This window comes from Armigeres subalbatus, chromosome 1, assembly GCF_024139115.2.
Source record: "Armigeres subalbatus isolate Guangzhou_Male chromosome 1, GZ_Asu_2, whole genome shotgun sequence".
NCBI classification, from domain to species: domain Eukaryota; kingdom Metazoa; phylum Arthropoda; class Insecta; order Diptera; family Culicidae; genus Armigeres; species Armigeres subalbatus.
In genome coordinates this window covers 277,040,718-277,284,510 of record NC_085139.1, presented here as the reverse complement: position 1 = coordinate 277,284,510, position 243,793 = coordinate 277,040,718, and the positions used below count along the sequence as shown (strand labels likewise).

General features: G+C 41.6%; 2 protein-coding genes across 6 annotated transcripts; one reads left to right on the top strand and one right to left on the bottom strand.

The window, feature by feature from the left end:
• Positions 1-1,681: 1,681 nt before the first annotated feature.
• Positions 1,682-134,248, bottom strand: LOC134207625 (muscarinic acetylcholine receptor M3-like). Of its 5 annotated transcripts, none has more exons than XM_062683362.1 (11): positions 133,704-134,247; positions 80,325-81,011; positions 61,604-61,718; positions 60,692-61,141; positions 36,204-36,535; positions 20,555-20,980; positions 20,343-20,414; positions 5,061-5,230; positions 3,183-3,373; positions 2,149-2,265; positions 1,682-2,072 (listed from the first exon to the last, which is right to left on the bottom strand). In XM_062683362.1, exons 2-10 carry the CDS (start codon positions 80,853-80,855, stop codon positions 2,231-2,233), a joined length of 2,322 nt encoding a protein of 773 aa, XP_062539346.1. In that variant the 5' UTR covers positions 80,856-81,011; positions 133,704-134,247; the 3' UTR covers positions 1,682-2,072; positions 2,149-2,230. The 5 variants fall into 5 exon arrangements, with proteins under 5 accessions (XP_062539346.1, XP_062539348.1, XP_062539347.1 ...); XM_062683364.1 differs by having other exon boundaries at positions 133,848-134,247; XM_062683363.1 differs by having other exon boundaries at positions 133,852-134,247.
• A 60,640-nt stretch (positions 134,249-194,888) lies between these two features.
• On the top strand, positions 194,889-207,566 carry LOC134207355 (uncharacterized protein K02A2.6-like). The gene is made up of 2 exons (XM_062683073.1): positions 194,889-195,761; positions 207,477-207,566. Exons 1-2 carry the CDS (start codon positions 194,889-194,891, stop codon positions 207,564-207,566), a joined length of 963 nt encoding a protein of 320 aa, XP_062539057.1.
• The last annotated feature ends 36,227 nt before the right edge of the window (positions 207,567-243,793 follow it).

Here is a 243,793-nt window from a genome sequence, read left to right as displayed (position 1 = left end):
CCTGTTTCCATCTTTCTTCTTCCCTTCTTTCTTCCTTCACCCTTCTTTCTTCCTTCACCCTTCTTCCTTGTTCATTCTTCTTTTTCTTCTTTCTGCTTCCTGCTTATTCCTTCTTCTATCTTCCTTTTTCCTTCTTCCATCTTCCGTCTACCTTCTTCTTTCTTGCTTCTTCTTTCTTCCGTCTTCATTCTTCCTTCTTTTTTCTCTCTCATTTTCTCTTGCTTCTGTTTCCATCTTTCTTCTTCTTGCTTCTTCATTCTTCGTCCTACTCCCTTCATTCTTATTCCTTTCTTTTTCCTCTGCTTATTTCCATCTTTCATCTACAATTCTTCTTCTTCCTTCATTCTCCAGTTTCCTTCTTTCTTTTTCCTTTCTTCTTCTTTCTTCTTTGTTCCTCTTTCTTCCTTTTTGTTCTTTTTCATTTGTCCTTCTATCTTCTATCTTCTACCTATCTTTTCGTATTTCTTACTACTCGCTTCTCACTTACCATTTCTAACCTATCACATTTTACATCTCTTATTTCTTACTAGTCACTTCTTATTTCTTGCTTCCTACTTCACACTTCTTACTTCTCACTACTTACTCCGAACATCTCACTTCTCACTTCACACACTTAATAAGGAAACATGGCATTCTGCCAAATGGCCCTTTCGGCTCAATGTCATTCGGTTGAATGACCCTAAACCAGCTTTTCAGTTCACTTCATGTACCTACACAATAATATATTATGAAAATTAGCCACGACGGAATTCATAATTGATTGTAAAAATCGATAACAGAATATGTACCAGATCATAATTTTAAGTTCCTGTGCAGAAAATGATAAATTTTTTGAAATTTCAATTAAATATATCTTAATTTTTCATGATTCTATCGGAATCCTTGTCGGGCGAGAACGAGGCTGTCAAAACAAACTTCATTGCATTTCATCAAATATACTATATTCCGAAGTTTATGATAGATACATTTTTGGAAAATATACAAAAAAATGAGATAAGCTTCCAAATAAGTACCTGAGAACTTTTTCCGTATCGTACATCAATCAGATTTTAATTACAATTTGTCTAGAATTTATTATAAGCATTTTAAAATGATCTTCCTATGCTGCGCTGTAGGATCTGTCAAAGTTAACACCGTCGTGTGTCTTCTTCTTATTTTTACTTGGATTCGTCTATAGTTCCGTCTAGAAAAAGATTCCGTGTCATGTAAATTTAAGCATTCGTTTAGTCAGTTGAGGAATAATTGAATTACCAGAACGTTTTGTTATACTTGGATCGGCTTTTAAAAAGTGGAAATACTGGAGTGGTGAACGAGATAGGAGCTCACTCTGCGGACCGAGGTTCGGTTCTCCGTGTTGGCCATATGTGTGTTGCTAAGATTAGTAAGTAAGGATATTTCTTTGGAGTTCGAAGAGTATGTAATAATTGCTGACTTTGTAAAGTTTAGTTTTAACGTGTCATGACACAGCTTAATTCAAATTTCACATATCACATTTCTTTTTATTCGCCGTTTTTGAGTTCAAGATTTTTAAAGAACACACAAGTATATGTAAAATTGCGACAGATACGTTTTCTTTGCATGCTTTGCACCATGGTAATGAAGAGTAAAATTCTACAACAAATGTAGTAGATACCATCAATAATAACATGCTTCTATATTGGTCATACTTGCAAACACTCAATTCTGATTCAATTATTTTTGCTGTATTTAGATATCATCATTATAAACAGAATAATTTATGCTTTAAATCGCTTTAAGAATGAGCTTACATCCAGGAACAGTAACCTTACATTAAACACATCTGCACATATCCTAGATTTGTTCACAATTTAGTCGAAACTAGGGTATAAGACGAAGGAAAGGGTACAAATGACACCAAGGGACGATGGACAATAGGAGTAAAGCATCCAGCAGTATTCGATCCGCTTTGTTGTCTTTGCTCTTTTCTTTCCCTATGAATACCGTTCGTTATCACAACCATTGACAGTCTTGGGCTGGTTAGTTGAGGAAGAAGATTTTGACCACGTGATTTTGAAACGATAAGTTGCATCCTCGGGGTCGGTTTCGATGATCTGGCGTGGTGAAAAACAAAAACAGATTTTTTAGTCCAAAAATGGAGGAACAAAAAAGAAAAATATTTTTGCTAACCCGGGTCACTTGATGGGAGATCCGATTGGAACTGATCGAGTTGACAATCGAAACCGAGCTTGTCACGTGATCGGAGCCGGTGCTAAACCCGATCCTCGGATTCTAGAACCACGATCTCTGTAAATGTAGGAAGGAATAAAAAATAAGAAGATATACTTTTCTGAGTTGTATGGAAATTGACGATTAATTAAGCCAACCACTTATCGATGGAGGTGACTGTCCGGTTATACAACATTTTGGTTCTACGAACCGGATGCGGTTGGACAACGGGAGGAAATTGAGACCAATAAAATTGAATAATGATCGCCATACTGAGCTATAATTCGGACCATCATTAAAGGAGGAAAAAGCCTTGCAGCCGGAAATTGTACACCCAGGTGTTGTAGCCGACAGCCTGTCGGAGTCTCATTGTCTCATGCTTATGCTCACAATCCGTACGCTGAACCTAACTTGGAAAATGGTGAGGTTAAATGTGCAACGAGGAGGACTTGCAAGCACTCGGAGTATTCGCGAGACGGGTGCTTAGGACCACCTTTGGCGGTGTGCAAGATGACGGTGTGTGGCGGCAAAGAATGAACCACGAGCTCGCCCAACTCTACGGCGAACCCAGTATCCAGAAGGTAGCTAAAGTCGGAAGGGTACGATGGGCAGGACATGTTGCAAGAATGCCGGACAGCAACCCTGCAAAGATGGTGTTCGCTTCCGATCCGGCAGGTACGAGACGGCGTGGAGCGCAGCGAACGAGATGGGCAGACCAGGTGCAAAACGACTTGGCGAGTGTGGGGCGTATTCGAGGATGCATCTACCATGGTAGTATCATGTACGTTGCCAAGTGGCTTCATGTGATCTAAATTTGTTTCAATCTAAATCAATGCTCACAGGACTTTTCTAGATCGTAAACCATTTTCCGTTGGTCTTCCATACTCACCTTGTAGTTTCTCAAACTACAATACATTTTTTCGGCCACCTTTCAGATACGCCAAAACAAATCTTCCATCTTTTCTAGATTCCTTCAACTGCTTCAATAAACTTACCAGAACGCTGAACGATACTCCGGCCGGCGTAGGCCAGAGAATCATTTCCGGAAATGTCGGAATTGTTGGCTCCGGTGCCGGGACCGCACGTATTGCCGGCATTTGCCCTCGATCCACCGGACTTGGATTCCGCGTCCAACTGGGTATCGACTGGCTTGCAGCGGCAGCAACAGCACAGGCGGCGAAACATTCTGAAATAGATTACGAACGAACTTATTATGCATTATTTTACAAATAAGACTTACTGACAAAAAATGAAAACTGAGGCTTCCTATGAAGTAATCTCAAAACAAAATGCCAAATATTTGTTTTAGCCCCACTTAAGACTTCTTACCCGAGCAGGAGAAAATAACTCAATAATAATTTATTTTGTTATAGATACCTTTCACTGGTATGAACTAGGTGTGCATATGATGTAAAATACCAAAGCAATAATACCAAAAAATTATATGCACAATACTTTATGCATAACATACTCTGTTAATACAATGTACCAAACGTGTAACAAATTATTATTCGGTTGGTTTTAAAATATCTGAGCTTGTTATGCTTAAATTATTTTGCGTATTAATTCCCGAGCAGGAAAAATTAACCCAATAATAAATACCTCATTCTTTTATTGATACCATACTCTGTTATGAACTAGCCTTGCATAAAAAAATCGTATTGAAATACCTAAACATGTTATGCCTAAAGTATATTGCATATTTATTTTTGGTATTATTTTTTGATATTTCACCTCTTTTTCAAGGTTGGTTCCCGCCAATTTCTGTTTTCGAGGTCGTTGCTCATGCTCGGGTTTTTGGTATTATTTTTAGAATTTTCACAGCTCTTATGCAAGCCAAGTTCACACCAAATTCTGTTATTGAGATCGTCACTCCTGCTCGGGTATCCTCGTTCAAAAAAAACGTTCACCTCGTTCACAGCAGACGGTATTATTCGGGTGCGCTTCCCTAAGGAATGAATCCGATTTGCTTCGACAGGAAGGATGACGGAATTCCTACGCGAGCGCTTTACGGATTATAAACTTTGTCATTCTTCAATCCATGCTCCCGGAGATGACAAGCCAAGTAATAATTTATGGCTAGGACTTGTTCTGCTCACGATACTTGTTCTGAATCTGCTCTCGTGAGGTGGAAAATCTTGTCAAATAGAGTAAAATTTAATATAACTTCCGCAACATCCAGGAAGAAATTGCCAACTTGTATTTTGTTTCGCATTTCGAAGAAATTTCATCAATGTTGGGTTGGGATGTAAAACAGATGCATGCTTTACTAATTAATGCTGAACATGTGTACCATTTCTAATTGGGATTTTGAATCAAATACTCGGAATAAAGACCAAATTGAGAATGGAGATGAAAGATATTTCCTGTTTCCACTTCTGCTTTAGAGATGTTATAATCATGCGGTGGGGATAGTGTGGGAGTCTGTCAACCTACTCCAACAACCCACCAACATTAAATGCATGACTAATTCTAGTAACAGCTAAGCATGGTTGCTGCAGATGAATCGTTGAACATGGTAATGATACAAAACCTAAATTCTTCAGATTTTGAACATTAAAAAATGTTATTAAGACTACACGACATGTTCAAACCCCTAGCAGCACACATGTTCCACATAGGTTACAGCAACTGATATGTGACCAAATTTAGTCCCAACCAAGTTGCTGCAGCCATTTTTGCCTGGATTGTGTTGCTCGGGACGGAAAGGTCAATCCGCCATTTATTATGAGAGGTTCATCCTGGCTGTCATTTGTCTGCTGAATATATTTATATGTTGTTTTATTCAGTAAATTGCTGATGAAGAATCCACTTTTCAAAACAGTCTATAACGGCACGGTGGAAATAAAAATAAAACTTCTGACTCTACCCACCGTTGTTTGTAGCAGCTGAAAATGTTGAGGAATGCCTGACGGAAGCGGCGGTTCATAAAACAGTAGGTAATCGGATTGCAGCAGGAGCTGATGTATGCCATCAACTGTACCAGGGCAATGCCATTGCTGCTGACGTACTTGTAGACGAATGCTGGGGAGTAAAGATAGACCTGGAACCGAATGAAAGTTGGGAATAATAGATTAGATTTAGTAGACGAAGACTTCTCCGCGTTTAAAATGATTGGTTGTAAAATTGGTTGAAATTGAATAAAATGTCAGACTATGCAAAATAAGTTATCCAATTCGACTGTGTTACAGCTACTCAGGGATGCCAGGGGATATTTTCAAATGTCTTCACAGTTGAGTAAAAATGTCTTCAAATGTCTTCAATATCAAAATTATCATTATCAGTGAAAAAATTTTAAAATCCAATAGGTTTGTAATTTCAATCATCTCCTTGTTTTATGTATCGTTTATTTTTTAACACTCAAATTGTTAGAATTCAAGAGAATATTCCTTTAAATCTTCATGAGTAAGGGAAATGACTTTCCCTTGGATTTTCTAATGAGTCTATAAATATCATTCCAACGGATTTTTCAAACTGAATTTCCTTGTGGAATTCTTCTGAATTTATTTTTGAAGAATTGCCTGTAGGGATTCGGAAAAATTCACCGTGAAATACCTGAAGAAACTTCCATAAGATTTTCTGAAGAAATTTCCGGAAGAATTTCTGGAGAAACTTCAGGATAAATTCCTGATGGATTTTTCGGAGACTTTCTAAAGGAATCCCTGAAGGAATTTCCGGAGGAATTGGAACATCAGATAAATTTCTGAAAGAACTTCGGGATGAAATGCTTATGGAACTTCCGGAGGAATTACAGGAGAAATCCCGGAGGGATTTTCTGGAAGAATTACTGAAGGATTTTTCTGAAGAATTTTCCTGAGGACTTCCTGAAGGATTTTCTTGAGCAATTACTGAAGGGTTTCTGAAGAAATGTTTGAAGAAACTTCCAGAAGAATTTCTGGATAACTTTTTGGAGGAACTTCTTGCTCAGGAATATTGCGCCGGAATTTCGGGAAGTCGTAAATGAAACAAACTAAGGAATTTCCGACGGAATTCTTGGAGGATCTGACGGAGAAATTTCTGGACGAACTTATGGAGGAGCTGCTAGAGATACTTCCAAAGGAAACTCTGGAGAAATTTTCTGAAAAATCTCTAAAGAAATTGCTGGACGAATTCCTGGAGGAATTTCATGGGAAAATTCAGAAATAATTCCAGAGATGTATTTACTGGAGAAATTCTTAGAGGGATTCCCAGTTAAAATACTGAAAGAGTGCCCAAAAATATTTCTTGAAAAAATATCAAAGGAATTCAAGGAAGAATTCAACAAGGAACTGTATACAAGTTTACCCTGAACATACTACTGAGTCTTTAACAAAACTCTGGCGGTTCTTTCAGGAAATTCCTCTGATTTTTTTTTCAGAATGTTCTTCTGAACAAATTAAAAATAATTTACCGTGGTCATTCTGAGAAATGTCCATTTAACTCCAGAACAATTTCAATTTATGGCGACATTTGTAAGAATTTTCTATGGAAACTAATGAAAATTTTCTGAGAAAACGAAAATAATTTCCTGTGAAAATTTTTGTAAAAATGTGGTACATGGAAAATCCGAAGATCCCTTAACTTTCAAATACAAATCCGGAGTATATCCCACGAAAATTTATACAAATTTCTTGTGGAAATAAACATCAATTCTTTGTAGGAGTTCAGATGATTTTCCTGCAAGAACTTAGAAATAATTTTGTGGAAATTAAGATAAATTTCCTGTTTAAATTTTGGGGGAATTCATTTACTGCCCATACTGGAATTATTATAAGTTTCCAAGGTAATTTGAAAAGAATTACTATATCTGAAACTCGATTATGCATATGCACAACATGTAATAGATTTAGTTCGGAAAAGGTATTGAAGGATAACCGCCCCTTCGGTGGGCTTTGATCCCACGTCCCCCCCAAGTAACCACCAAGCATTAATTATTGCATGTAATCAATCACAGATCAGCATATTAAATGCTAATTGCATTAGATCAGTTTTAACGATGTAAAGATGCTTTTATTCATCAACTGTCAAGCAACGATACACTAGCTCAGCATCACGAATGCAGCGATGCATTACTTATGTTTTATTTCAACATATCAAAGTAATGGAGCATTATTTCGGGCCTTTATTTAAGGGCCTTTTTCCACTTTAAGTCAACTTTAATGGCTGGATTATTGCAAGCATATATAGCTCCATGGTTACTTGGCAGTACGCTAGACAGGTACTTTTCCTACTTTTCCCTAGAATTTCCAATTTCAATTCTCTTGAATTTTTATGATTAATTCCTCCGACCATTAAAGGGAAATTCTCTTTATTTTACATCATTTTTTGGGCCCCAAAATGAAGAATCGATATTCAATTTCTTTCAGAGAACGATGAAGTTAAGCATCCTAAACGCGTCAGTTTTCCATTTGACTCAAAAATCGAAAGGAACATTGTTTAATTTGAAATTTGAAAATAGATGAAAAATTCTTCCTCGACATTTTCGGTCTGGTTTAACGTATGGAATAATATTATTCAAACGCACTATCAAAACACCGCAGGGCACTTGACTTAACCTTTGACAGTTAAAATATGGGGCTGATGGTTCATTCGTTCTGAAATGTTGCACAGCCCAAAATTTGCCTTAATATGTCTTAAATGAGAAAATTATTTTTACTGATACCAGATTTTTATAACTTAGGTTCAAGTATTTCTGACTATCGTTTGCAAACATAAACGAGGTAGGGCTTTGGGACCCAATTCTACTTATTTTACTCGAATTATTTAAAAAAAAAGCCACGGAAAAATCATCGAGTATTTCATAATTTATTCTCTTTCTCGACGGGTATTCTGGGAACACCGAAAAGATCAGATGAATTAAACATAAATTTAAAAAAAAAATGGTCCTAGCTAAACAACTCATAGTAAAATTCTGTCTTTTTTTGCGAAATACTTTTTAGCAGACACGTCGAAAACGCCACCAAGGAAAATTTAAACGAAAATCTAACTTCCCTCACAAGTCATCAATCAAGAAAATTATGTATAACTTTTCAAATATTTATATGAGCTTCATATAGAAGTCACAAAATTTATAAGTTAGTCATCAAACTATATTTTCTATTCGCTGGCTTATTGATTGTCTTCAGGTATCTTTAAATAAGAAGGTAAGTCTTCAAATATTATAAAAAGTCTTCAAAATGTCTTCATGAAATAAATGTCTTCACAGAGATTCAAATGTCTTCAAATTGAAGACATGTCTTCAAATCTGGCATCCCTGCAGCTACTGTTTGTTAGAAGGTTTGATGTTTTGCCTTAGATAATAAAATATTTGGTCCACTAAACAAAATATCATTGACTATTGAAAAGTGATTTTTAACAAAATTTACGGGCAAAATCCTTCAAATTTCAACAACAATTTTATTTGAATTTCCGCGGAACATTAGTTTTAATTTACACGGAAAATTTTTCCACAGGAAATTCCTTTGAAATTCCACAACAAATTCTTATGAGCTCTCTCGTGATGTTCTTCTGATTTCCGGAGGGATTTTTTTTTCAAATTTTCGTTGACTAATGGCAGCAAAATAAAATATCCTTAAAGAATTGGAAATTTTCCAAAAATAAACTGGAAATTGCCAATAACGAGATCAGGGGTGGCATTGCGCATCTCAATTCCAACGAAATTCTATCGAGTCGAACATGTTTGGCATTACGGCTTTCGATTCGATCTCGAAAACAAATTATCGTTCGAAGCGGTACAAGAATAGCGAGATGTTTTGGCATTTTGATACTCGATAGCACACTGGAAAACGTCTCAAGTCGAATGAAAACCGCTCGTCACCTTTAGTGCTTTCGAATGTTGTTTGAGAGTTATTTAGGCCGTTACAAATATTTGATTAACATTAAGTCCTTACGATAATAACAAATAAATATTGAAATGAAAAAAATAAAAAAACTCCTCGAATTTGTTAACCCGTTTCGGTCTGACCTACAAATCAAAATTGAAATAACTCGTGTGGGCTCATTTTTCGTCCGATTGCCATGAAATTTTCAGGGAAGAAGCGTCATCATGTCTGTTTTTTGGTACATGACTTGATTTGACCATGGTGCCAATCTGGTCGGATTTATTAAGGGGGGGGGGGGGGGGGGGGCCGGGGTTTAGGTGCAGTCAAAAACGGGTCATTTTTTTAAAACCATTGATTAATGAACGAAATTGTCCAGAATGTTGATGCAAACATGGACAATCATCATTGACCAGCATCAGAAGTAAGTTTTGATACAATTGGATCACCAGGACATGGTTCCGGATGCTCCTGGAACCTGGTTCCCTGGGGTAGTGTACACTTTTCAAGTGGTGTAAAAACCAGTCTTGCGACATATCAAACTTTATGATTTTGGAAGACAATCTCAATAGATGAGTTTTTGAGAGGTTTTGGGCACATTGGCCACATCCGTAAGTGTTCCCGGGAACCTGGTTCCCTCAAGGAAGTGGACAATGTTCGATAAGTTCCGAAACCCACCTTGCGATATATCAAACTCCATGATTTTGGAAGACTATCTCAATGTATTAGTTTTTGAAAGGTTTTGGATACATTGGCCACATCCAGAAGTGTTACCGGCGGCCTGGTTCCCTCAGGGAACGGACAAATTTCGATTAGCATAGCATAGCATAGCATATGTGATTGTACAAATCGTGGGTGGCTATACAATGCTCAATTGAGCAATCTACTGTATATTGTCGCAAATTGGTACTTGGGATTAGTACCTTTTCCTATACAGTAGCAGTTGTATACCTGGCCACGTCCTTACAATCACGGAAGGAAGGGAAGGAATGTTAGTTTAACATCTACTAGTGAAGATGCAGGGAACCCATACTACCTTCATAGATGTCTCGGGAAGGAAAATTTGTGTTAGTGGGTAAGGTGAATAATAGGGAGCTCTATTCGACAATATAGAGCGTTTGTCAATAACAGTATATGCTGAACAAATAATAAAATATATTCATCAATTTACTTACGAACCGTCCAAAGGAGGACAAAGTAACCTGGATTTTACAAATGTTTCGCATTATTTCCAAAACACGCACACTTATTCACCGAACATTATAATCAGAACCAAAAACTCGGATTTTACGAATGCTCTAAATCCTACCTGAAACACGTCTGATCACGCACCAATTGTTTACTCACTCGGCAGCGCGAACTCTCTGCTTACTGAGCAGAAACACGACTAAACAAGCACTGACGGCCGCGCAATGCAGAACACAATATTTCGACAAATCGCGGGATCGTTCTGCCGTCCGAAACGAGAGCCAACACGCACTGAACTAATTAACTTTATTACCAGCCGCGGAATGCAAAACACAAAATTTCGGCAAATCGCGCGATCGTTCGGCCGTCCGAAACAAGAGCCAACACGCACTGAACTAATTAACTTTATTACCGGCCGCGGAATGCCCTCAGGGAACGGACAAACTCATCTTGCGATGTATTAGTTTTTGAAAGGTTTTGGATACATTGGCCTCATCCAGAAGTGTTACCGGCGGCCTGGTTCCCTCAGGGAACGGACAAATTTCGATTAGCACCGAAACTCATCTTGCGGAGTTTGATACTCCATGATTTTGAAAGACAAGCTCAATAGATGAGTTTTTCAGAGGTTTTGAACACATTGGCCACGTCTGGAACTGTTCCCGGGATTCTGGTTCCCTCAAGAAAGTGGACAAATCTCGCCTAGCACCAAAACCCATCTTGCGACATATCAAACTCCATGATTTTGAAAGACAAGTTCAATAGATGAGTTTTTGAAAGGTTTTGGACACATTGACCACATCCGGAAGTGTTCCCGGGAACGTGGTTCCTTCAAGGAAGTGGACAAATTTCGATTAGCACCGAAACCAATCTTGCGACATATCAAACTCCATGATTTTGAAAGATAATCTCAACAAATGTAATTTTGAGAGATGTTGGACACATTGGCCACGTGCGGTAATGACCACAGGGACCTGGTTCCCTCAGGGAAGCGGACAAATTTCGATTAGCACCGAAACCCATATTGCGACATGTCAAACTCCATGATTTTGAAAGACAAGCCTAATAGATGAGTTTTTGGGATGTTTTGGACACATTGGCCATATCCGGAAGTGTTCCCGGGAACCTGGTTCCCTCAGGAGACCGGACAAATTGTAATTAGCACGGCAACCCATATTGCGACATATCAAACTCCATGATTTTGAAAGACAAGCACAATACATGAATTTTTGAGAGATTTTTGACACATTGGCCACGTCCGGAAGTATTCCCGGGAGCCTGGTTCCCTCAGTGGATCGTACAAATTTCGATTAGCACCGAAACCCATTTTGCGGCATGTCAAACTACATGATTTTGAATCACAATCAATATATGAGGTTTTGAGGGGTTCGGACACATTGACCACGTTCGAAAACGTTCCTGAGAACCTGAATCGAAATCCGGAAGTCAAGGAGACCTGATTCGCTAAGTGAGGTAGACAAATAACAATTAGCGCCGAAACCCAATTTGCGACGTATCGAACACCATGACTTTGAAAGACAAGCTCAATAGATTAATTTGAAACTTTGACCATATCGGCCATATGGAGTGTTCCCTGCAGCCTGGTTCTCTCAAGGAATTGGAGGATTTTCAGTTAACCACGAAACCTATTTTGCGATACATTAGAATTCATTATTTAGAAAGACAAACCCAGCAGATGAGCTATTGAGAGTTTTTGGACGCATTTCCACGTTCGAAAACGTTCCTCAGTATCTTATTCTTCTTCTATGGCTCTACATTCCAACTGGAACTTGGCATGGCTTTTCAACTTAGTGTTCTATTAGCATTTCCACAGTTATTAATTTAAAGCTTTTCTATGCCCGCCATTGCATGATTATGTATGTTGTGTGGCAAGTACAATAGGGTGGCTCAAATTAGTGTGGAAAAAACTTTTTCAATTTTTTTGATGGGCCGCCCTCTTATTCGGTTCTATTTGATACCCTGATGCTCTGGACAACATTTCAGCCAGATCGCTCAAGGTTTGTGCGGTGCTAAACTCGTTGGAAGTTTATATGCAAAAATGTATGCAGAAACATTCAAAAACAGTGAAATGCAGTTGAACGGTACAATTTACGATAAAGAACTATGATACTCATTCAGATCTTGAAGAATTTAATACAGAATGTTATGCAGAAAACCGCGAGAAGATTGGAGTTTTCCCGGCGAAGTTATTAGCATTTCTCTGAAGTGGGGTTTGAGCAAATTTCGTTTCTTTTACCTGTGAAAAGAAATAAATTCACTCCTACAACACTCCAGCAAAATGCTTATATCTTCGCCTAATAAACTCTAATCTTCTCGCGGTTTTCAGCATAATATTCTGTATTTAATTCTACAAGATAACATACCATGGAGAGACGTTTTTCGGTAGTGCCATGGCCACGTGCCACAGCCTGATATGTGTAAGGACATAAACGGGTACCTTCTTACTAACGAGCGTGAGGTGATCCAAAGGTGACGGCAGCACTACGAAGAACACCTAAATGGCGATGTGGCAGACGAAGATGGCGATATGGTGATGGACCTGGGAGAACGCGCGCAGGACATAATTTTACCGGATCCGTATCTCCAGGAAATCAAGGAGGAGGTTGGCCGGCTGAAGAACAACAAAGCCCCTGGGGTTGAGCAACTACCAGGAGAGCTATTTAAACACGTTGGTGAGGCTCTGGCTAGAGAGCTGCACTGGATCATTACCAAGGAGGAGGAAATTTTGCCGCAGGAGTGGATGGAAGGTGTCGTGTGTTCCATCTACAAAAAGGGCGATAAGCTGGATTGTAGCAACTACCACGCAATCACATTGCTGAACGCCGCCTACAAGGTACTCCCCAAATTTTATGCCGTCGACTAGCACCAATTGCAAGGGAGTTCGTGGGGCGAACGCTCCACCACGGACCAGGTGGTTGCCATTCGCCAAGTACTGCAGAAATGCCGCGAATACAACGTGACCACACATCATCTATTCATCGACTTCAAAGCCGCATATGATACAATCGATCGGGACCGGCTATGGCAGCTAATGCACGAACACGGATTTCCGGATAAACTGACACGGTTGATCAAAGCGACGATGGATCGAGTGGTGTGCGTAATTCGAGTTTCAGGGACATTCTCGAGTCCCTTCGAAACTCGCAGAGGGTTACGGCAAGGTGATGGTCTTTCGTGTCTGCTATTCAACATCGTTTTGGAAGGGGTAATACGAAGAGCAGGGTTTAACACGAGCTGTACAATTTTCAATAAGTCCGTCCAGCTATTTGGCTTCGCCGACGACATAGATATTATGGCACGTAACTTTGAGAAGATGGAGGAAGCCTACATAGGACTGAAGAGGGAAGCTAAGTGGATCGGACTAGTCAACACGTCGAAGACGAAGTACATGATAGGAAGAGGTTCAAGAGAAGACAATGTGAGCCACCCACCGCGAGTTTGCATCGGTGGTGACGAAATCGAGGAAGTAAAAGAATTTGTGTACTTGGGCTCACAGGTGACTGCCGAAAATGATACCAGCAGAGAAATTTTGAGACGCATAGTAGCTGGAAATCGTACGTACTTTGAACTCCGCAAGACGCTCCGATCGAATAGAGTTCGCCGCCGTACCAAACTGACAAACTACAAAACGCTCATTAGACCGGTAGTCCTCTACGGACACGAGACCTGGACGATGCTCGTGGAGGACCAACGCGCACTTGGAGTTTTCGAAAGGAAAGTGCTGCGTACCATCTATGGTGGGGTGCAAAATTTCTATTTCAAAGAGAAATTCTTTGGATTTCAACGGAAATCCTATAACAAGGATACAAAGGTTTTAAAAAAAAAACTTCAGAATTTGCACTCGAAGTTCTTTTTAGTTTTTTCCAAGGAAATCATTGGTATTTTCAGGAAAATTTCACTGGAGTTTCAACGTGATGAGTTGGAGATATCCATCGGAAAATTCTGCGGACTTCTTCGAATTTCAATCGGCGTTAAAAGTCATAGTTCAGCGGCGTGACAAATTTCAAATGGCGGGGCGCCGATGCAAAATTGTCGGCGGTGGCGGTGTGCCAAAAACTATCGGCGGCGTACACCTCTACTCGTGATGTTATTCTGATTTCCAGAGGGATTTTTTTTTTCAAATTTTCGTTGGAAATACTTTCAAATTGATCCGAGTTTCTACGGGAAATAGGATTATATATTTTTAACGGGAACCTTTTTTAGAGTTTGTACGAGACGCCTTTTCAATTCGAACGGGGAATTTTTTCGAACGGAAATCTCCTACTAATCAAGGTTGTGAACGTTAATCCATGTTTAACGGCGTAACGTTGAATCGTTGAAGTTAATTTCAACGTTCAACGCAAACTTCGATGGCTCGCTGAACTCTGGTTAACTGGTTAACGTTTCGCGTTAATTATCCCGTTGATTCACAGAAACCTTAGTAAAGCAGCCTCACAATATTTACATTATGTGCAAAATTACAATCCGTTACTAATAAATCAACTCGGCAGCACCCGGCAGTTTCATTTCTTCACCACGGGCATCTTTTTAGTGACAAAATCTCAGGTGACAAAGCTCAAGTTTGGTTTTGTTTTGCATCCCGAAATTTTTGCTTTTTTATCAAACCGTAAAAAGCTGAGCAGAATGAATACTTTTGCGTGCGTTTTGACAGTTTTTCCATGAGAAAACTGTCAAAACGCACGCAAACGTATCCATTCTGCTCCGCTCTTTAGTCATGACAACGCTGCCGACGACGCATCGCTTCTTTAGAAAATCAACGATGGAATCAACGTTGGCGTTGACGTTGATTCAACGCTTTTCATTGACGTTTACGTTTATTTTCCATACATTCAACGAAACGCCGTTGACGTTAAATTTTCGAAAAATAACGTCAACGGCGTTAATCGTTGATTACCGTTAACAACCCTGCTACTAATGTTCCTGGCTTTTTCCTAAACGATTGTAAGGACGTGGCCATCACCGTTATTGATCTTTGTATTTAATGAATTATTGAAACTTGCACTAAAATTATGATCGACTAATGGCAGCAAAAAAAAAATATCCATGAAGAATTAAAAGTTTTCCATAAAAAAACTGGATTAGTGGAAATCAGGGTTGACATTGCGCATCTCGATTCGAACGAAATTCTATCGAATCGAACATATTTGGCATTATGGCTTTCGATTCGGTCTCGAAAACGAATTATCGTTCAAGGAGGTACAATAATAGCGGGATATTTTAGCATTATGGATACTCAAGACGAATGAAAAACGCTCGTCACCTTTATTGCTTTCGAATGTTGTTCGAGAGTTATTTCTTGTTGAAAGTTTTTACTAAATGTTATATTATTGTATCTTGAATGAAAGAATGCCATTAATAGATACAAAAAAGGGTCTTTAAAGTTTTAAGGCAACATGCTATGTCGAATTTAATTTTTTTTAATGAAATTTAAGTGTGGTGTAATACAAGTGAATCTTTAGTTATCTTTATCTCTCTGTTAACGTCCCGTTTGACAGAACATATACGACAAATAAGACAAATAAGCATACCCAGTCAACACAAGATCGTATATAATGTCTCATAAGATGCTAAAGAGGAGGCCATATAGGTACTTCCCCGTATAATATGTACGTATATCGCCTCCATTTTAGCATTTTATGTAGCATCATATAAAATTTCGTGTTGACTGGGGGCAAGAATCTTGAAACAAGGCTTACGTGTCTCTTGAAAGAAGGCTTCCGAGCTTCTGGAAAGGAGGATTCCAAGAATCTTGAAATACGGCTTACGAGCTTCTTGAAAGGAGGCTTCTGAGTGTCTTAAAATAAGGCTTACCAGCCTCTTCCGATGAGACTTTTCATCATCTTGAAAGGAAGGCTTCCCTTTCTCTTGAAAGGAAGCTTCCGAGCATCTTGAAAGGGGGCTTCCCAGTCTCTTGAAATGAGGCTCCGAGCATCTTTCAATGTGGCTTTCGAGCCTCTTGGAAGGTGGCCTCCAAGTCTCTTGAAAGAAAGCTTCCGAGTCTCTTGAAATAAGGCTTACGAGCCTCAGGAAAAAAGAAAAAAATCCAAGCCTCTTGAAATATGACTAAGGAGCCTCTTGAAAGGACGCTTCCGTGTATCTTGAAATAAGGTTCACGAGCCTTTTGAAGGAGGCATTCCATCATCTTAAAAGGAGGCTTCCCACCCTCTTGAAAGTAGGCTTCTAAGCCCCTCAAAATAAGGTTAACGAGTCTCTTGAAATTAGGCTTCCAAAAATCTTAAAATAAGGCTTACGAGCCTCTTGAAGGTGGCATTCCATCATCTTAAAAGGAGGCTTCCCACTCTCTTGGAAGGAAGTTTCTAAGCCTTTTGAAGGCTTGAAGGGGGGCTTTCAAGTCTCATGAACGGAGGCTTCCCAGCTTCTTGAAAGGAGGCTTCCGAACATCTTGAAATATGGCTGATGAGCCTCTTGTAAAGGAGGTTTCCAACCCTCTTAAAATAAGGCTTACTTGAAAGAGGCAGCGAGGCAGCATCTGGAAAGGAGGCTTCTCTTCCTCTTGAAAGGAAGCTTCCGAGCATCTTGAAATACTGCTGATGACCTTCATGAAAGGAGGTTTCCAACCCTCTTAAAATGGCTTCCGCGCATCTGAAAAAGAGGTTTCCCTTCCTCTTGAAAGGTGGTTTACGAAGCTCTTGAAAGGGAATTTCCGATCATTTAGAAATAAGGCTCCCATGCCTCGTGAAAGGAGGCTTCCCATTCTTTTGAAATAAGACTTCCCATCCTTTTGAAAAAAGACTTACCAGCCTCTTAAAAGGAAGTTTCCCAGCCACTTCAAAAAAGGAGGCTTCCAAGCCTTTTGAAATAAGGCTCATGAGCCTCTTTAAAGAGGACTTCCGAGCATCTTGAAATAAGACTTACGAGCATCTTGACAGGAGGCTTCCGAGTTTCTTGAAATAAGGCTTATGAGTCTCTTGAAAGAAGGCTTCCCTTTATCTTGAAAGAGTGCTTCGCTGCATCTTGAAAGAATGTTTAAGAGTCTCTGAAATAAGGCTTGCGAGCTTCTTGAAAGGATGCTTCCGAGCCTCTTGAAGTAAGGCTTACACACCTTTTGAAAGAAGGCTTCCATTATCTTGAAAGGAGATTACGCAGAATATTGAAAGGAGGCATCCTACCCTCTTGAAATGATGCTTGCCAGCCTTTCAAAAGGGGGCTTTCGAGCCTCTTGAAATAAGATTTACGAGCCTTTTGAAAGGAAGCTTCCCGGCCTCTTGAAAGAAAGCTTTCATGCCTATTAAAATTAGGCTTACGAGCCTCTTAAAAGAAGGCTTCCTAATCTCCTGAAAGGAGGCTTCCAAGCTTCTTAAATTAAGACTTACAAGCCTCTTGAAAGAAGGCTTCGAAGCCTCATAAAATAAGGCTTACGAGCCTCTTGAAAGAAGGCTGCCGAGTTTCTTGAAAGGAGGCTTTAATGAAGTTAGACTTACGAGCTTCTTGAAACTAAGCTTCCGACTATCTTGAAATCAGGCATTCAAGCCGCTTGCAATAAGGCTTACGAGCCTTCTAAAGGAGCCTCATCTTGAAAGGGGGCTTCCCACTCTTTTGAAAGGAAGCTTTCAAGCCTCTTTAAAGGAGACTTCCGAGCCTCTTGAAATAATGAATCCAAACCTCTTGAAAGAAGGCTTTCCAGCCTCTTGAAAGAAGGCTTTCCAGCCTCTTGGAATGAGGCTTTCCAGCCTCTTGGAATGCAGCTTTCCATCCTTTTAAGTTTCTTGAAATGAAGTTTCCCAGAAGAAGGCTTCCGAGTCTCTTGAAAGAAAGCTTCCAAGCCTCTTAAAATAAGGCTTACGAACCTAAGGAGGAGGCTTCCGAGTATATTGAAATAAGGCATACGAGCCTCTTAAAGGAGTTATTCTATCATCTTGAAAGGAGGCTGCCCAGCCTCTTTATAGGAAGCTTCCGAGCCTCTTGAAATAGGGCTTCCGAAAGGGGGCTTCTAAGCCTCTTACATTAAGGCTCACGAGCCTCTTGAAAGAAGGCTTTCCATCATCTTGAAAGGAAGCTCACGAGCCCCTTGAAATAAGGCTTGCGAGCTTCTTGAAAGGAGGCTTCCGAGGCTCTTGAAATACGGCTTCGGAGCCTCTTGAAATAAGGTTTACGAGCCTCGTGAAAGGAGGGTTTTCGGCATCTTGAAAGGAGATTTACGAGCCTCTTGAAATTAGGTTTACGAGCCTCTTGAAATCATGTCTACGAGCCTCGTGAAAGGAGGGTTTTCGGTATCTTGAAAGGAGGCTTCCGATCCTCTTGAAAGAAGGCTTCCGAGCCTCTTGAAATAAGGTTTACGAGCTTTTTGAAAGGAGGCTTTTCGGCATCTTGAAAGGAGGCTTCCGAGCCTTTTGAACGAAGGCTTCCAAGCCTCTTAAAATAAGACTTACGAGCCTCTTGAAAGAAGGCTTCCGGAGTATCTTGAAATAAGGCTACCGAGCCTCTAGAAATAGGGTTTACGAGCTTTTTAAAAGGAGGATTTTTGGCATCTCGAAAGGAGGCTTCCGAGTATCGTAAAATAACGCTTCCAAGCTATTTGAAATAAGACTTACGATCCTCTTGAAAGGAGGCTTACGAGCTGCTTTGAAATAGACTCCCGACAGGCATAGAAGAAGGTTTCCGAGACGCGTAGAAAGAAGCTTCCACTCCAAGTCTCTTGCAACGAGCAACTGAGTTGTTTGAAAAAAGCCATCATTCCTTTCAAATAGAGGCTTCCAAACCGGTAGATTAGTTTAGCTTATAAGCATATTTTTAACATATTATTCAATATTTTACCCCCAAGTTGAAAACCGCTGGGATAGAGGTTCTGGGAGCAAAACAAACCTTCGAATCCGATTCGGTTACCATCTTAAATTATTTCAATCGAACGTTTTATATAAACACTACATGCAATCGATGCTCTCCCTTGAAAGTAAAAGTCAGATGCGAGGAAGTAGAAGACTTAGCCGATACAAGAGCGTATTTTTTTAAAATTTCAACCGCAGATTGAACTACTTATAAATGTTTTGGATACGATAGTGTACATTATATGTAATACCTTTAAATCCACTACATATGTTTTCCCAATGCAGTCGCACCAGACCTGTAGAGGGATCTTATCTTTGGAATAGATTTGTTGAAAATAAAAATGGATTCAAGTTTCTCATCCCCTACGAAAACACGCCTAAGACTGTATCACCTGTGGTTAATAATAAAAGATATTTTAGTTACTAGATAAAGATTGTCGCTGTCGCCGCTGTCCGGAACATCTTTTGCTGGCGAGGATAGGGGATCTAAATGTCAATGAAGTACATACGATTTGACAGTTTGATACCACACATGTTTCGGACAGCAGAACAAAGGGAACCGAAGCGACAATCTTTTTTAATAATTTATAACATAGTGACATTTTTTTATAACATAGTATTGCCGATTTCACAAATTTAAAGAGTTGTGTGTAGATTGTGATTTGCCCGCTTCTTTTTCTCACACTCACTCTCATTTCGGGTTGATCGATTTTTGTTACTGAAATTTACCCAATTATAACCCATTACTCGTTAGTCACATGTAAGCGTGTACACTAAATCGATTCCCGCCATTGATTTGACGTCTATTTGTTAACAATAACGAATTTTAACAAATTTTCAGATTGAGCACTCACACACAAATATTATACACGGAGTGTATTGAGTGTGAGAAAAAAAATCTCGCAAAACTCTTATAAAGTGCAAAAGGCGCAAAAATTATCTTGCACATGATTTGAGGGATATTTTGATTTAATTAATAAAAAGATAAGCTTCCAAATTGCACCTTGATTCAAAATCCTTCAGTTGCCCAACCCGCAACAGCCTCGAAAAGACAACCAGATCGCATAAATGAGCAACCAAATGACATCTATACTGAATATGAGTAATCTGACCACCAACGAGTTGTCTGACCAAAAACCAAAAATGGGCAAATGTCAAGTTAAAATTAAAAAAAAGCAGCCTTAATAACATATTGTTATTTATTCAAGGTAAAGTATAACAAGGTTTCAAGGTAAGTCAGTTTAAATCAGAGATCGAGTAAACAGTTGAGAAAAGCCATTGTACATAATAGCAACTGTATAATTATCTCAGTGCGAGATGTTTAACCCTTAAGAACAAAGGTGAGCAAAGTCTTATCATCACCTACCGTATTCAGTATATGTAGCGGGGCCCAGCAGACAAAGAACTCCAAAATGATGACAAACAGCATCCTGATAACCTGCGAATGACGAAAAGCAGAGATTCTTCCTTGAATAGGCCCGTATTGTGGTTGCTACGAGTAACGACGATGCGATACGGTAGCTCATCATCGAAGAGAAAATCAATGCACATAGTTTGCAAGTCATCTAACTAACTAACCTTCTTCTTGGCTTCGATGCTTTTGTCCATATAGTTGGACCGAATGGCGTGGTGCGGGAAGGAGGAAGCAATCGGTAGGACCGGTGGATCCGCACTGATGAGAGCGGCACCAACCGTTGTCGACGTCGATAACGTCAGCTTATTATCAGCAGTGTTGCTGCCCATTTTGAATGATGGCTTTGGCTTACTGAGAGATGCGATGGCTCCGACTCCACTGCTGTTGCCGATGTCGGGGAAAACTGTTTCCGAACTAGAGGCTGTGATTTTTGCTGTTGATGATGGCGATTGCGTGAGGGTGTACAGTTTGTTTGCAACTCCGGCATTGTTGGAAGACGATCCGGCGCTGTCAGACAATGGCGTTGGGGTGATAATGGCGGTAGAGTTGAGGGCGATTATGGGGTTGTGTGGGCATTTCTGGTGGCGGCACTGGAAAGGAGAAACGGTTCATTGTGTCGGGTGCTTGTGTACAAAATCATATTAATTAATCTGGCGATGGTGGAATCCTTCTACAGTTTCCGATTTGGTTTACAATCGGTTGCTGCGCAAAAACAAATATCACGATAACTCAGACCAACCAAGCGATAATAATCCCTAAATAACGCTTAATCTTTGGAATAGGTAGACTAAAACTATTCTTGTACGAATTAATCAATGGATTAGAGAATATGTCCATCATGTTCCTCATTATCGACTTTAACGGAACAAAGACATCTATTCAATTTTATACTTGGAAGCACATTGGAAGCACACGGCCACTTTTCATTTCAAATTATCGCCATTGAATCTAACGAAGCTTTCTTTCAGTAGCTGCTCAACCGGAAGTTGAGCGAAGCGGATGAAACACCTAAAACAACACAAACTAACATTTCCGATTTGGAAGCATAACAGTTGAGACAATATTTGCCAAAAATGTTCGGCCTTGCACGATAGATTTGTGTTTGTTCTACGAAAAAGCATTATCCAGCACGTGCAACGTCCAGCCCATTGTGCACTTGCTGGAAATCAGTGCAGTTGAGGAGCACATGGTACAGATGGGGCCGATACGGCCGTGTGATGTTTGGTTGTTTTGTTAAGAAGATATATGAGTATGCTCAAACGAAAATCCATATCATCTATTTCATGCGAACTTGTCTAATATGATAGGCAATGATTTTCTGGTCGGTGGAGATCTCCTTTATAAGGCTTACCAGAATTCCATGAATGCATTACCCATCATCAAGTCCAGATGATTTATTTTTGCTTTGTACATGTGCAAGTTGCACACGTATATAAATCATATTCGCAGGAATTAGAGAAAAAACACTCTGCGAAATGAAATACAGTGATGATTATGAAAATTTGGTTTCGAGGAAGAAGTCCAATTATTTTTTAGGGCCTTACAGATAAAGAAGAGAAAGTAAAATAGTTCCGTCAACCCTAATCCAAATCCAATCCAAACTCAAACCAATCTAAATTGATCCAAACCCAAACCAATAAAATCCAATCCAGTCCAATCCAAACCAATCCAAACTAACCCAAACCAATCCAAACCAACCAACCAAACCAACCAAACCAAACCAAACCAACCAAACCAACCCCAACCAAACCAATCCAAACCAATCCAAACCAACCCCAAACCAATCCAAACCAACCAAACCAACCAAACCAACCAAACCCAACCCGCCAATCGAATCCAACCAACCAAACCAACCAAACCAACCAACCAATCCAAACGCAATCCAGATCCAATCCAACCAAACCAAACCAATCCAAACCAACCAACCAATCCAATCCAAACCAATCCCAACCAACCAAACCAATCTAAATCTAATCCAAACCAACCAATCCAAATCCAATCCAACCAATCCAAACCAAACCAAACCAACCAAATCCAATCCAAACCAATCCAAACCAATCCAAACCAACCAAACCAATCCAAACCAATCCAAACCAATCCAACCAACCAAACCAATCCAAACCAATCCAAACCAATCCAAACCAACCAAACCAATCCAAACCAATCCAAACCAATCCAAACCAACCCAACCAACCAAACCAACCAAACCAATCCAAACCAATCCCAAACCAATCCAAACCAACCAAACCAATCCAAACCAATCCAAACCAATCCAAACCAATCCAAACCAATCCAACCAACCAACAACCAAACCAATCCAAACCAATCCAACCAACCAAACCAATCCAAACCAATCCAACCAATCCAAACCAATCCAAATCCAAACCAACCAATCCAAACCAATCCAAACCAATCCAAACCAATCCAAACCAACCAACCAATCCAACCAACCAAATCCAATCCAAACCAATCCAAACCAACCAAACCAACCAAACCAACCAAACCAATCCAAACCAACCAAACCAACCAAACCAATCCAAACCAATCCAAACCAACCAAACCAATCCAAACCAATCCAAATCCAACCAACCAATCCAACCAATCCAAACCCAAACCAATCCAAACCAATCCAAACCAATCCAAACCAAACCCAAACCAATCCAAATCCAACCAAACCAATCCAAACCAATCCAAACCAATCCAAACCAACCAAACCAATCCAAACCAATCCAAACCAACCAAACCAACCAAACCAATCCAAACCAACCAAACCAATCCAAACCAACCAACCAATCCAAACCAATCCAAACCAATCCAAAACCAACCAAACCAACCAAACCAATCCAAACCAATCCAAACCAACCAAACCAACCAAACCAACCAAACCAATCCAAACCAATCCAAACCAATCCAACCAACCAAACCAATCCCAAACCAATCCAAACCAATCCAAACCAATCCAAACCAATCCAACCAATCCAAACCAATCCAAACCAATCCAAACCAATCCAACCAATCCAAACCAATCCAAACCAATCCAACCAATCCAAACCAACCAAATCCAATCCAAACCAATCCAAATCCAACCAAACCAATCCCAAACCAACCAAACCAATCCAACCAACCAAACCAATCCAAACCAACCAAACCCCAAACCAATCCAAACCAATCCAAACCAAACCAATCCAAACCAATCCAAACCAATCCAAACCAATCCAAACCAACCAAACCAACCAAACCAACCAAACCAACCAAACCAACCAAACCAACCAAACCAATCCAAATCCAACCAAACCAATCCAAACCAACCAAACCAATCCAAACCAATCCAAACCAACCAAACCAACCAAACCAACCAAACCAACCCAAACCAATCCAAACCAATCCAAACCAATCCAAACCAATCCAAACCAACCAAACCAACCAAACCAATCCAAACCAACCAACCAATCCAAACCAACCAAACCAACCAAACCAATCCAAACCAACCAAACCAATCCAAACCAATCCAACCAATCCAAACCAATCCAAATCCAATCCAAACCAACCAAACCAATCCAAAATCCAAACCAATCCAAACCAATCCAAACCAACCAAACCAATCCAAACCAATCCAAACCAACCAAACCAATCCAAACCAATCCAAACCAACCAAACCAATCCAAACCAACCAAACCAATCCAAACCAATCCAAACCAACCAAACCAATCCAAATCCAATCCAAACCAACCAAACCAACCAAACCAATCCAACCAATCCAAACCAACCCAAACCAATCCAAACCAATCCAAACCAACCAAACCAATCCAAACCAACCAAACCAATCCAAACCAATCCAAACCAACCAAACCAACCAAACCAACCAAACCAACCAAACCAACCAAACCAATCCAAACCAATCCAAACCAACCAAACCAATCCAAACCAACCAAACCAATCCAAACCAACCAAACCAATCCAAACCAACCAAACCAACCAATCCAACCAATCCAAACCAATCCAAACCAACCCAAACCAACCAAACCAATCCAAATCCAATCCAAACCAACCAAACCAATCCAAACCAACCAAACCAACCAAACCAATCCAACCAATCCAAACCAATCCAAACCAAACCAAACCAATCCAACCAATCCAAACCAATCCAAACCAATCCAAACCAATCCAAACCAATCCAAACCAACCAAACCAACCAAACCAACCAAACCAATCCAAACCAACCAAACCAATCCAAACCAATCCAAACCAATCCAAACCAATCCCAAACCAACCAACCAATCCAAACCAATCCAAACCAATCCAAACCAATCCCAACCAATCCAAACCAAACCAAACCAACTTTCAAACCAACCAAACCAATCCAAACCAATCCCAAACCAATCCAAACCAATCCAAACCAATCCAAACCAACCAAACCAATCCAACCAACCAAACCAATCCAAACCAACCAACCAAACCCAAACCAATCCAACCAATCCAAACCAATCCAAACCAATCCAAACCAATCCAAACCAATCCAAACCAATCCAAACCAACCAAACCAACCAAACCAATCCAAACCAACCAATCCAAACCAACCAAACCAATCCAAACCAATCCAAACCAATCCAAACCAATCCAAACCAATCCAAACCAATCCAAACCAATCCAACCAATCCAAATCCAACCAAACCAATCCAAACCAATCCAAACCAATCCAAACCAACCAAACCAATCCAAACCAATCCAACCAATCCAAACCAACCAAACCAACCAAACCAATCCAACCAATCCAAACCAATCCAAACCAACCAAACCAACCAAACCAACCAAACCAATCCAAACCAATCCAAACCAACCAAACCAATCCAAACCAATCCAAACCAATCCAAACCAACCAAACCAATCCAAACCAATCCAAACCAATCCAACCAATCCAAACCAATCCAAACCCAATCCAAACCAATCCAAACCAATCCAAATCCAACCAAACCAATCCAAACCAATCCAAACCAATCCAAACCCAATCCAAACCAACCAAACCAATCCAAACCAATCCAAACCAATCCAATACCAATCCAAACCAATCCAAACCAATCCAAACCAATCCAAACCAACCAAACCAATCCAAACCAACCCAAACCAACCGAACCAACCAAACCAATCCAACCAACCAAACCAACCCAAACCAATCCAAACCAACCCCAACCAATCCAACCAATCCAAACCAACCAAACCAACCAAACCAACCAAACCAATCCAAACCAACCAAACCAATCCCAAACCAACCAAACCAATCCAAACCAATCCAAACCAATCCCAAACCAATCCAAACCAACCAAACCAATCCAAACCAACCAAACCAATCCAAACCAATCCAAACCAACCAAACCAACCAAACCAATCCAAACCAATCCAAACCAATCCAAACCAACCAATCCAACCAATCCAAACTAACCAACCAATCCAAACCAATCCAAACCAATCCAAACCAATCCAAACCAACCAAACCAACCAAACCAACCAAACCAACCAAACCAATCCAAACCAATCCAACCAATCCAAACCAATCCAACCAATCCAAACCAACCAAACCAACCAACCAATCCAAACCAACCAAACCAACCAAACCAACCCAAACCAACCCAAACCAATCCAAACCAATCCAAACCAATCCAAACCAACCAAACCAATCCAAACCAACCAAACCAACCAAACCAATCCAAACCAACCAAACCAATCCAAACCAACCAACCAATCCAAACCAATCCAAACCAACCAAACCAATCCAACCAATCCAAACCAATCCAAACCAATCCAAATCCAATCCAAACCAATCCAAACCAATCCCAAACCAATCCAAACCAATCCAAACCAATCCAAACCAATCCAAACCAATCCAAACCAACCAAACCAACCAAACCAATCCAAACCAATCCAAACCAACCAAACCAATCCCAAACCAATCCCAAACCAATCCAAACCAATCCAAACCAACCAAACCAATCCCAAACCAACCAAACCAACCAAACCAATCCAAACCAATCCAAACCAACCAAACCAATCCAAACCAATCCAAACCAACCAAACCAATCCAAACCAACCAACCAAACCAATCCAACCAATCCAAACCAATCCAAACCAATCCAAAAACCAATCCAAACCAATCCAAACCAATCCAAACCAAACCAATCCAATCCAACCAATCCAAACCAATCCAAACCAAACCAACCAATCCAAACCAATCCAAACCAATCCAAACCAAACCAAACCAAACCAACCAAACCAATCCAAATCCAATCCAAACCAATCCAAACCAATCCAAACCAATCCCAAACCAATCCAAACCAATCCAAACCAACCAAACCAATCCAAACCAATCCCAAACCAACCAAACCAACCAAACCAACCCAAACCAACCAAACCAATCCAAACCAATCCAAACCAATAACCAACCAATCCAAACCAACCAAACCAATCCAAACCAATCCAAACCAACCAAACCAATCCAAACCAATCCAAACCAATCCAAACCAATCCCAAACCAATCCAAACCAACCAACCAATCCAAACCAATCCAAACCAATCCAAACCAATCCAAACCAATCCAACCAATCCAAACCAACCAAACCAACCAAACCAATCCAAACCAACCAAACCAATCCAAACCAATCCAAACCAATCCAACCAACCAAACCAACCAATCCAAACCAACCAAATACCAATCCAAACCAACCAAATCCAATCCAAACCAATCCAACCAATCCAAACCAATCCAAACCAACCAAACCAATCCAAACCAACCAAACCAATCCAAACCAATCCAAACCAATCCAAACCAACCAAACCAACCGGCAAACCAATCCAAACCAACCAAACACAATCCAAATCCAAACCAAACCAATCCAAACCAATCCAAACCAATCCAAACCAATCCAAACCAATCCAAACCAACCAAACCAACCAAACCAATCCCAAACCAATCCAAACCAACCAAACCAACCAAACCAATCCAAACCAATCCAAACCAATCCAAACCAATCCAAACCAATCCAAACCAACCAAACCAACCAAACCAATCCAAACCAATCCAAACCAATCCAAACCAATCCAAACCAACCAAACCAATCCAAACCAACCAAACCAACCAAACCAACCAAACCAACCAAACCAATCCAAACCAACCAAACCAACCAAACCAATCCAAATCCAATCCAAACCAACCAACCAATCCAAACCAATCCAAACCAATCCAAACCAATCCAAACCAACCAAATCCAACCAAACCAATCCAAACCAATCCAAACCAATCCAAACCAATCCAAATCCAATCCAACCAATCCAAACCAACCAAACCAATCCAAACCAATCCAAACCAATCCAAACCAACCAAACCAACCAAACCAATCCAAATCCAATCCAAACCAATCCAAACCAATCCAAACCAACCAAACCAACCAAACCAATCCAAACCAACCAAACCAACCAAACCAATCCAAACCAACCAAACCAATCCAAACCAACCAAACCAACCAAACCAATCCAAACCAATCCAAACCAACCCAAACCAACCAAACCAATCCAAACCAACCAAACCAATCCAAACCAACCAACCAATCCAAACCAATCCAAACCAACCAAACCAATCCAAACCAACCAAACCAACCAAACCAACCAAACCAACCAACCAACCAAACCAACCAAACCAATCCAAACCAACCAAACCAATCCAACCAATCCAAACCAACCAAACCAATCCAAACCAATCCAACCAATCCAAACCAATCCAAACCAAACCAAATCCAACCAACCAATCCAAACCAATCCAAACCAATCCAAACCAACCAAACCAACCAAACCAAACCAAACCAATCCAAACCAACCCAAACCAACCAAACCAATCCAAACCAAACCCAAACCAATCCAAACCAATCCAAACCAATCCAAACCAATCCAAACCAACCCAATATCCAATCCCAAACCAACCAAATCCGCCAACCAAACCAATCCAAACCAACCAAACCAACCAAATCCAATCCCAAACCAACCAAACCAATCCAAACCAACCAAACCAACCAAACCAATCCAAACCAATCCAAACCAACCAAACCAACCAAACCAAACCAATCCAAACCAATCCAAACCAATCCAAACCAATCCAAACCAATCCAAACCAATCCAAACCAACCAAACCAATCCAAACCAACCAAACCAATCCAAACCAATCCAAACCAACCAAACCAACCAAACCAACCAAACCAATCCAAACCAATCCAAACCAATCCAAACCAATCCAAACCAATCCAAACCAATCCAAACCAATCCAAACCAACCAAACTAATCCAAACCAATCCCAAACCAACCAAACCAATCCAACCAATCCAACCAACCCAAACCAATCCAAACCAACCAAACCAATCCAAACCAATCCAAACCAATCCAAACCAATCCCAAACCAATCCAAACCAATCCAAACCAACCAAACCAACCAAACCAATCCAAACCAATCCAAATCCAATCCAAACCAATCCCAAACCAAACCAAACCAATCCAAACCAATCCAAACCAACCAAACCAACCAAACCAATCCAAACCAACCAAACCAATCCAAACCAATCCAAACCAATCCAAACCAATCCAAACCAACCAAACCAACCAAACCAATCCAAACCAATCCAAACCAACCAAACCAAACCAAACCAATCCAAACCAACCAACCAACCAATCCAAACCAACCAAACCAATCCAACCAATCCAAACCAACCAACCAAACCCAAACCAATCCAAACCAATCCCAAACCAATCCAAACCAACCAACCAATCCAAACCAAACCAATCCAAACCAATCCAAACCAATCCAAACCAATCCAAACCAATCCAAACCAATCCAAACCAACCAAACCAATCCAAACCAATCCAAACCAATCCAAACCAATCCAAACCAATCCAAACCAATCCAAACCAATCCAAACCAATCCAAACCAATCCAAACCAATCCAAACCAATCCCAAACCAATCCAAACCAACGCAAACCAATCCAAACCAACCAAACCAACCAAACCAATCCAAACCAATCCAAACCAACCAAACCAATCCAAACCAACCAAACCAATCCAAACCAATCCAAACCAATCCAAACCAATCCAACCAATCCCAAACCAATCCAAACCAATCCAAACCAATCCAAACCAATCCAAACCAACCAAACCAATCCAAATCCAACCAACCAACCAAACCAATCCAAACCCAATCCAAACCAATCCAAACCAACCAAACCAATCCAAACCAATCCAAACCAATCCAACCAATCCAAACCAATCCAAACCAATCCAAACCAATCCAAACCAATCCAAACCAACCAAACCCAACCCAAACATAACCCAAACCAACCAAACCAATCCAAACCAATCCAAACCAATCCAAACCAATCCAAACCAATCCAAACCAATCCAAACCAATCCAAACCAATCCAAACCAATCCCAAACCAATCCCAAACCAATCCAAACCAATCCAAACCAACCAAACCAATCCAAACCAAACCAAACCAATCCAAACCAACCAAACCAATCCAAACCAACCAAACCAATCCAAACCAATCCAAACCAACCCAAACCAATCCAAACCAATCCCAAACCAATCCAACCAATCCAAACCAATCCAAACCAATCCAAACCAATCCAAACCAACCAAACCAATCCAACCAAACCAATCCAAACCAACCAACCAATCCAAACCAATCCAAACCAATCCAACCAATCCAAACCAACCAAACCAAAACCAAACCAACCAAACCAATCCAACCAATCCGCAAACCAATCCAAACCAACCAAACCAATCCCAAACCAATCCAAACCAATCCAAATCCAACCCAACCAATCCAAACCAACCAAACCAATCCCAAACCAATCCAAACCAATCCAAACCAACCAAACCAATCCAAACCAATCCAAACCAATCCAAATCCAATCCAAACCAACCAAACCAAACCAAATCCAATCCAAACCAACCAAACCAACCAAACCAACCAAACCAATCCAAACCAATCCAAACCAATCCAAACCAATCCAAACCAACCAAACCAACCAAACCAATCCAAACCAATCCAAACCAACCAAACCAAACGCAAACCAACCAAACCAACCAAACCAATCCAAACCAACCAAACCAATCCAAACCAACCAAACCAATCCAAACCAACCAAACCAATCCCAACCAACCAACCAATCCAAACCAACCAAACCAATCCAAACCAACCAAACCAATCCAACCAATCCAAACCAATCCAACCAACCAAACCAATCCAAACCAACCAAATCCAATCCAAATCCAATCCAAACCAATCCAACCAATCCAACCAATCCAAACCAACCAAACTAACCAAATCCAATCCAAATCCAATCCAAATCCAATCCAAATCCAATCCAAAACCGAATCAAAGATCGTTTCATCAGGGAGTACATTCTTACATTTAGCAGCAAAATGATGTAGCTTTAATATGCCTACGGAAAAATTTGGCAGCACATCCTGTATATTGGCGAACGGATTTTTTTTCATAAAGTAGGTGTTGAGTCTGTGATAACAAATTAGTGCAATCATATTTGTTGACTGTGGAAGCAAAGTTCAGGAGGGTGGGAAACAAGAATTCCTGAAACCAACGAAGGTAATTCAATACTATGGATAGCAAGATTGCTTACGAAGAATTTTTGTCACTGTTTCGCTTCCATTAGTGTGTGCTAATAAAATAGGCAGAGCTATGCGTTAACACGTCTTTATTGAACGGGAGATTAGGTAGAAGTAACAGAAATGAAAATTTTATTATCCATGGCATATTGCGTTTCTAACAATTAAGTTGCTATTAGTAACATGTTGATCGGTTGCCAACTCAACACCTCCGCTCAACCGAATAGTCCTAGTTTGTTTCGCAGATATTCGAACGGTCCTTTAGCTAAGCCCTTTGTAAAAAGATCAGCGACTTGCTCGGATGTTGGCTTGTAGAGTATTTTGAAGAAACCATCATGAATTTTCTCTCGAATAAAGTTGTATCGAATGTCGATATGTTTCATTCGTTTGTGATCCCTTGGTTCTTCAGCAATCCGGATGCAAGCTTGATTGTCCTCGAACAGTGGTATTGGATGAATGAATGCAACTCCAAGCTCCTCGAGCAGATTCTTGAGCCAAATGGCATCGCATGCAGCTTGACTCAAAGAAATGTACTCGGCTTCCGTTGATGAAAGTGACACAGTTGCTTGTTTTCATGGTCATCCACGAGACGGTACTTCCAAACACTTGAAAAACATTTCCGGATATTGATCGACGATCATCTGTGTCATTGCCCCAGTCGGCGTCGGCGTATCCTATAAGCGGCTGTACTTCTTTTTCCTGACGATAAACCAAACATAGATTGATGGTTCCTTTCAGGTAGCGTAATATGCGTTTCAAGTGACACCAGTGGACATCAGCTGGAGCAGATTGAAATTTGCTAAAGAAATTCACAGCAGCACTTATGTCTGGTCGCGATGTAAGTGCCAAATACATCAAGCAACCTATAAGTTCCCTGTACGGCTTGGTTGTTAGTTCTTGATGTTTTCTACTTTCCAATTTTAAATTAGATTCCAACGGAGTTGCCACAGGTTTGCAGTCAGCCATGCCGAACTTTTGAAGCAGATCAGCAATATATTTAGGTTGGCTTATTTTCATGGATCCTACGCTACGGTTTCGGTCTACCTTAAGTCCAAGGAAAAACTTCAACTCACCCATATCGGACATCTCGAACTGCTTCGAAAGTTTTCGCTTGAGTCTATGCACTAGGTTTATTTCGTCCGAGACAAGGATGATATCATCGACATACAACAGAAGGTAAACGACAGATCCACCCGTCCTCAAGTAGTACAAACAGGTATCCACTCCGGAGCGCTTGAAACCGAGCGTTGTTACAAAGGAATGGAATCGATTATTCCAGCTCCTCGGGGCTTGCTTTAGGCCATACAGTGCTTTCTTGAGACGACAAACGAGGCTTGGATTCTTGCAATCGAGACCTTCGGGCTGTCGCATAAATATTTCTTCCTTCAGCATGCCGTTGAGGAAAGCAGTTCGAACGTCCATCTGGTGGACATGGTACCCCTTCTCGTTCGCCACCGCCAAAAGTGTCCTTACTGTGGTGATTTTAGCTACAGGTGCGTACGTCTCATCAAAATCGAACCCTTTCCGTTGCAAATAGCCTTTCGCAACCAACCGCGCTTTGTAGCGATCAACATTTCCAGCTTCGTCACGCTTCACCTTGAAAACCCATTTGCATTCTACAAGGTGTTTTCCCGCCGGCTTCTGAACGAGTTCCCACGTATCGTTCTTCCGGATTGATGCTAGTTCACTATCTATAGCGGATTTAATGATCCCAGTCGCTTCGCTTTTTCAGTTCTTCAATGGTTGTTGGTAAGTCCTCAACAAACGCCTCCGCATTCAATGCGAAAGCCATTATTGCATCACCAACAGTTGTTGAATCTTTAGAAGAACCTGCGAAACATTCACTGCCAGTATTTGTTTCAAAACTTGTAATGAAATCTAAAACTTACCAGATTTTGCGCTCCCGTTCGCTTTGCCTTGTGGACGCTACTGCAGGGCAGTTTCCACTATCTGATTGCGAAGGAGCGCGCCGGTTGCTTCCTCATATTCTTCATCGTCAGCAGATTCGCTATCCCTGAACGATTCGATCTCGGTAAAGCTGGATCCAGAGGAACAGCAGTGACTTCATCCACAACAGATTCGCCAGTGTCGTTTTCCGATTCGTAGAATACACGTTCTGGTTCATGTCTCTGCTTCACTTTCTTACTTTCGTCGAAGATAATATCCCGGGATGTAAAAACTGTTTGCTTCCTCGAATCCCAAATTCTGTATCCGTTAGTGGTGTATCCTACCATTACATTCTTTTCGCTTCTTGGATCCAGTTTCCCACGCTTCTGCTTTGGTACCCAGGTGAAGGCAGTTGAACCGAAAACACGCATCCTATCTACGTTCGGTTTTCTTTTGTACCACATTTCATATGGTGTCTTTCTTTCTTCCAGAGCAGCTGTTGGACTTCGATTAATAATATAGGCAGCAGTGAGGACAGCTTCACCCCACATACTCTTCGGCAAACCAGAATCTTGCAGCATGGATCGAGACTTGTCTAACAGAGTGCGATTTAGGCGCTCCGCCACACCATTCTGCTGCGGACTATACGGAACGGTTGTCTCCATACGAATACCTTCCGTGCGGCAAAAGTTCTTGAACGATTTTCCAGTATACTCCCCGCCATTGTCGCATCGGAGTCTCGACACCCGTGTACCAAAGAAAGACGTTACCTGTGCACAAAACTGTTCAAATTTTTCCTGCACCTCATCCTTCGATTCGAGCAAATAGACCATCGTAAAATGGCTGTAGTCGTCCATGAATGACACATAATAGCGCTTACCGTTCCACGTTGTAGGAATGAACGGCCCACACACGTCAGAGTGGATGAGCTCCAACATTCTAGATGAACGTCTATCTATTGCGTTGTTGAACGGTTGTCTTGTTTGTCTACCTTCCAGGCAAATTTCACACAAACACCGATCAGGCCAATCTTGAATTTTCGATTCCGTCTCGATCATCTGGTGCTTCCATAGGCTCTTCAGGTTCGACTCCCCCAGGTGGCCATACCGTCGATGCCATAATTCAAAGTTTTCATTCTTCGTTGTCATTGCACTTGCTGAATTCTTGCTGTCACGGTAACAAATATCCAAAGCATAGAGTTGGCCTGATCTATGCCCCACGCACACTACTTGCTTATCCTTCTCGATGGTCACTCTTCCTCCAGCAATCGTTACGCGCATCCCGTTGTCTTCCAGCCGACGGACGGAAAACAGATTGCACTGCAACTCAGGCGCGTACAGAACATCTTTAATTACCGATGGCCGCTTCTTACCATCGACCACCATATTTACACGGATAGTGCCGGCAAATTCTGCTACGATGATTTGTCCGCACTTGGCTACTGAAATCGACACTTTCCGAATCAGCGGATGCAGTTCATCGAACAGACTCTTGTCTTTTACCATGTGATCTGTCGCACCCGAATCTAGAAACCACTCGATTCGCTTGCTCGATATAATAGTAGGCGCCAAGAATACACTGTTGTCCGTGGTAACAATGAATGAAATTTCACTTTCGCATGTGGCATGTGCCTTAGCTTTGAATTTGCGGTTAACCTTTGCATTCAATTTTGAATTTCTTTCGCGGCTCTTACCATCTGTCGGTCGGTAATCGGGACACTCTATGCGCTTATGACCGAATCTTCCACACTCGTAGCATTTAAAGCCGCTGTTCTTTCCAGCAAACGCCGACTCACCTGTGTTATCCTCTGTGTGATTCATTTGGTTCGCTCGTTTGGCTGATTCGTCTAACAACCGCTTCTTCACGTATTCTAATGTTAGCTGGTCCGGTTGGATGGTTTCCAAAGCCGTAATTAAAGCATCGTACGATTTCGGCAGCGACAGCAATAACTGGCAAACGACATCTTCCTCCTCGATTTTGACACCGGCTGCTTTCATTTCTCGTAGCACTTTCTCGAACTGCAGCAGGTACACTTTTACCGCATCTCCCTCTTTCAAGCGCAGCTCTTGGAACTGCTTCTTCAAGAACAGCTTTCCGGCAATTCCAACACGCTCAAACGAGTTCTTCAGAGCGTCCCATGCTTCTTTCGCTGTCTTTTTGTCCTTCACGTAGTCCAACTGATCCTCTGCTATTCGATGAATTAGTAAGTTTTTGCACTTCCGGTCTCTAGCCTTGCGCTCGTCGAGTTTTTGCTTCTTCTCCGCCTTGACAGCCGCTGTGTCTTCTGGAAGCTCCTTCGCGTAATCCTCGTCCTCAATGGCATTCTCCAGACAGTCCAGCAGGTTCTTGTCCTCCATCAAAACTTCAATTCGGAACTTCCAGTTACCGAAATTGGTTCCATCGAACAGCCACAGCTTTTCTTCTCCCATTCTATCGTGTATTACTTATTTAAAAGATAAATTACTAGGCCCATAATCTAATAAAATAGGCAGAGCTATGCGTTAACACGTCTTTATTGAACGGGAGATTAGGTAGAAGTAACAGAAATGAAAATTTTATTATCCATGGCATATTGCGTTTCTAACAATTAAGTTGCTATTAGTAACATGTTGATCGGTTGCCAACTCAACATGTGCTACGTGTGGGGCGTCGGTGTCGCAGCTCCAGCGGTTGAGTGTCATCTCCAAATGAATATTGATGTCGATACCACGAAGTGTCTACCACTAGATAGTGTTGCTTCACACGAATTGTCAAACTGATTAATGATTCCGAAAACACGGTGGAATCTCTTTACTTTCCACCACCCCCACAAACCTATAACTAACTTATTGATACGAATGGTCTCGTTTGTTTGAGTTTAATTTATGTCGGCGAACAAACAACCAAGGAGAGAATGGTTTTGCCTTCCGTGAAACTGGATCCGACAATTTACCAGTCTGGGGAATGTGATTCTCTGGTTTCATTGCACTGTTGAATCCCGGAAAAGATGTAGCTTTACATACCAAATAATGACAATAAATAGCTTTGATCATGTTGATTAGACACTTCAATCCTAAACAAAACATCCCTATCTACACGTTTCCCTGGCACTTTTTGTTGGACCATCAGATAAAGAATATGGTACACCATCCAAGAGGGAAAATTAAATTTTCTGGCTTTCCGCCCGGAAGCGTGACTCCACTCCATCCGATGGAACGTGATTTCATTTCACCGCTTATTGGCCTTTTTGTTTCCCTGCCTCGGTGTTGATGCCTGAGTTAACTTACCCCCATGAAGTTCTTCAATATGCGGAACCGAGTCCGGGAGCGTTTGTCGATGGCTGCGCATCCACTCAGGTCCAGTGATCCAGCGTGCTTTCCCCGCTGGTGCAGTCCATTCGCTGGGTAGTTTGCATAGCAGTAATTGTTGTTATTGCTGCTGCAGCTGGAAAAGCGTTTTGATGACGAGTTGGGTTGAGTGCTGCTGGTCGGTGGGTTTGCTCCTGTTGGAAGGAGGTAACAACTGGTTTCCTGGGTTTGCGTTGGAAGAATAGTGGATTTCGTGCCGGTGCCAGAGGGGAATGAATTCAACGAAAAGGTGGTAGCGTTGGTGATTTGCACTGAAATGAAAGACAATTTGAAAGTTTTCGAGATGAGTTTCAACATACAGGCAGAACAAATTTCATTTCAAAACGTTTTAAATTGAAGCTGGAATGATGCAAATTATAGTTTTGGCTGATTATGATCTATTATAAGCGATGTGTTGCCTTTTTCGTACAACAAAGTATCATTACACTCTACGATTTTTTCTATGGAAGTCTTTATAGATCCGCACTGTTATATCAATCGATCCGCTGCTACATCGTTTCGATCCCTTGGCGGTCGTACAGTAACCATTCTGGCACGAATTGCAGACTGACTTTGCCCGACGTCGGAAGTGGTCTATCAGTTATGGTGAAAGAAACTTCCGCACTGATGGTGGCCTGACCCGACTACCGGCGGCTATCACTGCGGACGCTTCAACAGGTGGGGTTGCACAGGTGGTCCAACAGCTATAGTGGTGGCCTTCTCCATCTACCCTGCAGCTCCGACAGTATTTGCGTTACGCGGCTGCTTGCCGCATTTCACGTGGCTTCTTCGTGACACATTCGCTATACAATGTTATCCACCCTTAGGGCAGGCATTCCTCTATGCACTTCCGCAAACATCGAACAGTTGAATTTCACGTGCTCTAAAGCATACCAAAAGCTTATTTCAATTATATCTGCCCCAGAGCCCGCCATGTGCAATGAACGAGAGGGGAATTTGCTGACAGACAAGACATGGTAGCTGCCAGGCGGAAGAAGATTTTGTTGAACGGTGAAAACGATGGTGTAGTAAGGAGCAGAATGGACATAGTTGGCGACATGAGCTGAAAAATTGTTAAGCTGCTGGAAAGGATGAGCTTCTCAAACTCGGAAGTGAGCAGCTGGGTCGATCCACCACATTATTCGGAAAACATTGAAGGTTGAAGAATTGTCTATCGGCTGGATGGCCTCGAATGCCCAATCTATAGATAAGGGAACAGACTAGAGTGTGAAAATTACAGTGGGATCACCCTTCTCAACTCGCCGTATAAAACTCTGTCTCGTATTCTGTTTAACAAACTGATACCGCTTGAGGAGTTCTTCGTCAGCGAATACCATATAGGTTTTCGTGAGGGCCGTTCAACGATGGATCAGATGTTTATGTTAATTGATTTCAAAGCAGCGTACGTTTCAGTTAAAAAAATGAGATGTAGCAGATAATGTGCGTGCATGGTTTACCGACTTGATAGCTCGAAATCAAGTATTCGAATTGCAGACGAAGTGTCAACCTTGTTGGTGATCTTAGACGCATTAAAGCAAGGTGATGCACTTACGAATTTATTGCTGAACACTGCATTCGGTGGGGCGATTGGGAGATCTGGCGTGCAGAGGAACGACACTATCGTCACACGCTCGCATAGACTCCTGGGTTTTGCGGACGACATCGACCTCATTGGAATCGATCGCAGGGCAGTAGTGGAGGGGGAGGCTTTGTTCCATTGAAGAGGTAGACGGCGAGTATAGGCTTAACCATTAACTCTACCAAGACAAAGTACATGGCTGCGGGTAGAGATAGAGAAGTGCTTAATGGGGATGTGTTTGAAGTTGTTGAAGAATTTGTTTACCATGGAACGCTTGTGACATTTGACAAGAACGTTTCCCGTGAAGTGAAGACGTATTGCTACTGCGAATAGGGCCTTTTACGGATTACGTAACCAGCTTGGGTTCCGCAACATGCAGACGGAAACGAAGTTTGGTTTATACAAAACTCTGATTCTACCAGTGGCCCTTTATGGACATTAAGCATGAACGTTAAAAGAGCCGAACAGGAGAACTTTCGGGGTTTTCGAGCGAAAAGTGCTGCGTACAGTGCTCGGAGTAGGCAGCAGGAACTATGTCCAAGGGCTTGACGATCTTCCCAGGCCATCTGCGAGTTGTGGTGCCTGTCTAGGATGTGGTGAGGTTTGACAGTGGGCCCTGTTAAGCCTCTATAAAAAGCTGCATGTATCCGCAAGTAGGCTCCGCCAAAGCGACCGTGTGCCGCTCAAAGCGCACAAGCCCAAGTCCTGGTGTTAGGTGGGACGCTAAACAGCCTTGACACGAAGGCCCTCCGATGAGACAGGAGGTTTTCGCCCAATACGCCGCCTTTAAAAACAACCATTACGAACGACATAGAAGATAATACGACTCGATATAATCGGCAATGACCTAGGCGAAGAATAAAGGATCACGATTGAAAGCTTGGAACATCGAACTGGAAGTCGCTAGGCTTCGCAGGTTGGGAAAGGATAATCTACGATGAATTACATCCCCGCAACTTCGACGTCGTAGCACTGCTGGAGATTTGCTGGACAGGACAGAAAGTGTGGAAAAGCGGGCATCGAGCGGTTACCTCCCACCAAAGCTGTGGCCAACGTGTGATTGGGTGGCAGCCTATCAACGCAGGGATGTGCAAGCTGAGGATGGAAGGCCGTTTCTTCAACTATAGACGAATTTCGCGCCAACCCTTCTATGGGGCTGGCAGCACCATCTCAGAATCGAATGAAACTTGGTGGACATAAAGATATGGTATTTCTAAGCCACTCTGCATACTTAGTTTTTCAAAAATTGTCAAGAGTAACATTTGATGAGGGCCTAATTTTTTTTCATGGATTTTTTATAAATCGATGTAACTCTAAAATGACAAGACCTACAAAAAAGTGTTGTATGGCGGACTGTCATGAAATTCCCAGAAGTTTTTTGGAAAAATATCCAAAAAATAAAATACCGATTCCTACACTGAAAAAAATTAGTTTTAAAAATTAAAATCGATATTACAAAAAAACCTCATCTCAGAAATCGATGAAATTTTTTCTGCGGATAGGTATTTTAATTATCTAACTTTTCTGGGAATAATGTTCCTGTGACATATTTAAGGAAAAAAAGTTTTTCTAACAAAAACTTTGTTCATGTCCATATTGCGTGAAAATTTATCAGCGTGTTCTATGCCTACAGCGCCAAATATAGGTTCAGCAGCCTATCATCAACCAACGACACATTTTGGACGTATAAAAATTTGTTTGGGAAGCAATTTAGCATAATCTAACATAATTGTGGACCAATATTTGAAAAGAGTATATGTTTTATTTGACTTTTTGTATCGAAGTAACATAAAAACAATTACAAAAAAATAATTACTTTGAAAACGGGCAATGTTGCCGAAACGAAACTGAAGTGATATTTGATTGTAATAGTGGAGAAGAAGATGTTGTTTTTTAGCAAAGGCTAACCACTGAACGGTGTAATTTAGAAACCGTTATAAAGCCTGTAGATGATTTTGTATCGCATTTTATTGAAAAAATTGATAAACTTATAACTTATGGCATTATTTGCAAACAACAATACACTTGTACTGTTCGATTTCTCTGAAAATTATTCATTCATTATCCAAAATGCTGCTCAAGGTTGGAATAATTCCCAGGCAACAATACATTCATTCGAAGTTTACTTTAAAAGAAACGGTTAATTAGAAAACGTAATGACCAATAACACAAAAGCTGTTCACTTATTCATTTCAATATTAATTGACTTTTTGAAACAGTCGATCGATTTTACAAAAATTACTTTTGTGTCTGGGTGAGCTGCAACACATTATAAAAATAAAAGGAACTTTGCAAGTCCATGTAATTTAAATTCAAAACATGGCTTAGAAGCAGAATGGCACTTTTTTACAACATGGCACGGTAAAGGCCCTTGCGAAGCTATTGGTGGCACTCTCAAACGAATGGCAAAACGAGCAACTCTTGCCAAAGATTATGGAAATACTATCAAGACTCCTCGGGAGTTGTCCGAATGGACGAATGGGCACGTTTTCAATCAAACAAAAATATCACTATATTACATTTCTGTTATATCACGAATGAGCAATACCGCCATCGGGGGTGGCAATGGGTCTGGGGGTGAGAATGGGTCATCGCTCTTACCGCGAGCATGGAGGGCGTAGAGCAAAATCGTTCAAAAAGGTCTCTTATATTTTTGTCTTCTTGTCCTCAGATACATCCATTCTACAAGCTAAGTAATTGAAACAGTGACCCATTCTCACCCCCATTTGACCGATTGTCACCCCCGACGACGGTACTCAACAAGAGTTTGATGAACTTTTCAAAAAAGCAAAAACTATAATTGGCACACAAAAGCTTCATTCTTTTATACCAATCGCTCATAATAAAATCCTGGCTAAAAATATTCCAACTCAGATGAAGACCCAAAAGTCTTTGAATTGTTCGACTAACTTTACAAATTAATGAGTATTCAAGTAGAAATAAGAATTAAATGTAGTAACATATAAAATTGAAGAAAAAATTAAAAAACTGCGAAAAATTTATTATTCTTTAAATGTGCGTTTACCGGAAATCCCCCTAATGAAATTACCTACCGAGCTTCATCGTTTGGAATCAAAATGTTTATCTGATTTAAAAAATCGACCTCCAATTTTTTTTGTCAAACCAATTTTAATCTTTACATTCATTAATTTATTTTCTCGGTGAACGAAACGCTCTTTTATGTTTCAGACTTCATAGTTCAGACAAATTTACAATAGTCCATCAAACATCACAATTTTGTAAATCTGGTCATTTGTGTGTAACATTGATATAAGCAAAATATACGCCCTTTCCAAATGTTGGTCCACATTAATGTTAGATTATGCTAAATTGCTTCCTAAACAAATTTTTATACTTCCAAAATGTGTCGTTGGTTGATGAGAGGCTGCTGAACCTATAATTGGCGCTGTAGGCATAAAACACGCTGATAAATTTTCACTCAATATGGACATGAAAAAAGTTTTTGTTAGAAAAACTTTTTTTCCTTAAATATGTCACAGGAACATTATTCCCAGAAAAGTTATACAATTAAAATACCTATCTGCAGAAAAAATTTCATCGATTTCTGAGATGAGGTTTTTTGTAATATCGATTTTAATTTTAAAAACTATTTTTTTTCAGTGTAGAAATCAGTTTTTTATTTTTTAGATATTTTTCTAAAAAACTTCTGGGAATTTCAGAACAGTCCCCCATACAACACTTTTTTGTAAGTTTTGTAATTTTAGAGTTACATCGATTAAAAAAAATCAATGAAAAAAATTAAGCCCTCATCAAATGTTACTCTTGACAATTTTTGAAAAACTAAGTATGCAGAGTGGCTTAGAAATACCATATCTTTATGCCCACCAAGTTTCATTCGATTCTGAGATGGTGCTGCCAACCGCTGGTCGAGTTGGCGCGAAATTCGTCATAGCATCATCATCGTGCACAGCCAACACGAAGGGAGACTCGACGATGAGAAAGAAGCGTTCTATGAACAGCTGGAGCAGACATACAATGCCCACTGCGGGACGTCAAAATCGTCTTCGGTGACATGAACGCTCAGGTAGGGAGGGAGGAAACGTATAGACCGGTCATCGGACCGGATAGTCTGCATTAGGGCTTCCATTTTTCCCGGGAATCAACTTCCCGGGAAACGGGAAATGAAATAATAATTTCCCGGGATTTCCCGGGATCCCGGGAAATAAAAAGAACTCTCGAAACTAATTCAAAATCGTAGTTTAAATTTTGTCGTAAAATATGGTTTTGAAAATATACATTCGACATCAGGGAGGCTTGCTATTTTGTCCTCAAATGATGAAAGAGTTGTTGAAAGCCTGAGAAAGTTTTTGTTTAGTTCGAAAATCGTTAACTCCTTCTACAAAACGTTCGCCATGTCATAAGTATCAGCATCTGCTCTGGCTCAAGAGTAAGATCTGCAGTGTCCTGATGAGCTCCACTATGTGCTACTTTTCTATAATTTTTTGAAAACTTTTTCAGGTTGTATCCGATTTTTTCCAGTTTTTGGACAACGACGGCTTCGAGAGATTCTCTTCTATTATCGCATGAATTATTCTTATACTCGACGACTTTTTTTTAGTGCATAGAATCTTCTGGTCAATTTTGAAGGATAAACTATTTTTATTCATGTACGTCCACTTGAACACATATTGTATTTAAAGCAGATGAATGAAATATTTGAAATGAGAATTCTTCCATTCGAAATAAAAAAGAGCTCTCAGGCGAGTGTTTGATTGTCGTACTTTAATGATCCTGACTATAACATTTTTTTCAGTTAAACTTTGCTTGAAATCCCAAACAGCACGCATCAAATTGCAAAAGTTTTGCGAGTATTTGTTGTAAGACAGTTGTGATGATCGCATACTAAAGACCTAAAATCTGTTTTTCCATCAAGATCTGTTAGTTCACTAATATTATAAAATACTCAAATGAAATATTTCCGAAATATCGCAAAATACAAACAAGTCTTCGAAATATGAGTTTGTTCGAATCTGTTCTAATCGAATCAAAAAGGATTGAAGGTCTTGAAAAACCTTTGACAATAATAGGACAAACCTGCCAAAGCGGTCACTGCTATTGCCTGAATATCTTCGAACATTGGTAGCTCTGCTGTTTCACCACAGAAACTAAATTTTTATTTCGACTTCACAACGCTTACCGACGCTTGAAACTACTGAATAAACGAACGATAGATACAAACTGGTTCTTTGTCTCGCCTCTCTTCAACACGTGTTGGAATGCACCGTATGATTCTGTAACATTTTCAGTTATAACTTGAATTCTTAAACTTCAAAAGTGAAATAAATAGTTAGATGATGCTAGTAAAAATGTAATTGATACCCCCAAAATCCGTTAACATCAAATTAAAAAAACAAGACAATTACAGTAATATCCCGATTTTATCACCCCCCTGGTGAATTTTGGGGTGATAAAACAGGGTATGTGACAAAATTGGAAACAAAATATTTCCATTTTTTTAAATTTATTCCACAAATATGAATTAAATGCGTGAACGGTACCCGTTATTTCTTGTCGGGATTGCTTACAGAATATTTCCCAGGTACTCAGAAGTCGTTCGTAATAAACTACAGACGGTGAAAGTTATTTCATGAAAATCAATGTTGTTTGTGGTATTATTTACGAAAATAAAAAGAATGACAATTTTTTTTGGGGTGACAAAATCGGGTCGAAAACGTGACAAAATCGGGACGTGATAAAATCGGGTCGAAAACGTGATAAAATCGGGGGTAGATAAAATCGGGGGTAGACAAAATCGGGGAGTGACAAAATCGGGTCAGTACTGTATTACAAAATATTTTGGTATGCTCATTTCCCGGGAAATTCGGGAAACTGATACATAAATCCCGGGAATCGGGAATCCCGGGAAATATGATTTCCCGGGAAATCGTTTCCGGGAATGGAAGCCCTAGTCTGCATACTAAGCATATGCGGTATTTCGAAAAATTTCGTTTCAGGTGGTTCGAAACGAAATTCCGCGGAATTTCGCGGAATTTGAGCATGGCGAAATCTGATTTATTGATTTTGTTTCGTTTCGTAAAATTACAAAAATTTCGCTAGAAAAAACTAGCTTCTAACGAAATTTAACGGAATTCCGCGGAATTTCGAAACAAATTTAAACTTCAACCATACTTTATATTATCAAATATTTACGCTTACTATATAACCTCATTCTTAGTCGACAAATTCGTATGTAGTTTTCTTCTATATGAATGCAGAAACGATCATGTGGATGCTGGTCATGGGACGGCAGCTAGTCCGGGAGAACACGAAGTGAAAAAAATCTACCTCGCGTAGCCGAAATTTGTTTAACCAGTGTGCAATCGATCGTGTTGATGCTGATCACGCCAACTAGTGTGGGAGAACGTAAAGTGATTAAACTGATGTCTGCATCGAAGAGCTCAAAATTATTTAGTGCAGGATCGATCGTGTTGTAGAAGATTATTAAACGAAACCAAGGAATGTAATTGTCGCTGAAAAATGCAAAAAACAAGCGACAAAAGAGAATAGCGATAACTCTTTGTCCTCATCTGCAGAGGATAAAGACATTGTCGCGTTCCATTTTATTTGCAACAAACATGGAGAGGTAATTGTTGTGAACTTTTCAAACTGCGATAACTTGTATATTTCAGAAGTAAAACGCAAATCATGGCAACAGATGGTTAAGTTTATGTCTAATCTATGATAACTGATACTAATTTAACCAAAAGCATCATCGGAAACCGACTAATTCTCAAAATGCGTGGCAGGCGATCATTGTCCTATTCTGTTGCAGTTTGGGACAAACGCTTATTGCGAGGTGAGTTTGTCCCAACATTTACAAGAGAGGACAATGTTGTTGTCATTGGCAATGTTGTTATTTTACATTCCTTGAACGAAACACATTGATCATGCGTTGGATTGGTTTGAAACAAAGTTTTCGTTTTCTTGTTTTCAAAATAACTTCGTAATACATATTTTGTCGCTCACCAAGGGGTTTCACAAGAATTACCTTCTCAACTAACCAACGATTCCTTTCCCGTAGCGCTCACGGAGATGCAAAGCATTCCTTGGTCTCTTATAACAATGAGTGTTAAACTAATTTTCCTCTCCTAATCCTAAATTGACTATAACGCGTGACCAGCATCATTATTGGTTATGAATAGGAAACACCGAAGCAAGTAATAACCAGAGTCTATTATATAGAGTTGCGCAAAGAGGATCTTCTTACACTTATTCCGAATGATCTTCTTGTTATTCTGTTTACAACTTTCATTTTTGTTCAACCCTTAAAGTGACTTCACGGGAGTGTTCACTGCTAAAGCTTTTTAATTCGATAACCAAATCACCCACAGAGTGCAAACACGTGATTTTCTTGTTGCTACCTTATTGGGGGGTGTATTGAAGTTTTTTAAAGCTGTTTCTAGAACAAATATAATTCATTTCAATTCATGCGTTTTAATTCGCCATAATAATCATTAGGCGATAACAATACTTCCGCCTTACCAACAAGCATTTGTTTACTTTGCTCGATAGGTAGACGGTTAGACAGTTCAATAGGTAGATTTGGCTTCACTCTTTGCGTAACTCTAATAATAGACTCTGGTAATAACTTTTTTGTATCCCAAGCAGGGAATCAATATTCGAGCAACGCCTAATAATATACTCTTTGTCATCAACAGAGTTTGTTACTGACAAACGCACCTAGCGACAAACCTTTATCAGAAACCGAACACAATATGACAAGAATCATTTGCCTTGCATGCTCTGATATTTCCGAAAATACGATGTTAATTTTGTAATTACTGTTCGATTCTCGAATATTTCCATAAAAGCAGAAACTATGATAGCATAAAACCGAAATTTGCGCTAGAAATAATGCAAAATAATGGGATGAAAAGTGAGCAACAAGATTGTCTTCTTTTTTGTTGCTGACAAAATTTTTCGGATCTTTGTCATTATTATCTCCGACAAAAACAAAGCTTTGTCGTTGATTCTTTTTTGTCGCTTGTTTCGCATGCGCATTCCAACAAAATTGATTATCTGATCCCAAGAATATTATTTAATCGGTGAGCTGTGCATATTTGCTGTTTCTCGGCCAATCATGATTAGCAACTACGATGTGTACAGTTAATCAAGCTAATAACCCGAGCAAAGCTTGAGAGTAAAACGATAACTCGTTTTGATGTTGTAAAATCGCCGAATATGTTTAATTAATTTGATATCTTTTTGGTCGTTTTAACGGTTAAAATAACAAAATGTATAGAAGAAAAATCTGTGACATCAAATCGAAAACTATTCCTGTTATCGATGAGAGCAAATCGAAAACTAAATTTGATATTGGTTCTGATAACAAAATAAGCACACAGTTTGATGTCAGATCACACAATTTAGAAATCAACAGCAAAATGAGATCAAAATATGTAATCAATCATGATGATTCATATTTGAAAACAAATTATGATTTCAATTTGATGTCAAAATCAAAAAGTGTTTTCTATATGCTCTCATCACGTTTTCAGACTTTGCTAGGGAAGCTCTTCTTTGACTATTTGCACAATATGTAAGCAGAGCCGTAGCGTGGACTGCTAGCGCCCTTGGCGAAACCATGATTTGGCGCCCTTCTTTTGATTATAAAAATTGGAAAATTTAACAACAATTTGACAATTTGAAATGCATAACAGTGAAATTGGAAGGTTTAGTGGTTTAAAGATGCTTTAAACATCATTCAATACTGTGAAGAGAACAAGAACTTTTGTCCCTGAAGTTCATTTGAATTGCAGAATGTCCATCTAAGATTTGTTTCCATTTGGTGATACTTATTTTGATTATTTCACAAGTTATTTAAGCGACCTTCTAGAGCCGTGCTGGAAGTTCATTAATAATGTTAAAGTTTTTTTCAGAGCCTACGCACTGCTGGGTCTAGTTGGGTTAATAAAATCCAGCTCTGAAATGTGTCGGTCGATTATCGGAATCGTTATCGGACCTATTCGCGTCAAGGAAAATTCGGTGTATTGAAACCACTTCTGGACCTAACCGAGTTAATAAAATTTCACTCTGGGGTGAGATGGTTGAAGGTCAGAGTTTACCGGATCTAGTCGAATCAAGGAAATCATATTTTGGAGTTGGTTTGTTGATGGCCGGGAGTTGCTATTGAACCTATTTGCACAGACAAACAGACATAACACTCTTCAAACTTCCATCGTTCACTGATTTACTGGTCAATTCAAATAATCATTAGTTGGCCAATCGATCACTCGTGGCGCGCGCATCGTTTTTGCTCGAGTTTGACGTTTGCTCACAACCGCCATCTGGTTCGTGAGTTGCCCAACTAACGGAAATCAACAGATGTCGCTAGTGTTTGAATGACGATGAAATTGATGAGTAAATGTTCAATGTGTTATGTCTGTTTGTCTGTGCTATTTGGTTCAAGTAAAATGTAGCTTTGGACCTCTAAACCCAGTTAGGACAAATTAAATAAAAAATAACTGTATGGTGTGTAGATTGGTTGGTGGTCGAATTCGCCAACAGATCTGTTTGGATCAAGGAAAATTTAACTCAGGACTGTGTCTGTCGATAGTTTGAAGTCACTTCCTGTACATATTTGTGTTGATAAAATTGAACTATGCAGTGGGTTGTTCAATGGTCGGAATTGCCGTCCACCTCAGGACCAATATACATTTGATTATAATAAGAAGAAATGAAAAAAAAAACAAAAAACGGGAAATTTACCTGAACTATAAATTACACAAAAATCCATACCACTACTTCCGGATATAAGAACAAAAGGCACTTCTAAATTTTGTCAATCGGTTTATTATGAATGTAGCCTTTTAAAGATGTCCACTTGAAAAAGCTGATTAAATTCAAACCAATGAATTTGAGTGTGAATTGTCCTTTATTGCCTTTCTCGTACAACAAAGTTGTACCGAAAGGCTATATGATTGCTTCAAAAAAGAACTTTTGATAGAAGGCCCGGAGACCCATAGTGTTATATACCGATCGACTCAGCTCGACGAACTGAGGTGATGTCTGTGTGTATGTGTGTATGTGTACAAATTTTGTAGACACACTTTTTTGAACTTAGCATTATCCGATTTACTCGCAACAAGTTGCATTCGACGGGGAATGTGGTCCCATTGTTTGCTATTGAAAATTGGCTCGATCGGACATTGCATTTTGGAATTGTTGAAAAATCATTGTTTTTTCCCAAAGGTCCCCCCTTGGAAAAAAAATTCAAAGACGAAAAAAATTTTTTTTTTCGAAAATGGTGGCAATGCATTTTAACTAAGACAAAAACATGCAAAATGATCGAAAAAATGTGATCTATTCTTCTAAAGGGCATTTTTGACCTTTCTAATGCGATTTTTTCAATATATTTTATAATGCACGAGAAAGGCATCATCACTGCTAGGTGGATTAATCTGGGTTTTTAGTTAATTAAGTTATTTATTGATCTCATATATTGTATAGTGTCCTACAGGGTTACCCAATAATCGGACCACAATACAATCTATCTATCTTTCTTCTATATATATATATAAAACTCAATGTTTGTATGTTTGTATCTATGTTTGTATGTATGTTCCAGCATAACTTCTGAACCCATTTACCGATTTTAACCAAATTTGGAACACACATTCTTTATCTTGAGGAGACGACGATAGGGGAGTTAGGCATGCTCTTTGGAAAAGGGGGAGGGTGGGGGGGGAGGGGTATTGCTTAGTTATCGGTCAACTCAGTGTAAATTCTGAACCCCTTGGCCGATTTAAACCAAATTTAGAACACAAATTCTTTATCTTAAGGAGGGGACGGGTCGAGCATGCATTTTGGAAAAGGGGAGGGTATGGGGGGAGGGGTATTGCTTAATTAACGATCTACGCAGTTTTAATTCTGAACCAAATTGAATTCGTCCAAATTCGGAACACAAATTCCTTATCTTAAAAAGGGGACGATAGGGGGTTAAGCATGCTCTTTGGAAAAGGGGGAGGGTGGGGGGGGAGGGGTATTGCTTAGTTATCGGTCAACTCAGTGTAAATTTTGAACCCCTTGGCCGATTTCAACCAAATTTAGAACACAAATTCTTTATCTTAAGGAGGGGACGGGTCGAGCATGCATTTTGGAAAAGGGGGAGGGTATGGGGGGAGGGGTATTGTTAAATTATCGATCTACGCAGTTTAAATTCTGAACCAAATTGAATTCGACCAAATTCGGAACACAAATTCCTTATCTTAAAAAGGGGACGATAGGGGGTTAAGCATGCTCTTTGGAAAAGGGGGAGGGTGTGGGGGGAGGGGTATTGCTTAGTTATCGGTCAACTCAGTGTAAATTCTGAACCCCTTGGCCGATTTCAACCAAATTTAGAACACAAATTCTTTATCTTAAGGAGGGGACGGGTCGAGCATGCATTTTGGAAAAGGGGGAGGGTATGGGGGGAGGGGTATTGCTTAATTAACGATCTACACAGTTTTAATTCTGAACCAAATTGAATTCGTCCAAATTCGGAACACAAATTCCTTATCTTAAAAAGGGACGATAGGGGTTAAGCATGCTCTTTGGAAAAGGGGAGGGTGTGGGGAGGGTATTGCTTAGTTATCGGTCAACTCAGTGTAAATTCTGAACCCCTTGGCCGATTTCAACCAAATTTAGAACACAAATTCTTTATCTTAAGGAGGGGACGGGTCGAGCATGCATTTTGGAAAAGGGGGAGGGTATGGGGGGTGGGGTATTGCTTAATTAACGATCTGCGCAGTTTTAATTCTGAACCAAATTGAATTCGTCCAAATTCGGAACACAAATTCCTTATCTTAAAAAGGGGACGATAGGGGGTTAAGCATGCTCTTTGGAAAAGGGGGAGGGTGTGGGGGGAGGGGTATTGCTTAGTTATCGGTCAACTCAGTGTAAATTTTGAACCCCTTGGCCGATTTCAACCAAATTTAGAACACAAATTCTTTATCTTAAGGAGGGGACGGGTCGAGCATGCATTTTGGAAAAGGGGGAGGGTATGGGGGGAGGGGTATTGCTTAATTATCGATCTACGCAGTTTTAATTCTGAACCAAATTGAATTCGTCCAAATTCGGAACACAAATTCCTTATCTTAAAAAGGGGACGATAGGGGGTTAAGCATGCTCTTTGGAAAAGGGGAAGGTGTGGGGGAGGGGTATTGCTTAGTTATCGATCAACTCAGTGTAAATTCTGAACCCCTTGGCCGATTTCAACCAAATTTAGAACACAAATTCTTTATCTTAAGGAGGGGACGGGTCGAGCATGCATTTTGGAAAAGGGGGAGGGTATGGGGGGAGGGGTATTGCTTAATTAACGATCTACACAGTTTTAATTCTGAACCAAATTGAATTCGTCCAAATTCGGAACACAAATTCCTTATCTTAAAAAGGGGACGATAGGGGGTTAAGCATGCTCTTTGGAAAAGGGGGAGGGTGTGGGGGGAGGGGTATTGCTTAGTTATCGGTCAACTCAGTGTAAATTCTGAACCCCTTGGCCGATTTCAACCAAATTTAGAACACAAATTCTTTATCTTAAGGAGGGGACGGGTCGAGCATGCATTTTGGAAAAGGGGGAGGGTATGGGGGGTGGGGTATTGCTTAATTAACGATCTGCGCAGTTTTAATTCTGAACCAAATTGAATTCGTCCAAATTCGGAACACAAATTCCTTATCTTAAAAAGGGGATGATAGGGGGTTAAGCATGATCTTTGGAAAAGGAGGGGGGTATGGGGGGAGGGGTATTGCTTAGTTATCGGTCAACTCAGTGTAAATTCTGAACCCCTTGACCGATTTCAACCAAATTTAGAACACAAATTCTTTATCTTAAGGAGGGACAGGGTCGAGCATGCATTTTGGAAAAGGGGAGGGTATGGGGGAGGGTTATTGCTTAATTACCGATCTACACAGTTTTAATTCTGAACCAAATTGAATTCGTCCAAATTCGGAACACAAATTCCTTATCTTAAAAAGGGGACGATAGGGGGTTAAGCATGCTCTTTGGAAAAGGGGGAGGGTGTGGGGGGAGGGGTATTGCTTAGTTATCGGTCAACTCAGTGTAAATTCTGAACCCCTTGGCCGATTTCAACCAAATTTAGAACACAAATTCTTTATCTTAAGGAGGGGACGGGTCGAGCATGCATTTTGGAAAAGGGGGAGGGTATGGGGGGAGGGGTATTGCTTAATTATCGATCTACGCAGTTTTAATTCTGAACCAAATTGAATTCGACCAAATTCGGAACACAAATTCCTTATCTTAAAAAGGGGACGATAGGGGGTTGAGCATGCTCTTTGGAAAAGGGGGAGGGTGTGAGGGGAGGGGTATTGCTTAGTTATCGATCAACTCAGTGTAAGTTCTGAACCCCTTGGCCGATTTCAACCAAATTTTAAACACAAATTCTTTATCTTAAGGATGGGATGATAGGGAGGTTGAGCATACTCTTTGGAAAAGGGGGAGGGGATGGGGGGAGGGGTATTGCTTAGTTATCATCAACGCAGTGTAAACTCTGAACCCCTTGGCCGATTTCAACCGAATTTGAAACACAAATTCTTTATCTTACAGAGGTTATGATAAGGGGGTTAAGCGTGCTCTTTGGAAAAGGAGGAGAGTATGGGGGGAGGGGTATTGCTTAACTATTGATCAACGCAGTTTAAATTCTGAACCCCTTGGCCGATTTCGACCAAATTTGGAACACAATTTCCTTCTCTTAAGAAGGGGACGATCGGGGGTTAAGCATGCTCTTTGGAAAAGAGGGAGGGTGTGGGAGGAGGGGTGTTCTTTATAAAAGAAGGAGGGTATGGGGGGAGGGGTATTGTTTAGCAATCGATCAACTCAATGTAAATCCTGAGCCTCATGACCGATTTGAACCAAATTTGTATCAAATACTGTCTGTCCTATGGAAGCGATTTTAGTGAATGTGGTTAAGTAATTTAAAAAAAGGGGATTCTGTGGGAGAGGGGGTATTGTTTAGTTATCGATCAATGCAGCATGACTTCTGAACCCATTTATCGATGTCTACCAAATTTGGAACCCATATTATCTGTCTAAGGAAGACTATATCAGAGTGGGTATGAGTGCCATAGCTAAATGAGAGAGAGGGTATATTCATTAAACGAACAGTTTAGTATACCTTTTTATCGCATAGGTCAATTCAAACCAAACACGTAAGCACGTAATCCCTACCCAAAGTAAACTATTATAGAGAGGCTGGAAGGGACTTTTGGAATGGGATGGGGGGGGGGTATTGGGATTGGGTATTGTTGTTCATCGGAATAATTGTATGCCCAGTGAAAAGCAATGATTAATATGTTTCCTTCTGAATGGTGGATATGATTGCTTCTTCAAAAGTAGGCATTTTCCCGGAATAAGGCAATGGTGGGTGTGATCCCTTCTTTAAAAATATGCGTTGCCCGAATATGGCATCGAAGAATGTTTTTCCTTCTTAAGAAATAGACGTTTTCCCTGAATAAGACCTTTCAAACCCACGATCCCTTCTTCAAAATCAGTCAATGTTTCCAAAAGCCTTCCTTTAATCAAATGATAAAGTATGAATAAGTAAACACAACTACCCTGTTGATCAATTGGTTTTATCATTTTCCGATTGTAAAAGAAAACTGCAAACCAAACTGGCAATTCCGAGCAAGGCCGGGTACATAAAGCTAGTAAAGTTTTAAAGCTTGGCAAAGCTGCTGGGTTCGGATAATCCTTTTGAATTGCGAAAGCTCCATAAAAATGTCCACTTCGTTGTAGCCCTCGTTGTAAGTCTGGCATAAACGAGAAAGAGGTGCAGCTTTTTCCAGGTTTGTCCTTGATCTAGGGATGTAGAATAGATCCAACTGACGTAGACCATGCGTGTGAAACCAAAACTGGAGTTCACTAGTAATGCTGCAGTGAATAGATCCATGTGCAAGTCGATGAAGCGTAGACACATCAAGGACGCGCCGAGTTAATGATGTGATCTGCATGCGACTTATTCTTCTCTGATATGGTTCATAAGGGTAATAGAATTTTCTATACAAAAACGCTTAAATGTATGCTGCACTGCTTCAATAAGTTCTACATTTCGAGAATAGTCACTGCTATCAAATATATAGTAAATAATATAAAATAATATATATATATATAATATAATATAAATATTTAGTAAATAATATAAAATAGTGCTGCTATCAAACATCCGGCTCCGGAAATCCCTCGGTGGCCCTATTTTGTAATAGCTAAAATTTTAAATAATCCGATTCATACAATGTTGATAATCAAAATCCATGATTGTTAAATAACTTGTTAAATATTATATTTTTGTTTTTCTCTTTTTTCTACTGACCTCCTGTAACCGGTTTCGGAGGTCCTTGAGAAATCGGATTAGCAGTCAAAACTAAAATAAATCCATATAACATGTTGATGTGGAAAAAAGGCAATATTTCTGGCTTGCTCTAGATTATTCCACATATCTCTTACTTGTCATAAGACATATCTCTACCATTGTACCAACCCTAAACTAAATAAATTTGTCTTTTGCTTTTAGCATAATCCTTGATTTCGGCGCCCCCTAAAGACTGGCGCCCTTTTGGCGGAGGCCAACCTAGAACATTGGAGGAACTGGTAAGGAACATTGCAGATTTGTGGGCATTTCTAGATCTTCGCATGGAATTTGCAAAAATAAAATTCAGAACGGGTTGAAAGATCATTAAAATTACTTTTTGCTTTCAGCTTATACTGACCATAACAGCTGTTCTCATATGTCAAGAACACACAGACAATAGCTCAGTTTGTCGAGCTGATTGTATATAAGGAATCTATGACAAAAGGTCGAAAGACAAAAGGTCGAAAGGACAAAAGGTCGAAAGACAAAAGGTCGAAAAGACAAAAGGTCGAAAGGACAAAAGGTCGAAAAGACAAAACGTCGAAAGGGACAAAAGGTCGAAAGGCACAAAAGGTCGAAAAGGACAAAAGGTCCAAAAGGACAAAAGGTCGTAATGGAAAAAGGTCGAAAAGGACAAAAGGTCGAAAGGGACAAAAGGTCGATCAAGAACAAGTTGATAACAAGTTGGGTGTATTCCGAAAGAATTTATGAAATGCATTTTACTTCAAGTAGAAATAACACACTCATCACATAATTCAAAGTTGAAGAATGAGCAATTTTCAAAGAAGGTGTAATTACTATAAAACAATATTATGAATATCTACATAGTTCTGTTAGAGATAAAAAGATTGTTGATTTAGGGAATGAATTAAACTTGTATTGCGCGAGACAGAGTTGTCCTATACAGTTGGCAAAAAAAGTTGCTCTTTTATTCTAAACTATTTTTAGCAATTAAATAAAATTCATTCAATGAGTGCAAATAATAGATGAAAATCTAGGTTTTCTGAATTTCGCTTCAATCTGTCAAAAGGCGCACGCATTGAAAATACACCGGCGTGTAATATACGCCGGTGTATTTGATGTGCGGCGTGCGCCATTATGACAGATCAAAGTGACATTTAGAAAACTCAACATCCATCTATTAGTTGTACTCACTGAATGAATTTAATTTATTTGTTAAAAATTGTGAAAAATAAAAGAGCAGAGTTTTTGTTAACTGTGTAGGGCAACTCTGGTGCTAGCCATTTCAACCTTTTGATCTTATTGATCTTTAGTTTCTTTCGACCTTTTGTCCCGTTCGACGTTTTGTCCTTTCGACCTTTTGTCCTTTTCGACCATTTGTCCTTTCGACCTTTTGTCTTTCGACGTTTTGTCCTTTCGACCTTTTGTCCCTAACCCGTATATAAGACTATGGGTCTGTTAAATTCAATCGGAAATACATATCTTCGTACATTTTAGAAAGGTGCACAGGATTCTTCTAGTGAGCAAATGTATGCTATATATGTAGACGAAGAATAAGAAGGAATACATTTTGGCTGATACGCTCTTTCAGATGTTGGTAGTATTATTAATTCTTAATCTGCGTATACGCCTGGCAGATGTGGATACATAATTGAGTATTCCACTAAATAAAAAAATAAATCTAAGCATTCATTTTCTAATTTTGACTAAGCATAATTACATAATTCTTAAGTGAACTAAGGTTTTAAACGAAATTTGAATCCGTATATGAAAAATCCCACAATTTCTTTATTTTTATATACTTACTGATATAAAACTGATATAAAATTGATCAGATTCGGGAACACACGCTCCACGATGAATTTCTTTGAAAGCGGCACAAATGCTGGGGTATTGTCTTATCGCCAATGGTATATGCGGCGAGAATTTGGCGATTTATCACAGATTTCCTTTCCTGTTATTGTGACTCTTTTGGTCGCAAAACAATTATTCGACTTCGAAAAAGTGAAATCAGAATTGCGTACATAATGTAAAAACAATTTCATAAAAATTCCGCGGAAAAAATATTAAATTCGTTTGATTTTGATTTAAATGAACCTTGATTTCGTATCGTTTCGAAATATCGAAAGAAATCTTTATTTCGTTTCGTTTCGATCCGAATCAACATAGACATTTGAAATTTCGTTTCGTTTTGTTAGGAAAAAGTGTGTTATCGCATACCCTTACTGCATACCGTATCGAACGACAACGACAACGATGCATAAACTTTGCAGCCTCTCGCGGAATGGTAGTCCGAAGCACTTTCTTCGCCCGCAAGAATATCCACAAGGCCACATGGAGATCACCTAACAAAGAGACGGAAAACCAAATCGACCACGTTCTAATCGACGGTGAATTCTTCTCCGACATCACGAACGTCCGCACTTATTGCAGTGCGAATATTGAATCCGACCACTACCTCGTTGTAGTATACCTGCGCTCAAAACTCTCGACGGTGATTAACACGCGTCGGAGTCGTCCGCCGCGGCTACAAGACGGTAGACTAACCGTAGACTACGCGCAGCAGCTGGAAGTGACACTTCCAACGGAAGAGCAGCTAGGCGCAGCGTCTCTTGAAGATGGCTATAGAGATATTCAGCGCAACCGCTGCACTAGGCACAGTACCCCGGATCAGACAAACGACTAGTATGATGGCGAATGTGAGCAGTTAGTTGAGGAGAAGAATGCAGCATGGGCGAGATTGCTGCAACACCGCACGAGGGCGAACGAGGCACGATACAAACGGACGTGGAACAGACAAAACTCGATTTTTCGGAGGAAAATCGCCAGCAGGAAGATCGAGACCGTGAAGAGACGGAGCAACTGTACGCTAATAATGCACGAAAGTTCTGTGAGAATTTAAACCGTTCACGTAAGGGCCACGTGCCACAGCCCGATATGTGTAAGGATAAGGACATAAACGGGAACCTTCTTACAAACGAGCGTGAGGTGCTCCAAAGGTGGCGGCAGCACTACGAAGAGCACCTGAATGTCGATGTGGCAGACAACGGTGGCGGTATGGTAATGAACGTAGGAGCACGCGCGCAGGACATAATTTTACCGGCTCCGAATCTGCAGGAAATCCAGAAGGAGATTGGCCAGCTGAAAAACCCCTGGAGCCCCTGGAGTTGACCAACTACCAGGAGAGCTGTTTAAACACGGTGGTGAGGCACTGGCTAGAGCGCTGCACTGGGTAATTACCAAGGTTTGGGAGGATGAGATTCTGTCGCAGGAGTGGAAGCCTACATCAGACTGAAAAGCGAAGCTAAACAGATCGGTCTAGTCATCAACACGTCAAAGACGAAGTACATGATAGGAAGAGGCTCAAGAGAGGTCAATGTAAGCCACCCACCACGAGTTTCTATCGGTGGTGACGAAATCGAGGTGGTTGAAGAATTCGTGTACTTGGGATCACTGGTGACCGCCAATAACGATACCAGCAGAGAAATTCGGAGACGCATCATGACGGGAAATCGTACTTACTTTGGACTCCGCAAAACGCTCCGATCGAATAGAGTTCGCCGCCGTATCAAACTGACTATCTTCAAAACGCTCGTAGTTCTGCTCTGCTCGTGGAGGACCAACGCGCACTTGGAGTTTTCGAAAGGAAAGTGCTGCGTACCATCTATGGTGGGGTGCAGATGGCGGACGGTACGTGGAGGAGGCGAATGAACCACGAGTTGCATCAGCTGTTGGGAGAACCATCCATCGTTCACACCGCGAAAATCGGACGACTGCGGTGGGCCGGGCACGTAGCCAGAATGTCGGACAGTAACCCGGTGAAAATGGTTCTCGACAACGATCCGACGGGCACAAGAAGGCGAGGTGCGCAGCGGGCAAGGTGGGTCGATCAGGTGGAAGATGACTTGCGGACCCTCCGTAGACTGCGTGGTTGGCGAAGTGCAGCCAGGGTTGTAAATTTTTGGCAGCACTGGATGAAGGTGATGTTTTTTTATATCATGTTTTTATTTTCTTCCTGCTTTGAAATCAACCTCACATTCCCGGAGAGGCAGAAAAGTAAACAACAGAACTCACATCACCCACTGCGCCGCGAAGATGAAATCTACCACAGCAAAATGTACACATTCACCCAGCAAATTGAAAAAAATCACCACGCGTTTAAATGGGCCACTCACAGTCATACGGTAAGGAGCGAACTGAGCAGCATGTCAGAGTGACTTGTGAGTGGCTGAATGCGAAATTGAAAGGTCGGTGTTGGAAATGATTTTTCGGCTGCACCCAGTCGCACTCACCACGGCGGCAATGAAGGCGACTGCAGATTATACTGAGATCCATGTTTTTCACTGCATTGACTGTGAAATATTTCTACCCTGAGTGCAGCCATGGACCGAGCCGAATGGAGAAGACTTTTATGTATTGCACAGACCACTCCGGCCTTAGTCTGGTAATAAATAAATAAATACTTTTACTACTAGATTTCTCTAAAGAGTTCGATCGAGTGCCACATAATAAACTAGTGCAGATGATGTACAAAAATATTATTTGTGCAGAAAACAATGCTGATTTGACTTTGAATGGCAACATGATGACCTTGGCAAGATTCTCAAGTGGTCGAAAGATAACTTATTGCCAATACATCCCAGTAAAACCAAAGCCACGTAAAACCTCAATTATGCCACCCAAAATATCAATTGATGGGTCGGAAGTTGAATTCGTTGACAAAATTAACAATCTAGGTGTCATATTTAAGTAATTTAGTAATTTAGATTGGATTAATTTGTTACCAATGTACGAAATTTTTTTGCTCATTGAAACGATTAAACGTGACGATCAGAAGCCAAATTAAAACTGTTTAAAACACTGCTACTATCACATTTCATGTATAGTGACTTTCTGATCACAAATGCTTTGAATCGATCACTTCATAGGCTAAGAGTGGCATTGAATGCCTGTATAATAATCTGATATATAATCTTTTCCGATATTCACACTATCGCATTTGCAAAACCATCTAGTTGGTTGCTCCTTGGATAAATTTTATACATATAGATCTTGTATGAATATGTTCAAAATAATCAAAACATCAAAACCAGACTTTCTCATTGAAAAACTTGTTCCACTGAGAGGCACACGTACACAAAGTTTTAGAGCTCCATAACATAGTTCTACTGACTACAGTCAATCATCTATCATCAGAGTCATTATAAATTGGAATAGTTTACCAAACTCAATCAAAGTTAATAATTCCAAAGTAAGTTTCAAAGGGGATCTCTTGATGAGTCTGCAATAGACGAGACGGTTATGGACAAAGAGAACAATTTGCATAATAATTAATTTTGCTTTAGTCTAACTTATCTCTACTGTAACATTTAAACCTCAGATCAATCCATCTGACGGTTACGATGCCTTTCTCGATACAATCGTGTGCATTTTGAGATTTGAGATTCCGATGGAAATGCTTTCGGGATAACAACGGGAATCCTTCAGAAAATTCGATGGGAATTCTTTCAGGATTCCGAGGGGAATTGGCGGGAATCATTACGAAATTCCGACGGGTATCCTTTCGGTATTCCGACTTGAATAGAATCGTAATTCCGAGAAAAACTCGACAGGGATTCCGATGCGAATTCTTTGAGGTTTCCGATGGCAATCGTTTCGGAATTCCGAAGGCAATCCTTTCGGTATACCGATGGGAATTCTTTTGCGATTCTAACGGGAATCTTTCGGGGGTCCAACGGGTATCGTTTCGAGGTTCCGACGGGAATCCTCTCGATATTCCGACTGCAATTCACGGATTCCTTCAGAGAATCCTTTAGGGATTCGTCCAGGGAATCCTTTAGGGAATCCTTTAGGGATTCCTCCAGGGAATCCTTTAGGGAATCCTCCAGGGAATCCTTTAGGGAATCCTCCAGGAAATCCTTTAGGAAATCCTCCAGGGAATCGTTTAGGGATTCCTCCTGGGAATCCTTCAGGGATTCCTCCTGGGAATCCTCCAGGGGCTCCTCCTCGGAATTCCCCAGGGATTCCTCCTGGGAATCCTCCAGGGATTCCTCCCGGGAATCCTCCGGGGATTCCTCCCGGGAATCCTCCAGGGTTCAGAGAATACTCCTGGGATTCTTCCAGGGAATCCTCCTGGATTTGATCCAGGGAATCCTGCGGATAATCTTCCAGGGATTACGAATATTCTCCTGGATTCTGGGAATCCCTGGAATATTCTCCTGGATTCTAGGGAATCTCCCTAGGATTCCGAAGGAGAACCTCCAGGGTATACGAAAGAAATCTTCCAGGGATTTTGAAGGGAATAGGAACCGTAGGATGATTTGCTGGAGGAGCACCAGGAGGATTTCCTGAAGAAACTCTAGGAGATTGCTTGCAGGGACTTTGGGAGGATTTGCTGGAGGAGCTCCAAGAGCAATTGCAAGAGGATGTCCATGAGATGTGCGGATAGAACTTCAGAAACATTGGCTGAAGAGACTGCGCAAGAATTTGTTGAAGGGTTAGGAAACCCCAGGAAAAATAGCAAAAGGAACTCTAGGAAGATTTGCTAGAGGACCTCCAGAAGGACGTGCAGTAGCTACCAGTATGCTCCCTAAGAATTCTTCATCGGATTCACGAATGGAATTCCTGAATGGATTCTCTATAGATTCCCGAAAACATTTCCACCGAACTCCAAAAGAAATCTGCATTGGATTCACGGTGTTGAACTTAATCTGTAGATTAAAAAAAATCTTTAATAAAGTTTAATAAAAATGCATTGGATTCCCGAAAGAATCCTTACTGGAGCGGGGTGAAGACGAATGCAACGATGCCTGTGAAAGACGCGAATGATCAGTTATTGACCGACCCAATTGACCAGCTGAAACGCTGGTTCAAGCACTTCGAACAACTTTTTCAAGTGTCAGCCAGGCTACCACCACCTCGGCATGATCTGCACAGGATCCGAGTATAACACGAGATTCAAACAGCCATCCAACGCATGAAATCGAATAAAGCCCCAGGGGTCGATCGCATAATCATATCAGCCGAGATGCTCAAAGCTGACCCCATAACATCCGCTCAACTACTGCATCGTTTAATTCGTAATATCTGGGACACCGCAACTTTCCCGGTTGACTGGATGCAAGGTATCTTAGTACAGGTGCCCAAAAAGGGTGACCTGACTGTATGCGATAACTGGCGAGGCATTATGTTGCTGTGCACCGTTCTCAAAGTTCTATGCAAAATTATTCAATTGAGCAGTATTCCAGTTATAAATTTTCTAACAAAACTGTTCGAATCTTTAAAACTACGTCTGCTGATCCTAACTTCCATACAATTTATAATTCTACCAAAGATGCCCTTAGACTAAATATGTTATCTAAATGCTAAATGCATATGCGAAAGTATTGAACAGAAAAAAAAAGTATTCACCTCTCACTTGATGAAGGTAGAGGATGATTTAAGAACAGAACTAGTTCCAGCTTGGACGTGTGTTTATTGTATTCATTAAATATTCATATTGATAACATAAATTGGATGATACTTACATTGATGTTTCTGACTTTGATTCGAGTGCTGTATCTCACGGCGCAGTCCACGCCACAGTTTCGACACAATCATCGAATATGCGAATCCCATCGTAAGCAGCGGAAAGCACAGAAGCCCCGTGTCCAGGAAGATCACATAGGCCCGTTCGTAGGATTGGTCCGGCCACATTTCGCGGCACTTCATCGGCTGCTCAATGCTGCTGGCCATGGTTTCGGCAAGGGTGATGGTCAGATTGGTCGCCGTTGAACGCAACCGATGCACCGGTTGCAGTCGCTGCACGTAGCACAGGGGAGAGTTCACCAGAAAGCTCAGAAGCCAAACCAGGGCATTCATTTTGTACGCGTGGAATTGGGTCTGCCAGCGGCGCGACGAAAGCGGCCGACAGATGGCGAAGAAACGCTCCAGTGATATGGCCACCAGGGTCCACACGGCCACCGAAACGGAAACGGCTGCGAATGGATGGAGAATATTTGTTGCAGTTATTGTGATGTAAGCATGCTCACATCTACCGTACAGATAATTCTCGGATTTTTTTTTTCCAATGGGCGTAATTGATTCTGATTTGACGAAATATGCTGAATATCATATGAGTCGTTACGCCTATTTAAAAGAAATCCTAGAATTGTTTTTATTGTTTTACTCTTTATGTTACTGAGTTTGCTACTGCACTACTACGTGTTAAACAACTGGTACTTAGTGAAGAAAATTATGTTCAGCTTTTTAGTGGAATGTCTTCACTTGTCATAAGACGAGTTTGTACCTTTCCATTTAATTCCACCACTTGATTGTACCTTGACAGATACGCATTTCGCCCCTCGTCTTATGACAAGTGAACTGGTACTTAGTTGACATGTACTGAATGTGTTCTGAATTTTGTTCTGTAAAAAATATATGAAAACACTTTGTTTTACCTTGAAAGTACGGTATCACTTTGCACATTATCCTGCCGAAAATGAACTTTCGCAGAACTTGCCCTACCAGTGTGAACGGCATGCAAAATACACCCAGCAGAAGATCCGATATGGCCTGCAAAGGAGAAAAATGTCATTAAACATCAAGTTGACATGTATTCATTTAATTTATTTAGTTTACATCTAAACAGATAACACTGCATCAACTTTTTGGCGCCACAATCCTCGGATGCATCCCATGCTCACCCAACCGATTTGTACGCTGTGATTCACGCCTTCTGTATCTTCTTGTGCCGGATCAGAAGCAAGCACCATCTTCGCAGGGTTGCTGTCCGGTATTCCTGCGAAATGACCTGTCCATCGTACCTTTCCGGCTTTTGCCACCTTCTGGACACTGGATTCGCCGTAGAGATGAGCGAGCGCGTGGTTCATCCCTCGGCGCCAAACACCGTTCCCTTGGGGGAAGGGTCATTTGGCCGAAAGCTATTTGGCCGAAAGGGTCATTTGGCCGAACGGGTCGTTTGGCCGAACGGGTCGTTTGGCCGAAAGGGTCGTTTGGCCGAATGGGTAATTTGGCCGAAAGGGTAATTTGGCCGAAAGGGTCATTTGGCCGAAAGCGTCGTTTGGCCGAATAGGTCATTTGGCCGAAAGGGTTGTTTGGCCGAATGGGTTATTTGACCGAAAGGGTCATTAGGCCGAAATGGTCGTTTGGCTGAATGGGTCATTCGGCCGACAGGATCATTTAGCCGAAAGGGTCATTTGGCAGAAAGGATAATTCAGCCGAAAGGGTTATTTAGCCAAAAGGATCATTTGGCCGAAAGGGTCATTTGTCCGAAAGGGTCATTTGACCGAAAGGGTGGCTTGGCCGAAAAGACATTTGGCCGCAATGAGAAGTGAGAAATGAGTAGTGAGAAGAGAGACGTCTCTTCTCATTCCTAATTTCTCACTTTTCAAATGAACTAATCAGCCAAATGTCCTATTCGAACAAATGACCCTCTCTGCTAAATGACTTTTCCGGCCAAATGACCCTTTCGTCCAAACGACCCTTTCGGCCAAACGACTCTTTCGGCCTAATGACCCTTTCGCCCAAACGACCCTTTTTTCCTAACGACCCTTTCGCCCCAACAACCCTATCGGCCAAATGACCTTGTTGGCTTCCGCAACCGGTAACCTAAGGTAGGCTACCTGCTTGCCAAAGGGACCGCCTCTTACGCGTACAGAGGTTTTCTCGCCCTGGTCTCTGACCCTTGCTTGCACTGGCGGATCACTTCCGCCCCCAACGATCTCCCCTCGGCACCGTCTCCAAAGACCTCTTGGGCCAGCTTCTTGTATGTGTCCAACTTGGTGCTAGCTATTTGGCTTAATATTACAATAGGTTGAAGACGCATCTCTCGGGCCTTTTTTCTTCAGTCATCTTCTTTCTTCTTCGCTTTTTCCTTTTTTGACATAGGACAACGTCTGTCTTCTGACGTAGGACTACGTCTTTTTTTTTCTTCCTAAGCAATGGAGGGGGAATCTGCTCAACGGACATCCTGGGTTGTCTAGGAAGTGCGGGGTTAGGGATTATCTCCAACAGCAAACGAGGGAGGCAGGACTGCATCCCCGACCCGCTAAACCGTTTCCATTGCCGCCAAGCCCATAGTCCCTTCGGTACAACCAGAAAGCAATGCTTCAAAGGGGAGCCAGTGCACAACGCACCCTCAAGGTTAGCTGCGTGTCCTTGCAGCACTGAACATCGTAACTCGCTTTTTTAGAAGAACACCATGGTATCGTGCCAGCGCATTGCCGGCTTTCCAGGTGGCCTTACCACGCCCTATGTCCTCGGAAGGTGGGAAGGGTCGATTTCGCGCCTGCTTCCCTCTGCACGACTGGTATCAAGAATGATGATGCCGCGTGCACCCCAAATTGACCTTTCTGCGATACGGCCTATTCGCCAGCACACAGAGGGACTTGCCGACGCGGTGCCTACACCTGCCCCAGCCTTGACGAGGACCCCTTTCCGTCCTCGGGCTCGAAACCCGCCCGGTTGACCGACGCCGCGAAAGCGACGATACCATGCTGTTCTTCGCGCTGCCACTTGTTCGATTAAAGGATCGAGTTCGACCACAGAGCGAGACCACCGGTATGACCCATGAAGCCGACTCCGATCCCTTGGACCACCTCTTATTTGCGCCTGAACTAGCCATCCTTGAGTCCAAGCGCCACCTTCTGTGTAGCTCTGAGACGATTTGGGCGATAGCCGATAAAACGGCGTTCTAGTCAACTTCATCTTTACACATCCTCCGAACTAGGTTGTCCGAGGTAGTGTCCAGACCACATGTGGCAAGCATGTGGTCACGCATTGCGCGAAAACGTGAGCACATGAACAACACGTGTTCCGCCGTTTCCTCTAAACCTGCGCACACCAAACACTCGGGCGAGGCCGAGCAAGCCAGCTGCATTACCTGCACTGTGATTTTGCAGCACGCTTAAACGCCGGGCACATCGAACCCCCCATGGGGTGCTTGCTGTTCACAGCTTTGCTGGAACAAATCAAACAATTGGGAGGGTTCGTGCAGCATTGTGCCTTATGTCCCTCCAATCCGCAGCGTCGGCAGAAATTGCTTCTGTCAGGGCCTTTGCAGTCCCATTGCTTGTGCCCCGGTTCCAGGCACTTGAAGCAAACTTCGGGTTGCTCGTATATGCGCACAGGGCATACCGACCATCCCACCTTGACGCTCCCTAACTTGACTACCTTGGAGGGCTCCGCTGCAGATAGCCGAACCAATGCTACCTGCGTCCCTGTCGAACCTTTCCGTAGCCGAACGGCTGCGGTGGGCGTCTCCACTTCACACTGTCGCCGCACTGCCGTGGTGATCTCGTCCAGGTCCTTAACCCTTAGATTCACCTCCGTCGTGAGTGCCCTCACCTTGACCGTCTCGCCTAGAACTTCCTCCGCCAACTTCTTGTAGGCGGCGCCCTTTTGCGAGACGCCCCGCTTTAGCTCGAGGATCATCTCGCCCATCCGGGTACGTCTTATTCGACGTACGTCGGCGTCGAGTTCACCGAACTTGACGTCACTCCTCATCGCCTTCAAGACGTCCGAGTACTTAGCCTCGTCCGCCGTGATGACTAGGGCATCGCCCCTGGAGCGATTGGCGCCTACCCTAGACTTCTTGCTACCCTCATTCGCCTGGGACTTCTTTTCGGCTCTTGACGTCTTTGGTTTCCTCTTGTTTCCTCAAGAGACCAGGGTCCAGGAGGCGTCATCCCCCTCTATTTCCCTGGTCTGGTGCGGCTGAGTGCCGTAAACCCTTACCACCATCTTTCCTGGGTGGACGGACCTTTCCAGGTCCTTCCTCCCCCGGTTTTGGAGGTACCTGGCCGGAGTTCAGCTTCCCAGCCCCACTACCCTTGTTCGGGGTAGTAACCCTTCTCATCTCATCCCCTGGAGACTCTCTCCCCCGTTTTTGTGCCTGCTCCGTAGCAGTCACCCTTGACGTACCCGCAAATACTTGAGCCTCAGTCTGGGTAGACCTTGGTACCACCGTCTTCGCTGGCACGCCTTCGGTCGATTCGACCTTGCCCGAGTCCGTGAATCCTTGGGCCTCAGTCTGGGTAGACCTCGACTCCATGGATTTCACGGGTTTACACTTGGCCGTCACGACGGTTCTCTCCAGCTTGGCGTCCAGCATCGACTTTCGAAGTTTCTGCAAGCTCATCTTGAGGTCCTTACTGATATTATGCTTCGATGACGCAAAGTCGATGATGGCGTCCAGCTGTTCCGTCGCCACCTCGAAAGCCAAAAGCCCATCGCGTTTGCGGTTCATCACCTCCACAAGCCATGGGCCGTCAATAACCTCTACCGGCGTTTTTTTAGCCGAGAGAAAGGTTAAGTGACCCGCGCTGGCGCTGCGCACCGAGCTGCTGACTATTGCTTCTGGCCTCCTAGGCGGAGACCTGAACAACCCACCTCTTGCGAAGGGGTTGTCGCCTACACTACTACCACTAATTGAAGAATTGACTTGGTTTTCCATTTTGGTCCCACGAGTTGCTCGGGAAAAGAGGTCCACCACGCCAGAGCCCAGCATGACGCGGTAAGGGACAATTACTGTGGAGGGTGCCCAGGTACCCCACAGGCTCCGTCAAAGGCCTAGCTTATTATTTCACCCCCCTGGCCATGCATCCCCTCGGCACGGGTCGCTTGACGCCTTGGGATTAGGGGTTAGGGACGATGGTCCCGGTCTAACTCGCAGTGGCCATGGGGAGGGGTCGTCAAGCCCTTGGACAAAGTCCCTGCTGGCCCCAGCACACCAGAGTTCGTTCGACATCTATGGCACTCCAAACTATCCTTGAGTACAGGTCTTAATATTCAAATCGATCAACATGAAGATCTTCGATGTCCCCACTAGTTTTATGAGTTGGAATAGCTCCACGGGATTTCGTGACACCATTATAGACACATCACAGAATTCGTTTGACATCTACGACACTCCAAACTGTCTTTGAGCGCAGATCCTAATATTCAAAACGATCAACATGAAGATCTCCGATGTCTAAACTATTTTTACGAGCTCCACGGAACTTCGGTACACAGCAAGATAGACACCACAGAGTTCGTTGAACATGTACGACACTCCAAACTCCAAACAAGCTTAGATCCCTATTTGGAAACTATAAATCGATCAACTAGAAGATCTTTGATGTCCCCACTATTTTTATGAGTCGGAATAACTCCATGAGACTTCATTAAACCATTATAAATACATAACAGAATTCGTTGAACATCTATTATACTCCAAACTATCCATGAGTACAGATCAGAATATTCGAAACGATCCACATAGAGATCTTCGATGTCTCAACTATTTTTATGAGTTGTAATAGCTCCACGGGATTTGGTTACACTATTAGAGACACGCCACAGAATTCGCTCGACATCTACGACACTCCAATCTGTCTTTGAGCTCAGATCCCAATATTCAAATCGATCAACACGAAGATCTTTGAGGTCTCCACTATTTCTATGAGTGGAAATAGCTCCATGGGACTTCGATACACCATTATAGATACATTACAGAACTCGTTGAACATCGACGACACTCCAAACTGTCCATGAGTACAGATCTCAATACTCAAATCGATCAACATGAAGATCTACGTTATCCCATCTATTTTTATGAGTTGGAATAGCTCTACTGTTCTTCGTTACACCATTATAGACACATTGTAGAATTCGTTGAACATGTACGACAATACAAATTGTCCATGAGTTCAATTCTTTATATTCAAATCGATCAACAAGAAGATGTACGATGGTCTAGCATGAATTTACCGCCAAAAAATTGTATGGTGAAGGACATCTAGGAAAGATCGATATAGTACGTACAATTACTATTTTCAACACCCCTCTCCCCTTCGCCACTTCTTGTAATGAACCTCTAGTTTTTTTTATTATTCGTCACGCAATTTGTGAATAACCACCTTACACAAATTTCATCAATAATGAGAGCATTTCTCGAAAAAAAATACAATGACCTGTTACCTGTTAGTCTACTAAATATTTTTTCGATGAAGAAGATTATTATTGAGAAACTTAACTATTGATTCCTTTTGGTACACTGTTTTGAGCATGAGCATGAGCATGAGCATTATGACCGTACAATTCGTAGTTGCTACTCCGTGATTGACTGGAACTTGTGAAATTGCACAGAGAACCATGTGAATGGAGCATGGGATATGCTATCCATTCTCAATGTACACGTTTCAGAAGCTCACGTATTGAAAGTCAATACCGGCGCCGGCCACGTCCTTACGGTCATATAGGAAAGGTAGGATTGTTAGTTCGACTCTCGTTGCTACTAGAGACCGAGAACACCTCTGCATCTCCACGATTGTCACGGGATGTGGTATTGTGTTAGTTGCATAGGATATTTTATCTGGATTCACTTTGGTAAGTGATGCGATCTAAGGGAGGGGATTATATGAAATACAAATAAAAACGCGAACCGTACAGATCAAAACAAAATATCTCGGATCACGCGACAGTTTTGCTTGCTATTCGAAATACGATCAATCGTGAAATCAACACAGAACTATTTCGCGACGACCAAAACACATACCACCACGCACTGTACATACTTGCTCAAATCACAAGAGAAAACACACACTGAACTGATTAGCTTTATTACCGGCCGCGCAATGCAGAACACAATATTTCGACGGATCGCGCGATCGTTCTGCTGTCCGAAGCAAGAGAAAACACACACTGAACTCGATTCCTTTTGGTACACTGTTTTCAAAAAGTTTACTCCTAGTGTGCTGCATGTTTGCAGCAGTGCACCAGAGCTTAACATGTCGATTCGAAAGTTTTATTGAACCGCCTTCTGTTGACGATCTCGCAGAATCACATCAAATGGTTGCAGAGGAACTGAGAGAGAGATTTTTTTAGCAACATGATTTAGCTATTACATTTAATTCATTTTGGGATAAGTATGGAGAAAAGCATTTGAAATGAAATTTTGTGATATTATTCATACGTAAATTACTTTACTCTTACATATAAATGTTAGTCTTAGTAACATCCACTTCCGTGCAATACTGAAACCAATTATATTGTCGATTGAATGTATTGCGAGCTTTATTCAGTTCTTGGTACGCAATCCTCATTTATTGGTTAGACTGTCATCTCATGATACCTCTTGGTGGTTTCGATACGTATAGAAATGGTAAACACTTGGGTAAACATATCGTATAAAATATATAATATGTATAATAAGTATGAAACAAGTAAGTATGAGAGTACCAACGTCTTCAGGGTGCAACTTACTCTAATTCTGATCGATTATGGAGTAGCAATAATTCACATGTATAGCCCAGCCGGTCATCAAGAGACGCCGTGGTACCAAGCTTTATTCTATAACACTTCTTCTTCTTCTTATTGGCATTACATCCCCACACTGGGACAGAGCTGCCTCGCAGCTTAGTGTTCATTAAGCACTTCCACAGTTATTAACTGCGAGGTTTCCAAGCCAAGTTACCTTTTTTGCATTTGTATATCATGAGGCTAGCACGATGATACTTTTATGCCCAGGGAAGTCGAGACAATTTCCAATCCGAAAATTGTCTAGACCGGCACCGGGAATCGAACCCAGCCACTCTCAGCATGGTCATGCTTAGTAGCCGCGCGTCATACCGCACGGCTAAGGAGGGCCCCTCTATAACAGTATAGATTACTATGTCTGAAACTTGATTATGCATATGTACAACATGTGATAGATTTAGTTCGGAAAAGGTATTAGAGGGTAACCGCCCCTTCGGTGGGGTTTGATCCCACGACCCCAGTTCGCATGACAGGTGCTTTCCCTACTAAGCTACGAAGGACCTCCGTCGTCCACCGCAGCTTAGCGGGTACTGATGAAACCAAATTCCCAGCACCAGGTACCAGCCGATCTCTCGCAATACATTTTCAGAACTAACTCTCTCAAATGTATTTTTGTACACATGTCAAACAAGTAGGATGAGTATTTCTCGGGTACTTATTCAAAAGGACGTATGTGATTTTGTAAACTAAGATTCAAACGTCGATTTGTCCAATCTGATAGCACTCCCACGCAAAACATCACCACAGACAGGTAGGGGAAGCCTTCGGCTACCGCTTGGTGGTGTTGGTTTGCGTGGGAGTACCATCAGATTGGACAAATCGACGTTTGAATCTTTGTTTACAAAATCACATACGTCCTTTTGAATAAGTACCCGAGATTTAGTAATTGTCCGGCTCCTACACACTTGCTTCATCAGCAACGGCGCTCAATGAAGTAGGGTTGTGTGAGGTTGTGCCAGTTTGGTCGTCAGATCCCGACCCGACCACACAAGCGAAGAGAGATCGCCACTCGAGATCAGTATATTCAAAGTTAATTGCCTATATGCCGGGTATTAAGCCGGGGTAATGATGTCCATTTGAACAATTCCAACTAACAAGATTTTTATATAATGGTGTAATGATGTTCTATTGATGGTTCCAACTAACAAACGAGCTTTAGAATCCATGAATCACTAAGTTGGTCTTTTAGACCTCCAATATCTGAACTCATGTATGGCGCTGTAAATATTCCGGGAATGTTATGATTTGTATATGCTGGTATATTGATGTCCCATGGGGTTTCTACAACTGACACACACACTCAGGATCCTATGATTCACTCTGTTGGCCTCGTAGACCTCCAATATCTGAACTCAAAAATCGTTTGGATTATCGTAGATATTCTTGGAATGTTTCAATTTTCATATACTGGTGTAATGATGCCTCATGGGGTTTTTACAACTAACACATAAGCTGAGTTGCCTTTGAATCACTCTGTTGGTCTTGTAGATCCCCAAGATCTGAATTCAAGAATGATTTGGAGTACCGTAGATACTCTGGGAATATTGTATTTTGTATATACTGGTGTAATGATGTTCCATGAGGCTTCTCCAGCTAACACACAAGCTCGGAAATCAATGAATCACTCTGTTGGTCTTGAAGACCTCCAGTATCTGAACTCAAGAATGACTTGGATTACCCCAGGAACTCTGGGAATGCTGTGATTTGCATATTCTGGTGTAATGATGTCCCAAGGGGTTGCTCCAACTAACGTACAAGCTCAGGACCCTATGAATCACTCTGTTGGTGTTGTAGAACTTCAAGATCTAAACTCAAGAAAGGTTTGGAGTACCGTAGATATTCTGGGAATGTGGATGTTTTTATATATTGACATAATCACGTCCCATGGGGTTTTTACAACTAACACACAAGCTCAGGAACCTATCAATCACTCTGTTGGTCTTGTAGGCCTTCAAGATCTGAACTCAATAATTGTTTGGAGTACCGTAGATATTCTGGGAGTCTTGTATTTTGTATATACTACTGTAATAATGTTCCATGGGGCTCCTTCAACTATTACACAAGCTCGGGAACCCATGAACTGCTCTGTTGATCTTGTAGACCTCCAAGATCTGAACTCAAGAATAGTTTGTAGTACCGTTTATGTTTTGGCAACACTGCGATTTGATAAAAAATAGTTTAATTATGTCTCAAGTAGCAATGCCAACTTCAAATAAGAATTGAGGCCCCGTAAAACGCTTCGTTGTTTATGTAGATCATCAAGACCTGAACTCAAGGAAGGTTTGGAAGCCCTAGAAGATCTCAAAAAAAAATATTTTACCCCATATTTCTACTTTTTCATGATTTGCATACGTTTTTGAAGCAGAATGTCCAAAATTTATGTAGAAATACGACGAAAAAATCCGGATTGAATCGGTTAAAGAAGCCCAATTTAAGCAGCTAGAAAGAAGAAATATAACAAGACAACCTGCTCCTACATTAACTCCCGGACAAGTAGTTTATATTAAAGACAAAATTATAAAGCCAAAACATAGAAAATTGTTTAGAAAGGGATTTGTTCAGAACAGTAACGAAGTTACCTTTAGGGACGAGCATAACGCAAAACTACACAAATCTAATAGGAAAAACATTAATTTGCCTTCAGGATCCCGGCAGCTCTAGGTAGTTTACACATTCAGAATTTGAACCAAGAACATGTAGCTGTCATACACTTGAGTAAAGGCAAAATTATCACAGGACAAAAAAAAAATTATAAACAAGATAAACACGACGACAATAGAATGGGCTGTAAACGACATTAAGACAAAAATACTTACAAGAGAGACCAACGACCCCGACATGACCGCACTACTGAAATGGAAAATCAACGAAATAGAATCAAACCTCGAACAAATTCAACCAAGACATCGACGACAAAAACGATGGGACTCACTCAGGAGAGCTTAGAAGTGGATGTCAGGCTCACCAGACGCAGACGATCTCAAACTAATCAACTCAGGAATTCATCAGGTGACTCAAAACAGCAATAGACAAATTACAATTAACAACAATTTATACGAAGGACTTAATAACATGACAGACACTATCAACGAATTGATTAGGGAAGAGACAATAACACACTTGGCAGTTAGAGCAGGAAACGATTTGTTACACATTATTTTAAATCTCGATATTGTTAACCAAGAAATAATTAAAATTCAAAATTCATTAACATTTTCAAAGTTAGGAATAGTCAATGATAGAATGATCGGACCTGAGGAAATAGGGCTCATTAATCAAATTCTTAGTTATCAGGGCATATCAACTGACCTAGCAGAAGAAGTACTCGGATTTGCAAGCGTCACCATTGGAACAGACGGAGAAACCATACTCTACATCTCCAACATTCCAAACCTCAGTAGCACAACATATCGGCATCTTAAAATAGTACCCGTAATAACTCATTCGTTACGTATAAAACTGGAAGGCTCAGAATATCTTCAAGGTAATGGTAAACTTTACATGAAAACTGATTCTTGCGCAAAGTTAGGCAATTGGAGCCTATGCAACCTCAATCATTTGAAAGATATTTCCACAGATGACTGTATAGCCAACATAATCAATGGTCTCGATAGTAGATGTAGCTATGAATCTATCGCACATCATCCCATAGTAACAGAATTGGGTCCAACGAGGGTAAACGAGGTCAATGATACTCTCACTAACACCTGCGGAACCTCTAGCAGACAACTGATGGGATCATTCCTAATAACATATCAAAATTGCAGCGTTTCAATTCAAAACACATCATTCACAAATCAAGTACTAGAAACCGTCGAACACCCAATCTTCTCATTTTCGACCGGCTTGAACGTCTCCAAGCAACATATCGAACTCCGCTAGCAATGATGGTTCTCCGTAGTTGCATGTCCGAAAGATTGTGAAACTATTGAGAACTTGAGCTACAGGTCCTAAGCCCTGATAAAGGAGGAAGGTTGCGATGGCTGTTATTCATGGCCATCGTGTAAAGCAAAAATGGATAAACCCCAATGCCAAGGTGTCATGCGACCCGTGCCGAGGGCTGAATGGTTGAGGGGGTTCTAAACATGCTCAACCGCGAACGGAGCCTGGGGTGCACCAGGGCGAACACCCCAGTAAGCAGCCCTTACTGCACTACGGCGGGGCACTGGTGCAGCGGACATTTATTCCCCTAGCTACTCGTGGGACCAAAATGAGTACAAATTCTACAAACAACCCTCAAGGTGACGACTGCCTCTCTCAGTCGTGTGAGAGCGAAGTGGAGAATACTCTGAGTCAGCTTGGCCTTACCGAAGACCAGCTACTCAGTAGTTCGCAGGAGAAGATGGAAATATCCTGCCCTCAACGTCTATCTCCCGGAGCAGCACATGTTTCGACAAAGCTGATCCAGATCTACAACCCCTCATCGACCGACTCCAACCTGTTGGACATGGAAGATAACGAAGATGATGGTATAAGGATCATCATCAACCCCAAAATCTTTAGCAAGTAGCAAAGGATCCGAAGATAACAAGGGTTCTACGGAAGCCAAGGGTGCTCCGAGAAAGAAAATCCCCACACTCACACGCTCGCAGAGGAAGCAGCTTAGAACTCTCCGGGAGAAGGGAAAAGACTGGAATGAGGCCTTGTCCATAATCCAGAATAAGGAGAGCGAGCCCACTTCCTCAAAACGCTCGAGAAACGACCTAGACAAATCCGCCACAGAGGACCCCAAACAGGGTGAAGGGTGAAGCACCATCTGGATCCGAGAGAGCGCGCCCAACAGTCCTCAAACCGCGCGCCTCAGAAAAACGTGTCTGGACAACAAAACCCACCCATGATGAAAACAGCTGGTATCAGCTACAGTGATATGGCCAAAAGCGTGAAGGTCGGGATAATACCCAAAGACTTTCCCACCGTCCAACTCACTACAGCCCAGCTAGACCTTCTACAAGAAACACTCCTGCTCAGAGTAGTTCAACAGCGAAACGAGCCAATAAAACCCAAATTCAACAACCTCATCTACAAGTCCGGTTACATGGTTCTAATCTGTAAGGATCAAGAGACTGCTGAGTGGTTAAAGAGAATATCCCCATCCATAAAACCCTGGGAAGGTGCAGAGCTGATGGCAATGGACGAAGTGGCGATTCCACGTCCAGAGATGATCCGAGCATTCTTCCCACAAAGCTCCAGCTATGATGACGACCGAATAAAGGCTCTCATAGAAAGCCAAAATGTCATCACAACAACTAATTGGCGTATTGTGAAACGATCCATTCTGAAAGATATTCATGTTGAATGGATCTTCACAGTAGAGGGTGCGTCGATGGAAAAGTTGAAGAAATACACCCTCAACTACCGATTTGGTGAAATCCAACTAAGGAAGATTACAGATCAACCGACTGCCGCTACCGCCAATCCGACTGGAAGGCCGACCCAAGAGCAATCTGAGGAGGCCTCCTGTTCGGGCGAGGTTCGGCTAACTGGAAGGCCGACACAAGAGAAATCTGAGGAAGCCTCCGGTTCGGGCGAGGTTAGTAAATCTCACCCCAAAAGCACCATAAAGGCTAGTCTGTCCACCTCTAAAGGAAAAGCTCGAAGCTTACATGCGACCCCCTGCTCTAGTGGTATCAAACCAAAGGTATCTAAACAGGGCAAAGGGGGTGCAAAAAGCGACAGTTTGACCACAAAGGCGAAACTGGCGGGCCAGGTTGCTACAGGGAAGAGAGAAAACCCAGACTGTAATACCAAACGACATCCTGATGATCCGCAACATCCAAAGCCGGACAGTCGTCGTCCGGAAAAAAGCGGGAACCCCGGAAATGGCGACTAAAGTTCTGCAAGTGAACCTCCACCATGCTGAGAGCGCCACGGGTGTGCTCTGTCGGAGGTTCACCAAAGAGAATTTAACCGTGGCCCTCATTCAAGAGCCATGGGTCAATAAATCCAGAATACAAGGTATTCCACAACACTCATGTAAGTTGGTATATGATGACAGCCAGCTTTCTCCTAGAGCGGTTATTTTATTACATAACAACTGTAAATACTTTCCAATTTCAGAATTCATAAAAAGGGACATCGTAGCGGTCAGGATGGAGGTACCTTCCGCCAGAGGCAGTAGAGAGATCTTGGTGGTCTCGGCATACTTCTCAGGTGACGTGGACGGAATCCCTCCTCCAGAAATAGCTGGGCTCGTAGCCTATAGCCACCGACACAATATCCCCTTCGTCATAGGGTGCGACGCAAATGCACATCACACCGTATGGGGAAGTACCAATATAAACACCAGAGGTGAATACCTGTTACAGTTTCTCTCTTCCAAGAACATTGACATTTGTAATGTTGGTGACAAGCCCACGTTTGAAAACTCCATTCGTCAGGAAGTTTTGGACTTGACTCTATGTAGTCGGTCTATCTCTGATAAAATAAAAAAACTGGCATGTTTCTGAAGAAATATCAATGTCAGACCATAAACACATCATCTTCGAATGGGAAGGGGTCTAACGATGGAAAAAACGTTTAAAGATCCTAAGAAAACTGATTGGGAATCCTACTCAGCTATCCTACGATCCGAAGAGTACATCATAGAAAGTCACATCAAGTCCATAACACAATTGGAAGATGCGTCCAAATCCATTAAAAACAAAATCCTTAACGCCTACCAAGAGAGCTGTCCAACTAAATCAACTAGTTCGAGTAGAGACGTTCCATGGTGGAATAAAACTCTTGAGAAGCTTAGGAAAACTGCGCGTAGGGAGTTCAACCGTGCTAAGCGAACCGGCGATTGGAGCCTATACAGAAAGGCCCTGACGAACTACAACAAAGAAATAAGGTCAGCCAAACGGAAATCGTGGATTCTAATGTGTGAAAGCATAGAGAATACACCCGTAGTGGCCAGACTCCAAAAAACTCTTTCAAAAGACCACTCCAATGGTGTGGGTAGCCTCCGAAGGACGGATGGTTCGCTCACTGTAGAGCCTAGCGATACACTGAGCGAATTGTTAAAGATCCACTTCCCTGATTCAATCCCAGAGTCGAGCATCGGCGACCAAGGCACTGGAATTGCTGTCTCAGATCCACAAGAGATCCAATCATGGGTTTCTGGATCTAAGAAAGACGCAATAAAGGTTGCAAAGGAAGCTTTCACTCGGGCCAGGGTTGAGAGGGTTGTGAGATCTTTCGAGCCATTTAAGTCTCCTGGCATGGATGGAATATTCCCAGCGTTGATCCAAAAAGAGGAGAAAACACTGGTTCCACCCTTGGTTGAGATTTTTAAGGCGAGTCTGATTTTGGGGCACATACCTAACGATTGGCGTCAAATCCGGGCTGTCTTCATTCCGAAGGCAGGCAAGAGAGATAAAACCAACCCCAAAGCATTCAGGCCGATAAGTTTATCCTCTGTAATGCTCAAAATTATGGAAAAGGTACTATGCGAGTACATAAATCACAAATTTATGAAAGCAATGCCTTTGTCAAAAACCCAAACCGCTTACCAAAGTGGAAAATCTACGAACTCGGCACTACATACGGTAGGTCAAAAATCGAAAAACACTTAATGCAAAAGAAATTGCTCTTGTAGCATTTCTTGATATTGAGGGCGCATTCGATAACGCTTCTTATTCGTCTATAGGGTCAGCAATGTTGAGGAGAAAATTCGACCCAGGCATTGTTACCTGGGTACATGCTATGCTAGCTAATCGGAAAATGTCCTCTGAGCTGAGCGGATCATACATCACAGTTAAAGCAACAAGGTGGTGTCCCCAAGGCGTAGTGCTTTCTCCTTTGGTGTGGTCACTGGTGGTGGATGAGCTTATAGACGGATTAGAGTGATGAGGCTTGGACGTGGTTGGATATGCTGATGAAGTTGTCATTATTGTAAGAGGTTAATTCGCAAGTGTTATCGTGGAAAGAATGCAATCTGCTCCTAAATCACACTTTTCCTGGTGTCAAAAGTATCAACTAGGCATAAATCCTACAAAAACTTCCATTATCCCTTTCACCAAACGGAGAAAGGTACAACTGAAACCCCTTTTCTTGAATCAAACACAATTAGTTTATTCAAGTGAAGTAAAATATCTAGGTGTCATACTCGACGCAAAGCTTAATTGGAACTCTCATCTCCAATCAGTTGTGCAGAAAGGTCTCAATACACTTTGGGTTTGTTCAAAACCCTTGGTAAAAGATGGGGCCTAAAACCAAGTATGATCATGTGGATATATAAAACCATTGTCCGTCCCAGGACAACTTACGCTTCCCTTGTCTGGTGGCCTAAAACTAATGAGGCTGCTGCAAGGGCTAAGCTCAACAAAATCCAACGCACCGCTTGCATAGCCATCACTGGTGCAGTTCGTAGTACACCCACTTTGGCCCTAGACGCAATGCTGCACCTGCCCCGGTTAGATCAATTCATAAAGCTGGAAGCGGAAAAAAGTGCTCTAAGGTTAAAGAGAACAAAAACACTGCTGTCGGGAGACCTTACGGGTCACCTCAGCATACTAAATGAATTTGCCATAAATCCCGCAATAGGAATTTGTAGTGACTGGATGGAAACGGTAGTCAATTATGACTTACTTTACGATGTGTTCATTCCTTCCCGCCAGGAGTGGGAAGGAGGTGGACCAACGTTCCAACAGGCTCTATAAATTTCTTCACAGATGGTTCGAAAATGAATAATCTGACAGGATCCGGAATCTATGGCCCTACAACAAAATTTCTGTCCACTTAGGACAGTGGCCCACAGTATTTCAGGTGGAAATATATGCAATATTAGAATGCGTGTTATTATGCCTGAGGAGAAAGTATAGATTTGCAAAATATGTATTTTCTCTGACAGCCAAGCAACACTTAAGTCGCTTAATAACTACACTTGTAACTCAAAGCTAGTGTGGGAATGCATTCTGGCTTTGAAAAACTTATCCATACGCAATCGAGTCTACCTATATTGGATCCCAGGACATACGGGTCTAGAGGGAAACGAGATTGCTGATGAGCTAGCCAGGAATGGATCTAATGAAAGGTTCATTGGCCCTGAGCCCTTCTGCGGGATCTCAGACTGCTCTGTAAAAATGGAACTGAACAAATATATGGTCAGTCAAATCACATCAAACTGGAATGCACTTCCCCATACGAGCCAATCCAAAAGGCTCGTAACGATTAACCCCAAGAAAACCCAACAACTATTAGGTCTCAACAAAAGGGATCTCAACATCTACACCGGTCTACCATCTACAAAAGATCGGAGCAATCCAAACCTCAAATTGCCGCTTCTGTGACGAGGAGAGAGAAACATCAGAACACATCCTCTGCTATTGCAGTGCACTCACCCAACGTAGGTTCAAAGTTCTCAGCAAGCCCTTTTTAGGGCCTGCTGACATATGGATCTTATCCCCCAAGGACGTGGTTGGCTTCATAAAGCTAGTCTCGCCAGAATGGGGGAGTCACATACTGTAACTCAGGATCTCTATTCATCAATAATAGATGGTCTTGAGTTCAGTCGATACCAAGGTATCTCAGTGACAAACATGTTACTGAGATAACTTGCGTATTTCACAGCAAAAGGGTATATCACAATAGTCCTAAAATCTGGACGCAGTGATCTTCACCCGACAAACGAGAAAAAAAAACATATCGAACAACCTACCGATATTCATTGGCTAAAGAAACTCCATCACAAAAATTTGGAACATCTGGAAACTTTACAAAGTACCACAACCGCTCATCAATGGATAATAGTCGGAGGATTTTCCTCCACCACTTGTATAATCATAATATGCGTCATTTATACTCTTTTAAGGCTTAAACGACAGTCATCTAAGTTAAACATCAATCCGGCAATATTAGGCAACCCCATAGAAGTTCATCACGCCATACCAGTACCCTTTTATCAACCACCGTCATCCAGGACGCAGACGTAGAACCAGGAGGTTCAACACCAGAGGAGGAGCAGTTACCACCAAGGCACGGTGCACCTACCGGATGCAAGCCGCGACCGTCGGTGCACACCGACACATTTTGTGCTGGGTCAGCACACATAGGCAGGTCCAAAGGTCCGGCTAGAATAGTTGATTAGGCATTTTTGATAAACGATAATCGACTGTAAATTAAGGTTGAATAAATCAGTTTAATTGCGAACTCCGAACTCCGAAAAGCATACCGGACTGCATCAATTGTAACTTGCAATATCTAAGCTTTTTATACCATATATATTATTTCTCACAACCCTCCCTCCAAAGATAAGCGTTCCATAATTTATAGATTATTCAAAGGGAAAATCTCATATAATAATTCATTAACAATTGAAATATTTGTCTGTTTTGTGCCTTTTTATTGAAAAATGACCTAAGAGTAGTGCTTGCATCACGATCAGATGTTAATTCTTAGTAGTTTTTTTAACGAACAAGTTGAATTCCTAACCGTTTATCTTAGTCCTTGCCAATTTTATATTACTCCTTAATGTGTAATTCGACGATTAAAAAACTTTCTACTGCTTCAGTTTTGTTTTTGCTACAACACACTTCTTTTTTTATGTAAGCGGCAATGCATTTTGCTCGTGGTCTTAAAAAATGCAATAAAACTGCAATAATGGGATCCATAAGGGTAAACAATAGCTAAAAAACTAAATAAAAACATACTCATAATCCACACAAAAAAATTAATGAAAAATAAATGACATGTAAAATAAACGTAAATCAACAAAATATGTCTGGCTGTGCGTTCTTATTTAACCTCAAATTGAGATAAAATTAGGATTATTGATTGACATGTGGTTAAACAGCCGTTAATATCTCCTTATTTTCAATTTTAATTCCGCTTCTTCTCTACTTTCCTTACGCTAATTTTTTTTGACGCGGGCTCTTAATCCAACATTTAAATGAACAATCGCTCACTTTGAGCGATTGATTGTTTATCCTCACGAAGGATGAACAATTGAACAAGATAAGGAAATGGTAAAGTAAGTAAGCAAGTAAGTAAGTAAGGAAATGGTAATACCGTTGTATAGAAGTTGCATAGATCACATCACTTTCCATGGTGAATCCCGATCTAATTACCCCACCCAACTAACACAACCTCCTTCCCGTGGTAATTGTGGAGATGCAGCAGGTATTCTCGGTCTCTAGTAACAACAATAACCACAGATTAACATTCCTTCCCTTTCCCAACTGACTGTAAGGACTTGACTGGCGCCTTTATTGATCAACATTTGCGAGCTGCTGAAACGTGCACTTCGAGAATAGATGGTAAATCCCAACCACTATTCGCTTGGATCGAAGTGCAATTTGCACCAGTTCTGATCAATCTCAGAGTAGCAACCAGCGTCTGAGCTAAGAAAAGGACTTGCTTGATAAATTTTTGAACTTCCTCTCACTTTTCCACCGGCGCCATAGAAAACAATACACGCCTGATTCCATCACGGTTGGAAACCGAAAGTTGCAAATAAATATATTTACGTTTGGTTTCGCGCCGCTCTTGATTTTGTTTATTTCTCCTTTATTTCGGACATTTTTGAGGATGGTGTCCTCTGGGATTCAGTTGTCGTTCACTGAAAGCCAGACGAGTGAGTGGCTTCAGTGGCGTTGCGATCGATGAGTCGTGTTAATCCCTTTTTCACGGTTAGAGACTCAAAGTCCATCCAACTGGGAGCTGCTATTCGGCTGCTTGATTCGGTTGATCTCCAAGCAGTTTGCTCAATATTAATAAAGAGACACAAACTATGATGACAAATACCGCCCATTTCGGATAGCTTCGTAGTCCTACGTCACCTTTGCGTACAACCCGGTTGGGCTGCACCTTTGAGTTTTTTTTTATAAAATTTTGATTTTTTTTTATATTTATATATGGGAAGTAGCATGAAACAATACTCACCAGATTAAGCAGATAGACATTGGTCACCGTCCGCATCCGTTTGTTCTGCGCCAGCGTTAGGATCACCAGCGAATTGCCTACCACCGATAGCAAAAAGATAACCGCATACAGCAGGATAATGACAGTGTTCTGAAATGTCCAATCGCCACCGCCCCGGCTGCCGGCTGCCGTCGCACTGGAATTGCTTCCCGCGTTGGACGTCGTATTCCCAACGGTGCCGTCCACCGTCACAGCGGTAGCTTCGCCGGGCCAGTGACTTAACGAGGATGACAAATTCGCGGCAGTACTCGAATGACTGAGAAACGGCGTCACGGTTGTTGTGTAGAGGTCGGTGTTCGAGAACAGGGATGACAGGACCGTCATGTTCGGTGGGAGCTGGGTTTGGCCGTAGGAAAAATGATGGCTCATTAGTAGCTGCTCGGTCATGGATTTAGTCTTCAGAAAACGCTCGTACTGCGTGAGCTGGCTGGTTGCCGTTGTTGGTGGAGGTGATCTCAACTCCACGCCGTACACAAATGTGGCCTCTGTCATTATTACTTTGACGAAGGATTCGGTGGAATTTACTTATACTATCGAAGCACTCAGCCTCATCGATTATGAGCCGGGTCGGATTCGAACCGTGTTGGATAATACGATTCGTAAGCTCTCTTTGTTGCTGGTTTGAAGCTGCGACTGTCGGTTGCGAACCTGTTAATGAAATTAAATTATAACTTATTTATGCGATGTATTTATGGGACGTGAGACACAAAACGAAAAGGCGCGTATTGGAAGTCGAGTGATTTCAACGTCTGATTAGATTTCAACACGATTAAAAGCAGTTTATGTTGGGTCGGCCCTCAAATGAGCATCATAATTAACACTCCTCCGACCGTGATAGGTTTTACTTACACGAACGACCATGCCTCGAAAGACACTATTTTCAAATCGCTATATCTCAGCCGTTAGTTAACCGATTTGAATAATTTTGGGACTCACAAATTTTCCCGTCCATCAAGATTTGTCTGAGATGTTGAGACCTCCGATCGGACCAAAAATAACCTCTGTGGACCTCCAAACGTCGGAGCAAGTCGTGATTTTCATACAAATTTCGTGGTTGGTGCTCACCAGCTTGATGTTCATGCTAATATTAGTAAGATACTTCGAAATCCGTGAGATTTAGAAAGTTGCCGTCTTCTACAATTTTGTTCAGGAGGCCATAACCATATTGTCGCAGATCATATTATTTTGGAACTCTTCCGCTTGGCGGCGCTAGTGTATATGGCAATACTCCGTCAGTCAAATATACCGGAATCCGTAGGATTTAGAAAGCTGCCGTCTTCTACAATTTTGTTCAGAAGACCAAAACCATACTGTCGCAGATCATATTATTTTGGAACTCGTCCGCTTGGCGGCGCTAGTGTATATGGGAATACTCGTTGGGTCAAATATTTCGGAGTCCGTAGGATTTAGAAAGCTGCAGTCTTCTACAAATTTGTTCAGGAGGCCAAAACCATACTGTCGCAGATCATATTATTTTGGAATTCGTCCGCTTGGCGGCGCTAGTGTATATAAGAAAGCTCATTGAGTCAAATATTTCAGAATCCGAAAGATTTAGAAAGCTGCCGTCTTCTACAATTTGGTTTAGGACTCCAAAAACATATTGTCGCCGATCATATTATTTTGGAAATCGTCCGCTTCGCGGCGCTAGTGTATATGAGAAAGCTAGATGGGTCAAACATTTCGGTATCCGTAAGATTTAGAAAGCTGCCGTCTTCTACAATTTTATTCAGGAGGTCAGATCCATACTGTCGCAGATCATATTATTTTGGAACTCGTCCGCTGGGCAGCGCTAGTGTATATAGGAAAGCTAGTTGAGTCAAATATTTCGGAATCCGATAGATTGAGAAAGCTGCCGTCTTCTACAATTTTGTTTAGGACTCCGAAAACATACTGTCGCAAATCTTATTATTTTGGAACTCGTCCGCTTGGCGGCGCTAGTGTATGTGGGAATACTCGTTGGGTCAAATATTTCGGAGTCCGTAGGATTTAGAAAGCTACCGTCTTCAACAAATATGCACAGAAGGCCAAAACTTTACTGTCGCAGATCATATTATTTTGGAACTCGTCCGCTTGGCGGCGCTAGTGTATATAAGAAAGCTAGTTGAGTCAAATATTTCGGAATTCGAAAGATTTAGAAAGCTGCCGTCTTCTACAATTTTGTTCAGAAGGCCAAAACCGTACTGTCACAGATCATATTATTTTGGAACTTGTCCGCTTGGCGGCGCTAGTGTATATGGCAATACTCATTGGGTCAAATATTTCGGAATCCGAAAGATTTAGAAAGCTGCCGTCTTCTACAATTTTGTTTAGGAGGCCAAAAAAAACTCCTCCTGAAGTTCCTCCAGGAAATCCTCCGGATGTTCCTCCAGGAATTCTTTCGGAAGTTCCTCCAGGAATTCCTCCGAGAGTTCCTCCAGGAATTCCTCCGGGAGTTCCTCCAGGAATTCCTCCGAGAGTTCCTCCAGGAATTCCTCCGGAAGTTCCTCTAGGAATTCCTCCGGAAGTTCCTCTAGGAATTCATCCGGAAGTTCCTCCAGGAATTCCTCCGGAAGTTTTTCCAGGAATTTCTCCAGTAGTTCCTTCGGGAATCCTCCGGAAGTTCCTTCGAGAATCCTCCGGGAATTCCTCCGGAAGTTCCTCCGGGAATTCCTCCGGAAGTTCCTCCGGGAATTCCTCCGGAAGTTCCTCCGGGAATTCCTCCGGAAGTTCCTCCGGGAATTCCTCCGGAAGTTCCTCCGGGAATTCCTCCGGAAGTTCCTCCAGGAATTCCTCCGGAAGTTCCTCGAGAAATTTCTCCGGAAGTTCCTCCAGGAATTCCTCCGGAAGTTCCCCCAGGAATTCCACCGGAAGTTCCTCTAGGAATTCCTCCGGAAGTTCCTCTAGGAATTCCTCCGGAAGTTCCTCTAGGAATTCCTCCGGAAGTTCCTCTAGGAATTCCTCCGGAAGTTCCTCTAGGAATTCCTCCGGAAGTTCCTCTAGGAATTCCTCCGGAAGTTCCTCTAGGAATTCCTCCGGAAGTTCCTCTAGGATTTCCTCCGGAAGTTCCTCTAGGAATTCCTCCGGAAGTTCCTCTAGGAATTCCTCCGGAAGTTCCTCTAGGAATTCCTCCGGAAGTTCCTCTAGGAATTCCTCCGGAAGTTCATTTAGGAATTCCTCCGGAAGTTCATTTAGGAATTCCTCCGGAAGTTCCTCTAGGAATTCCTCCGGAAGTTCCTCTAGGAATTCCTCCGGAAGTTCCTCTAGGAATTCCTCCGGAAGTTCCTCTAGGAATTCCTCCGGAAGTTCCTCTAGGAATTCCTCCGAAAGTTCCTCTAGGAATTCCTCCGGAAGTTCCTCTAGGAATTCCTCCGGAAGTTCCTCTAGGAATTCCTCCGGAAGTTCCTCTAGGAATTCCTCCGGAAGTTCCTCTAGGAATTCCTCCGGAAGTTCCTCTAGGAATTCCTCCCGAAAGTTCTTTTGGAATTTCTCCGAAAGTTCCTCAAGAAATTCTTCCGCAAGTTCCTCTAGGAATTCCACCGGAAGTTTCCTAGGAATTCCTCCGGAAGTTCCTCTGAGAATTCCTCCGGAAGTTCCTCTAGGAATTCCTCCGGATGTTCCTCTAGGAATTCCTCCGGAAGTTCCTCTAGGAATTCCTCCGAAAGTTCCTCTAGGAATTCCTCCGGAAGTTCCTCTAGGAATTTCTCCGGAAGTTCCTCTAGGAATTCCTCCGGAAGTTCCTCTAGGAATTCCTCCGGAAGTTCCTCTAGGAATTCCTCCGGAAGTTCCTCTAGGAATTCCTCCGGAAGTTCCTCTAGGAATTCCTCCGGAAGTTCCTCTAGGAATTACTCCGGAAGTTCCTCTAGGAATTCCTCCGGAAGTTCCTCTAGGAATTCCTAGAGGAACTTCCTCTAGGAATTCCTCCGGGAGTTCCTCTAGGAATTCCTCCGGAAGTTCCTCTAGGAATTTCTCCGGAAGTTCCTCTAGGAATTCCTCTGGAAGTTCCTCTAGGAATTCCTCCGGAAGTTCCTCTAGGAATTCCTCCGGAAGTTCCTCTAGGAATTCCTCCGGAAGTTCCTCTAGGAATTCCTCCGGAAGTTCCTCTAGGAATTCCTCCGGAAGTTCCTCTAGGAATTCCTCCGGAGTTCCTCTAGGAATTCCTCCGGAAGTTCCTCTAGGAATTCCTCCGGAAGTTCCTCTAGGAATTCCTCCGGAAGTTCCTCTAGGAATTCCTCCGGAAGTTCCTCTAGGAATTCCTCCGGAAGTTCCTCTAGGAATTCCTCCGGAAGTTCCTCTAGGAATTCCTCTGAAAGTTCCTCTAGGAATTCCTCCGGAAGTTCCTCTAGGAATTCCTCCGGAAGTTCCTCTAGGAATTCCTCCGGAAGTTCCTCTAGGAATTCCTCCGGAAGTTCCTCTAGGAATTCCTCCGGAAGTTCCTCTAGGAATTCCTCCGGAAGTTCCTCTAGGAATTCCTCCGGAAGTTCCTCTAGGAATTCCTCCGGAAGTTCCCCTAGGAATTCCTCCCGGAATTCCTTGGGAAGTTCCTCTAGGAAGTCCTCCGGAAGTTCTGTAGGAATTCCTCCGGAAGTTCCTCTAGGAATTCCTCCGGAAGTTCCTCTAGGAATTCCTCCGGAAGTTCCTCTAGGAATTCCTCCGGAAGTTCCTCTAGGAATTCCTCCGGAAGTTCCTCTAGGAATTCCTCCGGAAGTTCCTCTAGGAATTCCTCCGGAAGTTTCTCTAGGAATTCCTCCAGGTATTCCTCCGGAGTTCCTCTAGGCATTCGTCCGGAAGTTCCTCTAGGAATTCCTCCGGAAGTTCCTCTAGGAATTCCTCCGGAAGTTCCTCTAGGAATTCCTCCGGAAGTTCCTCTAGGAATTCCTACGGAAGTTCTTCTAGGAATTCCTCCGGAAGTTCATTTAGGAATTCCTCGGAAGTTCCTCTAGGAATTCCTCGGAAGTTCCTCTAGGAATTCCTCCGGAAGTTCCTCTAGGAATTCCTCCGGAAGTTCCTCTAGGAATTCCTCCGGAAGTTCCTCTAGGAATTCCTCCGGAAGTTCCTCTAGGAATTCCTCCGGAAGTTCCTCTAGGAATTCCTCCGGAAGTTCCTCTAGGAATTCCTCCGGAAGTTCCTCTAGGAATTCCTCCGGAAGTTCCTCTAGGAATTCCTCCGAAAGTTCCTCTAGGAATTCCTCCGGAAGTTCCTCTAGGAATTCCTCCGGAAGTTCCTCTAGGAATTCCTCCGGAAGTTCCTCTAGGAATTCCTCCGGAAGTTCCTCTAGGAATTCCTCCGGAAGTTCCTCTAGGAATTCCTCCGGAAGTTCCTCTAGGAATTCCACCGGAAGTTTCCTAGGAATTCCTCCGGAAGTTCCTCTGAGAATTCCTCCGGAAGTTCCTCTAGGAATTCCTCCGGATGTTCCTCTAGGAATTCCTCCGGAAGTTCCTCTAGGAATTCCTCCGAAAGTTCCTCTAGGAATTCCTCCGGAAGTTCCTCTAGGAATTCCTCCGGAAGTTCCTCTAGGAATTCCTCCGGAAGTTCCTCTAGGAATTCCTCCGGAAGTTCCTCTAGGAATTCCTCCGGAAGTTCCTCTAGGAATTCCTCCGGAAGTTCCTCTAGGAATTCCTCCGGAAGTTCCTCTAGGAATTCCTCCGGAAGTTCCTCTAGGAATTCCTCCGGAAGTTCCTCTAGGAATTCCTCCGGAAGTTCCTCTAGGAATTCCTCCGGAAGTTCCTCTAGGAATTACTCCGGAAGTTCCTCTAGGAATTCCTCCGGAAGTTCCTCTAGGAATTCCTAGAGGAACTTCCTCTAGGAATTCCTCCGGGAGTTCCTCTAGGAATTCCTCCGGAAGTTCCTCTAGGAATTTCTCCGGAAGTTCCTCTAGGAATTCCTCTGGAAGTTCCTCTAGGAATTCCTCCGGAAGTTCCACTAGGAATTCCTCCGGAAGTTCCTCTAGGAATTCCTCCGGGAGTTCCTCTAGGAATTCCTCCGGAAGTTCCTCTAGGAATTCCTCCGGAAGTTCCTCTAGGAATTCCTCCGGAAGTTCCTCTAGGAATTCCTCCGGAAGTTCCTCTAGGAATTCCTCCGGAAGTTCCTCTAGGAATTCCTCTGAAAGTTCCTCTAGGAATTCCTCCGGAAGTTCCTCTAGGAATTCCTCCGGAAGTTCCTCTAGGAATTCCTCCGGAAGTTCCTCTAGGAATTCCTCCGGAAGTTCCTCTAGGAATTCCTCCGGAAGTTCCTCTAGGAATTCCTCCGGAAGTTCCTCTAGGAATTCCTCCGGAAGTTCCTCTAGGAATTCCTCCGGAAGTTCCCCTAGGAATTCCTCCGGAAGTTCCTCTAGGAATTCCTCCGGAAGTTCCTCTAGGAATTCCTCCGGAAGTTCCAGTAGGAATTCCTCCGGAAGTTCCTCTAGGAATTCCTCCGGAAGTTCCTCTAGGAATTCCTCCGGAAGTTTCTCTAGGAATTCCTCCGGAAGTTCCTCTAGGAATTCCTCCGGAAGTTCCTCTAGGAATTCCTCCGGAAGTTCCTCTAGGAATTCCTCCGGAAGTTCCTCTAGGAATTCCTCCGGAAGTTCCTCTAGGAATTCCTCCGGAAGTTCCTCTAGGAATTCCTCCGGAAGTTCCACTAGGAATTCCTCCGGAAGTTCCTCTAGGAATTTCTTTCGGAAGCTCCTCCAGAAATTCATCCGGAAGTTCCAGTAGGAATTCTTTCGGAAGTTCCTCTAGGAATTCATCCGGTAGTTCCAGTAGGAATTCCTTCGGAAGTTCCTCTAGGAATTCGTCCGGAAGTTCCTCTAGGAATTCCTCCGGAAGCTCCTCTAGGAATTCCTCCGGAAGTTCCTCTAGGAATTTCTTTCGGAAGCTCCTTCAGGAATTGCTCCGGAAGTTCCTCCAGGAAGTCCTCCGGAAGTTCCTCTAGGAATTCCTCCGGAAGTTCCTCTAGGAATTCCTCCGGAAGTTCCTCTAGGAATTCCTCCGGAAGTTCCTCTAGGAATTCCTCCGGAAGTTCCTCTAGGAATTCCTCCGGAAGTTCCTCTAGGAATTCCTCCGGAAGTTCCTCTAGGAATTCCTCCGGAAGTTCCTCTAGGAATTCCTCCGGAAGTTCCTCTAGGAATTCCTCCGGAAGTTCCTCTAGGAATTCCTCCGGAAGTTCCTCTAGGAATTCCTCCGGAAGTTTCTCTAAGAGTTTCTCCGGAAGTTCCTCTACGAATTCCTCCGGAAGTTCCTCTAGGAATTCCTCCGGAAGTTCCACTAGGAATTCCTCCGGAAGTTCCTCTAGGAATTCCTCCGGAAGTTCCTCTAGGAATTCCTCCGGAAGTTCCTCTAGGAATTTCTTTCGGAAGCTCCTCCAGGAATTCATCCGGAAGTTCCAGTAGGAATTCCTTCGGAAGTTCCTCTAGGAATTCATCCGGAAGTTCCAGTAGGAATTCCTTCGGAAGTTCCTCTAGGAATTCGTCTTGAAGTTCCTCTAGGAATTCCTATGGAAGCTCCTCTAGGAATTCCACCCGAAGTTCCTCTAGGAATTCCTCCAGGAATTCTTCCGGAGGTTCCTCCAGGAATTCCTCCGGAAGTTCCTCCAGGATTTTTTCCGGAAGTTCCTCCAGGAATTCCTCCGGAGGTTCCTCTAGGAATTCCTCCGGAAATTCCTCCAGGAATTTCTCCGAAAGTTCCTCCAGGAATTCCTCCGGGAGGTCCTCCAGAAATTCCTCCGGAAGTCCCTCTAGGAATTCCTTCGGAAGTTCCTGCAGGTGTTTCTTCAGGAGTTTCTTTGGAAGTTCCTTCAGGAATTACTTTGGAAGCTCCTTCAGGAATTCCTCCGGAGGTGCCTTCAGGAAATCCTCCGAAAGCTCCTCCAGGGATTCCTTCGGAAGTTCCTTCAGGAATTCCTTTGGAAGTTCCTTCAGGAATTTCTCTGAGAGTTCCTTCAGGAATTGTTTCGGAAGTTCCTCCAGGAATTCCTCCGGATGTGCCTTCAGGAATTCCTTCGATAGATCCTCAAGGAATTTCTTCGAAAGTTTCTTTAGGAGTTTCCGTAGAAGTTGCACCAGGAATTCTGCTGAAAGCTCCTCCGCAAATTCCTCCAAGAATTCTTCGTGTCCCTACAGGATTCCTTGAGATGTTTCTACTGGCATTCTCCCCCAGAAATTTTTCTCGTAAGTTCCACCAGAAATTATTCCTAGAGATCGCCCAGGAATTGCTTCAGAAGTTCCTCTAAGAATTTTCCCAGAAGTTCATCCAGAAATTCCCCTAAAAGTTCCTCCGGCGTATTGCCATTTGTGAACGAGCACTACAATTCAAAGAAATGCGGCGTAGATATTTTGGTGAGATAACAAAAGAGTTCGCGCTATCGAAGCCAACGAAAAGATGGTGGTTTTTTACGGAGATCTCGAAATGATGCTACAAAACTCGTTCGTATTGTTTACAACAAAATTTTCAGCCTGGGAAAATAGAAATATGCGTCGCCAGGAGTTATTTTTTAAAGACCTGGCGTTTCGTCTTGCTGAAAATCATGTGAGACAAAGGCTGAAGCAATTTCAAAGCGGAAGTATACACACAAGTCTAAAAAACGGTATGCTGAAGTTCCTCGTGAAGGTTGAGAAATTGAAAAACGAAAATGTTCAACATGCTCTTCTGAAGCTCCTCCAGAAATGTGAGAGTATCACATGTTCAATCCATTCATTCAAGCAAAAGCAATACACATATTGTGTGTGTCAATAAGCCGCCTGGAAAGCCAATAATTACGAGCAATATAAGAGATAGCACGACTCGATATACTCGGCAAAGACCTAGACAACGAATAAAGGATCACGATTGGAAGCTTGGAACATTGAACTGCAAGTTACTAGGTTTCGCAGGTTGCGACAGGATGAATTACGATGAATTACATCCCCATAACTTCGACGTTGTGGCGCTGCACGAGATTCGCTGGACAGAACAGAAAGTGTGAAAAAGCGGGCATCGTGTGGCTACCTTCTACCAAAGCTGTGGCACCACCAACGAGCTGGGAACCGGCTTCATAGTGCTGGGTAAGATGCGCCAACGTGTGATTGGATGGCAGCCAATCGACGCAAGGGTGTGCAAGCTGAAGATAAGAGGCAGTTTCTTCAACTATAGGATCATCAACGTGCACTGCCCACACGAAGTGAGACATGATAACGAGAAAGAAGCGTTCTACGCACAGCTGAAGCAGACATACGACTGACATACCACGAACTAGGTGTTCGCCATTCGCCAAGTACTGCAGAAATTCCGCGAATAAAACGTGCCCACACATCATCTATTCATCGATTCGATCGGGACCAGCAAGATAATGCAAGAACACGGATTTCCGGATAAACTGACACGGTTAATCAAAGCGACGATGGATCGGGTGATGTGCGTAGTTTGAGTTTCAGGGGCATTCTCGAGACCCTTTGAAACGCGCAGGTAAGATGATGGTCTTTGATGTCTGCTATTCAACATCGCTTTGGAAGGGGTAATACGCAGAGCAGGGATTAACACGAGTGGTACAATTTTCAATAAGTCCGTCCAGCTGTTTGGCTTCGTCGACGACATAGATATTATGGCACGTAACTTTGAGAAGATGGAGGAAGCCTACATCAGACTGAAGCTAAGCGGATCGGATTAGTCATCAACACGTCGAAGACGAAGTACATGATAGGAAGAGGTTCAAGAGAAGACAACGTGAGCCACCCACCACGAGTTTTCATCGGTGGTGACGAAATCGAGGTGGTAAAAGAATTTGTGTACTTCGGCTCACTGGTAACTGCCGAAAATGATACCAGTAGAGAAATTCGGAGACGCATAGTGGCTGGAAATCGTACGTACTTTGGACTCCGCAAGATCGAATAAGGTTCGCTGCCGTACCAAACTGACAATCTGCAAAACGCTCATTAGACCGGTAGTCCTCTACAGACACGAGACCTGGACAATGCTCGTGGAGGACCAACGCGCACTTGGAGTTTTCGAAAGGAAAGTGCTGCGTTCCATCCATGGTGGGGTGCAGATGGCGGACGGTACGTGGAAGAGGCGAATGAACCACGAGTTGCATGAGCTGTTGGGAGAACCATCCATCGTTCAAAACGCGACGATTGCGGTGGGCCGGGCACGTAGCCAGAATGTCGGACAGTAACCCGGTTAAAATGGCTCTCGACAACGATCCAACGGGCACAAGAAGGCGAGGTGCGCAGCGGGCAAGGTGGATCGATAAGGTGGAAGATGACTTGCGGACCCTCCGTAGACTGCGTGGTTGGCGACGTGTAGCCATGAACCAAGCCAAGACCAAGGAGAAGACTATTATATACCGCACAGGCCACTTCGGCCTTAGTTTGAATCAAAAATTAATTTACTGATTATGGGTCGACTGTACGTTTTAATTTAATTTATTGAACGGCTACTCAGTCTTGCACTTATTACAACGAGTTTTTTATTTACCCGACGTTTCGACACGGGGATCGACACAATCAGTATGGTTTTGGCGACAGTATGGTTTTGGCCTCCTGAACAAAATTGTAGAAAACGGCATTTTTCTAAATCTTTCGGATTCCGAAATAGTTGACCCAACGAGTATTCCCATATACACTAGCGCCGCCAAGCGGTCGAGTTCCAAAATAATATGATCTGCGACAGTATGGCTTTGGCCTCCTGAACAAAATTGAAGAAAACGGCATTTTTCTAAACCTTTCGGATTCCGAAATATTTGACCCAACGAGTATTGCCATATACACTAGCGCCACCAAGCGGACGATTTCCAAAATAATGTGATCTGCGACAGTAAAGTTTTGGTCTTCTGAACAAAATTGTAGAAGACGGCAGCTTTCTAAATCCTACGGATTCCGAAATTTTTGACTGACCAAGTATTCCCATATACACTAGCGCCGCTAAGCGGACGAGTTTCAAAATAATATGATCTGCGACAATATGGTTATGGCCTCCTGAACAAATTTGTAGAAGACGGCAGCTTTCTAAATCTTTCGGATTCCGAAATAGTTGACCCAACGAGTATTCCCATATACACTAGCGCCGCCAAGCGGACGAGTTCCAAAATAATATGATCTGCGACAGTATGGCTTTGGCCTCCTGAACAAAATTGAAGAAAACGGCATTTTTCTAAATCTTTCGGATTCCGAAATATTTGACCCAACGAGTATTGCCATTGTTGCCGTGGGTAATTCCGACGGCCCTGAAAGGGTGAATGATGCGAACGCGAAGTAGGATGCGGTGAACGCGTTTCGTTTTGTTGTCGTTTGGCGTCGCCGCAGCTCATACAGCGCGAGACGGCCACAACAAGATTGTTGATGTTGGGAATGAAGATAGAAGGAAGATGGTTGTTTCTCCATAAAAATGAAATAGTGTGTTTTGTATGATTGTGAATGAGTTGATTGAAATGTGTTGAGCATTGTAAATGTTTCTGAGTGAGGAAAAGTATGATGTATTATTGATGTAATTTGTGATTTGTAGATCGTTGCTGGTGCGAGTCATCGTTAGGTTTAGTTTCCACTGTGTTAGTCACCGTCTTTTGTACATTGTACTACCGTTACTTACCGTAAGTTTGATCCTCAAAAGTTTGTAGTTAGATTTGTTTATAATTGAAATTAATTGTTAATATAGAATCGTCCGCTAGCCTACAGAGGTAGAGAGCAGAAAGAGGCTAGTTGCTGTGGGAGAAAACTAGATTGTATGTTTATTGTATTGTTTATATGTTTAATTATTAATGTAAAATATACTTTTAGTTGAGTTCGTTCACCAACCCACTTGAGATCGTTTTCTTGCACCCGGAGGGTGTAACAGCCATATACACTAGCGCCGCCAAGCGGACGATTTCCAAAATAATGTGATCTGCGACAGTATAGTTTTGGTCTTCTGAACAAATTTGTTGAAGACGGCAGCTTTCTACATCCTACGGACTCCGAAATATTTGACCCAACGAGTATTGCCATATATACTAGCGCCGCCAAGCGGACGAGTTCCAAATTAATATGATCTGCGACAGTATGGTTTTGGCCTCCTGAACAAAATTGTAGAAGACGGCAGCTTTCTAAATCCTACGGACTCCGAAATATTCGACCCAACAAGTATTCCCATATACACTAGCGCCGCCAAGCGGACGAGTTCCAAAATAATATGATCTGCGACAGTATGGTTTTGGCCTCCTGAACAAAATTGTAGAAGACGGCAGCTTTCTAAATCCTACGGACTCCGGTATATTTGACTGACGGAGTATTGCCATATACACTAGCGCCGCCAAGCGGAAGAGTTCCAAAATAATATGATCTGCGACAATATGGATATGGCCTCCTGAACAAAATTGTAGAAGACGGCAGCTTTCTAAATCTCACGGATTTCGAAGTATCTTACTAATATTAGCATGAACATCAAGCTGGTGAGCACCAACCACGAAATTTGTATGAAAATCACGACTTGCTCCGACGTTTGGAGGTCCACAGAGGCTATTTTTGGTCCGATCGGAGGTCTCAACATCTCAGACAAATCTTGATGGACGGGAAAATTTGTGAGTCCCGAAATTGTTCAAATCGGTTCACCAACGGCTGAGATATAGCGATTTGAAAATAGCGTTCCGACTGTTTGGGAGGCACGGTCGGAGGAGTGTTAAATCTGCCAAATGGCGCTTCTGGCGTTTACGGTTTGAGTCGTGCTTTGAACGAGCCGAGATAATGAACAAACTGTTTTAGTTCATTAATCGCTCGGTGGTCATAAAGGAAATATCGAGTAATTCGTTCCACTTTAGGGAACAGTCCGTGAATTACAGTTTAACGCGGGGCTTCCCAAGGTTTATTGAGCCTTTTCGTCATTTCGAAGACACTTGCGGGTGATATGTTTGTTATAGTGAACAAAAAAATGCCATTTTAGTTTCGAGTTACCCAACTGGGATGTTTTTTCGTTCTTTGTGAATTTTCACATTGAAAACACTTTTTAAAATTTACATTTTTAATTATTTAATTCAAGTTTCATATGATCCACGTCTTGCTTCAATAGCTGCGGCATCCATATCGTATTATGGTGGGTTCGCATAAGTTGTTCGTTTTGTACTTCGATCTCATTCCTCGTATCCAATATCTGAATCTCCAGCCCTTCAAGTTTCGTAATAAACAATTCATATCCAAAGCTGTCCTCACAGAACGAACGCAAGTTTACTCGAAATCATTATTGAGCATCAGATGATGGCATCAGGAGCACTTGTGAAAAATAACTGTCAGTCAACTGGAGTAAAGACATTTATATTCAAAAATTATTTTGAATTGTAATACGATAAGAAAATTGTTATCACTGCTGTGGTTTGCGGCTAACCTCTTGTTGCTGTTAATAGCTAGTAAGATACCCTGAGCGTGTAATGAACAATGCTCAAAATCTAACGCTGGACTCAATTATTTCACTAAAGAAACATATTATAAGCACACACGTGGAAGTCCGTAATAGGCACAAGCAAGATGTGGTTCAATTATCATTTTAGAATGCTTACATTTTATTTATTGCTTTACTTAACTTTCTGCGAAATTCCTTGAGGAATTTTGATAGAACTTTTGTAATAATTCACGGAAAATTCAGGGAATTTCTGGAAGTACTTCCAGAAGATTTCCTGGAATATCTTCTAGAGGAAATCATGCAGAAAAATCCGCAAGAATTCCTGGAGCAACTTAAGGAGAAGTTCTTGGAGTTACTTTTGGAGGAACCTCCGGAGGAAATCTTGGAGGAGTTCCTGGAGGAACTTTCAGAGGAACTTCTGGAGAAATTCCTGGAGGGACTTCCGGAGGAATTTTCTGAGGAATTTTTAGGCGAACCTCCGAAAGAACTCCTGGAGAAAACTGCAACAGAATTCTTAGAAGAACTTACATAGGAATTCCTGGAGGAACCTTTGCAGGAATTCCTGGAGGAACCTCTGAGAGAACCTCTAAAGGAAATCTTGGAGGAACTTCCGCAGGATTACTGGAACAACTTCAGTAGAAAATTTTCGGAGGAACTTTTTGGGGAATTTTTGGAAGAATCTTCGAAAGAACTCCTAGAGAAACCTCCGAAGGAATTCCTGGAGGAACTTCCTGAGGAGTTCCTGGAGAAACTCCCGGAGGAGTTCCTGGAGCAACCCCCGGAGGAGTTCCTGGAGGAACCCCCGGAGGAGTTCCTGGAGGAACCCCCGGAGGAGTTCCTGGAGGAACCCCCGGAGGAGTTCCTGGAGGAACCCCCGGAGGAGTTCCTGGAGGAACCCCCGGAGGAGTTCCTGGAGGATCCCCCGAAGGAGTTCCTGGAGGAACCCCCGGAGGAGTTCCTGGAGGAACCCCCGGAGGAGTTCCTGGAGGAACCCCCGGAGGAGTTCCTGGAGGAACCCCCGGAGGAGTTCCTGGAGGAACCCCGGAGGAGTTCCTGGAGGAACCCCGGAGGAGTTCCTGGAGGAACCCCGGAGGAGTTCCTGGAGGAACCTCCCGGAGGAGTTCCCGGAGGAACCTCCCGGAGGAGTTCCTGGAGGAACCTCCCGGAGGAGTTCCTGGAGGAACCTCCCGGAGGAGTTCCTGGAGGAACCTCCCGGAGGAGTTCCTGGAGGAACCCCGGAGGAGTTCCTGGAGGAACCCCGGAGGAGTTCCTGGAGGAACCCCGGAGGAGTTCCTGGAGGAACCCCCGGAGGAGTTCCTGGAGGAACCCCCGGAGGAGTTCCTGGAGGAACCCCCGGAGGAGTTCCTGGAGGAACCCCCGGAGGAGTTCCTGGAGGAACCCCCGGAGGAGTTCCTGGAGGAACCCCCGGAGGAGTTCCTGGAGGAACCCCCGGAGGAGTTCCTGGAGGAACCCCCGGAGGAGTTCCTGGAGGAACCCCCGGAGGAGTTCCTGGAGGAACCCCCGGAGGAGTTCCTGGAGGAACCCCCGGAGGAGTTCCTGGAGGAACCCCCGGAGGAGTTCCTGGAGGAACCCCCGGAGGAGTTCCTGGAGGAACCCCGGAGGAGTTCCTGGAGGAACCCCGGAGGAGTTCCTGAAGGAACCCCGGAGGAGTTCCTGAAGGAACCCCGGAGGAGGTCCTGGGGGAACCCCCCGGTGGAGTTCCTGGAGGAACCCCCGGAGGAGTTCCTGGAGGAACCCCCGGAGGAGTTCCTGGAGGAACCCCCGGAGGAGTTCCTGGGTGAACCCCGGAGGAGTTCCTGGAGGAACCCCGGAGGAGTTCCTGGAGGAACCCCGGAGGAGTTCCTGGAGGAACCCCCCGGAGGAGTTCCTGGAGGAACCCCCGGAGGAGTTCCTGGAGGAACCCCCCGGAGGAGTTCCTGGAGGAACCCCCCGGAGGAGTTCCTGGAGGAACCCCCGGAGGAGTTCCTGGAGGAACCCCCGGAGGAGTTCCTGGAGGAACCCCCGGAGGAATCCCTGGAGGAACCCCGGAGGAGTTCCTGGAGGACCCCCCGGAGGAGTTCCTGGAGGAACCCCCGGAGGAGTCCCCGGAGGAACCCCCGGAGGAGTTCCTGGAGGAACCCCCGGAGGAGTTCCTGGAGGAACCCCCGGAGGAGTTCCTGGAGGAACCCCGGAGGAGTTCCTGGAGGAACCCCGGAGGAGTTCCTGGAGGAACCCCGGAGGAGTTCCTGGAGGAACCCCGGAGGAGTTCCTGGAGGAACCCCGGAGGAGTTCCTGGAGGAACCCCCGGAGGAGTTCCTGGAGGAACCCCCGGAGGAGTTCCTGGAGGAACCCCCGGACAAGTTCCTGGAGGAACCCCCGGTGCGGTCCCTGGCGGAACCCACGAGGGCGATCGAGGAGGAACCCCCGGAGCAGATCCTGGAGGAACCCCGGAGGAGTTCCTGGAGGAACCCCGGAGGAGTTCCTGGAGGAACCCCGGAGGAGTTCCTGGAGGAACCCCGGAGGAGTTCCTGGAGGAACCCCGGAGGAGTTCCTGGAGGAACCCCCGGAGGAGTTCCTGGAGGAACCCCCGGAGGAGTTCCTGGAGGAACCCCCGGAGGAGTTCCTGGAGGAACCCCCGGAGGAGTTCCTGGAGGAACCCCCGGAGGAGTTCCTGGAGGAACCCCCGGAGGAGTTCCTGGAGGAACCCCCGGAGGAGTTCCTGAAGGAACCCCCGGAGGAGTTCCTGAAGGAACCCCCGGAGGAGTTCCTGAAGGAACCCCCGGAGGAGTTCCTGGAGGAACCCCCGGAGGAGTTCCTGGAGGAACCCCCGGAGGAGTTCCTGGAGGAACCCCCGGAGGAGTTCCTGGAGGAACCCTCGTAAGATGTAATGGCAATGAAGAAGAGAAGAGACACTGATACTCTTCCCTTTCTTTTCATACGTGAGTTCGGCAGAAGGAAGCTCGTAAGAGTTATATCATCACAAGTATTATATATTATTATCATTCGTAATGATTTGTTTCCCTAGCGGTTTATTTGGCTTGCGTAAACCTTCTGTCTTGCCGGAGGGACTTTGCACTTGTGCACTTTGAGCGGCACACGGTCGTTTTGGCGGAACCTGCTTGCGGATATATGCAGCTTTTTATAAAAGTTTAACAGACCCCACTGTCAAACTCCACCACACCCTAGGCATGCCCCACAACTCACAGTAGCCTGGAGAGGGATCTTCAAGCCCTTGGAAATAGTCATTGTTGCCTCACACATAGGTGCTGTCCAATGAACAGCTCGAAGTAGCTCAAAGTTGTTCCCGTCCTGCTTGTTCTTTTTTGTCAACAAATGGGCCGAAACTTCGAGCTACTTCAAGCTCTCATTGGACAGCACTATAAATAAATATGACTGGTAAAATAATTCCGCAAGCAGATTGAGACACATATCCCTTATTCTGTTATCAATTTTAACGATTCTCGCTTCAACCTCCTGACAAAAATCGTTACAATCTTACAATTGAACAACTGTGCCGAATAAAGCATATCTCCACCTACGCAATGTAAAACATCTCTTTCAAATCTATTATGTTTCAAGTGCTCGAAAGTTTCCGATGCCAAACTACCGTAATCGGGTCCGGCACCAGCCACGTTCCATTGCAAATAGACTCTTTTCGTAGAAGGATTTCTATGCCAGAGCAAGCATCATTTGTAAATAAGTCATAAGAATGGTCCTTAAAGCGGAACAGCATGTCAGATTGAACTCGGGACGTCTGGGCCTGGACGAGCATGCTAGCGCAAGAGAATTCTCATATCAATTAACTGAGTATTCTCATCTCTTTAACTTCTTGGCTCTGCTTTTATACTTGAGGATTGCATTGCCTTTCAATTTAGGGTCACCATTCTTAGTTTCACAGAGAATGAACGCATTTCTTTTGAACTGTATAATGTAACAAAATGAGAAACTGGACTTCGAGGAATGATATTTTATATCACTTGTAGTCTCTTAACCACATAAATCTGTTCATCACTTTTAACAAACTTTCAATAATTACTAGGGTAAAGGATGTATTTTGGACCACCCTTACGGGAGCTCTTATTTAGGACCACCAAGAGGAATTTGCACTCAGTGGTCCAAAATATGAGCCGTCGAATTGGTGGTCCAAAATACCTCCCTTACCCTATTCCTTCTGTTGGCTCTTATCCGATATTATTGTTTCGAAGCAATCCACTCCCGTTTTTCCGGTATGATGGTCAGTGGATAACTTCAAACATTAATCTACCACGATGTCATTTCTTTCCGCATCAAAGTCTCTGGCTCATAAACTTCCGCTCGGTTGGAGATCAGAAGGACGTAAGCACGGAATCACTTCAGTGCTCTAACGTTGCTCTCCACCACGCTACTCTGGCTGAAGATGCTTATCAGAATGACTTCGCAAAGTGGGTGAACGTTATTATTGGTCGTTCCACTCACAGCAAATCCTTTGTTTCATGCGGAAGAACGATGTCATTTGCGGATGATAATTAGAAAGCAAGAGATTCATCTAGATGTTCAATGTTTTGAGGCGACTTCTATCATGGAATAAAATGTCAACCGGAATGCCGTTATCTGGTTGCTGACAATATGTAAATAATTAGAAAAAATATCCATAATTGGGTTTATGATTCATGTTTTTGCCTTTCTCGTATACTAAGTATACGTAAAGGCTATATGTTCGCTCCAAAAATGAACTTTTTATAGGAGGCCCGGAGACCCATAGTGTTATATACCAATCGACTCAGTTCGACGAATTGAGGTGATGTCTGTGTGTGTGTGTATGTGTGTGTCTGTGCGCACCTACCCAAAAAAATGTCACTCATTTTTCAGGTACTTATCCTTAACCGATTTACTCGCAACAGGTTGCATTCTTCGCAGAATACTCTCCCATTGTTTCCTATTGAAAATTGGCCAGATCGGACTATGGGCTCAAGAGTAATGGCCAAAATAATATTTTTATAATGCATGAGAAAGGCACCATCACCGCTAGGTGGACTAATCAGGGTTTTTTATTGGCATTTGAAGAACTGTGTATCTTTGCCTGTTAGGCTGCGAACCATTTCACACATTCGTTGAACTTTTAGTTAAAATTTTACCATTCGATGGTTATTTTTCTATTGTGATCATTTTTCCATTCCAAATGAATCGATTTTTTGGATTTTTTGGAAAGTAATCGTAGCGTAAATAATAAGACGTGGAAAATTACACTATTCTGGGCGTACATACATCTTTTCTCACAAGTTCGCCCTATATGTATGCAATTTACATAGCATTATGACACTTATTCGTATAAAAAGTGTATAGAAAATAAATTTATATTATAAATATAAATACAAATTGCATACATTCAGGTGATAATATCATTTAAATTAACGCTCTTTTTGGCATTCCTTTTATGTGCATTACTTTCGTGTAAGTTTCAACAACTTTTTCGATCTGTGTTAATATGAAAACAACGCACAGCTGTTTATTTTTATTATTAAAGCTTTGAATTACACATCTTTCAAAAAGACCTGAATCCTCTTTTCAATAGGCTCGATGCCGCTTTTGAGAAGGCCCGGAAACCTCTTTTCAAGAGGCCCAGAAGCCTCCTTTCAACAGGTTCGAAAACCTTCTTTCAAGAGGATCGGAAGCCTCCTTTCAAAAGGCTCGGAAGCCTCCTTTCAAGAGGCTCGGAAGCCTCCTTTCAAGAGGCTCGGAAGCCTCCTTTCAAGAGGCTCAGGAAGCCTCCTTTCAAGAGGCTCAGAGCCTCCTTTCAAGAGGCTCAGGAAGCCTCCTTTCAAGAGGCCTCGAAGCCTCCTTTCCAAGAGGCTCAGGAAGCCTCCTTTCAAGAGGCTCAGAAGCCTCCTTTCAAGAGCTGAAGCCTCCTTTCAAGAGGCTCAGGAAGCCTCCTTTCAAGAGGCTCAGAAGCCTCCTTTCAAGAGGCTCAGAAGCCTCCTTTCAAGAGGCTCAGAAGCCTCCTTTCAAGAGGCTCAGAAGCCTCCTTTCAAGAGGCTCAGAAGCCTCCTTTCAAGAGGCTCAGAGCCTCCTTTCAAGAGGCTCAAAGCCTCCTTTCAAGAGGCTCAGGAAGCCTCCTTTCAAGAGCTCAGAGCCTCCTTTCAAAAGGATCAGAAGCCTCCTTTCAAGAGGCTAAGAAACCTTCTTTCAAGAGACTCAAAAGCCTCCCATCAAGAGGCTCAGAAGTCTTCTTTTAAGAGACTCAGAGCCTTCTTTCAAGAGGCTCAGGAAGCCTCCTTTCAAGAGGCTCAGGCCTCCTTTCAAGAGGCTCAGAAGCCTCCTTTCAAGAGGCTCAGAAGCCTCCTTTCAAGAGGCTCAGAAGTCTCCTTTCAAGAGGCTCAAGCCTCCTTTCAAGAGCTCCAGGAAGCCTCCTTTCAAGAGGCTCAGGAAGCCTCCTTTCAAGAGGCTCAGGAAGCCTCCTTTCAAGAGGCTCAGAGCCTCCTTTCCAAGAGGCTCAGGCCTCCTTTCAAGAGGCTCAGAAGCCTCCTTTCAAGAGGCCTCAGAGCCTCCTTTCAAGAGGCTCAAGCCTCCTTTCAAGAGGCTCGGAAGCCTCCTTTCAAGAGGCTCAGGCTTCCTTTCAAGAGGCTCAGGAAGCCTCCCTTTCAAGAGGCTCAGAAACCTCCTTTCAAGAGGCTCAAGCCTCCTTTCAAGAGCTCAGGAAGCCTCCTTTCAAGAGGCTCAGAGCCTCCTTTCAAGAGGCTCAGGAAGCCTCCTTTCAAGAGGCTCAGAGCCTCCTTTCAAGAGGCTCAGAAGCCTCCTTTCAAGAGCTCAGAAGCCTCCTTTCAAGAGGCTCAGAAGCCTCCTTTCAAGAGGCTCAGAAGCCTCCTTTCAAGAGGCTCAGAAGCCTCCTTTCAAGAGGCTCAGAAGCCTCCTTTCAAGAGGCTCAGAAGCCTCCTTCAAGAGGCTCAGAAGCCTCCTTTCAAGAGGCTCAGAAGCCTCCTTTCCAAGAGGCTCAGGAAGCCTCCTTTCAAGAGGCTCAGAGCCTCCTTTCAAGAGCTCAGGAAGCCTCCTTTCAAGAGGCTCAGAAGCCTCCTTTCAAGAGGCTCAGAAGCCTCCTTCAAGAGGCTCGGAAGCCTCCTTTCAAGAGCTCAGAAGCCTCCTTTCAAGAGAGGCTCAAGCCTCCTTTCAAGAGGCTCAGAAGCCTCCTTTCAAGAGCTCAGAGCCTCCTTTCAAGAGGCTCAGAAGCCTCCTTTCAAGAGCTCAAGCCTCTTTCAAGAGGCTCAAGCCTCCTTTCAAGAGGCTCAGAAGCCTCCTTTCAAGAGGCTCAGAGCCTCCTTTCAAGAGGCTGGAAGCCTCCTTTCAAGAGGCTCAGAAGCCTCCTTTCAAGAGGCTCAAGCCTCCTTTCAAGAGGCTCGGAAGCCTCCTTTAAAGAGGCTCGGAAGCCTCCTTTCAAGAGGCTCGGAAGCCTCCTTTCAAGAGGCTCGGAAGCCTCCTTGTAGCATTCAGTAATTTTGTATATAGTTTTGTAAATAGATTTTGTAAATAAATTAGATTGTAAGTATACAAATCTTTCAATCGCCAATAAACTTAGATATAAGTTTCCCTTGACATAGGCAAGCGAGCATTAACCAAACAGCCAAGCTCTCCCAAGGTCGAGGCCATTTGTTTTCTGGATAAGGTGGGAAAGGGATAGCAGCGCGACTATCTTGTCAAGATATCAATCGTGCCGATAAAGTCACGATTGTACACAAAGGGGTCGGGAAATGACGTCCTTCCGGTTGTGTTCGAGTCCCACTTTCCTTAATCTGAGGATTCACAGACACGATCATTTCGTCCGTGATTCTCCAAGGAGTTGGAAGTACGCGTTTGTTGTTAGTGTTTCGTTTGTTACAAGTATGAATATTTCAAGTGGCGTTAAATATAGTTAATTTAACAAATTATTTTGTTCGTTTCGTAGTTGGCCGTAGTGTAGCCAAGTAAAGTGTGCGTGTAATTTGTGTGCGGTTGTGACCATAAAAAGCTAGACCAAAAGGTAAAATGTGCGTGCTCTAAGTGTGTTGAATTATGCCTGTGCTCACCATGTGTCCGTCTAGCCAGATTGGCTTTAATTTCCCATCCGCAGCGAATTCCGCGCACCCAAGCGCGCACTTCATCCCCTACGGACGTAATTTTCCTGGCATTCGCCAACCGGCCAGAAGCGGACGGAGTCCACCAGCCGGTCGTCAAGCTGCCGGTCATAGCAATTCATCGACACGCTTCATTGACCTCGCATCGACAGTAAGTCCCATCGAACGGTGAGTCAAGCCTTTTTTGTACGGAGTGCGGCGTCCAAGGAGGGCGCCGCGGAGGAATTTGTTGTCCAGTCGTAGACTGAAGGATGTGCCGCTAAAGCCATCGCGTTGTTTTTCTTTGTCGCGAATTGAAAACCCACCGACAATAATTGGGTCCGCCATCACGGACCCGTGAACACGCGTGCGTGAGTTTTTTTGCCACCACCGAAAGTTACATTGTGTAACGGGAGCGCAGTCGCGCCAAGAGCGGGAATATGTAGTGGTGACGTCATCGACCAGTATGAGCCACTTCGACTGTTATTGCAATACGAGCTGTTACCCGGAGCGCAGATCATTAAGGAGATGCGCTTCAATAAATCGTGACGTCACGTTAGAAGGTTAGAGCACAGAGCACAAACGATTATAGATAGGAGATAGGAAAAAACCGCACACAGCTAGGGAATAGTTTATGAACGAACACCGACACAAATAGAAACATATGCGACTGTCCCCCAATAAATGTGTAGTAATAGAAGTAAGGAAATAAATGTTCATTAATGTTTTCCATGTCGCTTAATAAACAGTCTTTCCCTAGCAAATTTGTTAATTAATTGTATTTTTCGTTACAACGCGTCATCATAGTTGCGAGTCCCGTCCTCTGTGTTTCTTTGCGAGTTTGACTGGGTATGTTGTATGCTTCCAATTCGTTGTAGGAGAGCAGGCGAGCGGAGAGTCTGCCGATGATGATGATAGGCGCACTCACGCTTAGAGTGTATTAGGTGTGGTGGGCTCTCACCGTCTCTCTGAGTGGCATCGTGGCTGTAAAGCATGCTGCGATAATTAGGGTGATACCGTTTGGCAAGATTTAGTTCGTAGCCAGTTGGAACGATTCGTAAATCCTATCTGGAAAATAAATGGACTCGCCCTTTGAGAGTCTCATCCGGGCAAATTAACTTGGGCCGTGGTCTCCTTAATGGAGTGGCGCTTAAGCCACGTGCTTTTAAGGACGGATCGCTCCGTGCCGGCTACATCCTTTCAAGAGGCTCGGAAGCCTCCTTTCAAGAGGCTCGGAAGCCTCCTTTCAAGAGGCTCGGAAGCCTCCTTTCAAGAGGCTCGGAAGCCTCCTTTCAAGAGGCTCGGAAGCCTCCTTTCAACAGGTCCAGAAGGCTCCTTTCAAGAGGCTCGGAAGCCTCCTTTCAAGAGTTCAGGAAGCCTCCTTTCAAGAGGCTCGAAGCCTCCTTTCAAGAGGCTCAGAAGCCTCCTTTCAAGAGGCTCAGAAGCCTCCTTTCAAGAGGCTCAGAAGCCTCCTTTCAAGAGGCTCAGAGCCTCCTTTCAAGAGCTCAGAAGCCTCCTTTCAAGAGGCTCAGAAGCCTCCTTTCAAGAGGCTCAGAAGCCTCCTTTCAAGAGGCTCAGAAGCCTCCTTTCAAGAGCTCAGGAAGCCTCCTTTCAAGAGGCTCAGGCCTCCTTTCAAGAGGCTCAGGAAAGCCTCCTTTCAAGAGGCTCAGAAGCCTCCTTTCAGAGCTCAGAGCCTCCTTTCAAGAGGCTCAGGCCTCCTTTCAAGAGGCTCAGAAGCCTCCTTTCAAGAGGCTCAGGAAGCCTCCTTTCAAGAGGCCTCAGAAGCCTCCTTTCAAGAGGCTCAGGCCTCCTTTCAAGAGCTCAGAGCCTCCTTTCAAGAGGCTCAGGAAGCCTCCTTTCCAAGAGGCTCAGGAAGCCTCCTTTCAAGAGGCTCAGAAGCCTCCTTTCAAGAGGCTCAGAGCCTCCTTTCAAGAGGCTCAGAAGCCTCCTTTCAAGAGGCTCAGAAGCCTCCTTTCAAGAGGCTCAGAAGCCTCCTTTCAAGAGGCTCAGAAGCCTCCTTTCAAGAGGCTCAGAAGCCTCCTTTCAAGAGCTCAAGCCTCCTTTCAAGAGGCTCAGAGCCTCCTTTCAAGAGGCTCAGAAGCCTCCTTTCAAGAGCTCAAGCCTCCTTTCAAGAGCCTCAGAAGCCTCCGTTCAAGAGGCTCAGAAGACTCTTTCCAAGTAACTCAGAAGCCTCCTTTCAAGAGGCTCAAGCCTCCTTTCAAGAGCTCAGAGCCTCCTTTCAAGAGGCTCAGAGCCTCCTTTCAAGAGGCTCAAAAGCCTCCTTTCAAGAGGCTCAGAAGCCTCCTTTCAAGAGGCTCAGAAGCCTCCTTTCAAAGAGGCTCAGAGCCTCCTTTCAAGAGGCTCAGAGCCCTCCTTTCAAGAGGCTCAGAAGCCTCCTTTCAAGAGGCTCAGAAGCATCCTTTTAAGAGGCTCAGAAGCCTCTTGTCAAGAGGCTCAGAAGCCTCCTTTCAAGAGGCTCAGGCCTCCTTTCAAGAGCTCAGAAGCCTCCTTTCAAAGAGCTCAGAGCCTCCTTTCCAAGAGGCTCAGAAGCCTCCTTTCAAGAGGCTCAGAAGCCTCCTTTCAAGAGGCTCAGAAGCCTCCTTTCAAGAGCTCAGAGCCTCCTTTCAAGAGGCTCAGAAGCCTCCTTTCCAAGAGGCTCAGAAGCCTCCTTTCAAGAGGCTCAGAGCCTCCTTTCAAGAGCTCAGGAAGCCTCCTTTCCAAGAAGGCTCAGAGCCTCCTTTCAAGAGGCTCAGAAGCCTCCTTTCAAGAGGCTCAGAAGCCTCCTTTCAAGAGCTCAGGAAGCCTCCTTTCCAAGAGGCTCAGAAGCCTCCTTTCAAGAAGCTCAGAAGCCTCCTTTCAAGAGGCTCAGAGCCTCCTTTCAAGAGGCTCAGAAGCCTCCTTTCAAGAGGCTCAGAAGCCTCCTTTCAGAGGCTCAGGAAGCCTCCTTTCCAAGAGGCTCAAGCCTCCTTTCAAGAGGCTCAGAAGCCTCCTTTCAAGAGGCTCAAGCCTCCTTTCAAGAGGCTCAGAAGCCTCCTTTCAAGAGGCTCAAGCCTCCTTTCAAGAGGCTCAGAAGCCTCCTTTCAAGAGGCTCAGAAGCCTCCTTTCAAGAGGCTCAGAAGCCTCCTTTCAAGAGGCTCAGAGCCTCCTTTCAAGAGGCTCAGAAGCCTCCTTTCAAGAGCTCAGAGCCTCCTTTCAAGAGGCTCAGAGCCTCCTTTCAAGAGGCTCAGAAGCCTCCTTTCAAGAGAGCTCAGAAGCCTCCTTTCAAGAGGCTCAGAGCCTCCTTTCAAGAGGCTCAGAAGCCTCCTTTCAAGAGGCTCAGAGCCTCCTTTCAAGAGGCTCAGAAGCCTCCTTTCAAGAGGCTCAGAGCCTCCTTTCAAGAGGCTCAGAAGCCTCCTTTCAAGAGGCTCAGAAGCCTCCTTTCAAGAGGCTCAGGAAGCCTCCTTTCAAGAGGCTCAGAAGCCTCCTTTCAAGAGGCTCAGAAGCCTCCTTTCAAGAGGCTCGGAAGCCTCCTTTCAAGAGGCTCAGAAGCTTTCTTTCAAGAGGCTCGGAAGCCTCCTTTCAAGAGGCTCAGAAGCCTCTTTTCAAGAGGCTCAAAAGCCTCCTTTCAAGAGGCTCAGAAGCCTCCTTTCAAGAGGCTCAGAAGCCTCCTTTCAAGAGGCTCAGAAGCCTCCTTTCAAGAGGCTCAGAAGCATCCTTTCAAGAGGCTCAGAAGCCTCCTTTCAAGAGGCTCAGAAGCCTCCCTTCAAGAGGCTCAGAAGCCTTCTTTCGAGAGGTTCGGAAGCCTCCTTTCAAGAGGCTCGGAAGCCTCCTTTCAAGAGGCTCGGAAGCCTCCTTTCAAGAGGTCCGGAAGCCTCCTTTCAAGAAGCTCGGAAGCCTCCTTTCAAGAGGTTCGGAAGGCTCCTTTCAAGAGGCTCGGAAAACTCCTTTCAAGAGGCTCGGAAGCCTCCTTTCAAGAGGCTCGGAAGCCTCCTTTCAAGAGGCTCGGAAGCCTCCTTTCAAGAGGCTCGAGGCATTACAGGCATTACAAATCAAATCACGAGCCATTAAGAACCCAACTTAATTAACCGAGTGGTCATACTGCCTTTCTTGTAGTTAACTAAGGCAACAACCTTGCTTTGACTGGCATTACATCCCCACACTGGGACAGAGCCGCCTCGCAGCTTAGTGTTCACTACGATGATACTTGTATGCCCAGGGAAGTCGAGACAATTTCCAATCCGAAAATTGCCTAGACCAGCACCGGGAATCGAACCCAGCCACCCTCAGCATGGTCTTGTTTTGTAGCCGCGCGTCTTACCGCACGGCTAAGGAGGGCCCCTACCTTATATGGCAACAACCTTATATGGTGCTAATATGGTTCGATGTACCGTTCTTTTCATAACTTTTGAATCGTTAATCGTTATCGAATCAATTAGTGATCAACAAAGTTTTTCCCCCTGTCGAAAAGTTGTTCAATGTTTTTATTTCCTTCTGTGCATACACATACAAATGGACAGATAGATATTTGCTCAGATCGTCTCGGAAGCTTTTATATCCGAATCAGTTTTTTCTAACTTGTATGTAATGAATTATTGGCAGTGGCTGATTTTCTACCCGCCGCTATAGTATATGCGTAAAATAGCCAGCATGAGTTAATCGCCTGAAATTTGTATGGGGAAAGACATCTAATGCGGGTTTTTTCAAAATAAGGAACTTTCATGAAAAAATATTTTGCACCGATTATGTAGGAAGGTGTCCGCTACTACGCCATAGCAACACACATGTTACACATAGGTTATTGCATCTCATATGTGACCAGATTTGGTCGCAATCAAGTTGCTGCAACCATTTCTGTCTTTTTTGTGTTGCTCGGGCGCCTACTAAATATTTTTTCGATGAAGGTGCTTAATTTTGAGAAATCGAACCTTAGATGCCTTTCGCCATACTGTTTTCAGAAAGTTAACTCCTAGTGTGCCGCATGTAAGCACTGCCAATAATGAATCGCCTACTTTGAGCATGCGTTAACTTTTTGAAATCAGTATGGCGAAAAGCATATAAGGTTCGATTTTTCAAAATTTAGCATCTTCATCGAAACAATATTTGGTAGGCGTAGTAGCGGATACCTTCCTACAGAACCGATACCAAATAGTATTATATTATATTGTATTATATATATATATATTTTTTTTGTATTTTTTAATGGTTTTTCATGAAAAGTTTCTAATTTTGAAAAAACCCGCGTTAGATGTCTTTCGCCATACAAATTTCTGGCGGTTAACTCATGCTGGCTATTTTGCGCATATACTATAGCGCCTGGATGTAGCAGCGGCGGGTAGAAAACCAGCCACTGCCAATAATTCATTCATTGAGAGGGATTTTTGCAAACCCTGATCGGTGGCGACCGACCCGGTAAAAATCGTTACTAGTTACTTTTTCTCGGCAGGCAAAACAAAATTTTGCGTTCGAAACTACCATTCCGAGGGTTATTTTAAGAATATGCACCGGCGATTTTCCTGGAGAGAATAACTGGGTTTACCACACTGTTACCGAATTTTACATTCATCGCTGAGTTGCGTCGTGGTTAATTCATAGTATATTACAGTTTGGAATTTTAAGCCAAGCTTCAAGGAGTTGTCCCATCAGCGTGTAATTTGTTTTTACTTTATCTGCAACTCACTCATTTGGACGTGAGAATATAAATAGCCGACACAAGTTTTAAACGCGATAAGTTGGTTACTCGCTGAAACAATTTGTTTAGAACATTGCCAGCTGACATTCAATACCTGTCTGTAACAGATTCCTCATTGCAATTTCGAAGTAAGTAGACATGTCTTCAAATTTCCGCGAAAGTTGGCTCATTATTTTAGTTTTAATTTATTTTCATACCAGCGAATTCTGCCAGATATTAATACGATTACTGTTCTAACCATCATGCGGCGGAGTTCGGTTTTTATTGTACCTCGAACAAATAGGGTAATTGGGCCTATGGACCCGGTTCCCGGCTCACTGCACAGAAAACTAATGATTTATACTGTTTGGAAACCGTAGGTTCATGATTGATAATTTTTAAAAAGTCTCCCATTTATTTTTAAGAATACTCAATATTTTTCAACCACTTGTTTTACTCCTAATTGATTCAATTGTAGAAAATAAAAAAGTAGATTTCAAAATTTCGCTCTCCGATGCCACACCACTGAGCCGGAGTGATTCTTTCCACTTTTACAAAACGGTATCATCGAATAAACACCTACCTGAAAATCATCAGAGTCCTCGATACAACCATTGCTTGAAGCTGTTAATCACCACACCATAATTCTAAATACACGCGCTTCAATTTTTCCTAATTTTACGTTTCACTAGAACTTATTTAAACATATGAGAATACATTTTAAAATGTATCCTCAAACCGAACAAAAAATCACCTCGGCCCAAGAACTTCTAGCCGCACCGTGCTGCCAAAAGGCCATGAGTATGAAAATGATCCTTCATTGTTAATAGGAAAATTGTCTAATGCGTTGACGCTATCATGTTATTAATAATTCTCTCGATTTCAAAAGGTGAAAAAAATATTGTTTTTAAGTATCTGGAAGAAATTTGGATGAGTAAATATATCTTCTCAACCAAATAAAAATGATTATGAATAATACCATCTGGCATCTTGTTGTCGTGGAACGTGCATATTTTTGTTTACGTCGCAATTTCTACCGTCCCGAGAGAGAATGAGAGTAAAATGTTGAGAGATTGAGTGAAATTTTACTTAGGCCGGGAATTGGTTTTATGTATGCCGGAATGGAAATCGCTATGACTGAAATGAGTGCTGCACCTCGTTAATTTAAATCAAATAAAAGATTTTTTTAACGATATTTAGCACGAATAGCTATTTTTAAGTAGAAGTGAACCTCAATGCAGTATTATACAGCCCACAAAATTCAGGAAAAGTTGTTTCCTGTCATAAATATCAATTAAATAACGCAGTCGTACGCAAGTTATGCCGGGAATGAGGTAAGAAACCCTAGTTCGTGCTATTCATCGGAACAAATCGCCGAGGTTACGCGTGCAGACAGGACGGTATGGAAAGTGGGCAGTACTGGTACTTTTATGTCATTATGGCCACCCAGCGCTGAACGGGTTCCACCAGACCAGCCAGTTGTGCGGGAAATGGTAACTTTTTTGGTCTCATAAGCCGAAGCACAAAAAGCCATCATGTGCTGCAGTTCAGTTTTCGCAGTTTTCCTGCTGTTCATACCAACCACAACTTTTATAAGCAGCTTTATTCGTAATGTTTTTTTTCTAGGAAGATAAATTTAATTTTATTATATGACTGATGTACAGAAATTTGCGTTTATATTACAGGGTCCTACCATTGAAGTGCTGTATTAGAAGATGTCGCTTCAAAATGTGTACAAAAACATGACGTTTTAGAGCAGACGCGGCCTCCGACATACTCCAGCCAATGAAATTCATAGGATTCAAGTCCGGCGAGCACGCTGCTGGTCACTCTTAGCTCGAAATGAACCCTGAGAACCCCTTAGTTAGGATTTCCTTCACGTTTTGAGCCGCCGTCTAATCTTGTGGTAAGATCCAACCCCTGGTATCAAAATAAGACGTGGCCGTATTTGTATAATATTATTTTTACTCACCCTCTAACAAAAAAACTGTGGTTTGTTTGGGAAAGTTTGTTCGGTTCGAAAGTTCATTTGGTCGAACAAACCATTAGGTCGAAACCCATCTGATCGAAAGTCCTTCAACTTTGGGCTAGTTTCTATTCGATATGAGTATATTTGACAATATTGAATATATTTTACTTAATTTCAAGAAAAAATTACTTAATTTTGGGATCCCACACTAAGCCCCGATTTAGGTTAGCTTAGCTTAACTTGATTGACTGTGACTGTAACCATCGTAGTTGCTAGTCGTGATTGGCCGAGAAACAACAAATAATGCACAGCTCATCAATTGAATAGCTTACTCGGGACTAGCTTCGGAGTTTTTTTTTATTTCGAGACCAATAACGATGCCGGCCACGTTCATACAGTCAATTAGGATAAGGGAAGGAAAATTAGTTCGACAATCATACAAGAGACCGAAGAATCCTCTGCATCTCCATCAACGCACTGTAAATGAATAGTATCACTTGTCATAAGACGAGTTTTATTCCAGTACCATCCATTCATCCAGTACCATTCCATTTAATTCCACCACTTGATTTTACCTTGACAGATACGTATTTCGACCTCAACAGTAAGGTCGTCTCAGGTCGTCTTCAGTGTATCGTACTTGACTCGACGAATTAAATAGGATGGTACAAACTCGTCTTATGACAAGTCAAGACATTCCACTAAAAAGCTCAAAATAATTTTCTTAAGGAATAGTATGTTAGTTGGGAAGGAAATATATCGGAACTCGCCTTGGTAAGCGACTAATTATTTCTTTTGAACGACGCCATATTCATGATTATACAAAACCGGAAAAGCAACGCGTGTCTTACGTATTTTCCCGAAGACTGAAATTTTTCTGAAAAAAAGACTTTGTGCGGAAAGCAAAACTGAATTTCGACGACCGGCTGATCGCTCTGCTTACGACGAGAGAAAGACGACTGGACAAGAAACACATCTCACCTCAACAAACGTCAAATCAGAGACTAACCAGCAGGAAGGCTGGCGGCCACTACCGTTCGCAGAAAACTAGATATGCCGAACTGGTGACACATTTGGGCGGAGCTGTCGTGAAAATGTTTAACTGAACAGGTCCTTTGCCAGAAAAAGACTTTTGTCTGAAATGCTCGTTCAGCAGAAAGGGTCACTTTTCCGAAAATTTTATTCTGCCGGTCAGTTTAGGTCAGCCGACAATTTCATTTGGCCCAACGATTCAAATGGCCGAACATGTCAGATGGCCAAATAATGATGAATGTAAGCAATGTGAAGTTATTAATAATCGATAATCGAGAAGTAAGAGATGAGAAATGGGAAGTTGAAATAAGAAGTGAATCGTCTTACTCCTTACTATAAATGGTTGGACGTGAACAGTGAGAAGTGAGGAATGAGTGAGAAGTGACTTCTCACTTCTTATTCCTCACTCCTCATTTCTCAATCTTTATTTCTCATTAATCATACCTCTCTGTGAAAAGCGAGAAGTGCAATGTGAAAAGTAAGAAAATAATAGTGATGTCTCATTCCTCACATTTCACTTCTTTCTTTGAGAAGTGAGAAATGAGAAGTAAGACGTCTCATTTCTCACTTCCTACATGTCTTTTCTCACAAGTTATCACTCATTTCTCAATCTCACTCCTTACTTATCTTATCTCTTGGGAAGAAGCAACAACCCACATCCTATTTTCACTAATCACTTCAGACTTTTCAAATTCACCATTGTTCGGCAGGACATTTTCGACCATGTGATCCGTTCAGCCAAATGGTTCTTTCTGTTGAACCATTTCGGCCGAACGGAATTTTCGGACAAATTATCAGTTCAGCCAAATGTCCCTTTCTACCAAACGTCCTTTCTCCCAAATGACAATTTTGGCCACATCTGCATTCTCGGCCAAATGAACGACTTTTTCGGCCAGATGGAACGTTCGACCAAACTACATTTTCGGACTAATAACCATTTCGGCCAAATGGAATTCGGCTAGATGACTTTTGGTCTAATATGTTATGAGTTATGTTTGTCTGACTGAACAGCTAGGAGGTAGTAGCGTCTGATGATGGCTGAAGCGTAGTAAGCCGAAACGCGTAACGCTAAATTGCAGTTTTGATTTAATTGTCACCGAAAAAAGCCAATTGAAGCAACAAATGAACTAAATATTATTATTTGTTTGAAACAACCTGCACTAAAGTTTGCCTGAAGAGTCGCAAGACCGGTAATTTACGATAATTTATATTCAAACAACATATGAAGTCAAATCAAACCCTGAAATAAACTGAAATATCTTTGTTTTTACTATTTATTTTTCTTCGTGGGGACTCAAGTTTAGATGTGCATGGAATGTATATTTACACGATATTACTTTGATCCACTTGTTTCTATGGCGTTGTGCATCTGTGTCGGCAAGATAGACATAGGGAATGACTCTTGCTTGTGATTTTATAACATGCATGTCGTTGCTTTTGAGGTAAAGTAAACGAACATTCGCTATTACAAAATTGGAACCCCGGAAATAGTTGAGAAAACTCGCAAGGGTCACTTCGACCTACGCTTACAACTGAATTTCAATATTTAAATTCTTCAATTAATATTCTGTTGCAGTCCTTTCCCCTACGAGAAAGGACGATGTTGCGTAGGAGGTGTCTCCTTCTTCTTCTTATTGGAATTACATCCCCACACTGGGACAGAGCCGCCTCGCAGCTTAGTGTTCATTAAGCACTTCCACAGTTATTAACTGCGAGGTTTCTAAGCCTAGTTACCATTTTTGCGTTCGTATATCATGAGGCTAACACGATGATACTTTTATGCCCAGGGAAGTCGAGACAATTTCCAATCCGAAAATTGCCTAGACCGGCACCGGGAATCGAACCCAGCCACCCTCAGCATGGTCTTGCTTTGTAGCCGCGCGTCTTACCGCACGGCTAAGGAGGGCCCGTAAGTTTAGATGTGCATGGAATATAAATTTACATGCTATTACTTTGAACCACTTGTTTCTATGGCGTTGTGCATTTGTGTCGCCAAGATAGACATAGGGAATGACTCTTGCTTGTGATTTAATAACATGTATGTCGTTGCTTTTGAGGTAAAGTAAACGACCATTCGCTTTTATAAAATTTGAACCCCGGAAATAGTTGAGAAAACTCGCAAGGGTCACTTCGACCTACGCTTACAAAATTCTTCAATTAATATTCTGTCGGAGCTCTTCCCCATACGAGAAAGGACGATGCTGCGTAGGAGGTGTTTTTTTTTCTATCATACAGCACACCAAATTTTCATCACGACAGGTCAAGTGGAATGTTTGCATAATTCACTCCCCCGAACCGTTATGGGCATGTTCACTGTTCTATCACGTTTCTGTAATCGCTTTGTTAGTTGTATGTGATGCGGTCAAGGTTTCAGTGTGGTAAACATTCGAGCACGAAATGATTGCAATCCATACTAATGAGATAACGGCTTTGTGCTTTGCGCTTAGTTTGAAGTAATTTACATGCCCACAATTGATTGATCATCCTAGCGTAAAAGCTGACATTTCCTGGCAGAAAGCTGATATTGCTTGATGAAGTGACCAAACAACACATTTTCTGCTTTTTCTTTAATGACTCGACGCTCCCAACTAAACTAGGCCTGCGATCTAACTTATTTGGCTAACACATAATACTCTATAGAGTAGATGAACCGGAACTCGAGAATCTATGGTTTAGGTAATAGTTTTAATAGTTTTGACTAGTTGAGCGCTTTAAGGGAACATCACCCCTCGGGGATTTGGCCCGTGAATGTTTCCCTATTTTTGCCAAATTCTCACGTGTTACTTCTCATATCTTACTTCTAATTCTCGCTTCTCACAGTGAGAAGGGGAAAAATAAGAAATGAAAAATAACAACTAAGAAGTAAAAAGTGAGATGTGAGACTTCTCACTACTCATTTTTGCATTGATACTTATTTTCTTATTATACAGTGAGAAGTGAGATTGAGAAATAAGACAGTGATAATAAGTGAAAAGTAGAAAGTGAGAAATGACATGTCAGAAGTAAGAAGTGAAATGTTTTACTTTTCCCTTATAACTCCTCATTTTCCATTTTTTTACAGCGAAACATGAGAAATGAGAAATAAGGAGCGAGAAATGAGGCGTCACTTCTCATTTCTTATTTCTCACACACATGCAGTTTTCACTTTTCACAGAGAGAGGTGAGAAATGAGAAGCAATGAGTGAAAAGTGAGACGTTACTTCTCACAAATCATTTCTGATTTATCGTTTTTTACTCTTTTTCAGTAACTCACGCTTCAGTAACCTCTTACTTCTCGATTGCCATTAATCAGTTTTACTTTTTAATTCATCATTGTTTGGCTAAATGATATTTTTGGCCGAGTGATCTGTCCGTCTGAATAAAATTTTTGGTCAAACGAGATTTTCGGCCGAACGACGTTTTTGTCCGCATGTTCATATCGGTTAAACCAAATGCTTTTCGGCCTTATGGTTTGTTCATCCAAATGGATTTTGTTCGAATCACTCTCGGCCCTTCCCCAAACAAACCACAGTTTTTCGTTGAATAAGCCAAATCATTTGTTATTATATTAAGGTTTTCTTATGTGCCCTCTTCTTCCTCGCGTTATTTCTTCACCTTCAGATTTGAGGTTCCTTCAAACACATGTGACGCGACAATCGCGATGCGATTCTATCGCTTGGCGCCTGTATGGAAGCTTAAATGGAACATTGGCTGCAGCGACCCAATGATAGAATCGACTAGTTGTTGTTCTCGCGGTGATGAAATTGCTTAGGTGTGAGAATCCTTTAATAGTGATGATCTTAATTTTAGAATTAAAAAATCACTTAAATAAAGAATAAAAAAATAAAATGAGAATCCTTTGAAGTGAATTTCAATTATATATAACAAGTTATTCACTCAAATTATTAAAAAGAGAACTGGAATGGTACTTCTTATCCTGCCTAACCGGAAGGTCACGCCGTAAAATGCTAACCGTTTCCATTTTTGGTCTAACTTAGTGGCATACGCCTCTAGCCTCGCCTAGTTAGCAATTAAGTGTCGATATCGGTTTACGAGGAAAACCTCACTCTAAACATGCTATTTCTCGTTTCGACAATGTTTAACTATTAACACGTTTCGGTCCGACCTAAAAATCAAAATTGAAATACCCCATATGCCATATGGGCTTATTTGATGTCATGATTGCCATGAAATTTTCAAAGAAGCGTTATCGTGTCTTTGTTTTGGTTCATGATCTGATGCGAACATGGTGTCAATCCGGTCGGATTTATTATGGGGGAGTTCTGGGTCAGGTGCGGTCAAAAACAGGCTATTTTTTTAGGAACCATTGATTAATATGCAAACGTACTCAATCATTATTGACCAGTATCAGACGTCAGTTTTGGATACCATTTTAATATCAGTACATGGTGAAGGATAAGAAGCGAACGCGTTCTTCTTGTCAGGAGATTTTTTTTGCTTCCGAAAAAGTTTAATTATTAGAAATTAAGTTGTTGTGGATTTCTTGAAACGGTGGACTAATGTTTGTTGTGGTTGAATGCAATTAACGCTGATAAAGACAAAGTCATCCTGCTTACCGTTTGTATTATTATTATTTATTCAGACTAAGGCCGAAGTGGCCTGTGCGGTATATAAGAGTCTCCTCCATTCGGCTCGGTCCATGGCTACACGTCGCCAACCACGCAGTCTACGGAGGGTCCGCAAGTCATCTTCCACCTGATCGATCCACCTTGCCCGCTGCGCACCTCGCCTTCTTGTGCCCGTCGGATCGTTGTCGAGAACCATTTTCACCGGGTTACTGTCCGACATTCTGGCTACGTGCCCGGCCCATCGCAGTCGTCCGATTTTCGCGGTGTGAACGATGGATGGTTCTCCCAACAGCTGATGCAATTCGTGGTTCATTCGCCTCCTCCACGTACCGTCCGCCATCTGCACCCCACCATAGATGGTACGCAGCACTTTCCTTTCGAAAACTCCAAGTGCGCGTTGGTCCTCCACGAGCATCGTCCAGGTCTCGTGTCCGTAGAGGACTACCGGTCTAATGAGCGTTTTGTAGATTGTCAGTTTGGTACGGCGGCGAACTCTATTCGATCGGAGCGTCTTGCGGAGTCAAAGTACGTACGATTTCCAGCCACTATGCGTCTCGAATTTCTCTGCTGGTGTCATTTTCGGCAGTCACCAGTGAGCCCAAGTACACAAATTCTTCTACCACCTCGATTTCGTCACCACCGATGCAAACTCGCGGTGGGTGGCTCACATTGTCTTCTCTTGAACCTCTTCCTATCATGTACTTCGTCTTCGACGTGTTGATGACTAGTCCGATCCGCTTAGCTTCCCTCTTCAGTCTGATGTAGGCTTCCTCCATCTTCTCAAAGTTACGTGCCATAATATCTATGTCGTCGGCGAAACCAAATAGCTGGACGGACTTATTGAAAATTGTACCACTCGTGTTAATCCCTGCTCTTCGTATTACCCCTTCCAAAGCGATGTTGAATAGCAAACACGAAAGACCATCACCTTGCCGTAACCCTCTGCGGGTTTCGAAGGGAGAATGCCCCTGAAACTCGAACTACGCACATCACCCGATCCATCGTCGCCTTGATCAACCGTATCAGTTTATCCGGAAAACCGTGTTCGTGCATTAGCTGCCATAGCTGGTCCCGATCGATTGTATCATATGCGGCTTTGAAGTCGATGAATAGATGATGTGTGGGCACGTTGTATTCGCGGCATTTCTGCAGTACTTGGCGAATGGCGAACACCTGGTCCGTGGTGGAGCGTTCGCCCATAAAACCCGCCTGGTACTGCCCACGGACTCCCTTGCAGTTGGTGCTAGTCGACGGCATAAAATTTGGGAGAGTACCTTGTAGGCGGCGTTCAGCAATGTGATTGCGCGGTAATTGCTACAATCCAGCTTATCGCCCTTTTTGTAGATGGGACACACGACACCTTCCATCCACTCCTGCGGCAAAACTTCCTCCTCCCAAATCTTGGTAATGACCCAGTGCAGCGCTCTAGCCAGTGCCTCACCACCGTGTTTAAATAGCTCTCCTGGTAGTTGGTCAACCCCAGGGGCTTTGTTGTTCTTGAGCCGGCCAATCTCCTCCTGGATTTCCTGGAGATCCGGAGCCGGGAAGATTATGTCCTGCGCGCGTTCTCCCAGGTCCATCACCATACTGCCATCTTCGTCTGCCACTGCTTGCCGTTTGTGTCATGCACAGTAGTTGAGAGCTGAAAGTTATCGTTAGGGGGGTGTAGCGCCCCAACAACGTCGAGCGGCTCATCATCACCATGAACAACGGGTAAAAAGTGCTGGAAGCAGACTGCATTCAACGGGTGAGTCTTTTGACAAATCCTCAAACTACTTTTCAAACTGAATTTTGCCATTTTACTTGCCGTTCTGGTACATTGTTAGTCCAGCAAACATTTTGATTTGCAAATACTCGAGGCATTAGAATAGGGAGTTTGTGCTCAAGCCAAGCCAAATAACAACCATTGAAAAATACAAAAATAGCAAACGCTCGCTTGCATTGTGTGACTGCTAAGCGTTAAAAATTTGCAACTCGCAAAAACACAATTATGCTTGCTAGTACAGCACTAGCAAATTTTTCGCTTGCAAAAGTGAAAACGTTTTCAGGTGGCAGTGTTGCACTGCAAAAATAGGAATAGAATAAGATTTTCTGGCCGAAAAACAAGTTTTCCATTTTTGCTTATATTTGCATGAGAGTGAAAAGCAGCTAGGGGCCGTCCAGAAACCACGTGGTCATATAGGGGGGGAGGGGGGTTTTGGAAAATGACCACGATAAGCCACATGGGGGGAGGGGGGTGTTGCTCTCGAACCACGTGGTTTTTTTTAACACGAAAGATTTTGGTAAATAACAATAGCGGTGTAAAAAATACAAATCATCAAAATTTAATGATTTAATCCATTAAACGCAAAGCGCATCTTAGGGCCGATGCCCACGTAGCGTCTTTTCAACTCAGTGTTATAATGAATTTAGCATTAAGCATCGAGAAAACCCGGTAACGCAGCGTCGGTCGCAACGCCGATGCATATCTGAGTTATTTGGCCAACTTAGCTTTAGATCCTATTTCCATAAAAAAAAATAAACGTAAAAGCAGGTTGCGTTTCAGTCTCAATTTTCACCAAAAAAAATTGGGAAAGAAAAATGAAAAAATATTTTATAAAAATTCCGCCGCAGATGGTTTTTGGCATCACGCCGCCGACACTTTTGCATCAGCGGACTACAGCTACAATTTTGAAAACTGTTCATGTTTTTACAATAATTCAAGAAAAATCTTCAAAAGAATGTCTTGTGGATATTCAGGAAAAATCCAGTAAAAAAATTTCCTTTAAAAACTTTAACCTTACTTCATACAATCCTGATAAAGTGCTAGCATTTAGAATGTTTTTTGAACAATTCTCTCTGAAAAATTTTGCTACAAATTGGTCATGAAAAAAAAAAACCAAAATATCGCCAGTGTAAATGCCGAAAAAAATTCCATGTGAATTCTGTCTGAAAATTCAAAACAGTCTCGTGGGAAAAACATATAATTTTTGGTGGAAAAAAATGTTCATATTTTCATATTTTTTTACATTCTAATGAATTTCTTCGACAAGTTCTTCCGAATCTTCACCAGAAATTCTATTTCATTTCCAAAATAAGTTTTCGAGCATTTTAGGGAGTGCACTTCAAAATGTTTAGTCTCCAGTTAGCCTTACGAGCAAAGGCATAGGATTGCCAATCCTGAGATGACGAGTTCGATTCTCGTTCCTGTCTAGGATGTTTTCGGGTGTCAAACATTGTCGACACCCTAGGTATAATGTATCCTTCGTACTTGCTACACAAGATATATAATCGTACAATTGCTGGCATTTAAAACTTTCAATTTATAACTGAGGAAATGCTAATAGAATAAACTAAGTTGAAAAGCAGACCAACTTCCAGTTGGAATATGGAGCCATAGAAGAAGAAGACTTCTAAATTTTTCAAGAAAAAATCTTCTGAATTTTCATGAGAAATTAAATAGCCAATGCCACATGAAACACTTTGATATTACCGTTGATTTTTTGTTTTTGGATTTTTGTTTTCAAATGTGGAATTTTGAAATGAAATTTTTTGCGCTCTTTGTGAGTTCTATCACATTTTTTAAATTTTCCAAATATTTTTTTTCTATTCGAGGCATTATTTAGAATTTCCACGGAAGAGTCTATGGATTATCTTCAAAAAATACTTTGGATTTTCAAAGAATAAATCTTTAGAATTCTCAAGGTTCGTGTTTTTTTAATTTGCACCATAAATTCTTCCAAAATTTCATGGGAAATTCATTCTTCTTCGGAAAGTCATTTTGATTTCTTTGTAGGTTCAGCCAAACATTGCTTTAAATCTTTACCATGCAAAGAAGCACAAGAAATGATTTAGAAATTTTAAGGAATTTTCACATCAGAAAATCTTTAAAATTTTGATTTAATTCTAAGGAATTCCTATTGGAATTGCTTCTGAAGTCCAACCTTCACCAGTCCTACAAAAGTGCAATGTTTTTTGACATTTCCACTTGTAAAAACATCGACATATTATCTGTAAATTCATGATTGATGTGTTAGATGAAATTATTTTCGATTTTCTACTGGAAAATCTTAGGAATTTCCATCGGAAATATTTTGGTATACTCCAAATAATTTCTTTTGGAAATTAAAAAACTGCTGAAAATTTCTAAGATTTTTTTGAAAAACGAAAAAAAATACCATTGGAAATTTAGAAGAATTTCCTTTGAAGATTCATTAAATTTGCCCAGGATTTTGAAAAAAATCTTTAGAGATTCTGTAAAAAAGTAAGCTGGATTTTTTTTTTCTAATTTATGCCGGAAGTTCTTCGGAATTTGATGTTTATTGGAATTTTCATGCATTTAGGATCCTTCTACGGATTCTTCTAGTTCTTCAAAATTTCTACCGAACCTTTTTTAGGAACTTTTCCACAGAATTTCGAAAAAAAAAATCGTTGAAATACTGAAGATTTTTCCGTGGAGACTCCGAAGAATTTCTTCTAACTATTCTGAAGGGCAACTCCAGAACAATTATTCTTGAAAATTAGGAAGATCTTGGAATTTAAAATTCATCCAAGCAATACATGTAGGCAATTATTTAGGATTAAGAAGCCTAGTTCTTATGATATTGAATAATTAGGCTAATTGATCGAAAAATTTAATAATGCACCTAATTAGAACATTTAGGTGCATTTTTAAATTTTTCGATCAATAATGCACAAAATTCTAGTAGTGCGTATGAAAAAGGTTATGACATAGAGAAGTTTGCATTTAAAAAATCAACATGAAATTCTAAATAAAATGCTTTTTAAATTCATAAAAGGGTCTTAGAACTAAAAAGAGTCCGGCGATATGAAAAAAAGTGGCAGTGTTCCAGAAAAAAACACTCCAATTCCTAAAACAACGATTGAAATTGAATTCCAAAACAAATCTCAACCCTTTCAGGACGGATGGGTCATATATGCCCAGCGTTTTAGATTGGCTATTAAATCACAAAAGAGAGCTAGACCACCATTTTCTTCAGTAAAATTGTTCATCTAGATATTGGTTTTACAGAAAAAAATATGGGAGCTCAAATTTGACTGACCCTGAAAACTCAGTTATCCGAAACTTTGGGAAGATTTCGATTCTAAGAGCATGCAAATGAAGTTGAAATGTTTGAATCATTCTGAACACTCAGATAAGATGGGTCATCCTGAACGTTAAGCCAGTGATTGCTCTCAAGTTCAGCCCACGACTTCTCGGGTGATCAATCATGACATTTGTAATGTCCTCATCATCGGTATGTACCCAATCCGATGAAATAAGCATATGATCCTAATTTCCATTAACATGAGATCTAAGAGACAAGGTACCCAAAATTATCTTGAGTCAACATCAAGCTGCACAATGACTATGCCTTTTTTGTAGGGCCTTAGAAGCACTGGGTTCACGGACTTGAATGATTAAGTAGTTCAAACATTACGACTTCCAGGACGTTTTTAAAAACCTAAAAGTTTTGTATAACCTAAGTCGAGTCAAGTACGAAACACTGAAGACGACCTTACTGTTGAGGTCGAAATACGTATCTGTCAAGGTACAATCAAGTGGTGGAATTAAATGGGAAGGTACAAACTCGTCTTATGACAAGTAAAGACATTCCATTAAAAAGCTCAACATAATTTTTTTAACTAAAAGTCTGTAGTAGCTTGTACAAATAACAATTGCCATATCAACCCAATGGACCTAATGGGATATTATATCATACATCATTCATAATTTGGTTAATTGGATAAATCGAATGATCCGAACTCCAAAATGATAATTGATCTATAATACATTCATTCTTCTATGAGTCCACCATTGACTGAAGCATATTCGAGATATGGAATAGAAGTTCCTTGGGAAATTATTCGAAAGACATCAGAGTGAACGAGAAAATATGTTTAGTATGGCATCATTGGATTCCACGAGTCAATATCAAAATAAAATTTCAATGAAGAATTAGAAATTTTGAGAGATGAGCCAGCTCTAGATTATTTATTAGAGAAAAAATAGAATCTTCGAAATAATGAAAATTTATAATTTCCATGCTGGGTTTTAGTTTGATTTTGAATCAGTTGAAATTGTCCATCTTCAAAATTGATCGGATTAACCATATGTTTAGTTACATAGCTTTTTTTTTTAATTTTTGTGCTTGAAAAAAAAACCACGTGGTCAAAGGGGGTGGGAGGGGGGGTCTGCCAAATGACCACGATAGACCACATGGGGGGATCTTCAACAATATGACCACGTGGTTTCTGGATGGCCCCCTACGTGTGACTGCAATTGCGAGTGCTCTCAGAAATCATTTGCTTGCACGTTTGGCTTTTTCTACAGAAGGTTACACGAAAAAAAAATCATAACAAAAAGATAAGAAAATTTTATATATTTTTACCAATCATCATTTCTAATCAAACATATGCAACTTCTATATGTCAAGCATGAATAACAAAAGATGAAAAGTATAAGTCTACCTTGTGAACATCATTAATATTTATTGAATAATTTTGGGTATTTGGATTGTTTATGGTTTGTTTTATTTATTCTAATGGAAGATATTGACTTTTACTTCCTGGAAAACTGAGAAAATCTGGACTTGTAAAACAGTAGATATGAGATTAAATGTCCAACTCCTCAACGTATGTTTGACGGACATTTTATCATAAAATCAACAGTGAAAACTTGATTACGTTTGGTCACTTACAACCCTAGCAGCACGCGTGTGCCACTAGAGTGGCCCGAGCTTATATGGACAAAGTGAAAAGTCTGGAATTTCAAACCTTGCACCCTTAAATGACAGTTTGGGGGTCCCAGAAGCTCCCCTGAAAATTTCAGCTCATTCCGTCCAGTGGTTGGCGTGCGCAAATGGCTCAAAGTTTGTATGAGAAAAGTGATCCAAATGTATGGGGAACGCAACCGTTTCAGTTTTTTGCTTCTAGGTGGCGCTTTAGTCGACGGATTCCTGTTGTGGACAAAATGTAGAATCTTTTTTATATTTTTTTTTATTTATTATATATTTTTATATTATATATTTTTTTTTATATTTTATATATTTAATTTCGAAAAATATTCAACAGAAACTAAACAGGAACTTCCGCGAATATTCCGAACATTTTCCTGTAGTAATTTGGAACAATTTCTTATGTAAATTCCAAAGAATCTCCTGCTGAAATTCAAAACAATTTTCTTTTGGATTACCAAAGAGCTTCTGTAGGTAATTCCGAAAAATTCTCGAAACTTCAAAGTAGTTTCTGTGAACAATCCGAAAATTATTTCCAAATGAATATTTTGGAAAAACTTAAAGAATTTTTTGGAAGAAGTTCATCAGATTTTTCAGGTGAAATTCGAAAGATTCTTCCGTTAATGTCTTGAAAATAACCCGAAAAAAGCAAAAAATAAATCTCAAAGAAACGTATTAAAAAAATCGCTACGCCGATTCACGCCGCCGCCGCCGCCGGCTAAAATGGCTTTCGGCGTGACGCCGAAAACGCTGCCGCCGCCGACCAAAATTCGGACCAACGCCGCCGCCGCTGAATATTGGACCGGCGCACACCTCTAGGTGTGGGGCTAACCCGTGGAAGGTCCGGTGCCATATTGACTGCCATCGTCGTACTCTTCCAAGTATGTCCTTAAGGTCACTCCTGACAGAATCCAAGTTTCAAAGTGCTCGCGTTTTCGGGGGCACACCACATGATACGGATGCAACGCACAACTGAATCAGATCATTCCAGTTCGAGACAGCAACACGTACGGACGTGTTTTTTGCTCGCGCATTTTTTCGAAGTGTTTTTTCTCGTTCTTTCGCTGTTTACGTTTTCGCTTGTCGCGTTGGCGTTATTTTCTCCCGGACCCGTCATGGGAGACTCGGTGGCCGATTCGGTCGCTGGAAAAGTGCCTAAGCGCACTGCTCTTGGAGGCGCGGGTAACCCCTCCAAGCAGCTTTTGCAGAGCAACGTGTTCTCGCCGTTGCCGCTTGATGACGCCGGCAATCCGCCGAAAAAGAGGAAGAAGCAGCAATCGCAGCTGCCGCAGGTGCAACCGGAGCGGAAGGAGAAGTGCCCGCCCGTGTTTGTGAAGGGCGATCCGCCGGATTTACGCCCAAAATTCGCCAGCTGATCGCTAAGGGGCTGAAATGTACTTTTCGGCTCTGCAGCGAGGGCGTGAAAGTGATGCCGGCCAACAGGGACCATCATCAATCCGTCGTGGAGTTCCTCGAGGTCCACAAGTATGAGTACTACACTCATGACCACCCCGGCACGAAGCCGCTCAAGGCTTTGCTGCGAGGACTTCACGACATGAAGGAGGAAGAGCTCCAAGCAGAGCTTGAAAGTTGCGGACTGAAGCCAGTAGCCGTCCACAAGATCGCTCGTCACGACAAGGCGAGGAAATATCGCGACCAGCTTTACCTGATCCATCTGGAGCACGGCTCCACTACCTGGAAGGACCTGAAGCTGGTTGGCGTTATAAATTACACCGTCGTTGACTGGGAGCGATATCGGCCAGTGCACCGCGATGTCACGCAATGCACCAACTGCTTCAATTTCGGGCACGGCACCAGAAACTGCCGCATGAAGCCGCGCTGCAACAAGTGTGGCGAACCCCATCCGACTGACGAGTGCGACAAAATGGAGGTGGCCGATCCCAAGTGCGCCAACTGTGGCGACAAACATCAGGCCACCACAAAGGGCTGCCCAAAGCGAGCCGAGTTCCTGGAAATCCGGAAGAAGGCTTCCACCAGGACCATTCCGAAGAAGAACCGTGTTCCTGTAATCAACGAGGTGAACTTTCCAGCTATCCCGGCTCCCCGTCGTGTGATTCCAATACTCCCACCGCTACAGCCGCACAAGCGACTGGCAGCGGCAGCTGCATCGGTCCAAGCTCCAGCATCGTCGGCACCATCCACCAGCGAATGGCCCCCGCTTCCTCCTCCTGGGTTCCGTCGGCAGTCGGAGAACGAAGCCGACCCACCGGAAGAATCTGCCCCGCTGTACACTCCGAAGCAACTGATGCCGATCTTCGCGCAGCTCGCCACTCGACTGCGCGGCTGCAAAACCCGATTCGACCAGGTCTTCACACTTGGCATGTTCATCATTGAAAATGGCTGCTAGGGTGGGCCTGGTCAACTGGAACGCTTGCTCGCTAAAGAGCAAAACAATCGAGCTGAAGGATTTCCTTGAGGAGAAGGAAATAGACGTGGCGTTCATCACCGAAACGCACCTAAAACCGGAGGTGAACATCAACATCCCGGACTTCCGCATCGTGCGACTCGACCGGCCGACCAGGGGAGGTGGTGTGGCCATCGCTCTCCGCTACAACATCAACTGTCGTCTGCTTCCAAGCTTCCAGCTCAGTGTCATCGAGGCCATCGGTGTCGAAATCACCACTTCGGTCGGCTCAATCGCGCTCATCGCGGCGTACTGTTCAACGCAAGCCAAAGCCGGCGATGGATCATCGGCTGCCCTTCGGAGGGACATCGTCAAGCTGACGCGGAGGCAAGGCCAGTATATCATTGCCGGCGACTTGAATGCCAAACATCAAGCCTGGGGCAACAGTCGCGGCAATCGAAACGGCACCATCTGGAGCAACGACATGGAGGAAGGCCACTACACGATCCTGAGCCCGGATTCCCCCACTCGGCTGAGTCGGTCCGGTGCCCACGCAACGCTCGTCCTCTACGTAACAAACCTGGTGTACCACGTCTCGCAGCCGGTTGTATACCAGGAGCTCAGTTCGGATCACTATCCGGTGGTGGCGGAACTGGGCTCCTTGGTCAATCGGCACCAGCAGTTACGGCGGAACTACCACCGAGTGAACTGGCAGCGTTTCCAGCAGTGCGTCGATGACACCGTCGACTACGAGGTGCGTCCGGAGACGCCGGAAAGTATCGACCGCCAGCTGTGCGCTATCGAGGAGGCGATCACGGCGGCCCGAGAGCAACACGTACCGACGGCTCGGCAGGTAAGCAACTCCTTAAACATCGATACACTCACCAAAGATTTGATTCGATTGCGGAATGTCACTCGCAGGCAGTTTCAGCGTACTGGACTGCCTGAGCTTAAGGCACGCTGCAATCGAATCACAAAATTATCAAGGCCAGAATGGTGGACCTCAAAAATAACGACTTCTCGAATAAGATCCGCACTCTCCCAGATTATGCTAAGCCGTTCTGGAAAATGACCAAAATTCTAAAATCCAAGCCTCGGCCCATTCCACCTTTGATCCCACTAGACAATAATGGCTCTAAGGATCGCTTGATAACTCCTGCAGAGAAGGTCGCTGAAATAGGTCGTCACTTCGTCAGCTCACACAATCTTGGGCAGAACATCGTCAGTCCACACGAAGCAGCCGTCAACGAGCATGCTAACAACATCCATTTGATTCCCAACGACTTCTCGGAGGAGTTGGAGATCTCAGCTGGTGAATTTACGGCCTATATCAAATCGTCGAAGAACATGAAGGCCCCAGGCTTCGACAGCATCCTGAATCTCGAGCTCAAACACATGAGTGCTCCGTGCTTTGAGCACCTCTCGCTGATCTTTAATCAGTGTCTCCGGCTTAGCTACTTCCCATCGTCCTGGAAGTCAGCGAAAGTCATCCCCATCCGGAAGCCTGGGAAGGATCCTTCCTCCCCCAAAAGTTATCGACCCATCAGCCTTCTCTCAGGGTTATCCAAGCTATTCGAAAAAGCTATTCATCACCGGTTACTTGAGTCTGCCGAAAATCTCAACATCTTGCTCGAGGAACAGTTTGGTTTCCGACGCGGTCGGTCAACTGTACACCAACTGACCTGAGTTACCAACGTCCTCAGACGGAACAAATTTGTCTCGAAAACATCCGCCATGGCCTTACTCGATGTCGAGAAGGCATTTGACAATGTATGGCATGATGGCCTGGTGTACAAACTACAACGCTACAATCTTCCCAGCTACCTGGTGAAAATCATCAACAATTACCTGTCGGCAAGGACATTTCGGGTCTCAATCAGCGGAGCGAGTTCCAATGCGCACAACATCGTCGCAGGCGTCCCCAGGGCAGTATCCTCGGGCCCCTGCTTTTCAATCTGTTCACCTCCGACATGCCAGAACCTCCAGAAGGCGGCATTCTGTCTCTGTTCGCAGATGACACATCCATCGTCTACAACGGTAGAGTGATCAGAGCGCTAGTGGCAAAACTCCAACGAGGCCTGGATGCCCTGACAGAGTACCTCACCAGCTGGAAGATCTGTATCAACGCGGCGAAGACCCAGGTCATCATTTTCCCCCACTCCAAATCCCCTAAACTTGTTCCGCCTGGGGACTGTAAAATCATCCTCAATGGCACGACTGTGGAATGGGCCAATGAGGCCGACTACCTTGGCTTGACCCTCGACAGCAAGCTTATTTCAGGCAGCAGGTTGACAAAACGGTGACAAAGTGTAACGTCTTGTTGAAACTACTGTACCCTTTGATCAACCGCCGGTCGTCATTGTCCCTGAAAAATAAGCTTGCTGTCTACAAGCAAAGCATCCTCCCTGTGATCGAATATGGCATGCCGGTCTGGGAGAGCTGCGCTAAAACCCACCACCTCAAACTTCAACGGGTCCAAAACAAATTCCTGAGGATGATCCTCAACACCCCCCCAGGACAAGAACATCCGAGGTCCACCGTCTGGCCGGAATAAAAACCTTACATGAACGCTTTGGTGAGTGTAAAGAAAAGTTTAGGGTCCGTTGGTGCACTCGGACCAACAAGCGCTTAGGGCGCTAGTTCCAATCTAGGTTATCAAATTTTTATTGTAAATATTAGTGTACATAGTAGTTAGGTTATCAAATTTTAAAAAACACACTAGCGCCTGCTGAAGGCCGTCATGATACATTATATTTTAAAAATTAAGTAGAAACATAAAAATAATAATAATAATAATAATTAAAATTGAAGTTGGAGGGCCAAGCCGGCCGATCACTGTACATGTTAAAAATAATTGTAGAACAAAAATTGTGTAAATAAAGAAGAATTTTACTACTACTACTGCAACGCACAACTGTCATTTTTATTTTTTTTACGCATGCTGCGACGCAGCAAAGCTGAATCAACAAAAATGACAGTTGTCCGCCGCCTCCGTATCGAGTGGTGTGCCCCCGAAAACGCGAGCACTTTGGAACTTGGATTCTGTCAGGAGTAACCTTAAAGAGGGAAATAAAATTATATTAACAAATGGCGAAAAGGCTCAAAAACTTGATCAGCAGTTCGAGAGTGCCCATAATTTTAGTCTAGGTCTCGCTAGTCCAATTGAGGATCAGGTTACACGGAGCTTCGAAGACATTCTCAATCAAGAGGATGTTTTCGACCCTTCGTTTGGAACTAATTTGGGTGAAGTGAGATCTATTACTAGAAAATTTAAAAATATGAAAGCCCCGGGTGATGATGGTATTTTCTACATACTTATCAAAAAACTTCCTGAGAGCTCTTTATCCTTTTAGGTTAATTTATTTAACAAATCTAGACCAACATTTGAAAAGGGCGTAACAGCCAAAATTTATTCCTTCTGATTCTTCGTCTACATATATAGCTATATATGTGGACAAAGGATCAGAAGGAATAAATTTTGGCTGTTACGCCCTTTCCAAATGTTGGTCTAGAAATATTTTCAATTGGCATACTTTCCAGATAAATGGAAAAACGCCAAAGATGTTCCAATTTTGAATCCCCACAAAATTCCAGCTGAGGCTTCTAGTTATCGCCCAATCAGTTTGGTTTCTTCAATAAGTAAACTGTTTGAAAAGATTATTTTAAATAGAATGATGGTTCATATTAATGACAACTCTATTTTTGCTGATGAGCAATTTGGTTTTCGCCATGTGAATGCCCACCACTCATCAGTTATTAAGAGTAACGAATTTAATTCGGCTCAACAAATCTGAAGGATATTCTACTGGAGTTGCTCTTCTTTATATAGAGAAAGCATTTGACAGTGTTTGGTATGAAGGTTTGATTGTAAAATTGATGAATTTTAATTTGCCTCTGTACATTGTTAAGCTGATCCAAAATTATCTATCAGGTCGCTCACTGCAGGTAAACTATCAGAATTCTAAATCTGATAGATTACCTGTAAGGGCTGGTGTCCCCCAAGGCAGCATACTGGGGCCCATATTGTATAACATTTTTACTTCTGACTTACCACCAGGGTGTCAAAAATCTTTGTTTGCAGATGACACGGGTCTCTCAGCCAAAGGGGGAAGCCTTCGTGTCATTTGTAGTAGATTGCAAAAAAGTCTGGATATTTTCTCCACTTACTTGCAAAAATGGAAAATTTCCCCGAATGCTTCCAAAACTCAGCTTATGATTTTTCCACATAAGCCGAGAGCTTCTTATTCGAAACCTTCTAGCAGACATATTGTCGCTATGAATGGGGTTCCAATTAATTGGTTTTGCGAAGCTAAATAATTAGGACTTCTGCTAGATCAAAAATTAACTTTTAAAAATCACATTGAAGGCCTTCAAGCCAAATGTAACTAATATATTAAGTGTCTATATCCACTTATAAACAGAAAATCAAAACTTTGTCTTAAGAACAAAATTTTGATTTACAAACAAATTTTTAGACCTGCCATGTTGTATGCTGTGCCAATATGGACTAGTTGCTGCAATACCAGAAAGAAGGCACTCCAGAGGATTCAAAATAAAATTTTGAAAATGATTCTGAAGTTGCCTCCGTGGTATAGTAACAATGAACTTCATAGAATTTCTAATATTGAGACATTGCAACAAATGTCCAACAAAATAATTTCCAATTTTAGACAAATATCGTTGCAATCTTCTCCCTTAGTATAAAATAGGTTGAGTTTAGTTCAAGTTGAAAACATTGTAATTCCTACATGGTTCAATTAAACCAGAGGAAAAATCCTAACTGCCAGAGGCAATTGAAATGTCTAAGACGAATTAAGTACTGTCCATTTAATTCCACCAGTTAATGTCCGTTATCTTTGCAGATACGTATTTCGACCACAACTGTGTGGTCGTCTTCAGTGTCTTGTACTTGACTCGACTTCGATATCCTATTCGTCTTAGACGGTTTAATACATTCCACTAAAAGAGCTTAATATATTTTTCTGAATTGAAATGTATTAATAATAATTAAAACTGTAACATAGCAAATAAGGATGATAGTGTTAAGAACACGGAACACCTAGTCTAAGAAATGAATGCATGTGTGTTTTTTTTTCATGTTCCCCTGTGAGGAAGTATTCTCACAACATTTTTATCCGGATAGAATGGCGGGTGATAAATTCGTGAGCGCCGGCTCGCCGGATAATTTAATTTTACTCCACAAATTTTTCTTCTCGGCGCCTCTCAAGAAAAATTTTACAAGCATACTAACAAAAATTTAGGACCGCAATGGGATTCGAACCCAAAACAATTTTAAAATGTTTAGGGCGACCACTATAACCACTCAACCACATGAATCGATTGAAACCGAAGAGAAAAACTGCTGTATTGAACCTTCTGCTTATCGTGGCGCATCGTCAGATTCAATCATTTTGGAGAGCGAAGTAGGCAGCATATGATTTCCGCGAAACATGGGAAGAAGGATAACAATTTTTCGCACCATCGCTTGTGCCGGAGTTTATCGCACTGTAATTTATCCGGATAAAATGGATGGTGGAGAGATCTGTTGTCGCGTGAGTGAGTGAGAAATCCGAACCCTGGTGTCTAGCAATCTGATAATTCTCCCGTAAATCAGATCTCAACAGTTTTCAAAGTTACAAAAAATTCAAAATATTGATACAGATATGTTCCGATTTTGTCACGATTTTGTCGATGAAAAATTGTTTTCGCCATAAGATTTTTTTTTCAAAAAAATGATTCTTGAAGTTTCATGCCTTTTGAGTTCTTTGGCATCGAAAAAAAAAACAAAAAAAAAATATTTCTCCATTATGGGAAAAAAAAGTTTTGATTTATTATTAGCATCCCGATTTAGCTCAAACTCAGCATAGGGTGATATTTTTTGCTACGAAATCGTTTGTGCATCGTCCGGTGTTCAAATTCGAAGAATTTTTACCCAAAGTCCTTCAAGTCTAAGAGAAAAAAATCTATTTGTCAAACAATTTTTTTAAAAATAATGTCAGATCTTGACGTGTCATGCATTTTTAAGACATTTTGCATCAAAAACAAAAGTTCGATTTTCGACTTTTCCTTTGGTCCCCTCCCCCCCCTGGAAAAATTTTCATAAGTAAAAATTTCAAAACTTCGATGAATTTTAGACACCTTTGAATCATGTTCGATTGAGCTCAAATTTTCCATGGGGTCATATTTTGAGGGTAATGAGCCAATGGGTAATTTTCATTGGCTTAACGTTAAATCACGTACTCTAATCACTAATCGCACAAAGCAGAACCACTAACTTGTATTTTGCGAATGTTCTACGTCCTAGCTGAAACATGTTCAATCTCGCATCAATTAGTTCAATTATTTGCTGACCGCACAAACTCGGATTTCACTAATTTCTTCGTCCTACCTGAAACACGCCCGATTGACCACTTATCAATTTATTCACTCTAGTCTGTTACTGACCTGTTATACTGAAAGTCACTTCCCACATTTGACTAGCTTTCCATTCGACTAAATGTCCATTTGACCAAAGATCCTTATTACCAAATGTCATACGACAAACTATCCCAAAGCCATGTTTTCTTGCCCTTTTCCATGCCCCATTACGCCCCATACACAAGGACCAAAATCCGGTAGAAAATCTCACTAGCTTTCCGGAGGGTAAGATGCGCTGCATCACGCTTTCTCAACATGTTCACTGAGGCAAACGCAAATAAACAATCCCACAAATTATTCGTACTAGATTACCATTAGAACAATGTCGATCGGGCCGACCCAACTTCTCTAATAACATATTCAGATTACGCCATTTATCATAATAAATATCGTGTTAAAGTGGAGACAGAAAATGGAATGTATGGGGATTGACATCATTTTTTTCTTTATCGTGATATTTATTATCATAAATGGTGTAATCTGAATAAGCTATAAGCGGTGAGAGCCGGATAATATGTCCAAGGTAGGCTTGATTTGTTCGTGGATGACCGTACTCCCCCTTGCTACATTTACACTTTTGAAACCTTTTCTATTATTTTATATGTCGTCACAAAACAAAAATACAGTTCAGTTCACTTTTTGACGTAGGACTTACGTCTCTCTTTACTATACCGGGTGTAATTTCAAAATATTCAAATCGACCGCGTTACGCTGTGTTGAAAGATTTTAAACGTTAATAGCGTTCGTCTCAGTGGACGAATTTCTGCGGTAAGCCCCTCAATCGACAGATTTCAAGTATGCCTTCCATGTCCATGCTTGATAAGACCCGAAAAACTTGTTTCAATAGGCATGAAACTGTTTTCAATGAAAAACATTGAGATCAAGGGAACCTATAAATATGGGCACCGCATAATTCTTGCATCATTCCATTACCACGTTCTGATTGGTGCAGACACCAGCGAATGAGCAGCCGCTGGGTCTGCCGAGAAGCCATAAAATAGCGCAACGCGATTTTTTCCTTTCATTCTGACCGGGACAAGCGAAGCAACTGCATCATCGATGGAACAGCACTTTAGTAGGGAATGAAGTCTGCACCGACCGCTTTTTCGGCTCGTCACCATCGAAGCGACCATCATCATCCGAAACCTAGCCAGCACATCAGCAGTCCACCCTACAGACCCGACAAAGCAGCAATGCTGAGCAGATACCGGCAGCAGCAGCAGAGTCGAGCCGAGACCGGCCGGCATCGGTGCTGAGCCGAGACAGGCTGAAGAAAAGCCACATGATGCAGCATGTATGTCCAAAAACAAACGGTTCTTCAGAGAGCGAATAATAGAGATCAATATCAATGCTTTCAATACCCTTCAGGATAGAAATTGTACTTGGGTGCCAAATCCAATATTCTAGAGATAAAATTTTATGCGTGATTTTCATAAATAGCGTCAAAACTAACAGTAGATATTTTTTTCTGATTTAACCGCGAAGTGGACGAAGGACTTCGCTTGACCATGCCTTTAAAGATTCATAAGATGTCCAAATCTCTCACTTAATCTTATTTGGATAAAGGGAACACCGATTACAGCTAAAACATTAATAAACTATCAATCGATTTTTCATCAAATGTTGGGTTTTTTGGCATTGATCAAAAAATATCTAGATAAACATTGTTTGCTACTGACCGCACACAAAGCGAACGTGACTGAATGATCGTCCCATGTTACCAATTCTAAATCTTATCACCCGAAATCCCATGTCCGGGTGTTTCCTTCCTTCTACTTCTAACAATGTTGTCTCAGAAAAGAACACGTACTTCCCACCTGAACTGCAATTCTAAGCTCGCTTGCCCGGCTTATTGGCCTGTATCTAGCGAAAGGTCCCGTTAGGAAATAGACGCCAACAGCGAGCAACAAGCGTAAAAAAGAAGAAACCCTTCTCGAACGCGTTGATGATGATGACGCTTTGGCTGACAAAGAAGCGGGATATAAGACACTAGCTGATTGGCCCACCAATTGGGAAGCAGTGAAGATTCAAAATAAGGTATAAAAGAAAAGTGCATTCGCTCGCAGAGCATTCAGTCTTTTTTATACCATCACTAGAAATTCGCGGTTATTTGAAAAGATCGTTTTCTTACTTTTTGCACTTAGCCGAAGCAAACAGCCTTTTTCAAGGCTCTAAGAGTTAAAAATAATGTTCTCCTTCAGTCGCTATCGCACGGATTAAAAGGCCCTTCAGTGGAAGGACTGAGATACAGTCTGCATCCCCTGCTGAGCCAACTTGTGGTTTATTTCAGACAGTCCTTCAGTGGGAAGGTTGCCACTGTCGAGGCTAATATTTCGTGACCGGACAGATACTTCCTGAATTTTTTTGATGATTCTTGTTCGAGGTAGATTTGATTTCTGTGTCGGGTTGATGAGAAGATTTTGCCAAGGAATGGTATGCAACGCCGATTATTTATCCAAAATAGTTGATGTGAGAAATTTGGACATATTATGTATCTTGAAGGCATGGTCAAGTCAAGTCCTACGTCCACTTAGCGGTTATGTCATAGACATTACCCACTGTTCGTTTTTAACATTGAGCACACTTCCGATACATTCGATGACGATGTGATTCCTTTTCCGGTTTTCTAAATTTAGTTGATTTTTTCTGCCAATATAAATATTTAATGATTTACGAGTAAACACTCGACATAGGAATCGCTTCGTTCACTGAAAGTTGGTTCTTCAGGATGCTCTGAACTTCTTGGATAATTATTTCCGGACGTATATCTACTATATCACATATTTTTTGCAAAACAAGACCTGGAATAGTAGGATACTTGACGACTCCGTTCCGTTGTGCCCCGTCGAAGCGAGTTATTTTGCATCATTACTATCACATGTGCACTTTCTCACGTTTCAAAAGTTTCTTGTGTCTTATAAATGCTGTTGCTTGCGCCTTTCTGCATACTCTTCCATTAATCATATGCTCACATTTCATGTGCCTCATGCAAGTAAAATAGATTTTATAAGGAAAAAAAAAGAAAACGGTGGTAATTTGTTCGTTTTGATCAATCCATCGAACCTCAGAGTGTGGCGAAAACTTGATTCATTTTCATCTGTTATGCATCTTGAACACCAACATAGGTGGTCGAAGTAGCGGTCCGATATAAGAAGATATTTGATTCCAACAAATCGTCATGTTCCCACGAACGGACAGGACATCAAGATTTATTTTGAACAGATCCAATACATTATTATTATTCCAATTCTCCGGAAAAACAATCCTGAGTTACCTTTGGCTTCCTATATTATTCATCAACGGCCATCACTATTATTGCAATCCAATAAACGCATTCGAACGCACCTCACTGCTTATGGTATGTATAAAGACGATTGATTCGCAGAAACTTGTTCCACAGTTTTATTTTTTCACTCACTTACACTCCAAGTATAATTCTCGACTCTACTCGAAGCATGCATATGAATTCAATTCCAATCATTCGTTTCAGTGAATTGATTGAATTTGCTCTCGGTATTTCCATATAACTTTGATGGACTTCCGTGTCGGAATGCTGCTGCAACACAATGTGATCAACACCTACGTACACTTTGATATAGGGAATCCTTGTGCACTTCGGGTGAGATCTTCTTTCAATTTTCCGCACAACACCACCCTCGCTGCATCCAGTTGAGAGCACCCGTTGGATAATCCTTACTGAACAGTTATAATCCTCAACCCCTGAAGGAAGCACAGCACTGCACACAGATCGGAACGAGAGCAGCGTCAAATTTTCACGACCGAACGCACCGACAGCTGGGCGCAAACTGAATTCGATGATAACAGCCACCGCATCCGTTGGGGGTGGATGCTGGAAAACTGTCTGCCACATCTCGCGAAAACGCCCAGCATCTCCTTCTGCACCGTAGCATGCACCGTTGCACGACCTGAACGGTTCGTCCTGGTCTCTGAGTGAGGGTTTATGATTTCGGAAACTTTCGTTTCCGAACGAAAACCACACGACTGCATGATATCGACTGAGAGTGCCGAACACTCTTCGGGTGCAACGAAGCCGCCGTCGCCGCCGGCGCTTGCAAGGTCACCGAAAGTGAAAAGGACTCTCACTCTCGTACGGTGAAAAGCTTCGGCATCAAAACGGCAAATATGTGGCTGGTAAATTAGGAGCAAAATAATGGCCCATCCATATGAATGAACCACATCGGGCGTCTATGTTTGTGCTGATGTAGTATTACGCTCGGGTTCCAGCTTTGACTGCTTCCCAGTCGGCGATGTATATGGCCGGAGGTGATTTATCGAGTGGGAGAGTTACAGGTGATGGGATAGTGTGGATTGAAGGATTACAATCGATGTAATGGGGATAGAATTTAGCTTCCTGCCTTAAGGTGAATGAAAAACAAACAGCAGAGTGAAAACAATTCTTGCTATGTTATAATTTTTTTTTCTCAACATTTCCGTAATGAAATATTTTGATTTTGTCCGAAATATGACATAGATTTGATATTGGTGGATAAGAAGTTAGCGTGTCTGCCTCTCATCGTAGTGGCCCTTTGTTTGATACCACTCCGAAAAAGGATCGATTTATTTCCAATAATGCGCATTCCCAATCACAAACAGACGCAAAAGCAAAATCAGAAAATTTAATTTGACTGTTACTGATGGCCAGCCACTCGATGATTTGCTGCTGAAACGCGATAGAGCCCATCCATGAGAAAACACTTTTGCAGCATCTCAAAATATTGAATGAAAATTTTACTTTATTGCTACTGAGACGCCAACGCCAGCTACTCCGTTAATTGCAGGCCTGATAGCGAGTCACTTTTTAGTGACCTGGTCACTATTTTGAGTCTTGTCACTAAAAAGTCACTATTTGCATCAAAATGTCTCTAAAGTCACTATTTTTGCATTGCCTGTTGTAAAAAAGTTAAAAATAAAAATCATTTGTACCTATTGTAGATCCAGTTGAAAACCGAACTGAGCTCTCACGACAATCGCATTTTCTCCCATTTTCGGATGTCGCAACTGCATCGCGAGTGATGCGCATCTATGCCATAGCCGTGCGCCATCATGCGCACCACTCGCGATGCAGTTGCGACATTTGGAAATGGGAGAAAATGTGATTGTCGCGAGAGCTCAGTTCGGTTTTCAACTGGATCTACAATATTATGATCAACAGAATCAAATGTGTAAACGGGCTTGGTGGTCATATGGCTCCCACTTCTGTTTCTTAAATTTCTGCTTCCGGTTCGATATGAGCGAAGCAGCTTGTTTCTGGCGTCCAATTTAGATATACTACCCTTTCGTTACTACATACCACATTGGCAACCCGTTAACTAAGACAAAACTACCGTCTTGCGGGTCTTCTTTTGACTCCGGGGACTCCTTTGGATGGCAATTTGATAGTAATTCACGTTGTTATTCCTGTTTCAAAATGTTCAAAATAGCATGACGGTATGCCATAAAAACCTTACCCTCAAATTCCAATTTAATTGCGCATGAACTCGTGGCGAGTGCAGAGGTGTTCTCGGCTTGCAGTGGGCGAGTGACTGCGTCATCAATTCCTTACCATCCCCGATAGACCGTGAGGACGTTGCCAGCGCCGTTATCGACTATTTAAAAAATACAAGAGCTCTCGGACTGCAGTGTAGATTGAGGTTGGAGAGCGTATCCTATGCTTCCATCCATTGTTTCCCTGTGCAATTGCGATTTTCATAGTTAATCACGGAGTAGCAACTACGAAATGCACGGTCATCATGCTCAAGCTCATGATAAACCAGATAAAATTTGAATCTGGTAGCAATATCAAAATTTGGGAAATCTGCACCCAAGAAGTTCCAAGTGTGTTGCGGAAATCGTTAAGTTATTTCCGATTCATGTCAACTATGATCTTTTTCTTCACGATTGGAATTTGTTGAAATGCGAAAACAAAATAAAAATAAAAATAAAACAAAAAACTAATTAGATTTGAAACATTTTTTTAGCTCGAGATTATTTGGCCACCCATTTTTAATTAACTTAAATACTAAAGTCGGCCATTTAGGGTTTGTCGCTGTCGTCACTGGCGGAACATCTTTTGCTGGCGAGGATAGGGCACTAAATTTCAACGAAGGAAAAATCAGTACGTTTTGACAGTTGTGTACCCGACATGTTTGTGAATGAGAACAAAGAGAACTGCAGCGAAAACATTCCTCTATCACAGATTTAATCCAAAATTTTTATGTGGATCACAGATTTTTAAGATTTTTTGGCCCAAAAACAAAGATGGTTTTCAAAAAATATGTGGCAAAAAAAGTTCGGCTCGCCTGAACTTCTTGTGTCTTTTGTAAAAAGTGGTGGTTCTAAGAAGAATCGATTTGTTGTCAATAATACGTCATTCCAATCACAAACAGAAACAAAACCAAAATCGGTATATTGATCTGCTACTGACGCCAACGTCAGCCACCAAAAGATATTTTAGTTACTAGATAAAGATTGTCGCTTCGGTTCCCTTTGTTCTGCTGTCCGCAACATGTGTGGTACATACCTATCAAATGGTATGGATTTTCCTTCTTTGACATTTAGCTCCCCTATCCTCGCCAGCAAAAGATGTTCCGGACAGCGACGACAGCGACAATCTTTATCTAGTAACTAAAATATCTTTTCAGCCACCCGATGCATGGTTCACAGCGGAACGTCATCCATGCGAATATTTTTTTTACAACGTCTTCCTACCGTCGCCATGCGATTATGATTTGCGGGTAAAAGCTCTACTCACGCTACTTAAGAATTACTCAACTATGAGAGTAATGGATTGCGTCACGGCTAAATTGATTAATGACTTAAAGTGTGCATGTAAACAGCGTATTTGTTAAAAGAAAAATAGAAATATTATTCAAACCGAATGAGTTATTAACAAACAAAAACAATAGTGTCCAACTAGGAAAGTTTCTCCGTCGAATGAAACTAGTTGCAGACGAATCCGTCAAGTCTTTCTATATGAAACGTGTTTAACATTAAAAAATTCCCGGGGCTACACACATCCACACACACACACAGACGGACATTTACTCAGTTTTTCGAGCTGAGTCGATTGGTATATAACACTATGGGTCTCCGAGCCTTCTATCAAAATTTGGCTTTTGGAGTGAAATTATAGCCTTCTAGTACAACTTTGTTGTACGAGAAAGGCAAAAACTGAAAAACGGAAAAACACTGGTTGGCAGCAGCGTCGATACACCTATGCCTGGCGTATTGTAGAGCTCCATAATCGTCGGTCTTGGGCGATGTTCCTCCTGTTTCCCCGAACGTTTAGGGTCCCCAGGTCCGATTCCACCGCATGCAGCCAGCGTGTTCGTGGCCTTTTTTGCATCCAAACGCGATAGACGAAATCCATGAGAATAAATTTCTACAGCGTCTCCCTCCGACTAGCGACTTCTACTACCGATTCAACTTTCTTTCTTTCAGTAACGTCACTGATGTTGCGGGACCGCAACCGACGCCATTTTTGCAATCAACCCTTTCTTCTCTTAAAATGCTGATCCTGAAAAGAACCGATTTTCAATCCACAATGCAAACGTTGGTTCGAACATTGCGCATCGCCACTGATGTTGAAAAGAACCGATTTTCTTTTCGCGAAGCGCCTTTCTAATCACTGCTGTCAGCGACGGCCACACGGTGATTTATTTACAAAATTCACTTGTCATGAGACGAGTTTGTACAATCCCATCCCAAGTCGAATCGAGTACGGGACACAGAAGATGACCTTACTATTGAGGTCGAAATACGTATCTGTCAAGGTACAATTAAGTGGTGGAATTGAATGGGATTGTACAAATTCGTCTTATGACAAATGAAGACATTCCACTAAAAAGCTCAAAATAATTTTCTTTACAAAATTCAATTATTAAATAATTTAGCCCCTTCATAGCATTGGTTTCAATTGGCAAAACCTTAGAGAGTTCGTCGAAAAAAAAATGTCCAAAATCGTTTGGAAGACAGCTGAGCTATTAGCACATACTTCCTGACCTCTTTCCGTGATGGTCTCAAATTCGAATCTGCAGAATGACCCCCCCCGTCCCGAAGGACGTAATCCTACGTCAAAAGAAGTTCGATATTATAATGATAAAATGATTTAGTTTTCTGCAAATTATTTTCCTAGACATCATGATCTCTTATTTTTGCGTTTTGTGTCATTCAGATATGCTACATCCACTGCAAAAAAGTTATTCTTTTGTAATTTTCTTCTACATGATGTCTATGTCGATTCACATATCGATTGACCCCAATCCAAAACGATTAATGTGACGTCCTCCTCTGTGGTGCCTGCTACTAATGGTTCTAATCCCCGTTTGCTATTAATAATGTCTTGATTTATTGACACCGTAAATTAGTTTCATCATTCTTGGCTGTGGAGTGGTAACAAGCAGAAGGATATATAAAAATGAAATGGTCTATGTTCGTATCCGTATAACTTGGTTGGGTGGATTTTCTTTACTCCATCAGCAGAAACATTTGTTATAGTTTCCAACGGGTTTATATGATATTTTCTCATGCAAAAATCTCGGATAAAATTGAGATAATCGTGAATACTAAAGTTCAGGTTCATTTAGGGAATTTTGCATGGGCAGGTCACAATGCACAGCGGCGCGTGGAGGCGTCACGCCGTTGGCCATCGGCGGTGGCGGCAAAACGGCGTGGGTCGGCGTGTAGTTTCAAGCTACAACATTGTTCCAGAGTTTATTTAGTTCCTCAATGAATTCCTCAAAAAGTTACTCGACAAGTTCGTTGGAAAGTTCATCAAGAAATTCCTCTGGACATTCCTCCAGATATTCCTCCGGAAATACCTCTGGGAAGTTCTTCCACAAATTCTCACAGAAGGTCCTCCAGGAATTCCTCCGGAATTTCTTCCTGGAATTCCTCCGGAAGTTCCTCCAGGAATTCCTCCGGAAGTTCCTCCAGGAATTCCTCCTAAAGTTCCTCCAGGAATTCCTCCGGAAGTTCCTCCAAGAATTCCTCCGGAAGTTCCTCCAGGAATTCCTCCGGAAGTTCCTCTAGGAATTCCTCCGGAAGTTCCTCCAGGAATTCCTCCGGAAGTTCCTCCAGGAATTCCTCCGGAAGTTCCTCCAGGAATTCCTCCGGAAGTTCCTCCAGGAATTCCTCCGGAAGCTCCTCCAGGAATTCCTCCGGAAGCTCCTCCAGGAATTCCTCCGTAAGTTTCTCCGGAAGTTTCTCCAGGAATTCCTCCGGAAATTCCACCGGAATTTCCTCCAGGAATTCCTCCGGAAGTTCCTCCGGAAGTTCCTCCTGGAATTCCTCCGGGAATTCCTCCGGGAATTCCTTCGGGAATTTCTCCAGGAATTACTCCGGAAGTTCCTCCAGGAATTCCTCCGGAAGTTCCTCCAGGAATTCCGTCGGAAATGACATTTGTTCTGTTGTCGGTTTTTCAGAGCAAGATACTTTTTTCGATTTAGTTCCCATTTCAATTTTCCTTCCATTCCTAGATGAAACAATTTCAGACCGAAACACTTGAGAAATTCTGAAAGTAGTTTCTTGAAGTTTTTTAGAAGAAGATCTTGAAATTCTTGAAAAACAATGGACATGTCTCATTTCCAGATTTGAAATCAAATTAAACTTAGAGTGATAGTTCGAAAATAAAAAATCAACCGGTCACATAAATCGCAGGTGCTTTCCAATAAGAACGATAAAACCGCCTAAGACGAGTTTAGTACTCTCCATTCAATTCCACTACGTTTTGTTATTTTACGCAGATACGTATTTCGACCGATTGTACCCCGTTTGGCATAAAGTCATTTGGCATAATGCCGTTTGGCATAATGTCGTTTGGCATAATGTCGTTTGGCATAATGGCCGTTTGGCATAACGGCCGTTTGGCATAATGGTCGTTTGGCATAAGGTCATTTGGCATAATTGTTATTTGAGCTGTGTAATGGATAAGTAACATTTGTTGAGCCATTCAGTTACGTAGTTTCCTTCATATGGGCATTACAAGATAATTTTGAACGGAATTGTACAGCGTGACAAATTAGGAATAAATATGCTTCCTGTCAAAACTGGACCATTTAAAATGTTGACGCACCTACCAGCAAGATAGATCAGCATTAAATTACATTGACATTGGATTATTTTCATGTAAGGGCAAGCCAGAAAACTTGACCATTTCTCCCAACGGTTTCTAAGGAAGGATCATATCTCCCCTTGCATTGAACCGAACGAACCAAATGCTTGAATTGAAAGAAGGAGTCATACCCTCTCTGGCTTCTGCTGGACAAATGCATCTTTTAGAAGAAGGGATCATTATTACCTTTTCCTTGAGCCGAGCAAATACCTGAATTGAAGGAAGAAATCATATCATCTCTTGCCGTCTGCCGGGCAAATGCAACTTCTGAAAGAAGGAAAATATCTTCCCGTGTCTTAAATCAAGCAAATTGAAAGAAGGAACCATTTCGACTCTATGACACCATCAATATATCCATTACCCATTAATGCCATTACCCCAAAGGCCACTACCACGAACGCCATTACCCCGAATGAGTGCCTACCCCGAATGCCATCACCCCGAGTGGAACACTACTCCGATTGAGCAAGTATCCCCAGTAGTCCTGATTTCAAGTTTACTTGTTGTACGACTTATTCAATAGCAGGACGACTCCAAAAACTCCCATTACATATCATGTGCTACCTTTGAAGACTGTTAAATTTGAGGTCAGAATTTCGAAGCACGTTCCCATGCTCAATGCAGGGAGCTGGAGGAAATTTCAGCCAACGTCGACTGGGTTTGAGACGGCTCGCGAACATGTATTTAAACAGAATATAGGGGTAGAAAAAGTTGCTTCTGAAATTTGCCGGCGATTAACCTTACTGTGACAAGAAGGGCATGACGACAAGACCCTAGAATGAGAAAATCTCTTCTGTTCGTCAAACATGCTTGTTCATCCCATGGCAAGGAACAGGCATAGCTTCGTTATACCTAGAAACGCGATCATTTAAAGGAGGTGCTATCTCTTCTATTCGTCTCATACCGGGCAAACGCGTTTTATAATAGAAAGCGTTTTCAACTCTGTTCTGTTCAGAGCAAATGCGTTCATTAAAAGAAAACATCATCTCTTGTGTTTGCCTTAAATCGAGCAAATGCGTTCATTAAAAGAAGGCATTATCAACTATGTTCGCCTCATATCGGGCAAATGCATTCATCTTAACAAGGCATTATCATCTCTGTTCGCATTAATCCGACAAAAGCGTTTATTTAAAGAAGGCATTACCAACTCTGTTCGCCTTATATCCGGCAAATGTGTTCATCTAAAGAAGGCATTATCAACTTTGTTTGCCTTAAACCGGGCCATCGCATTCATTTAAAGAAGGTGTTATCGCTTATGTTCGTTCTATACCGGGCAAATGCGCCATTTTACGATTGATCGGTATCTGTGGGTGTCAAAAATAGTAATAGTAGAAAACTACAGATTCGAAATGTATTCGGGCTAATGGACTTTCGGGGTAACGGATTTCGAGAGTCGGAGTAGTGTCCCATTCGGGGTAATGGCTTTCGGGGTACTGTCCGATTCGGGGTAGTGGCCTTCGAGTAATGGCATTCGGGGTACAGGGGTGGAGCCACCATTTCCTCTCTTGACTTCTGCCAGGCGAATACATTTTCTGAATGAAGTAATCATATATTCCTTTGCCTTAAACCGAGCAAACGCCTGAATTGAATAAAGGAACTATGTCATCTTTTAACTTTTGCCGAGCAAATGCATCCTCTGAATGAAAGAATCTCATCTTCCCTTGCCTCTAACCGAGTAAATGCTTAAATTGAAATAAGGAACCATATCATCTTTTGCCTTCTACTGGACCTTCTGCCATCCTCTGAAAGAAGGGATAATATCTTTCCTCGCATTAAACCGAGCAAATTCCTGATTTGGAAAAAGGAAGCATATCGTATTTCGCCATCTGCCGGGCAAATGTATCCTTTGAAAAATGGAACCATATCTTCTCTGATGTAACTGTCGGGAAGATGCATCCTTTGAAAGAAGGGATCATATCCTTCTGTGCCGTAAACCGAGCAAATGCCTTAATTCATGGTTTCCCAAACTGTGGGTCCCGACCCCCAGGGGGGTCGCGAGCGGATTGTTGGTGGGTCGCGTAGAACAAATATTAATTGCAGCTCGAATGCCGAACCTTTTAATCATTTTTGTCAGGAACATAATTCCAAGTTCAAACCGCATTTTATTTTAAATATTCATCACCATGCTATCTTAGAAAACATTTATCCCCTTGTTGAAGTAAAATAAAAACGCTAACATTTTGACAAACAATATCATGTTCGTCATTTTTTGCATTTGTACATGTAAGCTAACGTAAATATTTTTCATGTGGAAGAAGCCGAAACAGGTGACATTCTGTTTCAATAAATGCTTAATACTACTTGATAAAATGCATTTTTCATAGGTGGGTCGCGAGACATATAGAATTTTGCTAGGTGGGTCGCATACCCAACAGTTTGGGAAGCTCTGCCTTAATTAAACAAATGGATAAAATCCAAGAAAATGTATCCTTTGGAAGAAGGCACTATATCTTCTCTTTTCTAGAACTGAATATTGCATACATTGTGAATAGAAACCATACATTATCTCCCTTGTGTTATGCCTGACGAATGCATTATTTGAAAAAAAGAAGCATATACTTTTTAGACTTATGAACGACAAAGAATGAAAAAGATGAATATATGTAATGCAGGAATAACTTCATTTGGTTTTTATTGCTTTTTTTGTGTAAAGTTGTTTTTGCTCTTGAGCACTTACAATTTTGCTTCTTGACTTTCCGTATTTTGTAGTTTATTTTAATCAACGACGATCTTGCTGCTGACCCAGAGGTAAAAAGATTTCTAGTGAAATAGGCTGATTTTATTACCAAAGTATATAGAATCTGAACTTTAATTCGAAAAATCAATCAAAAACATCTCTCTTATAATGTTAAAGTGACAATCATTATAAATAATTGAAATATTATGCGTAAGATTCGAAATTGATGATTACACAAATATTATGCCAAATGACCATTATGCCAAACGGCCATTATGCCAAACGGCTGTTATGCCAAACAACATTATGCCAAACGACCTTTATGCCAAACGACCTTATGCCAAACGGCGTTATGCCAAACGACTTTATGCCAAATGACCTACCACCATTTCGACCTCAACTGTAAGGTCGTCTTCAGTGTGTTGTACTTGACTCGACTTGATATCTTTATGGAAAATTCATCTTCTATAATCGCAATTTTTGCTTTTCAACGTGCTAATTTATGTTTTGTGGAAAATTCTTAATTGTTTATGGAGATTTTGCATTATTTGTAGAAATTTTATATTTTTTCATTGATCATACACTGATTTCTGATTTTATTGGCAATTTCGGGGGAGTTCGGATTTTTTTTTAATAAGAACTGTTGGATTATTTTTCATATAAATTCTCAGATATTTCACCAAACAAATTATCAGAGAAATATTCGAAGGAATTGCTAGAGAAACTTCGAAGAAATTCGCAGAGGAATTCACGAATAAAATGCTAGCGGAATTTCTTTAATGTTTTTAATCTTCCTCCACTAATTTTTCAACAATGTTTTGTTGTTCTCTCGGAATTGTGTAAAATAAATTTATGCAGTTTCCCAAATAAACGATTCATTCACGATTACACATTCGCATCCATATTTTCTGCTCAATTACTTTACAAGAATATGTAGAAAAATTATTTCAAGCTCTTTTTATAATATATATTAGAATATATATTTGAATTGCGATCAGAATCATTGTCAATGTCAAAGTCGCTGAGAGTACATTCGTCTATCGTTCCATTAAAACGGAACTTCAGGTCCATTAATTCTTCCTGTCTCTGTGGACCGAACGAAATCGCATCGTCGTCGTTCAATGTCCTTGTTCCTTCGTTACGCCTTATTGTTTGTGTTTAGGTACGATGCCAAGCATGAAATTTCCGTTGAAAAATGTGCGTACTCTGTTTTCCGCCTTATTTTTTTTCTCGGTGGTGCGGGATTTACCACACAATTCTCAAAACCCTCAACCACCAGAGTGGATCGGTGGTTCTTTGAATTTAATCGGGGCGACAGCATTTTTTTTCGTTACTCTTAGTACGCCGCTATCAAACGAAGGGCTTTGATTTTGGTCCATGGTGACGAACTTTTAAAAGCACGCCAAAAAGTAAGTAAAGCACGAGCAGACACTGTTAACACTGGGTGGATTCGGTGTTTCCATATGCGTCGAAAACTTTAGAAGTACTTCGTTAAGGCCGGTATCGACGTCGAAGGAAATTCATTTTCATACACTAAAATCATATGGAATTCGTTTTGTGGAACGGAAATGAAAGTAACTTCCTCCATTTGAATTTATTTTAGTTTCTTAGATAGATCTTTGCTCTTTGCGGATGTGATGTTTCACTCAGCTCTGATCGGCTGTCAATAACATCGTTTGGTTATATCAAGAAAAGTTTCTCCTTCACATCTGCAGTCGATACTGGTCTTTACCGTGCCTTTCCAATTTAATTTCAATTTAAAGGCACAGCGGTTGTGCTTTGGTTGCGTTATACAATAAAACAACTCGCAGAATGGACCATTAGGGACGTGAAGGCGCTCAACTGTCAGATTCATCAGACACCGTGTTTTTGAGCCTTGTTCTCTTGTCGTTGATTACGGCAGACAGGAAGAAGATTGCAATCTATAGCATACCCAGAACTGGTGGGAGATGATTCGAAGGCAAATGTAAGGGGGGGCGGGGGGGGGGGGGGGGGGGGTTCTTGATTTTCCGCGAAACAAACCCACGCTAAAGATGGCTGAGTTCAGAATCTCTTAGCCACGCAATACATAACTGTGGAATGTTGCAACTAGATTGTAGAGCAGCAATGTCCCAGCTGGGAATGCAAAGTCAGTGCAGAAGAAGTAGGAGCTGCCGTGAGGATCGGTGTGCTGTCGGCATGAAATTGAATTTATTACGAGCATTCATCACTTGTTGATTCAGTATTGTATGGAGTCTTTCAAGTGTCTTCCTTAGCTCAGCGGTAAAACGTGCAGCTATCATAAAGCAATTTCACGGCGAGCCGTGAGACCCAGTATTGATAGACAAATCGATACAGTTCGATGAATTGAAGCGATGCGATGGCTGTGTGTAGGTATGTGCGTATTTTTTAGCATAAAAAGTCCAGACAGTTTTCCTTTTAAAAAGTGCCAACGGCTCCGACTGGAATCTTCGGAATGGTGAAGGAACACTTGGGACTAGTTGATAAGCTGTGTAGTTCCTGGATGACATGACAACACATGGAGCTTTTTTGACACAACGTTTTTTTGACGTAAACTACGTCTAAGGGGAAGACTCAGATACAGGGTGTAAAACCGAAAAAAACAAATTTGAGACCGTCACGAAATTAGGATAGATTTCAAACGCTAATAGCGTCTTTATCTTTCCATGGATTTTCGAGATTCGCTTATCAATAGATTCGGAAACTCTCCAGCAATTTTCCAATTCTATTGATACTATTGATTATCAACGTTTAACTATTGAAAATGTTATTTCTTTCCAAACCGGGTGAAAAATTCAATTCCGTTCATAAATCCCCAACACGGACATCAGATTGTAGTAAGGTACGGGCCTTTTGATCCACTGCTTCGTTTTCCCTGTGTACAAAAAGCCCCGTGTTTCGCGTGCGCGAGTCATTTTCATTCTGGATGTCACGGAGAACGGACCAGCGCGGTTCCAGCGATAACGCCTGTGGTTTGGTCTGTTGTGGTAAAAACTCACGGACGATTCAAATCAAGCCCAACTCAGCACCTAAAAACTCATGGATGAGTTGAATCGTCGCATGTTTTCTGTATGTATGTAGAAACACTAGCGCGCGTCAAACGGAGAAGCTGCAAAAATGTTTTCGCATGGATGACTATCTACTAAAATTATAAGTCATTCCCTGAATCGTGATCTCGCGATTCTACCACCGACGGAAAACAATCTGCCATCACCAAGCAATTAAGTTTTACTTTGACCAAAATTCATCTTGCCTCAAGTTGCGACTTAAGAGCTACTTTCATTGATGGTAGCCAATCGTTAGTAGGGGAAATTACGGCTTTGGCAGGTTTTGTTCTATTATTGTCAGGGGGGTTTTCTGTAACTAATTATGCTCATATTTGGCCTAAACATTCTTTGCATATCAAAGATTTTTTTTAAATGCAAATTATAATCGCTTGGCGACAGCAGAATGTTGCCATCGGTAGTAGAATCACGAGCGCGCGTCAAACGGAGAAGCTGCAAAAATGTTTTTGCATGGATGACTATCTAATAAAATTATAAGTCATTCCCTGAATCGTGCTCTCGTGATTCCACTACCGACGGAAAACAATCTTCCATCACCAAGCAATTAAGTTTTGCCAACAAAAACCCCCTGACAATAATAGAACAAAACCTGCCAAAGCCGCCAGTCCCCCTACTTCATACAAGAAAATTTAATCTGAGCGCTGCTAATGTTAATGACGATGACCGCGCGACCCACACCATCGCCGGGAATAAAATTTCCGGTAGGAGCTCCGCCGATGCCGAAGGTGGTACCACGGTCTGCTCTTCGCTACATCTCGAACGAAATGGCTCGCGCGCGCGGAAGAGCTGCTTTCTTGTAATCAATAAAGTTTAACCTTTAGCCACGCCCCTTTGGCGAGTGTGTGACGGTTACACAATATTTGCAGTCATACCGGACAACAAAGAGGCGGGACTAATGAGCCATCTTTATTCATTATAAGAAAACTACTTTCCCCCGCGCGCGAGGCTCGCTAGCAGCGCTTTCATCGAACGCTAGCGCTTTCATTCCAGTTCGAGACAGCAACACGTACGGACGTGTTTTTTGCTCGCGCATTTTTTCGAAGTGTTTTTTCTCGTTCTTTCGCTGTTTACGTTTTCGCCTGTCGCGTTGGCGTTATTTTCTCCCGGACCCGTCATGGGAGACTCGGTGGCCGATTCGGTCGCTGGAAAAGTGCCTAAGCGCACTGCTCTTGGAGGCGCGGGTAACCCCTCCAAGCAGCTTTTGCAGAGCAATGTGTTTTCGCCGTTGCCGCTTGATGACGCCGGCAATCCGCCGAAAAAGAGGAAGAAGCAGCAATCGCAGCTGCCGCAGGTGCAACCGGAGCGGAAGGAGAAGTGCCCGCCCGTGTTTGTGAAGGGCAATCCGCCGGATTTACGCCCAAAAATTCGCCAGCTGATCGCTAAGGGGCTGAAATGTACTTTTCGGCTCTGCAGCGAGGGCGTGAAAGTGATGCCGGCCAACAGGGACCATCATCAATCCGTCGTGGAGTTCCTCGAGGTCCACAAGTATGAGTACTACACTCATGACCACCCCGGCACGAAGCCGCTCAAGGCTTTGCTGCGAGGACTTCACGACATGAAGGAGGAAGAGCTCCAAGCAGAGCTTGAAAGTTGCGGACTGAAGCCAGTAGCCGTCCACAAGATCGCTCGTCACGACAAGGCGAGGAAATATCGCGACCAGCTTTACCTGATCCATCTGGAGCACGGCTCCACTACCTGGAAGGACCTGAAGCTGGTTGGCGTTATAAATTACACCGTCGTTGACTGGGAGCGATATCGGCCAGTGCACCGCGATGTCACGCAATGCACCAACTGCTTCAATTTCGGGCACGGCACCAGGAACTGCCGCATGAAGCCGCGCTGCAACAAGTGTGGCGAACCCCATCCGACTGACAAGTGCGACAAAATGGAGGTGGCCGATCCCAAGTGCGCCAACTGTGGCGACAAACATCGGGCCACCACAAAGGACTGCCCAAAGCGAGCCGAGTTCCTGGAAATCCGGAAGAAGGCTTCCACCAGGACCATTCCGAAGAAGAACCGTGCTCCTGTAATCAACGAGGTGAACTTTCCAGCTATCCCGGCTCCCCGTCGTGTGATTCCAATACTCCCACCGCTACAGCCGCACAAGCGACTGGCAGCGGCAGCTGCATCGGTCCAAGCTCCAGCATCGTCGGCACCATCCACCAGCGAATGGCCCCCGCTTCCTCCTCCTGGGTTCCGTCGGCAGTCGGAGAACGAAGCCGTCCCACCGGAAGAATCTGCCCCGCTGTACACTCCGGAGCAACTGATGCCGATCTTCGCGCAGCTCGCCACTCGACTGCGCGGCTGCAAAACCCGATTCGACCAGGTCTTCACACTTGGCATGTTCATCATTGAAAATGGCTGCTAGGGTGGGCCTGGTCAACTGGAACGCTTGCTCGCTAAAGAGCAAAACACTCGAGCTGAAGGATTTCCTTGAGGAGAAGGAAATAGACGTGGCGTTCATCACCGAAACGCACCTAAAACCGGAGGTGAACATCAACATCCCGGACTTCCGCATCGTGCGACTCGACCGGCCGACCAGGGGAGGTGGTGTGGCCATCGCTCTTCGCTACAACATCAACTGTCGTCTGCTTCCAAGCTTCCAGCTCAGTGTCATCGAGGCCATCGGTGTCGAAATCACCACTTCGGTCGGCACAATCGCGCTCATCGCGGCGTACTGTCCAACGCAAGCCAAAGCCGGCGATGGATCATCGGCTGCCCTTCGGAGGGACATCGTCAAGCTGACGCGGAGGCAAGGCCAGTATATCATTGCCGGCGACTTGAATGCCAAACATCAAGCACCATCTGGAGCAACGACATGGAGGAAGGTCACTATACGATCCTGAGCCCGGATTCCCCCACTCGGCTGAGTCGGTCCGGTGCCCACGCAACGCTCGACCTCTACGTAACAAACCTGAGTGACCACGTCTCGCAGCCGGTTGTATACCAGGAGCTCAGTTCGGATCACTATCCGGTGGTGGCGGAACTGGGCTCCTCGGTCAATCGGCACCAGCAGTTACGGCGGAACTACCACCGAGTGAACTGGCAGCGTTTCCAGCAGTGCGTCGATAACACCGACGACTACGAGGTGCGTCCGGAGACGCCGGAAAGTATCGACCGCCAGCTGTGCGCTATCGAGGAGGCGATCACGGCGGCCCGAGAGCAACACGTACCGACGGCTCGGCAGGTAAGCAACTCCTTAAACATCGATACACTCACCAAAGATTTGATTCGATTGCGGAATGTCACTCGCAGGCAGTTTCAGCGTACAGGACTGCCTGAGCTTAAGGCACGCTGCAATCGAATCACAAAATTATCGAGGCCAGAATGGTGGACCTCAAAAATAACGACTTCTCGAATAAGATCCGCACTCTCCCAGATTATGCTAAGCCGTTCTGGAAAATGACCAAAATTCTAAAATCCAAGCCTCGGCCCATTCCACCTTTGATCCCACTAGACAATAATGGCTCTAAGGATCGCTTGATAACTCCTGCAGAGAAGGTCGCTGAAATAGGTCGTCACTTCGTCAGCTCACACAATCTTGGGCAGAACATCGTCAGTCCACACGAAGCAGCCGTCAACGAGCATGCTAACAACATCCATTTGATTCCCAACGACTTCTCGGAGGAGTTGGAGATCTCAGCTGACGAATTGACGGCCTATATCAAATCGTCGAAGAACATGAAGGCCCCAGGCTTCGACAGCATCCTGAATCTCGAGCTCAAACACATGAGTGCTCCGTTCTTTGAGCACTTCTCGCTGATCTTTAATCAGTGTCTCCGGCTTAGCTACTTCCCATCGTCCTGGAAGTCAGCGAAAGTCATCCCCATCCGGAAGCCTGGGAAGGATCCTTCCTCCCCCAAAAGTTATCGACCCATCAGCCTTCTCTCAGGGTTATCCAAGCTATTCGAAAAAGCTATTCATCATCGGTTACTAGAGTCTGCCGAAAATCTCAACATCTTGCTCGAGGAACAGTTTGGTTTCCGACGCGGTCGGTCAACTGTACACCAACTGACCCGAGTTACCAACGTCCTCAGACGGAACAAGTTTGTCTCGAAAACATCCGCCATGGCCTTACTCGATGTCGAGAAGGCATTTGACAATGTATGGCATGATGGCCTGGTGTACAAACTACAACGCTACAATCTTCCCAGCTACCTGGTGAAAATCATCAACAATTACCTGTCGGCAAGGACATACCGGGTCTCAATCAGCGAAACGAGTTCCAATGCGCACAACATCGTCGCAGGCGTCCCTCAGGACAGTATCCTCGGGCCTCTGCTGTTCAAGCTGTTCACCTCCGACATGCCTGAACCTCCAGAAGGCGGCCTTCTGTCTCTGTTTGCAGATGACACCTCCATCCTCTACAACGGTAGAGTGATCAGAGCGCCAGTGTCAAAACTCCAACGAGGCCTGGATGCCCTGACAGAGTACCTCACCAGCTGGAAGATCTGTATCAACGCGGCGAAGACCCAGGTCATCATTTTTCCCCACTCCAAATCCCCTAAACTTGTTCCGCCTGGGGACTGTAAAATCATCCTCAATGGCACGACTGTGGAATGGGCCAATGAGGCCGGCTACCTTGGCTTGACCCTCGACAGCAAGCTTATTTTCAGGCAACAGGTTGACAAAACGGTGACAAAGTGTAACGTCTTGTTGAAACTACTGTACCCTTTGATCAACCGCCGGTCGTCATTGTCCCTGAAAAATAAGCTTGCTGTCTACAAGCAAATCATCCTCCCTGTGATCGAATATGGCATGCCGGTCTGGGAGAGCTGCGCTAAAACCCACCACCTCAAACTTCAACGGGTCCAAAACAAATTCCTGAGGATGATCCTCAACACCCTCCCAGGACAAGAACATCCGAGGTCCACCGTCTGGCCGGAATAAAAACCTTACATGAACGCTTTGGTGAGTGTAAAGAAAAGTTTAGGGTCCGTTGCTTGCATTCGGATCAGGCTCCAATTAGGGCGCTAGTTCCAATCTAGGTTATCAAATTTTTATTGTAAATATTAGTGTACATAGTAGTTAGGTTATCAAATTTTAAAAAACACACCAGCGCCTCCTAAAGGCCGTCATGATATATCATATTAACACTTAAATAACAATATAAACATGAAAATTTAAAATTGAAGTTGGAGGGCCAAGCCGGCCGAGCACTGTACATGTAGAAAAATAATAATTGTAGAACAGAAAATGATTAAATAAAGAAGAATTTTACTACTACTACGCGCGCGAGGCATTTCATTTGAAATGTCGTGGAAAGCGGTCCCAGCATCGGCAGAGTTGCTGAGCGAATTCCTGCCCGTGTCGTGGATCGTGTGGTCGTCGTCGACATATTTGGAACTAATCGGTTCTTCTCAGGGCCACCATTCTACACAAAGGAAGATTGAGGCGAGGCGGATTTTATTCAAAGTGAAATTGAACCGCTTGGCGACGCCATAAAGTTGCCTACCGTCGTTAGCAGAATCACGAGCACGCGTCGGAGGGAGATGGCTTCAGTGGCAGTGAAATTCTTATTCGGTTTTGTTATTCCAGCAGCACAATTACGAGCGCGCATCGTAGGTGCTGCAAATATGTATTCGTATGGATGGCGTCAGTTGTTGCCAAGTGAAATTTTCTCTTAAGATAATGATTTTTCAGAATCACCGTTTAACACAAAAGAATTAATTTGCCAGCATTGTTGACGTAAACTACGTCTAAGGGGAATACTCAGATACAGGGTGTAAAACGGAAATTTCTAAATTTAAGATCGTCATGAAATTAGGATAGATTTCAAACGCTAATAACGTCTTTATCTTTCGACGGATTTTCGACAATTGCTTATCAATCGATTCGGAAACTCTCCATAAATTTGCCAATTCTATTGATACTATTGGTTATCAACGTAAAACTATTGAAAATGTTATTTCTTTCCAAACCGGGAGAAAAATTCAGAAATAATCAATCTCGTTCATAAATCCCCAACACGGACATCAGATTGTAGTAAGGTACGGGCCTTTTGATCCACTGCTTCGTTTTTCCTGTGAATGGAAAGCCCCGTGTTTTCAGGCGTCCAGAAGCGGTCCCATCGACAATGGCTGTGGTGGTGCGGATGAAAATTTTTCGTTCGATAGTGGTGGCGGTCGTGGCAACAGCAGTACATCTTTACATCCGTGTTACAAGCAGCATTTTGACGTAGGACTTACGTCTCTCTTTACTATACCGGGTGTCATTTCAAAATTTCTAAATCGGCCGCGTTACGCTGTGTTGAAAGATTTCAAACGGTAACAGCTTTTACCCTAGTGAACAGATTTCTGCAGTTAACCCCTCAATCGACAGCTTTCGAGTATGCCTTTCATATTAATGCTTGATAATATCAGAAAACTTGTTTCAATAGGCCTAAAACTGTTTTCAAAGCAAAACATTGAATTCACGAAAACTTATAAATATGGGTACCGCATCATTCTTGCATCATTCCATTATCACGTTCTGATTGGTGCAGACGTCAACGAATGAGCTCACGCTAGGTCTGCTAAGAAGGCATAAAATAGCACAGCGCGAATTTTTCCTCTCAATCTGACCGAAACAGGCAATGCAATAACAGCATCGCATCGTCGGAATTTTTGAACGGTTGCATCATCGTGTCAGCCACGCATTCGCAAACCTAAAGCCTTTTTAAGAGCAAGGCAGAATCGTCACACGACAGAATCGTCACGACAACACTACTGATCAAGTTTTCTCGGCCGATGGCAGCAGCGGTTAAGCGTTTGGTATTCCTGCAGACATCGATTCATAATGTTTTAAACAATCATAAACTCCCAGTTGAACCGCTCAAGAGGAAATTTACATCTAACATTGTGAATGGATCTTTTCAGAACCACTAATATACTTACTAAAGAGTTTTTCGCAATAGAATCATTTTGAAAATGTAGTACAATCAACTAATTAGAGAGCGTTTGCGTGACAATTTTATTAATTCGCGTTCATGGCGATGAATTGTTACAAAATTCTGTCTTCCTCGCTCACGACAAAAGAAAATGCGTTTCTTATTTTAAGATCTCAACGAAAATTTTTGAAATTTCTCCATTAGAATTCCAAAAATTGTCACTGTTTTGAGTCTAAATATTTCAATTTAAAATTTGATTTATTTGTTGATGTAAATAGGTAAATAGCTACTGAATTTTGTGTAACTTTCAAACGTTGGTATAAAGCTTTTGAATATTCTTGGTTAACGTGATTTTGTATTTCAGCAAGTATACTCTATTACCACTTTTACCACTCTAGCTAATTTGAAGAGTTAACTCAGTAGCGTCGCGGTATCACAAAAGACAAGTAATGTAGTGAAGAGACATTGCGAGGGGTGCTAAAGGTGAAGGTGGGTTGAGTACCAAAACAAAGCTTTGAAAGTATTTGTACAATAAAAACTGTCATATACTGTAGTAGTATTGGTGTCGTATTAAAAAAAACAAAGAATATTGGTAGGGTGGTTCAAAAAACGACCCAGCACCACCACGCTCACTCGATTCCGTTCCATGCTCCGAGTGTCCTCCAAAAACCGATTTGTTGAACAAAAAGTGGTTGAGCGCATGCCGGTTCAAGTTTGTATGAAAACTAGTATGGAAACTAAGCCTTTTATTACACTGGCTACAGTGCCTCCCCTCCATACGCTGGCGAAAAGAGAATCCACATAGCTGAAAGCAACATTCCAGAGACTTCACTGAAAGAAAACCGCACTGCAGAAAAGATCCATTGATTACGTAACGCAAAAATAGCATTTTGTACCCCACTCACCCCCACGTCACGCTTTTTGTATGAAGCATCTGCCCCTGGTGCAATAGTGTAGACTAGACTAGACTAGCAGTATCTGCCCCTGGTGCGATAGATATCACAGACAAATTCTGGGTATTTTGTTGAACTGCACGTTTCACTGATGCCTTCTGAGAAGCCTAATTATCATGCTAAAGATTCGCAACCTCGATTAAAATCGACCACCAACTATTGGAACGACCATTCAATATGTATTGTCTATGGAGTTGAAGCTCTTGAATATTTCATCCAGTCATATGGTCTCCCCCTCGCTAGGGCCCAATGACGATTGAAAAAGCGCCACAATCAGAATAATGTTAAATTCAATCTCGCCATATAAACTGTCATACAAGCCTGGAATGACTTGTGCACGGTAAGCCTCTATTCAAACCAGCCCAAACTATCGGATGACACCCAAATTATAAATCACAATCGACTGAGCGGGAGCAAAATTATTTTTTGAGCCACCCTAATTATTAGTTTGCTGCTGCCGGTGCCGTTGTTTACATTCGCTCCGCGATTAGTTTTTAATCGTTTTTTTCGGGCAAAAATAGCAGTTTATATTAAGTTTTCGGTTTAAACGAGTGACTGATTTCGAAAAGCGATGTTTAATTTGCATTCCATCAACATTGTGCGGACATTCCAACTCATGTGCGGAGAAGTGAGTGAAAACTTGATTTTTTCAGTGCCCTTTGAGAAGAAGTGAAGTGCAGTGATAAGCCCACCAAATCGCGAACGGTTAATAAATTGGTACGAAACTGCTGATTTATGATATTATTCGAGCCGAAATGCATGGGACTCTTTGGATAAACATGTTCATTGGGAAGTGAATAAATATGCTGAGAACAGGTTAGTAATTTCAATATTAGACTTTTGTTCGATGCTGTTCGATGCATTCGAATGTTGGTGGGAGAGGAGTGCGGGAGGTGTGGGGTTGGTCCGTGGAAGGTCCGGTTCCATATTGGCGGCCATCGTGGTACTCTTCCAACTATGTCCTTAAACGTATAATTTAATGTGCAGCATAACATGTCGAAATAATGTGCTAGAAATCATCACATGATCCCATTTTGGAAGCTTAGTTTAAAAATGAAATGTTGAAAAATGTAATTAAAATTTTCAAAAATAGTAAAATTAGTGTAATATTTGCAAATATCGCACCCTTGGCAATCATTTTTAGGCGTTAGTCATCTTTGGTAACTCAAGATGGTGTGAATGTGCTGTCTGTTGCCCAATATATGGGGATTCTTGCTTGGTTGGTCAACGTAAAGGTAGAACCAACAAATGTTTTGCGATGTATTCATCAAAAAGATGGATCATCGGCTTAAGTTGCAATGCTATAATGAAGAAATCATTCGCTTTATTGATCAATGTAAAGGTGTAGCCATCAGCTGATTTACAATGGTATTATTCATCGAAAAGGCGGAGCTTCGGCGGATTTCCTATGCTATAGTTCATCTTTTTTGGCAATTATGGCATTGAAAATACTTCGAATGTCCCATATATAATTATTTTGATAGTGAATTCTTTTATTCATTAGTTATTATTTAAAATAATAATTTTGAAATGTTTTGTCACTTTAATTATTCACGACTAGCAGTGAGCAAACGATGTTTAATGGTCTTATTCATCAAAGGGCGGAGCTTCGGCTAGAGTTCTGATATAATGATAAAATCATGGCTCACGCGAGTTTAGTTCCTGCTCAAATTTTATCTTGAGCGGTCGGTAGAGAACCAACATCCAGCGACAGGGACAGGCCTGACAATAGTCATCGTCGCAGCAAGAAAAACCGCAGTAGCGACGAGATTTATTGTCTTCATTGCTACTCGACGCATCATCAAGGACGCGCACAACGTTAGCTTTCGTCGTGCAACCAAATCGTCATGACGACAGCGAAGAACGAAGACTTCATACAATTATTCTTCAAGCGGCAGCTGCCCAGCGAAGATTTTTATTATTTCTTTGTGAAAATGAATTTGAAGTAACGTATGAAGATGTTATAAATGCTATCGAAACATTTATGTTACCAAAATTCGTACTATTTCTTTATTCTAGACGTCTTTATGTTTTTAACTACTCCGTCTATACTGACGTGCAATTGATTATATGAAGTAGTGACGACGGAAATCGTCTTTTACTTTTGGCTTCACGACTATCTTCGTGGTAGGCATGCGGCATGCAGAAACCGAATCGGTGGTTCGTCGTGCAATGTTATGACGAAGACTATATTTTTTCGCTGTTTTCATACGACAATAATTACTATTGTCAGCCCGGACAGGGATGATGATATTGCGTCTCTAGAAATCAAAGAATTATCTTTTTACATACTTTCATCAATGACAAAAAACAACATTAGATAAAAAATCGATTGATAGACTTCCATTTTGATATTTTTTCTCTAGATTGGTAACGAAACGTGTAATAATGCTGAGCAAAATATTTATTTTTACATGCATGATCAAGCCAAGTCCTACGTCCGCTTCGCGGTTATGTCTCAGACATTACCCACTGTTAGTTTTTGGATCTGGCAATTAACGGCGTGCGTAGAGCCGAATCATCGGATGGCTGTCGCGCAGTCCAGCAGTTGTTGTTGGTGAGTGCGAATGAATCGGTTCTATTCAGAACCACCATTATGTTTGGGAGGAAGGTTAAGTTGAAATAATTTGTCTACTGTGCAACCGCTAGGAACTAGAAAATTTATCAGTGAAATATTCCAGCGCGATTCTGAGCTCAATTATATGATGTTTGTCTAGCACTTAACCACTCTTCTTGCTGTGGACTTAATTGTGCACAATGCTTCAGTGATTGATAAGTGATTGAGATAAGACAAGCTTTTTTCATAGAACAAAGCATAATTGTTTGGTATCGGTAAAGGAATCATAGCATTAGTGCCGGTCTGAGCGCGCGTCAGAAGGAGAAGCTGCAATTATGTATTCGCATGAATGGCTTCAGTGGCAGTCAAATGAAATTCTTTCATGATTCTTATTTGGTTTTGTTATTCCAGCCAATGGCGTGGTCGTTAGTGATTCGAAATATGCATTATTGGGAATTAAACGATTCTTCTCAGGACTACCATTTTAAACATAGGCAGATTGAGGCGAGACGAATTTGTTCAAAGTACGACGTCGTAAAGGAATTACGTTGTCGTTCGTAGCAGAATTACGAGCGCGTATTGTAGAGAGCTGCTGCAAATATGTATTCTTGCACTGGCACTAGATTCTTCATTTCACCAAACTGTTTTACGTAGTTCACGTCGGCCGGTCGTGTCTTGTACACAACCCTTATGATTTTTTTGTTCCTTATTTCTTCCTTCCTTTTTCCTTTTTTCTTACTACTTGCTTTCTTTCTTTCTTCTTTTATCTTCTTTTTTCCTCCTTTCTTCCTTCTTTCTTCCTTATTTTTCTCTCTCTTTTTCTTTCTCTCTCCCACTTTCTTACTTTCTTACTTCCTTCTTTCTTTCTTCGTTCTTCCTTCTTCCTTACTTCCATTTTTCTTCTTTCTTTCTTCCGCATTTATTCATTCTTTCCACCTTCTTTTTTTCTCCTTTTTCCTTCTTTCTTCCTACTTTCTTTCTTCTTTTTTCTCTTTTCTTCCTTCTTTCTTTTCTCTTCCTTCTCTCTTTCTTCCTTCTATCTATCTTCTTTCTTTCTTTTTCCTTCTTGTTTCTTATTTTTTCTTCCTACTTTCTTTCTTCTTACTTCTTTATTTTCTTCTTTCTTCCTTCTTTCATCCTTCCTTTTTGCTTTTTTCCTTTCTCCCCTCTTTCATCATCCTTTCTTCCTTTTTTCTTCCTTCATTCTTTCTTCCTTCTTTCTTCCTTCTTTCTTACTTCTTTCTTTCTTCTTTCTTTCTACTTTCTTCCTTATTTCTCTCTTCTTTGTTCCTCATTTCTTCCATCTTTCTTCTCTTTTCCTGTTACTTGCTTCCTCCTTCTTTCTTTTGTGCTGCTTCATTGTGTCTTCTCTCCTTTTTCTAACTGCCTTCTTTCTTCCGTCTTCTATTTTCCTTTTTTCTTCCTTCTTTTTTCCTTCTTCCATCTTCCTTCTTCTTTCTTTCTTTGTTCTTTTTTCCTTTTCTGTTCATTTTATTTCTTACTATATATGTTTCCTCCTTTCTTCTTTCTTCCTTTTCACTTCTTATTTACATCTCACTTCTCACTTCTCCGTTCCTCACTCCTGACATCACGTTTCTCACTTGTCACTTTTTACTTCTTATTTCTTCCTTTCCACTTCCAAATTTCACTTTACTCTTATCATGTTCACTACTTCCATCTTGCATCTCACTTGTCACTACTCACAACTCCCATATAATGTCTTGTCTTTTTGTTCTTTCGATCTTTTGTCCTTCGACCTTTTGACACAGATTCATGGGCATTAGAAGGCTAAGCAAAATAGTTTTAAGAAAAAATTTCAAAAGACAAATGCGAAAAGAGCAAAAGGGATAATTGATTTCCCGTGCCAAATCCCTTTTTCATGAATAAAGGTGGGAAAAAATCCGCGGAGAGAATAACAGGAATAAGGAAAAATTAATTATTTCCATGAATGTGGTTGGCGCATGAGAATAAATGTCAAATTTAATCAATTGACCTTTCCCGTCAAAAATTGTATCTCGTTTTATTGTCCCATTCGATTCTTTGGGTCATTTAAGGTTAACTTTCCCAAAGAACCCATATTTTTTGAAGCCTATATTTTTTTTTCAAAAACCGTAACAAAATTCGAAAAAGTGCTGCACCACGTGTGAACCGGCCTGAAAAACTCACCCGATGTTCGCTCAAAATCGGACCAATCTTAAATAAAACAGCACTTTTTCGATTGTTGTTTTAAATTTTCAAAATAGTTAAAGGCGTCAGCAAATATAGGTTCTTTGGGAAAGTTGATAATAAGCCAAAGAATCGATTGAGCGAATACAAATTTTTGACGGGAAAGGTCAATTTACAGTACTTTTTGATCAAAATTAATTTAAATAACGCTAAAAGTAGCCTTACCCCTAGGAAATCTTGTCAATTGATTTTTTCCCATGTGCTCCAAAAAAAAAGCGGTATTGTGCAATTAAGTCGCGAAACATTTATAGTCTGGTTCATAGCTCGGATTCTCGGAGGAATCCGCCGGATTGTATATTAAAACGGGCAGAATTTCTAATTTTTTGTATTGTTCACTTTCTTTGTTGACAGATGAGGCAGCCGAGGGCTGCAAATTTTTCTAATGAAATCACTAAAAAAAACACTTCATATGTATAAGATTCCATCCTAAAATATTGAATTTGTTTTAATAATTATTGTTAACTGTCGACTGGAATTAAAGTTGCTTATGGATGTGGCTTTCTGAGTTTGAGAACAATCAAAACGACTTAATTTTGAAATTACCATACCAGACGTTTCGGCCGTATTTTTGACGTAAACTACGTCTAAGGGGAAGACTCAGATACAGGGTGTAAAACCGAAAAAAACAAATTTGAGACCGTCACGAAATTAGGATAGATTTCAAACGCTAATAGCGTCTTTATCTTTCCATGGATTTTCGAGATTCGCTTATCAATAGATTCGGAAACTCTCCAGCAATTTTCCAATTCTATTGATACTATTGATTATCAACGTTTAACTATTGAAAATGTTATTTCTTTCCAAACCGGGTGAAAAATTCAATTCCGTTCATAAATCCCCAACACGGACATCAGATTGTAGTAAGGTACGGGCCTTTTGATCCACTGCTTCGTTTTCCCTGTGTACAAAAAGCCCCGTGTTTCGCGTGCGCGAGTCATTTTCATTCTGGATGTCACGGAGTACGGACCAGCGCGGTTCCAGCGATAACGCCTGTGGTTTGGTCTGTTGTGGTAAAAACTCACGGACGATTCAAATCAAGCCCAACTCAGCACCTAAAAACTCATGGATGAGTTGAATCGTCGCATGTTTTCTGTATGTATGTAGAAACACTAGTGCGCGTCAAACGGAGAAGCTGCAAAAATGTTTTCGCATGGATGACTATCTACTAAAATTATAAGTCATTCCCTGAATCGTGCTCTCGTGATTCCACTACCGACGGAAAACAATCTTCCATCACCAAGCAATTAAGTTTTGCCAACAAAAACTCAAAGGTGCAGCCCAATCGGGTTGTACGCAAAGGTGACGTAGGACTACGTAGCTATTCGAAAATGATGGTATTTACCATAATAATTTGTCTCGTTTTATTAACATTGAGCAAACTGCTCGGAGGCCAACTCAATCAAGAAGTCGATTAGTTGTTCCAAGTTGGATGGACTTTGAGTCTCTAACCGTGGAATTAACATGACTCATCGACCGCTAAAGCCACTCGACTGGCTTTCAATCGGGGACATCACAATCCTTACTTTGCCACGTACGCTTACATCGCGGGCGAAAACCAAATGTTGCAAATAAATGTTTTTCCGTTTGGTTTCACGCCACTGCTTATTTCTCCTTTATTTCGTCAATTTTTGAGGATGATGTCCTCCAAAAAGGCCTTTATAGAAAAGGTTGATCCGACAATCCGATATGAACTTTCTTCAAAGTGCAAAACTCAATCGTTACTAGCAAATTTGATAGCGCATCGGAGGGAGATGATGTAGTGAATTTTAATGAATGGGATCACTAACAGCAACCAAGCTACCACGCCAAACCCAATGCCACCGAAACAGTCCATTTTCGCAATTAACTCTTCCTTTTCGTAAAATGTTGGTCCTGAGAAGAACCAATTTTCTTTTCCCAATTCATATTCCAATCACTAACTGCATTCAATCGCTTGTGTAAATTTGCAGCATTGCCACACTGCCACCCACTTCGTGCTGCTGTGTCCGCTGCTGCATCGAATGTCGAACCGCCTTCTGTGAAATTCCGATCAAAATGGCTCGGGCGCGCCGAACTTTTTTTTTCACTTAAATTCAATTTATTTTCATTTTCTTTTTGTGTTCATACAATAGTGTATCAGTTTAAGTGTTTGGCCACCTGGCCGTTCATCTTCATTTGTTTTTTCTTGTTTGTTTTGTAAGGGTAATTGTTTTGTGTTCAATTTTTACATGTTAGCCTTGAGGAGGCATTAGTTAATTTTAAAATTTGATAACCTAACTAACTATTTACACTAATATTTACAATAAAAATTTGATAACCTAGATTGGAACTAGCGCCCTAATCGCTTCTTGGTCCGAGAAGGCGCAACGGACCCTAAACTTTTCTTTACACTCACCAAAGCGTTCATGTAAGGTTTTTATCCCGGCCAGACGGTGGACCTCGGATGTTCTTGTCCTGGGAGGGGTATTGAGGATCATCCTCAGGAATTTGTTTTGGACCCGTTGAAGTTTGAGGTGGTGGGTTTTAGCGCAGCTCTCCCAGACCGGCATGCCATATTCGATCACAGGGAGGATGATTTGCTTGTAGACAGCAAGCTTATTTTTCAGGGACAATGACGACCGGCGGTTGATCAAAGGGTACAGTAGTTTCAACAAAACGTTACACTTTGTCACCATTTTGTCAACCTGTTGCCTGAAAATAAGCTTGCTGTCGAGGGTCAAGCCAAGGTAGTCGGCCTCATTGGCCCATTCCACAGTCGTGCCATTGAGGATGATTTTACAGTCCCCAGGCGGAACAAGTTTAGGGGATTTGGAGTGGGGGAAAATGATGACCTGGGTCTTCGCCGCGTTGATACAGATCTTCCAGCTGGTGAGGTACTCTGTCAGGGCATCCAGGCCTCGTTGGAGTTTTGCCACTAGCGCTCTGATCACTCTACCGTTGTAGACGATGGATGTGTCATCTGCGAACAGAGACAGAATGCCGCCTTCTGGAGGTTCAGGCATGTCGGAGGTGAACAGATTGAAAAGCAGGGGCCTGAGGATACTGCCCTGGGGAACGCCTGCGACGATGTTGTGCGCATTGGAACTCGCTCCGCTGATTGAGACCCGGAATGTCCTTACCGACAGGTAATTGTTGATGATTTTCACCAGGTAGCTGGGAAGATTGTAGCGTTGTAGTTTGTACACCAGGCCATCATGCCATACATTGTCAAATGCCTTCTCGACATCGAGTAAGGCCATGGCGGATGTTTTCGAGACAAACTTGTTCCGTCTGAGGACGTTGGTAACTCGGGTCAGTTGGTGTACAGTTGACCGACCGCGTCGGAAACCAAACTGTTCCTCGAGCAAGATGTTGAGATTTTCGGCAGACTCAAGTAACCGGTGATGAATAGCTTTTTCAAATAGCTTGGATAACCCTGAGAGAAGGCTGATGGGTCGATAACTTTTGGGGGAGGAAGGATCCTTCCCAGGCTTCCGGATGGGGATGACTTTCGCTGACTTCCAGGACGATGGGAAGTAGCTGAGCCGGAGACACTGATTAAAGATCAGCGAGAGGTGCTCAAAGAACGGAGCACTCATGTGTTTGAGCTCGAGATTCAGGATGCTGTCGAAGCCTGGGGCCTTCATGTTCTTCGACGATTTGATATAGGCCGTCAATTCGCCAGCTGAGATCTCCAACTCCTCCGAGAAGTCGTTGGGAATCAAATGGATGGTGTTAGCATGCTCGTTGACGGCTGCTTCGTGTGGACTGACGATGTTCTGCCCAAGATTGTGTGAGCTGACGAAGTGACGACCTATTTCAGCGACCTTCTCTGCAGGAGTTATCAAGCGATCCTTAGAGCCATTATTGTCTAGTGGGATCAAAGGTGGAGTGGGCCGAGGCTTGGATTTTAGAATTTTTGTCATTTTCCAGAACGGCTTAGCATAATCTGGGAGAGTGCGGATCTTATTCGAGAAGTCGTTATTTTTGAGGTCCACCATTCTGGCCTTGATAATTTTTGTGATTCGATTGCAGCGTGCCTTAAGCTCAGGCAGTCCAGTACGCTGAAACTGCCTGCGATTGACATTCCGCAATCGAATCAGATCTTTGGTGAGTGTATCGATGTTTAAGGAGTTGCTTACCTGCCGAGCCGTCGGTACGTGTTGCTCTCGGGCCGCCGTGATCGCCTCCTCGATAGCGCACAGCTGGCGGTCGATACTTTCCGGCGTCTCCGGACGCACCTCGTAGTCGACGGTGTTATCGACGCACTGCTGGAACCGCTGCCAGTTCACTCGGTGGTAGTTCCGTCGTAACTGCTGGTGCCGATTGACCGAGGAGCCCAGTTCCGCCACCACCGGATAGTGATCCGAACTGAGCTCCTGGTATACAACCGGCTGTGAGACGTGGTCACTCAGGTTTGTTATGTAGAGGTCGAGCGTTGCGTGGGCACCGGACCGACTCAGCCGAGTGGGGGAATCCGGGCTGAGGATCGTGTAGTGGCCTTCCTCCATGTCGTTGCTCCAGATGGTGCCGTTTCGATTGCCGCGACTGTTGCCCCAGGCTTGATGTTTGGCATTCAAGTCGCCGGCAATGATATACTGGCCTTGCCTCCGCGTCAGCTTGACGATGTCCATCCGAAGGGCAGCCGATGATCCATCGCCGGCTTTGGCTTGCGTTGGACAGTACGCCGCGATGAGCGCGATTGTGCCGACTGAAGTGGTGATTTCGACACCGATGGCCTCGATGACACTGAGCTGGAAGCTTGGAAGCAGATGACAGTTGATGTTGTAGCGAAGAGCGATGGCCACACCACCTCCCCTGGTCGGCCGGTCGAGTCGCACGATGCGGAAGTCCGGGATGTTGATGTTCACCTCCGGTTTTAGGTGCGTTTCGGTGATGAACGCCACGTCTATTTCCTTCTCTTCAAGGAAATCCTTCAGCTCAATTATTTTGCTCTTGAGCGAGCAAGCGTTCCAGTTGACCAGGCCCATCCTAGCAGCCATTTTCGATGATGAACATGCCAAGAGTGAAGACCTGGTCGAAGCGGGTTTTGCAGCCGCGCAGTCGAGTGGCGAGCTGCGCGAAGATCGGCATCAGTTGTTCCGGAGTGTACAGCGGAGCAGATTCTTCCGATGGGACGGCTTCGTTCTCCGACTGCCGAAGGAACCCAGGAGGAGGGAGCGGGGGCCATTCGCTGGTGGATGGTGCCGATGATGTTGGAGCTTGGACCGATGCCGCTGCCAGTCGCTTGTGCGGCTGTAGCGGTGGGAGTAACGGAATCACACGACGGGGATCCGGGATTGCTGGAAAGTTCACCTCGTTGATTACGGGAACACGGTTCTTCTTCGGAATAGTCCTGGTGGAAGCCTTCTTCCGGATTTCCAGGAACTCGGCTCGCTTTGGGCAGCCCTTTGTGGTGGCCCGATGTTTGTCGCCACAGTTGGCGCACTTGGGATCGGCCACCTCCATTTTGTCGCACTCGTCCGTCGGATGGGGTTCGCCACACTTGTTGCAGCGCGGCTTCATGCGGCAGTTCCTGGTGCCGTGCCCGAAATTGAAGCAGTTGGTGCATTGCGTGACATCGCGGTGCACTGGCCGATATCGCTCCCAGTCAACGACGGTGTAATTTATAACGCCAACCAGCTTCAGGTCCTTCCAGGTAGTGGAGCCGTGCTCCAGATGGATCAGGTAAAGCTGGTCGCGATATTTCCTCGCCTTGTCGTGACGAGCGATCTTGCGGACGACTACTGGCTTCAGTCCGCAACTTTCAAGCTCTGCTTGGAGCTCTTCCTCCTTCATGTCGTGAAGTCCTCGCAGCAAAGCCTTGAGCGGCTTCTTGCCGGGGTGGTCATGAGTGTAGTACTCATACTTGTGGACCTCGAGGAATTCCACGACGGATTGATGATGGTCCTTGTTTGCCGGCATCACTTTCACGCCCTCGCTGCAGAGCCGAAAAGTACATTTCAGCCCTTTAGCGATCAACTGGCGAATTTTTGGGCGCAAATCCGGTGGATCGCCCTTGACAAACACGGGCGGGCACTTCTCCTTCCGCTCCGGTTGCACCTGCGGCAGCTGCGATTGCTGCTTCTTCCTCTTTTTCGGCGGATTGCCGGCGTCATCAAGTGGCAACGGAGAGAACACGTTGCTCTGCAAAAGCTGCTTGGAGGGGTTACCCGCGCCTCCAAGAGCAGTGCGCTTAGGCACTTTTCCAGCGACCGAATCGGCCACCGAGTCTCCCATGACGGGTCCGGGAGAAAATAACGCCAACGCGACAAGCGAAAACGTAAACAGCGAAAGAACGAGAAAAAAACACTTCGAAAAAATGCGCGAGCAAAAAACACGTCCGTACGTGTTGCTGTCTCGAACTGGAATGCCTAGCCGTTGATGGGCGCGCCGAACAGCAGCTTTCTTGTATTTAATAAATTAAACCCGTAAGCCCCGCCCCTTTGTGAGCTTATATGGTGTAAATATAATGTGCACTCATAACGATTAATGAAAGGGTGGGGCTAATGAAATTACTTCATTAGATATAGGAAAACTGCTTTTCGGCGCGCGCGAGCCATTTCGATCGGGTTTCCACAGACAACAGACCGTTCGGAGAATTATGAATTCAAAGAATCCAATGAAACTTTCTCGAAAGATTCTGAATTTGATTACGAGATGTTGTTTATCTAAGATGCGTATTGTTGCGAGGAGTGACAACAGAAATTTGACTCAAGACGAAGTTTCTTCATATTACCAAACATTATCTCTTGACATCTGTCTGTCCAAGCGACGTTCACTAAAAGGTAGTTGCTGTAGGTAGATAGTTTTCACAAAGGTGGCGTCTTCATGGATTTTATACAAAAGAAAGTTGATCCGAAATAAACTTTCTTCAAAGTTCAAAACTCAATCGTAAATAGCGAATTTGATAGCGCGTCGGAGGGAGATCATGTAGAAAATTTTAATGGATGGAATCACTAACAGCAACCAAGCTACCACGCCAAACCCGATGCCACCGAAACAGTCCATTTTCGCAATAAACTCTTTCTTTTTATAAAATGTTGGTCCTGAGAAGAACCAATTTTCTTTTCCCAATGTTCCTTTCCAACTAACTGACACCACAATTTCTAATCAATTTTCAGCATCGGCACTGGCGGTGCGGGATCGCCACAGTGCTATTTTTATGGTCAACCTTTTCTTCATATGAAATTCTGGTTCGTTGAGGTTAAATGATCTGCAGCAACACATCGAGCACCACCACCAATGCGATGGATTTTCTTTGAAAATGTTATTAGCGCCTCCGTGATGCTGTGTCCGCTCCGCTACGATCGCTTTGATGTGTCTGCTATGCGTGAAAACTTGTTCAAACTGAGGATCAGATCCAAACCCGCAAGTGATTGATTTTTGATGTCTGTACTAGTGATGCATGTACGTGATTGGTTAGTTTACCTATTTCCAAACTTTTTATGAATTTTCGATAATAAATAGTTTAAAATCAGTATTTTCGAATAAATACAAAGAAGCGTTGACTCATCCTTGATCGAATGGTCCAAAAAAATTGAAAATCCATCGAGAAACGGCTTAGATATTAAAGTTTAAAGTCTATCATATTTTCGTGACGGTCCCCGATTTTCGCAATCGTAAAGTGTACCCCAATATAGAAAACACAGACGTAGTCCTACGTCAAAACCCCCTGACAATAATAGAACAAAACCTGCCAAAGCCGTCAGTCCCCCTACTTCATACAAGAAAATTTAATCTGAGCGCTGCTAATGTTAATGACGATGACCGCGCGACCCACACCATCGCCGGGAATAAAATTTCCGGTAGGAGCTCCGCCGATGCCGAAGGTGGTACCACGGTCTGCTCTCCGCTACATCTCGAACGAAATGGCTCGCGCGCGCGGAAGAGCTGCTTTCTTGTAATCAATAAAGTTTAACCTTTAGCCACGCCCCTTTGGTGAGTGTGTGACGGTTACACAATATTTGCAGTCATACCGGACAACAAAGAGGCGGGACTAATGAGCCATCTTTATTCATTATAAGAAAACTGCTTTCCCCCGCGCGCGAGGCATTTCATTTGAAATGTCGTGGAGAGCGGTCCCAGCATCGGCAGAGTTGCTGAGCGAATTCCTGCCCGTGTCGTGGATCGTGTGGTCGTCGTCGACATATTTGGAACTAATCGGTTCTTCTCAGGGCCACCATTCTACACAAAGGAAGATTGAGGCGAGGCGGATTTTATTCAAAGTGAAATTGAACCGCTTGGCGACGCCATAAAGTTGCCTACCGTCGTTAGCAGAATCACGAGCACGCGTCGGAGGGAGATGGCTTCAGTGGCAGTGAAATTCTTATTCGGTTTTGTTATTCCAGCAGCACAATTACGAGCGCGCATCGTAGGTGCTGCAAATATGTATTCGTATGGATGGCGTCAGTTGTTGCCAAGTGAAATTTTCTCTTAAGATAATGATTTTTCAGAATCACCGTTTAACACAAAAGAATTAATTTGCCAGCATTGTTGACGTAAACTACGTCTAAGGGGAATACTCAGATACAGGGTGTAAAACGGAAATTTCTAAATTTAAGATCGTCATGAAATTAGGATAGATTTCAAACGCTAATAACGTCTTTATCTTTCGACGGATTTTCGACAATTGCTTATCAATCGATTCGGAAACTCTCCATAAATTTGCCAATTCTATTGATACTATTGGTTATCAACGTAAAACTATTGAAAATGTTAGTTCTTTCCAAACCGGGAGAAAAATTCAGAAATAATCAATCTCGTTCATAAATCCCCAACACGGACATCAGATTGTAGTAAGGTACGGGCCTTTTGATCCACTGCTTCGTTTTTCCTGTGAATGGAAAGCCCCGTGTTTCCAGGCGTCCAGAAGCGGTCCCATCGACAATGGCTGTGGTGGTGCGCATGAAAATTTCGTTCGATGGTGGTGGCGGTCGTGGCAACAGCAGTACATCTTTACACCCGTGTTACAAGCAGCATTTTGACGTAGGACTTACGTCTCTCTTTACTATACCGGGTGTCATTTCAAAATTTCTAAATCGGCCGCGTTACGCTGTGTTGAAAGATTTCAAACGGTAACAGCTTTTACCCTAGTGAACAGATTTCTGCAGTTAACCCCTCAATCGACAGCTTTCGAGTATGCCTTTCATATTAATGCTTGATAATATCCGAAAACTTGTTTCAATAGGCCTAAAACTGTTTTCAAAGCAAAACATTGAATTCACGAAAACTTATAAATATGGGTACCGCATCATTCTTGCATCATTCCATTATCACGTTCTGATTGGTGCAGACGTCAACGAATGAGATCACGCTAGGTCTGCTAAGAAGGCATAAAATAGCACAGCGCGAATTTTTCCTCTCAATCTGACCGAAACAGGCAATGCAATAACAGCATCGCATCGTCGGAATTTTTGAACGGTTGCATCATCGTGTCAGCCACGCATTCGCAAACCTAAAGCCTTTTTAAGAGCAAGGCAGAATCGTCACACGACAGAATCGTCACGACAACACTACTGATCAAGTTTTCTCGGCCGATGGCAGCAGCGGTTAAGCGTTTGGTATTCCTGCAGACATCGATTCATAATGTTTTAAACAATCATAAACTCCCAGTTGAACCGCTCAAGAGGAAATTTACATCTAACATTGTGAATGGATCTTTTCAGAACCACTAATATACTTACTAAAGAGTTTTTCGCAATAGAATCATTTTGAAAATGTAGTACAATCAACTAATTAGAGAGCGTTTGCGTGACAATTTTATTAATTCGCGTTCATGGCGATGAATTGTTACAAAATTCTGTCTTCCTCGCTCACGACAAAAGAAAATGCGTTTCTTATTCTAAGATCTCAACGAAAAATTGTCACTGTTTTGAGTCTAAATATTTCAATTTAAAATTTGATTTATTTGTTGATGTAAATAGGTAAATAGCTACTGAATTTTGTGTAACTTTCAAACGTTGGTATAAAGCTTTTGAATATTCTTGGTTAACGTGATTTTGTATTTCAGCAAGTATACTCTATTACCACTTTTACCACTCTAGCTAATTTGAAGAGTTAACTCAGTAGCGTCGCGGTATCACAAAAGACAAGTAATGTAGTGAAGAGACATTGCGAGGGGTGCTAAAGGTGAAGGTGGGTTGAGTACCAAAACAAAGCTTTGAAAGTATTTGTACAATAAAAACTGTCATATACTGTAGTAGTATTGGTGTCGTATTAAAAAAAACAAAGAATATTGGTAGGGTGGTTCAAAAAACGACCCAGCACCACCACGCTCACTCAATTCCGTTCCATGCTCCGAGTGTCCTCCAAAACCGATTTGTTGAACAAAAAGTGGTTGAGCGCATGCCGGTTCAAGTTTGTATGAAAACTAGTATGGAAACTAAACCTTTTATTACACTGGCTACAGTGCCTCCCCTCCATACGCTGGCGAAAAGAGAATCCACATAGCTGAAAGCAACATTCCAGAGACTTCACTGAAAGAAAACCGCACTGCAGAAAAGATCCATTGATTACGTAACGCAAAAATAGCATTTTATACCCCACTCACCCCCACGTCACGCTTTTTGTATGAAGCATCTGCCCCTGGTGCAATAGTGTAGACTAGACTAGACTAGCAGTATCTGCCCCTGGTGCGATAGATATCACAGACAAATTCTGGGTATTTTGTTGAATTGCACGTTTCACTGATGCCTTCTGAGAAGCCTAATTATCATGCTAAAGATTCGCAACCTCGATTAAAATCGACTTGCAACTATTGGAACGACCATTCAATATGGATTGTCTATGGAGTTGAAGCTCTTGAATATTTCATCCAGTCATATGGTCTCCCCCCTCGCCAGGGTCCAATGACGAAGCACCACAATCAGAATAATGTTAAATTCAATCTCGCCATATAAACTGTCATACAAGCCTGGAATGACTTGTGCACGGTAAGCCTCTATTCAAACCAGCCCAAACTATCGGATGACACCCAAATTATAAATCACAATCGACTGAGCGGGAGCAAAATTATTTTTTGAGCCACCCTAATTATTAGTTTGCTGCTGCCGGTGCCGTTGTTTACATTCGCTCCGCGATTAGTTTTTAATCGTTTTTTTCGGGCAAAAATAGCAGTTTATATTAAGTTTTCGGTTTAAACGAGTGACTGATTTCGAAAAGCGATGTTTAATTTGCATTCCATCAACATTGTGCGGACATTTCAACTCATGTGCGGAGAAGTGAGTGAAAACTTGATTTTTTCAGTGCTCTTTGAGAAGAAGTGAAGTGCAGTGATAAGCCCACCAAATCGCGAACGGTTAATAAATTGGTACGAAACTGCTGATTTATGATATTATTCGAGCCGAAATGCATGGGACTCTTTGGATAAACATGTTCATTGGGAAGTGAATAAATATGCTGAGAACAGGTTAGTAATTTCAATATTAGACTTTTGTTCGATGCTGTTCGATGCATTCGAATGTTGGTGGGAGAGGAGTGCGGGAGGTGTGGGGTTGGTCCGTGGAAGGTCCGGTTCCATATTGGCGGCCATCGTGGTACTCTTCCAACTATGTCCTTAAACGTATAATTTAATGTGCAGCATAACATGTCGAAATAATGTGCTAGAAATCATCACATGATCCCATTTTGGAAGCTTAGTTTAAAAATGAAATGTTGAAAAATGTAATTAAAATTTTCAAAAATAGTAAAATTAGTGTAATATTTGCAAATATCGCACCCTTGGCAATCATTTTTAGGCGTTAGTCATCTTTGGTAACTCAAGATGGTGTGAATGTGCTGTCTGTTGCCCAATATATGGGGATTCTTGCTTGGTTGGTCAACGTAAAGGTAGAACCAACAAATGTTTTGCGATGTATTCATCAAAAAGATGGATCATCGGCTTAAGTTGCAATGCTATAATGAAGAAATCATTCGCTTTATTGATCAATGTAAAGGTGTAGCCATCAGCTGATTTACAATGGTATTATTCATCGAAAAGGCGGAGCTTCGGCGGATTTCCTATGCTATAGTTCATCTTTTTTTTTGGCAATTATGGCATTGAAAATACTTCGAATGTCCCATATATAATTATTTTGAGAGTGAATTCTTTTATTCATTAGTTATTATTTAAAAATAATAATTTTGAAATGTTTTGTCACTTTAATTACCCACGACTAGCAGTGAGCAAACGATGTCTTATGGTCTTATTCATCAAAGGGGCGGAGCTTCGGCTAGAGTTCTGATATAATGATAAAATCATGGCTCACGCGAGTTTAGTTCCTGCTCAAATTTTATCTTGAGCGGTCGGTAGAGAACCAACATCCAGCGACAGGGACAGGCCTGACAATAGTCATCGTCGCAGCAAGAAAAACCGCAGTAGCGACGAGATTTATTGTCTTCATTGCTACTCGACGCATCATCAAGGACGCGCACAACGTTAGCTTCATACAACAACGAAGACTTCATACAATTATTCTTCAAGCGGCAGCTGCCCAGCGAAGATTTTTATTATTTCTTTGTGAAAATGAATTTGAAGTAACGTATGAAGATGTTATAAATGCTATCGAAACATTTATGTTACCAAAATTCGTACTATTTCTTTATTCTAGACGTCTTTATGTTTTTAACTACTCCGTCTAGAATGACGTGCAATCGATTATATGAAGAAGTGACGACGGAAATCGTCTTTTTACTTTTGGCTTCACGACTATCTTCGTGGTAGGCATGCGGCATGCAGAAACCGAATAGGTGTTACGTCGGGCAATGTTATGACGAAGACTATATTTTTTTCGCTTTTTTCATACGACGAGAATGACTATTGTCAGCCCGGACAGGGATGATGATATTGCGTCTCTAGAAATCAAAGAATTATCTTTTTACATACTTTCATCAATGACAAAAAAAAAACAACATTAGATAAAAAATCGATTGATAGACTTCCATTTTGATATTTTTTCTCTAGATTGGTAACGAAACGTGTAATAATGCTGAGCAAAATATTTATTTTTACATGCATGATCAAGCCAAGTCCTACGTCCGCTTCGCGGTTATGTCTCAGACATTACCCACTGTTAGTTTTTGGATCTGGCAATTAACGGCGTGCGTAGAGCCGAATCATCGGATGGCTGTCGCGCAGTCCAGCAGTTGTTGTTGGTGAGTGCGAATGAATCGGTTCTATTCAGAACCACCATTATGTTTGGGAGGAAGGTTAAGTTGAAATAATTTGTCTACTGTGCAACCGCTAGGAACTAGAAAATTTATCAGTGAAATATTCCAGCGCGATTCTGAGCTCAATTATATGATGTTTGTCTAGCACTTAACCACTCTTCTTGCTGTGGACTTAATTGTGCACAATGCTTCAGTGATTGATAAGTGATTGAGATAAGACAAGCTTTTTTCATAGAACAAAGCATAATTGTTTGGTATCGGTAAAGGAATCATAGCATTAGTGCCGGTCTGAGCGCGCGTCAGAAGGAGAAGCTGCAATTATGTATTCGCATGAATGGCTTCAGTGGCAGTCAAGTGAAATTCTTTCATGATTCTTATTTGGTTTTGTTATTCCAGCCAATGGCGTGGGTCGTGTGGTCGTTAGTGATTCGAAATATGCATTATTGGGAATTAAACGATTCTTCTCAGGACTACCATTTTAAACATAGGCAGATTGAGGCGAGACGAATTTGTTCAAAGTACGACGTCGTAAAGGAATTACGTTGTCGTTCGTAGCAGAATTACGAGCGCGTATTGTAGAGAGCTGCTGCAAATATGTATTCTTGCACTGGCACTAGATTCTTCATTTCACCAAACTGTTTTACGTAGTTCACGTCGGCCGGTCGTGTCTTGTACACAACCCTTATGATTTTTTTCGGTTTTACACCCTGTATCTGAGTCTTCCCCTTAGACGTAGTTTACGTCAAAAATCCTCATTGTTATTGGTCTTCTTCTTCTTATTGGAATTACATCCCCACACTGGGACAGAGCCGCCAGTTTAGTGTTCATTAAGCACTTCCACAGTTATTAACTGCGAGGTTTCTAAGCCTAGTTACCATTTTTGCATTCGTATATCATTAGGCTAACACGATGATACTTTTATGCCCAGGGAATTCGAGACAATTTCCAATCCGAAAATTGTCTAGACCGGCACCGGGAATCGAATCCAGCCACCCTCAGCATGGTCTTGATTTGTAGCCGCGCGTCTTACCGCACGGCCAAGGAGGGCCCGTTATTGGTATTCCCTTTAAAATAATGCTATCTATGCCGCGTCGCACGATCATGTCTTGTACACAACTCTTCTGATTTTTTAGCACTGTGTGAATGTTAATATACAGATTAACCGACTGTACTTGATACATTGTTACTTAGAGACGGGTGTAATGCTGGGAGGCAGTTCCTGGGGGAAAGGTGTTTCCTTCACTACTGGTTGAGTCCGGCACTCCAGTACACTTCCGTGTGGTAGCTTGGCAACGGCTAAGCACGTGTGCTGGGTCATGTGGAAATGCATTCTCTCTTGTAAAAAAAGGACGGTGTACCCAGCCACAGTCACAGTTTCCCGGACCAGATCATAATTCGATACGATTCTTCCGAGCGTATGTTTTTAAACTTCAATAATCGTTTCAAAAACTTGCTTATTAAAAATTATTAGGCTGGCCTCAAATTACACACATCGCTGGATCCAGCTGTATAGGACCAGCATATCTCAGATCTCATTGCTACAAGTCTGCAATTGAAGATATAATTGCAATCACATTTTCATTTGAATTCATAACAGTCCGACGGAAAAAATGTCTTATTTACAGAGCACTAAGCCATGAAATAATGTATATTACTTCAATTTCACTTCCGCTCCAGTTACTTCATTTCTCCAACGTGTTTACCTTCCCTACAAGGTGCGCCCAAATAGGGGGAAGTCTTTCCGCTCGAAGGCAATAAGCAATAAAAACAAATAATTCCCTTGCACAAATTGGAACATGTTTCGATTGGACGAGAAAGGACTTCCATCACCCACCTCAATCACCTTATCCAGATATTTTTGCCAAAGCGTTTTCAGTCGTTAACGTTCCCGTGCCTTCGGTTCTACCTTCGGTAATACCTAATTTAGTAAGTGGATATTTAATTTGATGGTGATTTAAATATAGGAAGCTAAACTAATGAACGTAGAACTCTGGTTGCCTTCTTTGTGCTCTAAGCGTGACCGTAGACCAAAAGATTCATGTCAAAAATTGATAGTGAAAAACGATGGTCAATGTTGAAAATATACGTAAGACCGAATCTACTACGGGTGCATTATTCTATAGCTTGACGTATCATTACTCGCTAACCTGAGTACCTAGAGCGGTTGGAAGGGTTGACCTAGGGTTATATACTACGAGTGATCCGGTCGGATTTGCCAAGTATTGTCGAGTGTTTTGCCGTTGACATCGGAAAAAGATCGTTGAAATTTTGCCATAATGAAGTCAAATCAGCGTTTTTTTTAAACTGAAAATTCGGGCAATAAATCGAAAATCATTAATGTAGTGATGTTTTGGATCGACGAAGTACAACTGCACATTGCGCGGATGCATCGGCAGGAGGAGATAGTTGGACGACGGCTCCATCGTCGTTTTCCTCAGAGGCCGAAAGCCATTAAATTTCGGGAATGAAAGTGGGGCTGGGTTGACCACACCTTACGTAGGGGTAGAAACAATTTCTGTAAACAAGCATTAGACTAGAACCCAGTCAAACATCACAGCAGAGGCAGACCCAGAGGCTTATGACAGTGCAGATTTAACAAAGAAATAAAAGAAAGCGACCGAAATCTAACCTGGCAACACATTAAAGACTCGGAAGCCTCCTTTCAAAAGGCTCGGAAGCCTCCTTTCAAGAGGCTCGGAAGCCTCCTTTCAAGAGGCTCGGAAGCCTCCTTTCAAGAGGCTCGGAAGCCTCCTTTCAAGAGGCTCGGAAGCCTCCTTTCAAGAGGCTCGGAAGCCTCCTTTCAAGAGGCTCAGAGCCTCCTTTCAAGAGGCTCAGGAAGCCTCCTTTCAAGAGGCTCAGCCTCCTTTCAAGAGGCTCAGAAGCCTCCTTTCAAGAGCTCAGAAGCCTCCTTTCAAGAGGCTCAGAAGCCTCCTTTCAAGAGGCTCAGAGCCTCCTTTCAAGAGGCTCAGAGCCTCCTTTCAAGAGGCTCAGAAGCCTCCTTTCAAGAGGCTCAGAAGCCTCCTTTCAAGAGGCTCAGAAGCCTCCTTTCAAGAGGCTCAGAAGCCTCCTTTCAAGAGGCTCAGAAGCCTCCTTTCAAGAGGCTCAGAAGCCTCCTTTCAAGAGGCTCAGAAGCCTCCTTTCAAGAGGCTCAGAAGCCTCCTTTCAAGAGGCTCAGGCCTCCTTTCAAGAGGCTCAGAAGCCTCCTTTCAAGAGGCTCAGAAGCCTCCTTTCAAGAGGCTCAGAAGCCTCCTTTCAAGAGGCTCAGGCCTCCTTTCAAGAGGCTCAGAGCCTCCTTTCAAGAGGCTCAGGCCTCCTTTCAAGAGGCTCAGGAAGCCTCCTTTCAAGAGGCTCAGGCCTCCTTTCAAGAGGCTCAGAGCCTCCTTTCAAGAGGCTCAGGCCTCCTTTCAAGAGGCTCAGGAAGCCTCCTTTCAAGAGGCTCAGAAGCCTCCTTTCAAGAGGCTCAGAAGCCTCCTTTCAAGAGGCTCAGAGCCTCCTTTCAAGAGGCTCAGAAGCCTCCTTTCAAGAGGCTCAGAAGCCTCCTTTCAAGAGGCTCAGAGCCTCCTTTCAAGAGGCTCAGAAGCCTCCTTTCAAGAGGCTCAGAGCCTCCTTTCAAGAGGCTCAGAAGCCTCCTTTCAAGAGGCTCAGAAGCCTCCTTTCAAGAGGCTCAGAAGCCTCCTTTCAAGAGGCTCAGAAGCCTCCTTTCAAAACCTCAGAAGCCTCCTTTCAAGAGGCTTAGAAGCCTCCTTTCAAGTGGCTCAGAAGCCTCCTTTCAAGAGGCTCAGAAGCCTCCTTTCAAGAGGCTCAGAAGCCTCCTTTCAAGAGGCTCAGAAGCTTCCTTTCAAGAGGCTCAGATGCCTCCTTTCAAGAGGCTCAGAAGCCTCCTTTCAAGAGGCTCGGAAGCCTCCTTTCAAGAGGCTCGGAAGCCTCCTTTCAAGAGGCTCGGAAGCCTCCTTTCAAGAGCCTCGGAAGCCTCCTTTCAAGAGCCTCGGAAGCCTCCTTTCAAGAGCCTCGGAAGCCTCCTTTCAAGAGGCTCGGAAGCCTCCTTTCAAGAGGCTCGGAAGCCTCCTTTCAAGAGGCTCGGAAGCCTCCTTTCATTGTTTCATCTTTTCATCTTTCCATTTTTTCATCTTTGGATCTTTTCATCTTTTCATATTTTTAATATCTTTATCTTTTCATCTTTTCATTTTTTCATCGTTTCATATTTTCATCTTTTTATCTTTTCATTCTCTCATCTTTTCATTTTTTCATCTTTTCATTCCATCTTTTCATTCTTTCATCTTTCCATCTTTTTATCTTTTCTTCTTTACATTTTTTCACCTTTTCATCTTTTAATTTTCTTCGTCTTCTCATCTTTTTATCATTTCTTCTTATTATCTTTTCATCTTTCATCTTTTAATTTTTTCATCTTTTCATCTTTTTTCTTTTCATTTTTTCATATTTTCATCTTTTCATCTTTTCATCGTTTTATCTTTTCATCTTTCCATTTTTTTATCTTTGGATCTTTTCATCTTTTCATCTTTTCATATTTTTAATCTTTTCATCTTTTCATCTTTTAATTTTTTCATCTTTTTATCTTTTCATCTTTTCATCTTTTCATCTTTTCATCTTTTCATCTTTGGATCTTTTCATCTTTTTATTTATTAATCTTTTTTTTCATCTTTACATCTTGTCATTTTTTCATCGTTTCATATTTTCATCTTTTCATCTTTTCATCTTTTGATTTTTTCATCTTTTTATCTTTTCATCTTTTCATCTTTTCATCTTTTCATCTTTTCATCTTTGGATCTTTTCATCTTTTTATTTATTAAGCTTTTTATTTTTTCATCGTTTCATCTTTTCATCTTTCCATTTTTTCATCTTTGGATCTTCTCATCTTTTCATCTTTTCATATTTTTAATCTTTTTATCTTTTCATCTTTTCATCTTTACATCTTTTCATTTTTTCATATTTTCATCTTTTCATCTTTTCATTCTCTCATCTTTTCATTTTTTCATCTTTTCATCTTTTCATTTCATCTTTTCATTTCATCTTTTCATTTCATCTTTTCATTTCATCTTTCCATCTATATATTTTTTCTTCTTTTAATTTTTTCACCTTTTCATCTTTTAATTTTTTTCATCTTCTTATCTTTTTATCATTTCATCTTTGGATCTTTTCGTCTTTCATTTTTTTTATTTTTTATCTTTTCATCCTTTTTTCTTTTTAATTTTTCATCATTTCATCTTTTTACCTTTTCATAATTTCATCTTTCCATTTTTTCATCTTTGGATCTTTTCATCTTTTAATCTTTTCATATTTTTAATCTTTTTATCTTTTCATCTTTTTATCTTTACATCTTTTCATTTTATCATCGTTCCATATTTTCATTTTTCCATCTTTTCACTCTCTCATCTTTTCATCTTCTCATTCATTTTTTAATCTTTTCTTCTTTTTATCTTTTCATCTTTCCATTTTTTCATCTTTTTACCTTTTTATCTTTTCATCTTTTCATCTTTACATCTTTTCATTTTTTCATCGTTTCATATTTTCATCTTTTCATCTTTTGATTTTTTCATTTTTTCATCTTTTCATCTTTTTATCTTTTCATCTTTGCATCTTTTCATCTTTTCATCTTTTCATTTATTAATCGTTTCATCTTCTCATCTTTCCATTTTTTCATCTTTGGATCTTCTCATCTTTTCATCTTTTCATATTTTTAATCTTTTTATCTGTTCATCTTTTCATCTTAACATCTTTTCATTTTTCTCATATTTTCATCTTTTCATTCTTTCATCTTTTCATCTTTCAATTTTTTCATCTTTCCATATTTTTATTTTTTCTTCTTTTAATTTTTTCACCTTTTCATCTTTTAATTTTCTTCATCTTCTCATCTTTTTATCATTTCATCTTTGGATCTTTTCAACTTTCATTTTTTTATTTTTTTCACCCTTTCATCTTTTTTTCTTTTCAATTTTTCGTCATTTCATCTTTTTATCTTTTCATCATTTCATCTTTTCATTTTTTCATCTTTGGATCTTTTCATCTTTTAATCTTTTCATATTTTTAATCTTTTTATCTTTTCATTTTTTATCTTCACATCTTTTCATTTTATCATCGTTCCATATTTTCATCATTCCATCTTTTCATTCTCTCATCTTTTCATCTTTTCATTTTTTAATCTTTTCATCTTTTTATCTTTCCATCTTTTCATCTTTGGATATTTTCTTTTCATTTATTAATCTTTTTATTTTTTCATCGTTTAATATTTTCATCTTTGGATCTTTTAATCTTTTCATCTTTTCATATTTTTAATCTTTTTACCTTTTTATTTTTTCATCTTTTTATCTTTACATCTTTTCATTTTCTTATCGTTTCATATTTTCATCTTTTCATTCTCTCATCTTTTCATCTTTTCATTTTTTTCATCTTTTAATCTTTTCATTCCATCTTTTCATTCTCTTATCTTTTCTTCTTTTCATTTCTTTATCTTTCCATCTTTTTATCTTTTCTTCTTTCCATTTTTTCATCTTTTCATCTTTTAATTTTCTTCATCTTCTCATCTTTTTATCTTTTCATCTTTTTATCTTTTCATCTTTCATCTTTTAATTTTTTCATCTTTTCATCTTTTTTTCTTTTCATTTTTTCATCTTTTCATCTTTTTATCTTTTCATCTTTTCATCTTTTCATCTTCTCATTTTTTCATCTTTGGATCTTTTCATCTTTTTATCTTTTCATATTTTTATTTTTTGTATCTTTTCATCTTTTTATCTTTACATCTTTTCATTTTTTCATCGTTTCATATTTTCATCTTTCCATCTTTTCATTCTCTCATCTTTTCATCTTTTCATTTTTTCATCTTTTTATCTTTTTATCTTTTCATCTTTCCATTTTTTCATCTTTGGATATTTTCATCTTTTCATTTATTAATCTTTTTATTTTTTCATCGTTTCATTTCTTGATCTTTCCATTTTTTCATCTTTGGATCTTTTCATCTTTTCATATTTTAAATCTTTTTACCTTTTTATCTTTTCATCTTTTCATCTTTTCATCTTTTCATCTTTTCATTTTTTCATCTTTTCATCTTTTTTTTTTTTTTTTCATTTTTTCATCTTTTCATCTTTTTATCTTTTCATCTTTTCATCTTTTCATCTTTGGATATTTTCATCTTTTCATTTATTAATATTTTTATTTTTCCATCGTTTCATCTTTTTATCTTTCCATTTTTTCATCTTTGGATCTTTTCATCTTTTCATATTTTTAATCTTTTTATCTTTTCATCTTTTCATTTTTTCATCTTTTCATCTTTTCATATTTTTAATTTTTTTATCTTTTCATCTTTTCATCTCTTCATTTTTTTCATATTTTCATCTTTTTCATCTTTTCATTCTCTCATCTTTTCATCTTTTCACATTTTTTTTCATCTTTTCATCTTTTCATTTCATCTTTCCTTCTTTTTATCTTTTCTTTTTTTCATTTTTTCACCTTCCATCTTTTAATTTTCAACTTCTTATCTTTTTATCATTTCATCTTTGGATCTTTTCATCTCTCATTTTTTATTCTTTCTTTTTATCTTTTCATCATTTCATCTTTCCATTTTTTCATCTTTGGATCTTTTCATCTTTTAATCTTTTCATATTTTTAATCCTTTTATCTTTTCATCTTTTTATCTTTACGTCTTTTCATTTTATCATCGTTTCATATTTTCATCTTTCCATCTTTTCATTCTCTCATCTTTTCATCTTTTCATTTTTTCATCTTTTCATCTTTTTATCTTTTCATCTTTTCATCTTTGGATCTTTCCATCTTTTCATCTTTTCATATTTTTAATCTTTTTACCTTTTTATCTTTTCATCTTTTCATCTTTACATCTTTTCATTTTTTCATCGTTTCATATTTTCATCTTTTCATCTTTTCATTCTTTCATCTTTTCATCTTTTCATCTTTTCACCTTTTCTTCTTTTCATCTTTTCATCTTTTAATTTTCTTCATCTTCTCATCTTTTTATCTTTTCATCTTTTAATCTTTTTATCTTTTCATCTTTCATCTTTTCATTTTTTCATCTTTTCATCTTTTCATCTTTTCACCTTCTTTCTTTTCATTTTTTCATCTTTTCATCTTTTTATCTTTTCATCTTTTCATCTTTTCATCTTTTCATCTTTTCATTTTTTCATCTCTTCATCTTTTTATCTTTTCACTTTTGTTGTGTTTAATGCTCTCCAGAAACTAGAACTAACTATAGCTGGTTGTAGGTCGAGATATGAAAATTCCGGGAAACTGCCAACAGATCGGATTCATGCGAAAATAAATACACAGGATTATGTTTTCACACGAATTTTCTTCGTTCGTATTTTTGATCGTGTGACTTCAATTCACAACCACATTTTTTTCAACATGTTTCAAAAAATCCTGAATAAATCCAAGAAAAATCACATGATTATTAATATGCGTTAAACATTCTAGATGAGTGCAAATTTGAAAAAATCGTGTAAAAACAGAATCCAGTGTATTGAAGTTCATTGCTTTGGAAGAGGATGATTGCAGAGGTGTCAAGGCGGTAACTGCCTTTCTTTTAGCAGGTTGCAGGAAAATTATTGTGCCCCATGTAATTATTTTTCAGCATGCTTTCTGGCTGCCTAGTGTGAACATAGTATTATCTTCCAAGGATATGAGTTGCTTGTGCTGATCATCACTTGTTATTTTTACTTACTATCTAATCCCAAAAATCCCTGCTCCAGTAGCTTATCGTTCATGCTACTGAAGACGTCATTTCCACAAGAAAGCTCCACTTTCTCTTTATTAATTGTCGGATTAGTTGTCTGTAGCAGGCAGCTTAGGTTGTATTGGCACATTCAAGTGAGCCGTACATTTTTAGAATTGTATTGTTCTCAATGGAAACCCTCGATAAGAACCAGAAAGAACAACATTGAGGTATAAAAGAACTATTAAAAAGACGGGTAACCAACTGGGTTGAAGATTTGGACCGTCTGGTGAGTACTCTTTTTATGATTGATAATTCTTTGCAGAAAACGGCACTCTACCATGTGAAAGCAGCGTCATGGGCATCAATATCAGTCTTGTTAAGTCATAAAATGCCTTTTTGTTCAACTCCTATTTACAACTCTCTCTTGAATACTTCGGATAGCTAAATCTTATTTCCTCGTCCCACTTTTTCAGTTCACATTTCTGATTTTTATTGCAGCAGCAGCATGGAAGCTTTCGGTGATAACTTTTCCTCTCTCTAGGGAAGCTCGTCACGTTCTTCTTGATTACTGTTTAGGGTAGACGCTGATTCTATAGATGCTGGGACGATGTCGACTGACGTCGCAATTATAGCCGCACCAATGTAGTATATGATGTCAAATAATTATTAGAGTTCTGGGCAATTTGAAATCGTGGGTTAACTGAAATAAAATGATTCAACGTTCCGCCCATCTGTGAGCTCTGCAGTATCTTTAATCTCGATGCAATAGAAGGAAACACTGAGTACTACACTTAAGATAATGATATTAACGTGATGCAGAAGATCGCCACTTTGGTGGCCCTTATGTTTTTTGCGTCATGAGGCAAATCTTCCGGAACATGGATGAGCTTTGTGTATGTGCTTTGTTTTCTTTTCAATGACAATTTGTACTTCGCGCATCGCCGCGTAACGATCCACCTTAACGGCGAGTATTGTGGGAAAGAAGATTGCTTCATCTTTCAGTAATCTTCCGAACGAAGGCAATAACCGTTCAAGTTTAGTAGTTGTTTCCTTCATTTCCATCCGGAGCGGCGGAGCAATGGTTGCGCTTATCCGAATTGATCGGAAAATAATAAAAATCGCAGCATCGAATCGACCTCGAGCAGGACACCGACCTCGAAGCGTTCGCACGTTGACGCCACTGTCAATACCGATTCCGAGAAGTCGGAAGGCAGGTACAACGCTGTGAAAATTGATTTGGGTTTCGACGGATTTATTGGTTTATTCCATTATACCTTCAGCAATCTGGTCTGGGGGGAGGTGTAGACTCTCGCTGCAAATTTGAAACGGATGTTAACTCAAGGATCTGATTTTAATTAGATAAAGAAACTCGACTTGATGACCTGTTTTAGGGATTTTAATTGGTTCGTAGTGTTTTTTGGACAAGCAAAAGTGAAGAATGTTTTCCGAACACTAATATCAAATATCCTTCTCTTAACCCACACGAAATTGAATCCTCCATACCCAAACAAATCTGAAGCTTCATATACATATGTCGTTTAAGCCCATCTCTAGTGCAAAAGAAGAAATAAAGAAACGTCGAATATCACCTTTATCTTGCTAAAGCAATACGCTATATAGCGTTTGTTCGTTGGCTTTGGGGCTATCGTGCAAAGGAATGCTTCCAGTCAGCATCCAGTGTGTTCAACCCGTTTGTTACATCAGAGCGTCTCCGTGCTCTTGCTTCAATATTGCTCTTTATATTTCTCGAGATTTCAATAAAATGTTAATTATTGGCGTTTCCGAGTGTTATTTCGACCTTCGTTACAATATGAGGTGTGTGATTGGGTACTTGGGAATCATGCAGTTCTATCAGAAATCGGGAAAAGTTATTGAATCGATACATGTAACAAATGTTTGCAGGATTTTGGGAGATCTGGAAGGGTCGTTTTAGCAATTGATTACAAATGATAGGAACTGACGACTTTGGCAAATCCTTGGCAAGATTTGAGGCAAATCCTTGGCAGGATTTGAGGCAAATCCTTAGCAGGATTTGAGGCAAATCCTTAGCAGGATTTGAGGCAAATCCTTTGCAGGATTTGAGGCAAATCCTTGGCAGGATTTGAGGCAAATCCTTGGCAGGATTTGAGGCAAATCCTTGGCAGGATTTGAGGCAAATCCTTGGCAGGATTTGAGGCAAATCCTTGGCAGGATTTGAGGAAAATCCTTGGCAGGATTTGAGGCAAATCCTTGGCAGGATTTGAGGCAAATCCTTGGCAGGATTTGAGGCAAATCCTTGGCAGGATTTGAGGCAAATCCTTGGCAGGATTTGAGGCAAATCCTTGGCAGGATTTGAGGCAAATCCTTGGCAGGATTTGAGGCAAATCCTTGGCAGGATTTGAGGCAAATCCTTGGCAGGATTTGAGGCAAATCCTTGCCAGGATTTGAGGCAAATCCTTGCCAGGATTTGAGGCAAATCCTTGCCAGGATTTGAGGCAAATCCTTGCCAGGATTTGAGGCAAATCCTTGCCAGGATTTGAGGCAAATCCTTGCCAGGATTTGAGGCAAATCCTTGCCAGGATTTGAGGCAAATCCTTGCTAGGATTTGAGGCAAATCCTTGCTAGGATTTGAGGCAAATCCTTGTCAGGATTTGAGGCAAATCCTTGCCAGGATTTGAGGCAAACTCTTGCCAGGATTTGAGGCAAATTATTGCCAGGATTTGAGGCAAATTCTTGATAAATGAGATAAATCCTAGTCAGGATTTGAGACAAATCCTTGTCATGATTTGAGACAAATCCTTGTCATGATTTGAGACAAATCCTTGTCATGATTTGAGACAAATCCTTGTCAGAATTTGAGACAAATCCTTGTCAGGATTTGAGACAAATCCTTGTCAGGATTTGAGACAAATCCTTGTCAGGATTTGAGACAAATCCTTGTCAGGATTTGAGACAAATCCTTGTCAGGATTTGAGACAAATCCTTGTCAGGATTTGAGACAAATCCTTGTCAGGATTTGAGACAAATCCTTGTCAGGATTTGAGACAAATCCTTGTCAGGATTTGAGACAAATCCTTGTCAGGATTTGAGACAAATCCTTGTCAGGATTTGAGACAAATCCTTGTCAGGATTTGAGACAAATCCTTGTCAGGATTTGAGACAAATCCTTGTCAGGATTTGAGACAAATCCTTGTCAGGATTTGAGACAAATCCTTGTCAGGATTTGAGACAAATCCTTGTCAGGATTTGAGACAAATCCTTGTCAGGATTTGAGACAAATCCTTTTCAGGATTTGAGACAAATCCTTTTCAGGATTTGAGACAAATCCTTGTTAGGATTTGAGACAAATCCTTGTCAGGATTTGAGACAAATCCTTGTCAGGATTTGAGACAAATCCTTGTCAGGATTTGAGACAAATCCTTGTCAGGATTTGAGACCAATCCTTGTCAGGATTTGAGACAAATCCTTGTCAGGATTTGAGACAAATCCTTGTCAGGATTTGAGACAAATCCTTGTCAGGATGTGAGACAAATCCTTGTCAGGATTTGAGACAAATCCTTGTCAGGATTTGAGACAAATCCTTTTCATGATTTGAGACAAATCATTCTCAGGATTTGAGCCAAATCCTTGTCAGGATTTGAGACAAATCCTGTTCAGGATTTGAGACAAATCCTGTTCAGGATTTGAGACAAATCCTGTTCAGGATTTGAGACAAATCCTGTTCAGGATTTGAGACAAATCCTGTTCAGGATTTGAGACAAATCCTGTTCAGGATTTGAGACAAATCCTGTTCAGGATTTGAGACAAATCCTGTTCAGGATTTGAGACAAATCCTTGTCAGGATTTGAGACAAATCCTTGTCAGGATTTGAGACAAATCCTGTTCAGGATTTGAGACAAATCCTGTTCAGGACTTGAGACAAATGCTTGTCAGGATTTGAGACAAATCCTTATCAGGATTTGAGACAAAACCTTGTCAGGATTTGAGACAAATCCTTGTCAGGATTTGAGACAAATCCTTGTCAGGATTTGAGACAAATCCTTGTCAGGATTTGAGACAAATCCTTGTCAGGATTTGAGACAAATCCTTGTCAGGATTTGAGACAAATCCTTGTCAGGATTTGAGACAAATCCTTGTCAGGATTTGAGACAAATCCTTGTCAGGGTTTGAAACAAATCCTTGTCAGGGTTTGAGACAAATCCTTGTCAGGATTTGAGACAAATCCTTGTCAGGATTTGAGACAAATCCTTGTCAGGATTTGAGACAAATCCTTGTCAGGATTTGAGACAAATCCTTGTCAGGATTTGAGACAAATCCTTGTCAGGATTTGAGACAAATCCTGGTCAGGATTTGAGACAAATCTTTTTCAGTATTTGAGACAAATCCGTTTCACGATTTGAGACACATCCTTTTCAGGATCTGAGACAAATCCTTTTAAGGATTCGAGACAAATTCTTGTCAGGATTGGAGACAAATCCTTTTCAGGAGTTGAAGCAAATCCTTGTCAGGATTTGAGACAAATACTTTCCAGGATTTGAGACTAATCCTTTTCAGGATTTGAGACAAATCCGTTTCAGGATTTGAGACAAATCCTTTTCAGGATTTGAGACAAATCCTTTTAAGGATTCGAGACAAATCCTTTTCAGGATTGGAGACAAATCCTTTTCAGGATTTGAGACAAATCCTTTTCAGGATTTGAGACAAATCCTTTTCAGGATTTGAGACAAATCCTTTTCAGGATTTGAGACAAATCCTTTTCAGGATTTGAGACAAATCCTTGTTAGGATTTGAGCCAAATCCTTGTCAGGATTTGAGGCAAATTCGTATAAGAGTCCCATGTCGATTTTTGACGATTTTGATTTTCTTTCAGAAATAAGCTTAAAATGAACTCATCTATAAGAAAAACTGTTAGAATAATAGTCTTTGTTCTAGAAATTTGAAAATTAAAACTCACTTGTGTTGTCCCATCTTGCTATTTTTTCGTATAACAGTCATCAGTCATATTGAAACCCTTTCGCACAAAACATCAATGTAATAAAGGTCCATTTAACAGTCCCATAGCAATGTATACAGATAAAGAATATTATGCCAAATTTTCAGAAAGGTTGCTGGTTTTATCGATTTATTAGATTTTTTTCAATTTCTCCATGTAAAACGAGTTTGAAAAATTCAACGGCATATTTCTCAAGTTGAAGAAAACTGACATGGGACGCTTATGCGAATAGGGCAGTACAACAGGACCGTTCCTTTGCCTTCTCCAATCCAAAAACTGTCCTCCTAACATCGTTTGCCAGCTTTTATAGTTGGGTGAGGTTTCATTGGAGAAGGCAAACCGGCTGGTGTGTGAATGGTTCACAAAATAGTACACCCATTAATACTTAATCCTAACATGTATAGATAGAAAAATACATATTGTGGTATTTTGAGTTAAGAGTGTATCTGAGGGGGTGAGTGTGTGAGTGCGGAAGAGTTGTAGATTAAATGGAGGATTGTGTTTTATTGGAAATCGTCTAATCATTTCTTTGACCAGTTATCACATTGGCGATCCTGCCAAAATAGTTGAAAATTCATTTATTGCGAAACGTGTGTATCGGACTTGCTTGGATTGTTACCACTAATGGTAAGTTTATGTCTATTTATATATGCGGAAAAAAGGAAAAAAATCGTATGGTTTCAAAGTAAATTTTACAGAAGTGTTGCCAAAACTGCAGAAGTCGTAATGCTCATGATGCATGACGCTTTATTTTATTCATTTATTTATTTATTTTTGATATTTGCGGTGAGTCGGGTTAAGCCCAAGGCCAGCTATTGTAACTGATTTTGGAACTATTGGGTTCCGTCAAAGTTGAGTCGGGTTAAGCCCAAGGCCAACTATTGCAACTGATTTTTGAACTATTTTGTTCCGCAAAAGTTGAGTCGGGTTAAGCCCAAGGCCAACTATTGAAAATAATTGTTGAATTGTTGAGTTTCGTCAAAGTTGAGTCGGGTTAAGCCCAAGGCCAACTATTGCAAATGATAATTATTGAGTTCCGTCAAAGTTGAGTCGGGTTAAGCCCAAGGCCAGCTATTGCAACTGATTTTTGAACTATTTTGTTCCGCAAAAGTTGAGTCGGGTTAAGCCCAAGGCCAACTATTGAAAATAATGGTTGAACTGTTGAGTTTCGTCAAAATTGAGTCGGGTTAAGCCCAAGGCCAGCTATAGCAAGAGATTGTTGAATTATTGGGTTTCGTCAAAGTGTAGTCGGCCAACTATTATAGTTTGTTGTTGTTCTTCTTCTTTGTATTACATTATGTACAGTCAGAACTCAAGCGAGCGAAGCCCAGAACCAACGCCTTTTATTTTGATCACATCAGATATCTCAATGCCAACGTTTTTACAATTAGCAAAACATTTACTAATATTAAAATAAAAATATAGCAAATAAAAGTTTGTTTGAGATTTAAAAAAAAACTGGTAATACTGCTTTCGCACGTAAAATGCAGGGTAGAGCGGCGGTACGAGCGACGTGTGGTGCTGGAAAAATGAATGCATATTTTCACGTGAGCACGCATAAATACAATTCAAGAAGCAGTACGGAAACTATTGAGTGAGTTTCTGTTGGCACGGTAAAAGAAACAAAAAGTCGAAGTAGCTTACGTGTTCGTGTGTTTTTGTTTTGTTTTGAAGCATACGAAGCATCGGAGATGCCGGCGATCAAAGAGGTCAAAGTAGCTGCTGGCGGCCAAAAGCCAGGATGATGCGTGTGTATGTGTGTTTTTGTTTAACCAAAGAGCGGATCTGATGTTTTAACTAGTGAGTGGCTTGTACTGGTGGAAAACGGTAACGCCGAAAAGTGTGCTGGAAGAATTTTTTAATGCATAAAGCTATTTGGATAAATTTTTGCTATGATGAGTGGATTGTGGACAGTGAGTGATATTCCGTTGCCGGATGATTTAATTGAACAGCTTGGGAGTGATGAGAATGTGGAATCTGTGGTGAAAATGTCCGTCCAGAGTAATAGCGAAGTGAAAATTGCTGAGAATATGGTGACAAAGGATGAGAAAAACGTAACAAAATGGCTGTCGGGTTCATGGCCGTTGCAGCCATTCGATGAAAATCTACCTCTCAATAAACGTAAAGCAGAGTGGGTTCGTTTTCGGAACCAGTTTGAGCGCATCGTTGCCTGTAAAGAACCAGTTGGAGCTGCTATGCGTTTGACCGGATTAAAGATCTTCGCCGGTAATTATTTACTGAGCGTGATCGAAACTCAGGAGCTTCTGTGTGCCGATGCAGGGAACATCTACAGTCAGAGCCGTAGCGTGGACTACTAGCGCCCTTGGCGAAACCTTTATTAGGCGCCCCTTTCTCAGATGTTAAAAAAAAACGTGCTATTAAAAGACCAGAACATTTCTAGAAATCCGCTTAAGTTTAACGATTTTCTGAAAGATTTAATAAACTAATGCAAGTAAAAAAAAAATAGATCACGTAGTGTGTGGATTCACGACAAAAAAAGGATTTAATTAGGAAAATAAAATAGCTCTCAATTTTTGCTTGCTATTCGATTTTGATTGCTATCGAACCTAGTCACATCAAGACGAACCCTTATATGAAGTGGATGACCATCGGAATCGCCATTAGCCCTTTCGATGACGAAAAATTCAATTTCGGAGTGGCTTGGTTTGCAAAAACTACTGATCTTTCAATCTTTCAATTTGGAGTGAATTGGTTGATTGTGAGAATAGCGATTGATCCAAGTCGTATCAAGAACAAAACAATTCCGGAGTGGGTTGATCGATGGCCAGAATAATCGTTACTGAAATCCCTCGATGCATATTCTCATATTCAGCATACCATCATTTCAAATACTCTTTCCCGCTAAAAACTTTACCAGTTTATAAAGATTAGACTGGATCAAATGCGATCGCATAGTTTTACAGCATAAAATGAGCGATTTTATCTCAAATTCACACAAATTTTTTATCAGTACTTCCATACATCTATTATTAGATAACGGTTTGCATTTTTAAGTCGCGAACAAAAACTATATGTATTTGATTTACGCTTCGGCTTTGGCTTATTGAAGTCCTTATCTGGGGCTCCTTCTCCAGATGCTTGTTCCATGCTTCTTTCCATTTGCATTTCCTGTTCCTTCCTTGTCCTTTCACTCTCTTTTCCATCAAGTAAATAATGAAAAAGACATTCCCCAATTAGGGGAGCATGCCGACGTTCTGCTACATTGAAATGTTATGACCCCGGAAGTTCCCAGAAATGGACTAGCCTAGACCGCAAGCTGCTGGTCGGACCAACGGCAGCTTCCGGGGTGGGCGCAACATACCTCCTTTCTCCCAGGTCCCAAGGACTTTATTCTTTACACTTTACCTTTATGATTTATTCAGCGGTATGGACGGCGATGAGATACAGTGGCAATGGCTTGGTCAGTTAGCAGTGGCACTATCGCAGATGGCGTTAGGCACTGGCGTGACGTGTAGCTTGATGATCGTTGGCCAGATGGTCGTCTAATGACCCGGCGGCGTCCACGAGGTGTTGCTTCTCGACGATCTTATGGCCGAGGTAAATTCCGGAATTTTCATCCGTTGATGGAAGCCGATAACACGGCGTTAGTTGGCACGATACGTGAGAAAAGCTGGGACGAATAACAACTGTCGTTATTAGGACTCCGTATGACAAAATGGCGTTCGTGGCGTGGTACCGCCCATCGGTCCGGGCGAGAAAGTACCTTCAGGAATAGGAGAAGTCCCGGCACCTCTGGGAAAAATGTTAGCAACCTCGGTGATTCTCACTTGGCAGGTCTTGCCAAGCTCGGGGACGATCGGCTTCTTCACTACGCACCGCTCACTGGAAGTCGTTTGCCGACCGGATAGCTTTGGTCCACGGAAGTCGTCTCGCAGAACTGGGGCCAACAATTGTCAACCACGGAAACGAATAACCAAACGTTGGCCAGCCAAATGGTAATTCCTCGCTCCGGAAGTGCACTTAGGCACGCGGAAAACTACCAGCAACAGGACGCCGATTTGCAAGATGGCGTTCTCGAGGTAATAACACCTACAGTTGGTAAGAGGCGTCGAAAAGGCGCAATCACCACACATGCACGTAGCTGGATTCCCACTTAGTTCGTTCGCGAAAGTCAAACTATCGGACTGACTATTTGAGCTGATTTACCACTTATCATCAAATTCCGAGTTTCACGAGGAATGGAATAAACTTCAAAGATGCGAGTTGGTTGTAGGTTCTTAGTATCGCTTTATTCCTTTCTTCATCGAAGACTCTGGAGCACATATTTTTGATAACCGTATCCATTTGCCACCCACTTTGCCCGCTTTAAAGTTACGATTAGACACTAACTTGACAAATTATTTTCCTGCATTCCAACACCATACACAAAGTGATACCATTCGGTAACAACCTGCATCAGTTATTGATGGAACAGGGCCTTCCGGAAATACGTCAAATGATTGTTTATGTATGTAGTCCCCGAGAGAATCGTAATAAAAGGTTAAATTTGTATCACTTTGAACCAGTGAATTTTTGAATAATTGTCATCATTTCCTATAGCGGAATTCTGGATTTTGGCGCCCCCCTAAGGCCAGGCGCCCTTGGCGGGGGCCAACTAGGCCAACCACACGCTACGGCGCTGCCTACAGTGCAACGATATCAGCACTAAACAGGTAGATTTATTTTACATTTTCTTTTTTTTCTTCTTTCTTTCAATTTTTTACTTAACCGAGTTTTTGAAATTACGATTTTTTTATTTGTTAAGTTTAATTGCATTGAAGAAAAAAAAAAACACCAATTGTAGTATCCTAATAGAGTAGTAGGCTATGTGTAAAAAGGAAACTTAACTGGCAGTTGGAAACAGGTGTGCTCTGTGAGCGGTTCAATATACGTTGTGTGAATTGGTATTGTGACTTGGTGTCGTTCATACGGTTTATCCCAAATTCCTCCGAAAATCCCAATACTATATTGGCGACGAGGTGAAAAATGTAAGTAATCATTAGATTAATAATTGAATTGTGCAAAAAAAAAATATCAAAAAGGCCACACGTCATTCCGTGAAATTGTAATTTAGAAAAAAATTCAACTGTTGATTTGAAAGCGAAAATTCGCCATGGTAACCGTGTTGAAATATTTCACATACTCAACCTACTCTATATGTATACAGGAGCTTCAGAAATGTTTCACCAGAAACATAAAAAAAGCTCTTGGCAATTGATTGACGTAACATTGTCAAAGCTAAAATGAATATAGTGCAAACAAGAAGAAAAACATAGGAGAAAATGAAAATGTTCAGAAACGGGAAAAGTGCTCATAAAGATTTAAATGGTAAAGATTGCTAGAAAGTGTGATTATTCAATGAGGTAAGTAAACAATATTATTATTGTGAATGATTCTAAAATTAGCAGTGATATCGATCGGAATAGAAAAGAATTGACAAAAGTCGCAGTCACGCGAACAGCTGATAATCAGCTGTTACTCCCTGTATAATGGGGTGGGAATAAAAACAAAAACAGATTTGATCAACTACCATTATTGTGTTTTATTCAAATGAGGCATGCGATTTCGCTTGAAATAACTGACTAATACTGACCGATACATGAATTTATTCTTATAGTGAGTTGTGGAGTTATGCATGGATGACGGGTTCGTCAAAATATGTTGGTTTTGTAAAAGGCGGTATCGTCGTAAAAGGTGGTAAAAGGATTGGCGGGTTCGCTAAGATTTGATAAGAAATGATTGAGCAAGCGGATTCGCTTATGTTTGAACGATAAAGCGGGTTCGCTTATGATGGAATGAAAAGCGGATTCGCTCACAATTGAAATTAGTAAAGTGAATTCCAGTCAAAGGAAATTGGCGGGTTCGCCAGGCTCTGAACTATTGTAGGTTAGCGGGTTCGCCAATAGTTACTGTCCTAACTGTACATAAACATAATGGTTGGGTCCTGTGTAATGGAAATTTTAATCCGAATGCTCTCGTATCAATAATTACTATGTATTGAAACTATTAGTGCCTATTTTTCAAAGACGTGAATGATGTGTGAGTCTAAAGTTTTGTACTACACAAGATTATAAAAGATGTTTTTTAACGACTGGTCGTTTTACTACAGGACCAGCAGTGAGCTACGAGTGAAAGCTTTCCAAACCAATTTGGACTCCTCCCAGCTACCTCTGGCATGGGCCAAATGGAAACGGGATTTAGAGTGCTATTTCGAATCGGAGAAAATACTCTCACAATACGACAAACGATCAAAGTTGTTATACCTCGGTGGCTCGGATCTCAGGGACATCTATGATAATCTACCTGAGATCGAAAATGTGTCTCATGCATTGAAAGACCCACCATATTATAATGTAGCAATCGCTAAATTGGATGCTCATTTTGAACCTTTTCGCCGACGAACTTATGAACGTCATATGTTCAGGCAAATAGCTCAAGGACCTTCAGAACGTTTTACAGACTTTGTACTGCGACTGAGAACACAGGTCAAGCGATGCGAGTATGATAAACCCGACGAAATGATTTTGGATCAAATCGTGGAGAAATGTGCATCAGATAAGCTTAAGCAAAAGATGCTGAAAAGAGATATGCCGTTGAGCGAAGTCGAAGGACTGGGTATTAGTTTGGAAGAAAGTCTTCGAAAACTGAAAGAATTTCGGAACGTCTCTCAAGGTGATCAAATCGGTAGAGTGTCAAATCAGGGAGCGGATGGAGATCGAGACAAGATAAGCAGAGTTCGGGTTGCTACCAGGGTCGGACATCGTCAACCATTTGAAGTGAGGGGCGCAAATTTTCATCAGAGGGTGGGATCTGTCGCTGTTTGTTTCGCATGTGGAAAACGCGGCCACATTAAGGGAGCGGAAGTTTGTCCGGCAAGAAATAAAAAGTGTTTGAAATGTGGCGGAAATGGGCATTTTGCGAAGCAGTGCATGAAGAGGGCCAATAACGAAGAACGAGCAGTGATACCACCAAAACGGATTAGAGCAGTGTATGAAGATCTGGATGCTGAGCAAAACGATGACTACATCTTCTATGCAATGGGGAAGAATACGTTTTTGTTCAAGGTAGGGAAGTTGAAATCCCTATGATCATCGATTCAGGCGCAGCAGCAAACATCATCAGTCAGAAGGTTTGGGAACAAATGAAGCAGCTTAGAGCAACGGTTTCGGAAATGTCAACGGAGATCGATCGCAGTTTTATGTGCTATGCGTCTAATAAGCCAATGGCAATAACAGGAAGTTTCGTGGCGGAAATTGAAGGTGGTAGAAGAAAGGTTAAGGCTAAGTTTTACGTTGCTAAGAGCGGACAACAGTGTTTGTTAGGTGATGAGACTGCAAAAGCGCTTCAAGTTCTCAAAGTCGGATTTGATATTGGACACGTCTCAATTGATACTCAATCTGAATTCCCTAAATTCAAAGATGTTATTGTTGAAATCCCCATCGACGATAGCGCTCAACCAGTACAGCAGGCATACCGCCGTGTACCATACGCTCTGGAGGATAAGATTGATGAGAAACTACGGATGCTGCTGAAACAAGGAATTATCGAAAAAGTTACAGGTCCCTCACCATGGGTGTCGCCAATGGTGCCAGTATTGAAGGATTCGGGGGAAGTGCGATTGTGTGTGGACATGCGCCGAGCAAACCAGGCAGTGATTCGAGAAACTCACCCGTTACCGCTAGTTGATGAAATTCTGGGTTCAGTAAACGGAGCGAAATACTTTTCCAGAGTGGACATCAAAGATGCGTACCACCAGCTTGAGATATCTGAAAGATCACGCCCGATAACTACTTTCATCACCAAAACCGGTCTCTACAGGTAAATTTGTATGAACATGTGCTATATGAATAAACACTTAAGTAATGTTAATGTTGTTTTTGTTACGTTAATACTTACGAAATGCATTTAGATACAAAAGGCTTATGTTTGGAGTTAGCTGTGCCCCAGAAATTTTTCAAAAAACTATGGAAACAGTACTAGCAGGTCTTGAGGGATTATTGTATACATAGATGATGTAGTGGCGTTTGGGGCCACGAAAGAAGAACATGATAAAAGAGTAGATGCATTAATGAAGCGTATTGAAGAATATGGAATCGTGTTGAATAAACAGAAATGCATATTTGGCGTTGAGGAAATAGAGTTCTTAGGCCATGTGATGAGTGTGAAAGGAATACGTCCTACAGAAAGTCGAATCGCGGCTGTAAAGAATTTCAGAGAACCTAAAACGATAGGAGAGTTACGAAGTTACCTAGGATTAATAACATACGTTGGCCGATTCATTCCGAATCTAGCAGCAAAAACAGAACCACTGAGGAAATTGCTCCAGATTGGATCAAGTTACCAATGGAAAAAGGAACAACAAGTGGCATTCAATATCATCAAAGAAGCAATTGCTGATACTAAATATTTAGGATTTTTCGATCGGAAGGATAAGTCAAAGTTAATTGTCGATGCCAGCCCGGAGGGATTAGGAGCCGTACTATTGCAGGAAAATAGAGAAGGTCAAAACAGGATTATTTCTTTTGCCAGTAAGTCCCTCACTACTTTGGAACGAAAATATTTCCAAACTGAGCGGGAAGCCTTAGCGATAGTCTGGGGAGTTGAAAAATTCAAATTGTACCTTTTAGGGTCCAAATTTGAGCTCATTACGGACTGCAAGGCTTTGAAATTTCTATTCAAAGCGAGATCTCGTCCATGTCCTAGAATCGAACGTTGGGTACTACGAATCCAGTCATATAACTATGACATCAAATATGAACCTGGGATCACCAACCTGGCAGACGCTCTTTCTCGATTGTCAATTGCTGAGCCATACGATTTCGACAAACAAGCGGATTCATATATTAATCAACTAATGGAATATGCTACACCAAGGGCAGTTACACTAGTGAAAGTGATTGAAGCCACTAAACAAGACGAAACGCTTCAAGAACTAAATGAGGCACTATTAACAGGAAGTTGGACAGATACAGTGAAGGAATTCAAGCATTTCAAGTTAGAAATTCACTCTGGAAATGGTGTTCTAATGAGAGGAGATCGATTAATCATCCCAACGTCGCTCCAGCAACAAGTGCTCCAGTGTGCCCACGATGGGCATCCAGGAATGAGCCTTATGAAACGACGCTTGCGACAGAAAGTTTGGTGGCCGAAGATGGATGATTTGGTTGAAAAGTTCGTCAAAGTTGTAGCTCGTGTACTTTAGTCTCATCCGTGGGACCACCAGAACCAATGCTTCGAACGAAAATGCCAGAAAAGCCGTGGACGGATGTGGCTATTGACTTTCTAGGACCGTTACCCTCAGGAGATTATTTGCTGGTATTGGTTGATTACTTCAGTCGATTCACTGAAGTTATCGTAATGAGGCAAATCACAGCAGAACTGACCATTAATGCACTCTTTGAGACGTTCAGCCGGTACGGTATTCCGGAAACATTAAGGTCGGATAATGGACCTCAGTTCATTAGTGAGCAATTCAAAACATTTTGCGAAGAATACGGGATCTGCCATCAGAAAACAACTCCTTATTGGCCACAAGCAAACGGCGAAGTTGAGCGTATGAATAGCACCATTTTGAAGCGCCTACGGATAAGTCAAGAGGAAAAGAGCAAACACTGGAAGTGGGATTTGAGGAGTTTTCTGTTGATGTACAACTCAACGCCGCATTCCACCACCGCCGTTGCACCATCAGCCTTGATGTTTGGAAGGGTCTTAAGAGATAAACTACCAAGCGTAAATATTTCAAACAACATACTTGCAGAAGAAATAAGGGATCGGGATTGGAAGAAGAAATTGGACTCATCAGAAAAATCGGATGTTCAGAGACGTGCCGTGATAAACGATCTGAAGGAAGGAGATGTAGTAGTGGCAAAACGTATCACAAAAGAAAACAAATTGGCTACGAACTTCGGATCGGAGCTGTATGAAGTAGTACGGAGAAATGGATCAGAAGCTGAAATTCGTTCCAAGGAATCCGGAAAAATCTATCATCGGAACGTGGCTCATCTGAAGCGATTAATCCAAGAAACGGACAGAAGTTCAGCTGAACGACAAGAACACATGGAAGTAGAGGAAATTGCGACGGATACGAAGCATACGAATACTGAAGCACCGTCAGAGGTTCGTCGTAGTCGGCGTGAAATTAAAACTCCAACGTACCTAGAAAAATATGTTACTAATGTAAATGATAATGATTGTTTTGAATCTTAAGTAAAGGGGGAGTGTAGTATCCTAATAGAGTAGTAGGCTATGTGTAAAAAGGAAACTTAACTGGCAGTTGGAAACAGGTGTGCTCTGTGAGCGGTTCAATATACGTTGTGTGAATTGATATTGTGACTTGGTGTCGTTCATACGGTTTATCCCAAATTCCTCCGAAAATCCCAATACTATACCAATCAAACGAACTTTACAAATTTTGGAGCATGACAATTTACAATTTACATGAAGGGAATCACCAGTTAACTAGAAAAGGTTAGCTATAACAAGATATAATAAATGTCTACCAGTTGATTTTTTTTAATATGAATTGCGCTAGAACTGCATTACGTTAGTTATTTTTGCCTTTTTTTATCGATTGAGAACCAGCATGATTGAAGACAAGTTTTCATTTTTATTTGTTTTCTATTGCGATAGGTATTTTGATCAAACGTGCGATTATACGAAAGAAAGAATGTTCCGTGAAATGAGAATGACTGCATCCGAGCCATTTGTTGATTGGGTATTGCGATTGGAGAATTAAGCAAAGTTTTGCGAATTTGAGGCAGAACAGCGTAAAGAGGAATTTATTCAGGCACTGGTCAGACGTTCTGTACCAGCAATCGCATCAAAGCCTTATGAAATGAGTAATATATTTTACAATGATCTGGAACGTATTATGGCCCATGGTAGACATCTTGACTATATTCGGATGGATACAGAAGAGGGACATCAAGCTATAAAGGTGGACGATAGAAATATTGCTGAGGAAGTAGGTGAAGGCTGTGTGGTGAAACCAGTAAGCGCTGTATTCGATCGGAAATCTGAACTTGGTACAATGCACTATAATTCGCGGCGTGGAGTAGGTATGCAGAGAGACAGGGGAATGTTTGACAGGAATAATCGGTACCGGGGCGCAAGGCTCTCGAACAATGCGGGCCGCTACAATGGCTTAAATAAATATTGTTCAAAATGCGGAAGACTTCATGGCTCTAATGGCTGGTCTGATAGAGATGCATCGATCAAGACGGAAGCTCGAAAAATAAATCAGGTAAAGTAATCACGTTTAACTAAAATTGTTCGGCATACATTGAATGATTACAATAATAAATAAATAAAACGCAAAAAGCTTATTTTGTTTATAATATTTTAACTATTTTTGACGTAAACTACGTCTAAGGGGAAGACTCAGATACAGGGTGTAAAACCGAAATTTCCAAATTCGAGACCGTCACGAAATTAGGATAGATTTCAAACGCTAATAGCGTCTTTATCTTTCAATGGATTTTCGACATTTGCTTATCAATCGATTCAGAAACTCTCCAGCAATTTGCCAATTCTATTGATACTATTGATTATCAACGTTAAACTATTGAAAATGTTATTTCTTTCCAAACCGGGTGAAAAATTCAATTCCGTTCATAAATCCCCAACACGGACATCAGATTGCAGTAAGGTACGGGCCTTCTGATCCACTGCTTCGTTTTCCCTGTGTATAAAAAGCCCCGTGTTTCGCGTGCGCGCGTCATTTTCATTCTGGATGTCACGGCGAGCGGACCAGGGCGTCCAGAAGCGGTCCCAGTGACAACGGCTGTCTCAGCGGTGTGGTGGTGCGGATGAAATTTTTTCGGTCGGTGATGGCGGTCGTGGAAGCAACAGCACATCATTTTCATCCGTGTCCAATCTTCGACGGATCTGGCAATAGACTGCGTTCGTTGAGCCGAATCATCGGATGGCGGTCGCACAGCCCAGTGGCTGCTGATAAGGCACATAAGTGGCAATTGATCGGTTCTTTTCAGGACCATCATTATATTTGGGAGGAAAGTGCAACCGTTAGGAACTGGAAAATTCTTCGGTGAAATTTTCTAGCGTGATTCGAGGTTGTATGATGTTAGTGATTGAGAAGGTTTATATTAGACGAACTTTCTTCATAGAACAAAGCATAATTGTTGGGCATCGGTAGCGGAATCATAGCATTAGTTCCGGTCCGAGCATAGGCTGTCATCGAAAGATTGCTACAGCAATTTATTCACTAACGTGGCGTTTGCAACGATTTGGATGTTGTCGGCACAACATGAAATTTTCCCGCGAGACTAATTTTGTATTTTTCCTGTTGATTGAAAAAGAAATCGGTTCCGAGATGAACTTTATTCAAAGCGCAACGCTAACGTCGGTAGTTGAATCCCAAGCAAGTATCAGAAGGAGACCATGCAAACAATTGATTCGCATAATGACTGAAAAAAATTGTATGGCATCAGTATTGATGTTTGCTACAGATTTTTTGACTTAAACTTCGTCTAAGGGGTATACAGGGTTTAAAACGGAAATTTCCAAATTCGAGACTGTCACAAAAATTAGGATCGATTTCAAACGCTAATAGCGTCTTTATCTTATTTTCGACATTTGCTTATCAATCGATTCGGAAACCCTTCAGCAATTTGCCAATTCTATTGATACTATTGATTATAATTAATGCTTATTTTTTTTTTCTACAACAAATATGATTTTGAAAAAGTATCACCGGCGCGTGCTTACTCGCAATCTACATGCTGATACATTTACAGTTACATCAAACAACTGAAAACCGAAATACGCCACTCCAAAATTACGAGGTGACAATGTTAGAAAGAGACAGAAGATAGGAAAAATAACACGATGTGTAGTGCCTCCCCGAGTCACCTTAAGGGAAGATCCTTTAATTACGTAACGCAAAAATTGGGCATTTTCAAACCCCCCTCCCCCCTATGTTACACTTTTTGTATGAAGCATCTAAAAATTATGTATTGGTCGTCACACTTCGACCACCCCCCCCCCCCCCCCCTCTAAGCGTTACGTAATTTGGACGCTCCCAAATGCCAATTTCATTGATGGTAGCCGATCGTTAGTATTTCATATCAAATATCATATCATGTCATAACATATCAAAGAATATTGTGGCCAAATTTAATAAAATTTGATCAACAAAAACCCCCCTGACAATAATAGAACAAAACCTGCCAAAGCCGTCATTCCTCTTACATCATACAAGAAAATTTAAACTGAGCGCTGCTAATGTTAATGACGACGACCGCGCAACCCACACCATCGCCGGGAATAAAATTTCCGGTAGGAGCTCCGCCGATGCCGAAGGTGGTACCACGGTCTGCTCTCCGCGACATCTCGAACGAAATGGCTCGCGCGCGGAAGAGCTGCTTTTTTGTAATCAATTAAGTTGAACCTGTAGCCACGCCCCTTTAGAGGGTGTGTGACGGTTACACAATATTTGCAGTCATACCGGACAACAAAGAGGACAACAAATGCTCTCCCGCGCGCGCGTGGCCCATTCCAGTTCGAGACAGCAGCACGTACGGACGTGTTTTTTGTTCGCGCATTTTGACGTTAACTACGTCTAAGGGGAAGCCTCGGGTACAGGGTGCAAAATGAAAATTTCCAAATTGGGGACCGTCACGAAATCATGTATGATTTCAAACGATAATGGCGACTTTATCTTTCGACGGATTTTCGAGATTTTGTTATTAATAGATTCGAAAACTTTCCACCAATTTGCTAATTGTATTAAAACTATTCATTATCAACGGCAAACTATTAAAAATGTTATTTCTTTCCAAACCGGGTGAAAAATTCAAAAATAATCAATCCCGTTCATAAATCCCCAACACGGACATCAGACTGCAGTAAGGTACGGGCCTTTTGATCCACTGCTTCGTTTTTCCTGGGTATAAAAAGCCCCGTGTTTCGCGTGCGCGCGTCATTTTCATTCTGGATTTCATGGAGAGCGGACCAAGGCGTCCAGAAGCGGTCCTAGCGACAACGGCTATGGTGGTGCGGATGAAAATTTTTCGTTCGATAGTGGTGGCGGTCGTGGCAACAGCAGTACATCTTTACATCGTTACAAGCAGCATTTTTGGATCTGGCAATTAACGGCGTGCGTAGAGCCGAATCATCAGATGGCTGTCGCGCAGTCCAGTAGTTGTTGTTGGTGAGGCACATAATTGGGATAGAATCGGATCTTTTCAGAACCACCATTATGTTTGGGAGGAAGGTGAAGTTGAAATATTTTTTCTATAGTGCAAACGCTAGGAACTAGAAAATTTTTCAATGAAATATTCTAGCGTGATTCTGAGCTCAATTATTAGATGTTTGTCTAGCACTTAACTCCTCTTCTTGCTGTGGATTTAATTTTGAACAATGATTCAGTGATTGAGAAAGTTGATATAAGACGAACTTTTTTCATAGAACAAAGCATAATTGTTTGGTATTGGTAGCGGAATCATAGCATTACTACTGCCGGTCCGAGCGCGCGTCAGAAGGAGAAGCTGCAAATATGTATTCGCATGGATGGAAATAAAACCTTAAACAAGTAGCAGGCTACCTACTAGAATTATAATCTTGATGGGAAATTTCACTTGACCGTTACTGCTATCCACGCGAATAATTATCGGCAGCGTCTTTTTATAACGCGCGCTTGTGATTCTGCTACCGATGGAAAACAATCTGCCATCACCAAGCAATTAAGTTTTACTTTGAACAAAATTCATCTCGCCTCAAGTTGTGACTTAAGAGCTACTTTCTCTTATGGTAGCCAATCATTAGTACTTCAGACAAGAAAATTTAATCTGAGCGCGAACGGTCGCATGAACCACACCATCGATAAGAATGAAATTTCCGGTAGCAGCTCCGCCGGAGCCGATGCGATGGTGGGACTACGATCTGCTTTTCGCGACATCTCGAACGAAATGACGCGCGCGGAAGAGCTGCTTTCTTGTAATCAATAAAGTTAAACCTGTAGTCACGCCCCTTTAGTAAGTGTGTGACGGGTACACAATATTTGCAGTCATACCTGACAACAAAGATGCGGGACTAATGGGCCATCTTTATTGATTATAAGAAAACTGCTTTCCCCCGCGCGCGTGGCATTTCATTTGAAATATCGCGGAGAGCGGTCCCAGCTAGAGATGTCGTAAAATCCCGATTAATCGATTAGTAACTAATCGATCACTTTCGATTCTTGTCGATTATTGAATCGATTAATCTTTGGATAGTAATCGATTCAAAATAATTCGATTATCACAAAGATGAATCGATTAATCGAAGTAATCGATTAATTTGCGACATCCTTATGATGTCGTAAAAACCTGATTAATCGATTAGTAACTAATCGATTACTCTAGATTCCTCTCGATTATTGAATCGATTATTCGTTGGGTAATAATCGATTCAAAATTTATCGATTATCACAACGTTGAATCGACTAATCGAAGTAATCGATTAATTTGCGACATCTCTAGTCCCAACATCGGTAGAGATGTCGCAAATTAATCGATTATTTGTTGTGATAATCGATTAATTATTAAATCGATTACTTCCCAACGATTAATCGATTCAATAATCGACAAGAATCGAGAGTAATCTATTAATCAGGATTTTACGACAACTATTAGATTTCGATTACTTCAATTCATCGATTCATCGTTATGATAATCGATTAATTTTGATTCGATTACTACTCAACGATGAATCGATTCAATAATCGTCAAGAATCGAGAGTAATCGATTAGTTACTTATCGATTAATCGAGATTTTACGACATCTCTAAGCATCGGCGGAGTTGCTGAGCAAATTTTATTCCAAATACATATGGGATATTGGAAAAATCGGTTCTTCTCAGGGCTTCCATTCTATACAAAGGAAGATTGAGGCGAGGCGAACTTTTTTCAAAGTGCAAATTAACCGCTTGGAGACGCCATAAAACTGCCTGGCGTCCATAGCAGAATCACGAGCGTGCGTCGGAGATGCTACAAATATGTATTCGCATGGATGGCTTCAGTGGCAGTCAAGTTTAATTCTTTCTAGATTCTTATTCGGTTTTGTTAATCCAGCAAATGGCGTGGGTCGTGTGGTCGTTAGTGATTGGAAATATGCATTATTGGGAATTAATCGATTCTTCTCATGGACACCATTTTAAGCATAGGAAGATTGAGACTAGACGAATTTGTTCAAAGTACGACGTCGTAGCAGAATTACGTTGCCGTTCGTAGCAGAATAACGAGCGCGTATTGTAGAGAGCTGCTGCAAATATGTATTCTTGCACTGGCACTAGATTCTTCATTTCACCAAACTGCTTTACGTAGTTTACGTCGGGCGGTCGTGTCTTGTACACAACCCTTTTTTTTTGTTGTTTTATAGCACCCTCGGAGGAGGAGGTATGTGTTCCGGGACAACATTTGAACGATCAATCTCAGTTGATGGAATCTGATTCGGTGCAGAACGCTGCACCTCTGAAAACGAAGGACCGATTGCAAAACGCCGCGATACCCGGTTGATTAAAAAGCCAAAGAGATACCTCAATAGGGTTGTGTTATCAGAAGATTGAATATCAATACTATATCGCTCTGTAATATTGTCATTTTTATTATTGATTGAGGGGAGGATGTGGTATTTTGAGTTAAGAGTGTATCTGAGGGGGTGAGTGTGTGAGTCGGAAGAGTTGTAGATTAAATGGAGGATTGTGTTCAGAGCCGTAGCGTGGACTCCCAGCGCCCTTGGCGAAACCGTTATTAGGCGCCCCTTACTTTCTTGGCATGTTCAAAACAAACAGCATGATAAGAGCTGGGATACTTTTAAAATCAATTGGCCTGGGTCCCTTATCATTGCTTGATCCCGGGAAATGAGAAAGCGGACCCTTTGGATAAGGTTGAGCGCTTGTACGATGATGTTTACGACCAGGAAATAACCTTCGAAGAAATTTTTTCTATTAGTTCGTCAGGCAAACATTGAACTAGCCTAAGGAATCTTGAAACAAAACCAACAGAACTGGAAAAAGGGTAGTTGGATAATTGGCTGTATTTTATTCGCCCGTTGATGACGAAGCGTCCGTGGTTTTAATATTGAATAAGGGACGAGAATTCATTCGCATCATGTGTCGTCTACTGTCCAATCACTATAAGGTGGATATTTTGGACATTTGAATATATTTCGGACTTTTGGCTATATTTTCTTCAATATGTTTTATAAGTATGGTATGAAACGTGAAAATTAAAGAGAATAAATAGGCGCATGATTCCCATTTATTTAAAGAAAGCTAAGTAGAAAAACACGCAAAATATAGCCAAAAGTCCAAAATATATTCAGATGTCCAAAATAGATCATTTACCCTACACTCTAAATGCACATCTTTTCAGAGTGAGGCTCTCGGAAGACAATCTCAGGGTTGTTACGACTACGCGGATTTCGCGATTTTCGAGGATTTCGCGGTTTTCGCGGATTTGGCGCGGATTTACATAACGATTTTAGGGTTTCGCGCGGATTTGGCGCGGATTTAGTTTTAGGTGGAAACTTCTAAGAAAAAATCTAAGGAAGTTTATTTGAAAATTAGTTTTATGCCTATCTAGATGGGCTTTATTTTCATTACCAAATCTTGTTGAGAACAAATTTGCGTTTCATGTTTCTTCTTCTTCTTCTTCTTATTGGCATTACATCCCCACACTGGGACAGAGCCGCCTCGCAGCTTAGTGTTCATTGAGCACTTCCACAGTTATTAACTGCGAGGTTTCTAAGCCAGGTTACCATTTTTGCATTCATATATCATGAGGCTAACACGATAATACTTTTATGCCCAGGGAAGTCGAGACAATTTCCAATTCGAAAATTGCCTAGACCGGCACCGGGAATCGAACCCAGCCACCCTCAGCATGGTCTTGCTTTGTAGCCGCGCGTCTTACCGCACGGCTAAGGAGGGCCCCATGGGCGTTTCATGTTTATTAACATTATTTTTCGGATATGTCCAAGTCCTTATTTAATGGCATGCATTACACTCTCAAGCATTATGTAAAAAAATGTTATGAGGAGAGATACCCCACGACGCACACAAACCATGTCTATTGAAGGATATGAACACTCATTTTCATCTTGTCAATTTCTTCGTAATTCCAAGATATTTGTCAGTTTCTGATTGGTTGTTTCATTTACGATGAACCACTCAGCATATAATTTTTCTAAAGTCATCAGGAATTCTTTCATAATATTGGAACATTTTATTTTTCCTTTATAACATTCATCTAGTACGAATAAAGGTTTATACAACAATTGAACCGGTAGCAGCGAAAGTGGTACATAAACCATTTTTGTCGATTTTGTGCTTATTACACCAACGGCTTCTATTAGCAAAGATCTGGTAAGGGAATGACGAAAAAGTGATTTTTGACAACTAAATCTGGAGATATGCACTTTTTATATTCTGGTATATATCACAATGGCAATTTCGTTGACAGGAAAAGTGGTACATGTACAGTTCTACCCACTAAAATCAGCTAATGGAAAAGAAATTTTAACGACGAAGATGTTTCCGCAACATATTTTAACTCTATTTTGAATTTCAAAATGGTTTACTGCCGTTTAAAATGATTTTATAAATGAACATTAGGGTGGCTCAAAAAAAACTTTTTCAAATTTTTTGATGGGCCGCCCTCTTATTCGGTTCCATTTGATGTCCTGATGCTCTGGACAAAATTTCAGCCAAATCGGTCAACGTTTGGGCGGTGCTAAACTTGTTGGAAGTTTATATGGGAAAATGTATGCAGAAACATCCAAAATCAATGATTTGCAGTTGGACGGCACAATATACGATCAAAAACCATGATACTCATTCAGTTTTTGTAGAATTAAATACAGAATGTTATGCAGAAAACCGCGAGAAGATTAGAGTTTGCCCAGCTAAGCTATTAGCATTTTACTGGAGTGTTGTAGGGGTGAATTTATTTCTTTTCAAAGGTAAAAGAAACGAAATTTGCTCAAACCCCACTCCAAGATCTGAATGAGTATCATAGTTCTTCATCATAAGATGTATAGTCCAGCTGCAATTTACTGTTTTTGGATGTTTCTGCATACATTTTTGCATATAAACTTCCTTCGAGTTTAGCACTGCCCAAACGTTGACCGATTTGGCTGAAATTTTGTCCAGAGCATCAGGGCATCAAATAGAACCGAATAAGAGAACGGCCCATCAAAAAAAATTGAAAAAAGTTTTTCCCATACTAATTTGAGCCACCCTAATGAACATGTACCACATTTACTGGCAACGATTTTCGGTTTCTGTGCATTTTGTTCCCATTAGTAATGGTACATGTGCATTTTGTTCAAACAAACTTGAAATTTGTCAAGAAACTTCGCATATTTCTCATTACTACCTTTAGGCACACCAGTCATAACACGTTGGTACAGTTAAATTGCAGAACATAACTAATTCGAATTTTATTTTTGAGGTTTTTGGAAAAATGCGTCTCCTGTAAAATTTACTCAATGTAACATGTACCACTTTCGCTGGCACCGGTTCATATTGAAAACATAAAAATGTTCTGTGATTTAATGCAGATGCCTCTTAATTTAATAAGTTCTTCCGCAGAAAGTCAATCCAAAATTAGAAGATGATTCTCAAAATTTATTTCTGGGCTCTGGCGGGTTTTTTATGATATTTTCGACTAACTCCGGTGGTATTTTACAGGATTACCAACAGAAAACGAAGAAACTGATGATCCTTGTATAAATTCCTTGCAAATAAATTTCCACAGCGTAAAGAGGATTTCTTCAGCATTAAAAACCCGAAAAATTATAAAGACATTTTTGGAAAAATTTTCTGGAGCTGTGACCGCAGGAATGACTATAGAAAATCGAAAACAATGCCGCCTTGAATTTACAAAAGAGTTATAGCGATGATCACAGATATTTGTTTAAATAGTGCTCAAAAATAGAACCGGGAGTTTTTCCGCAGGAAGTCTCCAATAAATTTTTGCAAGAATTCCTAAAGCGCTTTCCGTAGGAATTCATGAAGGGATTTCTGCAAGCAAACTCTGAAGATATTCCGCAGATATTTTTGTGGAGAATTTACTTGAATTCACGACAAATTTCCCAAATGAATTACAAAATAATTTCCCAGGGGAATTTTTGTAAGAATACTCGGAGGAATTCCCACAGATGTTCTCGGAAGAATTTCCACAGATAATTTGGAGCAACTTCTGTAATTGCTAGGATGGGCAGCATGAGGACTGCCAGAACAAAGGCCTCGGCAAGCTTGGCTAAGCAACGGCCTGCCGTGTGAGGCTGGGTGCTGCAAAGACCTCTTTTTAGGGCTAGCTCGGCCTGGAGAACCTCTTCGGTCTCAAGATCGGCTGGTGTGTACCTCTACTTCACTAATCAGACCTCGGATATGTGGGAGTAATTAACAAAATCTCGTGTTTAACAGTTGTTGGTTTATTACCCTAAATTTACATACTGTGTGGGTGTGTGTCAGAGTCGTGTAGTTATCAATCAATACCTGGCCGGCCGGCATACGACGGATGCGATGGTTTCTCGATGTGCGCGCCACGTGTTGGCAGATGAGTTCAGAAGCAGTTGGGGAAGGCGAGATGATCTGGTTGTCGGGTGGGCTGAATCAGCAGACGATTATCTCCAGGAGGTGGTCAATAGGACACGGTCTCACAAGACCGGTTTGGCTTTAATCAAAACTTCCGTCTACGACGGCTTGGCACCTCGGTAATCTGGATAGCACATCCATAAAACTGGGCCCTGATTCTATCTGTTTCACCTTAAGAATCCCTTCCATTCTGCTTTCTCATAAAAAGAGATGCTAGATGTAGTTATTCCTCCACTAGCCGTAATTATTCCACTCTTCAATAACTTTTTCGGTGCTCTAAAAGCTCTATCACGTCCTTTTCGGTTGGAGTTCACATGGAAAAGAGGTCACCAAACCTCGAAAACTTTCTGTTCACCTCAACTTACTGCTCTATCTCCCTTTATGCATCCACTGAACTATATTTTATGTCTAATGTTTATTGTAGTGTGTCGTGTGCTTAACCTAAGTCCTAGGGGTATAGTTTTATGGCATTTTTATTTAAATTTAAGTGAGATTAGATTTACACGGAATATATATATATATTTACAGATAAATAGGTAGGATGAACAAATTTAACACTAATTTACAGGCTTATTGTTACTAACGGTAACACTACCACATACTCCCTTTAGAAAATAGACTTTATCCATGATAAAGTCTATTTTCATTTAAACTTTACCAAACAAATTAAGCCCAGGTTTGGGACAGCACCTTTCGTGTTTAACTCGACTAATGAGAAAAGTAGCATTGTGAACGCGAAATTCAACAAAATAGTAAATTTGTTCCTGAAATTTGAACAAGTACCATTTTACGCGCTTTACCCTATTGATTTTTCTGGGTATGTTTGTATTTGCTGCTATAAATTCAACTAATACTTTTCTCCGTTTTGCTTACTGATAGAGCTTCTCTCAAGCAACACAATAGCCATTTGCTTTCCAAATCGCTTTGTGCGGTACGCTGTATTATGTAAGTGTTGTGGCAAAATACTGGGATAATTTAGTGTTCTATTGCGAAGTTAATCTACCAAAATTACCTCCTTATTGAGTGCGGAGCGGAACCGGTTAAATTTGCTGCTACGCACATTGATTGCCTGCATTTATCTGTTTTAATCACCCTGATCATTTCGACAATTTCAATGAGCACGCTACTCGCTTAGGGGCAATGGCAGAAGAGGGAGGAAAAATATTTGCACTAACACCTAACACGCAAGCTTGAGCTTCTATCTAATATCTCTCTACTTGGTTTACTTTTAGCGATCGATCTTCATTTCATTACGGACAGTTGGACTGATTACGAACCATTGGACTGAATTGTTTATCTTGGACGAACCTATTATGACTTAGACAAACAACAAAATAAAACAAACCAGACGCTACTGATGTGACCCTATTCTATTTCGGGGATTCCGGGCTTAAGATCAGCAGCGGAGAATACCCCTATGTTCTTCCCCTGATCATCGGCAAGCTCATAAGAGTTATTTCCTCTACGCGCGACAATTGTACATGAAACGTACGCTGGGCCTAATTTAGCATTATACGTATCTGCAGCAGAGGATTGAGTGAAATTACGACGATAGACGTGCTGGCCAACTTGGTACACCGGTGACGGTTTATTGTACCGAAGATTATAATTGCGACGACTGTGCTCATGTGCTTTCTCGAGATTCCTCCGAACGATGTCAGCGAGCTTACTATCGACAGCTTGCTTCTGCTCGATGCGTTCTTGGGGAGATAAATCTCTCACATCAACTTCACGACGGTGTTGATCGCCAGAAGAGACGATCTCGTGACCAAAAACTATTCGGTACGGCGAAAAACCGGTTGATGAGTGTAAAGTATTGTTTATCATATGCTCTACCTCAGAAATACGTGTGTCCCACAACCTCTGATCGGTTTTAACGTAGGTTCTCATAGAAGCATTGATACTACGGTTGAGCCTTTCCACCGGATTGGCTTGACTGTGGTGTCTAGCATTAGTCCAATGTTTTACTTGGTATCGCTCGAGAAATTTTTTGAAATCATGACTGACAAAACTTGACGCATTGTCGGAAATGAGAATTTCGGGAACCGAAAACCGTCGGAACCACTGTTCCTCTAGGACTTTGATCGTTAGGCTGGTCGATATTTTTCGAACGGGTACTAACATAGTCCACTTTGAGTACAGGTCCATCATAACTAAGAGGTGCGCATTACCAGACCGACTTCTCGGCAATGATTGAATATAATCAATGGACAGAATCTGAAATGGTTTAGTTACTAGCCGGGGTTTACCCATTTCAGGGTGCTGCGAAACATTGGTGGGTTTTGTTTCTTTGCACATACGACATTGTTGGACGTGTTTTTGGACTGACGCGGACATTTTTGGCCAAAAGTACAGCTTTCGTACGCGATCTAGAGTTTTCTCGTAGCCACTATGTAAAGCATTGTCATGCTCTTGCTTCAAAACTCGACTACGTAAGTCATTAGGAACGCAGAGCTTCCATTGATGGGTGTAGTCTAGCACATCGGTTTTAGTAGGAACGAGCTTATAAAGCTTTCCCTCTTCGATTCTATAATCAATGTTTTCTTCAGGAGACTCTCTCACTTTTGACGTAAACTACGTCTAAGGGGAAGACTCAGATACAGGGTGTAAAACCGAAATTTCCAAATTCGAGACCGTCACGAAATTAGGATAGATTTCAAACGCTAATAGCGTCTTTATCTTTCAATGGATTTTCGACATTTGCTTATCAATCGATTCAGAAACTCTCCAGCAATTTGCCAATTCTATTGATACTATTGATTATCAACGTTAAACTATTGAAAATGTTATTTCTTTCCAAACCGGGTGAAAAATTCAATTCCGTTCATAAATCCCCAACACGGACATCAGATTGCAGTAAGGTACGGGCCTTCTGATCCACTGCTTCGTTTTCCCTGTGTATAAAAAGCCCCGTGTTTCGCGTGCGCGCGTCATTTTCATTCTGGATGTCACGGCGAGCGGACCAGGGCGTCCAGAAGCGGTCCCAGTGACAACGGCTGTCTCAGCGGTGTGGTGGTGCGGATGAAATTTTTTCGGTCGGTGATGGCGGTCGTGGAAGCAACAGCACATCATTTTCATCCGTGTCCAATCTTCGACGGATCTGGCAATAGACTGCGTTCGTTGAGCCGAATCATCGGATGGCGGTCGCACAGCCCAGTGGCTGCTGATAAGGCACATAAGTGGCAATTGATCGGTTCTTTTCAGGACCATCATTATATTTGGGAGGAAAGTGCAACCGTTAGGAACTGGAAAATTCTTCGGTGAAATTTTCTAGCGTGATTCGGAGTTGTATGATTTTAGTGATTGAGAATGTTGATATTAGACGAACTTTCTTCATAGAACAAAGCATAATTGTTTGGCATCGGTAGCGGAATCATAGCATTAGTTCCGGTCCGAGCATAGGCTGTCATCGGAAGATTGCTACAGCAATTTATTCACTAACGTGGCGTTTGCAACGATTTGGATGTTGTCGGCACAACATGAAATTTTCCCGCGAGACTAATTTTGTATTTTTCCTGTTGAAAAAGAAATTGGTTCCGAGATGAACTTTATTCAAAGCGCAACGCTAATGTCGGTAGTTGAATCCCAAGCAAGTATCAGAAGGAGACCATGCAAACAATTGATTCGCATAATGACTGAAAAAATTGTATGGCATCAGTATTGATGTTTGCTACAGATTTTTGACTTAAACTTCGTCTAAAGGGGTATACAGGGTTTAAAACGGAAATTTCAAAATTCGAGACTGTCACAAAAATTAGGATAGATTTCAAACGCTAATAGCGTCTTTATCTTATTTTCGACATTTGCTTATCAATCGATTCGGAAACCCTTCAGCAATTTGCCAATTCTATTGATACTATTGATTATCATTAATGCTTATTTTTTTTCTACAACAAATATGATTTTGAAAAAGTATCACCGGCGCGTGCTTACTCGCAATCTACATGCTGATACATTTACAGTTACATCAAACAACTGAAAACCGAAATACGCCACTCCAAAATTACGAGGTGACAATGTTAGAAAGAGACAGAAGATAGGAAAAATAACACGGTGTGTAGTGCCTCCCCGAGTCACCTTAAGGGAAGATCCTTTAATTACGTAACGCAAAAATTGGGCATTTTCAACCCCCCCTCCCCCCTATGTCACACTTTTTGTATGAAGCATCTAAAAATTATGTATGGGTCGTCACACTTCGACCAACCCCCCTCTAAGCGTTACGTAATTTGGACGCTCCCAAATGCCAATTTCATTGATGGTAGCCGATCGTTAGTACTTCATATCAAATATCATATCATGTCATAACATATCAAAGAATATTGTGGCCAAATTTAATAAAATTTGATCAACAAAAACCCCCCTGACAATAATAGAACAAAACCTGCCAAAGCCGTCATTCCTCTTACATCATACAAGAAAATTTAAACTGAGCGCTGCTAATGTTAATGACGACGACCGCGCAACCCACACCATCGCCGGGAATAAAATTTCCGGTAGGAGCTCCGCCGATGCCGAAGGTGGTACCACGGTCTGCTCTCCGCGACATCTCGAACGAAATGGCTCGCGCGCGCGGAAGAGCTGCTTTTTTGTAATCAATTAAGTTGAACCTGTAGCCACGCCCCTTTAGAGGGTGTGTGACGGTTACACAATATTTGCAGTCATACCGGACAACAAAGAGGACAACAAATGCTCTCCCGCGCGCGCGTGGCCCATTCCAGTTCGAGACAGCAGCACGTACGGACGTGTTTTTTGTTCGCGCATTTTGACGTTAACTACGTCTAAGGGGAAGCCTCGGGTACAGGGTGCAAAATGAAAATTTCCAAATTGGGGACCGTCACGAAATCATGTATGATTTCAAACGATAATGGCGACTTTATCTTTCGACGGATTTTCGAGATTTTGTTATTAATAGATTCGAAAACTTTCCACCAATTTGCTAATTGTATTAAAACTATTCATTATCAACGGCAAACTATTAAAAATGTTATTTCTTTCCAAACCGGGTGAAAAATTCAAAAATAATCAATCCCGTTCATAAATCCCCAACACGGACATCAGACTGCAGTAAGGTACGGGCCTTTTGATCCACTGCTTCGTTTTTCCTGGGTATAAAAAGCCCCGTGTTTCGCGTGCGCGCGTCATTTTCATTCTGGATTTCATGGAGAGCGGACCAAGGCGTCCAGAAGCGGTCCTAGCGACAACGGCTATGGTGGTGCGGATGAAAATTTTTCGTTCGATAGTGGTGGCGGTCGTGGCAACAGCAGTACATCTTTACATCGTTACAAGCAGCATTTTTGGATCTGGCAATTAACGGCGTGCGTAGAGCCGAATCATCAGATGGCTGTCGCGCAGTCCAGTAGTTGTTGTTGGTGAGGCACATAATTGGGATAGAATCGGATCTTTTCAGAACCACCATTATGTTTGGGAGGAAGGTGAAGTTGAAATATTTTTTCTATTCTGAGCTCAATTATTAGATGTTTGTCTAGCACTTAACTCCTCTTCTTGCTGTGGATTTAATTTTGAACAATGATTCAGTGATTGAGAAAGTTGATATAAGACGAACTTTTTTCATAGAACAAAGCATAATTGTTTGGTATTGGTAGCGGAATCATAGCATTACTACTGCCGGTCCGAGCGCGCGTCAGAAGGAGAAGCTGCAAATATGTATTCGCATGGATGGAAATAAAACCTTAAACAAGTAGCAGGCTACCTACTAGAATTATAATCTTGATGGGAAATTTCACTTGACCGTTACTGCTATCCACGCGAATAATTATCGGCAGCGTCTTTTTATAACGCGCGCTTGTGATTCTGCTACCGATGGAAAACAATCTGCCATCACCAAGCAATTAAGTTTTACTTTGAACAAAATTCATCTCGCCTCAAGTTGTGACTTAAGAGCTACTTTCTCTTATGGTAGCCAATCATTAGTACTTCAGACAAGAAAATTTAATCTGAGCGCGAACGGTCGCATGAACCACACCATCGATAAGAATGAAATTTCCGGTAGCAGCTCCGCCGGAGCCGATGCGATGGTGGGACTACGATCTGCTTTTCGCGACATCTCGAACGAAATGACGCGCGCGGAAGAGCTGCTTTCTTGTAATCAATAAAGTTAAACCTGTAGTCACGCCCCTTTAGTAAGTGTGTGACGGGTACACAATATTTGCAGTCATACCTGACAACAAAGATGCGGGACTAATGGGCCATCTTTATTGATTATAAGAAAACTGCTTTCCCCCGCGCGCGTGGCATTTCATTTGAAATATCGCGGAGAGCGGTCCCAGCTAGAGATGTCGTAAAATCCCGATTAATCGATTAGTAACTAATCGATCACTTTCGATTCTTGTCGATTATTGAATCGATTAATCTTTGGATAGTAATCGATTCAAAATAATTCGATTATCACAAAGATGAATCGATTAATCGAAGTAATCGATTAATTTGCGACATCCTTATGATGTCGTAAAAACCTGATTAATCGATTAGTAACTAATCGATTACTCTAGATTCCTCTCGATTATTGAATCGATTATTCGTTGGGTAATAATCGATTCAAAATTTATCGATTATCACAACGTTGAATCGACTAATCGAAGTAATCGATTAATTTGCGACATCTCTAGTCCCAACATCGGTAGAGATGTCGCAAATTAATCGATTATTTGTTGTGATAATCGATTAATTATTAAATCGATTACTTCCCAACGATTAATCGATTCAATAATCGACAAGAATCGAGAGTAATCTATTAATCGGGATTTTACGACAACTATTAGATTTCGATTACTTCAATTCATCGATTCATCGTTATGATAATCGATTAATTTTGATTCGATTACTACTCAACGATGAATCGATTCAATAATCGTCAAGAATCGAGAGTAATCGATTAGTTACTTATCGATTAATCGAGATTTTACGACATCTCTAAGCATCGGCGGAGTTGCTGAGCAAATTTTATTCCAAATACATATGGGATATTGGAAAAATCGGTTCTTCTCAGGGCTTCCATTCTATACAAAGGAAGATTGAGGCGAGGCGAACTTTTTTCAAAGTGCAAATTAACCGCTTGGAGACGCCATAAAGTTGCCTGGCGTCCGTAGCAGAATCACGAGCGCGCGTCGGAGGGAGATGCTACAAATATGTATTCGCATGGATGGCTTCAGTGGCAGTCAAGTTTAATTCTTTCAAGATTCTTATTCGGTTTTGTTATTCCAGCCTATGGCGTGGGTCGTGTGATCGTTCGTTAGTGATTCGAAATATGCATTATTGGGAATTAATCGATTCTTCTCATGGACACCATTTTAAGCATAGGAAGATTGAGACTAGACGAATTTGTTCAAAGTACGACGTCGTAGCAGAATTACGTTGCCGTTCGTAGCAGAATAACGAGCGCGTATTGTAGAGAGCTGCTGCAAATATGTATTCTTGCACTGGCACTAGATTCTTCATTTCACCAAACTGCTTTACGTAGTTTACGTCGGGCGGTCGTGTCTTGTACACAACCCTTTTTTTCCATCAGGTCTGAGTACCAAGCATCTTCTGAATTTGCAACATCTAAACACTCGACGGCTCTCGATAGAGCATCGGGAATAATATTATCTTTTCCACGTCGATGCTTTATCTCGAGATCGTAGCTTTGGAGCTCGATACTCCAGCGGCTCAATCGCGAAGATGTTCGCCACTTACCGCGCATGATGTATGTGAGCGCAGATGCGTCTGTAACGACAACAAAATGTGTACCCTCTATGTAGGGACGGAATTTATCAATAGCGCACAGCACCGCTAAACCTTCCTTCTCAGAAGCCGCGTATGCTTGCTGCGCTGGCGTAAGCTTCTGAGAAAAGTAGGCGACGATCTTCTCACCGTCGTCGTGCTGCTGCGTCAATACTGCCGCTATCGCCGTATCGCTCGCGTCACTTTGGATTTGGAATGGTCGTGAGAAATCGGGATTGCAGAGAATAGGAGCAGCTACTAAACATTCCTTAATATTAATGAATGATTTTTCCGCTTGCTCATTCCATACAATGGTTTTTGGCTTTTTGCGAAGCAAATTCGTGAGAGGCGCAGTGATCTCACTAAAATTGCTAATAAAGCGGCGGTAGTAATTCGCCATGCCTAAATAGCGTCGAAGTGCGCGAATTGACGTGGGTCGCTCATAATTCACGATCGATTCAATTCGATCGGGGTTCGGTTTTAAGCCATTGGGTGTGAGCAAATACCCGAGATACGGAAGTTCATTGAGACAAAATTTGGATTTGTCCAAGTTGACAGACAGATTAGCGTTTCGGAGACGACGTGCTACTTCTGTTAAACTCTTTAAATGACCATCGAAAGTTTCGCTTACAATGACGATGTCGTCAAGATAAACGAACACTTCTGGTTCAAGTTCCCCGTACCCCAGTACTTCGTCCATCAGCCTCGAGAGGGTGGCAGGGCTATTGATGAGACCGAAGGGTAATCAGGTAAACTGATACAAACCTCTGCCTAACACCGAGAAAGCAGTATATCGCCTCGATTTGGGTTCAAGAGATATTTGCAGAAAAGCTTTCGTGAGATCGATTGTCGACAAATATCTACATTTCCCCAATCGACTCAATATGCGGTCCTGGTGAGGTAAGGGGTATGCATCGCGTTGGGTGCGGTCATTTAAACGGCGAGCATCTAGACATAGTCTTACCTCTCCGTTTGGTTTTACAACTGGTACGGTACTCAAAGACCAGTCGCTATGACTTCTTTCAACGACCTGTTGAGCAATCAACGTGTCCAGTTCGCAGTTAATTTTCGATTGCATTAGCGGAGATGTTGGGTATGGGTTTATGCGTATGGGTGGTGAGTTCATAAACTCTTCTTTGATCTCTATTTTGTGAGTGATCAAGGGAGTCGTATCAAGATACTCTCCCTCTACCGCGATTTTAAATTGTCGTTTCACTAACTCAAGCTGATTGATCTGATGATCTGTGAGCTCGAGCTCTTTCTCGGGCTGGTCAATTTCGTCTACCTCCACTGTCGTCTGTACTGTGGGACGAATATTGAAAGCTCTCCAAAAATCGCCTGCTCCGAGAATCAATCGTCGGTGCAGTTTTGGTGCGACAATCATGGGAATAATTCTCACTTGGTTGTCGAAACAGACAGGTAAATCCACACAACCACTAACAGGGATTTTATTACCTGCTGCGTTGATTAGGGTGGTATTAGAAGGGCGTATTTTAATTTTAAGTGTTTGTAATAGTTTTTCGGCTCCTCTGCCTAATACAGAGCGTTCTGCCCCGCTATCGAGGAGGCCAATTATCTCCCTTCCCATTATTTGTATTTTTACGAATGGACGTGCGTCTCCATCGTTATTTATGAAAAGCTCTTCCAGCTCTGGTGATTCGTATGAATCAGTATCGGAAAAAGGAATGAAGCCATTATCTCGTAAGCTTTGCGAAACGTCTGTATTGGAGGGATTTTGACGGAAAAATTCAACTTGCCCTCTCAAGCCGAATTCTCCGCGTTTTTTGAACAGACTGGGCAAGTATTAGTGAATACATTACTGAAACCACAAACTCGGCAGAATCCTTGAAGCTTCTCTTTGCATTCACTGTAGTGGTGCCCTGATTTCCGACAGTTATAACACACGCCAATTGGAGGACGTTTATATTCTTCGGCTAAAAGTTTTAGCGTTCCACCACTCGAACCTTCCATCGCGTCTGAGGACTTACTGTTCTGCCTGGCCTCTTTACCATGGTCTGGTTGGCGTGGTTTTTCGGATTCGGGTTTGGTAGTTTTGTTAAACGATTGTTTAGAGTTTTGAAATATTCGGGTAGGCATGTTATTCGACGAAGAATCCTTCTTGGATTTGTCTTTTGTCCATGAAATTTCGTTTACTTGTGGGTTCCTTGCCTTGTGGCTGTCAGACGGTCTGTGGTACAAGTACCAGTTATTTTCGTCTACAGTACGACCAAAACGCTTGAGCTTAGACAAACTACGAATGTTTGCCCCAGTCATCGCATTTTTATATTCATGACGCATATTCCTCCAAACGATATCAAATTTACGACGATCGGATATTGATTTCGTCATGGAGTGGAATATTTTCTGCATCTCGTGAAAGTAATCCACAAACCTTTCCCCGCGACCTTGGCGACGGTTTGTCGCTTGAATTTCCAATTGGAAATCCAAGTCTGGAGGCAAAAATTCCCTCTTGAGCTCCCGTTTCAATTGAGACCAGTTTCTAAACTCTCTGTTTTCATAACCATCAAGAAACCAGTCTCTGGCTCTGCCTGAAAACAGATGGATTGCTGATCTGAAAAGTTCCCTATCCTCTACCTCTTCGGCACGAGCTCTCATTTTAATCTCTTTAAGAAACTCCGAGAGCTTTCTACCCTCGTCTCTACCATCGTATTTCAACCTCCATTCAGAAATGGGAACCCGTCTAGTCGACCTAGATCGTCCCCTCTTAGCTTTCCTCTTTCTGTGTCGTCGGTGACCAGCAGAGCTTTCGGAACTCGGCTGTGACGATGATCTACCACTACTACTACTACTGTTCGTTTGATCAGAACTCTCTGAGTCAGTACTTTTGTACTTCCTCGAACTCTTCCGCTTGGACTCTCGCGCATGCTTAGATCGGGATCGAGGAGTATAAACTGATCTCCGCGGTCGTATTTTAGTCGATTTTCTGAGTGGTGGTTCCAAGCTTACGTTTGAGCCTTCCGAAGAAAAGCTCTCCTTTTCGCTTGTGGAACCTCTGATTGACTTTTTATCGTCGAACTTGACCTTCTCTAAATGCTTGGGTGTTGCACCTCTTGACCTTGAAGGTTCATGGATGATATTTTTTTCGGTTGACCCGCTGTTTAGATTTTCGTTCAAATTTGCCAACAACTTTTCTAGCCTAATTTTGCTCTGAATTTGCCGTTCCGCTTCTTTAAGTTTTTGCTGTTCTCTTTCTATGTCTCGCTGTCTACGCTTCTTTTCCATTTCTGACGACTGTATTACAAAGTCTTTAAAAGCCTTCAACAGCTTTGGTAGGTCTTCTACCTGTCCATTCTCATATTTAGTTAATTCACCTAGTATCTCTTCTGTTCGTCTGACTGATGAATCTAGCTCTTTCTCTTTCGTTGCAATCAAAAAGTTCCTACGTTCGTTGCTCTGAGCCTCTTCGGACTCGATCGGAGCAATTGATTGATTCAAATCTTCTATCTCCGTTCTCACCTCTTCTAGCGCTTTTGATAATTCTACCTCCACATCTTCATCTTGAGTTACCGAACTCGTTGATGGAAAATACTGCTTGCAAATATGGTTAACTTCTTTCTCTAGTCTAGCTGTCTCTGCGGCGAACTTGTGAGAATCCGACGCTGAGTGTAATCGTGAGATTCGCACTCTGTAATGCACCAATCTTGTGTACAATTTTTCCTATTTCTAGCATCCAGTTTAGGATTCTCTAACAGGCCTCCGATTGTGACCAGTTTGGAGAATATCACTCGCAATTCATCGGATGTGGTTGTCCAGGTACCACTACCTACCAACACTGGACTACTCAACGCTTTTTCCTGCCTCAACTGATCCTTCAACTTGCGTCGCTTCACGCTCTCGTGCTCATTCAAATTGTACGAAATCTTCCGAATGAATAATTCATACTCAACCTCATCAATACTCAAGTGTGACACATCCATTTTATGGTACTGTGTAGTAAGCTCCATGTTTAATTATTGTATTACAATCAACGAAAAAATGAAAATTTGTTATTCTAAGCCACCGCACTTGCGGTATAGTATCGCAGTTACTGTATGATCAATAAAGATTATCAAAATTTGTTATTCTAGGCCACCGCACTTGCGGGAAAATATCGCAATTACCAATTCTATGAAACTTTCAATCAGTAAGCAAAATTTGCTACCAAAGCTTTATCGAAATCGAATCAAGACCCGTTTCCAACTAATCTACTCTCGGAATACTTGTTTAAACTTTTCTCCCTCGTTCACTTCTTTGCTGAAATCTGTCCGAATGCTCTCTTCACCAAACGTACGCGCACTAGTAAGCCGCCTCTGAGAGGTTCGATTATATCAAGAATATAGGGTTAGTTACCGTGTATTGCTGCAAAATTTGTTAAATTTGTCTTCCCTACTCTCCGTATGAAAAAAATAATGCCAATTATTTTTGAGATCTGATTAGCTTTTCGATTGATTTAGATGGGCGCCATTTGTAATTGCTAGGATGGGCAGCATGAGGACTGCCAGAACAAAGGCCTCGGCAAGCTTGGCTAAGCAACGGCCTGCCGTGTGAGGCTGGGTGCTGCAAAGACCTCTTTTAGGGCTAGCTCGGCCTGGAGAACCTCTTCGGTCTCAAGATCGGCTGGTGTGTACCTCTACTTCACTAATCAGACCTCGGATATGTGGAGTAATTAACAAAATCTCGTGTTTGACAGTTGTTGGTTACCCTAAATTTACATACTGTGTGGGTGTGTGTCAGAGTCGTGTAGTTATCAATCAATACCTGGCCGGCCGGCATACGACGGATGCGATGGTTTCTCGATGTGCGCGCCACGTGTTGGCAGATGAGTTCAGAAGCAGTTGGGGAAGGCGAGATGATCTGGTTGTCGGGTGGGCTGAATCAGCAGACGATTATCTCCAGGAGGTGGTCAATAGGACACGGTCTCACAAGACCGGTTTGGCTTTAATCAAAACTTCCGTCTACGACGGCTTGGCACCTCGGTAATCTGGATAGCACATACATAAAAACGGGCCCTGATTCTATCTGTTTCACCTTAAGAATCCCTTAAATTCTGCTTTCTCATAAAAAGAGATGCTAGATGTAGTTATTCCACCACTAGAAGTAATTATTCCACTCTTCAATAACTTTTTCGGTGCTCTAAAAGCTCTATCACGTCCTTTTCGGTTGGAGTTCACATGGAAAAAGAGGTCACCAAACCTCGAAAACTTTCTGTTCACCTCAACTTACTGCTCTATCTCCCTTTATGCATCCACTGAACTATATTTTATGTCTAATGTTTATTGTAGTGTGTCGTGTGCTTAACCTAAGTCCTAGGGGTATAGTTTTATGGCATTTTTATTTAAATTTAAGTGAGATTAGATTTACACGGAATATATATATATTTACAGATAAATAGGTAGGATGAACAAATTTAACACTAATTTACAGGCTTATTGTTACTAACGGTAACACTCCTGCACTTCAGCAGATCCACGGGCAGTTGGATTTCTGAAAACATTTCCATTTCCATTTCTATTTCCGGGAGAATTTCCGGAGGATGACCCGCAGAAATCTTTGGGATGAATAAAAAATTCTGCCTGAATTTTTAAAAAAACCTTGATACAAGAATTGAAGAAGAAATAACGGACTAATTTATGTTGGAGTTCACGCAAATTATTCTGCCGTATTTCCAAAGAAATTTCTTCTGAAATTTCTAAAAATATTCCTCTGGAATTTTTGAAGAAATTTACGCTTGATTCTGACTTAAAAATCAACGGAGCCTGAGCAACTATGTTAGATTTTGTATTATTTGTTTCTTGATATGAATTCAAATATTTGTTTCACAGAAGTTTTATTTAAAAACGGAGCTTCATTGTCTAATTCCTTAATATCTAAGCAAGTTTGTCTTGTGATCAATAACTACAACGAAGCTGCCTTATCAATTACTTTAGAAGAAATTGCGGTTTTGGCAGATATTTTAATTTTTGCCACGTTTATATTTAATCAATTATGATCAAATCTGGCCTTAACATTCATTTGTAATCAACGTACCTTGTGCCGAATTTTATAAAGTTCTATCAACAAAAAAAGGAATAAAACATGCCAAAGCCATCATCTAATCCAAAAAGCGGTGCTTATGCAAATAGTTTTGACTGTTTATTTAGTTCTTGTTCCCTTAGATTCAGTACTTCTAGTGGCGAATAAGATCATTTATAAGGGTTGTAATACTTTCTGCCAGTTTATTAGTCATATAAGCATTTTGATACAAACAGTTGCAGTTTAAAATCATATTTGAAATCAGTAATAATTGTAAAAAAAGAACTTGAAGAGAAGACGCTCAATAAATTGTTATACAAAAATTGACAATTAACGTATGTTTGCTTAGAATTTAGATCTGGATCGCGCGGATTTGGCGCGGAATGAATTTCATGTCGCGCGGAAATGGCGCGGATTTGATTTTAGTCGACGCTGATTTGGCGCGGAAAATATTTCAGGATCTCCGTAACAACCCTGTCTGTTTGCAGCTAGGAATATCAGGATATTGTTTATGTCGTGTGGGCGTGCAAGGAACATCGTGGCCCCAGATCTACGCTAAAGGAATATCTCCGAGGAAAAAAACCAAAGCCTCCTAACAAATATTGAAAGCGGGTGAAGCGCTTATTCAGCTAAAAATAGTCTTGGGAAAATTAGCTTAAATTTTTTGTTGGGATTAGCGAAGTGTTGGCGGGTCTTGATCTCTATTACATGTCCCTTGATAACCAATTTTTGAGAGTTTCTGATGTAAGAATGTAATCATCGTCCGTCCATCCTCTAATCTGCCATACTCCTTCACGAATATCTTTCTCTTGTTTTCCAGTTTAATGTCTGCCGTTTCTCTTTCATATGTCTTCCTCTCGGTATTGTCGTCTTAGTAAATGTTTGTTCGTTCCATTACAGAAGTGAAACATCGTCGAGAATGGCAACTATGTGAACATCAGCATCGAACAAAAACTATACGCGGTTTTTTACAGTCTACTCTGTGTTGCGTCTTTGGCGTATTGAAGTCCTCATCTGAGGCTTCTTAGCTTAGCTTAGCTTAGACTGACTGTACATATCAATGGTTGCTACTCCATGGTTGATCAGAACTGGTGCAAATTGCGTCCTCATCTGGGGCTTCTTCCGTAGAAACTAGTTCCATTCTTCTTCTCAATTGTATTTCCTGTTCAATTCAAGCGCGTAAAAAAACTTGATGAGAATTTTCATCATTTTCAGCACTTCTGGCTTTCGGCGCCCCCTAAGGCCTGGCGCCCTTGGCGGGGGCCAACCACGGGCCAGTGCTTTCAAAATGCTGACTTACGAAGCAGTGAAAATGTTACTCACTGAATTGACGCAGCGTTCGTCCAGGAAGGATGGCCAAATAAACTGAAAACGACGAGACGGTGATCGAAATTGCTGTTTGAAATTGAAATTGTTCTAGGATGGATGCCACCCGTTGGTCGACTCGATTCGCATCGTCGCAATTTATTTTTATTCTGTCATTGTCACTTCCGTTGAATCTCTGGAACGTGAGATCAAAGCGATGCTTTCACACTTTGGGGTTCATTGGGAATTATTGTCCTAATTACATAAACTTTGTCACTATGTGCAAGTAATGAAATAAAAAAAAAAATTTGGCTCGTGAATCAAATGGATGTTCTAGTCTAGTAGGGTAACGGTACCAATAATGGAGGTATTAGTAGATCCCCAGAAGGAAATATTTTTTTTAAAAATTGATAATTATGGGAAATTTATTGCTTTAATATCTTAGTCAATAGATAAACTAATAATTTTGCTAACAACAATGAGATAGATGCCATTTAACATCAACAATTGCCGAATATTGCTTGCACCACTATGGATACACTGTTTCTTAAGTGGCTGTAAAAAATGATTTTGGTTCCTATAGTGGTGCTATCCATTGTTTTTTTATGAGATTCGCCACTATTGGTACAGTTGCACCACTATAGGTGCAAGGGAGTCAATTTTGTTAAGGAAAATCATTGTTTTCAATAGTTTTTCAAGCGATATCTTAAGATAAGTTGCATTTAACAGGATGGCCAAAGCACGACGCATCAACTGAAACCATCGTAAACTGTATAAATATGATAGGGTAGAATACGGCATTGGCAGGGTGTGACAGTTGTTGGCACCCTCAACAATATTTGCATTTTCCAGCAAACATACACTATTTATGAACATAATTTTGATTCAATCACACAATTTCAAATCTAAGCTTTCATTTGAATAAGTCGTTTGAGTAAAAGTAGCAAGATTTGATGAGTTAATCATCGAAACAAATTTGCACCTTCGAAATCCTTGCCATTATTGCATTGCCAAAGAAAGCAGCAAACTGTTACTTATTTTTTGGATCGCCTGTTTCTCCTCTTTATTGCGTTGGACACGACAAATTAAGTACCTACGTACACTACTTTTTACACTTTATCACCACTTGATTATTACCACAAAGAGCAAATTTATCCAATATTTGCTCTATGTTTCACTAAATAAAATCGGGACTGTTCGTTTTCTTTGACAGCAGCACACTTCGGAATAGAGCGAGAGAATGTGTTTGTGAGCATATCAAACACACGCTAAAAAGATACCACGCACAATTCTATGTGATTTGATTTTAGCAAAAATACGAACAAAATATCCAGCGATGGCATTTATTTAAAAAAAAAGTGTTAAAATACAAATGTTTCTATTCAGATTTTTACGCAGACCATGGATTATATTAAAAGTGATAGCAACACCGTAGTGTTTTAACCCTTATGTGGCTGACAGGACCGCTTTCCTTTTGCAACTTCAATGCTTTCCAAGCTCATCAAAAAAATTATAATCATTCCCGATCCTACATAGCGCATTTCAACCATAAATAATTGCCTACTTTTAGGGTATTATCTATTATTCAACTGTGAAACGTAGTGTAAGAATGGGGTGGCTCCAGCGGCTGGATAGGACAGTGCTGTCCATTATTCAACATATGAAGAATCACGAGGTGGACTATATTGGTAATATACTATACTACCAGAACCGACAAGCTTCGTTTTACCTAAAATTGATTAAATATATATTTTTTACATTATTTAAAAGACGTTAAGTATTCGAAATTTGCAAATTTTGGATTCCATTTTTTACATTAATTTTCGATTAAAGCAGAAATGTGTACTTCATTTGTATGAGAGTTCCTCTTCCAGAAGAGGAGGGGTCTTATATCATCATAAGAATCTTCATCGTTCCCTAAAATTTCTACATACAAATGTTCCTGCCGTTTCCTAGTCTATAAGGGCAGCAGACAAATATTCATTCTTATGTGTATGGATTTGGTTTCACGTAGTTTATGTCGAGCGGTCGTGTCTTGTACACAACCACCATAATTTTTTTTATGAAACAAACATATCATGTAAGGACCGCCAAGAGCAAGTTGTATATTTGAAACTGGTTGATAGACTTTTGCTTACGCGTGTAGACTCTAAGGCATTATAAAAGACAAAAGATGTAAATCTTGGCAGCGGACAAAAAGCATATAAGTTCCCTTCTCCTAAATGGCAAACATTATTCAAATTGGTTGAAAATGGTAAAAGTAATGAAAATGTCAATATTTTAGTACACGGGTACCCTATCTGCCATTCACGTCTGATTTTTGTTGGCTTCATAAGGGTTAAATTTGTTTTACAATGTGTTTAAATGCTTTTGCCTATCTGTCTACATGACATAAAATTGATGCCAAGGCTAAAAATTCATGTTTTGTATTAAGCCAGTTTTGATAAACAATAAAGTTTGTTCCAAAATTGAGTGAAGCGAGATGAGCGTGCGGCCGATTATGAATGAATTTTACTACTGGAGGATATAAGCAACCAGGATTTGGCACCAATACATTACCAGTTTTTCACTTCCATGTCTAGTTGCTAAAGGGAGCAAATCCATTGCTGATAATAGAAATTGCTATGCCAATAGAAGAAACGTTGACCTGTTACTTTATAATAAATTTACTGAGTTTGTGGTAAAAGCTGTTATATTTAGTGAACACCAATCATCAAAGAAAGAGCATACAAATGTATACCAGTTAAGCTGTACCTGTGTTTTAGTGTAATTATTAATTATTTTCATCATTCAATTTGGCGAATGTCTTAGACTGCCAAGAATAGGTATTTTCCCCTAAATCTCATTTTGTTAAGAAAATTATTTTGAGCTTTTTAGTGGGATGTCTTCACTTGTCATAAGATGAGTTTGTACAATCCCATTGAATTCCACCACTTAATTGTATCTTGACAGATACGTATTTCGACCTCGACAGTTAGGCCGTCTTCAGTGTCTCGGTGGTCAAGATACAATTAAGTGGTGGAATTCAATGGGATTGTACAAACTCGTCTTATGACAAGTTATAAATCTCATTAAAACCCCACTACCTTCATTATTGGTGCTACCTCCACTAAGGGTACGGTTACCCTAGTAACACCTTACAAGAAAAAAAAACAGAAACATTGTCTACGTTCAGACGTCGTACATACTGAACACTTAACACCTAGCATGAGACTACGGACAGGACATATGACACCCTGTGGACCATAAAATATTTCCACCTTACCGGAGCGGGAATCGAGCCCCACTCCCTAGCACATGCGTCTTGACTATTGACGTCGCTACAGCACGGCCACGAAACCTCTTCTAATAATAATGATGACAATACATTACGGAGTAGTTTTGGCACAATAGTGTTCCAATCCATGGCGTTTCAGCCAGTATTGAACCGTGCCAGAAAGCCATCCGTCACCGACATTTAAATGCTATTCCTAACGAATGTAGTTCTAAAACTGAATCTAAAACAGTATGATTCTTGTGTAGATATTTTATTGCTATATGGCACAAACGTGCGTAATCTGGCAAAAAAAATACAAACCGCTTGTGAATGGGTAAATCACATAAAATTTGATTGTGTGTACTTTTTTGCCTAATCATCTGTAGTATAGGTTATAGGATTGTAGGCATGACCGTCTATTTAATCATCGTTTTTTGTGAAAGTTGACGATTTGACCATCAAAGAAAGAATAAACTAAATTCGTTGGAAAGTCGCAAAGACACTGCAGTGCAGTATTGGCTATTTGATACGGATCACAGCTTTGGTATATCTATTCCTATCTATAATATGGGAGCTCTTATGATATATATGTTTTGCTATATTCATATTCGTTTGATGTTCTCTGATAAAACATTTCTTTCGTTCTGCTCTCGCTATACTGAAAGTTTTGAAATTGGCTCAAGTGGATAGCAAACTTTTTATTCTAATGTTTCAACAATATATAACTCGTTTCGAACATAGAAGTGCACGAGACTACGAAACAATCGATAATTAATTCCGTTGGTAAGAGTGGATTTATATAATCATGCTTTGTCTGAGCGTTCAGAACCCCCACTACGCTGAAAAGATTTTCCAATCCATGAAGGAAAAATAGCACTGTTTGCCGTTTGCTTTCTTAGTATTTCAACGTCTGACACGCTAATCTCTGCCAATTAATTCAAGAAAGTTTAACGTTTACTGTGCTGTCGATTACGGAGCGAAACCTATTATTTTTGCCCAAACATTTCCCCATCAAAGGAACAGCAGCAAAACCTTTTCGGAAAGAATAATTGCCCTATTTTGTTCCCATCCTAACCGCATTCCGCAACCCTTTGAAGTAATGCGTGTGCGAACGTTATCTGCAAACCTTTTTCGGTCCCAAGTTGGAATTGCTTGTTTGTGGATGCTTAACTTTGTTTTTGTTTTCAAACCGACACACAGCGTGGTGAAGAGGCGATGGTACTGAGCTTATATAAAGAAGCGGTGACAAATGTAATCGATCTAATATAAGATTACTCCTGAAAGCAGTTTGTGGAAGTAATAATTTTCGACACCCTCTATTAGTATTAACCCCATCTTGCGACCTAGCTCTATCCCTTCGGATGGGTGTCTGTTGTCGTAACGAGACAAGAGGTGCACGCCACCGTAAACAGTTTTTGGCATCACGCCATGTCGACATTTGTCATGTAGAAATTCGAACGGATATCTTGTGGACATTTACACCTTGCAGCCGAAAAGTTGCTTAACGTATTCATATTTGGATTGGATTTGGATTAAAAATGGATTGGATTTGAAGTGGATTTGAAATGGATTTGGATTGGATTTGAAAAAGATTTGAATTGGATTTGGTTTGGATTTGGATTCGATTTGGATTTGGATTGGATTTGTATTGAAAATGGATTGGATTTGGATTTGGATTGGATTTGGATTGAATTTGGATTGGATTTGGATTGGATTTGGATTGGATTTGGATTGGATTTGGATTGGATTTGGATTGGATTTGGATTGGATTTGGATTGGATTTGGATTGGATTTGGATTGGATTTGGTTGGTTTGGATTGGTTTGGATTAGATTTGGATTGGTTTGGATTGGTTTGGATTGGATTGGTTGGATTGGTTTGGATTGGTTTGGATTGGTTTGGATTGGTTTGGATTGGTTTGGATTGGTTTGGATTGGTTTGGATTGGTTTGGATTGGTTTGGATTGGTTTTGGATTGGTTTTGGATTGGTTTGGATTGGTTTGGATTGGTTTGGATTGGTTTGGTTGGTTTGGATTGGATTGATTTTGGATTGGTTTGGATTGGTTTGGATTGGTTTGGAATGGTTTGGATTGGTTTGGATTTAGATGGTTTGGATTGGTTTGGATTGGTTTGGATTGGATTGGTTTGGATTGGATTTGGATGGGATTTAGATTGTGTTTGGTTTGGATTTGGATTGGTTTGGATTGGTTTGGATTGGTTTGGATTGGTTTGGATTGGTTTGGTTTGAATTGGATTTGGTTTGGTTTGGTTTGAATTGGTTTGGTTTGGTTTGGACTGGTTTGGTTTGGATTGGTTTGTATTGAAAATGGATTGGTTGGATTTGGATTGGTTTGGATTGAATTTTGGATTGGTTTGGATTGGTTTGGTTGGTTTGGATTGGTTTGGATTGGTTTGGATTGCATTTGGATTGGTTTGGATTGGTTTGGATTGGTTTGGATTGGTTTGGATTGGTTTGGATTGGTTTGGATTGGTTTGGTTGGTTTGGATTGGTTTGGATTGGTTTGGTTGGTTTGGATTGGTTTGGTTGGTTTGGATTGGTTTGGATTGGTTTGGATTGGTTTGGATTGGTTTGGATTGGTTTGGATGGTTTGGATTGGTTTGGATTGGTTTGGATTGGTTTGGATTGGTTTGGATTGGATTTGGATTGGTTTGGATTGGTTTGGATTGGTTTGGATTGGTTTGGATTGGTTTGGATTGGTTTGGTTTGGTTGGTTTGGTTTGGTTTGGATTGGTTTGGATTTGGATTGGTTGTTGAAAATGGATTGGTTTGGATGTGGATTGGTTTGGATTAATTTGGATTGGTTTGGTTTGATTTGGATTGGTTTGAATTGGTTTGGATTGGTTTGGATTGGTTTGGTTGGTTTGGATTGGTTTGGATTGGTTTGGTTGGTTTGGATTGGTTTGGTTGGTTTGGTTGGTTTGGATTGGTTTGGATTGGTTTGGATTGGTTTGGATTGGTTTGGATTGGTTTGGATTGGTTTAGATTGGTTGGATTGGTTCGAGTTGGTTTGGATTGGATTGCGTTTGGATGGGTTTGGGTTGTTTGGTTTGGTTTGGATTGGTTTGGATTGGTTTGGATTGGTTTGGATTGGTTTGGATTGGTTTGGATTGGTTTGGATTGGTTTGGTTGGTTTGGATTGGTTTGGATTGGTTTGGATTGGTTTGGATTGGTTTGGATTGGATTGGGTTGGTTTGGGTTGGTTTGGATTGGTTTGGTTTGATTTGCGTTGGTTTGGATTGGTTTGGATTGGTTTGGTTGGTTTGGTTTGGTTTGAATTGGTTTGGATTGTAATTGGATTGGATTTGGATTGGATTTGGATTGGTTCGGATTGGTTTGGATTGGTTTGGATTGGTTTGGATTGGTTTGGATTGGTTTGGATTGGATTTGGATTCGATTTGGATTGGTTTGGATTGGTTTGGATTGGTTTGGTTGGTTTGGATTGGTTTGGATTGGTTTGGATTGGTTTGGTTGGTTTGGATTGGTTTGGATTGGTTTGGATTGGTTTGGATTGGTTTGGATTGGTTTGGATTGGGTTTGGATTGGTTTGGATTGGTTTGGTTGGGTTGTGTTTGGTTTGGTTTGGATTGGTTTGGATTGGCTTTGGATTGGCTTTGGATTGGTTTGGTTTGGATTGGTTTGGTTTGGATTGGTTTGGATTGGCTTTGGTTTGATTTGGATTGGTTTGGATTGGTTTGGATTGGTTTGGATTGGTTTGGTTGGTTTGGATTGGTTTGGATTGGTTTGGATTGGTGTATGGGATTGGTTTGGTTTGGTTTGGATTGGTTTGTATCAGGTTGGATTGGATTGGTTTGGATTGGTTTGGATTGGTTTGGTTTGATTTGGTTTGGTTTGGATTTGCGTTTGGATTAGTTTGGATTGGTTTGGTTGGTTTGGATTGGTTTGGATTGGTTTGGATTGGTTGGATTGGTTTGGATTGGTTTGGTTGGTTTGGATTGGTTTGGATTGGTTTGGATTGGTTTGGATTGGTTTGGATTGGTTTGGTTGGTTTGGATTGGTTTGGTTGGTTTGGATTGGTTTGGTTGGTTTGGATTGGTTTGGTTGGTTTGGTTGGTTGGATTGGTTTGGATTGGTTTGGATTGGTTGGATTGGTTTGGATTGGTTTGGATTGGTTTGGATTGGTTTGGATTGGTTTGGTTTGGTTTGGTTGGTTCGGATTGGTTTGGATTGGTTTGGTTGGTTTGGATTGGTTTGGGATCGGTTTGGATTGGTTTGGATTGGTTTGGATTGGTTTGGATTGGTTTGGATTGGTTTTGATTGGTTTGGTTGGTTTGGATTGGTTTGGATTGGTTGGATTGGTTTGGTTTGGATTGGTTTGGTTGGTTTGGTTGGTTTGGATTGGTTTGGATTGGTTTGGATTGGTTTGGATTGGTTTGGATTGGTTTGGATTGGTTTGGTTGGTTTGGTTGGTTTGGATTGGTTTGGATTGGTTTGGATTGGTTTGGATTGGTTTGGATTGGTTTGGATTGGTTTGGATTGGTTTGGATTGGTTTGGATTGGTTTGGATTGGTTGGGATTGGGTTGTTGTTGGTTTGGTTTGGATGGATTTGGATTGAATTTGGATTGGATTTGGATTGGATTTGGGTTTGGATTGGATTTGGATTTGGATTGGATTTGGATTGGCTTTGGATTTGATTTGGATTGGATTTGGATTGGATTTGGATTTTATTTGGATTGGATTTGTATCAGAATTGGATTGAATTGGATTTGGATTGAATTTGGATTGGATTTGGATTTGATTTGGATTGTATTTGGATTGCATTTGGATTAGATTTGGATTGGATTTGGATTGGATATGGATTGGATATGGATTGGATTTGGATTGGATTTGAATTGGATATGAATTGAATATGAATTGGATTTGGATTATATTTGGATTGGATTTGGATTGGATTTGGATTGGATTTGGATTGGATTTGGATTGGATTGGATTGGATTTGGATTATATTTGGATTATATTTGGATTGGATTTGGATTGAATTTGGATTGGATAAGAATTGGATTTGGATTGGATTGGTTGGATTTGGTTGGATTGGTTGGTTGGTTTGGTTTGGTTTGGTTCGATTTGGATTGGTTTGGATTGGTTTGGATTGGTTTGGATTGGTTTGGATTGGTTTGGATTGGTTTGGATTGGTTGGATTGGTTTGGATTGGTTTGGATTGGTTTGGATTGGATTTGGATTGGTTTGGATTGGTTTGGATTGGTTTGGTTGGTTTGGATTGGTTTGGTTGGGATAGGTTGGTTTGGTTGATTTGGATTGGTTTGTATCAGAATTGGATTGATTTGGTTTGGATTGGTTGGATTGGTTTGGATTGGTTTGGATTTGATTTGGTTGGTTTGGATTGCGTTTGGTTGGTTTGGATTGGTTTGGATTGGTTTGGATTGGATATGGATTGGATGTGGATTGGTTTGGATTGGTTTGAATTGGATATGGATTGGATGTGGTTGGTTTGGATTATATTTGGATTGGATTTGGATTGAATTTGGATTGGATTTGGATTGGATAAGAATTGGATTTGAATTGGATTGGATTGGATTTGGATAGGATTTAGATTGCATTTGGTTTGGATTTGGATTGGGTTTGGATTGGATTTGGATTGTATTTGGATTTTGATTTGGATTGGATTTGGATAGGATTTGGGTTGGATTTGGATTGGATTGGGATTGGATTGGGATTGGATTTGGATTGGATTTGGATTGGATTTGGATTGGATTTTGATTGGATTTTGATTGGATCTGGACTGGATTTGGATTGGATTTGGATTGGATTTGGATTGGATTTGGATTGGATTTGGATTGCATTTAGATTGGATTTGGATTGGATTTGGATTGGATATGGATTGGATATGGGTTGGGTTTGGATTGGATTTGAATTGGATATGAATTGGATTTGGATTATATTTGGATTGGTTTGGATTGGTTTGGATTGGTTTGGATTGCTTTTGGATTGGTTTGGATTGCGTTTGGATTGGTTTGGGATGGATTTGGATTGGTTTGGTTGGTTTGGATTGGTTTGAATTGTGTTTGGATTGGTTTGGTTGGTTGGATTTGGTTGGATTGGATTGGTTGGATTGGTTGGATTTGGATTGGTTGGATTTGGATTGGTTTGGATTGGGTTGGATTGGTTTGGATTGGTTTGGATTGGATTGGATTTGGATTGGATTTGGATTGGATTTGGATTGGATTTGGATTGGATTTGGATTGGATTTGGATTGGATTTGGATTGGATTTGGATTGGATTTGGATTGGATTTGGATTGTTTTTTTGTTATGTTTTTTTTTAAGGAGATGGATTTGGATTGTATTTGGATTGGATTTGGATTGAATTTGGATTGGATAAGAATTGGATTTGGATTGGATTGAATTTGGATTGGATTTGGATTGGATTTGGATTGGATTTGGATTGGATTTGGATTGGATTTGGATTGGATTTGGATTGGATTTGGATTGGATTTGGTTTTGGTTTGGTTTGGTTTGGTTTGGTTGGTTTGGTTGGTTTGGATTGGATTCGGATTGGATTTGGATTGGATTTGGATTGGATTTGGATTGGATTTGGATTGGATTTGGATTGGATTTGGATTGGATTTGGATTGGATTTGGATTGGATTTGGATTGGTATAGGATTGGATTTGGATTTGATTTGGATTGGATTTGTATCAGAATTGGATTGAATTGGATTTGGATTGAATTTGGATTGGATTTGGATTGGATTTGGATTGGATTTGGATTGCATTTGGATTGGATTTGGATTGGATTTGGATTGGATATGGATTGGATATGGGTTGGATTTGGATTGGATTTGAATTGGATATGAATTGGATATGAATTGGATTTGGATTATATTTGGATTGGATTTTGATTGAATTTGGATTGGATTTGGATTGGATAAGAATTGGATTTGGATTGGATTGGATTGGATTTGGATTGGATTTGGATAGGATTTGGATAGGATTTAGATTGTATTTGGTTTGGATTTGGATTGGATTTGGATTGGATTTGGATTGTATTTGGATTTTGATTTGGATTGGATTTGGATAGGATTTGGGTTGGATTTGGATTGGATTGGGATTGGATTGGGATTGGATTTGGATTGGATTTGGATTGGATTTTGGTTGGATCTGGACTGGATTTGGATTGGATTTGGATTGGATTTGGATTGGATTTGGATTGGATTTGGATTGGATTTGGATTGGATTTGGATTGCATTTGGATTGGATTTGGATTGGATTTGGATTGGATATGGATTGGATATGGATTGGCTTTGGATTGGATTTGAATTGGATATGAATTGGATATGAATTGGATTTGGATTATATTTCGATTGGATTTGGATTTTATTTGGATTGGATTTGGATTGCATTTGGATTGGATTTGGATTGCATTTGGATTGGATTTGGGATGGATTTGGATTGGATTTGGATTGGATTTGGATTGGATTTGGATTTGATTTGAATTGTATTTGGATTGGATTTGGATTGGATTTGGATTGGATTGGATTTGGATTGGATTTGGATTGGATTTGGATTGGATTTGGATTGGATTTGGATTGGATTTGGATTGGATTTTGATTGGATTTGGATTGGATTTGGATTGGATTTGGATTGTTTTTTTGTTATGTCTTTATTAAGGAGACGGATTTGGATTGTATTTGGATTGGATTTTTATTTGATTTGGATTGGATTTGGAGTGGATTTGGATTGGATTTGGATTGGATTTGTATTGGATTTGGATTGGATTTGAATTGACTTTGAATTAAATTTGGATTGGATTTGGATTGGGTTTGGATTGGATTTGGATTGGATTTGGATTGGATTTGGATTGGATTTGGATTGGATTGGGTTTGGATTGGATTGGATTTTGATTGGATATGGATTGGTTTTGGATTGGATTCGGATTGGATTTTAACTGCTAAGTGCTTTTTGGCAATCAGTTGATTTTCAATTATAACGTTGCTCTTCCCTAATTGACCAGAATATAAGAAAATGCACGAAGAAACAACTGAAGGACTCTGTTTGGTTTGGTCTGACATTCTCATTGTGCAAGTTTCAGCAACATCATTGTAGTCAGTTATGAAGACGAAGAATTGTTAGTTGGTAGTTTTTGCTGTTTGAAGACCGTGTTTACCTCTGCTTCTCCATAGAATCTACAGGAAGGCGTATGAGCTAGTTGGTGGGCATTGCGAAAAAATATCACTAACATTGTTCTTCTGGTTTCTCAATTTCCTTAACTGGACCTGATATTGGAACGCTGCGTAAGTTACCCCAAATCATTATACAGGGTGTTCAATAAGTTCGAATACAACTTTTCATCGTTGTATGGGTGCGAACCATGTGCATTCTATGTATTGGTATTGGTGTCAGATTTAGCCTCATATATAGGCTAACCGATGCGCATGGTATTGACTTGTTGTCATTTGTGTTTTGTTTTCCGTGCACGATGAAGGAGTACCGCGACGTCGTAGTAAAGTTGTTTGCGACAGGTGAGCGACCCGGTGACATATTCCGGCGGTTGAAATCGCACGGGGTAAAGCGGAATTTCATCTATACTACCATCCGTCGGTACCAGGAGACGAGATCGGCCAAGGACCGTGCAAGATCCGGGCGGCCGCGCTCGGCAAGGACGCCAGCAGCCATTAAGGTGATGAGGGAGCGGGTTCGTCGAAAAATGAACCGCTCGGTCCGGAAGACCGCTTCTGACCTGAATGTGTCGATCGGGACGATGTGGACCATCATGACGAAAGACCTGAGATACAAGCCGTACAAGAAACGCAAGGTTCACGGAGTAACGGAGGCTACAACGAAGAAGAGGCGGGACAGAGCCAAACTGATACTTTCATGGCACGCTGGTCAGGAGTTCGTGTTTTCTGATGAGAAACTCTTTGTCTTACAACAGCCGCATAATGTCCAAAATGATCGGTTGTGGGCGCCGACGTTTGCCAGCATCCCCCCATCCCACATAAACATCCCGCGGTTCCAGAGCGCCGCGTCGGTGATGGTTTGGGGGGCCGTATGCAGCCGTGGGAAGCTCCCACTGGTGTTCATCGATAAAAACGTGAAAATCAACGCCGCATACTAAAAGACCGAGATTCTAGAGAAGGTTGTGGCTCCGGCACTTCGGAACATCTACGGAAAAGATCATTACGTCTTTCAACAGGACGGAGCACCGGCCCACACGGCGAATATCGTCCAAGCGTGGTGTCGGGAGAATTTGACTGATTTTCTCGATAAGTCTTTGTGGCCTCCCAGCTCCCCGGACCTTAATCCCCTGGACTTTTATGTATGGTCATACATGCTGGCCAAGCAGAGCGAACATAAAGTGAGCACTATGGACAAATTTAAGAAGCTCATTTCCAAGATCTGGGACGAGATGCCGATGGATCAAGTGCGTGCCGCGTGCGATTCATTTGAGAAACGTCTCAAGCTCGTCATAAAGCACAAAGGAGGGGTGCTGCCAGCTAATATGTCGTGAAGGTTCTCAATAAACATTATTTTAATAAAAATTGAATCAGAAAAGAAAATCTTGTATATTTATTTTTTTAACACATTTTTAAAGTGTATTCGAACTTATTGAACACCCTGTATACATATATGGTAAAATGTAAAATTGCAAGTAACAGGAAAGATATTAATGTAAGCCGGGTACGATGTAAAACATCGTGTTAAAATTATTCTCTGGTATCAAGTTTGTATTCAACTATCTCTAACTATCTCCTAAAAAACGCCAAAGGAGAACATTTACGCAAATAAGTTCTCTTACAGCAACTTCATGTTTGAAATTGAAACACATAACATGAAACGCAACACATTCTGTCGTACTTTATTTTGTGCTTTAATCTGATTGATTTCTCTGCACTATCCATCCGATATTATAACGAAATTTCACCACCTCGACGTTTTACTCCATACACGTTATTGAGTGGCACACGGAAAAGTCGGAGGAAATGGATCACCTGAAACACGCTGCGGACCGGCTGACTGCGACCGACAGGTTGTTTCCGCTATTGTTGTCGGTTCGTTGAATTACCATTTACCTGCCTGATTGATGCTTTCACCCGGAGGGCAACTGGAGTGTGACACGTCCTTGTCTGCTGGCTGGTATATACAATTCCGGCGATAGAAAACTTATTATGTGCTCTTCTTTAGTGACTGTTTTGACTTTTGATGTAATGGAAAACGAATCTGACTTTGTTCTCGAGCCAAAAGCCGTTTTACCAACGTTGGTAATAACTTATGCATTGAATATGATGATCCTGAAATTTCTCTCAAGTCAACAATGCTTGCATGTAATAAAACGCTTTTTGTCAGAAAATCTCCATTAGATTCAAGAGTTTTATTTATTTCCTATTTGATACTCCGTTCAGTCTGTTCACCTGCTTTTTTTCCTAAGGTTCAGATAGGATGAATGTGTGAGCTTTGAGATGAAGTACCTTTATTTTGAAGAAATACTTTTCCATCGAATTTTCCATCGCCTGCGAAAATCGTTGTCAAGTGTTTCTCGGAAGCTGTCCTTTCTGATTTCTGATATCGGATATTTTTATTTTCTTCATTGTCGCTCCCGGTAACAACTGATGCAGCAGCGGTACGACCCATCGTTTTCGCTGATTTAGCAGTCATTCAGATTTCGATGCATATTTTTGCGCAAAACAGAATCATCTTGAGAATAAACAGGTACCTATATGCTTGTATATTTCTGGAGAATTGTGAGAAAGTGTCGAAATTTGTTCATCGAGAAAACCCTTGAGGGGATGTTGGGATTAGTTTGAAGTGCATTGGATTGTTTCTATTACAAAACAGTTTTCGTAAAATTTGTATACCCAACGATGTGTTGCTAACAAGCGTCTCCACAGCACGATGTCCCTCCCTCGCGTAATAGGATTTGGCACGGCCGATGAAAATTGGAAACAATCTGTGGAATGAAATAGATATTGATTATGGTGGATCCTTTCGTGAAGTGTGGCCTTCCAAAGTAAGCCACTCGTAAGTAAGACACTCGCTCAAATTCGGCAAGAACTATGCCCGTGACGTGGTAATGCATTGGCAACACACACATTCCGGAGTTGCATTCGTTTCTTCCGAAGCAACCCTGTCCATATATCCCAACCCCCTAGTCAACTTCAAAACCAACGTACAACACCTTCTCGCCCTTTTGCTATCACTGGCGTGGACTACTGTGGGCCTGTCTACCTCAAGCCCGTACATCATCGAGCAGCATCGCAGAAGGCATACATTGCCGTGCCAGCAACCAGCTTCGGGAACTTTATGATCTACTGCGCGATCCAAACGCTGCACCCGCAATTTACCACGAAACTTTACAGCGAGAAATCGTTTAGAGATTTATCCCGCCACAAGCACCAAATTTTGGCGGTCGTTTGGGAGGCTGTCGTAAAGTCGGCTAAAACGACTCTTATCCGGGTGTTAGCCCAGCGGAATCTATCGTGCGAGGACATGGCCATGATTCTCAACCAAATCGAGGCGGCTAATGAAATCGCGACCGTTGTCTGAGGATCCAGATTAGTTGGACGTGGTCACGCCTGAGCATTTCCTCACCGGGTCGTCGTTACTCGCGATACCTGACCCAGATTACACCGATGTACCCGTGAATCGGCTGCATCACTACCAAGCATTGCAGCAGCTAGTACAACAACGCTGGCCTCGATGGAGGCGCGAATACATCTCGCAGCTCCATAACCAAAACCAACGATACCCTTCAACACGTCTTAAGGACATAGTTGAAAGAGTACCACGATGGCCGCCAATATGGCACCGGACCCTCCACGGGCCAACCCCACACCTCCCGCACTCCTCTCCTACCAACATTCGAATGCATCGAACAGCATCGAACAAAAGTTTAATATTCAAATTACTAACCTGCTCACAGCATATTTATTCACTTCCCGTGATAATGAACATGTTTATCCAAAGAGTCATATGCATTTCGGCTCGAATAATATCATAAATCGGCAGTTTCGTGCCAATTTATTAGCCGTTCGCGATTTGGTGGGCTTATCACTGCACTTCACTTCTTCTCAAATGGCACTGAAAAAATCAAGTTTTCACTCACTTCTCCACACATGAGGAGCCCGAAATGTTGATGGAATGCAAATTAAACATCACTTTTCGAAATCAGTCACTTGTTTAAACCGAAAACTTAATATAAACTGCTATTTTTGACCGAAAAAAACGATTAAAAACTGATCGCGGAGCGAATGTAAACAACGGCACCGGCAGCAGCAAACTAATAATTAGGGTGGCTCAAAAAATAATTTTGCTCCGCCACGCTCAGTCGATTGTGATTTATAATTTGGGTGTCATCCGATGGTTTAGGTTGGTTTGAGTAGAGGCTTACCGTGCACAAGTCGTTTCAGGTTTGTATGACAGTTTGTATGGCGAGGTTGAATGTAACATTATTCTGATTGTGGTGCTTCGTCATTGGGCCCTGGCGAGGGGGGAGACCATATGACTAGATGAAATATTCAAGGGCTTCAGCTCCATAGACAATCCATATTGAATGGTCGTTCCAATAGTTGCGAGTCGATTTTAATCGAGGTTGCGAATCTTTAGCATGATAATTAGGCTTCTCAGAAGGCATCAGTGAAACGTGCAATTCAACAAAATACCCAGAATTTGTCTGTGATATCTATCGCACCAGGGGCAGATACTGCTAGTCTAGTCTAGTCTACACTATCGCACCAGTGGCAGATGCTTCATACAAAAAGTGTGACATGGGGGTGAGTGGGGTATAAAATGCTATTTTTGCGTTAGGAGCCGTACACATATTACGTAAGCACTTATGGGGGAGGGGGGGGGTTGGTCAATATCTTACGATCCATATAAATAAAAAATAATTTGTATGAAAAAAATATTACAAGGGAGGAGGGGGGGGATCGAGAAACCCAGAAAAATTGCTTACGTAATAAGCTTACGACCCCTTACGTAATCAATGGATCTTTCCTGCGGTGCGGTTTTCTTTCAGTAAAGTCCCTGGAATGTTGCTTTCAGCTATGTGGGTTCTCTTTTCGCCAGCGTATGGAGGGGAGGCACTGTAGCCAGTGTAATAAAAGGTTTAGTTTCCATACTAGTTTTCATACAAACTTGAACCGGCATGCGCTCAACTACTTTTTGTTCAAATCGGTTTTTGGAGGACACTCGGAGCATGGGACGGAATCGAGTGAGCGTGGTGGTGCTGGGTCGTTTTTTGAACCACCCTAGTAATATTCTTTGTTTTTTTTTAATACGACACCAATACTACTACAGTATATGACAGTTTTTATTGTACAAATACTTTCAAAGCTTTGTTTTGGTACTCAACCCACCTTCACCTTAAAGGAGGTCAAACGGTGATCCTCAAAGAGGACGGAATTTCTGCCACCGCATGGCCACTGACTCGCATCACCGAAGTCTACCCGGTGGTCCGGACGAAGTGGTCAGGGTAATGAAAGTTCGCACTCCTAGTGGTGCTGTATATAAACGACAGTCATCCCGCATATGTTTGCTGCCGTTCGAGAAGTTGACCGACGACGACCTGATAAACAAAGCTGCGCAACGTGAAGTGAATTAAATTTAATACTATGTACCGCTGTATTATTGTAGGTTTGAGGTAGCTTTCGAAATGAATGAATTAGTAAATTCTAATAAGAATTTAGGTGGCCACATTTAAATCTGTATTTTTGTCCCAGAAAATCTTTATATCTGTATCTCAAGTCAAAAAATCTGTATTGCAAATCTGTATCCATCTGAACCAAATCAAAATCGTCTTAAATAAAGTTAGTTTTGAAAAGATTAAGTCCGGGAATACTATGCGGAACTACAAGTCAGACATGTCTATATTTAGCAATTGTTTGCACATTTCTTTCCAAAGATTACAAATACCTAAAGGAATACAAGTAACAATGTTTGGTTTTTCAATGTTTAATATTTGATCATTTACGAAAAACATATGCCACGGATCCAATATAGCCATATGCACAACAATTTTATGGGACTAATATTCAGCCACACAGAAAAGAAGCACTGATAAACTGTTTTAAAGCATTTCAGATAGGATCTATGATAGTTAGACTTGATTCTTAAATATTATTTTTAAAGCATATTCTGAGACCACATGTAAATATATAATCTGCAAAAATTGCAAATAAAGAACAAAACCTACCAGAGAGCACATGTTCTACATTTTTAAACTGAAATTTAGTTAATCTCAAAATGGTTTTTAATAAGATCATTTTAGCGTAGCATAAAATAAATTAACAATAATGTTTGGTACTGAAATCATCAAGAAATCTGTAAAATCTGCAAATTTTCCAAACATCTGTATATCTCTATATAGCCTTACCTCAAAAATCTGTAAAATACACTCAACCCTCTTTTTACGTCACTTATTGGGGGGACATAAACCGAATGTGACGTAAAAAGAATTTTTGCTAAAATTTCTAGTATTACAGTTAATTTATTGATCGTTGGATACTTTTAAATACTTTCACTTGTGTCATACATATGAGGTATTGTACGATCTCTCCACATTCAGGGATATGAGATGTTATACGATCTCCAAATTGTCCTGGAATTTGAATCAAATGGTTCGCCGAAGCTACTGAGGCTTGCATGATGTCCTCAGCCACGGTATCATCTCAATCTCAAGTCTCAAGTCCAGGCATATGAGATGTTTTAAGATCTCCAAATTGTCCTGGAGTGCGAATCATATAGTCTACCGAATTAACCAAGGCTGCCACGATGTCCCCAGCCGCGGTGTCAACCAAATTTTGTCTTCTGAGTATTGGTCTTTCACTTACGTCTCAAATGCAGGCATATGCGATGTTGTATGATCTCCAAATTGTCCTGGAGTTTGAATCAAATGGTCTATCGAATCAACCAAAGACTTCATGATGTCCTAAGCCGTGGTATCAACCCAAATATGTACTTCGAGGATTTGTCTTTCACTTGCATCTCAGGACAAGACATACGAGGTGTTGTGAGATTTCCAAATTGTCCTGGAGTATGAATTAAATAGTCTACAAATTCAACCAAGGCTTCCATGATGTCGTCAGTCGCGGTTCAACTCAATCATGTTCTCCGAGTATTTGTCTTTCACTTGCGTCTCAAAACAAGACATATGAGGTGTTATAAGACCTCCAAATTTTCCTAGAGTTTGAATCAAATGGTCTAATGAATCAACCAAGGCTTCCATAATGTCCTCAGCCACGGTATCATTAAAATCATGCCCTCCGAGTATTTGTCTTTCACTTGAGTTCCAAGTCCAGGTATATGAGATATTTTAAGGTCTCCATATTGTCCTGGAGTTTGAATCAAATGGTCTGCAGAATCAACCAAGGCTTCCATGATGTCCCCAGCCGCGGTGTCAACCTAATTTTCTCTTCTGAGTATTTGTCTTTCACTAACGTCTCAAATACAGGCATTTGAAATGTTGTAAGATCTCCAAATTGTCTTAGAGTTTAAATCAAATGGTCTATCAAATCAACCAAAGCTTTCATGATGTCCTAAGTTGTGATATCAATTCAATTATGTCCTCCGATTATTTGCCTTTCCGTTACGTCTCAAATCCAGGCATATGAGAGGTTTTAAGATCTCCAAATTATCCTTGAATCAAATGGTCTACCGAATCAAACAAGGCTTTCACGAAGTCCCCAGCCACGGTGTGAACCCAATTTTGTCTTTCACTTGCGTCTCAAATTTTAGCATGTAAGATGTAGTAAGATCTCCAAATCGTCCTGGAGTTTGAATCAAATGGTCTACCAAATTAACCAAGGCTTCCATGATGCCTTCAGTCGCGGCATCAAATCAATTTTGATCGCCGAGTATATGTCTTTCACTTGTCTCAAATCAAGGCATATGAGGTGTTGTAAGATCTCAAAGTTGTCCTGGAATTTGGATAGCTTTCGAATTACGTCTTAAATTCTACCATGTAAGATATTGTAAGATCTCCCAATTGTTCTACATATAGATTGAATCAAATGGTCTACTGAATCAAACAAGGCTTGCATCATGCCTCCAGCCAAGATATCAACGCCATTATGTCCACTAAGTGTATTTAGATGACTTACCAAATGAACAACGGCTTGCATGATGTCCTTAGCAACGGTATCACCCCAATTGTGTTCTCCAAGTATTGATAGTTAACTTGCGATCCTACAAATTGCCCTAGAGTAGGAACCAAATAGTCTACCAAATCAACCTCGCCTGGAACTATGTCCCTAATGAAGATGTGTTCCCAATTTTTTTTATCTTTATAAGCGAGGCTTTCAGCCCTAGGCTGTCTCACCTCGGTTCCCAATTATGTCATCCGACTACATGTACATAATTTATTCATGAAGATGACATGTTCAGGTTCTCCAATCTGCCCTATGTCCGTCCCCAGCACAGTTATGCAACCAATCGCGTCCTCCAAGCACATTTTTTGTACACGTGATGCGATATTCTAGGCCTTCCAAATTGACCTGGAGTGTGGACAAATAGTCCTCAGTCCTCTAGTCCGTGTCCTCAGAGCCCATGCATGTGTTTTGTATATGCCTGGATTTGAGACGCAAGTGAGAGAAAAATACTCGAAGGACATAAATGGATTGATACCGCAGCTGGGGACATCATGGAAACCTTGGTTGATTCGGCAGACTATTTGATTCAAACTCCAGGACAATTTAGCGATCTTAGAACAACTCATATGCCTAAATTTGAGACGCGAGCGAACGAAAAATACTCGGAGGACATAATTGCGCTGATACCGAGGCCTGGGACATCATGGAAGCCTTGGTTGATCCGGTAGACTATTTGATACAAACTTCGGGATAATTTGGAGATCTTAGAACAACTCATATCCTACATTTGAGACGCGAGTGAACGACAAATACTCGGAGGACATAATTGTATTGTTACCGTGGCTGGGGACATCATGGAAGCCTTGGTTGATTCGGTAGACCATTTTATTCAAACTTCAGGACCATTTGGAAATCTTACAACATCTCATATGTCTGGAATTGAGACGCAAGTGAAAGAAAAATACTCGGAGGACATAATTGGGTTGATACCGCGGCTGGGGACATCATGGAAGCCTTGGTTGCTCCGGCAGACCATTTGATTCAAACTCCAGGACGATTTGGAAATCTTACAACATCTCATATGTCTGGATTTGAGACGCAAGTGAAAGAAAAATACTCGGAGGACATAATTGGGTTGATACCACGGCTGGGGACATCATGAAAGCCTTGGTTGATTCGGCAGACCATTTGATTCAAACTTCAGGACGATTTGGAGATCTTACTACATCCCATATGTCTGAATTTGAGACGCAAGTGAAAGAAAAATACTCGGAGTTGGGACATTATGAAAGCCTTGGTTGATTCCGCAGACCATTTGATACAAACTCCACGATAATTTGGAAATCTTAGAACAGTTCATATGCCTACATTTGAGATGCAAGTGAACGGTTGTTACCGCGTCTGGGGATATCATGGAAGCCTTGGTTGATTCAGCAGAACATTTGGTTCAAACTCCAGGATAATTTGGAGATCTTAAAACAACTCATATGCCTGGATTTGATACTCCAGAGAATTCTCGGATGACCTGGGACGGTATTTGGTTTTATATATCATGTAGGACATGAACCAGTTTTAAAAAGAGACAGCTCTTTCGTTACGCTTGTAGGCCTTACACACTTAAATCATTTCACAGATTTCGGTGAATTTTGCTTCAATTCACCGAAATCTCAACAGCAGATTTGTTCGGTAATTATTTCACCGATTTTCTACGGTATTTTCCTTTGTTCAACTGTCAAAACCACCAAAAAATCTGTAAAATTTTTACCGAACAGTTCTGCTGTTGAGATTTCGGTGAAATTTCACAGAAATCTGCGATTTATTTTAAGTGTGTAGGTCTTTGGTTACGCGTGTATACTCCAGGAATTTCTTGGATGACCTGGAATGGAACAATAGTTGAAGGCAAATGATGAATATACAAAGCATCTACATTGTTCTTTTGGTTTCAAAGAGTGCCTTCTTATAGGCTTACTTTTGGCTGTCAATAATGTTTCAAATTCTTTTCAAGTCACGCGCCGTAAAAAGGAGGCCGTAAAGCGAAGTGACGTAAAAAAACTGCCGTAAAAAAAGAGGGTTGAGTGTACAGAAAAATCTGTATATGTGGCAAACCTGCGGTAATGTTAGGACTAAAAATAGGTCATTGATGCGTTTTACCCTATTTCTCCCCATGTAGCATAATTTCTCTGGTTGGAATTATCAACTCTCACCGTCTCTTGGTATGACTATAGAGAAAGAGTATTAGCACATAACATAAGTGGATCTTCGAACACAATCAAATCCAAAACTTGACCCCCTTTTGATGAGCCAAAACTGTTATAATTAGGAACGGGAACATCGTTCTGTCATTTTCAAGTGTAAACAAATACCATATGATCAGAAAATTATAACACTTTTTCCAAAGACTACAAAGAGCAAGATCTGTAGCCGAAGTATAAAGATATTTATTTTTCTATCATCAATTTATTACATTGTTCTTAAAAATGACGGATTGCATCCAAAAGAAAGTCACTCCTATGCTGTTACAAACCAATTTATATTTGATGAAATCTAATTTGATTTATTTGTAGGGTAAACTTCTATTTTCAGGCGATTTTTGATGAAATGTTCGCCTTTTTTCACTTATTTATCATACGAAAATAAAATTCATCTTAAATTGATATAATATTTTTGAGTCAGAATGTTAAAAATCAAGATTTTATTCAATATGTGTAGAAAAGTATATCCCTTAGAACTGTTGAACATTTGGAACGAATCTTTATGTACGCAGTCTTCGTTTTTTTTCGAAAGGATGACGAGGGATATACCAATGTTTGTCTACGATGCGCAACAATCACAAAATAGATAGATTAGAAGCAACATTAAAAATTATCAATCGTACGAAAGCAAACTCGCTTATCATAATGCAGGAGAGCATCGCAACTGTGAGGTGTTTCCAATTTGGATATTATATTAAATGAAAATGTGATGATTCAACATTGAAATCAAGATAATCTTTATCATGCCATGAACTCGTAATCTGAATAGGTTATTACGATAGACGATATTAATGTTATCTCTTTTCATGGCATTCTTTTCATTATTAGAACATTGCTTTTGGGTTGATAGTATTCCGAATACTCTTTACCAAAAGTAGAGCAATTTCAACGACATGTGAAAAGGAAACAGAAAACACCAAAAATG

What these genes read in the sequence shown, in the direction of transcription:
- LOC134207625 (XM_062683362.1), bottom strand. Translation starts at nt 80,855, where the DNA reads ATGACAGAGGCCACATTTGTGTACGGCGTGGAGTTGAGATCACCTCCA. An exon ending in ATGTCTATCTGCTTAATCTG is followed by an intron (nt 61,719 to 80,324) that starts GTGAGTATTGTT and finishes TCTCCTTTGCAG; the next exon opens with GCCATATCGGATCTTCTGCT. An exon ending in TATTGAAGAACTTCATGGGG is followed by an intron (nt 20,981 to 36,203) that starts GTAAGTTAACTC and finishes TCTCCTTTCCAG; the next exon opens with TGCCGCCACCAGAAATGCCC.
- LOC134207355 (XM_062683073.1), top strand. Translation starts at nt 194,889, where the DNA reads ATGCCAGAAAAGCCGTGGACGGATGTGGCTATTGACTTTCTAGGACCG. An exon ending in ATACTGAAGCACCGTCAGAG is followed by an intron (nt 195,762 to 207,476) that starts GTTCGTCGTAGT and finishes GTTTACTTTTAG; the next exon opens with CGATCGATCTTCATTTCATT.